General features: G+C 45.2%; 1 protein-coding gene across 1 annotated transcript; it reads left to right on the top strand.

The window, feature by feature from the left end:
- The first annotated feature begins 108,163 nt into the window (after positions 1-108,163).
- Positions 108,164-280,619, top strand: LOC135901524 (cardioacceleratory peptide receptor-like). Its single transcript, XM_065431366.2, has 7 exons — positions 108,164-108,617; positions 236,318-236,447; positions 258,350-258,453; positions 262,474-262,567; positions 270,438-270,689; positions 273,098-273,199; positions 276,333-280,619. The coding sequence occupies exons 1-7, from the start codon at positions 108,549-108,551 to the stop codon at positions 276,560-276,562; spliced, it is 981 nt and encodes a 326-aa protein (XP_065287438.2). The 5' UTR covers positions 108,164-108,548; the 3' UTR covers positions 276,563-280,619.
- The last annotated feature ends 7,739 nt before the right edge of the window (positions 280,620-288,358 follow it).

Below are 288,358 nucleotides of genomic sequence, written 5' to 3'. Positions count from 1 at the left end.
CACAGATCACGCCGTTCAAGTTGGTTTACGGCAGGAACCCGACGACGACGCTCGACGCCATGCTGCCGCACGTAACGGACGAAGAGAATCTTGACGTCGCTACCTATCTCCACCGCGCCGAAGAAGCCCGACAGCTCGCCCGCCTGCGAATCAAGAACCAGCAGAGGACCGACAGCCGACACTACAACCTCCGACGACGCTTCGTCGAGTACCAGCCCGGCGACCGTGTTTGGGTATGGACCCCGATACGCCGACGAGGACTGAGTGAGAAACTATTGCGACGCTATTTCGCACCCTACAAGGTCATCCGATGTATTGGCGCACTGGACTATGAGGTCGTGCCAGACGGCATTTCGCATTCACATCGACGTCGCGCACGACCTGAAGTGGTCCACGTGGTGCGTCTTAAACCATTTTACGGACGCTAACGAACTTTTCTTATTTAGCTTTTTTTTCTTTGCTATGAGTGCTTACTTATTAGTTTCGTTTGTTTGCAGCATCGGGTCGATGCTTTTTAAGTGGGGGGGTATTGACACGTGTACTTGTCTTTATCGGGCGCCAAGTTTTGCCGCCGAACAAATGTTATCGCACAGCGCGGGACGCGCCTGCATGTATCCGAAGTTTCTGGAAAGTTATCGATGCTTCTATCCGCTGTCTGTTGTCGCCGAACGTTGTGTTATCTGATTTCGTCGCTTGACACGAATGGTGTAGAACATTTTAGAAGGCATGCGGGTCCGAACGTTTAATCTGGAACATTCGATGATTGCTGTATAAAAGCCGACGCGCTCAACCCGCTGATCAGATTTTCGACGATCGCCGAGCGTGTTCGCCGCTATCGTTGTGCTATAAGTGTAGCCTGTTTTGTGGGCACAAGTTCGCCCCATAAAAGTTAGTTTTGTCGTTCACAGTACTGCTGCTGTGTTCTATAACGTCACTACCACGTGACAAGATATATATATATATATATATATATATATATATATATATATATATATATATATATATATATATATATATATATATATATATATATATATATATATAGTAGTGGATATAATCGGTGCTGGTACGGAGAAGTGTGCAAGAGGAAGCCGATGAACAAGTAGTGCGCGTTTGATCCGCGTCTATCTGAAAATGGTTGTTTTACCAGCTTTCTGTCCGGCGTCCTGCGTACTTAGAACAACATTCTCTTGTAGGATTTGGTAGAGGGTCTTCAGTGCCCTGGAGCTGCGAAGCCGTGCGTAACCATCTTCCTGCACAACGAGCGACGCCGCCTGCTGTCGCGTGTTCTGGTGCCGTACGTCAGCGCGACCGAGTGATCTTCAGAGGGCGGGCACGATCACGATATGGAGGACAGGCTTGCAAAGTATGAAAGCATTTGCGCGTATAACAAGTAGGATGACAGCACCAAGCCAACCAACGCCCTCCTTAATCTAACCGATGTGGCCAATCCGTGGTTCAGAAACCATGAAGCCGATTTTACAACCTGGTCAACTTTTACAAAGACACTCACTTAGTTCTTCGGACGTCCTGCTATGCGCAGACACCGCACAGAACGCCGTTTGCATAGTCTAGCTGAAAAAAAAAACTGAGAAAACTTCAAGAGCTACTTTGAGGACGTCATCGACCTCTGTAAGCGCGTGAATGCTTCCCTGAACAAAGCCGATAAGATAAGGCACATTATGAAAAGCACAGAGGGCGATGCCGGGCTTACGGTCATGGCCAAGAGCCTGACAGTTGCTCAAGTAACTAAACTTTTTCAGAGAAGCGGTTCTTGGGGGAAAGGAGGAAAGGCTGGCACTATCTTCTGCAACCCGTGCGGGAGCATGGCTAAACGCCAGCAGGGTTGGGGAGATGGAATTAAAAGAAAGAGAGGGTAGGAGGGAGAAAGGTAGAGGGTCGTCCTATTAGCATCAGAGCAGCCCGGCCGGGAGGGCTCAGTGGGTTCGAATGGCGTAGTAGGCCGGAGGTAGACCACATAGGAGGTGGCCCAGTAGAAGTGAAATAGTGGCGGATCAGGAAACCCGAGGTGGTGGGATGGAAGGTGGGATGGCCGTTAGGCCATCCTTTTTTGTAGAAATTTCCTACAGTCTCGCCGAGAGCCCCGTCGAGTAGAGGTACTCGAAGACACTTAGGAAGGCCGGTAGCTGATTACGACAGGGGAAGAGGATGTCTTACTGCCGTGAACATGGGAGCCCCAGGCGGTGGAACTCTTGCAGAAGTCGGCCGCGGTGCTGCAGTTGGGCAGGGCAGGCCAGCAGGAGGTGCTGCAGAATCTGGGGTTTAACACAAGAGGCACAGGCTGGCGAAGTGGCTTTCCCAAGGCGGTGCCGGTGGGCTGCCTTCCAGTACCAGCCAATTCGCAGTCCGAGCAGCAACGAGGCATCCCTTGCTCAGCCTCTACGAGCTGAGCAAACATATCCTTCCAACCCCTCGTACAAGTTTGCAATCCACACACCTATCTGCATTGGAGACTACAGGCCTCGATGATTGTTCGAGCTTGCTGCCGCATATTGAGCAACACATTCGGATAACGGATTGCCAGATAACACTTGTGGTATGCGTTACTGAGCCTGTTTCTCACTACGTCTGCCGATCCATGATGTTAACAAGGTGAAAGCTGATGAGGCGCTCCCACATCCTTCTCAACCGCCGCCTGTGACTGCACCTCCCACTTACATTGTCACTCTCAACGGACTTCCTGAGCGACCGATGCCTACAACCTCCATAACAGCCGCCAGTCTCTACTCGTCACCACCTCCGGCACGCCTAATCCACTGTTACTTTCCGAACCTTCCATTCAACCCTGGCGTACTCCGGATAACCGCTTCATCTGTTTCGCATGCGGTGTTCTGGGACATGTTGCGTGTTTCTGTCGCCACCGTGGACTTTATTTTCCTCACGGTACGCCGAACGTCAGCTGTCTATCACAATAACATTCGCAGTGTTCTATCCATCGGACTCATACTCACGTGGCCCCAACTTCACCTCACGTCGGTTTCCTCCTCCTAGCCGTGGTTCCCTTTCACCCATGCTTCGCCGTTGTAGCTCCCGTTGCGCGGAAAACTGGCAGCCACAGTTCTCGAGGCGAGAACTGTGCCATTATAGAGATATTCAAGGCCTAATCTTTATCGTCCTAAAGAAATCGCAGCATTTCTTCAGGAAGAGAAAGCTTCGTGACAACCACTTTTGTCGCTACAGGGCCTTCCGTTAATGTTTTAACTGAATACTTCTCCCGCAAAATCACGAAAGTGACAATTCCTGATTTTCTTCACTACACACCCCCCCAGGCTCACAGAAAGTCAAGCCTTCAACCTCATGAACCGCTCGTGGTATGATACATGACGTACTATATTTTCTTGAATTCATCGTTCTATGCAGTGCTTTGCCTGACAACATTCTGACTTGAAAATTTCTTGCCGCGCATAGTGCTCCAGATGACTGCGTTTGCGCGCAGCTGGCTTAATAATCATTCGGTGACACTGCTGTCGATTTCCTCAGCCGTTATGCTGAAGTAGTCGTCACTATCGACGTCACTACCACCTTGTTGTTCATCTCTTGTGACTCTGTCTCCACCACGACTGCCCTTTTCCAATCACCGAAGGATTGTGCGTGTCGAAAGGACCTGCTAATTCCGTTTGCCGTCGTCATAGTCGCCGATGGTTCCCCTAAAATTTATGAACAAATGCCATACAAAGACACATTCAGCAGATGATTATACACAACTATGATGGTACAGAAGATGAGCTCTTTCGAGAGCTCCAGAATATGTACGTTGGAGATTAGGATAGAGAATACCGTCCGGATTACCTAGGAAACAAAATTCCTGATCTCGATACCTTCATTACGGAGGCAAAAGTAAGATATGAACTCTCCAGGTTGAACCCGAAATCTGCACCACACCTGATGGGATAAGCGACTAACCACTCAGAAACCTCCACGATGCATCCATCCGAGCTCTCACGGACTACATGAGTAACTGCTGGGAGCAAGGTGGCAATGCAAGTCAATTGAAGTCAGCCCAAACCATTCTTATAGCAACGCCTGTAAAGAAGCCACACCTGACGAACCTAAGTCCCTTATCACTAAGATCCTGCATCGGTAAATTCAAGGAACATCTGGTGCTCGCATGCCACACGAGGTACAAAGATAATGGAGGAATTTAGCCGCATAGCATGGTTGGATTTTGACCCAAGTTATTGTCGCAGGTTTTTATGCTGAAACTGAAACATATGGTCATAGATGCGGGTTAGAAAACTTTAGATATCAAGGCAATACTAGGTATCGATCTATGTAAGGCCTTTGACGCTTCCACGGATTAGGCAATGGCACAAATCTCCAAGAGCTCGATTTTGTACGCAAAACATACGTGTACATCCAAGATTTCTTGGTGGATCATACGGCAAATATTTCAATTGGAGAAATGAAACAGGAGGCGCTCAAACTATGTAATAGAGGGAGCCCGCAGGGTTCAGTCCTATCTCGCTTTATATTCAACGTGGTAGTGATCTTCTTGCTGCTAGACTCGAAAATATGGAAGCACTCGGATACAGCTTATACGCGGGTGATATCACCAAAGGGATGGCGGTTGGAAGCGATGGGCACGTGAAATACATCCTCCAAACAGCACTAAACACGGTCGAAGAATACATCAGAGACAAGTAACTCAGATGTTCCTCACAAAAATCACTTCTGTTCAACAGACCCACATGCAGGGGTCGAAAAATCACTAAGCAATGGCTGGGCCTGGTGTGACAGTAGAGGGCACCATGATACCGACAGTGAAGAGCCTGAAAATATTGGGACTTTGCATATCCCAAAACTGCCATAATGGTCAAACTATTAGACTACTGGACAATAGTGTTTAACAAACAACCATACTAACAAAGCGGATATCCATCAGGAACTATTGCATGAAAGAGCACCATCTTATCCGAATAACAGAAACATTCGTAATCAATCGCATTGTATATGTGGCCCCTTACCTGAAGCTTCGCGCTGGGGAAGAAGCCAAGATAGAATGCATTATCACAAGGGAGTACGGTGGAAAGTTAGACTAAACCCGGGGAACTACGCCAATCAAAGTAAGATTTAAAAGAAAAGAATAAGTTTTGGCTCCGACACGGGAGCCTTATTCACTGGAAAAATAAACAAAGGTGTTCGTGCAGCTCGTTTAAATAGTCTTAAAGGTGTGACGCAGGCAGCGCGCCTACACTGACGGCAGATTGCCGTCGCTCCAGTTCAGTTAGTGTGGCGCAATCTGAATTATGCGCGACGCTAGATAAAGGCGCCGAGACATCCCTTTTTATCTGGCAAAGACACGTGCCTTGGGAGACGTGCCAAAGCACTGTGGAGAGCCTCGGAATTCCAAACCAGAAATCGCGACAATCGCTCGTCAATGTTAAGGACAAATTACCAAAAGAGAAATTCCCAGGTGCTGTGTACGTTGTGCCATGCGTGGATTGTGACTCTGCAAATAATGGCGAAACTGGTGACTTTGAAAGGCCTCTAAAACAGCACAATTATGACGTGCGGATAGAAAATGCGAAATGCATTGCTTTAGCTGAGCATGCCGCTTCAAGTGGCAACGCCATCGACTGGAGGTAGGCACGTGTCCTTGCCTGGGAAAAAGGGCTATCTCGACGCCGTTGTCTTGAGCAGCTAATAATTCAGGGTGTGGCACACTAACGAACAGGAACGATGGCAATCTGCCGTCAGTGTATGCGCACTGCCTGCGTCACGTCTTTAAGACTATTTAAACGAGCTGCTCGGGTGCCTTTCTTTAATTCCCCTGCGAAAAAGGCTCGCGTATAGGAGACGAAGCACCCTTTTGTTCTGTGAAATCTTGCTTTCGTCCGCATAGTGCCCCTGGTTTGGTATACCTGTTCACCACGTTTCATCCCGACCAGACGGGCTTCCCTCAAACACTGAACTATGCCCTATTCTGTAGATTCCGTGGTTTCAGATAGCGGCGGAGCATATATATGCTGACTGACGGAATAAACACACTTTGGTTGTTAGTCAGCGCTGTTGTCTGTGCCCCTTCACTTGTCCCGCCCTTTCGCGCTGTTTTTATTGCTTGTATTCAGTGGTTGAACGTGTGGCCGAGAGAAACAAGTGTCCAAGGGCAACGCGGGTTCTCGGCCGTATAGGAGATAGAATGGTGAATAGGCGGCGGTGTCGTGACGCGATGAATTATACGCGAACGTCACATATGGTAAGTGAAGATCCTGGTCGTGGTGGTTGGTCGCAACGTACTTTGAAAGCATGGCGGTGATGGTCCGGTTCAGGCACTCCGAGAGGCCGCTGGTCTGTGGGTGGTAGGACGTGCTGAACTTGTGCTTTGTCGAGCAGGAGTGGAGGATGTCCTCAACGACTGACGACAGAAAGCTACGGCCACGGTCAGTGAGTAATTGGCGCGGAGCAACATCCACTTTAATGATGTCATGGAGCAGAAAGTCAGCAACGTCAGTAGCCCAACTTGTCGGAAGGGCTCTGGTGATTGCGTACCGCGTAGCATAATCAGTAGCGACGGCGACCCATTTAATTCCCGAGCCCGAGAGAGGAAACGGTTCAAGAAGGTCTAGACCAATACGGAAAAAGGGTTCCGGAGGGATGTCGATCGGCTGAAGAAATCCAGCTGGAGGTGTGGAGGGCTTCTTCTGGTGCTGACAGGGCTCACAAGCGGCAACGTAGCGCCGCATGGAGCGGGCGTGACCCGGCCAAAAGAATCGATGGCATACACGGTCGTATGTGCGGGAGACGCCCAAGTGTCCAGCCAAGGGAGCGTTCTGAAGTTGTTGGAACACAGTCGAACGCAGGTGTGATGGAATTACAAGCAGAAGGTCAATGCCGTGTGGATCGAGATTGCGGTGGTATAATGTCCCCTCCTTAAGGAGAAACATCCGGAGAGAGGCGTCTCCAGGCGTTGACTCCAGATGGTCGATGAGGGCTCGTAATGGAGGATCGGGGCGTTGCTCGTTGCCGATTTAAAGCAACTGGGACACAGAGAAAACCCAAGCGATGGCGTCCGCATCAGCCGGTTCGTAGATGGGGTAGCGGGCCAAGCAATCGGCATCCTGGTGCAAGCATCCCGTCTTATATACCATGGAGAAGGTACATTCTTGCAGGCGTAACGCCCAGCGAGCGAGTCGTCCCGTGGTGCCCTTGAGCGACGATAGCCAGCAGAGCGCGTGGTCATCAGTGATGACACAGAAGGGGCGTCCGTACAAGTATGGGCGAAACTTCGCAACAGCCCATACAAGAGCGAGGCACTCGCACTCTGTGATTGAATAACTGCGCTCAGCGGGTGATAGAAGTCGGCTGGCATAGGCTATAACGCGATCATGTCCACGCTGGCGTTGTGCTAACACTGCTCCTATCCCGTGACCACTGGCATCAGTTCGAACTTCCGTTGAGGCAGACGGGTCCAAGTGCGCCAGGATTGGAGGCGTGGTAAGGAGAGTAGTGAGCTGCGAAAAAGATGTGGCATGGTCGGGTGCCCAAGAAAAGAGGGCGTATTTCTTCATGAGGTCGGTAAGAGGACGTGCGATGGTCGCAAGATCCTTCACATAGCGTCGGAAATAAAAGCACATCCCTACAAAACTACGAACGTCCTTGGTAGACTTCGGAACAAGAAAGTTCGTAAGGGCGCGAATTTTATCCTGATCAGCTTGCAAGCCTCTGGCGTCCACGAGGTGTCCAAGGACGGTGATTTGGCGGCGAGCGACGTGACATTTTGACGAATTCAAATGGAGACCGGCGTGGCCGAACACGTCAAGTGTCGCTGAAAGACGGTCTAGATGCGTGTCAAATGTGGGCGAATATACGATGACGTCCTCCAGATAGCACAAACAGGTGGACCACTTGAACCCCTGAAGCAAAGAGTCCATCATTCGTTCGAAGGTGGCGGGCGCGTTGCAAAGACCGAAAGGCATCACCTTGCACTGATAAAGGCCGTCAGGGGTAATAAATGCAGTCTTCTCTCGGTCCATGTCGTCGACGGATATCTGCCAGTAGCCGGACCGTAAGTCGATAGAAGAAAAATAAATGGCACCGTACAAGCAGTCTAGAACGTCATCAATACGTGACCAAGGGTACACGTCCTTTTTTGTGACTTTGTTCAGGTGGCAATAATCTACACAAAAACGCCACGTTCCATCCTTCATTTTGACAAGTACGACGGGAGAAGCCCAGGGACTACAGGAAGGCTCGATAATGTCCTTTGCAAGCATCTTTTTCACTTCCTGTTGGATAACAGCTCGCTCGGACGCAGAAACACGATATGGACGTCGCTGAATAGGGTTCGCATCGTCAGTGTTTATGGGATGGGTCACGACGGACGTTTGACCTAAGGGTCGACTGTCAAAGTCGAAAATGTCGCGTTAGTTATATTAATTGTGGGGTTTTACGTGCCAAAACCACTTTCTCATTATGAGGCACGCCGTAGTGGGGGACTCCGGAAATTTTGACCACCTGGGGTTCTTTAACGTGCACCTAAATCTAGGTACACGGGTGTTTTCGCATTGCGCACCCATCGAAATGCGGCCGCCGTGGCCGGGATTCGATCCCGTGACCTCGTGCTCAGCAGCCCAACACCATAACCACTGAGCAACCACGGCGGGTGCTTAAGCCCTTAAGGACCAGAATTTTTACTCGGTGAGCTACACGATCTCAGAACATCATTTCTAGAGCAGTCTAGAAATGATGTCTAGAAATGAAAAGTCTAGAGCAGCGGGCATAGAAGGGGCGAAGGAAAAGGACGCGCTAGAGGAGCGAGGGTAGTAATCAGGAGAATAGCGTATCGGAGAAGTCCAACGGCTGCGGCAGCGGCGAGCGACATGTCCAATGTGTCGGCAGTTAAAACAGAGCGGCTTGTCGTCCACGGTTCGCCATTCGGAGGGGTTGCGCTGTCCGTAAGTGGAGTAAGAAGAACGTGGTGGGGACGAGCGGGGAAAAAGAGGCTCCGAGCGTATGGAACGAATGGATTGCAGGCCGACGTTGGACAACTCTTGACGGACGATGTCCTGGATCAAGGAGATTGTCACCGTAGAATGATCAGGTGACGTGAATGAAGGGGGCGCCGGTTGTGCCGCTTCGACCTCACGAAGAAATTATGCGGGTCAAGTTGTCACATCGTGACGGTTGGTGGAAGAGGTCGTCACAGGATGACGTAGCAGCTGTTTTGGGAAGTCGCGGGATGTGCTGGGATATCCCGAGCCTTTTAGCATGCTCGAGACGGCGACACTCCTTGAGGATCGCATCGATGCTGGTGGCGTTGGCAAACACCAGTAAATTGAAGGCGCTGTCAGCAATGCCTTTCAGGACGTGATTAACCTTATCGTCCTCAGACATCGTCGGGTCAGCCTTGGCACAAACGGCCAAGATGTCGAGAATGAACGACACGTAGTACTCGGTCGACGTCTGTACACGTGTGGCAAGGGCTTTCTTGGCGGAGCTTCTTTTTGAGGAGATCCCAGCTCGAGACCTCCTCTTCGTCAGTCTGGAACCATGCAAGTGGAGCTCCGTCGAGGTAGATAAGAACGTTTGCAAGCAGAATAGTCGGATCCCACCTGTGACTGGTGCTGACACGTTCGTGTAAGCGGAGCCAGTCGTCAACATCAGGACTGCCGACTCCATTCGACCGGATGCCGAGAAGGGGGGGAGACGGTAACGTATGTCGGCGCTGCAGGCGGAGACGGTTGCGTAGATGAAGTGCCGCCGGTCGGAGCCGACGTTGCACTGTCGCCGTTGCGGCCGCTGCGAAGCTCCATGACGAGTACGGGGAACGCCCACCTCCCCCAAATTAATGTAATGTGTAGCTGGAGCCCAATACTATGTACAATTCATTTACAGGGAAGCTAATGGAAGGCCAAAATGGCGACCCTATATCAAGCGATGATATTGCCTTGCTTAGTAACTCAGGGGACCAATTGCAATGCATGCTCACTGACCTGGAGAGGCAAAGCAGAAGAGTTGGGCTAAAATAATTCTGCAGAAAACTAAAGTAATGCTTAACAGTCTCGGAAGAGAACAGCAATTTACAATAGGCAGCGAGGCACTGGAAGTCGTCAACGAATACATCTACTTAGGGCAAGTAGTGACGGTGGATCCGGATCATGAGGCGGAAATAATCAGAAGAATAAGAATGGGCTGGGGAGCATTTAGCAGGCATTCTCAGATCATGAACAGCAGGTTGCCATTATCCCTCAAGAGAAAAGTATACAAAAGCTGTGTCTTACCAGTACTCACCTACGGGGCAGAAACCTGGAGGCTTACGAAAAGGGTTCTACTCAAATTAAGGACGACGCAACGAGCTATGGAAAGAAGAATGATAGGTGTAACGTTAAGGGATAAGAAAAGAGCAGATGGGGTGAGGGAACAAACGCGAGGTAATGACATCTTAGTTGAAATCGAGAAAAAGAAATGGGCATGGGCAGGACATGTAATGGGGAGGGAAGATAACCGATGGTCATTAAGGGTTACGGAATGGATTCCAAGGGAAGGGAAGCGTAGCAGAAGGCGGCAGAAAGTTAGGTGGGCGGATGAGATTAAGAAGTTTGCAGGCACGGCATGGCCCCAATTAATACATGACCGGGGCTGTTGGAGAAGTATGGGAGAGGCCTTTTCCCTGCAGTGGGCGTAACCAGGCTGCTGCTGATGCTGCTGCTGATGATGATATCAAGCTGGCCCACGTCATCTTCTTCCTCCCCAGTGCAGCCTCACTGTGGCGGCTGTTCCATAGCAATATTGCTACGGTCTCGCCCGCTCCGTGCGGCGCTACGTTGCCACTTGTGAGCCCTGTCAGTGCCGGAAGAAGCCCTCCACACCTCCAGCTGGATGTCTTCAGCCGATCAGCATCCCACCGGAACCCCTTTTCCGTGTTGGTCTAGACCTTCTTGGACCGTTTCCTCTCTCGGGCTCCGGAAATAAATGGGTCGCCGTTGCTACTGATTATGCTACGCGGTACGCAATCACCAGAGCCCTTCCTACAAGTTGGGCTACTGACGTTGCTGACTTTCTGCTCTATGACATCATTTTAGTGCAAGGCGCACCGCGCCAATTACTCACTGACCGTGGCCGCAGCTTTCTGTCGGCAGTCGTCGAGGACATCATCCGCTCCTGCTCGACAATGCACAAGTTCAGCACGTCTTTCCACCCACAGACCAACGGCCTCACGGAGCGCCTGAACCGGACCATCACCGATATTCTTTCAAAGTACATTGCGACCGACCACCACGACTGGGATCTTCACTTACCTTATGTGATGTCCACGTATAATTCATCGCGTCACGACGCCGCCGCCTATTCACCATTCTATCTCCTACACGGCCGAGAAACTGCGTTGCCCTTTGACACTTCGTTGCCCTCGGCCACACGCTCAACCACTGAATACACCCGCGACGCGATCGCACACGCCGACCACGCGCCCCATCTCGCCCGCACCCGTCTCGAGGCCTCACAGGAGCATCAGAGACGCCTCTATGATTGCCACCATTGCGAAGTGCACTGTACTCCGGTTTCCCTCGTGCTTCTCTGGTCATCCATTCGACGTGTGGGCCTTTCCGAAAAGCTGCTGTCACGCTACACTGGCCAATACCGTGTTGTGCGACAAATGACCGATTGCACGTATGGAGTCATCCCCACCGACCTGTCAGCGTCATCGTCGGCTGCAAGTGACATCGTTTACGTGGCGAGACTAAACCCATGCCAGACATCTTTCACTGCGGATCTGTAGATTAGGCACAGGGACGGTGCTTATACTGTCGGGGGTGATGCTACGGAACAGCCGCCACAGCGAGGCTGCACTGAGAAGGAAGAAGACGACGTGGTCCCCTCTTTATATAACGTCGCCATTTTGGCCTTCCGTCAGCTTCCCTGTAAATGAATTGTATATGGTATCGGGCTCCAGCTACACGTAACAATATTCACACACCATTTTTACTGGAGAGCAGTTTATCTTGTATTTAGATTTTTCAGGATTTTTCTTTTTCTGGAGACCCTCCTACACACCGTTTTCTCGAGATTCAGTTTCATTTCCCATCGCTCACACCACTCGTGTATGGCATATAAATTGTTTTGAATTACGATGCAGCCACTTTCAGATGTAACTTTACGGTATATTATACAGTCTTCTAATACGGTACGGTAATATACAGTCATACAGTAACTCAGGGGACCAATTGCAATGCATGCTCACTGACCTGGAGAGGCAAAGCAGAAGAGTGGGTCTAAAAATTAATCTCCAGAAAAAATGTAATGCTTACCAGTCTCAGAAGAGAACAGCAATTTACAATAGACAGCGAGGCACTGGAAGTGGTAAGGGAATGCATCTACTTAGGGCAGAAGTGACGGCGGATCCGGATCATGAGACGGAAATAATCAGAAGAATAAGAATGGGCTAGGGTGCGTTTGGCAGGCATTCTCAGATCATGAACAGCAGGTTGCCAATATCTCTCAAGAGAAAATTATATAACAGCTGTGTCTTACCAGTACTCACGTTCGGGGCAAAAAACTGGAGGCTTACGAAAAGGGTTCTACTTAAATTGAGGACGACGCAACGAGCTATGGAAAGAAGAATGATAGGTGTAACGTTAAGGGATAAGAAAAGAGCAGATCGGGTGAGGGAACAAGCGCGAGTTAATGACATCTTAGTTAAAATCGAGAAAAAGAAATGGGCATGGGCAGGACATGTAATGAGGAGGGAAGATAACCGACGGTCATTAAGGGTTACGGAATGGATTCCAAGGGAAGGGAAGCGTAGCAGAAGGCGGCAGAAAGTTAGGTGGGCGGATGAGATTAAGAAGTTTGCAGGCACGGCATGGCCACAATTAGTACATGACCGGGGTTGTTGGGGAAGTATGGGAGAGGCCTTTGCCCTGCAGTGGGCGTAACCAGGCTGATGATTATGATGATGATGATGATACAGTCATCTGCAAATAACCTAATATGGGAATGTACATTTTCGTTAATTTCATTTTTATAAAGTAGGAAGAGAAGGGACCCCAGAACTGATCCCTGAGGTACCCCTGACGTAACATTAATTATTGCAGATTGTTCGCCGTTTACCACTACATTTTGTCGCCTCTCACGTAAATATTCAGTGACCCACGCAATAACTTGGGGAATAATATTAAAACTGGTTAGTTTTTGCAGTAACAGTTAATGTGAAACGGTGTCAAACGCTTTTTGAAAGTCAAGAAAATACAGTCTACCGATGATTTGTCATCCAGGGCAGCCCCTAAGACGTGTGTGTTCTACTAGTTGTGGGACGCATAATAATCCTCGTTTAAATCCATGCTCATTTGAGTTAAATAAAGAATTACTATCCATATGTTTGAGTACTGCAGTATATAACATGCTCTAGAACTCTACTGCACACAGAAGTTAGTGAAATGGGACGGTAGTTATTAATAACGTTAATAACTACCGTTAATAATAACTAATTAATAGTTATTATTAACGGTAGTTATAATAACTATTAATTACCGTTAATAATAACTAATTAATAACCGATGCCTGCTTCGAATCAGCCGGAAATGAACTGTGTTCCAAGGGCTTCTCAGAAGTAATTTTCAAGTACATTGACACTGTATGAGAGCAAAACTTCAACATAAAATTGGGTAAACAGTCAGGGCCTACAGCTTTTGCACAATTTAAATCACGAAGCAGTAATTCAATGCCGCAAGCTTGGATCACTGCCTTAGGCATGGATGTGCATTCGTGTTTCAACAATTTCAGATCTTTCCTAGAATCTGTTGGGGCAGAGAACACTGATGTAAAATAAAGTTTGAACAACTTGGAAGATGCTATGCACGTTATTATACTCTGATACACAGTGTGCATACTCTGGAGTATTTAAAGCTTACCAGCGTATTCTACAGCGAATCTACTTGTGCGGAATGTGCAGCTACGTACCCAAGTTCGTTCACTTGTGCCCCGATTGTCAGCGCCGGAAATATTCCCTGCGCCTCTCACCAGCAGTCTGCTACCGTTAACTTGCCCTACCCGGCCGTTCGGGTGTGTAGTCATCGAGGGGTATGGACGACTACTCGTGACATCTCCCTTCAACCGCGGGACCATGATGGCCGTTGACCGCCTCACCCGATACGCCAAAACTGCTGCTATCGCAGAGGCTGCAGCGCGATGTTTCCGCCTTCCTATTGCGCCGAATCATATTGCGTCATTGTCCACCACAGTAGTTGCTCAGCGATGGCGGACGTGTCTTCCTGTCGGAAGTCGTCGAAGCCGTCCTAAAACAGTTGCCATGGTGTGCACCGCAAATATACTGCTGACCATCCGTAGACCAATGACCTCACAATATGCTTTAACCCTACGCTTGGGCACATGCTCGCAATGCATGTAGCTTCCTAACACAAAAATTGAGATGCTATTCTGCTCTTCGCAAACTGCGCCTACAATACTGCCACTCACAGCACCACTGGTGTTTTACCCGTTTTCTTATTGTACTGCCGGCACCCACCGCACACAATCGACACCCTGTGGTACAAGCCGCATGCGTGGTTGTGGTCGTGGTGGTCAATTGTAGCAACAGGCTCGTTTAGCGTGGCGTTCAAGGCCGGCCATTTCTCCGTCCGAGCGTCTCTTACAATACCGCTGAAGGGTTTCACCATATGTTCATCAAACCAGTCTCTCTTAAGAATTAGATAAGGAGACGTGGTATTTCTTGGCGGGCTATAACTGACCCCTTGGGAAATGTAAGGTCGTGCAGGCACGTATGCGGGAGGTCCTTTTTTTGCCGATTCTTCAGAATAGCGTCCTTTCATCTTGGAATTCCTGGCAGGACCACAAAAAGTGCTCAATCTCTTCTGTCTCGTTGCGTGCCGTACAGTTCGAAGAACTTATCCGCGCCGTCCTAAATAACCAGGCCGGTGTACTAGGAGATCCTGTCCTTATTCCATATAGAGGCGGGGCTTCCTCTCGTTGAAATCTCTTGGTTTCGCAGGGCATATGTGGTGACACCCAAAGCGACCCAAAAAACCAAAGTGGGGAGGTGTTCCTTCAGGGTGTTCTAGGTGTTCAAGGTGTTCCTTCGGGGGAGGTGTTCCTTCATATGACCAAGAGCGCCAGAAGAGCGTTCTACAGTGACACCACTTGTGCGCCCTCGTTCCACCGCGGAGTGCTTGTTTGGCGCTCGGTCCCTTCCAGCGCACCTGGGTTCTCGATTAAGCCAATTACCACATATGAAGGCCCGTACCACGCCATCGACCGCACATCTTCCGTAAAATACGTGATCGAGCCTGTTGAACCGTCTTTGGACATGCGCCGTCATGGACGAGACATTGTCAACGTTGACGGCCTCAAGACCTACTATGAGCCATTCATAGTGACAAGCTGTTAGGTCTTAAAGTAGCTCCCTTTTCATTGCAGAAGGTAATTTTAGAGAAGGATTCGGTGAACGATATAGTAGGTCGTCCTATTCAGCGCTGTTGCTCATGAATGCCGCTCGTGTTGAGAGTCGGGTTCCTGCGCCAATGGTTGATCCCAAACGCCAGTGCCTAATAAACGGCCTTGCAATATATATATATATATATATATATATATATATATATATATATATATATATATATATATATATATAGGTTGTCCCAGCTACACTGAACCAAGATTTTGAAAATACCCGCGAGCTCTAGAGAAATCGTACCGACTGCATAGTAGCCGTAGTCACATGTACTTACGACCAGCCTTTTTTTCATTACAAAGCACTACCTCATTAATTACTTTTAATTATGAACTTCTTCAATATTGTTGAATCGCACATATATATCAATTACAAACTTATAGGGCACTTTAAATAACCTGCGTGTCAAGCATTCATTTGGTGTTGAAGTTGTACTGGTTGTTTTTTCTACGAAATAAATAAAAACCTCCGAAATACGCGACGTACGAAATAGCTGCGCACTCACACGCCACCACACAAGCGCCTTTAAGACACCATTGAAAGATGTACGGCTGCATTCTCTTATCAGCGCATCGCGCAAGGATCGGCAACGCTTATCAATGTGTCAGCGCCGTGTTCTATTCACGCCGCGACCATCACATAGCGTGAAGCCCTGTACATTGTTGTCGCCGCTAGTATAGCTGTGTATCCGTGGCTATGTGCGTGGGAGCACTTATCTCTTTCGTAGTTTGGAAGTTTTGCGCGCTTTTCTTTTTTCTCATAACAACCAACGAGGCAAAGCTTGGCACTAAACAAGCTCTTGATTCGGAGGTTATTTGAGGTGCCCAACAACATTGTAATTGATGTGTTTGCGATTGAAGCATTAATTAAGAAGTTCACTTGTTAAAATTAAGTAATACTGCGTGACTGAAAACATACCGGCTGTAAGCACATACGACTGCGGCTACTATGCAGTCGGTACGATTTCGCTAGAGCTCTTGGGTATATTTAAATCCATGGTACAAGTTAGCTTCGACACCACACAGACACACCCATTATATATATATATATACATATATATATATATATACGTGTGTGTGTGTGTGTGTTGACCCACCTTGATGCAGGTACTTGGCCACAACCTGCTACATGAATGACGCAGCAGAGGGCGCTAGCAATCTTTGGATCAGGACAGGCCGTCTTGGAATCTGAACCCGGCAACGTTTAACGCTCGATCTTTATCTTGTGAGGCGAGTCTAGCAGCGCTATTAGACGAATTACCGGCCATTAAACGGGCCCAGTAAGATTGGGAGGACAAATGAAGCATATACAGTGCTAAAAAGTGGGCACGCGTCCTGTGCTACCGGGGTTAGGAGAGAGACGAGAACTAGGAGTCGGATTTATGAATAATAAGGATATAGCTGGTAAGACAAAGGGATTCTATTGCATTAACGAAAGGGTGGCAGGTTTTGTTGGGAAACTTAATAAGAGGTACAAATTGAAGGCCGTACAGGTCTACGCGCCTGCATCCAGTCTTGATGCAAAGAAAGTCGAAAGTTTCTATGAAGACGTGGAATCAGCCATGGGTTAAGTCAAAAGAAAATACACCATACTAATTGGGAACTTCTATGCCAGGGTTGGCAAGAAGCAGGCTAGGGACACGTCAGTAGGGGAATATGGCATGTATCATAGGAATAGCAGGGGAGCGTTATTATTACAGTTTGCAGAACGGATGTATTTGGGCAAGCGCAATAACGGGAAGTGGACATGGAAGAGCCGGAATGGCGTGACTATAAATGAAATAGACCTTATACACTTCGCTAACGCTGACATCATACAAGATATGGACGTGCCACGCAAGGTACACTGCAGTGACCACAGAATGGCAAGAACTCGAATTAGCCTAGATTTGAGGCGGGAACGGAAGAAATTGGTACTTAAGACGCCGGTGAAAGAGTTAGCGGTAAGAGGGAAAATAGAGGAGTTGCAGATCAAGCTACAAAACAGGTATCCGGCTTTAACTCAGGAAGCGGACCTTAGTGTTGAAGCAATGAACGACAATCTTATGGGCATCATTAAAGAGTGTGCAATAGAATTTGGTGGTAACTTCGTTAGACAGGACACCGTTAAGCTATCGCAGGAGACGAATGATCTGATTAATCAACGCCAGTGTATGAAAGCCTTGTAACCCTACAGCTAGAATAGAACTGGCAGAACTTTCGAAGTTATTCCACAAGCGTGAGTTAGCTGACATATAGAAGCATAAGATAGATAGAACTGAGGATGCTCTCAGGAACCGATGAAGCCTAAAAGCAGTGAGGAATAAACTAGGAATAGACAAGAATCAGATTTATGCGCATAGACAAAACCGGCAATATCATAACTAACATGGATAAGATAGTCCAAGTGACTGAGGAGTTTTATAGAGATCTATACAGTAGCAGTGGCATCCACGACGATAATGGACGAGGGAATAGTGTAGAGGAATTTGACATACCACAAGTAACGCCGGAAGAAGTAAAGAAAGCCTTGGTAGCTATGCGAAGGGATAAGACCGCTGGGCAGGATAAGGTAACAGCAGATTTGTTGAAGGATGGTGAGCAGATTATTCTTGGAAAAATGGCTACCCTGTATACGCAATGCATAATTACCTCGAGCGTACGGCAAACTTGGTAGAACGCCAACATAATCTTAATTCATATGAAAGGGGACGCCAAAGAGTGAAAAATTATAGACCAATCAGCGTACTGTCCGTTGCCTACAAGGTGTTCTACGATTATCAAACCGTAGAACATTTTGAAACCGAGGTTACAAAATATTTTCTACATGAATCCTCATGATCTAACATTTCTCGTGTAAGTTGTAGAATGTAGTATTGTTATGTATAATGTTGTGATGTATATGACGTAATATGTATCAAGTAAGTTCCAGTATGTAGTATATTGATGCATTTTTCGGTTATACATCGCTGCTTTATGTTTCATATAACGGTTGTCAAGTCAGAATATGTGTTATATTTATGTATATTGTATTAGCTATCGGTGCTGCTTTATGTAAGCAATGATTGGTTTTGAGCCACATTTGTACCCACCCCTGTTACGGCCCAATCGGCCAACAGTACCTGCAAATAAAGTATTAACTAAGGTAATCGCCAATTGAAATAGGGACACCCTAAACTTCTGTCAACTAATGGACCAGGCAGGATTTCGAAAAGGCTACTCAAGCACAGACTGTATTCACACTATCAATCAGGTAATAGAGAAATGTGCGGAATATAACCAACCCTTATGTATAGCCTTCAATAATTACGAGAAAGTATTTCATTCAGTCAAAACCTCAGCAGTCATGCAGGCATTACTGAATCATTTATTTATTTATTTATTTATTTATTTATTTATTTATTTATTTATTTATTTATTTATTTATTTATTTATTTATTTTTATTTACTTACTTACTTATTTATTTATTTATTTATTCATTTACCTCACAGGCTCCCGAAGGAGTATTGCGTGAGGGGAGGATACACGGTATTAACAAAAAAGAAAGGAGTAAAAAGAAATTATGCATTGTTAGCAAGTAAACGTGAAAGAAGAAATACGTAAAAATATAAATAACGCGATAAATGAAACAAACGACTGTGTGAAGTAACAAAAAGGAGTACCAAGAAATTATACAAATAGTAGCAGGTGAAGGTGAAAGAACAAGTCTGTAATAGTGTTCAAGCAATTCAAAACAAATAACCAAACAAAACAAAAACAGAAATCAATACAACTTCGCTACAAGTATTTACTTAGGTGCGCAGTATGGTTTAGTTGTGACGAATTATGGAATAATATGCATAAGCGTGCTTTGAAGGATGCTGGGTCAAGAACGTCAACTATGTCGTTTGGTAGGTTATACCAATGTTGAATGGCACGTGGTAACGCGGAAGAATTGAAAGCATTTGTTCGGCCAAAGATACGCTGGAAACTGAGATGATTATGCAAACGCCGAGATGTACGAGATGGACGAGTGAGCGGCAGAGTGAACGGCTGCGTGCTATGGATTATCTTGTGAAATAGAAAAAGCAATCCTATGGTTCTTCGTGATTCGAAAGATGAGAGAGATAAAGATGACCTAATGCTAGTCACGCTAGAGTTGCGGTGATAATCTCTGACAGTGAAGCGGGCGGCGCGGTTTTGGACCGATTCGAGAGACGCGATTAGGTAAGCTTGGCGAGGTGACCAGATAGGGGCTGCGAATTCCAGTTGTGGCCTTACAAAAGGCTGATAAGCGATTTGTCTGCTGAGGACAGGAGCATCACGAAGGTTGCGTTTACGATAGCCGAGAGCACGTGAAGCTTTAGCAGTTATTTTTTCTATGTGCGCAGACCATGACAGGTTAGGTGTAAGGAGAATGCCGAGGTACTTGTATCAGTTGGTGCGTGTTATGGGGTTCTTGTCAAGTGAGTAATTGAAAGCGGAAAATTTCTTTTTGCGGGTGAACGTTCTTAGTTTGCATTTATCAGTGTTTAGAGTCATTTGCCAAGAAGAGCACCAGTTAGTAATACGGTCAAGATTTCGTTGGAGAGCGATGTGATCGGAAGGTGAGCAGATTTCGCGATAGATCACACAATCATCTGCGAACGATCGAATGGATGACGTTATTTCGGATAGCAGGTCGTTAATATGAATCAGAAAAAGTAATGGTCCGAGTACGCTTCCTGGTGGTACAAGAAATGTTACATCGCTGACACTGGAAATAAAGTTATCGACGACGGTGAATTGCTTAGGAAATGACAACAAATTTTTTATCCAAGATACTGTTAGGGAATCGATGTTTAACCATGAGGGTTTAGCTATGAAACGGCAATGAGCAACGTGATCGAAAGCCTTAGCGAAATCTATGAACATGAAATCTGTTTGTATGCCCTTATGCATGTTTAAGAAAATATCCCCAGTAAATTCGAATAGTTGCGTTTGACCTGATAGCCCTTTTCTAAAACCATGCTGATGTTTAAAGAAGAACTTGTTAGTTTCCATGTGATTTGCTACGTTTGAAAAGATTATGTGTTCTAGTAACTTACCGGGAACACTTGTTGCTGATATTGGAGTAATTATTAACAGCGCTTTTATCGCCAGACTTGAAGAAAGGTGTAACTTTACCGACCTTCCAGTCATACGGAACTTCCCCTGTTGAGAAGGACTGTTGAAACAAGCAGGAAAGGACTGTGCTAGAGGAAACTACAGTAAATTTTAAGATTTTTGTGTTTATACCGTCCATGCCGGAAGAAGTTGACACGTTGAGGTTGTTGATCCGCTCAGCAACACCAGTGGTTGTTATATTGATAGGGGCCATGTATGTACAATCGAGTTCGATGGGTGTTGGTATACTTGAAGGGTCTTCCTTTGTAAATACGGACGTGAAGTAATTGGTAAAGACAGATGCTGAAAGCTCTCGTGCAATCGGCAAGCCATAGCTATCAAGTAGTTAGGAAATGTCGGAAGTTTTAACGGCACAGATCGTTTTCCAAAATTTTTTGGCGTTGTTTTGAAGCAGTGATTGCAGATCGCAAGAGAAATACTTTTGCTAGGCTTGACGCAGGGCATTACAGCAGGCTGCATCACAAGACTTACGTTTGCTTCAAGATGCAGGTGTGTCAACACGTTTGTCCGTCCTGTACGCTTCTTTTTATTCTTTTGAGTAAGAAGAGCTTTATGAACCGTGGTTTCGATGAGTTAACGCGAAATGAAACCTTTGGTATATGCCCATGTGTTAATTCCATTACCTTTTCTTTGTGCAGGCACCAATTCTCGTTCACTGTTCGCTTAGAAAAGTTGCTAACAATGAGGACGTGAAGCTTTCCATACCATTGTTAAAAGCGCTGACGTTTGCTCTTTTGCAATCAAATACTTGTTTAGTTTTCAGGTGACGTGAGAATGAAGGTGTATGATCTGTGAATTGTAACAACCGGTGGGCAATGAACCCATCCGTAAAAGTGGTAGCGTTAACCCTCTCGGGCGCGGATGATAGAACAAGATCTAAAATGTTATTGATACGAGTAGGCTGGTTTGTCATTGCACAAGTGAAAAATCAAGTGTTAGTTGAACGAACTCACAAGATGCACGTGATTGGCCTCGCAAGTTTTGCCAGTCAATGTCAGGAAAGTTAAAGTCACCAAGAAGAAAAATATCAGCTTAGTTATATTTGGATCGAATGTACGTAATGTTCTCGTGTAATTCGGAAAGGAAATTGTAGGAGTTATCAGGTGGTCTGTAGTATACACCATAAATTGAATTCGATTGGGGAAATGTTCCGCTGACCCACAGAGTTTCGAGACTGGATGACATCGGCACAAGAAATGACGGGATATGTTTTTATGGCGAACAATACCCCACCACCTCTTCTGTCGTTCCTATCTCTGCGATAGATTAGTGTAAACATTAGAATCGGGTAGAACTTCGCCATCCGTAATTTCAGAGCTGAGCAAAGTTTCCGTAAGTGCCAATACATCACATTCGCAGTAGCCTAAGTATGACGAAACTTCACTGCGTTTAGGAAGAGTGCTACGAATGTTACTTAATGATATAGAAAGGTGCGAGGGCATGATAGCCTCTGTAGTGAATTGTGTTTTTTTTTCTTAAAGGCACGTGTTTCTAGCCTAAGTCTTTGCTATCGGGGTAGGGGGATTACAGCGGCGAACGCCGCATCGCATGTGTACACATTGTTATCGATTCTTAGTTTGTCGAGGGTTAGCTTAAATTGCGCGTTTATGGCTTTGCGAAGTCAACCAGTTTGCGCCGAGCGATACGGGTTTGCAAAGAAAAATCCTCACGAACAGCATAGTTAGTGTTCTTGAACTTGTGGCATTTTTCTATTACGCACTGCTTATCCTTAAAAAAGGCGAACTTGACTATGACCGGTCTAGTCTTATCGTTGTATTGACGGAGGCGATGCGCGCGGTCTATTTGAGCTGGATCGATAGTGATACCAAGGTATTGGTTACGTATGTCATTGATTTTTGATTCTGACGATGACTATGATTCGCTTTTGTCATCTGCGATTCCAAAGAATAGGAAGTTGCAGCGGCGAAGTCTATTTTCTGTGTCTTCACAGCGCGATTGTATTGGTTTTAGCTGCGGGCAACCGCTACGCTATTGCCGTGGTCGATGAGAGTGGTAAATTAATAAGCGTGGCGTCACTAAGAACGAGCTCCATTCATGCCACCGAAGAAGCAAGCATAGCACTTGCAAATACAATGAGGAGAAGCTCCACGATTATCTCCGATTCCCGTACAGATATTAGGAATTACTCAGCCGGCTTCGTCTCAGTGGAAGCACACAAGTTACTTATACACACTATCAATACTCATAATTATGACCAACTGTATAGCTCACACCTAGTCTGGTTTCCGGCTCATCAGGGCCACTCGGTCCGCCCCAGTGGCTGCAATCCTAACGAGCAAGCTAACTCGGCTGTGCGAGATCTCACATGCCGCGCATCAGACCAGGAACTGCTCCAGAATGACTGCGGCTCCTACAAAGACCCCCTTACTACTTTTCACGAGATCACCTCACACTATAGGGACGGCAGGCGGTTTTTTCCTCCCCCCCATCAGAAGCTCAACCGAGCTTAGGCAGTCACATTAAGAATGATTCAAACTAAATCTTATCCCACACCTTTTGTGCTTAACAAAATTGACTGGGATTTTCCCGCGGAATGTAAAAGTTGTGGACACACTCCGTGTCTATTTGATCATATGTTCTGGCTGTGCCCCAACCAAAGGGCTTCGGATCTCAACAGTGAGGAGGTCTGGAGTCGGCGCATATCCAGCGAAGTCCTCCAAGATCAACTCCTGGCCGTCCGGAGAGCTCACGACATCGGGAAAGCCTTTGGCCTACCGGTGCCTACGTGGGCAGAGCCACCGACTTAGCCTAGGGGCTTGTGCCCTCGGATCCTAATTTCTCTGGACTAAAATAAAGTTCTTGCCATGCCATGCCAGGTGGGAATGCCTTTAGCTACATTGAGTGATTCGGGCGATGTATCGTTGACCGAACTTTTCATTGAAACAATATCGACTTCTACAGCCCACACCTAAGCCGACAACTGCTTTAGCTCGACATCAACTGACGCCTGCAAATTTTTTATTGCTCGCAGGTCATTACGAATCTCGTCCTGGCCGGATCAATACGTTGCAAGGTTGCGAGAACGTTATCCAGCACATCCGGCCCGGAGTTTGATTCTATATTACCGGATAGAAGTGAGCGCAACTGACATATGCATAATGAAAAGTTTTCGCTTCCCTCCATTAACGACATTAGCTTACTGGGGCACGACAGCGCAAGAAGACACCGGTTGCTACTTTTCAGACAAGAACAGCGGTTCAAGTAACCAACCTGAAACGTGAGCACGGGTGAGCACTCCATGTTCGAAACGGTGTTGTGCCCCAGCGCGGCGGATACGGATTGTCGTTTAAATACGGTGCAGCCTATGCTGTCTGCCGAAGCAGTTCGCTTTGAATATCCCGGTAGCCAGCAGATGAAATGAGTACCATCCAAGACTGGCAGTTGCGTGCGATTCATGAAGCGGTCCGGTGGCTGTTTCCAGATAAATGGGCCAGTTGGGCACAGGGCAGCAGGCAACGCCAGAAGAAGGGACACCTGAAACGTGAGGACGGGTGAGCACGGGTGAGCACTCCATGTCCGAAACGGTGTTGTGCGAGGGCATAGATGAGCCGTATGTAAAAATACTGAAAGATTTCTATAGTGGTTGCGCAGCCACCGTAGTCCTCCATAAAGAAAGCAACAAAATCCCAATAAATAAAGGCGTCAGGCAGGGAGATACGATCTCTCCATTGCTATTCACATGCGTTTGCAGGAGGTATTCAGAGACCTGAATTGGGAAGAATTGGAGATGTGCGCTAATGGAGAATACCTTGATCACTTGCGATTCTCTGATGGTATTGCCCTGCTTAGTAACTCAGGGACCAATTGCAATGCATGCTCACGGACCTTGAGAATCAAAGCAGAAGAGTGGGTGTAAAAATTAGCCTGCAGAAAACTAAAGCAAGCTTTAACAGTGTCGGAAGGGAACAGTAGTTTACGATAGGTAGCGAGGCACTGGAAGTGGTAAAGGAATACATCTACTTAGAGCAGCTAGTGACCGTGGATCTGGATCATGAGACTGAAAGAACCAGAAGAATAAAAATGGGCTGGGGTGCCTTTGGCAGGTGGTATCAGATCATGAACAGCAGTTATCAATATCCCTCAAGAGTATTGAGTAAAACAGCTGTGTTTTATCAGTTATCAGGTATGGGGCAGAAACTTGGAGGCTTACGAAAAGGGTTCTGCTTAAATTGAGGACGACGCAACGAGCTATGGAAAGAAGAAGGATTAGCGTAACGTTAAGAGATAAGAAAAGAGCAGGTTGTGTGAGGAAACAAACGCGAGTTAATGTCATCTTAGCTGAAATCAAGAAAAATTAGTGGGCTTGGGCAGGGCATGTAATGAGGATGGAAGATAACCGATGGTCATTAAGGGTTACGGACTGGATCCTAAGAAAAGGGAAACGTAGCAGGGGCGACAGAAAGTCAGGTGGGTGGATGAGATTAAGACGTTTGCAGGGACAGCATGGCCACGATTAGCGCATGACGGGGGTAGTTGGAGAAGTATGCGAGAGAATTTGCCCTCCAGTGGGCGTAGCCAGGCTGATGGTGATGATGATGATTATGATGATGATATATAATAATCATGGCATAAGAAGCCAACAAACTAAGACACCGAGGAAAACACAGGGTAAATTACTTGTACCTACTAATTGAATAAAAAATGCTAAATAATGGAAATTGCAGTGTATGAAAAAACAGCTTGCCGCAGGTGGGGAATGATCCCACTTCTTCGCATTACGCATGCGATGCTCTACCGATTGAGCAACCGCGGTGATGTTCTCCCATCCATATTGTGGGGTATTTTATATGTTTTTACCTATGTAAATTTGTAAGAATTTGTGTATTTTCTCATTGACAATTTTCATTTAGTTATATTATATGAGAATATATTATAGCTAAATAACCTCCCACGTAGGAGATCGCGACATCCTTCGGCATGTCTGGCTGTGGCAGAAATGCGCGTACACTCAGAGGCATTCGGCTTCTACGGAAGGATTTTGTCGATTGTGTGCGACGGGTGCTGGCCGTACAATAAAAAAGAACTGGTGAAAAGCCAGTGGTGCTGTGAGCGGCGGTATTGCAGGCGTAGTTGGTGAAGGGCAGAATATCATCCCAATTTGTGTGTTAGTCGACTACGTACATTGCGAGCATTTGACTAAGCATGCGGTTAAAGCACATTATGAGGCCCTTGGGTCTACGGATGGTGAGCAATATTGTTGCGGTGCACAACATGGCACTCTTTGAGGATGGATTCGACGACTTCCGACTGGAAGACACGTCCGCGATCGCCCAGCAACTATTGTGGTGGACCATGACGCAGTATGAATTGGCGAAGTAGGAAGGCGGCGCCGTCGCGCGCTCTAGCGGCTGCGAGAGCGGCAGTTTCAGCGCATCTCGTGAGTTGATCAACAGCCATGATGGTCCCGCTGTTAAAAGCAGATGTCAAGGGAAGTTGCCCATAGAAATCAATGACGACGCCCTCGAACTGCCGCGTAGAGCAAGTCAATGGTTGCAAATTGCTGGCGAGAGGTGCGGTGAAGATTTTCAGCACTAACAATCTGGGAATGAGCGAACGAACTTCTTAACGTAGCTGCGCATTCCGCACGAGTAGTACCGCTGTCAAATGCGCTGGTAAATTTTGAATAATCCCGAGTGTACACACGGTGTGTCAAAGGGAACGATACTCATATTTCAGAATGCAGAATGAGATGAACTACTTGTAATCACTGGCGGCGATCGGTGGTGTAATTGCCTTGGTGGAATAAGTCGTCGCGTATGGCAAAATGGTGGGCTTGACGAGGTAACGCGCGAGCGGCTAATTGTGCGAATGAATAAGAGAAGAGGTCTATCAGCGAGGCGGCGTAGTGGTCCTTGCGCTATTCGGAAATGTTGGTGCGAAGTTCGATTAAAAACAGTTCAAGCTGGGATACGGAGCAGCGGGCACTGTCATCGGGCAAGGGAAAGCCGCAGAGGGCGGCGACGACGGAGTGTTGGTGACCGCTGCTGTAGAGCCCGCGAATATCGTAGCCTTGCTGGCGAAGTGCCCAACTGGCAAGGCGGCCTTAAGGGTCCTTCGGTGAGGAGAACCAGCAATGTGCATGATGGTCCGTGGCTACGTCAAATGGGTTGCCATACAAATATCGTCGGACCTTATTAAAAGCACAGATGATCGGCAAATAATCTTCTTTCGTCACAGTTTAGTATCTAGCATGACTTGCATGAGCTGAAACGTGCTCGGAAAACCCGTATTCGCGATGCGCAGGGACTACGCCGAGGCCAAACACCGTTGGACTCAGGGTGCCCCCCTTTAGAGGCCGTCGGGTCGTAATCGCAGTGCATGGTGCCCACTGCATAAGTGCTTCGTCCCATATTGACATTGAGAGCAGTGGTGTCCGCCTATATATTTCAGAGGTAACAATGGCAATTCATTCGAGCGGACCAAAAAGATGTGTGGAGAAAAAAAGCTAAATGTTTTCCTCTACATATGGAAGTGTTCGCTATGACAACCTGCTGCTCTTGAAACCATTGATTTCAGAGGGGGTGTAAACACTTCTGTGTTTTCAGGAAGCTTTATATCTATAAATTTTAACGATAATTGGTAAAGAGAAACGAAAGAAAGCAATATATTCTTAACGATGATTTATGGGCACACACGCTGTGAGGTATCTGCGTACAAGTCTAGGGGCGCCTTTATTGTCTTCATTTTATACCATCAATGTGGATATGCCGAATGAAGAGTCCCATGTCACAATTCTTCGCAGGCAGGAGCACCAAATCAGGGCTGTCCATGGACGAAAGAAGCAATAGCCAAGATGAGCACGGCTACGTGTCGAGCGCGTGGTACGGTTTCAAGAACTAAAAGTGCACAATTTTGCCATGCTGGCGCCCAGTACACGACGTCATGGGGCAGGACTTCGTAGGTGATGTCAATGACATGGCGAACGATACGGTAACGGCCAGTTAGGCTGATGAGATGCAGGTGTTAGAGTGAGTTCTGATGCGTTCGTCATGTAGCCAATTGATCACAGGCAACTTAACGGGCCAGAGAGACTTGGGCAGTGCGTCGTGGACATAGTCACATAGTCATATTATTTTGCAACTAGAGACCACACGCCCCAGCTGGACACGCTTTCACTGGGATACACATCACTCAACATTACTTGTTGCACTCCATCCTCCATATGGAACGAATGACAGCGATAGAACACCCACAGGTTATGATGCTGACTATATGAGGACGATCCAATGATGACGACGACGACACAACAATGCCGTGACGACACTGATACTGATGCAACACAACGGCAAAAATGAAAAGAATCCTACAGCATAAGAACAATGAATTGACCACAATGACATCATGAGGACAGATGGACGCCAGCGACCTGAAGACGATGCAATACGGGCGATGGGGTGACGACGCTGGAGTCATGACTGCATGACGACGACGGCATGATCATGTCGGTGTGATGACAACATGATATTGATGCACATTGACGCTATAGTTGTGACGATTTTATGGCTACGAAGGTATGACGACGATGGCATGAAGATACTGACATCACGGTGATAACATTATTTCAAGGTGTTACGACAATGATATGGCAACGCTCGATTGACCACGACTGTATGAAGATGGCGGTGTCATCACGAAGACATGACGGTATATTTTTATTGACGACTGTGCAATCATCACCATAATAATATTACGCGAAGAAAGAAGCGTACGGCTATTCAGAGATAGCTTTAAGAGGAAGCTTTAGCTCGAGTGCTCCTATCTAAATACATGTAAAAGGAGAATTCGTTTTTTTCGGCAACCACTGCACCAAATTTGACGAGGTTTGTTGCATTTAAAAGGAAAACTTAAAATCTAGTGACTGTTGGTATCGAATTTTTGAGTTAGGTCGTCAATTTTTTATTAAAAACTGGCGAATATCGAAAATTTTCAAAAAACGAAACTATCAAGTTTACAACTCTGTAACTCAACCACTAAAAACAATAATACAATTCTGTGAACTGCATCTAGTAGTACATCCAAGGCGGAAAAAATTGATATCTTACACATGAATATAAAAAAAATTAATCATAGGGAAATACAACTTTTGCAAAACCGTTGTAACCAACGTAACAAATTCACGTAAGATGTAAAATAACATATTGAATTTGTCCTCTTTGAATGATCTAATGGATTCTGTTTACAGAACCACGATATCAATTCTTTATGTAGATCTATGAATTTGTAAACTTCGTGCCTCTATTTTTTTTCAAACGGTCAAATATTTGAAAATCGTTTTAAGAAAATTCAAGCCCTAAATCAAAATTCCGCTTCCAACAGTCACTAGAACTCAACTTTCTCTTTCAAATGCAACAAATTTCATCAAAATCGGTCCAGGGGTTATGTCACAGAAACGTTTTTGCGTTTTACATGTATTTGAATAGGCCGCGTCGGAGTTGGGCCCGAGCTAAAGCTTCCTTTTAAACGGCGGAGCCAACCATCCTAGCGCAGCGAAAAAAACTCAGCTCCTCTTCGTCGTCTCCAAGGCCACTGTCAGCGTCCTCTTTTTCACACATTACTGACTATGACATAACCCCCGTCGGGAAAAGCACCTTATTGGTGCGGCTCATTGGTCCGAGAAATGTACGGTTTGAGACGGCTGACGTGAATGATGTCAGAGAGAGGTGAAGGCACGGCGGCATCCAGTGGAGACATTTCATATGCGACAGGGGTCCCCTCGCGAAGCATGCTGTTAGGTCCGCTGTATCGCGAGAGGAGTTTCTCCGAACAACCAAGATGCCGAGTTGAAGACAAAACTAGCGCAAGAGCATCTGGTTCGTACTCTACGTCGTGATTGCGCTGGTCGTAACAGCATTTCTGGCGTGTCTCCGAAGCATAAAGACGGATATGGGCAATAAGGAGTGCTTTGGTCACTGTGGCCTCGACATCCCGAGTGTGCTCTGTCGGCGAGTGGAGTGTGGTCGAAAGTGGAGTCTCGAAAGGCGAAGTTGGCTCATGGCCTAAGAGGAGATAGAAGGGCGAGTAGCCAGCTGTGTCGTGGCGCGAGTAATTGTAAGCGAACGTGACAAATGGTAGACCAGTGCACCAGTCGTGATGAATGGAAGAAACAGACATTCCTAGCATTTCAGGTAATGTGCGATTCAGGCGTTCGGTTAGACCCTTAGCACGAGGCGGTAGCAAGCTTCTGCTTATTTGCGCATGATTGAAGTAAATCGTCTATCAGTTCGGCATGAAAGTATCTTCCACGATTGATGTGAAGTTGACGAGGTGCGCCGTGGTGTAAGATAACGTCGTGAAGCAAGACGTCGGTGACCTCTGTAGCGCTCTAGTAATGACATAGAGAGTTGTAGAGTCCATAACGACGGCAATAAAATTATTTCCGTCATTTGATATAGGATGTAGTCCAAGAAGATCAACGCCAACACGAAAAAAGGGTCTGTCTGTGTATGGAAAGACTGCAGTTGACGAGCAGCATGCACAGCTGGCCTTTTCCGGCGTTAACACGACTCACATGCGGCAAAATAGCGCCGGATGGAGTGGTTTTGACAGGGCCAGAAAAACCGTCACCGAATGTGGTCATAAGTCCGAGTGACCCAGGTGTCCAGCGGTGGGATCATCGCGTAGTTGCTGTACTACAATCAACCGAAGATGACACGGAATATCAGTTAGGAGCTTGGGCCCACAGGGGTGCATGTTGCGGCGATATAGGATTTGATTTTGTAGCACGAAGATGCGAAGCGATGGGTTAGACGGATCAAAAAGCGGGCTTTCCATAAAGTGCGGTAACGATTCATCGTGTCATTGTTCAGCACCAATCTCTTTCAAAGCGGAGCGCGAAAAAACACAGATCGGTGCGACATCCACTACACAGTCCGGTGCATCGACGGAATGACGAGACAGGCAGTCGGCGTCCTGATGTAGACACAGTGTATGGGTATTCCTGCAGCCGTAGGGGCCAGCGACCGAGGCTTCCGTTAGGATTATTGCGGGAAGAAAGCGAACAAAGAACGTGGTGATGGGTTATAACTTTTAATGGTCGACCATATATGTAGGGTCGGAACTTCCCCACCGCCCAAATGAGGGCGACACACTCGCGTTCGGTAATCGAGTAATTGCGCTTGGCTGGAGAGAGGAAGCGGCTAGCGTAGGCGACAACGCGGTTATGCCCACATTGGCGTTGAGTGAAAATTGCGCCAAAGCCGTAGCCATTCGCTTCAGTGCGGATTTCTGTCGGAGCAGAATCGTCAAAACTGGCGAGAACAAAAGGTGTGGGGAGTAGCGTGATGAGGTTCGAGAAAGCAGATGCTTGTTCAGAGCTCCAGCTGAAGGGAACGTGTTTCTTGAGGAGGTAGGTCAGGGGACGGGCAACAGGGGCGAAATTTTCCGCACACCTGCAGAAGTAAAAGCAAAGGCCAAGAAAGCTTCGAACATCATTGACACAAGTTGGTACGGGGAGATTCTGCACAGCCTGAACTTTAACGGGATCGGGGAGAATGCCTAACAAATCGACGAGTTGGTGAGCATGGTTATTTGGTGGTGACCGAAGTGGCACCTGGACGAGTTGAGCTGAAAGTCAGCGGTGCGAAAAACAGGAAGAACATATGAATGTCTTTCAGGATGGGTCGCAAAAGTTGAAGAGAATATGATGACGTCATCCAAGTAGCGCAAACAGATGGACCATTTCAAGTCACGCAACAGCATGTCCAACATCCGTTCAATGGTCACAAGCCAAAAGACATTACCCTGAAGTGATATAGGCCATCTGGACTGATGAATTCGGTGTTCTCACGGTTAAGTTCGCCCACGGCTGTTTGCCAATATCCAGAGCGCAGGTCTACCGATGCAAAATAAGTGGCACCGTTGAGACAATCCAGAGCATCGTCAAAAAGGGGAAGTGGATACTTATTTTTTCGGTAATCGTGTTTAGATGACGATAGCGAATGCAGGATCACCAGCTGGTATCCTTCTTTTTGACGAGAACAAAAGAAAAATCCCACGGGCTGGAAGAGTGTTCATTAAGGCCTTCGGCAAGCACTTTGTCAACCTCGCTTTGGATAACTTGCCGCTTTGAGGGTAACACCTGGTATGGTCGTAGGTGAACAGGTGCTGCATCGCCGGTATTTAGGCGATGGTTCAAGATCGCAGTTCTGACCCTAAGGGTGATCGCACAGGTCGAAAATGTCTGATTACGATTCTAGGAGGTCACTGAACTCTGCGGCTTGTTTGGTTGAAAGGTCCGGGGCAATCATCTTTGTAAAGTCGCCGGGCGGGGCAGGTGCAGAAGGCGTTGAATGAGCACTGGTCGAAGACGGCGCAACAGATAGAGCGGAAATGTGGCACTCGTGTGACAGTGACAACATGGCAAGAGACAGGCCTCGAGGAAGTACTTCAGGGCAGTGTTCGAAATTTAGGATGGGCAGACATATGTGATTGTCCACTAAAGAAACGATGGCGCGTGGGAAGGAGACATTGTGAGAAAGCAGGACTGAAGTCGTGGCAGTAAGTACGTAGTTTTTGTCAGGTACAGGTGGGCCGGCTAAAAGAGTGATGCAGTTTGCTGCTAGCGACGGGAGGCGAATAGAATCCGCTGAGTTGGAGCTTGACCAAAAAGACCAATGGGAAGGAGTAGGCCAAGTTGTACAACACCGGCTGAACAGCCAGTCAGAGCAGAATTGGAGGTCAAAACATCGAGTGCGTGAATCACATCCTGCAGCGTTCGAGCACAATAAACAACGCGCACGTGTGGCGGCCAGCGCCACTCACGCGTACAGTACACCTTCCAAGCACACCAATTCTCCCACCGTCGGCGACCTGGAGCAGTCGAGTCGGAGCAGGAGTAAGTACTTTCTTCAAGGGTGTTCGAAGCTCCGCACTCACGATTGAAATTTGCGCTCCAATGTCGATGAGTGCTGTTACGAGCAAACTATCCACGTCCACGTCTACAATTTTTTGGTCAGTTAGAAGGTAAGCCGAGGAATTTCAGGCCAGGGTGCTAGAGCAGAGTCACCTCCAGCAGGTGCCCCAGTTAGTTTCCCGCTGGCGAGCGGGGAGGGTAAGCTGGGGATGGAGAGCTGCGCAGCAAGGGCGAATGGGAGTGGCGACTGTGTGGTGATGGAATGCGGCTAGTCGCAGTTGCTCGAGTCGCACTTGCTCGGTGGAGAGTGCAGGTGGGAAAGCTTGCTCGAGAGGTGCCTGGCCAGGAACTTTGGCAGTGACAATTTATGTGGCCCACACGTCCACAACAAAATTAGATGGGTCTATCATTATGTGTGCGCCATTCGGCCTGGTTGCGATATCTCGGATATGGACCGTATTGGCTCCGGTGTACAGGGGCAAAGGCCGCGACCAAGCAAAGTCAGAAAGGCTGGCGGAGCAGATAGACGGAAGACCCACATTGGCAAGTTCTTGGCGAATGGCCGACTGAATGAGAGACACAAGTGGCCGAGAATCGTGAAAGCACTGCGTCACTGGCGTTGCATGAGACGCGGCTTCGATTTCTCACCGTACGCGGCGTACTCGGAGGAGGTGGGCTTACGCGGTAAACAAATGTCTTTGCACGTCGATGAAGCTGCGGTATTGGGTAGACGCGTAAACTGTTGACTTATGCGGCGGCTGTTCACGCCTTCAAAGAGGCGACATTTGTTAATGATCTCACTGACTGCAGTTTTATTATTGTAAACAAGCAGGTTAAACGCGTCGTCCGCGATGCCTTTTAAAATGTGGCTGACCTTGTCAGCCTCTGCCACATTATTATCCAACTTGCGGCAAAGAGTGAGGAAGTCCTAGATGTACGCCGCGTAAGACTAAGTGAACCTCTGTGCACGGGTCCCATGGTCCTTCTCTGCAGCACGTTCGCAGCCATGTTACGTCCGCTGCGCAGCTCCATTTTGCACAAGTGATCACCCAGCATCTCTACCATTGATGTTATGCGAAGGAGGAACCGTACGGCTATTCAGGGATAGTTTTTCATGACGGTGCCAACCGAAAAGAAAGTCAACTCTTCTTCGTCATCTCCAAGGCCTTCATCAACGTCATCTTCTTCCCACATTACAGACTGTGACAATATCGTTGCGCAGAAACGACGACGATCATATGATGGCAAGTCTTTGACAACGACGCAATAGGGACAAGACCATGAAGACAAAGTACTGACTACGAAAGAATGACGATGATGGCGCAAGGACGACGGTGGTGTGAGAACACTAATTTACAATGCAGGTGAGACCAACGGAGCGTTGACAGTGGATGGGTGACAATATGCGAACGAAGGAATGATCATGGTGGCAGGAAGACAATGAAATGATTCCCTGTTGGCGGTCGAATTCCCGTGTGCGCTCTCGTGTATCACCTCCTGACAAGGACAAGGACAGCCCTAAACATTGAGCACGTGTGGCTAGAATGATGAGAAAATGAAGATCCAATGCAAACCCCTCTTCGACAAAACAATTCCACTCAGGCACAGGGATCAACTCGTGCATGAGCGCATGCAAGCCTTCCATATGCGTATCAGCGGAGATAAGTGCGCAAGTCAGACTTTCGTCTGCGTCTGTGATAGTTAGTTTCGGTTTTTGGCCAACACAATCGCGTACACGGGATAACACATGGTGTTGAAGATGATAGTCATGTTCCGTTCTCTTTCGGTCTTTCCTGTTTTATTGCTGCAAGTGTATCGAATATACTTCAATTATGAGTATTGAGCACTGGTGCCTATTTTTCTCGGCTTGCCCTCGTGTCCCCGCGCAAGTTTTCAGTATGCATATAAACTTTTTGGACCATGGGCGGTCACGCTAATGCGGATAACAGCGCCGGACTTTCATCTCATTGGCCATATGCTGCTTTCGCAATAAATGTGGGCGACACAGGTCACACAGCTAGTTAGGAGGGTGCGGGAGATAGCCTACCGCGTGACTCAATCTGTTGCAACGGTGACCCACTCGTTCCGACAGTGAGACACAAGAAATTGGTCAATCAACTCCGGACCGACTCGAAAGAAAGGCAATTTGGGATGCCCAGGGGTTGAAGGAGACTGCAAAGGAGAAGGGGGAGCCTTTCGACATTCACAGTGATCTCGCGAACGCCCGTACTGGCTCACAGAGCTGTTAATAACGGGCACACAAATGGGGCGACTTGTGCAGTCATAAATGCGAGAAACACCAAAGTGGGCAACGGACAATCATGTTGGGCAGTGGTGGTCGGTCGCCAGTGCAGCGGAATAATAAGGAGGAGTTCTAGGCCTTCAGAGAACTTACTGTGCTGGCAGAAGATTCTATTTCGACGTAAAAAATTTGCTCTGCAACACCCGGCGAAGAGCTCAACCGTGCAATAAGCTCAGGAAAGGCGACATCACGCCATTATTCATCCGCGAGATGAGTGAGGTGCAAGATCTGCATATTGCAGTGTGTAGGGTCGCTGGAGTCAGACTCATGCAGTTGGATCTACTAGGGAATTTATTAATCACTCAGATATCAGGCCGCGCTGTTCAGCGATAACTGGTAACGTTCCAACGTGAAGGTTCTGAAGCAATTGTTTGTGGCCCGGACAAGAGCGAAATAGTTAATTTTAAAAATGAGGTAACTCTCTGCGGATTTTCAAAAAAAAAACACGGCAGGCGTACGCTATCACCCCGTCGTGTCTTAGTTGATGTTTTACCAAAGAGCACCTGTGGGATGACCACAAGAGTCATTCAGAACCTCCGTGAGCAAAGAATCATAAAAGTTAGCCAGGCTAGCTTCGGACACAAGCAGCGTGATCAGCTTTCGTGGTAGACACGAAAAAAAGGCCACGTCCTTGTCTTGCACTCTTCATGTTTTCGTTAGAGAATAGCTGTTGACAAACCAGGGGAATGATCACAACAAAAACAGTGATGGTATTCGGCAGCTAACAAACTTCAAACTTCAAAGAATCTTCAAACTGTCAGAAATCTTCAGTAATGTCAGAATCTGTATCGAATTTTTGAAATACCAGTGAATAAAAACAGTCCTTACCAATCAGTATGTGGCACCATTGTCTGATTCTTGCATCTTGTGATCTACCTTGCTACTAAGGAACAATATACGCTGGATGTACATCATATGAAATTTCATAGACGTTTGCGCTTGTGATGCCGGTTCTTCGGGGTGCGCTGAGGACTGTCTTGCATGTCCAGAGGGTATCGAAGGTTTTGCTTGCAAAAGTCCCAGGTGCTCCGTGGCATCCGTTTTCTATTAGGCATTACGTGCCGCTTGAAAATATAATATTACACTACAACTGCTTCAAGAACTAAAGCGTTCATGCCAGTTCGACCAGTGCTCATTGTCGACCTCGTCGGTCCCCGAGCACATACCAGTGTCATGAGGCTGCGCTAATATGAAGCATAGAGTGTGGTACTCGGTGGAGGATCAGCCGTCGCATAACTGAGCAGATTTGCTTGAATGACCTCGCGTTGTGCGAAGAGTCTACTTGAAAATTCCGTCTGGCCGAGGGGCTACTCCTCACCTCGAAACATATAACGAAGGCGAACGGAGGGGTAAACCATTTTCAACCATTTACAGGAAGGCGCAATATAGCCAATCCACCTAAGATACTATACGCGCCTTCATTGTCATTTTGGGCACGGCTGACTATTTGTCTTGTGAGAGCATCATCGCACGTTTCTTTTTTTATCGACTTATACCAATCAAGTGAAAAGAAGTAGCTGTCGCCAACAACCGACGATATCCTCTCAATTTATTTTCGTTTAATCAGAAAAGCATCGCATTCCTCGTTTCTACGTTCAGAGCTATTGATCTCAGAAGACCAATCCAGCCAGGCAGCAATGATGACCTTTTGTGCTAAAAAGACGGGACATGAAAATGCTCATACCTCAACAGTGAAGAGTTTGTTCGATAGCATGCTTCATTAAAATTTGAAATTGCGCACTATTGTAACAATGAATGAAGGTGTTGAAATATTTGTTTAAAGGCGAACTGCAATAACTTTTCAGTTGGGCATTATGTACCATAAATACATAGGATACGCTATAAAAGTAATTCTGGGAAAGTCTCAGTGAGCCCCTAGCGGTGAGAGGTATTGACGCGTATGGCTAAATTCATTTGGCTAAACCCAAGACGTTTCGCGCATCTCTATAGCGGACACGTCGAAGTAGACAAATGAACAACTTTCTGACTGTTCCATAAACACTGCGAGGAGCAACCGCATGCCATATTTGTCACAAAGGAGACCCCGATGAGACAGCAAGGTGCAGATGTAGCGACAAATGATGCCGGAATCCGACGCCCTCAGAGACAAAAACATGCGACTTTCTTCTCGCACTTTGCGTCGAGCCTCAGCTACTCATCATCTTTTACTTCTGATTGAGGTAGTTTCTTGCTCGGTCTCTCGATCTGAAATACCTAAGGTCCTTTAGTTTCTTCGTGTTCCTTGTCTGTGAGTGGAAGTGGAAAGCATCGAGGCTCAGCTCTCTGAACGTAGACTGCCATACACAAAAAACTGCTTACAAGCGGAGAAGCATGCTTCGCATTAAAAGAACAATGCGGGCGCAACGAGATGGGTACAACCCACGAAGCAGGCAGCAGTATACTAAGTCAATGGCTAGCAAAAGCGCACGAGCTGTTTGCTTATACAAGAGAAAGGTTCAAGCAAGGAAAGCAGACAACATGGGCACTGGTTCTCTAAGGTGAAAATCGTACGCCCTTTGCGGTGAGTCTTCATAGCACCATTTTGTTCAGTTTGATTGTGAAAGATATCAATTTTTGCGATCAGTTTTGTGACGCATACACTTGTGTTCCAACCATACAATATTCCACTGGGCTACTGCACGTCTAAATATTCGAAAGTGGGCCTTTACGTAGTCAAATACTTCACTCCAGTTGGCGTTTAAATGAAGTTACGTTCAACAAAATATTGGATAGTGTCATCTATTGTCTTGTGCCAGTCACCAAAGGGAAGTCTTGGTAATGGCGTTAGAACATGTTTCTGCCCAGACTCTTTGAACCATTCACTTTTGTTCTTTCAGGTGCGACAATATGCTTGTACTTCAAGGCAGAAAGCAAAATCAAGGATCATCACAATCTGTGCCAAAGTGCATTTGAAGCTAAGTGCAGCTCTGCTACTGGGACTATATATAATTGGACTGAACATTGCAATGAGCAGAATATACCAAAGCAAGGAAAGTAGCGTTACTTTTCTTCGGATGTGTGCTTGAATATATTGAACATCTGAAACTTTGTCCGCGTTAAAAAGCACAAATAAAAGATCTTAGTTTTTTTTGCATAGTTGGCTGTAGTGCTTATGTTAGGTATAATAAATATTGAAGAATACATACCAGCTGTTATATATTACTTCAATTCTTCATTTCAATAATAAGACATCCACATATTACGCTGCCAACTGCCAAAGTCCGTCAACTTTCGATTTCCCTACTTTAGATATTGTTTACAAACACAGCTGTTATACAACCGTGATGAGTACCTCATGCTTACTGTTCCGGTGCGCAGTGACGACCACCAGCATGGATGCAACAAGAACAAGAAGTGTGTTTTATTCAGGGATGCTTACAGGTATATATAGCTTTGGGTGACTGTCCGATAACAGACACGTGCTTCGTTGATGAGTCTGATCGGAAGGGGCCATTCCAGGAGCGCATGCGCGACCTGACGATACATCTTCCCCCGGGATAATGTTATAAGTTGAGAGTAAGATACGAGACTTGTTTAAAATCCCGGCCGTAATGCAGACGATTGGGTTGCTGTCTTTGCCGGGTGGATCGCCTTGGCACCGCTTGCGTGGGCAGCATTGTTGACTGTGAAGCAGCTGTCGTTGCTTGAAATGGCGTAGTTGCGGTTGATTCTGATGGCGACGCCCGCCTAGGCATCGTCGCCTGGGAAACCTCCTCGCTCTCGGATTCATCTTCTCCCAAGTCCGCGTGGAAAAGCTCACGTGTGGCTAGAAGGTGTTGCCGGTTGCGTAGGAGTATTTGGTTGTCCTCTGTAGCGACGCGATAGGACCTCGGCGCCACCAGGTCCATGACTCGAGCCTTGCGGTCCCACGTGTCTCCCCGTACTCTTACTACTGCATCTTTCTGGAGTTCGGGTAGGGGTTTCCTGCTTGCCAATTTCCGAGGTTGGCGCCTAAGTGCTTGTTTCCTGGGGCACGCCCAGACGTCTGGCAGCCGCGTACGTAACCTTCTGCCCTGAAGCAATTCTCCTGGGGAGCGGCCGGCTTCAAGAGGGGCCGAACGATAGGACAGTAGACCCAGCCAGAAGTCCTCCCTCGTTTCACCTGTTTTCTTCATGATCCTTTTGACGATTTGGACACCCTACTCGGCGAGACCATTGGACTGCGGGAACCGTGGACTTGACGTCACGTATTTGAAGTCGTATCTGGATGCGAACAGGGCAAATTCATGGGATGAGAACTGCGGACCGTTATCGGTGCAGACTTCCATGGGAATTCCGTATCGTGCAAAAACTGCACTAAGTTTACTTATGACAGTTCTTGTTGTTGTGTCAGCTAGTTTCTCGACTTCCGGAAAATTTGAGAATGCATCAAACACACATAAGTAGGAGGCTGCGCCGTACATGAAGAGATCAACCCCAACACGGTACCAGGCATGTTCTGGGATCTGTCGAGGTAATATCGGTTCGCTGGGCTGCTTATATGCGTATTTCTGACAAACGGCGCACGACTTTACTAAATTTTCGATGTCCCCGCTCAGTCCTGGCCAGAACACCAAGCGTCGGGCAATTGCTTTGCACTTATTAATGCCTAAGTGTCCTTCGTGAATACGAGTGAGCATCTCAGCTCTCATGAGCTTTGGGATAACAACCTTGGATCCCTTCATCACCATGCCTTGTACTTCTGATAACTCAGGGGAAACCGGTTTCATCGCGCCACTAATTTCTTCGCCGTTCCTAAGGCAGCGCAACACAATTTGCAAGTCTGGGTCAGCGGCTGTTGCTTCTGCTAGTCTGTCTAACATTTTCTTGCTCACCAATTCTGAAGCCACGCCCACTGCATGTATGTCGACGTCATCTGTGAAGCTATCCACGCTGCGGGGAGAGACAGGTCACGATCTGGATAGCATGTCAGCCAGGAGCAGTTGTTTCCCTGGGACAAAGTGAAGGGCATAATCGTATCTTAATAAGCGCAAGAAAAAACGCTGTAATCTTGGAGGCATGTCTGCAATGGCTTTAGCCGCGATAGCTAGCAATGGTCTGTGGTCGGTTTCAACGATAAATTTGCGGCCATACACGAAGTGAAAAAATTTTTCGCACCCAAATGTTATAGCCAGTGTCTCTTTTTCTATTTGGGCGTATCTTTGTTCCGCCTCGGACATTGTCCGGGAAGCGTAGGCTACTGGCCGCCAACTGTCACCATACCGCTGAAGTAGGGCCGAGCCGATCCCATTCTGTGATGCGTCAGAAGAGATTTTGGTTTCTCGGGTCGGATCAAATATGGCTAGCAGTGGCGCAGTGCTTAGAATACGGCAGATAGCTTGCCACTCGTTGCAATGGTTTTGAGACCACTCAAAGACCGTGTCCTTCTTAATTAGGCTTCGCAGTAGCGTTGTTCTTTCTGCCAAGTGAGGTATGTATTTACCGAAGTAGTTTACGACCCCCAACATTCTTTGGACGCCTGCTTTGTCGCTTGGCTGAGGCATTTCGCTTAATGCTGACGTCATTGTTGGGTTCGGACTTATTCCGTGTTGGCTGATCACATCGCCCAAGAAGTCAATTTTAGTCACCCCGAATCTACATTTTGTTGCATTAAACGTTAGGCCGGCCTTCCTTGCTAAATTCAGAACCGTACGGAGGCGGCTATCATGCTCTTCCCTCGTGCTCCCCCATACGAGTATGTCGTCGATATATATACGCAAACCTGGGGCCTGGTCAAATATTTCATTCATGGCTTTTTGGAAGACTTCCGGTGCGGAAGCGATTCCGAAGGGCAGTCTCAAGAAGCGATAACGACCAAACGGCGTTCCAATTGTGCATATCCTTGAAGTGGCATCATCAAGAGGGATTTGATGAAAACCCGAGTACGCGTCGAGGCGCGTAAAAAATGTTGCTCCAGCCAGCTCTGCCTCAATATCTTCTCTTTTGGGCAATTGATAGTGCTCTCGCTTTATGCCTGCGTTAATGCGCCTGGGATCAATGCATATACGAAGTTTGCCATCTTTTTTCCTTGCCGCGACAAAAGGGCTTACCCAATCCGTCGGCTCGCTGACTTTGACGATAATGCCTGCACGTTCCATGCGGTCCAACTCTTCTCGGAGAGGCTCGCGCAATGCCAGGGGCACCCGTCGCACCGGCTGGACCACCGGCGTTGCTTCCTCCCGCAGGACCATGTGGTACGGGCGTGCCAGGCAGCCGATACCCTGAAACAACTCTGGGAATTCCTTCGTCATTCGGTCAGTACTGTTCATGTGAACAGAATCCACAGTACGCGACACCAGTCCCAAAGTTTCGCTCGCCGACAGACCAAGGATGGCTTGGTTGCTCTTCCCGACGATAAAAAAGTCAAAGTACTGGCTCCGGTTGTTCACCGTTACTGGTAGCGTAGCCACGCCGATATGCTTGATGACGTTGCCACTGTATGAGCGCAGAACAGAGGGGCTTGTCTTCAAACATTGATTCACATTGAGCCTTTGAAAAATGGTGTAAGGCAGCAAGTTGGCTTGCGAGCCCGTGTCTACCTTCAGAGACACCAGTTGGGACGCGACTTGGGCGTCGATAACCCAATCAGCTTTGTTGCCCACGCCAACATCCAGGATTTCAAAATCGGCATGCTCATCCCTCACAGCGCTTATTTGAGGACCTTTCCTACAGCAAGCCGAAAAGTGGTTAGCGCCACGGCACGAGAAACATGTTTTTCCAAAGGCTGGGCACCTTCCACGTTCGTGGATGCGGTTGCACTTGGAACATTTGAATTGCCTCTTTGTTTTGATCTGCGCTACTTCCGTTTCAGGTTGAGCGTAACTTTGCTCGGAGCCTGAGGCAAGTTCCTCGCGTGCCAGACATTTGCACTGCGCACGCTGAACATTCGAACTGCGCATTTCGATTGGTGCCACTTGTTTTTCTGCTTGAACCCATGCATTGTTTTGCTCGGCACATACTTCTTCCGCCTTGCAGATTTCTTCGGCTTTGCGCAATGTAAGGTCCTTAACCTTCAGCAACTTCTTTCGCAATTCCGGGTTAACGGTGCCGAAAACAATCTGGTCTCTGACCATAGAATCACTTAGGTCCCCAAAATTGCAACTTTGGGCTAGCTTCCTCAGGTCTCGAGCGAAATGCTCAAAAGGCTCCCCCTCCGCTTGAGTACTTGTACGGAAGACATACCGTTCATGCACCTCGTTTTGTTCTTGCCGACAATATTCTTCAAACTTTCCCGTCACTGTTCCATAATCCTCTTTACTTTCGTCGTCCGAAAACGAAAAATTGTTGAATACCTCTAGGGCGTCCTCTCCGGCAATGGTGAGCAGGAGCGCAGTCTTGGCTGGCTCGGACCTCGGTGCTTTCGCCGTTTCTGTTGCTTGCAAGAACAGCTCGAATCTCTGCTTGAACAGGCACCAATTCCTTGCGGTATTGCCAGACAGCACCAGCGGTTGCGGCGGCTTCACTAAATCCATCTTGTCGGTTCACTGAGACGCCCGTCTTTCGATGCGTTCCTGCTTGAGCAATTCTATCCCACTTCTGACACCATGTTCCGGTGCGCAGTGACGACCACCAGCATGTATGCAACAAGAACAAGAAGTGTGTTTTATTCAGGGATGCTTACAGGTATATATAGCTTTGGGTGACTGTCCGATAACAGACACGTGCTTCGTTGATCAGTCTGATCGGAAGGGGCCATTCCAGGAGCGCATGCGCGACCTGACGATACACTTACCTGGCTATCTCTGTAACAAGAAACTATGAGGCCATGGCTTCGTAAATGAAAAAAAAAATAGACGGTACGACACATTTGTGCTAAAGAGTGCTAAATCACCTCACTTAATTTACTGAACTGTCTTTACTTCACATCAAACTCGTCAATGCTATGTAGCGCAACGCTTCTGACTAAGCGCACCCTCGGGTCATATTTTGTTTACTTATCCACTTTCCACACGATCCTCTTGTTTATTGGCTTTATTATTCACTTTACTATATCTCAGTAATTCTCCTACAAAGCACACTTTGCTTCGATTCTGGTGGTGGTTGTTGTGGTGGTGTTGCAGCAGGCGAGGCTAGCCTGGCATACTTAGCCGGCAATTGTTCCGCCTGAGCCTCCTTTGAAAGTCACAGTGTGTGTCACCAGGTGTCGAAGAACCCTGTGTCTCGAATGAAGGCAATCAGCACTCGTTACGCCCTCTTCCTGATGGCCACAGGCCCTCCGGGGAAAACTATGCCTACGAAGGTCCTGTGCGGAATACCATTCTTTTGCAGGCTGTCCACAATCGCTTTCCTTGCTTTGTCGAACTGCGGGCATATCCTAATGAAACGTTCGTTGTCGGCGATTTTACTACAGAAGGCCCAGAACGGAGAAGCGCCTGGTCCAGTCTTGAATACCCAGGCCAGGGTGTACGCGGAGTTGATTCGCACGGTACAACAGCGTTGCTTCTTTCTGAATCATCATCATTATCATCATCAAAATCATCATCATCCTGGTTACGCCCACTGCACGGCAAAGGCCTCTCCCACACTCCTCAAACAAACCCGGTCATCTAGTCCGTAGCCCTTAATGACCATCGATTATCTTCCCTCTTCATTACATGTACTGCCCATGCGCATTTCTTTTTCTTTATTTCAACTAAGATTGCATTAACTCGCGTTCGTTCCCTCACCCGATGAGCTCTTTTCTTATCCCTTAAGATTACAGCCATCATTCTTCTTTCCATAGCTCGTTGCGTCGTCCTCAATTTAAGTAGAACCCTTTTCGTAAGCCTCCAGGTTCCTGCCCCGTAGGTGAGAACTGGTAAGACACAGCTATTATACATTTTGCTCTTGAGGCATAATGGCAACCTGCTGTTCATGACCTGAGGATGCCTGCCAAATGCACCCCAACCCATTCTTATTCTACTGATTATTTCCGTCTCATGATCCGGATCCGCCGTCACTACCTGCTATAAGTAGATGTAATCCCTTACCGCTTCCAGTGCCTCGCTACCTATTGTAAATTGCTGTTCTCTTCCGAGACTGTTAAACATTACTTTAGTTTCCTGCAGATTAATTTTTAGACCCACTCTGACCCAATGCATGCTCAAAGGGCAGTGAGCATGCATTGCAATCGGTCCCCTGAGTTACTAAGCAAGGCAATATCATCAGCGAATCGCGAGTTATTAAGGTATTCTCCATTAACTTTTATCCCCAATTCTTCCCAATCCAGGTCTCTGAATACCTCCTGTAAACACGCTGTCAATAGCATTGGAGAGATCGTATCTCCCTGCCTGACGCCTTTTTTTATTGGGAATTTGTTGCTTTCTTTATTGGGGACTATGGTGGCTGTGGAGCCGCTATAGATATCTTTGAGCATTTTTACATATGGCTCGTCTACACCCTGATTGCGTAATGCCTCAATGACTGCTGAGGTTTCTACAAGATCAAATGCTTTCTCGTAATCAATGAAAGCCATATGTAATGGTTCGTTATATTCCGCACATTTCTCTATCACCTGATTGATAGTGTGAATATGGTCTATTGTTGAGCAACCATTACGAAATCCTGCCTGGTCATTTGATTGACAGAAGTGTAAGGTGTTCCTGATTTTATTTGCGAGTACCTTAGTAAACAGTTTGTAGCAACTGACAGTAAGCTGATCGGTCTATAATTTTTTAAGTTTCTGGCATCCCCTTTCTTATGGATTATGATTATGTTAGCGTTCTTCCAAGATTCCGGTACGCTCGAAGTCATGAGGCCTTGACTATACAGGGTGGCCAGTTTCTCTAGAACAATCTGCCCACCATCCTTCAACAAATCTGCTGGTACCTGATCTTCCCCAGATGCCCTCCCCCTTTGCGTAGCTCCCAAGGCTTTCTTTACTTCTTCCGGCGTTACTTGTGGGATTTCTAATTGCTCTAGACTATTCTCTCTTCCATTATCATCGTGGGTGCCACTGGTACTGTATAAACCTCTATAGAACTCCTCAGCCACTTGAGCTTTCTCATCCGTATTACTAATATATTGCCGGCTTTGTCTCTTAACGCATACACCTGATTCTTGCCAATTCCTAGTTTCTTCTTCACTGCTTTTAGGCTTCCTCCGTTCCTGAGAGCATGTTCAATTCTATCCATATTATACTTCCTTGTGTCAGCTGTCGTACGCTTGTCGATTTACTTCGAAAGTTCTGCCAGTTCTATTCTAGCTGTAGGGTTAGAGGCTTTCATTAGCGTTTCTTGATCAGATATTTCCTCTCCTGCGATAGCTTACTGGTATCCTGTCTAGCGGAGTTACCACCGACTTCTATTGCACACTCTTTAATGACGCCAACAAGATTGTCGTTTATTCCTTCCTCTCTAAGGTCCTCTTCATGAGTTAAAGCCAAGTACCTGTTCTGTAGCTTGATCTGGAATTCCTCTATTTTCCCTCTTACCGCTAACTCATTGATCGGCTTCTTATGTACCAGTTTCTTCCGTTCCCTCCTCAGGTCTAGGCTAATTCGAGTTCTTAGCATCCTATGGTCAATGCAGCGCACCTCGCTGAGCACGTCCACATCTTGTATGATGCCAGGGCTAGCACAGAGTATGAAGTCTATTTCATTTTAAGTCTCGCCGTTCGGGCTCCTCCAAGTCCACTTTCGGCGATCCCGCTTCCGGAAGAAGGTGTTCATTATCCGCATACTATTCTCTTCCGCAAACTCAACTAATAACTCTCCCCTGTTATTCCTAGTGCCTATGCCATATTCCCCCACTTCTTTCTCCCCAGCCTGCTTCTTGCCTACCTTGGCATTTAAGTGACTCATCAGTATATTGTATATTGTTTTCACTCTACCCATCGCCGATTCCACGTCTTCATTGAACTTTCGACTTCCTTGTCATCATGACTGTATTTAGGGGCGTAAAACTGTGTAACCTTCATTTTGTACCTCTTATTAAGTTTCACAACAAGACCTGTAACCCTCTCGTTAATGCTATAGTATTCCTGTATGTTAGCAGCTATATTCTTATTAATCAGGAATCCGACTTCTAGTTCTCGTCGCTCTCCTAATCCCCGGTAGCACAGTGCGTGCCCGCTTTTTAGCACTGCATATGCTTATTTTGGCCTGCTATCTTCACTGAGCCCTATTATGTCCCATCTGCTGCCCTCTAATTCCTCCAATAGCACTGCTTGACTCGCCTCACTAGATAACGTTCTAGCGTGAAACGTTACCAGGTTCATATTCCAAAGGCGGCCTGTGCGGATGCAGGGATTCTTAGCACCCTCTGCTGCGTCGCAGGTCTGACCGCCGCCGTGGTCAGTTGCTTCGCAGCTGATGGGGACTGAGGGGCGGGGTTTGATTGTTGTGTTCATGGAGTAAGTACACGGATAACACAGGCTAGGTGTGGAGACTGATAAGTCACCCTAAAATTATTGCGGAATACATTATTAGAGTTCTTAAAAATCCTTTTCGTTCTTAGTTGTTGGACACATGTCAGTGCCCGGCGTGAAAGAGCGTTAGCATTTTCATTTTCTTTAATTCCTACGTGGGATGGGGTCCATTGAAAGTTAACGGCAAATCCCTTGCTCAATAAAACTTTGATCAGTGCCACACATTGCCTTCTAAACTTGTCTCGAGGGAGGTCACGGTTGAATCGCTATAACTATAATATTGTGTGCGTCGGCACCATGACGTCAGGTGTGGAATGCTCCATTTACATTCCCCCCTTTTATATCTATCAGCAAACTTCGTTACTTTTGTTGACGATCTCTGCACTTCTCATTCGTACCATCTCTAACCTTGGATATTCGTGTTCGCTGACTGACGAGCCTACCAATTGCAGCCACACGCGCCCTAACCTAGTGTAGCACGCGCGCCACGTTGGATTGTGTATGGTGCGCCCACCACGGGCGTGTAGGGCGCAGCACGCGCGCCGCGTGTGAATTGTGGGCGCGTACCTTGTTTTTGGCCTCGACGGGTTCGTGCCGTATCCTATATGCAAGAGGTAAACCCGCTCTTGTTGATCTGTGCCGGAACTTGCTGAGCGAGTATTTCGTGACCCGCGAGTGGTGTGTACTACGACAGCCGAACGCTTTTGTGAGCGCGGCGTGTGTGTTTCCGTCACTGTGGACACCACGACACCAACCCCCCTCATTAGTGCACTTCCTCTTACCTCCTGACTTTCTTGTAGACACCAGTTGCACACATGGCTTTTCCCATGGATGCGTTTGCAGCACCAGCTCGTCCGAGCGACATGAAGTCTCACTGGGTTTCGGCCAGTGCCTCACTTGCCCTCCCACTGCCCTTCAACATTTCGACGTTGCGGCAGCGCGAGGTCACGCAGGCGAAGGCGGCCAGCATAATCGACAAGTGGCTGGCGAAGCAGGCAGCCGACTTCACCGGTCCCACTGCACACCCCGCCCTGTATAATCTCCTGCCATGCTATCCAGCCAGTCCAAGCCTTTCGCACTCACTGCGGCTGCGCTTCCGAGCTCGCCGCACCTCACTCAAGTCAGCGCCGCTCGTGCTGACGGAACAGACTGCGCACATATTTCTGAGAGTGCAACTGGTCCCAGTGTAGATGAGACATACTCTATTCTCCTCCCCGAGGACTATGATGATTCCTGTAACGAAAGCATGGACACCACAAGCTCCCGCAAACGTTCGAGCGACAACGAAGGTTGCGACGAAGCACCGCGCAAGATGCCGCTACCGTGTGTCACACCACAGAAACAAGGTGCAAATGACGAGACTACGGACACCGAGTCTCCCGTGGCGGCCGACGCTGCTGCGGAAGAAGGTCTGTCTCGTTCCTCTAGAAGGGAGATTCACAGCGCCCCTAACCACAACTAGAAGCTCCCTCCACCTGGAGCCTCCGAAGTTGTTGCAACCTCGCCCGTGCCTGCCGGAGCGATGGCCCCTAAACAACACGCCCCTGAAGGTAATGCTCCTGCGCTTTCGCCCTCAAGACCTCTCGTACCAGCTTCTGAGGATGGCTTCGCGGTCGTGCAAAGGCGCAAGCGTCCCCGCGGGAAGCGCCCGGTGTTTCAAAAGACTGGACCACCTCCTCCACAGAAGCCCCTATTGCAGCCAGTTGATGGCACGTTGCTGTTCGGGCCAGCGGAGCAGTCGGTGTCATTTCATCACTCGTCACGCCTCGCAATTGCATAGGCCCTGTCTGCCCCACCTGGCGTCCTTGCCATAAGTGTCAACACCAATTTGAACGTTGTTGCGGCAGACAGGGACACTCTGGAACGACAACAGGAGCGGCTGTCTACGGGGTCCATCTGCGGAGTGGCAGTTTGAGCGCGCCGCCCAGCGGACCGAAGCCAGTCCAGGGGTTACGTCCACGGCATCGACGAAGCATACATGGACGAGCAGCTGCACGCCGCCATCACCGCACCTGTCCGGGTGCTCTCAGCGGCAAGGAATGCCAACACACAAACGGTTGCCTTCGCAGCAAGCAGACCTCCGTCCCACCTGGAGATCTTCAAGCTGCCGCTCGCAGTCTTCCCTGCACGGCCGCGCCCTGCGCTTTGTATAAACTGCGGAAGTCTGGCTCACGTCACCACTGCCTGCCAGTGGCCAACCCGCTGCCTGCATTACGGAAACATGAAGGTCCCTCTACTGCTTCGAGGGCCCGCTGCCCCAGCTGTGGTGCCAACCATGCTGTGGACGATCCTCGATGCCGTCGTTGGCAGGAGGAGCGAGAGGTTTCCTCCATAAGGGCTAAACTGCAGGACCCATATCGCGTCAACAGACCTTCGCCACTGCAAAGGGGACCACTCCCACAAGGCCGATCCCTGTATCACGTCGCAGGACAGCTCACAAAATGAGCTACGCAGAGGTGGCAACAAGAAACCACCCTCCCCCAGCGTCGCAGCCCCACCATCACGAAAACACTGCAGCATACCGAAGTACGGCGGTCCCCATCTCCCAGTCATCTTCTGCTCCTACCACAGCTGTGCTGATACAACAGTTGGATCAGATGACGGTTCTACTCCGGTTGGTTGCAGTGTTACTGCCGCAGGACAATCCACTGCGGGCTATCTGCCTCCTGACAGGTGGACTGCCAAACACAAGTAACCACCATTGCTAACATAATCAGCAACAGCCGTCGCCACCACACTGTCCTCCAGTGGAATGTTTTTACGCTGCGGCAGCGGCAAGGAGACGTCTTAATGCACCTCCTTATGAGTGGTTACGATGTGCTTGCTCTAAAGGAGGTCTACGTGGCTGCTAGAGACTTGCGCCTCCCTGGATACATTGGGTACTCCAGCACCACATCCTGTACCCTGCCTACTTGCACGGCTGCCCCCTGCTTAGAGAACGGCCATCCCCAGGGCTCTACACGCTGCGCCATCTACGTACGTCCCGACCTGCTACAAGCCGAGGTGAACATGGCTGACCAGACAAGAGGGCCCATGGATTTCTGCGCTGTGACCATCAGACACCGAGGGGTGGACACAACAGTGGCTTCCATCTACGTGCGTCCCTGCCAACGATGGGACCCGTCAGCCCTCCTGCAACTAGCCACACGACCCGGCCGCGACTTCCTCTTTGCGGGGACGTGAACGCACACCACACGCCCTAGGGAAGCCGCAGATGCTGGAAACGCGAAAATGACCTAGTGGAAGTGTTCCGCAGTTTGGGACTACAGGTGCTGAACATTGGATCTTTCACTATATTCGAATGGGAGGGCGCGCGACCTCTAGGGCCGTCGACGTGAGCCTGTCGACTGAAGGAACGAACTATAGCTGGGCTACTCAGCCAGACTCCTGGAGCTCGGACCACCTGCCGATCTCTATCACCCCGGCGGGAGGGACGTGAGCCCGGACCAGGGAATGCAGCACTGGGGCACCTTCAGGAACCAACTCACTCGCATACCAGAGATGAGGGACTTCTTCCTATGCGTGGCAGAGGTGGCGCAAGCAGCAACAATCAACTCGCTCATGCCCGAAGACCATCCTGCTCCTGACCTTCGACATCTCAACCTCCGTGCCGCCAGAAGCCGAGCAGAAAGGCGAGCGATAAGAACAAGGCTGCCTGAACGACATTCTGAGTACAACCGCATCGATGCTGCCTGCCCGTGGCATGCCCACCGCCGCCCACGAGAGAGCTGGCAGAAAATCTGATACTCTGTCAAGCAGCCCAATTGTGGTCCTCAAGCATGGAGGCTCCTGCCGTCTCTGTTCTCTGGCGCAGTGGTACGCCAACCAGTATTCTCAGCAGCCAAGAGCCTAGGCATCAGCGAGATCATCCCTGGCAAAGTTCCTGGCGGACCGATTCACAGCCCATCCAGTCATTCAACCAGAGGCTACATTGCATTCCCCGTCCCCAAGAAGGCCTGGTGCCTTCCATTCAGCATGGACATCCAGCCAAACTGATGCATTCCAGGAGCATGAGTTGACATCAGCTCTGGCAAAATCCAAGAGCCGCAGCACCCCAGAAGCTGACGGCGTCACATTCCAGATGATACGAAACTTGGTCAAGTGGGTCAGATGTAAGCTCCTGGGGGCCTTGAACAACATCTGGGAGACCGGCTCGCTACCAGAGACTTGGCTGACCGCAGTGGTGGTACCCCTTCGAAAGCATGGCCCAGCCACTCAGCCACAGCTATCAACTCCTACAGACCAGTATCACTGACTTCAGTAGCCTGCATGCTGATGGAGACCATAGCACTCGGACGGCTAAACTGCAGGAGTGGTATGGTTCCTGCAGGAGCAGAAAACAGGCTTCCGTCGCCAACGATGCGCTGCTGACTTGATTGCAGACGTGATCTCCACCCTGGAGGAGGCAAGAAGCAAGGGGGAAGTGGCCCTCCTCATCCTGCTGTATGTCCATAGTGAATTCGATGGAATGCTGCACGAAGTAATCGAGAACGCACTGGATGAACTTGACTTCATGGGCTGCCTCCCGCAGTTCATCAACTATTTCCTCACGGGGCGGATACTTCGGGTGAGAGTCAGCCGGACATTGAGTACCTCCCGCAGGGTGGCTACGGGCGTCCCCCAGAGCTCCTTCCTGAGCCCATTCCTATTTAACGCGGTACTGGCTGGACTTCGGACAGTCATTTCCTACGCAGCGCTCGGTGTAAGCAGATGACGTGGCCCTATGGACGCACGGACCCAGACGGAAGCTGCAAGCCATCCGCTCATCATCTGGATGCAGTATCACGATACTTCCTGAGCATCGGACTTCTGGTCTCCCCCACAAAGACTAAGGCTCTGCTCATTCAACCGTTAGCTGTCGCTCGCGTCACCGCTGGAAGGCTGGTGCTGGGCGGCACAACCATCCCATGCGCAAAGGAGGTCACTTAACTGGGGTTCCAGGTGGACAACCGTCTCGCATGCATACCCGCTGCTATGGCTACCACCATCATGGCTCGCAGGGTGAGAACAGTTGTCAGCCGCCTACTCCAGCCAGGAAAACGATGCTCATCCCGATGGGCCTTCGGTCTCGGTTATCTGCCGGGCACCTTCATGTACCTGTAATAATAATAATAATGATAATAATAATAATAATAATAATAATAATAATAATATTCAGCCTGGTTACGCCCACTGCCGGGCAAAGGCCTCTCCCATACTTCTCCAACTTCCCCGGTCATTTACTAATTGTGGCCATGTTGTCCGTGCAAACTTCTTAATCTCATCCGGCCACATAACTTTCTGCCGCCCCCTGCTAGGCTTCCCTACCCTTGGAATCCAGCCCGTAACCCTTAATGAACCTCGGTTATATTCCCTCATGTCCTGCCCATGCCCATTTGTTTTTCTTGATTTCAACTAAGATATCATTAACTCTCGTTTTCTCCCTCACCCAATCTGCTCTTTTCTTATCCCTTAACGTTACACCTATCATTCTTCTTTCCATAGGTCGTTGCGTCGTCCTCAATTTAAGTAGAACCCTTTTCGTAAGCCTCCAGTTTTTTGCCCCGAACGTGAGTACTGGTAAGACACAGCTGTTATATAATTTTCTCTTGAGGGATAATGGCAACCTGCTGTTCATGATCTGAGAATGCCCAGCAAACGCACTCCAGCGATGTACCGGTATGCACTGCCTATGGCCAACCTAACACAACCCGCAAGAAGCAACTTGCTCTGGAACATAGGATAGCCATACGAGCACACTTACGACTTCGACGCCATTTACCGGTGGCTGCTACACTGGTGGACGCCCAGGCTTGGCCTCTCTCGCTGCTAATGTTGCGGCAGCGGCTGCTCCACATAGACCGCCTGCACCACACTCCTGACGCCGATGCCCTGGTACGCAGACTGTGGAGCCGTCCCTCCTCCCCGTCTCTCTCCGAGCACCTCTCTGTATATATAGCCCAATTTATGCTTTTCACCACCACCATCCCTCCTCCCGGATGGGCAGCATCTGCGCCCTCTACGACGAGCTAGTAGGCCAGTCCCCCACAGCAGTGATTCCACCCCAACCCCACCAACAGGCATTGTAAGTCCATCTCCAGTCGCAGAGGAAGCAGAAGAAGAGGTCGCCACTATGCGAGCTGGCGCATGAAGCGTTGTCCCAGCTGCACGTACACGGCGGGCATCTCCACATCTTCACGGATGGTTCTGTCCTCCCGTCCAAAGGCTCGGCGGCCGCGGCCTGCATAGTACCGGCAGCAGGAACGACCCTGCGATGCCGCCTCCCATTTCCTGCGAACTACACAGCAGCAGAGCTGGCTGGCATCCACCTGGCAGCTGACTTCCTTGCGGAGCACCCACCCCATCTTCTCAGACTTTCGCCCGACAACTAAAGGACTACTAGAACCCGATCGAGCTGGAAGTGAAGAGGCGGATGCCTCTTCACTATTTATTTCACTAAGCTATTTGCTATTCAGAGGAGTGGCATCCCCCTCTCGCTCCACTGGCTGGCATCACCCGTGGGATAGCTGGAAGTGAAGAGGCGGATGCTGCAGCCAAAGCAGCCCACAATGCTCCCGTTGCTGTAACTACTGCGGTCACCGCATCAGACAATACACAGCTTCGGTTGATGGAACTGCTGACCACAGCCCACCCGCATGCGCGGGTGTATACAGGTAAGTCACCGCAGCCTCTCCCCGAGATGGGACTAACGAGAGGAGAACAGATACTGCTCCTGCGCCTCAGAACAAGCAGCGTTTGGCCTGCTGCCCGGAAATTCAGCGTAGGGAGAATTGCATCACCTTGCCTGTAATAGGTGCTGCTCCTCTGATACCCTGGAGCACATCCTATGCCACTGTCCAGGACTAGCCTCTCAACGAGAGGAGGCAACAGCCGCATACCGCCGCCTCGGCTTTCCATCCAGCACCGCAGAAGACCTTCTCTTCCCCCGCCTATCCCCATTCGCAGCACTGAGGCCCGTCTTCGCGTTTGCTGCTGCGGTCGGACGTGCCGCCTTGTAGCAGATCTCCTGGCCACGTACTCCTTGTGATGTCCTGCCGTGAGACGTTGCGATAGCTGACCATTCACACAACCTACTTTCTTGCTCTCCGTACTTCTCTTTTTGTCTCTCTCTCCCCCTCCCGCCTTATGCTGAGCCATGCTCCCTCACGGGTAGCAGAAAATAGCCTCATTTTCCCCTTCCTCGGAATCACTTTATATATCTGCACTTCTGTGTAGGCAACTTCTCCAATGTTCTCTTTATGGTATCTTTCCGCTTGTCTCTTGTTCTGCTTGACTGTTATATTACCTAAGCAGTTAAACATAATCATTACACAGGTTTGGCGAGTATATTCACATAGGCTGGGCCACATTCCCCACTCCACACAACCAGTGGTGGTAGTAGTCGATTTCTGCACCTTTTCTATGTTTTCCTTGGGTTGCCACGTGGCGTAATGTCGCTATAAAATTAGTTATAAGGATAAAAGACTGTCTCGGACAAATACTGAAAAAGTGGCATATATCATGTATTGATCATGAGGCAACTTTATTACTCTGTGGGACCTATATATCCGCCTAAGTTGTTGTTTATTTGTTTCTCAGAGAGGGCCTTAAAGGAGACCGTAGCTAAAGGCGCACATACCCTTCACGCCCTCGTCCCGCTTTACAATGGTGACAACAGTACAATTCATGCATAGAGTAGTTTGGATAAATATAAATGAAAGCAGCCCAGATACATACAGTACAAATACAGCCGAAGTATACCGTTTTACGCAAACTGAAGGGTAACTTAAGCGTGATGTGCTCCTGTTATACTCCGAAATAAAATTGCAAATATATAAAATGACACCTAACAACCTAGCAAGCAGATAGTTCTATAGCATAGGAGACCATCTTGCGCCAACCTTGTTTTCCGCCAAAGCAACGTTGCCTGAGATAAAACACGATGCTGAATACGAGATAGAAAACAAAATAAAATCCTGCGTGATCGTGGATTGCATGCACAGTTTAAAATATTTTGGTATCTTTTTCTCTGTTATGAGGTCTCCTAGAAATAAGAAAAAATGCAAAAAGAGCCCTACAAGGCTTTTCTTCTCGGCAGAACAGGAAAATAATAAATTGTGGGTCTTTGCGTGCCGAAACCACGATCTGATTACGAGACAGGAAGCAGCGGGGACTACGGCAAGTTTCACCACCTGGGATTCTTTAACGTATTCCTAAACCTAAGTACAAGAGTGTTTCCGGATTTCGCCCCCATCAAAATGCGGCCGCCAACGCCGGGATTTGATGCCATGACCTCGTGCCAAATAGCCCAAACCATAGCCACCAAGTAACCACGGCGGATGGCGAAACAACAGTCAATTCACCGAAAGGTCAGGAATAATCCGAATCCAACGCATAGCGGGAATTCGTTTAAGCGAAGTTTTCGCTAATGTTGACGAAAAAGTCTGTTCTTGTAAAGAGGTAATTTCCTAGTGAAGCATATGACGCATATATATATATATATATATATATATATATATATATATATATATATATATATATATATATATATGGGTAATGTCACATGCTGTCATGAACCACGCCTGCCGCACAGACAACCAGATTAAAGAAAGAGGAGAACGACATTGGGTACTTATGTTTACTTGATGTAGCCCTGGAAGTGTTATACATATATATATATATATATATATATATATATATATATATATATATATATATATATATATATATATATATATATATATATATATATATTCTTTTTCATGATGCCGCTATCTTCAAAGTTTCGCTAGTGACTAAATATTGCTGTGCCTGACGGTCGTTCAAAAGAAGAATGCTTCACCGCCTAGCCGGCACCTTCGAAATGCTCTTGTGACCTCGCCCTGCAGACCATTACGCTCTGTCGCTGTAACTCTACCCCCACCCTTCAGCGACCGAAGACAACGCTGGGAAGGAAACAATAACGCACCGCGCACCGGCGGTCTCCACACTCCGTCGCCGATCAGGGTCGGGGGACGTGATTTCAAGGAACCGCCCGATTCCTAGAAGGGTTTTCAATGATGACGCTGGTTGTCAGCACTCAACCTTGATATTTTTCCGCTGACAACTCGACCATGACCTTTTAAAGGGGAAAAGGTTACCCTCTCAGTACAAGTGCGTGTTCGTGAATTAGATTGACCCTACCAAGGTTCGCGGTTTGGTGCGCTCCTGGCCACCGCGTGGAGACGGAGAAAAATGGGAGTGACCAATTGGCCTCGTTAGGGCGGCCCAACGAGGAGCGCCGAAGTCTGTTTACTCAAGTCCTTCGAAAATGTAAATACGTGTATAATAATACGCGTACGTGTAGTTAATCTAGTCAGCGATGGCGGGCTCCAACAGATGAAACAAGTCGCCGGTCATCTCTTTCAACAGCCAATCGTCAACGCTATTTTTTCACGCAGTACGTGAACCTGAGGACTTGTCCCCTGGAGAGGTGGCCGTTCGGACAGCCGAAGAGATCCCTGTTGGCGATCTAACTTCCTTAGCCCCTCGGCCCGTTTGGAGCAGCGGTACCTTGTAGCTGCGACAACTGCTTTCGGTACCTATTGCGCCGTAATGTAACGCGGTCTCCATTCAGAGTCTTCCTTGATAATGTTACCCCGCCGTCTTCCGAAGTTGGTTGGTCCGGGTTGAACTCTAGGTCCTTGAAGGTGGCCTACTACTACGATGACGCCGCGGTACGTGGCTTCGTGCTTGGGCGCAGTGGACTCACAGCGCTTGAAGCAGGTGTGAATCGAAGCGGTCGCGTGAAGGTCTTCCTCCGCAGCCCAGTCACACCACTCTGGGCTCGGAAAGCGTAATTTTCGTACCACGCTATCTCCGCAGGCGAGGGTCTTCGCCAGAAACGTAAAACCGCCAGCACACTGACGTTTTTGAAAAGCGAAGATGACGCTGAAACTCTACGTCGGTCGTGTAGGGGAACGGTTCCAGACAGTTATATTGTCACGTGGTGGAGACGTTAAAGAACACAGTAGAAATAATGTCAAAGACAAAACTAGCTTTTATTGGGCGAACCTGTGTCCACAATAACAGGCTAACTTAAAGCACAATGATAGCGGCGAACAGTGAGCGATCGTCGAAAATCTGATCAGCGGGTCAAGCGCGTCGGCTTTTATACAGCGGTCGTCGAATGTTGCAGACTAATCGTTGGAACCCGCGTGCCTTCGACAAAGTACTACACCTTTCGCGTCCGGCGATGAAATCAGATAACACAAGGTACCGCGGTAACAGACAGCGGATATAAGCATCGATCAGTTTCCAGAAACTTAGGATACATGCAGGCGCGTCCCGCGCTGTACGATAACATTTGTTAGGCGGCGAAACGTGGTCGCCCGATAAAGATAAGTACGCGTGTCATTGCCCCCCTCTTAAAAAGCACCGACTCGATGCTGCGAACAAACGAAAGTAATAAGGAAAAGCACTCGTAGTAAAAAAAAAAATTAGGAAGTTCGTCAGCATGCATAAGAGGGTTTAAGGCGCACCACGTGGACCACTTCAGAACGTGCGCGGCTCCGATGTGAATGCGAAATGCCGTCTGGCACGACCTCATAATCCAGCGCTCCAATACGTCGGATGACTTTATAGGGTCCGAAATAGCGCCGCAATAGTTTCTCACTCAGTCCTCGTCGGCGTATCGGGGTCCATACCCACACACGGTCGTCGGGCTGGTACTCGACGAAGCGTCGTCGCAGGTTGTAGTGTCGGCTGTCGGTACGCTGCTGGTTCTTGATTTGAAGGCGGGCGAGCTGTCGCGCTTCTTCGGTGCGCTGCAGATACGTAGCGACGACAATATTTTCCTCGTCAGTGAAGTGCGGCAGCATGGCGTCAAGTGTCGTCGTCGGGTTTCTGCCGTAAACCAGCTGAAATGGCGTCATCTGCGTTGTTTCTTGCACCGCCCCGTTGTAAGCGAATGTTACGTACGGCAGGACCACATACCACGTCTTGTGCTCGACGTCGACGTACGTTGCTAGCATGTCGGCGAGGGTCTTGCTCAGGTGCTCCGTGGGACGATTCGTCTTCGGATGGTAGGCAGTTGTCCACCTGTGACTTGTCTGGCTGTATTGCATTATGGCTTGCATGAGCTCTGCTGTAAAAGCCGTCCCTCTGTCAGTGATGAGGACTTCTGGAGCACCATGTCGCAACAGGATGTTGTCGACGAAAAATTTCGACACTTCGGCTGCGTTGCCTTTCGGTAGAGCTTTAGTTTCAGCGAAGCGGGTGAGATAGTCCCTCGCCACGACGATCCACTTATTTGCGGAAGTTGATATCGGAAACGGTCCCAACAAGTCCATCTCGGTCTGCTGAAAAGGTCGGTAAGGAGGCTTGATCGGCTGTAGTAATCCCGCTGGCCTTGTCGGTGGTGTCTTGCGTCGCTGACAGTCTCGGCATGTCTTGACGTAACGGGTGACATCGGTGGTTAGGTGCGGCCAGTAATCTCTTTTTGTATCATCGATAGCGTCCGGGAGAAACCAAGGTCCCCAGTGGTCGGATCGTCATGTAGGGCGTGCAGTACTTCTGGAGGCAGCGCCGACGGGACAACAAGAATCTAGCTGGCGCAGACTGGTGAGAAGTTCTTCTTCAGGAGTGGGTTGTTTTGAAGCGCGAACGAAGACAATCCATGCTTAATTGACCGAGGGACAACGTCGGTGTGCCCTTTCAAATACTCGACTAGGGTTTTTAGCTCCAGGTCTCCTCGTCGCTGTTCGGTGAAGTATTCCGCGCCCATTATTCCAAGGAAGGCGTCGTCATCCTCGTCATCTTGCGGCGGCGGGTCAATGGGGCCGCGTGATAGGCAATCGGCATCTGAGTGTTTTCGTCCGGACTTGTATGTTAAAGTGATGTCGTATTCTTGGCGCTTGGTACCACTGGATGCAATGACACAGGCTGCTACTGCCACTGCCATGTTCCCTAGTTCAAGTCACATGGGTTGCGTGGTTGAACGAGTGTGGTACGAGTTCGGCTGGCAATCAAAACCGCAGATAAACCCCCGCTCGAGGCGTGTAACTCTTGTTCGCACGCTCACCATGGTAAGCCGTGCCCAACTTATTTTTAGGCAACAGGCGCACAGTGCTGAGCCCAGAGACATAACTAGTCAGCCGAAATTAAACAAGCACGACGTACTGTCATCGGCGATATACTGAGCAAGACTATCGAGGACAAAGCGTGGACTGTCGCTGGCTTATGCATATGTCATCTAGGGCTGTGATCGCCTTAAAACAAGATTCCATTGCCTGCATTATGGTGACATAGCACACAGCAAATGACTGTCGGCTCGTCACTGTAGCTGCTTGCAAGGCGTCGATGTGCCGTGGTGGGCGACGATTCTGAGGAGTGCGTAGTGCTCTCTAACGACAACATATCGCAGCGGTGGTTTGAGACGGCTGCTCTGGTATCGGTGATGCATCGGAGCCGCAGAGACGCAAACACGTTCAGTGAGGAGAATCGCTCCCTGTTCTAGACCCAGTGCGAAGGCATTCCTTCGTCACAAGCACTGCGAACTATACAGTCGCAACGCCTTCCTCCGTTCAAAGTCTCAGTTCATACCTGCACACAAGAGCCCTGACCTGCCAAAATACGATTAATGCGGTGTCATTAGGTATCCATGTGCGATCGCTGTTAGCTCTAGCAAAGGCAACCGCCGATCCTCTTGGAACACACAACCCACTCAAATACTGCGTACATGGGCAGAGAGGCACGTTTGCTGGGCAAGCGATGGCAAGCAATGAATTGCGTCGCTCGGCAGATCGCTCTTCTCCTTAGTACATCGCTGAGGCTTCGCGCACACACATAAACTTGTATATTGTTGCTATGCTGCGTCACAACGGACACTAGAACGCGTACCATACAGCCTTTTTGCAGTGACTGCCATTGCTCCCGTCACTATGGATAAAGTGTCGGTTTTAGTCCGTAAAGTGGCAGACTTAGTAGCCTCAGTGAAGCGCGTGCCATAAACAGCCATACCGCGGCACTTCGTGGTCATTCCCTTAATAAACGGACAATGGTCAGATTATTCTCAGGACTGACTTTATGGAGAATAGCACTGCAGCTACATAAACTACACCCCCCCCCCCCCCCCGCATGAACTCTCTCTTTCGCGCAACCCGCTAGAATATATACGCTTGTACACATTCACCTCACGAGCACAGTGAGAAGAAGAAGGCGGCGAGTCAAGACGCGTTCTTCGGTTCCCGCATTTTCCCAGCTTTTCTTGTAGTTAATCGTCGCGAGCCAATGTTGATCTCTGCACATCTTTTCCGTGAAGTTGTAAGGACCACGTGGATACCATTTTTGCCACAGTGAGCGACTTTTCACCATTTTACGGACATTCCTGAGCATCCGTTGGCGGCGTCTAACGAGCACTTCGGAGACCACGCTTTGGGCTCCGGGGCGGCTCAGTGCCACTCGTCCGCTACTATTATGGAATATCAAGCAGAGGGAGAAAATATTCTCCCGGAGGAAGTCAGTCAAGAGTAGGGATGGCAAACCGCACGTGCTAGAAGAGCTGGCGCCAAATCGCGGGAAGCTAACCCGAATGCCATGGTAACGCCTTTGGCTCCCCATAGCGACAAGTCTAGCGGCGCAGTGCTGAAGACCAAGATTATTAGGGCAAGCCGAATGCCGGTCCTTCCCAAAGAAGACACGAAGATCGTTATTAGAACAAGAGGTTGCCTGAATATTTCCAAAATTGGAGTGGCCACGGTGGCTGACGCTATACTTGCAGCCTCCGGCATCACCCAGCACGAGCTCACACAAGACACTCTGTGCCTGAACTTACAGTGGTGGCGAGCACTCCCAGACGGCAGAATAGCGGTCGATATGCCCGCATCAAGCAAATCTGAATCTCAGGCAAGATCCACGAACTCTGACCGTACGAGACAGCCCCGCACTCCACGTGCAAGGGGGTCATACGTGGCATACGGTTAGAAGATGACCCAGTGATGGTGGATGGCGAGATTGTTCACCAAAACAATCCTCTTGCACTAGCAGCCAAGAGAATCGCTCAGACTGTGACCATCATCATCGCCTTTGAAAGGCACCGGGTACCGAATTTTGTCATGTACGAAACGCTCCTGATAAAATGTTCCCTATACCGAAAGCAAGTGGACGTATGCCACACGTTCGGAAGACTCGCGCATCGCGCCGATGTCTGTCCAACACCGAGCGACGTCGTCTGTCGGGGATGCAGCCTGTCAAATCCTGATGAGCAGCATCAATGCACCCCAAGATGCAAGATCTGCGGCGATCCAGACCTTACAGCCGGTAAGAAGTGTGCGCATAGATTGAAGACACCGTACATTGTTCGCCGACGACGCTTCGAGCGTACCAGGCAGCAAGAGCAGCTCCCCACGCCATCGATCGTTCGATCCTCCGATCCACAAGCCTCATCAAGCACCAGCCTTAGGGGCAGAAGAGGCTTGCGCTCGAGAAGTCGCTCTACAATCCGACGGGGCTCCAGAAGTCGCTCTACCTCGAGATCGCGACTCACATCGCCTTCTCCAGCGCGCTCCAGCTTCAGAAGCTGCTCGAAGTGCCGTACTGGGAGCGACTCATCCAACAGCTGACGTTCGAAGACCCCCAACGGCGGTAAAGGCAAGCCCTCTCTAAAAGAGGCTGATAGGGCCCGTGGCAACCAAACGCAGGCGTCCAATACTCAAGACTCGCACGACCTGCGTCTCACAAATGAGCTCGAAGAGCTTAGGGGTGCTAATGATAGTCTTAGGAAGGAAAACGCTCTGTTCAAGCAGGAAGTCAGTCGCCTAGCCGCCGAGATCGCGGAAATACGAAGATTGGCGCGCACACAGCCAGCTTCTCAGCCTGTCGCACGCTCTTCGGCCATGGACACAGTGGAGGCCCCTCCCAAGACGGTTGCAGTGAAGCGTCGTGCCCTGGATGACTCAAGGGGAGACGAGATGGTAGAACTCCTGTCTGATCTCAAGAACGCCGTCTCCAACATGCAGACAGGTCTCTCTCACGTACAAGAAACGATCGCGCACCCTCAGCTGGGCCTGGTCGCCCTCAGCGCTAGAATACTTAGGCTGGAGGGGACCAGCCACGGATAATTGCCAAGCACATCTACAGCACAAGTCCCAAAGTTGCACAGCGTCATCGCCTCACCGATGGACGGTGCCATTATGAATGCGGCAGTTTCACAATCCATTCCCAAGCCCAAACATGGATAACGGAACTAACGTCATAACAATGTGGCAGTGGAATTGCGCAGGGTTCGTCAGCAAACGGTTGACCCTGCGACAGCACCTAAAAAGCATAAAAGAAAAAAACCCCAAGTAATCGCCTTGCAAGAAACGATCACATCATCACCTATCAAGCTCCGTAGTTTCCTTACGGTGGCTTCCACTGAAGGAGGAAGGAGGTCGCTACCCTGGTCAGTGAAATGTTCCCGTGCCTTCAGCGAGACCTTGGTCCCGCGGACAATGGGATCGAGTACGTCATCGCCGAACTGCTTTCGACCCCCCTGAGCAGCGCTTAAGAAGAAACAGTATCTTCGTACTGTATGTTTACTGCAGACCAAGGGTTCACAGAGCCAGGCCTGGTGGTATTTTCAAGAAGGCCGTGCATTTGGCCGGCTGTCAGCCTGTAGTCGTCATGGGGAATTTTAATGCCCAGCATCAGGCATGGGGCTATTGTACCAGTACGAAGAAGGGTACAGACATATGGCACGCGGCAACGGAGGAAGATCTTACGCTGATAACCGATAAAGGCTTTCCAAACAGGAGAGGGAACTCGGTGTGCCAAGATACGGCTCGAGATCTTACCTTTGTCAAGAACCTGGAAAACGTCAAGTGGATCGACACAGCCATGGACCTCGGTAGCGACCATTGCATCATCGAAGCGGTGATCAAAGCTGTCCGTAAGAAAATGAGGGCCTTCAGGCTCACTGACTCGGACTTGTTCCGAGCCAACTGCTCCGAGCGCGTCCTTAACGACGACATGGACCTAGACTCTTGGTGCGACGAGACAAAGAAGGATGCGGCTAGAGCCACCAAGGAGGTGACAACCGATCTGGAGGTGGACAGGATGGACAGTAGGCTGGCGCATCTATTGGAAGCCAAGCAGGCACTGCTCGCGAGATGGAAGACTCAGCACCATAACAGAAGACTACGCAAGAAAATTTCCGATATAAGCAATATGAAAGAGGCTCATTGCAAGGTGCTATGCAAGTAGCAATGGGACGAGCTGTGCGACTCGGTGGAGGGCCAGCTCAAGAACGGTAAAAGCTGTGGTCTCCTTAGGCACCTACTGCACGATGGCAACACCAAGTCCAATCAGAAGAGAGCTTTGGCGAAAGCTGTCCATTTGGCCACCGAGTCGACTCCAGATGAGTCAGTCACGGAGCACCTCATAGACAAGTACCTGGCGGCCACGGATGATCCGGTGCCCCCCCAGTGTCCCGAGTACGAAGGGCGTGACGTACCATTTATGCAAGGATTTTACCGATCAAGCGGGTTCTCGCATCCCTCAACGGCAGAGCTGCCCCTGGGCCCGACGGGATCACCAACAAAATACTCAAGCATCTCGATGACGACTCAATCGAGTTTCTTACGCACAAGATGAATTATATCTGGTGCAGTGGCCTCATTTCCAAGAGCTGGAAAGCAGCCTACAGAGTACTCATACCGAAGCCAGGTAAGGCGCCGAGCTTCGACAATCTAAGGCCTATCTGCCTGACATCGTGTGTTGGGAAGATGGCCGAGCACGTCATGCTTAACCGACTCACTGAACATCTCGAGTCTCACGAATGCTACGCACACAACATGATTGGCTTTCGGTCAGGGCTTTCGACTCAGGATGCCATGAGGCTGATCAAGCACCAGATCATTTACTCTACCTTCGCCGACACTAAGGCAATTCTCGGCTTGGACCTGGAACAGGATTTTGACAACATATCGCACGCCTTTATTCTCAAGAGCCTGACAGAGTGTAACGTCGGCAAACGGGCGTACAATTTCGTGCGCTCCTTCCGTTCCTCAAGGTCCACTAGACTCAACATTGACAAGTTTTTGACCCACGAAATCCAGCTTGGGCCAAAGGGAACACCTCGGGGGGCGGTGATCTCCCCGACGCTGTTCAACATCTGCCTGATCAACCTGTCGAGGGCCTTGAACAAAATCCCGAACATTAACCACACGATCTATGCGGATGACATCACCATCTGGTGCTCCAGTGGATGTGAAGGTCAGGTCGAGGGTGCTTTGCAAGAGGCCATCGATGTGACGGAGCGGTATCTTATTCCCGCCGGGCTAAGGTGCTCGCCCGCTAAATCCGAGCTCTTGCTCTACAAGAAGAGACCCAGAGGCGCTTCACACCGGTCCTGGAAGGCAGCAACAGAGAGCCACTTTACATTATTCACCGGTAAGGGCTCCCCAGTACCCCGGGTAGACACTATCAGGTTCTTAGGAATGTTTATCGAGTCGAACGGGTCCAATGTAGCTGCCCTCAAACGCATTTGTTCGAAGACGGAAAGCGCCCTCGGCCTGATCCGAAGAATCGCCAACAGGTACCGCGGAATCAGGAAAGACAATCTGATCCGGATAATCCACGCCTTCGTGCTATGCCACCTCGCTTATTCAGGGCCTATGCACAACTGGCTCGTATCGGAGCGCAGGAACATCAATGCCCTAATCAGATATTCTTCAAGCTTGCCCTCGGCCTTCCCATACGAGCGCACATAATAGACCTCATCAATTTGGGAATTCCCAACACGTTCGAAGAAATCGTTCAAGCCCAAGAATTTTCCCAGTTTGTCAGACTCTCCGGTACCCCAGCGGGCCGAGCCATACTTGGCAAGCTAGGACGTAACTCCATGGTCGTCAGTCTCGACGCTCTGAAGCTGCCCAGCGATGTAAGGTCCAAGATTTACATACACCGGATGCCACAAAATATGCATCCCACCTACAACGAAGGACGAAGACGAGCCAGGGGTAAAGCTCTGCTCACCAGTGCCCACTTGAACAAGGACCGAAGATGCTTCGTAAACGCTGCTTCGTGCGTTCAAGAAGAGGCCTTCTGCTCAGTGGTCGTCGACTGTGATTCTAAAATCCTTAGCTGCGCTGCCATCCACACTTCTAATCCCAGTTTTGCAGAGCAGGTAGCTATTGCTCTTGCATTGACGGACAGTGTACATGACACGATTTATGCGGATTCCAAGGCCGCTGTCAGGGCCTTTCAGATGGGAATGGTGGCACCCCATGCCCTACGTATCACCCAAAGAGCCAAAGATATGAAACATCCCTCTTCGGCCTGGTTGCTTGCGCGCCTTGGAACCGTTGAGTGTGCCTCGATCAACCCCAACGAGGAGGCGCACTCGGCTGCACGAGGTTTGACTGATCGTGCGCTGGGCAACGCGTCCTCTCCTGGGTGACCCGAACCTCTATGCTCGTACAACGAAATCTGCAAATATAATTATCTGTCAAGAAGACTTCTTCCTTTGCCGCACTCCTAGCTGTGCAGGGCCTAGGCAGTCACTCTCAGACTTCTGCAAATAAGCACTTACCCGAGCCCCATGGCGCTGCTCACAATGTACCCCGAACGGTTCCCAAGCCTGGACTGCCCTCTCTGTGGTGATTATGTGGACTTCGAACATGTCCTGTGCGCTGCGCCTCTGCCGCTCCCGCTTTCACTCAAGAGGAAATGATGAAGCAAATTCGGGCCAGGATAAGACCTCTCAAATCCTGGCAGTGCAGAGGGCTCGCGAGAGGGCCCTCAGGTTTCACCTGCTGGTTCCCGAGTGGGCCTAGCCAAGTGACGTGGAGTTTGCTTACGTCTATAGTGGACCAAATAAAGTTGCTTCACTCGCTCACTCACGAGCACAGGGGCCACTCGCTGATAAAAGTGCAAAATTTATTAATTCGCTCTATCTCTATTTGTCATTAAAAATGTATAAAATTCAAAGGAAAAACATATCCTAAGAAATAAAATACTTGTTATTTTAATTGTTTGTGTTACCACATTTGATAGAGGGAAAGTATACGTGCAAAAATGCACCTTATGTGCCTACTTCGCATTCGGCAGAGAATAGAAAGATAATGCCCGAAAGAGGAAGCACACCATTGGCACACCCAAGAAGAGCGTGCCAAGCAGTTCACGGAAAGCGTGCAGATAGCCAGCCGCACATGCACGGTATTCCTAAGTTGTGATGATACGTTGATAACTATACGCGGCGCTGGCGCGTTTCGTTGCGCTGCATTCTGTGCTTTAAACATGGAAGCAGTGTGTCACGCATAGTCACCTCCTCGACATTTTCTTTTAGTCAGCTGTCTTGTCCGTTCCATGCTATCTTCATTCGCTGACTCGCCGAACAAGCTCAGCAAGATTCGTGCGAACGGGAAACTCGGCGCATCTTGAATATAAATCCCAATCTAAAAAAAAAACTTGTCAAGCAGAAAATATTTTGAACAGTTTTCTTCGCAGCTTTAAATTTTCCAGCTCCACTGCTGTTCCTTCATTGCCTACTGGCACTACAGGGCTCAAATTAGAAAGAGTAAGCTTTGCTGATACGAAATGCAGAGAGATTGGCCTGAGGTAGGTTCTTCTAGTCAGCTACTCTGCGCAAAGAGAAGGGGAAGCGGGCGAGAAAGGGGGAAGGAAGAGGCCCCTGATGGGTGACGATGATGAGAGAAAGAGGATGCGAAATATGTATCATGCAATTTGGTGTATTCAAAGACTAAAGGCGAGGCACCTATTTAGAAACGGCTACAATGACGTTTCACTTTTTGAACACAGGTGAAGCACAAGAGTATGGCGACTATAGTTCACTCGACGCTATCGGCACTCGGTTCGCCTTCACGCCTACACTGTTCGCATCGCAGATCGTATTCAAGACAATACTCGCAGGGTAGAACGCCCCGTTGTAAGCATTAGTTTATTGTCTAAATTACTTAGCATGGTGTTGCCACGCAAAGGCAAACATGAATACTTCACACTCAATGACCACAGACACTTGCTCTCAAAACACTGGCGCAAGGAACCGCGGCAGCAGCAGCAAGGGAAGTGTCCGTGCTGTCTTTCGCTTCAATACAAACTGAGTGGTGGGAACACAGCGCACGCAAAGATACGAGCCGTCGAAACATGTAGACTGTTCTTCCGAAGCAGAATGGCTCCCCTTCCCTCCCCCGGTTCCCTGGTTCCATGCGCGCGGCAGTATACAGCACTATGCCACCCCCTGCGAAGGGGGGGGGGGACCTTAAGCCATCATCGCCGGCTCAGCATCGCACGCTTTCGCTCGCGCACTCAACTTTCCGCGCGCGAGGGCAATGTTACCATGGTACGAATCCAGTACGTATGCATCGCAAAGAAAACCTGTAGCAACTGTCAGAGGGGCTCAACGAGCACGCATACGCCTACCTTTCTTCTCCGCGACGCTTCAGCTCCGGGCAAAAAGAGGTCGTCTCTCTATTGAGTCGGTAGAGACTGTCCGTCCCCTTCCCAGGAACGAAGATATTTTTCTGCTCCAGAGCTGTCGCAGTACGAGTCACAGTAGACTTGATGCGCATGATCCACAGGCACTTCATCTCTTTGCTGTTTGGCGTTTGTAGACCTCGAAGCCTTTCTCTTGCGAAGTGCCGTCACTGAGGGGAAAGTATAGCTTGGCGTCATCGCTGTCAGCCTAACTCGGAGGGCAGTTGCTCTTCTTTGGAATAGCTCCCAATGAAGCTGGCAGATTCGTGCGGCACTCGACCGATTCTATTTCCACGACAAAAACGGAAGCGCATCTCCCAGTACGAACCGCTGAAAACTAATATTTCAGAGGTAAAAAAACAGTAGACGTAAATCCTTGTGATATAGTGTCCCTTCATCGTCTCCTCGGCATCATTGATTCATCCGCATATTTGGCTATAGTATCATTGCCCACCTGACCTCTGGATGAAATGCCTTTCCTTTTAACATTTTCAAGTACACTCTTAGTTTGGCATTCACTGTAAGCGCACATATATGAAGACTAAGGAACTTCCCTATTGCACGCATTGCTTTACAATATTTGCGACATGTTCAATAACAGAGCTCCCTACATTTATTTAAAAAGTCTAACACACAAAACAGGTACTTTGAATATAGACAGAAGAAACAATATGTGCGTATACGTCGGCTCCTTGTTCGAAACAAAACCCGTGCCGTACTCTCTTGGGTGCTCGTCCGCTGTCCCATCTTTTTTAGCGGTCAATATGGTATACAGCTTAACACGCCAGCGTTTTGAATACTGTGAAATCACTCAGAGTGTGTATCAAATGCCCGCTTCACGAAAACAAATAAATTTTGTTATGTGGTCTTGCAGGAAGCGATGGCCTCACCGAAGATCCGTTTTTTTTTTTCTAAGCGCCGATACCACTTTATCTTTCATGAACACTCCTACATTGCGGTCTACACAGACAGGGAAATGATTCCTCTGCACGACTTGCATCGATGTATTCCTTAATGGGCTAGAAATAAACTATTTATATACAAAACGCACATGATGGCGGCCTAGAATAACTGTCATGGTTGGAACCATTGGTAATGCAAACAGAAAATAGTTTGTTAGTCGAGCACTGACTGGCAGCACTTCACTGTTGCTTCAGTAAACAACGCATGCAAAGAACCACTGGATATTGGAATGACTGTTAAAAACAGAGCACAACAGCTGCAAAAGGATAGAAATGTGGGCGAGTTCGATCAGTAACATAATCAAGGATTGTAGCGTGAAGTGACACGGCAGACTGGAAGCGGACAGGACGAGCGCTAACTCTCAATTAAATAATGTATGTTTCAATAAAAATTTAGTTGAGAGTTAGCGATCACCTTGTCTGCTTCTACTCTGTGTCCGTGTCACTTCGCGCTACTATTCAAGAACACAACTTTGTTTAAGACATTCTTTAAACACAACATTCTTTAAGAATTTACAAAAGTACAAATAGGTTAGCGTTCTCTGGATGTTACTGAACATATTCAACATACTCGGTAGTATTATTTTCTGCTTTAATACAGGAACGCTTATAGATGAACACTGCGATCAAGTTTTCTATAAAAAAAAGTACTGAACAGTTATGGACGCACATTTGAATAACCGGAGAGAAAAGAGGCATTTATTGGAGCGAAAAGAAAGAAAGCGGTCGCAGCTGTCTGTATTTAGCATGCCATTTCCATAGCTAGAAATGACGGGCTTTTTGCACAAAATCCGTGTATGATACTGATAAATATAAGTACGTAATGAACGTGCCTGATGTGCATGCAATAACCGCGACACTTTGAGCGAACACGTATAAACCTGCCCTTTAAATGCCAAAAACTCATTCGCCTTGGCAAAAGAACTTTTGTGGACATTTTGCTTCCACATTTACTGTCAGCAGGCTTAAGGCGGGGCTACAGCTTTCACCAAGATCATTATTGTCCTAAGGAGCCTAGAGTAAGCTGTAACATCACCTATCGATCGCTCTCAACGGTTTTATAAGCGGCCGCCATATAACCAGCATTTATACAGAGGCTTGGTACGAGGCGAAAACGAATCCGGTTAATTCAATCTCCCTAGCTCTTGCTGTCTATCTATTTAGCCTGTTACGCCAAACCAGTGGACCAAGCTGTGTACCTGCTTTGACCAGACGTTATGCACTTGTGCCATGATACCATAGTGGTCGTTTCATCATCAACATTCCAGCTACGTGATTTGGCTCTCGCCATGCTGTTCTTGTGTCGCCTCCTGTAGCAACCCAGTGACCCAACGCATTATAGCTTGCGCCACTAATTTATACTCACGGTTATGATGCCGTTGCAGTCGTTGCATCTTCGTCATTCCGACTTTGTGATGTGGCACTCTGCATGCGATCGTCGTCAGGCGTTTTGTCGTCATACAGCCATCATGGCTTTGTTATCCCACCACCGTCGTGTTGCCATCCTGGTAGTTCCCATCATTCCAGCTTTATAATCTCACTCTCGTCATGCCGTCGTTGTGAAGCCTTCCGCCAAAAGAGTGGTCCAATTCTTCTAATAGCTCGGCCCATAAGTATGTGCTTGTGGTTTTCATGGCGCTGTGATCATGCATATTCAGTTGTCAGACCTTGGCAGCTGAGTCTTTTCATGCCGTCATCTCCATAGGATCATGCTGCACTCGTTGTCACACCGCCTTCATGATGTCATCATGGCCGTATTAATATCAGCATTCTAACTTCGTCATCCGACTCTCGTCATGCGGTCGTCGTCACAGAAACGTTATATAGATTTCGTCATACCAATATTGTCATGCCATCGACATCGCGCTGTCATTTTACCATAATCATTGCAGTAATTCCCTGCCATTGTCGTCATGCCATCGACACCATATTGCCTGCATTGGTATATCAATGCCAATATTTCTTCGTAATATGGTACTCATGCTTTTGTAATTCATTCGTGATTAGCCCGTTGTTGTCTGGCGACAATGTGCAGAGTCGCTATCCTTCATCCCTGCCTGACCGTCGTCGTCATTGCATCACGGTTGTGAAATTACCGTTACCAACTTTGTCATCCAGCTATCGTCTTGCTGTCGTCGTCCCGTTTTCGTCATTGTACAGGCTTCCTGATACAGCCGTCGTCGTGGCATTTTTATTATGCACTCGTCGTTATCGTGATTATACCATCTTCGTCTTCCGGCTGTCGTCATACTGTCATCGTCGCACATTTGTTGTCATATATTAAATCTCATATCATCGTCGCGGTACCATCGCGGTCGTTCCATCGTCGTTATTTCATCTTGGACATGCAACTCTCGTCATACCATCGTCGTCAAACCATTGTCTTATTAACGTCGTTTTACCTTTTATTAACTTCATCACAACTTTGACATAACGTCGTCGTCTTGACAACTTAATCAGTCCATCATCCTCATTCCTTGCTTGTCATTTTATAATCATGATGCAGCTCTTCAATCATGATTATGCCAGCATTGTCATGTCATCGTCATCATTGCGGCGTCATGAGACGGCCGCTATCACGCATCCCTCGTCATGCTGTCGTTGCGCTGCAATCATCGTTGTGCCATCATCATTCTAGTTTCATCATCTGGTTGTCATCATGCTATCGTAGTCACTTCTTAGTATGCTCGACAACATCCCTTGTCCTGATGTTGTCTTCGGCACGCTGTCTTCGTTATGCCATCGTAATTATTTATTAATTCACATATCAGTGTTGTCATGCCGTTGTCGTGGTGGAGTATTTGTCGTTCCACCAACACGTCAATCCTTCTGCGTCTTCGTGATACAGTCCTCGCCATGCCGCTATGCACGTGGAAAACCTTGGCACCCCAGTGGCATTAGCTAAGTTGGACGTTACCAGTCTAAGGCGCGTATAGCTAAGCAGGTGAAACGTACAAAAGTGTACCGTGAAAGAGTAAGACTAATAATTTGCAACGTCTATGAATTTACCGTACAAATTGCGCTCCTTCTCCGGCTTGGGAGCTTAAGCGTTGAAGGTACAGCTATGTGGTGGTTGTGTTTATTTACTTTAAGATACACGCCGTGCTGACATCTTAAACGATGTAACCGCTGTGCATCAATAATACCCAGTAGAGACGGTGCCTGTTACGAAACGAATTGTAGTGCCAGTAAGTAACAAATGATACGTGCAATAAGCAGTATGGGCACATCTGGTCATCTTCACAAACTATTTGGCGCTGTTACCTGCAAGTTTTGATACTGCTTCACACAGATCATGATTTTTTAGCATCTAGAAGTGCCTATTTTTCTGCTAATGTGCTTGTAGTGCGCCTTTAAGGGTGGTATTTCTGGTATCTAAAATCATAAATGTACTCACGTGCCTATTTGATCGTAATTTCATATAGTAATTGTTCATTCCCTTGCGCATGCAGATATGTGTATGTGCGTATGTGTTTTTATGCTTTTATTATTTAAGAAGAATTTTTATGTCAGAGACAGGTTGCTCTCTACAGCTGAATACATTTCATGAAAGTCTTTCATCCTTTGCTTTGCCTTATTGCACTGATGTAATATAGAGTTCAGTTGGTGGTATTGTGGTCGTGTAGCTTCTACATGCATATATGCTAAATATGTCACTCTAATTGGTTAGATATATTTGGTAATACGAGAAGGAAATTCTTTATTGTCTTCCTCGTCCTTCCTAGTAGGTGATTGCGGTGCGAGTTCGCATTGCAATTATCTCTCTACAGCCCGTATGAATTTCAATTCATAATTTCTGATGCTTAGAATTGCGTGTTCAAGCAGTGGCGCAGCCAGAAATTTCGGTGAGGGGGGGTGGGCGGTGCGAGTGAGGACTCACGTTGCAGCTCGGCCTCCTCTTATAGAATTTCTCGATGGATAGTATACACTAATATTAACTGCACTGTCACTGCGAGAGATGCTGTAAACAAATTCTGGAACGCTACAGATTGTCAAGAGAAGAAAATATGTATTTTTTCATAAAAGTATATGCACGTATGGTCTAAAAAATTGTGCCCGAAATGATTTGTATCAATGCTTCTATGTTTTCTGTCTATGTAATAAGTAAAGAAATCTTCACCCGAAATTTATAAGTACATCATTTTGAAACAAGCAAAGCAGTGCACGCCGTTGATACAGAAAATGTAAACGCCATGAAAAGAACAAGTTGAGGACAAATATTTTAATGAAAGTTTGTCATTCAAGAACCTTCTTTACATTTTTGTACATATGCAAGGACCGAGGAATAATGTCAATGCGCTCTCCTTTGTTAGAATGTATTGGGGAGGATCAGCTCTCACCGGTGGCGTATTGCGAGTAAAGCAGGAGTTCTCCAAGATATACGAGGGTGAGTCAAACGTAAGTGAGCCAATGCGAATAAATGACAAACGGGGTATTTTATTTAAAGGTAGTCTCCATGAGCATTTAGACATTTGTTCCACTAATGAACGAGTCGCGTGATTCCCGTGTCATGAGTTTCCTTCAGTGGCTGTTTAAAAAAGACTAACTTACTGCTTGACCTCATCGTCCGACACGAATCTGGTTGCCTTGAGCTGTTTCTTGAAAAGCTGCAAAATGTTGAAGTCGCAAAGCGACAGGTCGGGGCTGTATGGCGGATGTTGCAGCCTTTTCAACCTAAACTTGGCCATATCAGTGATTTGGGCACTGGCATTGTCGTGGAATAAGGTGACCCCATTTGTCAATTTTCCAAGTCCTTTCGTCTTGATGGCAACACGCTGCCGATCCGGCGTTTCAAAACATCGGAAACGATTGATAGCCTCTCTAGGTTTAGAAAATTGTATCATTATTGGCTCCTGGCGATCAGAAAGAAAAGCCAACAACACTTTTCGGTGGTCGTGAATTCGAATGGTTCCACTGTAAGCATTGCGATCGCGTTTCAGTATGGTAATAGTGGCACCATAATTCATCGCCGGTGATAAGTGCTGGCATGAACTGGTCAAGACAGTGCCAAACATCTACGTCTTCTGGCAGTGGTTCAAAATCTTGAGCATCTGTTGCGTACACAACAGCCGATAATCGAGATATATATGTAATATGGTGTGACCCGAACCGTGGCTGATTTTCGCACGCTCTGCCAGTTCATCGATGCTTATCCTCCATTCTTGTCTAATCAGCTCATCGGCCTTTGCAACTGTGCCGGGGGTGACTGCACGGAGGCCTGGGCCGGGCTTGGATCGTATTTGCAGGTTTCATGTCCTTCTATGAACCGCTTGTTCCAACACTTCACAGTGGCCAATGAAATTCGATGTTCAACGTACACTGCCTCCATATGAAGAAGACCTTTGGGAAACACCTTTTGGCAAACACACTCAACTGCCAGAAACCTCATGACCCCACGCTGTTCAACTTCGGGAGTGTTCATTATATTACGCGACCATGTCCAACCTAGCGTACGAGAGTGTAAAAGAACATTTATCCTCACATCGGCGTATCACTTCTGTAAATGAGAGTTGCCCTGGGTGCTGCACAGATCCTTCGCCAATAATGAACAGAACCATTATTGCCGAGGTTGGTTGGCTCACTTTCATGGGACTCGCCCTCGTACATTAGAAATGCGAAGGTAAAGCTTAAAAAGAGCTAAAAAATGTCTCAGGATGCAAAGTTCACTGCATGTATACACAACACCTCAAACGATATTTAAATATAAGTATGGGTTTCCAATAAATGCACGTATCTAAGAGAAAGTCACAGTATATAATGCTTCAAACAGGGTCAATAAACATCACAGACCTCCCTCTATACACACCCCCTGATGAATCCTGCACGACAGGAGGTGGCGCGTTTCCTCCCCGCTGTTCTCCCTTGAAAACACAAGACTGAGCCACCATCGTCGGATCACCCAAGCCACCCCCTCACCCTTACGCTTTCACTTGCAAACACAGCACGCGGCACCAGGTCATGATGTTATTGCCGTTGGACTTCATACGAGACATGAGGGCGGCGACGAAAGCAGAAATGCGCCTAGAGTGTACATATAATGGCTCTCTGACTAGTATAGTAAGAATAATTGGCAACTGATGCGTCCCATGACCCATTGCTTTCCGCAAAGAAAGAAATAACAAAAACGAATTTTCACTATGGGACAATTTGCTGCCCCGCAACAATGTCTTCATTTTCGTTTCTGGAGCATGGGAACGGAAATGAAAAAAAAAACGCGAAGGAAAGCATGTTTGCCGCAATCCAATGCCTACTTTGGGCACCTAATGTGACTACCGAAGGAATATCGAAGAAAAAGTGAGACCCTTGGTCCACAGAGAACCATACGCATACTGTTGGGTATCCTACACCCACGAGACAAAATTTTCCGCAGAGGTTGCACACAAGTAAACGCGTAGCAATCCTTACAGTCCCCGCAGTGATGGCGGCGAGCGACCATTGTTTCTTTTTGACGTCTACTATCCAGAAAACGTCCAAAACTCTGCAAGGCGAACATCCACTCACCCAGAAAAAAAACGACGTCGCATCGAAGTGCGCGCCCGTGGTGGTCGGGGCAACACGAGAAAAACGCATGCGCTCTGGCTGACTCTGGCAGCCCGCAGGTAGCGAGACCAACAAAAAAGAAAAACAGAAGTCGCTAAATGTGTCCTCGCGAACAAGAGCCAAAGAAGAAAAATAAATCAGAACGTAGTTACCTTTGCTGGCTTATGTATCTTGACATGGATGCTTTGGCGCAGGTAAAAAAAATGCTGTTAATATTTTCTTTGATATGATGGCAAAAAGGAACCACCACAACGTTTCGTCTCATCAGACCTTGATGCGTGCTTTTTCAACTTGTCGGGTAGTGTGTTCATATTGCTTGTCTCGTTGTATGGCCGATGAACGAATGTTTATAACAACATTAAAACAACAAGGTACCGCAATTGAAAATCTAAAGTACGACATTGTAAATGGCAGTGCACCTTTCGCATCAAAAGTTCACGAGAACTTTATAACCATAAAGTTTCCGAATTGAAATCCATGCCCTCCGCAGTTTCCGCGGCCTCCGCGAGAGGCCGCCACAAGCCCGCTCGCCATCAAAATGCCCTTTAAATCTTGTGCTCGGCTGGGGCTCCGTGCGTTATGTGAATCCCGCTGCATGGGCGTTGCGGTGAAATCCAGCTCGATTTCGCTATGTTGGCGCTGGAATGACTTTTTGGGCGTGACAAGGGCATTGTAAACGAAATCCAGAATGACTTCCGGCGCCAGGGGTTGTTTTGGTTGGCGGTGCATGACAGCACGAAAAACTTTGGGGGCGGCTGAAGCCCCATAAGCCCCCCCCCCCCCTCTACCCTGGCTACACCCCTGCGTTGAAGTTGAGCATGTAGTTGTTCATGCTACTGGTACAAGTCTTGTCTGCTTTCAAAACATTCTCGCTAAACATATCATGCATAATCATATGTGGACTCCTCATGTATTATGGGTGTGGGCCTTTCTAAAATTTGTGGTGACATTCACGATATCCGCATTAGATGGTGTTGATCATGAATATGGTGTTTTATGGTGCAAGTGCAAGTATGACTAAACTGTACTAGAGCGGAGTTTGGATTTCATATCTCTTGCATATGGTTATTAGAATAAGCCATGTAAATTACTTTTAGGTTCTATGCTCATCCGTATTATCCTTATCACAGTCATATGGGCTCGAAACTATGTATAGCAAATGTGTGGATCCCCTATCTTTGTGTTGTTGCTGCCTATGTATTTTTTTTTTATTAGCGAGATGCAGCAAAAAGCTTCTTACACCAATTTCGTAACAAAGATGTGCACATGCCACCTATTCTAGACGCAGTATGATTGCCACAGTCCACGCTACTATCATTAGGCACGGCAGTCCTTACTAATCTAAAGGCCCTGCCGAGCTGCCTCATTCACATTTCCTCTGATTACGCAACGGAGACCGGTCGCTACAGCTCTTTGTTATTGGCGCAATGTCTTAGCCCGGAAGATCCATAAAGGCAATAGGAAACATTCGCCAAAGGTCACTTATATGATGGTTTAGAATTGCCTTCCCAACACCTTGCTGTTGACTCGGCATTTCGACTTTATGCAGAGGCATGGGATTGTCGCGCACTACAGAACCACGCGAACCTCTGCTCAGTTCCAGGCATGAACTCTCACGTCCTTTGAAGGAGCGCTTCCTTCAAATTGCCATGACACGACGATACGCATGTCAATGAAGCACACCCATGAGACGCTTGCATGATTTTTCCAGGGATCATGCACTTCCACCTAGATATATTTGCCACCTAGTTGTAATATTGTTGTTGGAATTTGTCACCTTGTGCCACTCACCAAATTAGAAACAACAAAGATGAAAAGAGGCATAATACCGTCATCCTCTATGTTATCTCACCGAATCGCTAAGGCTACTTGTAAGAATCAATCTCGAAAGAAAAGGTATTGCTATAGGTCGGTGCAGCGTTCTCAATATTTCTCAAGGTGTGAGTGCCTACGATCGAAGAAGGGCCAAAAGGGTGATAACTGCTCATGCTTTCTATGTGAGCGCCTCTCAACCTGTAGGGCAAATCCTGCTTTGTGTGTATATGTGGGTATTTCAAGCGTTTGAGACGGCAAGCTGCCACTTGCGTAGCATAGGATATCGCACACCGTGTTGAAGTAGCCAGAAATCACGCATGTCCCAACTACTATCTGCGAGCCATCTGTACGTTACCTAAATGAACGGGCCACGTCGAGGCGTAAATCTTATTTCTCGATACCAGCAACAAATTTCAAGCTAACGGTGGTAATACCCAAGTTATCTTGCTTGCGTCAGATGAACAAAATTGGACACCTACAGTACCACTCACTATCAATGAAATGGCATCTGTCGCGAAATTATTTATTTTAATTAAATTCTGGAGTTTCACGAGCTAAAACCGCGGTTTAATTATGAGGCACACCATATACGCAGACTCGGGATTATAATTGACAACGCGGTATTCTTAGGGTTCTCCCAATGCACTTAAAGTTCCGCCGCCATCGAAATGCGGCCGCCGCGAACGGGATTTAATAGCGCAACCGCGGGGCGAAATTACTAAGCGCTTGTCCTGAAGTGGATTCAAATTACACGATGTTGTCTTTACGATCTGATAAACAGTTCTGAATTTATATACGGGAGACCTAGCCATCAATGGGACCTTCTGTGGTACAATTTTTCCCTATGACCTAGCTCTCCATCTAGGCGACGACAGCACACGAGCTTCCCAGCAAACTTGGTGTGAATGCAACGTACAATAGCTAAAAAGATCGCAATAGACGAGATGGTAACTTAAGGCTCGGTAGCCCAAGAAACACCCATCTCAACACAATAGCAATCAAGCTGGTTGCCTTTGTACATGCGACTGCTCTACAATAGCTATCACTTCAAGGGAAGCTTTGTATTTGCTGACCAGTTTCTGCGGCTATATATAGCTGCCACAGGAGAATAAACAGACATACTCAAGAGAGAGAAAGATATCATCTACCACGGATATTGTAAGTGCCTTACTCATGTGGAGCCTCTTTTTTTATTATTAGAGGGGAACACTTTGTGTCGGACGTCCACCGCGGGCTCCCTCCTGAGGAGTTCTTTATGAAAAGGTGGTGGCGCCACCGTCGCCTTCACCTGAATGAGAGGTCGCACATGCCGGTCGGAGGTTTGTCGCGTCGGAGAACCTACTGCAGGTGCATGGGATATTGACAGGCGTTTCACTCTGCTGCATCTAGTTTTGTTACTTTTGTTACTACTGTTTTGTTACACGGTAGGATAGATATGCTTTTCTTAGATTTTTGCAAAGCCTTCGATAAAGTTTCCCATATTAAACTCATTTTCAAACTTGAAACAATAGGCACTCCACAAATACTTGGTGAGTGGATTTCAGCCTGTTTGAGTAATCGCAAACAATACGTTGATGTAGCGGGTCAAAACTCGGGCTGTCTTCCGGTCACGTCCAGTGTACCTCAGGGCAGCGTGTTAGGCCCTTTGCTCTTTATATTTAACACTAAAGATATTGTTGATGTTCGCCCTGGTGTAGAAATAAAATTATTTGCTGATGATTGTGTTTTGTTTAAAGAAATTAGTTCCGCTAACGATTACAACGATCTCAACACTAGTCTAGGCAATATACGTCAATGGTGTGTAAATCGGGGAATGACCCTTAACACGAGCAAATGTGTCTCCGTTCCAGTAACTCGCCTAAAAATCAGCTGTCATACACCTACATATAGGGTCTTCACCATTACAAGAACAAAGTTGCAATAAATATCTGCGTGGAACTCTCACTTCAAACCTGTCTTGGAAACCTCATAGTGATAATGTTTGTTCATCCTCCTTCCGAAAGCTTTGTGTCCTTAAACATAAACTTAAAACTGCTCCCACTAATGTTAAGCAGCTCTGCTTTACTGCTCTTGTGCGGCCAAGACGGGAATATGCGAGTATTACATGGGATCCTCATACTAAGCGCGACATTGATTCTCTTGAACGTATTCAGAGAAAGGCCGTAAAGGTTATTTTTAATAATTTTTCACCATTAGACTCACCTTCTTATTTAATGCAAGAAAACGACAATCCCCTATTACAGGTAAGTAGGTAAACAATTTAGATTAGAGTTTCTTCCCCAACTCTTGGAAAACAATCTAGCGCTAGATACATCAACATATTTGTCGCCCTTAACTAGCAGGCCCACCCGACACCACAATGAAAACGTCCTTACCCCATATTTTGCTCGCACCGGCCTATTTGAGTTTTATTATTTCCCGAGAGCCTTTAGTGAATGTAACTACCTTATCAAAGCAAGTCATCAAACAGTGAAATATCCTTTCTGAGCCCGTATTATTGTTGCTTTTTTTCGTTGCTCTTTCTTTTGTATTGCTGTTGTATTTGTATCGACTACCCTGCTTGGACCATGAGTCCGCAGTATTTGTATAAATAAAAAAAACAATACTGAAGCAAGGGCATTTGTCGATGTTTGCCTGAACTTAATAAACCTTAGTCAACTGGTAAGTGAACCAACACGCGTCACTTATGATTCTTCGAACATTTTAGGCCTAATACTTAGAAATAACCATGAAAGCTTAAAATCTGTCGCATACCTAAGTGAAATCAGTGATCATAAAGTGATCATGCTACACTGGCTTTTGTCCCCAAATCACGCCACATCTTCAGCAAAACAATTCATTTGTACGATGAAGCCGATTACGACGCAATTAATAACAAACTACGACATTTCCTGCCTGCGTTTGAATCCAGTCTTGATTCCCGAAGTTTTAATCACAACTGGCAAATTTTTTAGGACAAAATATTTCAGCGAACTAATAAATTCATCCCCTAGGTAGTTTTTTGCCAATAAAAACAAAATATGGTGTTCACAAAGCTTTAGAACCCAAGAGAACAAAAAGAAAGGTTTCTGTCGTATTGCGAAACATGTAACGCTCAACACTCAACACAGGGTTCCTTCTGCAAGTTAATATAAGCGCCTTGCCTGGCATCGTCTACCGATGAAGCAGAGAAAATCAACTAAATACCTTTTGTAGCGCATAAACGTTTTGAAAAATCAGGTATTTATGAAATATTTTCAAAGCGCATAAGTGTACTACATTTTTCAAATTTTCGATATATGCCACCCAAGAAGTGTCCTCCATTTGCTCAAAATATGAAATCTCTACTTTCTTCTTCTGCTTCTGTTAGGCAACGTTAGCTTGTGTAACATTTGTGTTAATACATTCTCAAAATAAAATGTACAGACAACATGAGAATCACACATGCCAAATAAATAAATTAAGGCAATGTTGTAATGGTATTGTAACCCCTCTGAACATTCGACAATGTCGTTTACCTTGTAAATTTTTCACGCATAAAACAAAAAGACGACACAAGAAAGCTGAAGGACCACACATGAGAGCCAATGACCAAGTGATCGATCAGACACTAGTCCAACTGTCAACATCCCTGAATTCCGTTTTCACCAACATACCTACGATAAGTGGTGACTACAGAACAAAGTTCGGCAGCACCTCATCATATATACAGCGCGTCCAAAGTGTTATGCGCCAAGATATGAAAATATGTAAGTGCTACATAGCTGGAATAAACCAAGGTAATGTTACCATCGCTTGATGATAGTCATTCTTTTTGAACTCCACCTAAGTACGTAATTAGTCTGAATTATTTATTGAACTTCTCAACTATTATAACTAGATAAAAAGTATCAATGAGAAAATGTCGAGCAGCATCAAAACTCCCGATACAGCTTTCTGTTGCTCGATATGTGCGATATAAAAGTGTTTTTCCGAGCGTGAAAGAATCCCGTCAATACGCGTGAAGTGCCTCGAGCGGCCAGTCGCGCGGTAATTTCGCATGAATTCGCAGGCTTCTTTCACGCTCGGAAAAACACTTTTATGTAGCACGTATGGAGCAACAGAACGCTGTATCGGGGACGAGCAATTGCCAAGAGTGATAACACAGCAGTTTGTTGCTTGCAGCGGCAGAATCCGCAAAGGATAACGCTGGAGAGCTCAAAAAGCAGAAACAAGTAACTCGAACATTCCACCTTCTGAACAAAAAAAAAAGGTTAACACTCATAGTAGAAAAACATTTCGTTCAGCAACCTCTCAGCGGCGTAGTGGGGACTGTTCTCTGGAAAAAGTGGCTATCACGTGTATTTCAAGATGGAATTATTCTTGCTAATTTTTGTGTAATCATCAACTACCCGATCTTTCATTAATTACTTCTAATATAATGATTGTATTTTCACGCTGTTCTTACCCTCGTTGCTTACCCTATATTACATATTTTGTACATGTTGTAACAGGAGGTCCCCCTGACAGTTTTTACTTTGGGACCTCCTTCTGTACTACATTTTCTTTGTAATTGTATTGTCTAATAATAATAAATAATGTCACAAGGTTGCACTTACCTCCGCATGACCTCAAGCAAACGTAGGTCGATGGCCATTTGCTGTGATTGTATTTCATCTTTCACTTCAAATAATAACCCAAGGTCGACAGAAAACGTTGACAAGAATTGGCTCAATCAGACTCCTTTGCTTGCTCATGCCTGCCAACGTAGTTTTGTTAGAGTTAAAGGAGCCTTCTAGCATTCCCTGCCACAATGCTTCACAACAGGTACATTACAACCATTGGCATGACCCAGTGTCAGCGTTGAATAGCTTAATTTGCTTGCACCAGCTTTCAAGGTACCAAATTTTATCCGGAATGGCAGCGACGTCGCCCAAACTGTTCAGCCAAAGGCCTTTCGATTGTTACCTTGAATGCTTCAAGGGACTGTAAGGAAGGCAACGCGGTGCCAGTCAAAATGATGGCAAACAAAATAAGCAGTTATAGTTTGTCTGCAGCCTTTCCCACGCTGTATTGATGTGCGTCGAGCGTAGATGCGTAAAAAATGGCCCAAGCTTATACCTATATATTTCGAAAAAAAATTTTTTGGCATACAAAACCACTGACCATGGAACCTTTGCGATCATTTCCTTCGCGCACGCTGTGTAAAAATTTTCCGAACGATGTATTCGCAGTTTCTGTTTTTTTTTTTTTGCATAATCATGTGCAATAATGGTAGTGTGTTAGCAATGGCACATATTCAATTCCTTCCATCAGAAGCATTGTACTTTTTGGACTATTCTGCGCAATCTCACAGATTGGATTGTCCTTTTTGCAGACGCACTAAGTCGTAGAAGCGTTCAGTTATTTTTCTCTACGCTGGCTCAAGAACGAAAGCGCTTCATTTAGATTTTTTTATCATTCCGCCTGAACTACCGCATACGCACCCCTATGAAACTTATTTTTCAATTTCTTGCACCTTTCTGCATGCCCTAAACATTTGAATATCGCCCACTGCATGGATGGGGTATTTGCAGGACTTGCTATCGCTTCTCTGTAGTGCTTGCTATCTGCTAAAACCCACACTTTCGCTGTATTTGTGCATATTTAGATGACACACGTTTATATTTAGCTATTAAGTACTCGCGTTTATGCAAAATTGCTTTTCTTTGTTTAAGTAGTCAGTGCCGATAGTCCTTCGACGACTACTCCGACAAGGTAAGGCGGGTAGTGCTCTGGCTTGCCTATATTCCTGAACACCGTCTCAAAGCGCACTGGCTTTAGCCTAAAACAACTGCCCTAAAATGTAAAAAACTGCATGGAGCTTGTATATGGTGCTTCTACATTTTACTTTACAACTCCTCTTCTTTATCCTGTAAGCCGCCTCCCTCTTTTTCCGCTTCGCTATTGCTCGTTGTCTTCTTGGAACTCGGGCTTTATGAATTCTCGTTGTACGACCGAATGCAGCCTAACATCTGGTATCACAGGTAGGCAGTATTTCTGAAATAAATATGTTTTTCAGTAATTTTTTGTTAAGGGTGCCCTCCCGGTCGTCAGCTGCGTTTTATTTTCCTCGCCAGTCAGTGGATGTTTCATTGCAATGAATACTTTTGCGAACATGGTTGATATTTGTGGTAAACCAATCAGGCTTCATTGCTCTTTACTTCGTGTTAAGCTGAACACAAAATGGAAGGACGACGAGCTGGACTTGAACAACTTACTTGTTGCGTAGCGTCAGATTTGATAAATGACAGCGTTTTTCCACGTATCCGAAAAAAATTATTTTGCTAAGTAGAATATTTTATTTGGCGAGTTGGTTCATAACTGAAAAAGAAAACAGAGCCACATAACGATACAGAGGTGTGCACTCGTCAGACTGATTTTTTTGCGTTTTCACTACTTACAACTTACAACAACTTACGTTACACACCTGTTCAAAGCAGTCAGTACGGTACCGAGTACCTTAAAGTTTTGTTGTTGCCATGAATGTCTTTTGAAGAGGCCTTTTAAGACAGAGGCCCGACACCTTAACCATTTGTTCAAGAAACGCTTTATCTGTTCTTTTTTTTCTTTACTACAGCATTCAACTTATAAGCAAGAGCATGGCACACACAGCATCAGCCTTAGCACTGAAGCTCCCATTAAAAGGTTCCCCAAGTCTTCCTTGCGTTTAAGACGGCTGCAGATCATGCAGTTCGTCCATTATCTGGAGAAGTTTATAGTTGTACCACAACCTTTTAAACATTGCGCACAAATTGCACATTTGTACAAAAGAAAGTATGTTTGCCCAAGCGGGCGGAATAGAACAACTATAAGTATTTCGCGCGACGAAGTGACATTTAGCAGCCGCTAGGGCTCTGTTCTTTTCAAGTCCCAAGAGTTAACTTGTGCTCTCCGTCGTGCCAATATATCGCATCCGTGTATAGCGTGAAGTACGCTTGGAAAAAAAAAGAAGGAGTCGATGTTCTTGTAGCCTATGCAACTCCTGGCTCAAATCCTCTAGGGGGATCGACAAAAATAGGTCAAGGGTCGAGTCGTTGTTGTTGTTCTTGTCCATAGAACTAGTGGTTGGACTATTCGAAATTATAATAATAAACTTGCAGACCTGCTATAGGGTAAGTGCTCTTGAGAAGCGAAATTACGTGGTAAATGAAATCATTAGCAGTGGCGAAAATTTATGATGAATACTTGAATATGATAGAAAGAATTGAATACCAACTTAACGCAGCATTTGAGTTGGACTTGGTAAGCAATTCGGGTACTTCCGAGCAAACATCCCGGTGGCTGAATCCACAGTATAGTTACTAAACGAAAGTCGAAGTGTAACGGTCAACTTTGCTATCATTGTAAATGCTTCGCTATTCGGAAGAAACTGCCGCATTTTTCCAGTTATGGGATTCTATTGAATTACGGACGCTTGATGTCATATCTTGCATAGTTGCGTACGTATCATGCTCAGGCATTACACTTAAACGGAAGGATTTACCCAATAATGCACAATTTCCAATTTACTTCCTGGAAAGAAATATTTTGCAGTTATATAAAATGAAAACGTCTGCCCAATGAATGCTCATAGCGGCTTTCAGCGTATCTTTCCTTCTCATAATTTGCCAAACTTGAACATCTAGAATGAACAGGTTAAGCGTGCTTAGTTTCTGCAATTGATCATTACGACGGTGCAATAACGGTGGATGCGACGGAAGTGAAGCGTAAAGGCTGTTAACCGAGCCGAATGTGTTAATCGAAGCACAACAAGAACACGGCAATAATGTTAGCGTGGCGCAAATAAAGATAAGACGTCACTAACATACAAAAATGAAAGGCTAATCAACAGGTGGTCTTTTCTATCTACCAAAAGCTATCTCACTTTTCAGTGCTCAACTAAGATGCGTCGTAAAGCAGACAACGTTATAATTAATCACGGAAGACCGATTCTTTTCTTCCTATTGGCTGCGAGTAATGCTGTTGCGTTCTCTTTAATTGATCCCAGAGGAAGAGAGCTGTCACTGACACCCTTGCAATGCATCAGCGGTGTAGACAAACAAAGGAAAAAATCGTGGGGCCATCACATTCATATGGGGACGGAATACGCGCGAAGCTGTTTAGGCAGCATACATTAGCCGTGTACATTGTGAAACCATAGGTATTCTTTAATACGGCTTCACACTACGCCGACACAAGCGCCGCCACGGCCACTGCAGTTCCCATGCATATGCTACAGCCGCTGCTGCAACCAGCCGGCACCTCATGCACGCATGACGTTATAACCACAGAAATGCAGACCACGTGCAGAGGCGCTGTCGTTACACTCTTTCCCCACTCTACTTTATCGTCACAGGGGATTTAAAGCAAATAACGCGCATGAAGGCCAACTGGCCAACTTGAGACACTATATATATATATATATACATATATATATATATATATATATATATATATATATATATATATATATATATATATATATATATTTGTGTTTCTACTTGGACCCAAGATAATAAACGTTCTGAAGTTGCGGGGTGCTTGAAGCACGGACAGCAGGTAAACACTTTAAGGCCAGCACCAAGTCCCAGTAAAGAAGAGCGCTTTCTCCGCTTAGGAATATTGTTAATCCGCTCAGTCCGAGTGAAGCATAGCACTTCAGGAAGAAGAGGGAGGGTAAGATAAATAAGAGTTAATGGACGTGTTACATGTGTACAGAATGTATTATGTATCTGGCTATCTGGCTCTCAGCGAGCTGTGATGCACCATCCGAAGTTGTAGAGCCTTAGTGGGGTGAAGATAGTATTACCTTGAGCTTTGCGAAGGACATGTGCTTGTTCCGTGTTGAGTGAAGGGTGGGGCTGGATTAAATGAGTGCGGTTTTGTCGGAGGCTCTTGCAGTGTTCGGTTATTTGCTCTTTGCACGTGGCAGCGTCTTCCACTGTCCTTGGATTCGGCAAGGAGATTGAGGGCACCTGGAGGTTAATTTCGCGGGCACGTTGATGAACCAACTCAGTTCTCTCGATCCCAGCATAACCAGGTCCCAGCATTACCAGCGACTGTAATGTTCGGGTTGCGGTTACAGGAGTCTACTCGAATGTAATGTAGGTGGGTTTCTAGCAGTTGGCGTTCTATGTTGCGAATGACTTTGCTTGAGTAGTTACAAATATTGCTGTTATTGTACTTAGTGAGCAGAGATGCTTCTTGTATTGGATCTATTATAATGTACGTTTCTATGGAGTGGCTATGTTGGGAGAGTCGGAAAATGGCCCAGATGTTTGGGTGATCACTGCTGCCTGTCAGTGTGTACATACTGCATACACGTGTGACCGCATCGTGGAGCGTGCAGCGTTCATGTATATCGTGATGGATTTCCTTTCTTTGAGGTGATGTTTTGCTTGCGCTTGAGATAGACTGTCATAAAGGTGAAGCGCGATTATTTTGGGAATGTTTCGAAATGCAATGTTGCGTTGTAGCTGAGGGCTTTGACGAACCGGTGTCAGCTGGATGGGGGCCAGCTTGCTTGTTTCAAAATGTCGCCTTCTTGCTCCGTACAAGGCAAACGCGCTGCCTGTCTGTCTCGATGTTGTATAAGTTCGGCGACAGCGTGAAAGAGGCCCGTGTGTGGACGACACTGATTCGGGGTGTGCATCGGTAGGCCTAGGGTGGCGTTGTGAACGGTGTTGAGTGAAGATTCAAGTCAGGCCCGTGATATGGATGTAAGCCCGCCAGGGTACATCCATAGGAACGCATGCCCGGTATTGCATTGTCTCCAGGATCGGCGCACACATTTAGGTCACCTCCGTGGACGTAAGGCGTCCAATGTACTCGCTTGGCATCGCATGCGCCGGATACACATATAGGCTAGACGTAAAGAGCTTCGCTGTAAAATTTTTCTTGGTTTTCCCAACTTTACACAAATGTTTCATAAGAGTCGTTGTTTTGTTTGGAGACTTGTTCATATGTTCAAATGTTCTTTGTGTACAGTTCGTTACAGCGTCACCTCTGTCATTCATCATTGGCGTTTTTCTGTGCTGGTTTTATCTCGGTTGTACGCCGGTGGTTAATTTCTTTATACGCACAATGTTTCATACTCATATTTGCTTCGTAACAACACTGAATTATTTTTTGCTTGCCGATAGAGGGCACCTGTATGCGGGTGCAGAGACCCTTCACGTAACCTTAACTTTTAGTCCCCACCTCCACTTCCAACTTTAACAGAAATTAAGAAATATTATTACTGAACTGTCTCAAGGATTAACCACAATTACACAGAGATAATTGTCGTTCAAAGAGAAGATGTCAAACGGTACGGGGTATCATACGCACTGAAGAGAAATATAGCTTCCCATAGTACCATCACACTTTGTAGGTCTTGGTGGGCACAACATACCTCCAGCTCTCACCTGGAATTTTCTGTCATTCAAGAAGCTGCGGTAGAACTTAAGTGCTGCACGACAAATTTTCATGCTCATCGTTCCTCCTATTAGAATAGTATGAGGTAATGTAGTAAAGACCCTTGCCTTTCTTCATTCTTTCATAAGAAAAATTACACAATGCCCTATGATATAGTTTGTGCTGCTTATTCCCTGCTCATATCTGCCAGAAAAGACATTTCCTGAACCAGGTTTTCTTTGTGCGCTGTGCATGGCGTATTATGAGCATTCATGTCTTCTGACATTTATACTTCTGTAGAACCACTTAGTACGCTTCCCTATGTTTGTCTGCGCAGTTCTCTTGAACAAAATATATTCATCCAATGAATGTTTACATATTCGAAGCATCAAAAAAGATACTTGTTTTATATTTGTGCCTTTTATTTTCGAGTGGTGTTTGTATTTCTTGTTAGGTTTTACATGTTCAAGCGCCCATTAGGCAATAGTATTTGGAAGTTTAACGGTTAAACAAACGGCAATGAACTAAATCTTAAGAAAGATCCTTTTTTACCTATGGCTGCCATCGAAATGCGTCTGCAATGGATGGAAATTCAAACACTTAGCTTGCGTTAACAGCAGAATGCTAACGCCACAATGACAGGTGAATAAATTGAGCAACAGTTTCGTTGTGAACAGATTTGTTTTTTTTTTTTGCCTGTTTGTGGCAAAACTTCTACTAAGTGTGTCACTGCAAAAAAGCAGTTTGTGTTGCTTTTTTGAATAAACAACAAACAGCATAATGTGTATAAATTAAATGCAGAACATTTTTTATCCTAGACTGATATGTTCTTGCAAACAGCATGGTACTTCATGATTTACAAATGTTGTATTCACAGAGGATGTTGTTATATGGGTTTACACACAAATGTGATCACAAACTTAGGCATGGATGTTTCTCTACCCTTGAATAGTTGTCGACTTGCAAGAACTCTTTATACCTTAAATAATCGCATATTCACAGAAAGAGATGCAAGTGGCCAACTACACTGCACAGTTTTGATCTACTTTTTTTAACGTGTCCTCTTCTACTGTTTCATCTACATAAGACCAGGCTGTGTGCCAGCTTTTCGCACTGCCGCAAGAGCTTCACATGACGGTGCAGTAGGGTGTATTGTCACTTTGCAACTATAGCACGCGAATTATTTACTAACTTTATAGTTAATTACTGTTCAAAGCAAGTGGTAATACATGTAGAGTAAGTATACGAAGCCCGGAACATATTCAAGGTTTATTGACTTCTGTGCCCTGGAAAAGGATTCTCTATCAGAGAAGAGATGCTACATATAACGTGCATGAAATCTTCGAAACAAAGTGACGACGCTGTTGATTCAGCCACGTAGTTAATGCTATCGCACAAGAGTCTTTCCAGTAGCTTGCATGTTTGGCTTGTGAAATTTAATAAGTGAGATAACATAACCTTTAAAGACGCATAGGTAATTTCACGCTTGAAAACCGACAAGAAAAGAATGGAACTGTCGTCAGTTCAGCATAAGAATGAACCCTCGGTATACTGCTGGGGCGCTACAACGTAACCCTATTCCAAACTTTTCTGTTTCAATTCTGCAATCAGCCCTCCGCAATTCGTCAAATACTTTTTTGGACCACAACCCTTCACCTATCTGTCCTGTGGCGCCACAAAAACCACGATAGCTCCCCATCTATGACGTGTACACACTGATTATGCATGATTTGACCGAACAAAAGAAAAAGTTATTTTTCATTCGACGCTTTTTCGCCATTAGGCCTCGGCTATTGGTCAAGAGCTTTCGGGCTGCATCGACATCTTCTGCCTGTCACGCGACGTCACAAAACCGCAAAAAAATCGCCGCGCCAAAGTGTCGTGTGCGCGTAAAGCTATGTTCACACTACGGTCGTAACGCGCGTAACAGCTCTTTCGGCGTATTGAACGTAACGGCTGTAAAAAAAGTTGCGGCACTTAAGCCGGCACCTTTGTTCACATTTACTGCAGCGCAAATTACGACTTTTACGACAGGCCAATCAAATTTGGAGCTGCACAATCGACGTCACCAGCGGTCTAATATGGCTCCTGTCAACATACGAGCGCTGGCCGAGATCGAATAAATTCACGCTCAAAACAAACTTATAGTCATGTATTCAATCGCACAAAGACGACGAAGGCGACGCGGAAGGGTTTGGGAGCGGCAAGTATTTCTCGACAGGGCCATGGACGGCGATTTTCACAACCGTTTCGCCAAGCTCCGAGTTGGTGACGCTGTGATGTTTCATAACTTCATGCGCATGTCGCCCCAGCAGTTTCGCTTACTTGAAAACCTAGTGAGACCACTCATCCAAGTTCGGAGCAAGCATCTGCGGCGATCGATTTCCTCGGCGGATAAGCCAGATGAACTGAAAACAGTCTCACAAGGCGCACTGCACAAATTTTCACGAACACAGCCAACCTAATCGTGCGCACGGAATGGCGGATTGGCACTTCCCGCGCCCGGAACTGTCTGCAGACGGGAGCATGGAAGCGTCGTCATTGGTTGTTGAAAACTGAAAGCTTATCGGTCATTGGCTGTGTCGCAACGGTCGTAATATCACAGTCGTAAATGTTGCCGTCCCTTTAATACTCTCACCCACGATTTTCGCGCGAATTACGCACGTTGGTACCTTTACGTTCGCAGTCTGAACTAGACGCATACGCTTAATGCGATTCCGCTTACGCATGTTACGAGAAATCGGCGCCTTACGAACGTAGTCTGAACATAGCATTAGACGTGAATTTATATGCCGAACAAAACTGAATTTTTTTATGAATAGCCGCAGGCTGCCCCATTCTGAAAGGAATAAAAGACGGCTGCCGGCGATCGCTCAGGCACTGGCTACTCGCAGTTGCCGGACAGCATGGGTTTATTGGCGTAAAATAAAACTTTTTGCGTGGCCATGTAACGTTCTCGAGAACTTTCGGCACGTTTACGACCTCGTTATGTCAACTCTTCTTTGTTGAGGATACCGGTGGTCGCATTTCGATGGGGCGAAATGCGAAAACACCCGTGTACTTAGATTTAGGTGCACGTTAAAGAACCCCAGGTGGTCGAAATTTCCGGAGTCCTCCCCTATGGCGCGCCTCATAATAAGTGGTTTTGGCACGTAAAACCCCATAATTTATTATATTTTTTTTGCAGAGAATCCGTTGTAGCGTCATTCTGAAGCTTCCGTTGCATGCCGCCGCGAATGTCGACGAGCCACCGCAAGCTAAGAAGAGAAAACGGACCAATCGCAGATGCTGGCACCACCCTTTTAATCCGGTTATGGAGTTTCAGTGCAGTGGCTTGGGCCCATCGGATCCCTCTCGACTTGAGCGTGGTCCTCGCCTCTTGTGAGCCATTTAGATAATACAAGCCGCTCAGTGTGGGAAATGTTATTCGTTTTTCAAGCAAAAAAAATGCCCTCCTATAAACGAGGAGAGCGTTTCATTGGTCTGTTGATGCAACCCTGTGGGTGACCGCCTGATGCTTGCGTCGGCGGTTACGGAAATTTGGCGTCAGGAGATTGGAATAAAAATATATTGCAAAAGCTTTACGTTATAGGGCCCCAGTCTTGTTATTTGCCCTTGCCGAGATTGAAATTATTTCACCAGCTTCGCACACACAATTTTTATATGCTACTCAACAAAAAAAATTGTGACGACTCCAAAAGGTCATATCGTCTCATGGTGATCGAACATCTCGTAGTATTGACAGCTCGAAAAAGTGTAAAATTCACTTAATTTCCTATGTAGTGTGTCAACGAACGCATAGAAATGGCAGAATGGAATCTGCAGTACAAGGTTTGATTCTCCCTTCGCGCACGTACCAAATTCGGCAATCCACGTCTCCGCGCATTGCACTTGTGGAATGGGCATCAGTTCCCAAAAGAAACCGCGAAATAGCTCTCGGCGCTATTTCTACGGAATATCGCAGCGATCACTACGACGATGCGACGCTGCTACTAACCGGTTGGTCACCACCGTAAAAAAAAAAAAGGGGGGGGGGGGCTTCAGCACTGCGACGGCGATTTTCGTCGGATGCGACGAAAATTGTACTTCCGACGCGACGAAAATAGCACCTTGTGAAAGCCGCTTCAGGCGAGATGTCGAAGTTGGACTTACTTTTCGCAATTTCCGTTAACATCTGTGCAACTGAACATCGCTGACATCACCGAGTGCGTTCACGATGCGGCCAGATTAGTTTGCAACACGAACACAGTCACATAACGCCGTCGGTACAAAGAAGTGGCGATAATTGCCACCGAAAACAATCGCCTCTTCCGCCGACTCACAAAAGCTTTTTGGTCCTTCCAGCCCGGCGCCGCTTTTCCTCCTCCTCGGCCATCAAAGCAACGTTCAGAGGAAATGACTCCTTTTTTGGTCCATTCGTTCTCTCCTTTTGCCTTTCGTTTTTCTTTCTCGTTTGAGACCGCGCTCCCCAATGCAGGCATGGTTGCCAGATTGCTCCAACCACAGGTAGCCAAATTGGTTTGCGCAGAAGCCCAAATGTAGCGAAAAGCGAAACTTTTGAGTAGCCCAAAAGCAGGCAGAAAGCTTCATTTCCTAAGTCATTTCTTAAGCATACTGACATAATTTTCGGCAAGAATACCTGCATATTGGATTTTCCACGCTTGACCACCATGACCTCCGCGCGCATCGTCGCGGAGGCCATGCGGCACAGAAAACAGCATGAAAACAGATGCTGAACAAGCGCAAGCAGTGCAGAGACACTGGCATGCAGGAAAATTCACAATAAGGCAAATGCGGTCTTCATTGCAAATGCACTGTTTTTGCCCACAGCACCCAAATCTCACGAAAACAACGACACACAAATAGCACCGCGAACTAAACACGTTAAGCAATGGCATGCATACAGCCGTTCAGTATTATTACTTACAGCTCATGATAATTTCACTTAAAACCACACAATACAATAAACGAAAAACTACAAAAAATTGCAAGACATAGCCTAACAGAATAGATGGCGGTTGGTAGAAAATATAGTACGCTATAGAGATATAAAAAGTATGCTATCATTAAGAATCACGAGCTTATTGCGAAATAGAACTGCTTGGTCCATACAAAATGTCAGAGCCTAAACGGGACAAAAATTCTTGGCCAGGTTTAAAATCCTTGCAGCAGCCTCCGTTCCTGGCCAGGGCAAACTTCACGTGGAGGAGCGCTACCAATGTCTCGTTCGGCATTTTATTTCGACGGTCGGTTTCAATGAGCGAGACCTGCCTGTACACTCGTTCGACGGCGGCATTTGATACGGGTAGTGATAGCAAAGACAGGAGAAGAGTTTGGCGTTGTGTAGGGAACGGATGGCTGTGGGGCAACGGAAGAGGATAAGCTCTACGTTGGCGTTGGAGCAGGGGCAATTTTGGCAGGAAAGGTCCCAGGGAATTGCCGCGTGGGCACCTTATGTGGCAGGCAGAAAATTTGGCAAATGCCGGTTTGGGTCAGCTCGGCGTTGTCCCTCCGTTCTCGCGCCGAGGCCACCCGCGGCGCACCGTCAACGGGAGCTAAAAGAATCTCATGCTTAAGACGAGCTTAGGGCACCGAAAGCTCACATGTGGAGACAGCTAGCAACAACCTATGTTAGGTGGCGCGCGCGCGCGGGTAGCGCAAGTTCGCAGATGGAGACGTGTTTTCTGAGGCCAGGTTTCTTAATTAATATTATGAAAAGGACGCGATCCTTGACTTTTTGACCTGCGTATGCGTTCTCTCACATACAACTTGCAAATTTTGATTTTGTAACAGACGCGCTTAATTTCTTTAAACTGCTGTCGTGTGCATTTTGATTCCAACGTGCTTTTCATTTTTGCTTAACTATTTTTACTTTCTTTTACACAGGAAAAGTATGTAGCCCAAAAATAGCCACATAGCCAAAAGGAAAATTCTGACGCCAATTCGGACAAAAAGTAGCCCAATTTGGCTATGAGTAGCCCAATCTGGCAACCCTGAATTATGCAGGCAGCATCTCCCTCACCACTCCTTGCAGCTTTTGCATTGTAACACTATCTCAGCGCGCTGGTGCGAATTTTGGGGGCCATATTTAAAGGGATGCATTTAAATGTTGAATTTCCTCACTGGCCGCATGATTAGTCACACACTCTCTCGCTTGAAAGTGCGCTTGTATGGAGTCGTCTGGGCTGAACTGAAAGCGTACGGCTTGTGCAGAGCACGTTATGCAGGACTTGACTGAGAGTTTACCTCACATTCTTTTGTCTACTGCGGGTGCTATAGTATGAAGCTATTTCGAACTTTTACATTCCGTTTCTCCACTCAGCCCTCCACGAATGCTGAAAAATTTTCACACCGGCCCCACTTCGCTGGTCTGTTACGCGACGTCATGAAAACATCAAAAAACGCCCCGTGGTATATGAAATGTGCACAGTGATTATGCATGATTATAAGTAATGAAATATACATAGTTATTTCTCATTCGATGCTTTTTTCACGTTTGGCCATCTCCTATTGGTTAGGCATTTTGGTGCTGCGCTCAATTCGCGTGTCTGTCCCGCGACGTCATAATATCGCGAAAACTCACCACTTCAAAGTGATGTGTACAATCTGTAAAAGCGGCATCGTTAACCTCCCATTGCACGCCTCCGCAAGCCAAGTAATGACAAACGGAACAATCCCAGACGGCGACACCCACCCTTCTCATCCGGTTATCTCCTTGTACTAGGCTGGCTGGACCCCATTTCGAATCGCAAATTGAGCGTGCGTCTCACGGCGTGTCTTTAAATTATATAAGAAAAACTGCTCAATGTGGGCAATTCTATTCGCTTTGAAAACAAAGGTACTCCCTATAAACGAGGGCCGCATCTTATTTGGCTTTTTAAACACTGCTGCGGGTTACCACTTGATGCTTGCGTCGCTGGCTACGTAAATTTCATTTGAGGAGATTGGAATAAAAACACATTGGAATAGTGTCCCGCAATAGGGCCCCACATTTGTCTTCTCTGTATAATATGTTATGTCTACTACTTTTTAAGTGAACCAGGGGCACTATAACGTAAAACTATTCCAAACTTTTCTATTCCAATTCTGCAATCAGCCCACCGCGATTGGACAAAAACTTTTTTGGACCACCCCCACTTCGCCTGTCTTTCATGCGACGTCACGAAAACAGCGATAGCTCCCCATCTGATGTGACGTGTAAGCACTGATTATGCATAATCTGACCGAACAAAACAGAAATAGTTATTTCTCATTCGACGCCCTTTTGCCATTAGACCTCGGCTATTGGTCAAAAGTTTTCGGGCTGCGCCCACTTCATCTGCCTCTCACGCGACCTCACAAAACCGAAAAAACTTACTGCGCCAAAGTGACGCGTACGCGATAAAGATGCATTATTATGCCGAACAAAACTGCATTTTCTTCTGAATAGCCGCAGGCTGCCCCGTTCCAAAAGAAGTAAAAGATGGCTGCGACCGATCGCTCCGGCACTGGCTAGTCGCGCCTGCCGGCGAGCATGGGTTTATTTGCGTATAATAAAACTTTTTTCGTGGCCGTGTAAAGTTTTCGAGCACTTTCTGCACGTTTACGACCCCTTTCTGCCAATTCTTTTTTGCTGAGGATTCGTTTTAGCGCAATTCTTAAGCTTCCGTTGCATGCCGCCGTGATTTTCGACCAGCCACCACAAGCTAATGGCATCTTCGACTGGTCGCCTGTATGCCCCGAAGCAGAGTCGGGTAGATCGGGCGTTTCCCGAGCTCAAGTGTAGAGGAAAAGCGCGCAAGCCGAACGTGCGACTCACTCTCGGAGGATGAAATCGCCGATGCGAAACCACGTGACTACTGCCAACGTCCGATGATTCGCCTATCCAAAGCTCCCGGCGCTGCCGGAAAAACCGGCGGACGTGCCGGCGGGACGAGCGTTCGTCGAGACGCCAGCATGCAGTGGCCTAGGTTGCCAAGGCTACGGTGGGCCGTCGCCAACAGCAGCGACGCGGCGCTGCGATGACGTTTCAATCTCAATGACTGCTCCGACGACAGGGCTCGGAGCGCCTCAGAGCGCTCCAAGATAGAGGAGAGCAATCGACACGAACCAGCCGAACGCAGGGCGCGCACCCTCTTTCAACCAGTCGAAGACAACGCAGCGCGCGAGAGCGCTCCAGAGCGCTCAGAAACGACCAGCCGAAGATAGCATAAGTAAGACAAAGAGGAGCAATCGCAGACGACGGCACCACCCTCTCCATGCTGTTATCGATATTCAGAGCAGTGGCTCGACCCCATCGAATCCCTTTCCACTTCAGCATGCTCCTCGTCTCTTGTGAGCCAATTAGATAAGACAAGCCGCTCAGTACAGGCCCTGTTATTCGTTCTTCAAGCAAACAAACGTGACCTCCTATGAACGAAGGGAGCATTTGATTGGTTTGTTCAGACAACCCTGTGGGTGACCGCCCGATGCTTGCGTTGGCGGTTACGTAAATTTGACGTCAAAATATTGGAATAAAAACATATTGGAATAGTTTTACGTTATACGGCCCCAGTACGAAGTTGCCATTGTTTTTGGGCACAATAGGAAACATATATTGCGTTTCGTTACGTACCAAAGTAAGATACAAATGGGCCAGTTCCGAGCAGGAAAAGGACAACTTGTTTTACTGAGCAGTTGTACTTAATAATGTTAGGATAAATAGGACAAAGCCAAAGAGTGGCGCTCACAGAGTATGCGCCGCCATAAGTTGTGGCATTGCGTGTGTCAGCAAGCTGAAGATTAACATACTTATGCATATTCCTTCCTTTAAAGAACAGTTAAATTAAAAACACCCTCAGCCCACAGTATCACAGCTCTAATGAGAGGACCCGCGTCATGGGCCCTGAACTAAGTTATCCCTGTAGACTAGCTGGTCTGCAGGTCTTCTTCCACGGGTAGACCTTTTGAGCGCCTTTGCTGACGTCGCCATGCTGCCTCATGGTGGTTCGCATTCGAGTGGTCCCTCGTAGGCAGATCCTTAATCGGACGAGTCTCCTTCAGAACAGTTGAACCATTCTTCGATTATAAGCAGATGCTGGCAGTTGTACAATGCTACCCTTTTCTTTAGTAACTTCGGAAGACCTGGGCTGTATCCTGCTTACTAAATTCGTCTTCGTTGCCCTTGTGGCCCCTTGGATACCGACGACTTTTTCTTCTTGCACAGGTGGAAGATATATTCCACGTTGCCAGATTCTGTTGATGTTTTATCACAACCTTGCGTGTTGTTTCTTTGAAGTCCGGTATTGACGTGCGCAGTCGTCGACCTTCAAGCAGTTATCCCGGTGACCGGCCGGCTTCCATGGGTCTCCACCTGAAATTCAGTATTAAAAGCCATAAATAGCTTTTACCTTCGTTTCTTGCCAATTCTTTTAACGGCTTTTTACCCTTTGTCTGCCAGCTCGCCAGAAGAAATTGAGGGCTTGAAACAGTGTGTTCGAAGTCATTATTGCTTGAAAAGTGTGGAAATTCTGGACTGGTGAATTGGGGTTTCCCGTTAGTGCACACCTCGTCGGGAACGCCATGACTTGCGAACATCGCGCCTAATTTGGCAACAGGTGTGGCAGCAAAAGGAGAGAGTGATGTTCACAGAGTGTGTGTGGTGATGCATTCCGGTTTCGCGTGAGTCCTGACAGGCGTGCATTAGCAGATCGATACAGTTTGATTGATTAATTGGATAATTGATCGATTGATTTATTCCGCTTATACGTTATTAGCTTGACGATTCATTTTTCTACTTTCTGAAACTGGTTCTAGTAATGATTGGTTGTGGTTAAAATAACTCTATTGATCCATCCACCAGGATATGCGCTCGCTTCCGCTTTCTTAAAGCGTGAATAACTTCAAATATTAGATGAATCTGAGAATAGCTCTTCTGGCTGTTACTACGGGGTGTCTAATAATGGTGATAAGGCGGGCATTATACCTCGTGAATGGAGCCGCGCTTTTCTGCAAGATTTGCCCCTGTTCTATTCTTAATAACACTGGCGATACTCGCTACCCACTTGCAGTAGCTTGAAAGCGAAACAAGTGCTGTAAGCGCAAATCATATCGCCTAATAACTCTGCGTACCGGATATGACTGGGTACGTGAAATTGGCTCATACATACTCGAATGCGTGTTGGGAGTATGCCGAAGTAATGTGTTTTACTCGTTCTTTTTCTTTTTTCACTAAAAAGTGCGAAGCATTACCAATTTCTTTTTAATTATGTTCATGAGGTTATCCAATGGTAACGTGCGTATTGGCTAATGAACTCGTAGCGAAAGCAATGCGTTTGCACGGAATTGGTGACAAAGTATAGTATGCATTAGCGGCCTTTAGCCGAAAGCGCTATTCTATATTGAAGATACAGTGTTGTACTGAAGAACCAGGTGTTCTAGTACCCTGTATGCATGCACCTTTCTGCACGTAATTCAGTCCTTGTCGAGGTCTTTTCCTTGGACTCACTATTTCATCAGTAAAAGCGATGCGCATAAATTGTAGGGATTACGAATGCGATATGGGGTACGCTGTGTCTAGAAAATAGGCTGATTGTATGTACATAGGGCAAAGAAGCTTGGTGGTCTTGTTTTATTGTAGGTTCTCTGATTTAGGAAAACTCACGAATACCAGTACTGATGCGCTCATATTTTCAAGGTTTCTTTTCCTACCGTTCATAGTCCCTCTTGTGGTGAAACTTTCTTGGCGGAAGATTTGTGCTTCTCGCTAACCGAAATTGTATCGTTTTGTAAACATGAAATACGTTGTTATTCTTTTCATTACGCTGCGCTAGTTTCAATTTCACACGCTGTCTCTTCTGCTTTAAGATAAATAGTGTTAGGAAGAGGTATGCGTTTATTTCTTTATTACTACAAAAAGCAGCAGTTGGTGTCCAATTTGTCAGCATGCCGCTTGCTTCCCAATATCTTTGGCATGAAAATTGAGCAGTATTATACAAAGCACACTGAGAAATCATTCGTTGCTTCCCACGCCAATTTAGACTGTAGGATTTTCTTTACGAACGTTTGCTTTCTCTCATTATATTTTTCTCCTAATCTAAATATTTCGCCTTCACAGTCGACACTACTTTCTGCATAAAGCAAGCTATGTTCCTCCTGTCTTTCTTATTGCTTTGTTCTCCCCGTTTGTCGTTAAAGTTAGCGAGAAAATTTGTGTTGCTATTCACCTCGGCGGCATACTATTACTCGTCCTAAACACCCATTTCCCTATATATGAACATGTTTGGTAGAGGACAATCTCTTATGTTTGCACTTTACATTCAAGAACAATTTAGGAGAGCGATGAAAACAGACATGCGGTCTAAGGAGTCCTTCTACCGAAAACTCTGTTTGTACCATATTACCTTCTCGCTACTGCTGCAAGAAATGAGCTGAATCCTTCACAGCAGCTTCTAGGATTTTACCAATTCGCTCGGAACCCACTTTGTTTACATGTTCAAATTGGAAGAGTACGTCGCAAAGAAGGAAAACCAATCGAACAACCTGGTTTACATCATCTCAGTGAGTAAACAGACCAACTTCTTTTCGAGGCACATCGGGCTTTGAGACACGTGCCCCGGTACTGCCAACCAGGCTTAGTGGAGAAAGAAGCGCTGCTGAAAGAAAAATTGTTTCAGACGGATTGCATTGTCGCAAGACAAACAGCATGCATTGCTTCCGTTTGTACGTGACGCTGACTGTGTCTAGCTTTGGAAAAGCTAAAACAGTCGTTGTTTACATTGGATCACTGAGGGTTTCTACACTGGTCATCTTGTACCAGGTTAAGAGTACGAATCCATCAGTGGGTACATTAGTACTGAAAGTTACTTAAGTTGTTATGAAATCTGGCAGGAGAACGGCAATGAGCAATGGTTCAACTCGGTTTCAATTAGACTGAACTTTATCGGAGATAAACAGCGACGAGAGTATCTATACGTTTACACCCACACACACACACACACACACACACACACACACATATATATATACACACATATATATATATATATATATACATATATATATATATATATATATATATATATATATATATATATATATATATATATATATATATATATAGCACCACTCGCGTACGAGGCAGAAACCTGGAGGCTTACGGAAAGGTTTCTAGTGTTATTGAGGACGACGCAACGAGCTACGGAAAGAAGAATGATGGGTGTAACTTTAAGGGATAAGAAAAGAGCAGATTGAATGAGGGGACAAACGCGAGCTAATGACATCTTAGTTGAAATCAAGAAAAATAAATGGCCATGGGCAGGACGTGTAATGAGGAGGGAAGTTAACCGATGGTCATTATGGGTTACGGACTGGATTCCAAGCGAAGGGAAGCCTAGCAGGGAGCGGCAGAAAGTTAGGTGGGCGGATGAGATGAGTACGCAGGGACAACATGGCCACAATTAGTACAGGACCAGCTTAGTTGGAGAAGTATGGGAGAGGCCTTTGCCTTGCAGTGGGCGTAACCAGGCTGATGAATATATATATATATATATATATATATATATATATATATATATATATATATATATATATATATATATATATGATTGTTGTATTCCTATGTATATATATATTCTCGTGTGGGTCATTCTAGTACTTCAATTTCGTTTGAACGCCAGCATTTGCGTCGTAGGCCCATATTCACAAAACGTTCTTACGCTATTAGGCTAAAAGCGTTCGTGTCATCGTGTCATCCAACTGTGATGTAAGACATGTTATTCGCGAAGGCGATCAACCAATCGAAAACATTGCTAATGAACGAAAATCTTTGTGAATTTGGTTCCTACTCTTTTGTCTGGTTTTCGACCACTGCAGTGTGATTTTTACGCACAGGAATTGGGCGATCTTTGATAAATACATGTATATCCAAAGCAGCACACTTGCCAATGCCGAAATATGCGTCCAAGCTGTTACACATCTCATCAGTCATACAAAATAAAAAAGAAAACAAGAACTCGCTTGCTTGGCTAAGCTATGCTAAATCGTGTAAAGGACGTCCGTGTAAGTTTTTTTTTTCAGTATTCTTCGTATCAAATTTTGCATCTCAGGATATGTTAACAACTGTTCACCTTAAGATTCCTTGAGCTTCCATGTATTCATTACAAGGATCCTCTTTGTAGTTTGGTGCAGCGGATAAAGATGAGAACGCTTAGCTTTATTTCTAAATTATGTAATTTTGATGCTATGGAGAGACCGTATATATGTTTTGTAACGCTTTAACATCAAATCTATGCTGATATCTCTTCACCAACAGAATATGTAACTATATTATCTGAAAGGAAGCTGATATAGATACCAAAAGCCTAATTACATTCGAAGAACAAACGAGAAACAATTTTGCAGAGGGACCCGCCCAAAACACCGCCGTCTTACAGTCTGGCTATCAAGGCGTTTTCTCTAATAAACTGTTATAATGTGCTTGTCGAATAGAATAATATGGCTTCAGAACGTCTGAAGATTAAAACGAAAATGCACAGTATATGCGTTCTTCATAACGGATAGACATGGAGATAATTACAAGGAAAAAGGCAATTAAATGATATACTCTTCTTTTATGTGGTAAAACATGGGAAAATACGAGTGCGGAGATCGAGGGCGAGGGGTTCGAGCACTTCCAATAGATGCAAGATGGGTTATGAACTAAGGCAATAGTTGCTAATAGTTACTATTATACCAAGTTGACCTGGTTCGACCGTATGACGAAATTGGCTACCAACACCAATAAATTACTTGGTCACGTCAGACGCACCTTCGAGCTCTGCCCCTCATGCACAAGAAAACTAGTTTATGAAAGTTTAATTCGATGTAAACTTGAACACGCCTCAGCTATTTGGAGCCCACACCAAGCTTAGTTAATTAATATATTAGAATCAATACAAAGATGTGCTGTTACATTCTTCCAGCTACTGCCAAGAAGAAAGTGTCAGTGCGATTAAATCATTTCTAGCACTCGAACCATTGGTGATACGTCAGAACATCGCAAAACTGCCTTTTCCAGCGACTTTATCGTAGCTTCCCTGAACAGCATGGAGGGCTTCTAATCCCACGAACCCGTACATGTCGTCGCCTTTTTAACTCTTGCAGCATCCACTGCATCCATTGCAGAGTGGAACAATTTGCCAGGTAGAGTTGTCAATGAGCGTAACCCCATTATCTTCAAGCAGCTGCTTACCGATCACCTCCAAACCTAACCTTATAATGACTGTACTGTGCCTTCATACTTTTGCGATTGCCGTCTCACATTGTGACTGTTCTGCTGATTTGCTTTTGCATTCTATTCAGTGTGCCTCCTGGCTTTTTTGTTTTTGTTTTCTTTTTTGTTCACATACAAATCCACAGGCCCAGTTTTGTTAGAAATTGTAACGATATCTTTGTTTCTGTTCTTATCATCTGTAAACCCCCCTCCCCCCTTATGTAATACCCCGACAGGGGTCCTTAAGGGAAAATAAGTTATGCTGCTGCTGCTGCTGCTGCTGCTGATGATGATGATGATGATGATGACGATGATGAGAACAGCGTCAGCAAGCAACACGACCTCTACCAGAATCACCGCGTGGGCCATCGTATTCGTCTTCTACCATTCCTAACCGCCTTACCGAGCTTAACTCTCATATTAGCCCGAAATTTAATGTTATCAAAAGCCAAAGTCACGCTGAAATGTGGGCCGTGGTTGACCATCACATTTTTTTACTTCACCAGGGGACCACATAAGAAGTCCACACATTTCGCTATATCTGTTACATGTAAAATGGACCACAGTGCCCTGTATTGTCTAGAGTTTGCTACGACTATGCATGTTTGCAATCAAATAAGAGGAGTGTGGTAATATGTAGACATGCGATGTTACATATCAAACAAAGAACGAGAACACCACTGGCGCCAATACGCCACGAGTGTAATAACACACCGGACTTGAGGTAAATGTCTGTATTGTTTCTTGCTTCCCTATGAGCCCTTTTCAATGTGCGAACATCAATTGAGTGGTAATAAGACGTACAGTACTGTTTCTATAATGCCCTCACGTACGTATTCCCCCCGTTACGACCTATAAATACCGATTTTCAACTTCGGAACCCTTTAAACAACATTAATATTTCAGTTTCGCTTAGAGTGGAGTTTCAGATTCGTGCTGTTGTTGCTTATCAATAGTGACAAGTCTGAACTCCGTGGGGTTCAAGTTCAACCACATCACCACTTTGGGCTTCTCGGCCATACCTGAAAGGAAGACACCGAAGCCTGCGTTTATTCGGCGGTGGACACTAAACTCAAAGGGATATATTGCAAATGGAGAGACCGTGTTCTGCAAATAGTGCGCTAAAAAGCCCGCATTCTTAACGTGGCGTGCGCGTTTTATATCTGTCACCCGCAACACCAAATTGTCCATTAAGCGTCATTGGCTGGCGTCTGGTGGCGCGGTCGCTGAGCCGCTGCAATCGAATTCGCTCTGGTTGCTTTTCGTCTATATTGTTCCATGGAGTCAGAAAAACAAGCAAGCAACTGTATTGCTTTGAAATGTGCCGATAACGCTGCTAGGATTCCTTTCGTTGCACTAAAGTTGCTTGTTTTGTATGCTGGGGTTGTGTACAGAGTTATCAATCAACTTTCAATACCCTTTCGTTTATTCGAAAGTAGTATTTTAGGGCCGCTGTAGTAGTCAATCACAATTCTATGTACCGTTCCTGCTGCCTAAAGTGAAATTAAAGTCATTATTTGATCCAATGAGGACTTGGTCAGTTGATACTGAAAAGTGATGTTTTTAAAACATAGCAGTGACGTACGGAGCGTGTCTATGCTGTGTAGTAAATATTAGTTTAAACTAGGTTCACCTCAAAACTACACGGTTCAATACACTGCGATGCCCGAAAGATTGACCGAGCTACAGCATGCCTGTTACAGCTCTGTTACATGCTGCCGCGTTGCTTTAAACCTTGCAATTTTGGAATTTCCCGAATTGTCCTCGCAAGCAGTGTGGGTGCTGCGTAGGTTTAATATGTCCATGGGAGCTGACCTACCCCTGGCGCTTTCAGTATGATGTGGTAGCATGACGCATGTGGTGGCACTGTGCTCAAGTAGTTCCACCAAATATGAAGTGGCAGGAAGGTTCAAGCACTCATCTGTGGGCGTTAAGATCCACCTTGGCATGCTTATTGGTGCTCTCACTTTATTTATATCCACTTCGTATTTCAGAAATCCTAATGTATTTGTGCAGAGTAGTTGAAACAAGAAGTAGCATCTGACACAGCATGAGAAGGCAGTAGGTCACCGGGCAAATGTGAAGAGCGAGAAATCCTCAACATCCAAAAAATCGTTTTTGACAACAGCCTTCGAAGAAGGCAGCAAGAACACTCTGCAAGCCGCTTTGTGCGGGGCTCTAGTCACTGCCAATAATTTCGTGGGTAAAAATTTGAACATCGCGACCTCAAACAATTCCTACAGAAATATTACAACAACAGGGTGCGATTGGAGTCTACATATCGGAAAGTACTGCCCCCGCCTATGTATAGAATAGCATTACTTGGTGGCTCCTGCATTTTGGTTTCCTTAGCCCATACTACACTGGTCAAAAGGCGCCGTTTCGCTCACTTTCTAGCTGGGAACCATGCAGCAAACGGCAAGACAACCCATTGCCTAGTGGGCTCAAAGCTTTAGGGAGAACAAGGGGGGGGGGGGGGGGGGGTCTGTCGCGTACACTGTAAACCAAGCCCTGGATGTTATGGGCCCTATTGGAGTCAGAGACGCCAAGGCTCTGTTACTCTTCACAGACGCTACAGCATACGTGCACATTGCTGCTACTCTGTTGAAGACCTTCTACCCGCAGATGATACAAGTCACATGCGTAGCACATGCAGTTCACCTCGTTAGTGAAGAACTGAGGAAGCACTTTGAGGAGGATGACGAGCTGATTGCTTTGGCCAAGACCATGTTGCTGAATGCGTCCTCTCGCATGCACTACAGGTTTTCCCGCTGAGTTTAGTAATCCAGGTGCCAGCCAATCTAATCTGAGCGCCAGCATTTTTAATCCCAGTGCCAATAATTTAATCCAGGCGCCACCACATTTAATCCCAGCGCCATCCGAATTAATCCGCGTGCCAACTCATTTAATCCTTGCGCCAGCCCTTTTAATCCAAGTGCCACACAATTTAATCCCAATGCCAGTCATCGCTTCTCGGCGTTTTGGGTAAGATCAATGATAATGCCTGTCAATTTAATCCTGTTGGAAATTGATTGAGAAACGAATAATTCTTGCAGAAGAGCTCGTAACAGGCGTCATGAATGCCGTATATTCATTGATGTGATCACTATATTGGCGTCAGCACTATAGGAGCACAGTTTCCACGCTACCGGTGTCGTTATGGTTTCTTCAGTAACACTTCCGTGTGTTATACCGCTCGCTCATTTCCACCTTTTCAAGTCGCATTTCCGAGTGACAAGAGACTCGCATAAGTGAGGCAGAATCGTGACGGATATTACGCGACTTGTGTTGCGATCATGACATGCGATTTCCTTCCCAATCGCCTTGCATATCGATCGACATTGTTCGCAAGGGTAAAAACTTGCTCACCATTACTCAGACACTTGGCATAATCACTAAGCACCACTCTTCTCACGCATGCACTATCCTAAACTGCCGGCATGCTTATCAAACGAAGTGCATAGTTGGGTGAAAACCATGATGACATCATGTGAGTCACTAGAGATCACCTCATTGGCTGCGTGATAGTGAGCCAGTTATTACCCTTTATAGCCACTTCGTTTGATATGCATGCCGGCAGTTTAGGATAGCGCATGCGTGAAAAGAGTGGTGACGTCACGAGAGTCACTAGTGATCACGTCACTTCAGTCAATGATAGGGAGCAGGTTTTTAAGCTTTGAAAGCGATTTCCTTTGATATGTTAGTTGCCTGATCAGGGTATGTGTGACGGCGGTGACGTCGAGTAGGTTACTAGGGACCTAATCACGTCACTCAATGAATAAGCTGTTTCATTCTCAGAACCAATTGGTTTGATATGCATGTTGGAAGCATAAGAGAGTATGCAAGACACAAGCTTAGTGAGCTATATTGAATCGCTTAGTGATTTTGTCAAGTGCCTGAGTAATGGTGAGCAAGTTTTCACCCTTGCGAACGATGTCGATCGATATGCAAGACGATAGGGAAGGGAATTGCACGTCATGATCGCAACTCAAGCCGCATAATATCCGTCACGATTCTGCCTCACCTATGTGAGTCACTCTTGTCACTCGGAAATGCGACTCGAAAAGGAGGAAATGAGTGAGCGATATAACACACGGAAGTGTTTCTGAAGCAGCCATGACGACACCAGTAGCGTGGAAACTTTGCTCCTAAAGTGCTGACGCCAATATGGTGATTACATCAACGAATATACGGCATTCATGACGCCTGTTACGACCTCTTCTGCAAGAATTATTTGTTTCTCAATCAATTTCCAACAGGAATAAATTGACTGGCACTGGGATTAAAATGTGTGGCATTTGGATTAAAATGGCTGGCGCAAGGATTAAATGAGTTGGCACGCGGATTAATTCGGATGGCACTGGGATTAAATGTGGTGGCGCCTGGATTAAATTATTGGCACTGGGATTAAAAATGCTGGCGCTCAGATTAAATTGGCTGGCACCTGGATTATTTTCAATGGCGTTTGGATTAAACTGAGCGAGAAAACCTGTAGTTCAAGAAGTTACTGGACCCGCCAAAGCGCATTGTCAGGCGTAGCAAAAGATGGCTAGAAACTGTTGAGTACTACAAGTACTGCTTTACTGACATGCCAAGGGGGCTCCATTCAGAAACACTAAAGTTGCCCACTCTGAGGATAGCCTCCAGAGAGGGCTGGCATGCAAATGCGGCAACTTCACGTTCCTCGCAAACACTATGAATTAACTTGAAATTTTCGTCGAAACTCTAATTAAGAACATTGCACTAATTCTGGATCCGCAACAACGAATCAGCACTGTTCCTTATGAACCAGTAGCAGTAAGGTTACAATCGGTCTTGGAGAGAAACGAGCGATTTTCTGTTGTCAAAGAAATACTGGCAGTTTTTGCCGCAGAGCGTTCCGGGAACCCGTTGTAGGTCAATCCACTAAATCTGAAGAGCGTGCGAGTCAGTTTCAAATGTGTTATTGTATATTAAGCAGGGTTGGAACAGTCCTGCCTGTGCGATTCGGATAACGCAATTTTTTAATGCGGCAGCATTACTTGCTTGACCCCGCCGTCATCAGAAAGCCCGGGCAGAAAGGCCGCGGCAGAAAAACGGCACACGAATTACGTCATCTCCATCTAACTAAATGAATGCGCTACGGTGAGGATTCCATCCTCTACCTCACCGCCACTGCTACCGCTCCGAAGCCGAGCGCGCTAACCACTGCACCACCGTTGCGTTGCAACACCGTCGCAACAGGGAGACAGTGATGAATCTCTTTGAGTCTGTGCACATGGTTAGGCTCTGCGCGGCGGACTATTCATTAGATAGCGCGTGGCGCAGTGCAAACGCATGACGGATCGGGAAGTTTGCCTCGTCACATGCACCAACGCATGTTCTCTATAGAAACACATGGACGACGTGGCGCACGATGTGAACGTCGAAAGCGGTGGCATACTTTGCCTCTCGGAGACGTGGATGAGGCCGGATGATAACAGACAGATCGCAGGATACTCGATCGTGTGCGTCGCTACGCCGACAACGTCGCTGCCGGCGTCGCCATATATGCCAAACCAGGACTTCAACTATGACCCGTCCAGCTCGGAGCCTGCTCTTGCGCAAGCGGAGATGTGTGCTGCACAGTTCTTCGAAACGGACTCGTGGTTGTGTGCGCATACGAGGCGCCAAACCTGTCTGACGTGGACGCGGCAGCCTTTGTGTATAGCAATCTGTCTACAGATCTACGGTGCGTCACGCCCATGCTCGTCGTAGGTTACTTCAGTCAGGACGCACGCTCGACGCAGCCGCACCCAACTCACCGACATAACTCAGCGACAAACTCAGCTACAAGCAATGCTCTCGCATTTACATATCATAAGAATTGCCCCGGTGCCCCCATAAGTTTATTTTCCATTTGAGAAAATTGACAGAGTTGGACCTGTGTCACACGTCAATTTCTTAATAAACCATCGTGTCTCTTGCGCTTCTTGCTTGTGTCTGCCTTTGTTGTTCTGTAATTTATGTGCATCAGACAGACACAAAATACCTTTTCCTTCAATCAGTGCTTATAAATACTTGACGTCCTATTTTTCTTGTCTGTTTCACTAATGCGATGTCTCGGGCAAGAGACAGTGGCCATTGAATATGAATGTGAGAAGTACGCTTGTTGAATTAAGCCTATTGGCCGTCACTAGTCCAGTAATATTATTAGACAGTTAAGTAGCTATGTTCAACTGCAGGCACCTTTAATTGTAAAAAATCCTCACATTTTTTTCGAGGCCGTAGGTACAGGTTGCCTATGTCTTAGTTTGAAATTATTCGCGTCTTTCTCGAAATTTGGGGTACCTACATTTACCAAGTTCGACGGCTGAAGCGCTGTATTGCTTACCTACTTTGGCGCCTAAAGCTCACTTTCCTAATTCCTAACAATGCTGTCTTTGGTCATAAAAGAGTGCTACAGTGCCTCGCTTGAACAGTGCTGGCACGTCGCATAGTCAAATCGAAGGTTATGACGTATGAAAAAAATACGAATTGAAATGGCTGGCATTCAAAACGAAGTCCCAGCTGTCTATGGCTGTGAATGCTTTGCTTTTAGATTGAAAGTGCTGATAGTATTCATTCGTGTGCGCCTGTATAATATGATTGAAATAAACAACATTATTATCTGCTTAAATTTTGTAGGCGTTGCAGCAGTGCATTGTTATAACCTGCAACGAAGATATTTCGTTGAATCAGCAATTCAAGCGATAGCCACGTGGCTTTTGTGAGGGGTTACATATATTTCCTGAGAGACGTGAACATCGCTGTTCGAACGTCAAGTGACGTACATCACCGTAACGAGAGACACCCCGGAGCCAGAGAGCCGATAGACATCCAGAGCCAAAGTAGCCTTAGGCTTCAGAGATATCTCTTGTTTGACAGTCTTTGTGGGTTCATCTCGATGTTACTTTGAACACCTGTCTAGCTCAGACTGACAGACGCAAAAATTTACTCTTAGCAGATTCTACAATTTTAAAATGTACTTTATATCGAAGCACCTTTGGCACCATCGATTCTGTTTGGATGTTATTTTCCTTGTCTTGTGATTCAGTACAGCCTTCTCTGACTAAATATTGGCACAAAAGCTAGAAATTAGTTTGGCGCCAATGTAGGGATGATGCTTGAGGAAAATGTAGAGCACTTAATTCCATAATTAATTGTAAGTTACTGCATTTCGGTTTGGCATGGGCACTATGACCCGCTACAGCAGCAATAGAAAGCTATAGTGGCTCACAGAGAGCTCGAAAATAAGAAATCTACGCTTCGATATTAGCCCTCCAAGAGTAGATAGCATCAGGGGCGCGCGGAATATGCATTTGAAAGCACTCATCAATGCAAAGTTGTCCCGAAGGCTTGCCATTTGGACACAATTTTGAGCAAGCAATGTTTTATTTTTTCTTCTTTAATTCCCGCTGAACGTGAGCCTTAAAAGTTAAAGTACGGCGCAATTCCCATTTGACATCATTGGGCACAAAAATAAGTTCTCCACATGAAAATGCACGCTGATTGCAGGTGCGTACAAGAAGCGTAGATACGAACCGCCCGAAATACTCTGCGCGATGAGCAAGAAATACCGCTGGGGCGACTCCGAATAGGCGCGCGCCGAGATCATCGAGATTGTCAATCCCCACGCCGTTTCACTGTGCCGCAGCGCCATCGTCGGCACCGCCGCAAGATGGCAGCACTGCCCGGCGAGTGCTGAAGACAGCGAATTGGAAGAAGCAGGAAATGAGGGGGAATAAGGAGCGAGGGTGAAAAGTGAGGGCGGGACCAGATCGGTGGTCGGCTGGAACCCTGGAATTTCAGAGCGTCTCTGTTACTTCATCTCGGACGGGCCGGTGCGCGTCAGTCGCCTTGGATCGAGGGCTTCGAGCTCGGGTTCGCCGCACGCGGGCTGCGTGCGAAGCGCTTCAAAGGTGTGAGGTCGCGGGGGGCAGTGCTGTCGCTGTGGATAGGTCTGTCGATCAAGTGCACAACCTGAAGAAGCAGCTGTTTCTTTTTTTCTCTCTCTAGCTCCGTTAATCGTTGCGCTTGGCTGACAAAGTTCCTTCCTAATTGCTTTGAACCCAGCTAGATATTTCCGCGGTGATCATTGAATATATGAAGAAAGACGTATGCATCATTTATTTATGAAACGTTAATAGCCAAAACTGCGGCCTGTCTACATTATGGATTTCAAGGACGTCAATGACAGTCTGGCCAACGTCACGGAGTTGGAACCGTTCGACTTTTACCAGGTAAGAAAGGCAACTCTCTATTCGCTAAAATCATATATTGCCGTGTAAATAATTTCCGGGAGTTTCTGCACCGTTCCTGTATTTAATCATTTTCTCTGGCGTCATCCATGAAAAAAAAAAATGAGATAAATGAGATATTCAGCAAACACACTACCTCGCAATACTTCTTTACGCGATAGCGAAGTGTATGCTGAAGTTTTCTATCCCTAAGTATGAAACAGATTTCGTACAACGATTTCACATATCAAGTTACGTTGCTGCAAATTTTAAGGCGCCAAGCAGAAGCCCGGATCATACCTATCGCAACCAGTTTGTCGGAGCTCATGATGCGCTCTGAAAAATATGTGCAAAAGTCAAAAAGCCTTTTACTGCAAGCTTCCCTCCAAATTGCTAAAATGCATTATTTTAGTGCATGCTCAACAAGTACGCTCGCGGTTTTGTAGATGCAATTATTCATGTACTCGGAAAGACATTCGTGCACTACAACGTGTCGAAGAAGGCTTTCCAACATAAAATGTATAATAGTGCCAAAAATACCGGAAAGCAACACAGACACAATAGAAAATTAAGGTGTAGGTACGGAAACACAAAAGCCACCTCCATAACCAGCGAGAGGCACATACACAACTCCAGTCGACAGCTGATTGTTTAGTGACTGCTTTTGTATCACCTATCTCCCGTACAAAAGGCACATAATGGACGAAAAAAAATTCAGTTAGCCCTATGTCAGCATATCTTTGCACAAATCAAGGATGTTTTAAGACTCCTGCTGACATCTTTGAAATGAAGACCACCTAATATCGCGGAAGAAACACCTGTTGCCGCCCTTAATCCGCTCAATGGTCATGACATATCCATCGCGTCTGCTTCACACCTTGCCAGATATTATGAAAAGGCTTTTTAAGGTGCCTTTGTGTCCGACAGAAGTTTTACATCTATTGTTTCCTTAGCATCCGCTAAAGTTCAAAAAGAAAGAGTGCGAATTCCTTGTATCAAGAATTACTCTTGATATTTTGCTGTTCAATAACTAACTTCCGCTAGCCTTCGTTACTCTTAAGAATATTATAGGACCGATGATCATCGTTAGTAACTGAGTGCACATAATCTAGAAGAGTCAAAGTATCAATTTTCTTGCACCTTCAAGCTTGATATTCTCTAATCAATGTCCCAGTAAATTGCCACGTAGCTCACCCACGAAAATATTTTAATAATATAGTCCAGACATTGAATCACGATATCTTTGCATAAAGGACTCTAAACCAATGGCACGCTCCAGCAACTTCTCTGTCTGACACTCATTTGTACTAGAACTCAGTCCCCACTCGTGCTCTAAATAAGCTTCATACAATAGCTTCAGCTTCAAATGATAACTACGCATGCATATCAGGTCGATGCATCAAAATGGTTTGTTTGAGCAATTTATTGGACATTTTGCGTTAACGCGTTATGACCGCTCCACATCACTTCACTTAGAATTCTCAGGGTGCCATTCAAACTCTTAGAAAAGTCGCACTTGTAGCTGAAAAGATATTTTGCTCCACCTACTTTCTCAGGCGTACTGAATAGTATGACTATTATGGCGCGGAAGGAAACTGAGCTAAGTAAAACACATCCTGGTACCCGTCCAGTCAATGCATGTTTCCGCGTCTTTATTTTTTTTGCGTTATAATACTTGTACGGGAAATTAATACAGTCCCATTCTGGTAGGCAATGAGAATTCCTTGCAATTTGCATACCACCGCGTCTACGTTCCGGCACTTCAATAAAGTCCCCATCTCTAACAATCTAAGACATCTTTGTTTCTTTTGTTATGCCAAACTTGGGAGCAAATTTCCGAAGTCACGTTCTCGTTTCAAACTTAGCAGATCACAATACTGGGGCGGCAGATTGCAGCTTACCCGACTCAAGTAGAGCGTGATTGTTCTTGCAGCGTTCAATTGAAAGGAAGACGAGGCCGAAAGGCGAGCGGTGCGGTAAGGACTTTGTCAGTGCCACGCTCTTCTTTCATGAGCTGAACGATAAAAACAGTCATGGACTACTAAGTATATGAGCTGACAACTTGCAACCGACCTAGCCTGCTTTATTTTAGGAACTCCTAACTTAGTACTTGGGAGTTTATAAATAATTTTGTTGTCTACCGGTGCACCATTTTTGAATGTTTCTGTTTAAGAGAAAAAAAGTTTGAATGCACAGATTGTAGGGAGCGCAGCATATATTATCGGTTGTGTTTTAGAAGAGTTATTGACATACCAAAATTGATCAAGGCACTAAATTAAAATAACAAAACTGTATCTCAGCAATAAGAAATGACATCACAATTTTGCAAGCTGCACCTGCTGAGGCAGTTAAATCTGCTGAAATTGCAACATTTCACAATGCTCTGAAACTTATCATCCATTTCCGGGGTGTAAGCTTGTGAAACCAATGTAAGCATTGTACCAATGTCGCCTGAGCTGTGCAGTTATATGTCACATTTGGCCGCTTTGGGTGCTCAAAGAGACACAGTTTGATCACGAAGATGTCTGTTTGGTGTAAAATTAGGGATTTCTAATATTTGTGCTTCAGTGTATTTTTAATGTACTGCTTTGCCAATTTTTCTCAAAAAAGAAACATAGAGGCCGCAAATCTAAATTTCGCTTCCTACAGTGTTGAGAATTCAGGTTTTCTTGTAAATACCTCAAGTTTTAGTGAAATCACTTCCGCGCTTTTCCCATCAGAGCAGTTCGGCTTTTTACATGTATTTGAATATCGAAGTCGTTGGTGCTCCCCAAATAAAGCTTCCTGTCATTAACTAAGGTCAATGTCTCGGTGCAAGTGATGTTTTTTGAAGAAAAAAAATTAATCTAAGATGAGGATATTAGTGGGTCGTAAGTTTCAGAAAAGAACATGAGCGTCTACAGTGGAAAGGCCAACGTGCGGTATACGGCTTTTCTTTTTCATTTGATAATACATTCTAATGTTAAAAAAACCAAAGCTAGAAAAGCTCTTTTCATGCACACAACGAATAGGATACGAAGAAATTGGTGCTTTTGCATGTGATACATAAAGCCAGAAATACAAAATTTGGCTTAACTGAATAAAATATATCTGAATAGATTACTTTCCAATAAATGTCCCAAGATCTTCTTTGATTCAAGCTTGTCTTACCCACAAATGGTTATGCAGTAATACGTCACAAAGCAAACCCGAAATAAAAGCCCCATAATATACGGCAGTTGACAAAAATTTACAAGTGGACTAAGCATTGCTACTTACGAGTAAACCAAATTATTTTTGCCAAGTGAGTAATTAATCTTCGAGATAATGAAGTAAAACGCCTCAGTAGCACGACGTGAAAATGTCCTCATTGTACCCTGCCTTTTTTTTTGGATGCCGAGCTTTTTCACAGTGTGCCCTCCAATTGTGGTAGCAGTACCAAAGCCTCAGTGCTGAAGCAGAAAGCACGCCATTCCCCAACGAACAAATTTCAACCCACCTAAGCCCAGCGAGCCCCAGATTCGACGCCAATCATCATCTGCCTGGTTCGACGCCAATCATTCCACTTTTTACTTGATATTTACATTATTGACGTGCTGTTCTTTTTCACTTTGAATAAATTGTTCATTTACGTGCTCGTATACTGTTGGGTCGCAAGAATGATATCTATGCTTTCTTGTCAAGACTGAAGAGTGAACTAGCAAACTTTGGCACTTAGTTTTGCAGCATTCTTTTTTTGTAAGTAATGTGCGCGGACTCTGTGTGCTATTTATGGAAGATTTTAATGTTGTGCTCCCTCACTCTTCTCACCTTGTGTGCTTTAGGTCGACCCACTTTTGTCATCTTCCTGTAACGTGCACAAAAGACTAACTCTGACACTTGCGAAAAAGTGTTGAATACGCCCAGAAGAAAAGAGGATAACGAGGATGAACGATGTATTGTTTTACATTTGTTAATAAGGCAATGCTGTTAAACACACCAAGTCGACACAATATTACCATGTGGTGCGAGGTAAAAGGGAAAACGTCAGTCATAGTGCTTTTCACTGGAATCATATGTAAATTGGAGAAACACATCTGACAAGACATATTTTAAGCTAGCAGCTCTGTCATTTCAAATAATATAGTTGCACATAAGTGACGCAGTTCATTTTTCGATGCAATCAGAAGCAATAAGGAACGTACAAGTAAACGCTGCTAAAAAGATAGCTGTGCCATTTTTACAAGTCCTAGTGAACAGTAAAGCTAAAAGCCCTGTAGTCACTATGAAATAACGGTACCATTTCACGACATAATGTAAAATATTTCGTACTGGCATCTGCAGAGCCACAGCATGTGGCTAGAAAGAATAGGTTTGCTTAACAAAGCTAGATTTGGCGGCACATTGGCACTGAATCTGCAATCCGTTGCTCAATCTTGATGGCCGTACTGCGCCAACGCACACTACCATTTTCATTACTGTGCAGCACACTTGATCTTCGGTGAAATTGTTTTTTTTTTCCCGAACCCTGTGCTTCAACGAGTTATGCAGGCAGGGGCACGACAAATCCTGGAAGCTTTGTTTTATTGCTATCGAAATTCGTAAAGTGTTATTTTTGTTACTTAGAACACCTAAAAAAATCTACGAAATGAGATTGAATGACGTCACTACAGATCAATTATCCTAGGGACGTCATTTGCGAGGAAAAAATTCAGCAAGTCAAGGATTACCCTAACGGATTGCTACATTTAACTTTAACGTTACAAACTCCACGCAAATGTTCAACTTGGAATGTTGTAAGCAGCCGTCACAACAGCCTATTTACGTGTGTCTACAGATGGAAATGGGCATGTCGACCAATATAAGTGGCATCAAATTATTCCTTCAATTTACCTGATTACTCACGTGGCACCGCAAAGTAGGTGCCCTGGTGCCACCCCCCTGTGATGTAGTAGGGCTGCATAAAGATGCGCCATGCTGCGCCATAGAGGAGACTTTCTCGCCCCTACTGGTAAAGCAACTACTCTTCCATTTGCGAGATGTGCCAATGACCAATCAGAATGAGCTCGTGCAAAGAGGGAAGTTGCAACAGCTTCATTGTACGCAAGACTGCTGCGTGAAAAGAAGATTGAACGGAGAGCTGCGTTTTGCGTTTGCCGCGTGGCCATCAAAGAAATTGAACAATACTTTGATACCATGTTTAATGGGCCACACGGTCACCCTGAAATATAGAAATCTCTCGCTACACTTCTAAGGCGATTTTTCTCAAGATTGAATTAGGAACATGTGGCTAAGTTTTGTCGCTAAGTTGATGTTGGGATTAGATTAATCAGGGAATGAATTGCTTTTATTTTGCTTGCAGATAATGATAATCAGATAATTAATTTCTTGTGACGTATCTTGATCAAAATATGTAGGTTTGTTTAAAAACTTTTATTAAGGTAAAAAACACCCTTTATGTCAGTGATTTGTGGAACGCTGCCATAAAAGCATGTAAAATATTATTTTTCTTAGGTACTCTTTTGAGTAAATGTCTAAGGTGCTCTGAGAAATAATTTAACACATTCACTTTGGAATGATCAGCTTGGCTGACGATTTCTCTTTTTAAATAACAGCATATGTCGGAAATTATTGCTATAAGAGGTCAGCCGAAGCTACGTGCGCCAGACTGGTTATTGATGATCGCCGTCCTTGTTTTTAAATAAATTCATTAGTTATTTAAAGCCGAACAAAATTCTAACGCGGCATTATTGTCCCTCGTAAACACATAGTGTTTTCTCGTAACAACTTCCGTTAGAAATTTTAGTATGACGGTAAGTAGTTGTTGCGTAAACACTTCTGAAAGATATTCCTGCGCCCAATCATTTAGTACGTGCCCCCTCACTCCATCTGCTACAAAAGCTCGAGTGCTTTAATGTTATTTTAGTTTGTTCCACCATTGTGTATCATAAAATACATTAGTCTACAAAAAATATAAAAATATCAAGAATAACGCCGATCTTTTTTGTCTTTACTGAAATCCAACTCAGTATAGGTGATTCAGGTCATTACACCTTAAAGCATACCTTAAGCTTCGTTATGCCATTACACTGCTTGTAATATCACAATGATATACCTGCAATATTATGCAGTGCAGCTATCAAGGCGCTTCTCATCATTACAGCGACAGCTTAATTCTTCACAAGTCGCCTGATTGCCAGAAGCAAATAAATTGACTTCTCTATATTGCAGCCCAGCATTACTTTTTTAGCAGGAAATATGAATTTCCATAATGAGAGCCCGAATATTCTGCAGCTATAAAGCCCTGCAATTTCTTCTTACCTTGAAGGTCTTCGATATTTTCTTGATCAAGCCACTCAATATTCTCGGTAACATTTAGAACAGGTAGTTATAAAAAAAAGTATTGTGGAGGCAATACACGAAGGTCTATCTATTCAACGACGATCGGGATTTCATTACGTCCTAAGCAAAGTAATGCAAAAGAAGAAGGCTCATCACACCATGCAAGTTATTTTTTTTGTAAATTGCCGACTACGAAATGTCGAGCACTGTTTGCAGTGCGCACCAGAAATATTAGTAAACTCCCTCGTCGGTTGTCATGGACCGGTTGCTCATTCGGAGATCATAAGTGTTGCCCCACTCGGCTAGCAACGAAGATTTTCGAAACCCAACTTTGTAAACCCAATCTGACTACTGCAGTCAGATACAGAGTAGAGGCTCCACATCTCAACAGAATTTCAATTCCACAAGACGCGCTTGTGCTCAATGCCAAACGTTATGTTGCGTAATATATGGTCCAATGCATGCACGCGGCCAAACTTTCTTCCTTACCACCTGTGCACTTTCGACAGCGCCACTCCAGAACTGGTAGTAACTGGTAGTAAGACAACCTTGTGGACGAAAATGTGTACAGGTATGGTGTGTCCACGAGCCACAACGTCCTCAATACCATTTACCGGACTTCTTTCCCCTCTCCTGCAGCTCGTTCCAGTTACCCAACCGCTTGCTGGACTCCCATCAAATGCGCGTAGCCTACATATATATATATATATATATATATATATATATATATATATATATATATATGCGCAGATAGCTCAACAGTATGTTCTGCAATAATGTCACACAGACTTGCGCACACGGGGTGCAACACAGACACGTTTTACACAACGGAACAAGCAAATGCTTTGCTGCATCTCGAAAGAGCTGGCTCCCGATGCAATGTTTTTCTGCTTGGATCAGAAGCTAGCTTCTGGCACACCAACAGCCAAGTATGCATAGCGACTGCTTATTTCCGCAAATGCACCCTGTTATAAAAGTACCAAAACCAGGCACAAGAGGATACCTTACTGGGCATGCTGATGGCGTCAATTGTCATTTTATGCATTGAATAATGTAATGTAATACGTTTCTGCACTCTGGAAGTTGCGCTTGGCTTGGTGATTGCGCATTTTTCGTTGTTTTCGTATTGTCTTTTGTACTCTGGGAGTGTGTACAGTTTCCGCACTGCCGTAAACTCATGCATTTCGCATGCGAATGACATGGCGTGTGTAATAAGCTGCAGTTTTAATAATAATATTTGGGGTTTTACGTGCCAAAACCACTTTCTGATTATGAGGCACGCCGTAGTGGAGGACTCCGGAAATTTTGACCACCTGGGGTTCTTTAACGTGCACCTAAATCTAAGCACACGGGTATTTTCGCATTTCGCCCCCATCGAAATGCGGCCGCCGTGGCCGGGATTCGATCCCGCGACCTCGTGCTCAGCAGCCGAACACCATAGCCACTGAGCAACCACGGCGGGTAAGGTGCAGTTTTCGTTGTGTGCGTGTACAGCCTTTCAGTAATGCACAACGTGGTTTCTGTCGCGCATGCGTATCAGCATGCAGTTCTAATGAAATCCTGCGATTGCACTTAGCAAAAAGATTTTCACCTAGCAAAAAAAAAAAGAAAGCGGGGGGGGGGGAGGACGCGTGAATTAATTCGTCCGTTCCTGACAAGTTTCCGTTTCAGTTTATTGATGCGCTTGAAATGTTTTACTGAAAAAGTAACTCCAATTTTAGAAAAACACGAAAAGTATAACCAATATTATCATCAGGAATAACGTCGCGTACTTGCCAGCGCGATGTTGGCACTTTTGTATAATGCGATTAAGTCTTTCATAAATCATGTTATTTACAAAGTGAGTCTGCAAAGCGTGTTATGAAAGACACCATAGTGGATGGAGCAGTCCAGGTTAATTCTGAGCACCTGTACTTTTGCGCAACGAAAGCACGGTAAATTTCATGCTCACGTGAGTAACCCCGCCATGTTTGGAAATCGTACCCGCGGCCACCTGCTCAACAGCGCAACGTGTGACTAGGATCGTGACCTGTCACATATCTTCAAGCAAAAAATGTGCTACTTGCTCTTTTTGTCACGTGTATGCGTTTCTCCCCACCTGCTTTTCCTCAAATTGTTACTTTATAATAATGTATTTCTGTAAAAAACCATACGCTATGCCCTTCGAGCATTCTACGTACCAAGGTTCATTTATTTACATCAAATCTGCTAAATCCGATGGACAAGTTAGAACAGTAGAATTCGTGTCAAATTTATGGGTTGGGTAAAGTTTTAGGCGTCACTTAATTCAAACGTGCGTTACGTTAGAATGCAATATAATTATTCATACTGATTTCAGTTGCTGTGTTGAGCTTGAAGAACGTAATAAAGATTATTATTGCGACAATAAATACATGGAAATTCCAGCCGCGTTTCTGCCGTCATTGTCGGCGTCGCCGTCATGTTCCGTATAAATTCCAAGGGCGATAACAGTGTCGCCATGCGCTGTTTGCTGTAAGTACGAGTGGAAGTGTGCAAAGGTGAGCCGACGATCGCGGATCAATCTAGCGCACGAGGGTGGAAAGGGGTTGGAAGCGCACCGTCTTCCCTCGCGCACAAGGTACCAGGGGGGGACATATGCGTATGGCGGGACAGTACGCAGCCGCGCGGGCTTTACCACGCCAGCGATCTGCGATAGGATCGAGTGCTAATAGCTTCGTGTGCGCTTTGTTTTCGCCGCATAGTTCGGGTTGAAACGACAGGCAGCACGAAGGTCAATTCGCTCGCTACTGTTGCCGCACTTCCTCACCCTAGCGTATTCAGAGTGAATTTTCGCGCTCATCGAGAGAGATATGTTGATGTTTGCTTGTGCGCGCGTGACACCATGCTTGTTAATTTAGTTTGTAAGCGCATGTTTACATATGTATACGGTCGATAGATCTACTACCCTTAGTTGGTATAGCTGTCTAATAATTTGCTATCGCGATCGATTCATCGCCATTCGGGCGAAACTGCTAATTTTTGTAAAATCGTATTTGGTGTCAATGTGGCACTACCGCCCAAAAACAAGAATTTCTTTAAACACTTTCTCGGAAACCGTGAAAATTTACTAGTGGCTATAGCGGAAGCGTGATCCCCCTCCCCGTGAAAAAAAAAGATGTTTCGTGGTCCCACGCTTCTGCTCTGTCTTTCCCCTTTCCCACTCCTGCTGTACAATCATTTCGATATTTGAGCAGTGAACTGCACAAAACAAAATGGAGTAATCTGTCCTCATCAGTCGGGTGTGGAATATAAACCTTACGGCTGTGGTAAGGGCTTTCTGGCACTATACTCCACAGTCTCATTCCATCGTCCGCAATAAAACATTGTCTCCTGAACTAACAATTTCGTTTTAACGGGTCTTGTCTCTGGCGGTTGCATGAGAAAACATGAAATGCACACTTCCTAAAGTATGCAGGTGGGGGGAGGGGAGGGGTCAAAACGACTGGGGAAACTAGCCCCTCCTCTTCTTCACCCATCCATTTATCCCACGGTCGCTATCCCAAGATCACCCTTCATCGGCCCGCACCCAAACATTGTTGCGTCATTGGCTGTCCTAGTTGACGAAATAGTTGAAGAATAAATTTCATTTTTATTGATGCTGCCTGACTAGCGATTGAGGTAGCATCGTTATAAAAATTATTCCTTCATTGGTGGACTTCAACCTCAAGTTTATTGTAGAATTCTTACTGCCCCCCCCCCAAAAAAAGAAGAGAAAAGATATGCAGATCCCACGCACTGTAGGAATCGATGGAACTGAAGTTTTCTTTGGTGTTTGCTTTAATTGACGATAATAAACGTTGACGTTGGCACTGAATGTCTAATTTCTTTAACGTTTAGTCCAACACGACGGTGGTAAGTTGGCATTAATCGTTACAGTGTTTGCAGCACTGTTGTTTCCGTAGTACAGAGAACATACAGAGAAAGATGTTTCCTTCAGGCGTTGTTGTGTGTCATATTTCATTACATCTGAGAGGGTTGAGAAATGTCACGGACCCACATGGCACATGACATCGCGGCAGAAGTCTTGGCAGAATTGTGGGCCTTTAAGAGCCAAAAGTGCAATCCCATTATGAGGGGCGCTGTAGTGGCAGATTCCGCGTTGTCTTCCCTTCAATTGACCGCGACCTGTACAGTTCCTTTGACGATAGCTTCTACCTTAAGGCTTTTGGATATGTCGATGATTTCTAATTCTTTTAAAAAGTAACCATAATTTTACCGTTGACCAGTGCTTTAGCCAGATATTAGATGTTTTTAGACTACATGGTAATGGCATGCTATTTACACATGAAATCCCTTCCCATGGCACTCTGAACATTCAAAATGTGTCTTTAGTTTTTGAAAAACGCCACGTATGTTGGCAGTATAGCCTACGTGCCCAGAAGGAATTGCTACCCAATGATTCGGCACACTCATAGCTAGTTAAAAGAGGAATAGCCACTCTTTGCCTTGAATCTGCTCTCAGGAAGTCGTGCCCCCATGCGATGCAAACTAGCTTCGATAAGCAATTGGTGAGGCTACACACAGCCGGCTACCCGAGCTCGGTCGTTGGGGCGGTGTCTAAAACGTTGCTCCAGAAAATGAAGGGAAAAGGCATACGCCTAGGCCCGACTAAAAACGAGGCAAACCCGCAGTGGTGGCATACGTCCACAAGCTTTCTCACAACTTGAAGAAAGTCACTACAAGGTTTGGTGTGCTAGTTGTTTTGTCGGCACCACGCAAGTTGGCTGGTCTGTGTCCGCGCATAAGCCGCGTTGACAAAAAGTCAGGATGCCAGAAAAAGCCCACTGGACAGTACGTGTAATGTGTGACGGGCGTTATATACGAAATACCGCTGAAATGCGGGAAATCCTACGTTGGACAGATGGGGCGATGTGTTAATGACCGGGCCCGGGAGCATGAATTGTCTGTAACCAATAAAGGTAATGCGCATTTACCTGCGCATTGCACGGTTTGCCTGGAAGGACCATGTCAGCCACTACTGCGTGAGATATTTGGCAGGAGTGGTGATACGTTAGCAAGAGAACTTCTGGAGGCATATCACATAAAAGAAAGAGTCACGAGTTGTATTAGTGACACGTCTGTTTTTCTGCTTGAAAACGAGTTGCAAATGTGGAAAACGTCATTGTAATCGCTATAGGCAACACTGATGTAGGTATGCGCATTTGTTCATTCTCCCTACGCTGCTGTAAGAATAAAATCAGTTGAAGTTCGGCGCTCAATCTGTCGTTTCGTACTCTTCCTTCCTAAGCCTTTATTTTCTTTTTTTGGCGCAACAATGTATTCATTATCGTATAGATCGCGCATTGTTTGCTGCTTATAACAAGTACATCTCACTCGAGCACAACTGACGTCCAAATTTGTTTTTGTTATTGCAAAGAAAACAAAAAAGCAACAAGGACGTTGTGCTCGATCCTAAGCGTAAAATATGAAACACTGATCGAAATGCGAGGTCGGCTACCATTATACAATCGGTTCAAAATTTACGAAACTGAGCGAACTAAAAAAATTTTAATCTAGTGTGAGCCGACAGTCCGGCTTTTAGATTTCCAAACTGTGTGAGCATATTCGAACGGCATGCTGTGGCAGGGTTTTGTAGGATTTGGTCCCAAACCACATGGAACTTGAAGGCTTTCTTAGATCGAGTTAAAATTAAATTATGGGGTTTTACGTCCCAAAACCACTTTTTGATTATGAGGCACGCCGTAGTGGAGGAGTCCGGAAATTTTGACCACCTGGGGTTCTTTAACGTGCACCTAAATCTAAGTACCACGGGTGTTTTCGCATTTCGCCCCTATCGATATACGGCCGCCTTGGTCGGGATTCGATCCCGCGACCTCGTAGACAGCAGCCCAACACCATAGCCACTGAGCTTAGATCCAGTTAACTATCCATATTTTTAGTGAATGTAGCGAAATTTGATAAACAACGCACACATATCCTCATTGGTAAATTATTGGAGCACTTTCAGCGGATACAATATTAGGTTTTCCTTGATGAAGCGCCGTCACAGACTGACATGACTGTCTCGTTGTTGATATTGCACATCGCAGTCCGGTTGAAATCCGAACTGTATCCGGTCTGTCAAAGGCAGCTTGCCGCAGATACATTTCGAGCGGAAGTGGTTCCGACGCCATGGTCTCGCGTATACCTAGGAATCGGTTATCCGTTGCTTCTACCCGTACATGTCTGCGCATGGACGAACACTCCTTATCATTTACAAGACGGCACTGCGCTGCCATGCTGCGAATTCGGTTACATTGTGAGGGACTATAACACTGCTTGGTTTGTTCACACGCAATATTTTTTTGTGTGCTTATGCGTTGTTTGCGGGCTGATGCACCTTTCCTACTGCTTGTAGGAAAGCATCCCGTAATGCATGTATTTTTTTATTCTTCCGGCCGGGTCACCAGCGTTTTTGTTGTGGCAAATTGTACGTGGCATAAAAATGCGGTTGTCCTCAGTATGCTTAATATTCAGTGGTGGCTTCATCACTATGAACGTCACGAGCTGTTGTTATTCAGTCGGAAACACAGCCCTATAGATTCTGCTTTCCGCTGTGAACAATTATGTGTGAAGATACCGCCTCTCCATCGCACTTTTTGCGATTGTTAGGATCCGCTGCCTGTTTTACTGAAAAGTGAAATAGCGCTTGTAAAGGTGCTATTATTTCTAGCTTACGTCGATCTGTGCGTCAGTCAGATACAATGAATACAACCCCTGAAAAAAGTTAGTTTCAAGTATACCCGTGATATTGCAGGTGATGAGCGTTAGCTAGTCCACATTGCTTTTTTTTAGTTTTAAGGCGAAAGCCTTTAGATCCCTATGCTTCAAGGTGACGTTGTGAACAGAAAATATCACGTGACGTAAGGAAGGCCAGAGGCGACCCAAAGCATGTCCGCTCCTATATATGAGAATGTTTGGTCAAGTGAACTAATAATTCATTAGTGATGGAATTAAGGTGGATTAGAGTGTATTAAGGAGTATTAAGGTGCATGAACAAGGATTAAGGCGTATTAAAGAAGATTAAGGCGGATTATGGTGGATTAAGGTGAATTAGGGCTGGTGCAATATTAAGACCGATTAGGGTACATGAGCACGGATTAGTGAGGATTAAGGTGGGTGCAGCATTAAAGTCTATTAGGGTAGATTAAGTTAAAGCTGGGTTGATAAAGAAGGAATAAGAAAGATTATAATGGATTAGGGTTGATGGAGGTGGATTGGGGTGCATTAAGGAGGATTAAGGTGCATGAACAAGGATTAAGATGAAGGAGGGTGGATTAAGGTTGATGAAGGCACATTAAGGTTGTAAATACTACTGTAATAAACCCTAATACAGCTAATCCTTCATCCACCTTAATTGGCATTAATCCTCCGTAATGTACCCTAATACATCTTAATTCACCATAATTCACCTGCATACTCTTTCATCGATGTTGATCCACCTTAATGCACCTTAATCCTACTCAATCCATCCTAACGCTCCTTCATTCACCTAAATCCACGATAATTCTGAATGCGCCCTAATCCACCTTCATCGATTTATTCCACCCTTATCCTTCTTAATGCGCTTTAATCGTCTTTAGTCTACCCTAATCCTCCTTCATTCACCATTATCCATGATAATATCGCGTCGCGGGACAGACAGGCTTAGCGGAGCTGGTCCAAAAAGGATTTTGACCAATAGTGGAGGGCTGATTGCAATGGAATGGAAACGTTTGGAATAGCTTTACATTATAGGCGCCCCTAATGTGGCTATCGAACGAATATCGAAGAAAACATGAGACGCTTGGTCCACAGAACCATACGCATACTGCTCGGTATCCTACACCGGCGAGGCAAACTTTTCCGGAGAGGTTGCGCTCAAGCGAACGCGTTGCAATCCCTCAAGTCCCCACAGTGATGGTCGCAAGCGACCATGAAATGCTTCTTTTTGTCGTCTGCTAGTCATAAAGCGTCCAAAAACCTGCCTCGCGAAAATCCACTCAGCCAGAGAAAAACAAACGCGCATCGAAGTGCGCCACATGGGGGTCGGAGGCAACACGAGAAAAACGCATGCGCTCTGGCTGGCTCCGGCAGCCCGCGGGTAGTTAAAGAAGAAAAAGAATTTTAAGAGGCTGAATGTGTATTCGCGAATAAAAGTCAAAGTAGAAAAATGAATAAGAACGCAGTTACCTTTGCTGGCTTTAGTGCCTCGACATAGGTGCTTTGGTGCAAGTGAAAAAGAAATGCTGATAGCATTTTCTGTGACGTGACGGCAAAAACGGACCACGAAAACAGTTCGTCTCATCGGACCTCGCTGCGTGCTTTGTCAACTTGTCAGGTGGTCTGTTGATTTGGCTTGTGTCGTTGTATGGCTCGACGTACGAATTTAGAACGGTCAATGCATATTTGGCGTCAAATGTTTACGACAACAATAAACCCATAATGTTACGGAATTGAAGATCTCAAGCATGACTTTGAAAATGTCAATGCAACTTTCGCATTGACATTTCCATTGACACTTCACATTGACATTTCGCATTGACTTTATGGGTACAAAGTTTCAGGACTTTATACCCATAAAGTTTCAGAATTGAAATCCATGCGCTATGAAGATTCCGCGGCCTCCGCGAGGTGCCGTCACGAGCCCCCTCGCTGTCAAAAGGCCCTTCAAACTTTGTACACGGATGGGGCCCCTGGCGTAACGTGTCCCCCGCGTTCGCGAAATGCAGCCCGATTTCGCAATGTTCGCGCTTAATTTCTTTTCAAGCGTCAAGATCCATCATTCTGGTCAAGATCCATCATGATTTCCAGCGCCGGGGTTGTTTTATGAGGCGGTGCATGAAAACACGAAAAATTTCAGGGAGGAGGGGGGGGGGGGGGTGGGGAGCTGAAGCCCCATAAGCCACTCGCTCCCCTGGCTACGCCCGTGATACGCACACGGCAGCACGAGCACGAGATCCCCAAAGAACCTTCCGCACCAGCGCACCCCGAAAACATACATCCTCCACAGGCACAATAGGGTATAAACAACGTGGTTGATTATGCCTATTGTAGCGACAATTTTTTCTTAAATTTCGAAGTGATAAAAATACCGGGCACATAAAGTACTTGTGCTGCATGAAACCTTAGCTCTCCCATAGGAATAAAACGGTGGCTCCACTTGCTATACGCCTGTGAAACAGTCTTAGCACACCATCTGATCTGTACATGTCCTGGCTCATCCGCACTGTACAAAAACTTCATCGCTTTGCTATAGAACTCAGTTGTTACATTAAACGAATGGATCTTTCGGGAAAGGCATATGCCAGAGTTCAATGCTATACCTGTTCTATATTACCAGCTCGCTGGTAATAATGTTCTTTCTCTGTCTAATATATTTTGAAACAAAAGAAAAAGGAAGAGCTGGTAGAATTATCACAGATGAAGCTCCATCATGGCCTTTAAGAATGAAAGCAATGGTGTGCGCTGACCTCTTTTTGAGCTCAGTCGCAGCTAAGGTGGTCACAGGCCGCGGTCTTGTGGACCTAAGTGAAATAAACACGAAAATATAGTCACCTCGACTGCAACGTAGTTGTAATGCAGAGAACGTTGCACACATGAAAGGAAATGCTTCGCCACCGAATTATGCATGAATATATGCCGACAATTCTGCGTGGCGTGACAGAAGAAATGCGCGCTGAAGGAAAGTGCCCAGCAACGTGAGGAGACTGCAGAAAGAATTTTGTTCTATCACTCGTTTTGCGCAATGATCATAACAACAAAATGAACGAAGTCGTCAATAAAGAATGTTTTTCTCACCCAATATGTCGCAACGTATATTTCACTTCGAAGCATTTTACGCGAGCCAAGGACAGCAATACTAATTCAGACCATAAGAAAGCTGGTTAGATTAAAACGCAAAGGGAGAAGCAAACGTCAGCGCATGAATCAAGATAACCCCGCTGATGAAAGATTTACTTTCGTATTGGCTAAAACGAGCCCTGTTTTTGTCATTAAACGTAGGATCATATCTTAAAATTTTCCCTAAACGTCGCCACAAATTAGGCTTGGCACTCCAAGCGGCAAAAAATTTGAAGACGCAGAAGTTACCTGCCGCGTGACCTTTTACTAGTTTACGTGGTTGCTGCTCTTGCTATCAGGATTGAAATGCAGTACACTTTTTTTCTAAGCTTATAAGTTTAGAAAAGTTTTTATAAGCGTTTCGTCAATAAGCGTATGCTGATAAGCATTCGTCTGTAGTGAGGAGAAATTGACACTGCCTTCCCTTGCCGGTTTCGATGAGTTCGCTTGACTCGTCTATTAATAGAATAACGACGCTGGGGCCCAGCTAACCATGACGCATGCGTGTACTATGGTACATATGCCATACTAATACAACGTCTGTACTACAACGCAAAGTTATTGTACCAACTTCTTTTTTGTGTGTGTGGCTGAACAGTTCAAAATATGGGCGATCAACTACTGTCGCCATTTCTCCGGTGAAAACATACCAAAAGGCGGCTTTCACTAGATGCAACGCGTGCTGCCTTCATGTTCTTCATAAGCGGCTGAGATTGAAAAAATGATGGTTACAAAATATCCACTCGCTTTTGGAAGTAATCGCTGCATATGTAAACAGTCTAGGAGGTGAGCTTGTCGTTTTGCCATAAAAAAAAAAAAAACTTGGTGCACAAAAGTCGGTTGTCAGTCCTTTTAAAGCACACAAAAATTATTATTATACTCTTGATCCCATTGCTATATTTCAACGCATGCACAATATGTTTCATCTTAGGTTAAATGTGTACAGGTGTCCCAACTTCTCAAGACTCGCTACGCTAAAATTTTTAACACACATTTGGAACGATATTAAAGCAACCAAGCAGTCGGCAGAGTGACGACAGTTAATTTACCCACTGCTAAAATACTTGTGTATGTCCTAATATAAAAGAGCTTAATGGCACCAAGAACTTGGTGGATATGATTACAGCCTACATTCCTGACTCTCCACTATTTACTCCATTTGCACATGACATTTCTCGCGAGAAAAATAAAAGACTCCGTTTACGACCATTTTAGTACATCTACGAATGTTGGGACAGCATTCACGTTTTTTTCTAATAAATACACTCCCGCTGATGAAATAAACTTTGGCGCCGAGTAGTTGAAGTAAGTTCTACTTCCAACTTGGTAACTATGCCGCCCGTAAGCTGTGTGTACATACAGCCGTAGAAATTCATTTTCACTTCATTTTGCGGGACATGTTTTCCACACTAATAAACTCAGTTCTGTAAATGGAGTGGTATAAAGTCATTCCGTTTTCTTACTCGGTCATTTGGCTAAGGATGTAAAACCATAGTTTTATGTTTTTTTTTATTTCATCGTGGTAAACACGTTGAGTTGTGCAGTTTTATGAGGTATTGAACCATAAAGACTCCCATTCAGGCTTAATTACGTTTAAAGTGCGTGACCACTTTCTCCTCACACTTGGCGCTCTATATCGGTTGAATTTCGCAACAAGAGTTGTTCTGCTCGTAGGCTGTCAGCACTGACCCTCTTATTCCAAATGGTTGTGGATTTTCAAAACTGGCCAACGAAGTTAGAGCCTTGACGAGATGCCTCACTTTTCTGGAATCCCCGGCCTCTTCCTGTTCTTGTATTCACTGCACGTCCGAATTCAGGAGGTACTTAAGGGACAGTGCGTGGAACGAGAGGCTTTTCACGAAGCGGTGAAAATGAGAAGCAAATCCGACGACACTATCCAACTCACTTACGCTGGTAGGCGCCGGAATATTCGCGAGCGCCTCAATTTCAGCAGGCTCGAAGCGAGTACCAGCTCTCGTGCTAACCTGTTTAAGGTACAAAGATTAGTTCCAGCCTAGGAAGCATTTCACCGACTTCATCAGCAGCTAGATATACATGACTTAGTTCGCCTACACCACCGGAGTCAAGTAACGTAATTGCGCACACGAGTTGCCGTAATCGCAATGTACCAGACACTGAAAAGGGGTCGATGCATCACAAAACCCAGACGGCAGTTATTTAAAATCGAACAAGTGTGACCCGGGTGAGAAAGGGGCTCTCTTGCCAGCAAGCGGACAACAAATCTATAATCGTGAATTATTTTGCGCCGTGCCACTGATCGAGACTGCCTTCCGAACATGGTAGTGACTAGACATCAAGCTTTTTCTCGACATTTCGCCAGTTCTTCCCATCACCGTCAGCCTATTTATGTTCGCAGCAGAACGAGGGCCTCTTTAGGCGACCTCGAACTGCCCCTGTATTGTGTCAACACAACCAATTCTGCAAATTTCCTCATCTCATCACAGCGCTTAATCGTCTGCCGCCCTGGACGGCACTTCCCTTTCTTGGCACCCATGGTGTAATTCTATTAGACCACCGGCTATCTACCGCATGCACTAACTCCTCGGCCAAGCTCCATTTGCACCTTTTAATGGCAATTAGAAAGCAAGTCACCGCCTTTTGCCTGTATATATATATATACATATATATATATATATATATATATATATATATATATATATATATATATATATATATATATATATATATAGATATATATATATATATATATATACACACGGCTATCTTTTTCCCTCCAAAAGTTACGCGTGACGTTTTCCCCTCAATCGGTCGTTACGTGGCCCTTAACATTTCTTTTAAACATTTTTGTTCTTAATCGCTATGCTTCTGCCCCATATAATAGTACTGGTAGAACGCAATGCTTATGCAGTCTTATTCATTAATCTTTTGCAAGACCGTACGCTAATGCCGGTAATAGCCCACCTAGGTCCTTTCGGAACCATCCGTCTTCCCAACAAGAACAACGGGAAATGGCCAGTGATTGCAGAATGTCTTATGATCTTTCTTATACGTGTCTACGATTCTTTTTGCCGTGGCGCTTGACGAAGCAGTCGCACCCAGGTTGATCACGAATGCGGACTATTCTCACGCATTTTAGTATGGTGGAGTTCAATCTTAGTGCACCCCAATTAACCTGCGCTGAATGCCAGGCGTGCCTCGATAGTTAGTCTGGAGTTACTGAAACGCACTTGGCCTTTAGTCAAATCTGTTCTCAAATTGACAAAATTGCGTGTGATATATTAGTCATTAGATAGCACATTCTTTCGGGCGAAAAGCAGTGCGCAGTGGCATTAGTCAGTGGGTCCTGCTGTACTGCGTTCACTTGGTGGTTCCTAAGCTTTCATTGACATGGATCGGCTGCCTTCCGTGTCCTATGTCCGCGAGGGGGGAGAAATACCTAGGCAAGATAACTATGACACACGGAACAAGGCTGCACAACATATCAGGCATGGACATGCGTGCAAAATTAAATTTTTCTGCAACTGAGTAATAAAACGCCTTGCATTGTATAATGAAGGTATTGCATGACAGCATGCCATCTTCGGTAGGATTATGGATTATAGTGATTGAGATACCGATGGACGCCACATCGATATGCTCTATTTACTTCAATTACAATTTGCACCATATGTTAATTAGCGAGAAACGTAACATGTGAAATTTTGTTGATTAGTCGAATACGTATTTCAATTTTTAGTACAAGTAATGTCCGCCTCTTCGAGTAGACCGTCTCATGAATTAAAATGATGCTATTCTACCACAGGCGATCTTACATCTTTTTGAAGGGGTTCGCTTAAACACCCTATATATATATATATATATATATATATATATATATATACACATATAGACGAGAAGAAAGGGGGTTAACCGAGGGACCCGACATTTATTAGTCATATAATGAGAAGCCAACAAACACTGACACCAAGTGCAACATAGGGGAAATTGCATGTGCTTAATAAATGAAATAAAGTAATGATTAATTAATGGAAATTAAAGTGGATGAAAAAACAACTTGCCGCAGGTGGGAACCGAACCCAGAACTTTCGCATGTCGCGTGCGATGCTCTACGAATTGAGCTACCGCGGCGGCCTTTCCCCATCCACTTTCTTGGGTATATACGTGTACTAGTAGAACCCTGGGAGTGTTAGCCAGCGCCCCCACTCACAGACCTTGGCGGCGGACGTGGAACGTCTTTTTTGCCGCAGGCGTCACGAGAACGTTATCTTTTTCGGGTGAAGGCAACTGGTCAATAAACCTACACATGCTGCCTGAAGGCAAATGTTGCCGGATTCGAGACCCTCGTTATGTAATAGACGAGAAGAAAGGGGGTTAACCGAGGGACCCGATATTTATTAGTCATATAATGAGAAGCCAACAAACACTGACACCAAGTACAACATAGGGGAAATTGCATGTGCTTAATAAATGAAATAAAGTGATGATTAATTAATGGAAATTAAAGTGGATGAAAAAACAACTTGCCGCAGGTGGGAACCGAACCCACAACCTTCGCATGTCGCGTACGATGCTCTACCATATATATATATATATATATATATATATATATATATATATATATATATATATATATATATATACATCCGTTGGTGTGTGTGTGTTTTTGAACGAGATGAACGGGAGAATAGGGTCCTCATTTTTCGTAGTCACAATCATGGGAAGCTTCAAGAAATTGACACGAAGATATGGTAAACCATTTGTTTTATTAGAAACATCAATTTATTACAGAAACCAATATGCATATGCGATTCAAAGGAGTCATCTCCAGTGAATAGTCAAATCAATGTGAAGCGTGGCTCCCCTGCACGTGGTGCACAGGTGATTAAAAGAAATAAGAAAAAGCGCCTTTCCAGGGAGCGCTCGCTCGATTACCGCCACGTGCGCTTGCTGCGACACCTTCATGACATACGATAGGAATCGGAGGTCCTGTCACAGAAGCTGTACCATATTCGCCTTCAACGCAGTGCTTTTGAAAGCGCTCGTCTGCGCCCCGCAAGTGCAAGTCCTCCAATCAGCGTCGCTCAGTCTCGGCGGCTTGTTCAGCGGCCGCTAACCTGGCAGAGCATTTACACTCGCTCGCTTGTGCAGCTGGTCAACTGCAGCGCCGCCCCGCGGCACCAACGGGAACTATATATCTAAGTAACTCTTCGCTCTAGGGGAGCCTAGGTCCCTAGGTGTCGTACAAAAAACGGGTCTAGCTTCTGAACGCCCTAGTCCCCATGCGCAACCTGGCATACCGCTGTTCTTTGGACCTCTTGTCGCTTCCTTACTTTCTCGGTATCCACGGCTACGCCTATCTCGTCGACGCGTCATTAAGGCTCCTGCCTCGCCGCTTTGGTACGCATCGCCTATCTCTGTAGTCTTTGGGGAGCGTTTGCGCTCCTACGCTTTTCTTCTCCTTGATACGTTCTAGGCCTTGTTGTACCCGCAAGCGGGGGCCTACGCTCAACAAAATGCACCTATAGCGCAACCAATCCACGTCTACTTGTGGCGTGCACTCTAGCACCGGCGAGTGGAGGCAAGAAGGCTCCCAGTTAGTAGTAACGTGTGAGCGTGTGCGTGGGGGTGTTGGCGCATGCGCGTAGATGCAGCGATCGGGCGCCTGGGAGCACGCGCGCATAAACGACAACTCTTTGAGACTCGCGTTTGACCCTGGCTCTAACTGCGCAAAAAACTCTTCGCATTTAAAAAAAAATTGGCGGCAGGTGGGATACGATCCTGCGGCAAATGGTCCTACCGATTACCATGACGTGGGCTTGTATACCACCCGCGCCTAGTTGCTTTTTCATCCACTTTCAGTTTATTTATTTATTTATTTATTTATTTATTTATTTATTTATTTATTTATTTCAAGTACCTGCAGCGCCCGAAGGCATTATTGCAGGGGGAGAATATACAGTGTACATAAGCTCGACAAAATACAGAACTGGTCAAACAAAAATAACACAACAATAGAAAAAATTCACGCCACTATATGCTCAGCAGAAATGCTCTGAATGATGCTTCAGTCTGACAATCAGCAATTTCCTGCGGTAGCTGATTCCACTGTGATATTGTGTGTGGAAAAAAAGAATGCTTGAACACGTTTGTTCTGCAAATAAGTTCTCTTATGTTTAAATAGTGGTCACTTCTGTGAGACAAGAAATGAGGAGGTAAAAGGTAAGTTTCTCTATCTATTTTAACCAGGCCGAAATAAATTTTAAAAAGCATTTCCAACCTCATGTTTTGTCTGCGTGTGCTTAATAATTCCCACCCCAAGTTATCCTTAAGTGCTGAAATACTAGAAGTAAAGTCATAGTTATTACAGACAAAACGGGCTGCGCGGTTTTGTACATGCTCGAGCATATTAGACAGAGTTTTGGTTTGCGGGTCCCAGGCCATACAGGCATACTCTAATATGGGTCTTACGTTCGAAAAATAAAGTAGTTCTTTAATTTTGGGAGGAGCTAGCCGGAAGTTGCGTTTAACAAAATTTAGCATTTTACAGGCTTTCGCTGTAACATATTCAGCGTGCTTAGTCCAAGTTAAATTCGATGAAAAATAAACACCAAGATACTTATACTGAGTTACTCGCAATAGCTGGACATTGTCTAATGTATAATGAAATAGATGTGGATTTTGTTTACGTGTAAAGGACACGTACTGACACTTACTGGGGTTTAAAGACATTTGCCACCTAACGCACCAGCGTGTTATACAGTCCAAATTGCGTTGCAGATACTCGTGGTCAGTGGCAGACCTAATGGAGTGATAAATCACACAATCATCCACATACAGACGCACTTTGCATGACACAACCTGAGCAATGTCATTAATGTAGACCAAAAACAGCAATGGCCCTAAAACAGATCCCTGGGGAACTCCCGATGTAACATCAACATAATCAGATTGTGAGCCATTAACTACAACACGTTGCTTGCGTTCTTGTAGATAACATTTAATCCAATCAAGCAATGAAGGAGAGATACCGAGGGATGATAGCTTATACAACAGTAAAACATGGGGAACAGAATCAAATGCCTTTCTAAAATCTAGAAATATACAGTCAGTCTGTACACTGAGATCGAATGAATGAAAAAGATCGTGGCTGAATTCTAGGAGCTGGGTCGAACAAGAACGACCAGACCTAAAACCATGCTGATATTTGCTAAAAAAATTATTGTTTTCTAGATGTTTTATTAGGGAACTGTATACAATGTGCTCCAGTGTTTTACTACACACACTAGTTAGACAAATTGGCCTGTAGTTGGAGACAATATTTTTTGGACCACTTTTATGGATTGGTACCACGTTTGCAACTTTCCACTCCTTTGGTAAACAAGAAGTACTTACTGATTTCTCAAAAATAATAACCAGATAGTGGGCAATTGTGTGAGAACAAGCCTTTAACACATGAGAAGGTATACCATCAGGACCACTTGCAGAAGAAACATTTATATTGTCAAGCAACTTAAGTATACCACCATGTGTCACGACCAGTTCTGGCATAGGTTCAAACACATTGTCGGGAATAGGCGGTAATTCATTCTGGCAGGGAGTTGAGAAAGATGTTTGGAAATAAAGATTGAAGCAGGAAGCTTTATCGACATCATTAGTAAGAAGTACACTACCGTTTTTTAAGTTCGGGATGCCAATTGATTCTTTGCTAATCGTTTTTAAATACTTCCACATTTCTTTCGGGTTATTTTGTAACTTTGGGCCCAATGCTAAGAAGTATTTTTCCTTAGCAACCTTGTTTCCTCAGTTCCCTTTATCTATAACGAATACACTTAAATAAAACAAGTAGTGTACTCTATTCTTTCCTTGCTGTCATTGTCTGCTAGTTTTATATCAATGTGACTATATTGGACTCATATATATATATATATATATACGCGCTGTGCTCGGCGTCCGTGTCCGGTTTGGGCATGCTTCCGCTCGAGATTTCATGAGTCTATATGTATAATATATATATATATATATATATATATATATATATATATATATATATGTGTGTGTGTGTGTGTGTATGTGTGTGTGTGTGTGTGTATGTGTGAACTAACTATGCCTGGAAGTATGCAAGCGCTTCGACTGGGACATCTTGAGACTAAATAAAGCAGAACTGTGCCGACACCGGCTCTAATTTAGTCATTTCAATTCGTAAAGTGTCATTGTTACGTACTAGCATACAGTGGTGTGATAACCCTGCAAATAACGAACGACGCTGGATGCACACCAGCGCCACTGTGACTGAACTTGGACATGCCTTCATTTCTGGTCTAATGGGACTGCTCCGTCTGTCGCATATGTAGCTCCAAGGACAGCAGTCTTTCCTCGGGCTATGTCACTAGTTTTTCCCTTACATAAGCGTAACTGCATAGACACAGAAATGCTCGTTGAGGAAGCAAGAACGAATGCACAGCCATTGAAGTCAACGCAACGTTTCCGGAAGTCGCTCCCTCGTGACAGCCTTGGGCAAAACAAAAATAAAAGGCATGGAAATCAACGCAACGAATGCACAGTGGTACGGCGCCCAAGCCGGCTAAGTGAGCAGTGCCCGCTTTCTAAACACCGAGATGGATTGAGCGTATCGGATGCACGCTGAATATGCGATAGGCAGCATCTCTGGCAGAAAGAAGAGACGTCGCAACTGGGAACGAGCCTCTTTTGTCCGTGTGCCTTTCCTGTTTACCGCAACTTGGGTAGCACTGGGCCCATTTCCTACGACTACGAAGCACAACGGCCATACGACTCAGATAATAAAGCTATTGAACTTCTCATTGCTGCCGGTGTATCATAGACGTCTAGCTGTCGTGTTTTCGTGGCTGTGTTATCGCGACGGTTGCTATTGGTGACTCTAGCATATGGATAATGGTTCAAAATAATGGAAGGCTTTGAAACGTCACTCTTCTTAGGTAAAATTAATACACCCTAGCCGTACCAAAACGTAAGTGATGACTTGCTATCAGTGATAAGCAGATAAACACAAGAAAATGAAATGGATATTGGTTTAGATGTACATTTTAAAAAAATTGGCTGCGGCTTAGCCAGCTATCATTGGATGTGTAAAGTGAAAGCTTGGTTTAGCCTGGTTAAGCCTTGGTTTCACCTGGCTAACCTTTGATTTAGCTGTAATTAGTACACCAAAGTATACAATCATCGTTAAGCCAGGTATGACGGCTTTGCGTAGGTTGAGAGCTAGGCATGACTATGATTAGGCTTGGGTAGACACGTATCGCGGGACGCCTGCTGTGCCACAGGGAAAGCGCAAATGCTAGACATGCAAAGAAACGCCGCTAACATGCGCAGCCTCGAAGCAAAAAGGGAGAGGGTGCGAACGCAGTCGCTACATTGATCTGGACGGTGCGACACCTGTTGCACTCTGGACACTCTCCAGTGAAGCAGTTCGCCGTGCGATATCCAGGGGGAGGGGTCAGGCGCCGCTTGGCAACGACGGCTCAAAGCCTCCCGCTCCCGCGCAACGCTCAGACAGGAGCTAGGCCTCGTTCTCAACCATGGCCAAGCTCGCACTGACTAAGCGAGCGCGGCGCTCCTCTTAGCCAGGCGCGAGGAGATACACGTGGTCAGGCGGCGACCCAGCTTCGGAGAGTGCATGCGCCAAGCCGGCGGCGGCGGGGTAGCTCGGCGCAGCGAGTCACGTGATGCGTTGCCAAGGCTACGGTGCAGCTGTGGCCAAATGAAGGTCAAATTGTTGGCGACGGCGAAACTCGCTTCGACGCGGTTAGAGAAGCTGCTGCTAAAAAAAAAAAAACGGTATTGGGACAATATAGAGCAGGAGAAACAATGCTGTGGTTTTGTGGTGCATATCTTCGTGGTGATTTGATTACACTAATTGTGCACAGCGATAAACTTTAAAGCTCTTGTTCAAAATCGTTTATTGACGTTTCATTTTACGATGCTGTGACAAAACTAATGGACCACGTTCATTGCTTAGTCTGGTTCATTGCTTTGAATATCTTCTCTGTCTCACAAGAACAGCAATGGAGATATTTTTTGTTTGATTCATTGTACTCATCCGAAACGTACTTTGAATCTTGGACATCGCAAGTACGTGTAAGCCTCACAATTTTTTGCATTACAGACTGCTACTCTGTTCATTATTTCCAGGAAACTAATGAAAGTAGGTTGTAGAAGTGACAAAAAGAACGGTAAATTTTGAGATAGGTATTTTGATACACAGTGATACCACCACCTCAATAGTTGTATACCCACGTCTCCAGCAAAGCTATATTTCTCCACAGTTGCGGTTGGTCATAAATCATTGCTTTGCGCATTAACTAACATAACCGAAAATACTGGTAGAAAATCGACATCCCAAACGTCATGCTGGAATAGCGATACTTGTGGTCCAGAACACGGTGGTATGTCAGAATTTAAATGAACGGAAAGGTCCTTAACACCGTCACCTCACAGGTGCAAAAGTGTTTCTTTTTGCAAGCTACGAAAGTGATAAGCAATATGAGCTACGTTACCTACTCTACATTTAAATCTGCATGTTCTGCGTACATCAGCTAAATCGCTACACAATATCAGACAACTGGCACAAGAGCCTCCCAGCTGCAGTGAAGGAGGTGCACTGATTACCGCAAAAGCGGGAAGCTTACGGCTGAAATACAGCCGCGGTGGTAATGCGCAATCCCGCCAGCAGTAGCTGTGAGAACATCTAGTGGGTTATTTTAGGACTGGAACTACTCTTCACAGGATATTTCTTATTTTCGTCCTACCGATTTCTTTCGGCTTCTTAGCATTTTATGCCGGCACTCTTAGTACTTTCTGGCGCTCTTTCAATTCGCGAACCATGAGGGTGGCCTTGATAAAAGCCGACTCGTGACGTAAAAAACCGAGCTGCTGCTGCGAGTGGCGGTTGCTGGTGAGGACTCGTCGCGGAACTAATTGCAGCAAACTCATTACTAGTGCCTAACTCCTTGTTCCCACGAGCAAGTCTAGAGGCTCGCAGCGCAATACAGATCAACAAAAAGCAGAGACCTTATACGCGACACCCCGGCACTGCACCGGAGGCAACCAAATGACGATGACCTGGATAAATTTTAAGAGGTGGATAAAAAAGAGCGCATTATATAGGCAGTGAATGCAATGGTGAGTTTCTCAAGGGAAAATTGGATCAGTGAGGCTCCAGTTAGTCGCTATCGCGAGAGACGCTCAGTGCTTTCATTGCATGTTGCATGCCTGCATTACTCCTGTGCTTTCTCATCACAAATAGTCATAAAAAGGGGATTCAGAAGCGACCATTCCAATTTTTTTGTGCCAACGTACATGCTAGTGGTGATTTTTTTCTCTTTTTTGGGGCGTTTAAGGAAAGCCCACGGTATAATAAATCAAACCCAGTGGCTACGCTCGTGGGCTATGTTATTGCAGCGCTCTCAATCGCTCTTCGTGCCAAATAACCGTGCGCGCGGACCGTGGTGATGTGCGCGACCGCGGCTCTAGGCATCGGCTTCACTGTGCGTCAGCACCTTTTGCGGTGGTGCACGGAAAGGAAGCGCCGTCGTCCCTGATAAGCGATAGGCTAGACGCACGGTTGAGAGCGCTGCAGTACGATAGCGATTTCATATTTCATAAGCTTTCTTTAAACGCCGAAAAAATCGCCACGCAGCATGTACGTTGCGACAAAAAATTAGATCGACCGTTTCTGAATTCCCTCTAAACAAGAAAAAAATGCACTTGGCCCTACAGTGAATGTAACCAATTTCGCAGAATTCATTTTAGTTAATTAACTTATTTAGCGGTACATAAAAATACTATAAAGAGTGCCACATGACGGCAAACCATATGTCGTTGGTTTCATTCAGCTGCGGTTAGCAGTAAACCGAGGTTCTCCGGCAGGTGCGAGTAGCCTGTGCCTGAGCTATAAGCGGCAGCCATCTTTAATTTCTTTCGGAACGGGGCAGCCTATGGCTATTAAGAAAAAAATTCAGTTTTTTTTTTCGGCATATTAATGCATCTTTACCGCATACATATCACTTTGACACGGTGAGTTTTTCGCGGTCTTGTGACGTCGCGTAACAGCTTGGTGAAGTGGGTGCAGCCCGACAACTTTTGACCATTAGCCGAGGGTTAAAAGGTAAAAGGCATCCAATTAGAAATAACATTTCTTTTGTTCTGTCCAATGGTGCATAATCAGTGTGTACGCGTCATATACAATGCGGAGCTATCGCGGTTTTCGTGACTTCGCGTGACAGGCAGGCGAAGGGGGGGGAGGGGGGTTCAAAAAGGTTTTTGACCAATCGCGGAGGGCTGTTCGCAGAATTGGAGTAGAAAACTTTGCAAGAACTTTACGTTTTAGCGCCACAAGGCAAAAAAAAATGTCGAGAAACGTTCGGCGTGCGTGCTCCTGCACGCCGAACGTTTCTCGACATTTTTTTGCACGCAAGGGCAGAGAACACCTCCACCTGGCGTGTCGCTGGCCTTCTCGTACCCTACGTCATACGGGCAATGTCCTATTTGCCTGCTCCCTGTTAGAGGGCCTTGTCAGCACACTGGTCAGCCCACACAGATGAATTCGTAGTCGCACCAATCAATGGTGTAGAGGTGGGGACGTAGGTCAGGTCGGGTCAACACAGTGGTCAACCTACACAGGAATTCAGCGAGAAACCACTCCTTAGCGCAGAGTAGGTGAACGTTGGACAAAGGAGAATAGGATTTGCCCTACTGCATAATATCGTCGCACGCACCTGATTGACAAGTCTTTTCATGCCGACGAGCGTGACGATTAAGCACATCGAGTCTCTGGCGCTTGGCATCCGTTCCATTCGTTGCCGCAAACAATCAACCTTAACACTTGCTACCAAGGTAACTGCTGAACTGAACCAGACAGACAGATGAGTTCTAGGGGACATCGTCATACTAACACAACGACCTGAGTGAAACTGTAAGATTGTTGTTTCTTCGTATATTTCAACATTCCAAATTGCAGGATAGAAATTGTACAGTCCTACAAGGAGGGTAGCTCTGCGGCGCAGATGTTACAAAAATATGAAAAGGCAAGTACGCATTTCCTTGCCTGATTACCGGCCTATTGAATGTTGTTCTGGAAACGCAACGCATTAAATACGTATGCGAATCGAAATTCGTGCAACTGTCAGATAGGCAAAAAATACAACAAAAAAATTCTTGCCTTAAAGTTGGGTTTTCTGTGCCGAAACTTGCCAAGGACCCTGTCCTTTCCGAGTAATCGCTTTTGAGTGGACCACATTTTAAAAACTGTTTCATGCGTATCGGCGGAAGTTCCTTAGCGTACTCTTTGTGCAGAATCACTTCCGAATGAAAAGCTCAGTGTCTAATTTTCCCATTAATTTAAATTCGAACGTCCTACGGGTATAAGTACTCATCGATGGACATTAGGAACGCAGTACTGCTTGAGTAGGTTGAAAATTGCATCAAAGTATCTAACTCTTAAATATTTCGCAATGCGTGCAGAACAATCGTAAGCAAACTTATTGATCTACCCTTCATACTCATAGTTCCGTGCTCAATTTCCGTAGAAGGCACTACATATAAAAAGAAGGTGGCTGGATCAGATTGTGCGTTGCGCCTGTGGTAAACGAGTGTGGCAGCAACACTACCATGAGCTCGTGGAAAAGCCAGGGGACGCGCATGGGATTACTCTAGCTTAGGAATGATGTGGGTGCGACCATTGGCTTCGTCTTCATTATCTCTTCCGAGCATGCTTTGGGAACCCCTGAACAAACAGAGATGGTCCAAATGCCCTCGCCGTCTCCACATGATCCATCGCTTGCACGATTTGACAGAAGGTTTGAGCGCGTCCACAGCATTCAAACTTTACCAGCAGCCGGAGGAATTATTTGTGTTTCACAAGATATCGAGCAGCATACAGCGCAAAGAAATGGAAGACACCATAGCCATTTTTATCAGTGGTCTCCCCGGCGTGACCGTAATGAAAACTTTATTAACTGAGTTCATATACAGAGTAACCAGTTTATCACTTCATTGCGAAGAGAACCACATACACTGCCATCACGCCCAGCGATCAATCAAGACCGGGTCTTGCTTTTATTCTTCTCGGCCGATCCCAACGTAGTGAATCGTATCGTTTCGTCTTCTCCATCACAAAAATGCTTTGGTTGTTCCAGCATAAATTAAAGCTCATAGTTCTTCGCAAGTTCAACACTTGGTCGCCTTCGGATTTCCTCGCCTGTGTAGCGGTTCGTTTGTTGAAAAAATCTAACTTTTTCGGTAGACGGAGACAGCAGTTTTGCAGTGGGTGCTCGCGCGCATTGCTTTGATCCTTTACGTTTACATTGGAATACAATACCTCAAATATTCTGCAGGAAGCGTTGGTGTGAAGTTGCTCTCTGCTGCGGCAGATATATGTCTCAAAATGTGACCTTGGCTATCGCTCTTATTTTTCCAGTAACGTCCTGCCAAGAACAGGTTAGTTGTATGAGTACAACGATTGAAAGGCTTGAAGCAAGGCTTGAGCATCTTGAAAATTATAGTAGGAGGTCAAATCTGATCATATATGGCATCCCAGAAACTGAAGAGGAAACAAATGAATCGCTTGAAGAAACCGTAAACAAAGATATTTTTCATGATATTTTAGGACTCGACCCTATCCCTATTGAGCGGATACATAGGTTAGGTAAACCGGCAATTCACAAAACACGTCCTGTAATCCTAAAGCTTTTAGACAGTAGGCATAAAACTGTGATACTCAAGAACGGAAAGAAACTAAAGGGAAAAGATTATTCAATTGGCGAAGACTTTTCAAAGAACGTTCGTGAACTAAGAAAGAAACTATGGGATAGCGCGAAGCCGAACCGAGATAAAAAAGAAAGGGTTTCCTTGGTGTTTGATAAGTTATATATCAATAATATTCCTTACGTTTGGGACTGCGAAAAAAATGATAAAGTGAGGGTTCAAAAAAACGACGGGATCGGCGCAACTCGGCCCGTGACGCGAAGTTGTACGCAGTTGCGAAACCGCTCACCGATAAAGTGAGTGGTTCATTTACCTCAGCTTCTTTCTTCACTAAGACAGATAGCTTGTCTTGCCATAGTAACACGGGCCAATCTAGTATAAAAAGCTTGAGAATAGTTAACATTAACGCACGCAGCGTTGCAAACAAGAAAGACTCGCTTGAACTTAAACTGCTGGAGTTCGACCCACACATATCAGTCCTGACGGAAACTTGGTTACATGAGGACTTAGCAGATGACCTGGTATTTCCTCCTCATTATAAAGTTGTTCGCAAGGACAGGACCTCAAGGGGTGGTGGCGTAGCCATTCTCTTAAAAGACTCTGTAGAATGCGACCTTGTATATGATGTTCCTGACCTTGAATGCCTTTGCATAAAAATTTCTTGCTGGGGTCATTCTTTCATCCTGTATGGTTGCTACAGGCCACCAGATGCCGCACCCGACTATCTTATTAAGCTACAACATCACCTGTCTCATTTCCAAAATAAGAAAATACTGTTAATAGGTGACTTCAATCTGCCAGATGTGTGCTGGTACCGCTTACAAGGCGGTGCTAAGTCTGGGAGCAATGCAGACGTTCTGTTTGATGTCATGCTTACTCATGATTTAGCTCAAATTGTAAATCAACCTACTCGTGTACAAGGTTCATCTTCCTCTATACTAGACTTAGTTTTTGCTAGCCGTCAATATTCTATGCATACTGTATCGGTCGAAACAGGCATTTCAGACCATCACCTCGTAAGCGTATCGATAGATTTAGTTAAGTCCCCTTACCACAACAAAAAAGCCAGTCACGTACGTTGTTTCAAGGATTATTCTAGGGCTGATGATGCCGCAGTGATTGATCATATGGAAACTTGTTTATCGAGCTTCGATGATAATGACGATGTCTACAAGCTGTGGGAGCAATTCGTCGAAATGTGTCAATATTGTCTAAATGCCTTTGTTCCGAATAAACGCAAAAAAGTTCACAAACGCACACCTTGGATGACGCGGAAGATTATTCAACTGAAGCGAAAACTAAAAAGATCTAAGAAAAAAAACCACCAGTTAAGTCAGATTGAAACGCTTAAAAATAATCTTGAACGTGCGGTTCGTGAGTCAAAAGACTTCTACTTCAACACAACATTACCCAGTTTTGTTAAAAATGACCCAAGTAAATTTTGGAACTTCCTGAGTGACAGCAAGAAACATATCTCAAAAATAACAGCGGAGGGAGATACTTTGACTGATCCGATTGACATTGCACGCCATTTTAATTATTTTTTTCACAGCGTATTCTCTGAAGAAGGTGTACAAACTGTACAAAGCGCATCAAATTTTCCTGTATCGGAGGTTGAGTTTGTTAGCCTCCCTGGTGTATTTGCTTTGCTTTTAGAACTGAAACCTAAAACTTCTTCTGGTCCTGATAATTTACCCAATGTATTTTTGCGACGCTATGCCGAAATAATTGCGAAGTTTCTTTTTGTGTTGTTTAAAAAATCTCTGCTGTCATCAAAACTTCCGGTTGAATGGAAGACTGCTCGAGTTGTTCCCATCTTTAAAAAAGGTGACTGCACATTACTACAAAATTACCGTCCTATTTCTTTAACTTCCGCATGCTGTAAAATGCTCGAACATATTATTGCTAAACATATCAACAAATTTCTTGAAGAACACTCCATATTAAGCGACTCTCAGCATGGGTTTAGAAAGGGCTATTCTACAATAACACAATTAGTTACAATAGTACACACCTTTGCTAAAACACTGGATATGAATGGTCAAATAGACACCATGTTTATGGATTTCAGCAAAGCATTTGATAAAGTTCACCACGAAAAACTGATTCAAAAACTAAAAAACATTAATCTTCCAGACATTTTAATATCGTGGATTCAAGATTACCTCACGAATAGAGTGCAATTTGTTTCAGTCGATGGGTGCAGCTCCAGTTGTCTCCCAGTCACCTCTGGGGTGCCCCAAGGAAGCGTCTTGGGGCCTTTGCTTTTTCAGATTTACATAAATGATATTGTTAATGTGGTTACTCCAGGAACTCATATTCGCTTGTTTGCTGATGATTGTGTCGTTTTCCGTCAAATTACGTGTACTAACGATCAAAACGAACTTGACCAGTGTCTTCGAAATGTTCTTGATTGGTGCAGCGAGTTTTCCATGGTTCTTAACACTGAAAAAACAGTTTCGATGCAAATAACACATAAAAAGAACCCAATTAACCACGTGTATACACTCGGATCATCAACACTAAAGCAGGTTAATAGCTACAAATATCTAGGTGTAACAATCACAAGCCGTCTTTCCTGGAACTCACATATAGATAACATATGCTCCTCTGCATTTAAAAAGCTGTGTTTTCTGAGGCATAAACTAAGAAATTCACCTTCTCACATAAAACTTCTAACGTATAACACTTACATCAGGCCAAAGCTCGAGTATGCTTCGGTTGTTTGGGACCCATTCACTAAACTTAACATAGATAAATTAGAAAGGGTTCAAAGAAAAGCTGTTAGGTTTATCTATTCCAAATTTAAAATCACCGACTCCCCCACTGACCTCATGGCGGCTAACAATATTGAAACACTTGAAACGCGAAGAGGAAAATATCGCCTTGAATTTCTTTATTCTTTACTTAACCATAAGTTTGCTTTGGATCCTTCACAGTACATATCCCCTCTAACCACACGTTATACCCGACATCATCACATTCACTCATTGACACCGTACTTTGCGAAAACTGACTGTTTTAAATATTCCTTTTTTCCGCGGACAATATCCGATTGGAACCATGTTATGACATCTTAATAGTTTGCAATATTTGTCTCCTTATTTTTATGTATATTTCTTTTCATTGTGTTCTGTATCTTTTGAGTTTTAAGAATATATGCCTGTCCTGCTTGGACCCTGAAAAGGGTCTGCAGTATGTACTAAATAAATAAATAAATAAATGTATATATACATGAAATGTACACATTTTCTCCCTCTGAGTAGGCCACCGTCTGAAACTCAGCTCTCCTGTGGTCCACTTCTTATCAATGCTGCATCCATCGATATTTTTCAAAATGTTGCATATTACACTATTGCCGGTGTTAGGCATCATACAAATTGCATTGTAAACACGAGTGTAACAATCGCACTGTACGATTTCTTACCGACACCTGGCTTGATGCGAATCAGAGAAATAATAAACGCACCATACTGAAAGGACTGATTCGGGCATCTAATATTGCATGAAGACAGAAAAATCTTTAAAAGACCGTTAACAAAATTGCCTGCATTGGCACTGGAATGACCTAAGAAAAACAATATCCTTGTCGCGTGTACCGCTATCGCGTCCCCTGATGCTGAGTGAATTCAAGAAATTAAACTCTGTACAGTGCGCACCGGAGTAGATAATTGAACATTATAGATGACATTTGCTGCAAACGCTGACAAGGAGGGGTGAAGTCATGAGAAAGAGTACTGATCTGCATAAGTATGTCCTTCACACATCTAGTCATCGCACGGAACTTTCGAATAACAGCTATATAAAAGTAGAAAAGTTCGTCCCTTTTAACGATCAGCGCGACGACATTCCTCGCAGAAAGGACGCCCTCAAGCACTGACTTGAAGCTGCGCTGTGCGCACGCAAACCACACCCTCTCTTTGGCATTTGGTTTCAATAGTGTCAATATCAAAATGTCGTTTGCAACAGCGTAAACGTATCTGAAACCCAAAGTAAGTCGCAACTCGTGGCATGAATTCGACTCATCTCCACTTCATGCGTTTTCCAGTCAAATCTGTGCTGTATGCCCTTTTTTTTCTAACTCACATCATGCCGTCGATATTGTATGTTCTCTTTTCTGTACAATTTTTTCTCACGTCAGAGATTAAGTTCTGCAACTTAAGTGTTCTAACGTGCAGTCGCCATTTTCATCATGGGCAGTGTATACGGCGCCTCGCCTTCATGTGCCGCTGTGAAAACGTACGAGCGCTTTGCGCTGACGGATTTTTATACAATGCCTGCATTACTATCGAGACAACATGACAAAAGGTAAGGATAGAAATTTGCCCACATATAAAGACCACTCTCCGTGGAGCAAGCACAACGCTGTGGCGATGCTCTGCGTGTACCCTCAGCATTCGGCTGAGCGAAGGTCCCTCAAGGGGACACTATACCATCTGTACTCCAGCCGTATTGCGGAAAAAAAAAGATGCTGGGCGCATGGAAATACGTCACCCATAGCCAACGTGTCAATGGATCACAGTGTGGCTTTTTAATGTGGCTTTTAATATTTAATGAGCTAGATGATTGCCTTTGGAACAATTGCAATGTTAATGATTACGCACAGACTGTGTTTGCGAAGGCCATTCTGTGTGGACACATAGCGTCTGGGTGCAGTGAGCGTGCAGTTCTCATGCCGCACATTGAAACATCTGCATATAGTTCACAGTACTTTAGCATCATCACCTCCGATGTACCTCTTTCTTGTCCTTTGTCTACCTCTTCGCCTTACTACGGTGCGGAGTAGCAGGAGGACACACGCAGTTTCGAACAACCTCACCTCCCCTTCTTCGTGAAGACATGTATTCCTGTTTATCTACGGTACCGCAAAGTTTACGCTTTGCGAAAAACGTGGATCAAAAAGTAAACACAATGAACAAGTTGGTGAGCTGGTGACAATAAATATTAGCTGTAATAATCACTGCTCTAACCACAACTAAAGCTCGCACGTCGCTACTGCGCCATAGAATATCTGAGTTGAAAGGTAAGAAACTCGGGTACACGCTACACTAATTCAGTAATGGCTGCAGGTGAACATTAAAAGACGGATCGGATTTCCAACCATGGATGCCGTGTCCCACTGTGCCAAAATATAACTTTTCCAGTATCTTACCAGCAGTACATTGCAAGAACTCCAGGCAGGAGAAGCTTTGTTTGTTACCACTGTGGGGACGTCTCTCCCTGCGTTTGTCTAGCGTTCGAACGCGAAACGCAATCAGTCACTCATTTAGTCAAGGTTGAAGATGGTACTAAGAAAGCTGTGTTCACATCTCTTTGAAGCACTACACTGAGGCCACACAACGTAATAGACAACACCCTGAAGCACAGGTCCATGTATTATTGAAGGACATCATGTAATTAAATACTATCACACACGACGAAAACGGAGTGGGCAGAGGGATTCTGGCTGGCTGTACATTCTGAATAGTAGCCGTAATCACCGCAATTGTTAAGTTTTACAAATCATAATATGTTAGAGAGTTATCGCGTTAAACCAAGTTGCGTTGCAAGTTACATCGCCATCGGCAACGATTATGTGGCACGAGGAAACAATATCAATTCAGAACATCTGAGAAATCAGATTTCTGGCCATCAATTGAGCCGAACATTGGCAACTCCTGTCGGAATACAGCCAGCTCTGTTTGTTCCAAAGAAGAGATGGTACAACGCGCGTAAAGGTATCACATCAGATCTAGATATTCATCCTCGTCCGTTTTTGTCGAACTTTATTGCGCCACTAGACACACCATGTTGAATCACGAACGTGACGATGCGATAGTGCACAATCTTCACTTCGCCTTTTGCCTCGTATCTAGAATTCAGGAGAGAGCTATTCAACATAATTAGAAGAGAGATAAAAGTGAATTTTGTGCAACATATTTTCCTCACTTTCCACATACAAAAGACGCTAGTGAATTGACGAGAGATGACAGTAGTATAGCGGAATTAAAAATAAAAGAACGGAAGCGATTGAATAAATATCTGAATTCACAACGCGAAACCCTTTTCGAGTCCCGATGATAGTGTGACAATAGCGAGAAAAGTGGCAAGAGCAATCTTTTGTACAGACAGCTCCATCAATTATACTGTGTATGAAAGCCCACGCAAAAGAAGAAATATCAGTAAGTGCACCTTTCCACCAATTTATTGCGGAAGCCCAGACGTTCCCTGCATATTTTTATTCCTGAGGCGGCAGTGGTACAAAATGTCTCTTGAAATAAAAGCTTATCCTGCACTGACATGAATGCATAAACTTGAAAGTATCCCCTTCAGACATCAGTTCTGATGCGCTGGAAATAAATGTGTCATAGTTTCAGATTTTATTCCATATTGGTGTATACTCCATGTAAAGAAAATCATTTTTTTTAAGTGCTGCCTCTTGCGTTTTCCAGCGAGTCCTCGTTTTTACTGAGCTAATAAATGTGGATTTGCTGCACAGTCAATTACCTCGTATTTGTTTTCAAAAACACATTTCAAGCGTTGGCTCAAACCATATAAACAAGTTAATACATTGCTACCGGCAATGGGCGGAAAATTAAACTATTCCTTCAGTACTGCGGACGGAACATGGTACGTGGAACAACGCATTGACTTTGGTAGTGGGTTTTGTAAAGTGTTCTCCGCTGTCTGAAGTGAACTGAAACCAGTAACGTTTAGCTCCCCACAGCAGAGTTAGATGATTGTATTTTTTATGCTGCGGCAAATTTTCCCGAAATAAAAAGATAGTTTGTAAAATCAGAGGATTCAATGAACCCACGCTCACGCTCCATTTTTTTTTTCGTGTCAGTACTGAAATGAGCTGGCAAAAGAAATCACGTGCACAATTATTTTACACTGTGAACAGAGGATCATTACGTCGGCTTATTACAGTGCAACTCAGAGTCCCTCGTGCACGCCCGGATCGATACTTCTTAGTGCAGTTCTTGTCCGATAAACACCTGCGGGGTTTCGGGCTCTTAAAACGCTCTTCATATTCATGGCAAAACCGCAATGCTTACAATGAATGGACGCAGGCAGTTTTACCAAGAAATATTATCAACTCGTTCAGCTTGCAGTTTTTTTTTATCATCTTTCTTAGTCGCTGTGAAAGCGTAGGTCAGGAAGTGCACAAATATTGGGTGCGCAGTGGCAAATTTAATTGTGGCATGGCGCGACCTACAGAGAGAGTGTTGAGCTACAGAGAGATGGGCGTCTGCTTTATCTGCTTTTCATATGTAGAAAAGCAGATAAAGCTTATGCTCTTTTTTTAAAATCAGGGAGGTCGGCTGGAGGTAATAGCCGTCTAGCCTGCCACTCTGTTCGTAGAGGAGAGAAGGATCTCGGCTGATTTAAGGTTCACTATAGCTGATCTGAAAAAAAAAAAAAACCTTCGGGCCAATGCGAACGTAGAGTAATTGCCATTCAGGCTAGTGACTGTCGCCAAGTGTCCATTGAAACTTGTTTGTTTCTTTGTATTGTCAAAGCGTTTCTCTTCACCCTCAATCTGTAAACGTGCTTTCTTAAAATCAGCTTAAGGCTTCCGAGAATTCAACTCTAAATGTATAGCTCGCGATCGCACTAAAGTTCGTTAATAGTGGTACTGTGGTATTGCCCGATTAGCCCGCACGAAGGCTAGGAAGTGAAAATCAAATGCGTGAATTCATTTACCAACATTCAACGCCCTTTGCATCAGTGGTTGAAAGTGATCCGTGAGGGAAAAGCATAAGTTATCTTAGTGACATATAGTGACATACGTTTCCTAGTCGAAAGGAAATAGCACAGTATGTTTATAGAGCCATTGCTATGCCGCAGTACTCCCGTTGTATAACGTATGCTGTGTTTACGTTTCCTATTGCCGCCTTTGCTATCCATCCATCTCGACACAAACTAAATGCGAATAGAAAACAACGACATATATACTCCACGCGAAGTCGTGTCAGCAACAGAACACCCCATCTGTGTCACAGATACAGGCTGTCTACGCAAAAGGCGGATTGGTATGCGAGAGCTATACCACTTGTATATGTAATCACAGAAGTACTTGCATTGAAACACGTCTGAATATATTGATGTTTTCAATCAGACAGCCTAGATTTGAAGGGCGCGTGGTGCAGAATGCAGCCATTTGCACAAAAAATGCGCAGTTATGTTTGGAAGCGCGAGAAGGTTTCACCGAATTTCAGCATCGGGATTCCTTTGGCGATTCGATGACGAGGCTCAAACTGCAAAGAACATCAAATCCTGTATGCGAGAAGTCAGAAGTGCATTGAAAGGACATGTACACTGCATACGAAAACGCCACCAGACGCCACATGCTTAGATAAACACATGTACATTGCCGATCAGAATACAGATATCGCAAAGTTGAAGACGTGGCTTCGCTTTGTGGAGCATGAAAAACAAGAACTGAAGAACAGCCGGATGAAATCGGGGCCTGAAAGTATTCTCGAGCGTTTTGTGATTCTCATCTGTTTATGTGTAGACACACATTGCTAAGCCGCCAACAAAAATTTGAAATGGGAGATGCATTCAAGAATTTAATGTATGGCTTGTGAAAGTGGCGCACCTCTCTTGCAAATCTAACTGAAGAAGCCTTGAATATTTTTCTGCACATCTGAGGGGCGAAAAGGTGGTTTTCTTTTTTTTTACAGTGAAGCTGTGTATGAGTTTTGTGCTGTGGTATCAACACAAGGTGGCATGGCCGATATAGAACGTCGAGTAGGGAACACAGACTCAACGTAACCTCCATTTGAGCCCCGAACCTGCCGTATGACTACGCCTTCATACGGCGTAGACAAGAAGGCGGTGCTTAACGTCGACTTCCTTGATGGACTCGCAGAATAGCCTATACAAGCAGCCGGCAGTGCTGTTTAGGAGGCCTCCAAACGCACCTATAAGCCTTTATTTAGCTTGATGTCTGCCTTTGTAAGGGAACCTTCCGCTAAATGAAATCGGCGTGATCAAAGCGCACTGTGATGGTGTGCCATAGAGCATAACAAAAGACATTCATTAGGAGCGCTCACTCAGCGAAAACTCGCAACAGGAAATACGTCATGCTAGTATTAGGATCAGCTGTTAGCTGACACGAGAAATGAAAAAAAAAGTGAAATGAAATCAACTGACAATGTTTTATTTTGTTTGAATCCTTACCGCTATCACTAAAACGTTTTCGGTATAACAAACTTATAATTTCCTATATAATTTTCTTGCGTTACCGAGTGACAAGAGCTAAACCCGCGATGTGATTATGAGGCCATGTCGTAGTTCAGGACTCCAGATTAAGTTTAACTGCCTGGGGCTCTTTAACATGCACCCAATGCACAGTACTCGGGCGTTTTTGCATTTCACCCCTCATCGAAGTACGGCCGCCATGGCCAAAATTCGATCACGCGCCCTCGGGCTTAGCAACGCAACAACAAAGCCGCGATGTCGCCATGGCGGGTAGACTCGAAGGAAAATGTAGGCACATGGCTGTGTTCTGCTAGTCTCTGCAGAGGGCAAAATAGACGATGCACAACACAGCGGTCATCCTATATCTTCTTCCCATCTCTCGAAACCGTCAAAATAGTCAGTCTCGCGCAGACAGCATCGAAGTTGAAGGTTACTTTCCCGTGCGAAAAAAGAGGGCGGCTGAACAGAAGACTTGAAAACTGAACAGGATGGTCTTCTGCTCGCAGGAAAACCTTGTTACATTCTGCTACTGAACATACTGTCTTTTTTTAAAGTTCGCAGGTTCGAATTGTTAATATATGGAGAGATAATAGGACGTTTTCATAGCTTTCTCTCGTCGCTGCTAGTTGTGACATTGCAGAGACGTCTCCCAGACGGTTCCTGGCGTATTCCATTACTTGCGCTTCAAGCTGCTTTCGTAGCTGTCGGCGGGGACTGAAACCGATGCTAGCCGGAATCGGAACGTGTTTAAAGTGGTCATAAGTGGGAAAACAAGGGAAGCCTTCACGTGGAGCGAGCGTTTTGCCCAATCGTGTTTCATCAGGGCTACCTGTATCGCCCTGACGAATACAAGTTCTCTCGTTGAAACGTTGGCTCATAGTGGAACCTTTGCTTTTTCTTTCCATGTTGATTCGTTTCTTTTGGCGCATTGTCTATATAGGTTATAAGGAAGCCAGGCAGCTCAGTTTTGTTTGAAGCGCGTGCTCTCTGCGGGAGGAGGAAGAAGAGCAAGGAAGAATCGTCATTAAAGGAGAAATAGCGTCTGAAGTATAAGCATTACAAGAAACTTTCTGCTTCTGACCAGCATGGAAGCTCACTCTTGTTGGTTCGACATTAGGAGTGATTTGACGAAAGGACACATAAAACAGACACAGGCGCTAACAACTGCACTTCCGTTCCGTAGACGTGCATATAGTTACAACGCCGCAAAGGCAAAGAAAAATGCCGAAGAAAGGCATTACAACATATTCAGAATATCAAGTGATGATGTTCAATCTGAATGGAATAATGCTTTATCTACTTATATCTAGGAAGAGGCATTCCTTATCGGAAGGAGTAGTGTATATATAAGCTTGCGTTAGCAAATAAAGTAGATGAGTATGCCAACACCTTTTTGAGTATCACATTTCTCTCTTGTCTATGTCTGTCGCGATGTTTATCACGGCTGTTTTTGTATACTATAGTGTGCTACCGGTACAACGAATGTCTTATTTACTAAATACTAATCAGGAAGCCCTTTAGAAAAAAATGAAATATAGCTAAACAATGTTGCTGTGCGACGTGTTGGAGTGGAAAATAATCCTCGCAGTATGTGAAAAAGAAAAGGCCTTCAAACAATAGCTTTCCTTTATCCTAAAATTCAGCACCTGTATGCCTAATATGTCAACCAGAGACTAGAGGGATGTGTTCCGTAATATTTAACGGAACTACTACAGAAAAACGATAAGGCTTGCTCTTTGTGTAGCCTGAGCTAGTTTAACAAGTGTAGAGGACAAATAATATGAAAAGCTCGTCGAATTTCATACTATCATGAAAATCTAGCTAATGAGTTGGTGCGTCCCAAATCTGCGCAGTTGGTTATGTGGGATGGCCTAATGAACGACTTCTCATTAATGTAGAGCACGTGGCAATCCTTTTACCGCACTCAAAAATTTATTAGATTGCTTTTTTTTGCATTTCAATCACATCAAAATGCAGTCACCTCCGTAGGGAACCGAAATCGTAATCACTTGCTCAGCAGCAGAACCCCAGCACACAAAGGAAGGCAAGGAATGGATAAACAGCCTTGCAATCTACGGGTCGTTCACCTTAGCGCCTCATACATTTAGAAAATAACTCGTAAATAACAGAAATTTCCATCTGCCTCCTCTTTCTCGAAGCTACGGACGGAACCTGGTTTTTGGTAAGACTCGAAAAACACAAACCTAAGCCTTTCAGGTTGGAAGACGTGTATTGCCCCAGCGAACCAATCGTCGTTGGCAGACATGCACAGCAGCCTATATATGCTTGGCATTTGCGCAAGAATTGGCAAACGTCGGGCGGATTTTTTTTTCAAGTTCCTGGATTCTTATGAGCAAATCGTACTTTTGTTTCTTATGATGGTATGAATTTTCGAGCGCTCGTATGGTCTTTGCTTTTATACGTCAGTTCTCTTCTGCGCTGGCAATTCTGTATAAACACGCTCTAAAAATTTATGCGCCGACATGGAACTGGATATGGAAGCAAAGAAACCGTAATTTAAAATAAAATGTGTCCTTTTTTTAATGCATCTGTATTCTCGGAGAGAATGTTCTACGCCCCGGAATGGTGTCGCGGCAACTAATCTGTTTGTTGTTCAATCTCTCGAACCGAGAGTCCTAAGCGACGTGCTCCTACACGTGTTGTGCACTCGGATTGTGTCAAGGCAAGATCACGTCATTTCTCTTAGTTTGTGTTTGTGATTCAATATTTAACTTCGTGTCATTTATTTTCGTCCTTGTTTGTGATTGAATATCTAATTTGGCTAAAGATTCCTGCTTCATACGAAGTGCCGAATACACTCGGAATTATTTTTGCAACAATTGCATGGCAATAATTCTAAGAATAATTGAATAGGCTCTAAAATATACCCAGCCAGATTGTACATTTCTAAGTAAATCACTGTATGCACAGGAATAGTGCTGCATTCTATTTGGACACTGTTACCGTAAAACTATTTGTCGCACCTGCGAGGACAGACATAGCGAAAAATAAATGACAGTGATTTACTAGCCGCACAGAAATTTTGGCGGCACGAGAATTTCGTAACGTGAAGCTTTATCTTGGGCAACTGAGATTGGATAGGTAGTTGAGAATAAAGATCATACAAGTGAACACGCGTGAAACGAAAAATAAAAAAGAGCATTGCGTTTCGGTCAGCTGACAGATATGAAAAGACAAATAATTGATGACGAAAATTATTAATACACGCGAATGTTTACGTTTCAGGTAGCAGGGCTTTAACATACGCAGAGATTCATATCCTAGACGTTCATTCGTGACGCAAATAGTATGCTTACCTTTCCTTGTACATTTAACATAATTCCATACTTTTAAAGCATTACGTATTCCACCAAGACTAAATCAAATCAAATCAAGTTTATTCATTACAAACAAAGAAACGGTTACATTTTTGTTTTACAGACTATGGTCTTAAGTGAAGCGTTTGGCATAGAATATCACCCGCCGTGGTTGCTTGGCAGATGTCCTGGTAAGCACAAAGTGCGGGATCCAATCCCGGCCACGGCGGTTTCATTTCGATGGAGACGAAATGCGTACACGCCCTTCTACGATGCATTGGGTGCAGGTTAAGGAACTCCAGGTGGCTAAAATTAATGCGCAGTGCTGCACTGTGGCGTTCCTCGCTATCATATTGTTCTTGTGGCATCTCAAACCCAGAAATAATCTTTAATATTAATTTGGCACGAAACTAAAATGCTTAGCTTTTTTTCACCCGTGGTGCATTTTATGAGTATATTTGTTTATGATAGTTGTTTGTCGCTATTTAAGAGGTGAGTGTATTAAGAGAGCTAGAGACAACCTTTAATGATATTCTGGAGACGTTAGTCTGGCTGTTGACCTGACAAGCTACTACAGGTTATGGGTGATGATAATGAAACGTAGAGGAAGTACACTAAACAATACCTAAAAATCCTTCTCTGAAAAACAAGCTTCACAGTTTTGGCATTTCGTGTAATCCGCGTGACATGCACAACCTCCATGGCGTGAGTTTTGATATGCAGGGTTTTTCAGCTAACTTTAGCCACAGATTGAAAATTTACCAATGCACTCTGTATAAGACAACACGACCAAATTCATGTTGCTCACTTTTACATGTATTGTGTCAGGCAATTTTTTTATTATGTCTAAATACATAATTGGTCAAGATTATTTAACCAACTTCTGAAGCAACGAAGCTAGTAAACAAAAAATTCCAGTTAGAATGTTGCAGAGCGCTTTGCAAAACGTCTGAGTAAACATTTTCTGTCGTTCTATCTATTAAGTATTAGTATTTTTCAGCTTACTGTGGATACTCCCGAAAAATAAAAAAAACACCACGGGACATGCCCGCTTGCGCGTCGTGATTGCACTGCTCCCAAGCGTTTCGCACACAAAGGAACATAGCATTTAGCCGGGTGTGCTGCCACTGCTTCTTCTAATCGCTATCATAAACTGCCGCGATGGAAGTTCATCGCTGGCGTAAGTCACTGAGCCAACGCCTTCGTCACTGCCCTGTCGCCTTTTAAGCGGCACACGCCCTGCTAGATGTTAAGTTCATTTGTACGCGGAGAGTTTGGGAGTACTGCAATCACGGTGCGCATGTGGGCATGTCCAGTGGTGTTTTTTTTTAATATTTCGCAAGCATCCGCAGTAAGCTGAAAAACACTAATGCTCAATAGATCAAAAGACATAAACTGTTTACTGGAACGTTTTGCAAATCGCTCGGCAACTGCCGAACTAGAATCTTTTTGCCTAATTTATTTGTCTCACAAGTTCGTTAAATAGCCTGGGCGAATTATCTAATTAAGCTAAATACAAAAAATAGCTTGACATGCTATATACAAACGTGAGCAACATGCATTTAGTCTGAGTGCATCGGTATATTTTTAAACTCTGGCTAAAGTAAGGTGAAACACCCCGCATAAGAACGCTGACTTCATCCAACATACCATCAGTGGCCGTATGCGATTGCTTGAGCCCGCTTTAACCTGATATCATTTTTTACACAAGCATATAAACATTTATGTACGGTACTTGCTTCTTTAATGGTAGCAATATAAAACCTAAATGTAAAATGTTTGTGGCATTTTCATTTTTATATTTGCGCATGGCAAATTGCACGCGCAAGTTGCTTGCCCGTCTTGCAGACTACATCGCTGTAGCACAGCTTTGAGGCGTGGAACAGCAAACATAGCCAACCAGAAAATCTTGAGTATGCAGGAACACGGCTCTCTTGCCCCTATAGCGGGTGCTTGTTGCGATTTTCACAACTAATGTGTTGCGCTACATTGCGTACTTGAAATTGATAGGAACTACACAAAAGGAAGACTGATGACGTAACATGCTAACACTTTTGTTTGTCTATTGTCTCCATAGCTCCATTTTTCTGGCGTACATTTCTTGATGTCCGTGTTTCACAGTTTGAATGCGATTCTCAATTACTAGTGGCGACAATGTTACCCCACTGAAAAATTTAAACACCGCATCCGCCATTATCATTGTTTCAGACACCCTTGTACTGGTTCGATGTTCGCGTCCACACAGAACGTTAGCTGTTACGCCTGGGTTCTCAGCAATTTTCCCAGTGGCAAGAACGTATTTAAATACTCTATGTCAAATACACTTCGAAAATTTGTAAAAGCCTGGTCTCGTGTGTAATTTGCATTATCTTCCAGATTTTCAAGCCCATACAATAAAGGCAGAACATAATCAAACTAAATGTTTGTGTTGAAATATGACAGAATGCTTAATGTCCATCACCATATAGGAAACGGCTGGGCTACTTTCTCAATTTATGAAACTATTCTAGGCTTATATCTGCTAAATAAGCGCTATCGTTTGCTAGTTATGAATGAAAAGCATACCACACAAAAAAAGAAACAAAATCGAAACCAAGGAGCTTATGAATTAGAGTGCCCAAGCAGTGAATGTCTTCTCGCGTAATAAGTAGCTGCTTGAGCTTCGACGGTTTGCTTGCGCAGATACTACCTCTGATGCACTATAGTTTGTCGTCAAAATAGCTGCTTTTCTCTTTTGGTTTTAGTTTATCAAGGCCAGTATTGCTATTAAGTAACTGTATTTCTCGATTGGTTGCATTAAGCGTTTTCGCTTTGTGATAGAGATGGGCAAAACAACAAAACAACCACATAGCGATAGCCATTCGTCAGCAGAAACTACTTAGGGTAACGTTATTAACAGGGGCGCAAACTTGTTTACTGTCTTTTCCGCATCACATTCTCAATGCACAGAGCGTAAAAGTTTGTCCTTCAAGAAGGCCGAACTTTCTCTTCGTAAATTAAGCTATGGTTACATGCACAAACATCAGAGCAAAAAGCAGGTCCGAAAGATGCCACTGCATCGTGTCATGGAAAATAGCAGAGAGAGCAAATTTCAAAGATGGACCGGCACAGAAAGAAAAGAGATGATATGATCAACATACATTAGTGCAGACAGCGTCAATGGTGTGTCTATAGTAGCGACGTGCATTAAGTAAGCAGAGATGGATCGAACGGGGAGTCTGCGTCCTGGATGCTGCAACTCACTCAAGTGAGGCGCAGCAAGCGACCCTCTTTTCATCAACATTGGGGCGCAATCCCCTAATGCTTTTTACGGATCCGGGGAAATTTCGGGATAGCGAATAAGAAATGCTCTGAAGTCGGGCGCTGAGGGTACCTCCCTACTGTAAGGCATTCAAGTAAGGAACGGCCATAGTTCCGGAAAAGGAAAAAAAATAGAAACTCTAATGGGCCGGTAACATGCGTTCCGATAGTCTTGATTTTCTGTTTTGCATTTACCATGAACTCCTTCATCTTCTCTGCGAGCCTGTTCAGCCAGTTTGGGGTCTTTTGCGTATAGGCGGGCGAATCGGAAAGCACCTGCCTCAACTATTTTAGCGAAATTGCGGCTGTAAATACGAAGTCAACATATGAATTCCGAGCGGTGGGCCTTTCTTGGACCGGCACGGCTTTATCTGCCGGTATCGTGGCACCGCTGTCGGTTGTTCAAGATGATGGCTGTGCTTGACGCGTCCACGGCATACGAGCAACGAAGTGCGATTCATTTTCTGTGGAACATGGGACGAACGCCCTTCGAAATTCTCAGAGAAATGCAGCTCGCGTATGCGTAAGGCTGTCTCCCCCTGATAAGTGTGATGTACTGGCGCTGTTTGTTCGCAAAAGGCCATGAAATGAAGACAGCAGTCGGGCGAGGGTTACTCTGTCAGCCAACCGAATTTTACCACAGAGGCATCTGAAATTTATTTGTTGCGATGGGACAAATATATGAACCGGTGTGGGGACTATGTGGAAAAATAGTATATGGTACGTAGAATAGTACGTATATTTGTAATTACCTGTGTGTACATTATTATTGCTAATAAAATCTAGAGGATAAATCTTTATGCTTCGACTCGTAAGTAAGCTACATTATTTCACTGCGAGGGAAGGTATATGCATCATCGATATCTCAACGAGAACGGATGTGGTCAGTGCTCGGATAATCGCAAGCTGAGCACTTGCGATCATACCTCGCCCGTCGGATGATTTATTAATCATTTGGTAACAAGAATAGATCATGATCGTGTCATTGTCATGCCGAGCTCTAGGCTTCGTGAAAAAAAAAATTTATGAGGGTAAAAAAAAAAGCGCTAATGACATAAGGCTGCATTAGCGAAGGTTAGGTTGGTTCCTTTTTGTGCATTATTGCGTAATGTGAGAATACGTATTGAATGTTTGACTTTTCGCAGTGTGGCCATTTCACTGGGTACCTATGCTGCCCACTTAGACTGTCTTTTACTTTCTCAATCAATTAGGCGCCTTTTCTTGTACCTATGTTACAAAACATGTTCAACTTACAATCTTAAAACACCTAGCCTCTGATTTTCATTCTCACCTTATGTTATCACTCAGAAGCGATTGGCCGTAAATTAGCAAAATGAATAAGGAGCATCTCTGGAATAATGTGAATAACACATTTTTGACGGTTTGAGTAAGCGTCTTTGGCTGAATGCACACTGTCTGAGCAATCATAAATACCATAGCGTTTCATACAATAATTACTACAGTGAACTCTGGCATTTGTGTCTACGGGACCTGCAATAGGAAATACGGAAAGTACATGGATTTGCCTAAACTTCGTCCTTGTGGCTTAAAACGGTTTCGTGTCATTGTAAACTCGTCATTTTCAATACTATACTGCGTCATAAATGATTAAATAAACAATATTAAAGTTGTATGGCGGCACCATTCGAACACAGGTCCGGCATTCGAGCACAGAAGCCAGATATTGAAACCATAACGCCGCGGACGCATGCTTCGACAAGCAATATGAAACGCGCTTATGAATCGGTTGTGGGCACGCCAATGCCTGGCCAGAATGACGGGTTTCGATTTGGCCACCTGGACAAGCTAAATCGCTGCAATTAGCAGCGATTGTGTGTGCTCGATCGTGTTTTGAACTTCGAAGTGTATAGATTACTCTTAAATTTACAATAATGAAGGCACATAAAGCGTAATAAACAAAGCAACAATAACGTCTAAATCCACAAGCACGAAGATCAAGCCAAATCCGTGTATTTCCATTATTCTCATGGGTATAAATGACTGTAGCGCCAGAGTTCCCTCTAGTAATTATTGCAGGAAACTCTAATAAATACGCTCGCGGTGGGTATATGGCGCTCACTGGAGGCAAAAGTTGTATTTTCATGCTCATATCTGTGCACTTGATGGCAAGCTATTTTTGACTTCCGCATAAAAACCGTCCGACATTATTATGCAGTGCATATTTTATGAAATACATAAGTACCAGCTGCAGTTGGGTTTGGCAAGGATCAGCGTCTGCGTTTAAATTTTCCTTTTTATTTTCCAGGATACTGTACGACACTACAGTATTCGCCCTAATCCAATGTCGATCCCGGAGTTGCTAAGTGCAACGCTGCCTCCCACACTATGGTTCCCACTTTCATACATCCTATTCCTTTAGGCTTTGAGCAACTGGGGTTTGTTGCCGGATGTAAAGTGCCCCGGGGGGATTGTATGCCATACAAGCATGTTTAATACTTGTGTTCTCATCTAGCCCAATTTTTCTTCGCTGAATATATCTGTCCCTCCTGATTTCTCCGGTTCCTCACTCACTATTCTATTTCAAGCTACTTCTGTCTTGTAGAGATAGCAGGCGTTATGCCATTCCTGGTGGCAGTTGCCAGCTGGGACCCTTAAAACCGAAGGTTTCCTTGGCGAGCCTCCCCAGGTTTCACGACCATCACTGCGGCATGGCTGCTCTCTTGCCGAATAGGGCAACCATTCATAGCGGAGTAGGCGCGCCACTGTATTCCTTGCAGCCCCAATAGATGGCGCGCGCTTTCGCGTGTCAAAAAAAAAGAACCAGCAAGCTCTCCTTCGCGTATCGGTGGCTGCGTGGTATTGAAGAAGTAAATGCTTTTTGAGGAGAGAATGAATTCGAATTGTGCCACGTATGTATGTATGCGCATGTTCCCCATGAAACCATGATAGGTTCCAGGCGTCTGTCGTACTCGCTAGTAGTCAGCAGCTCTGCTTAACAAAAGGCTCGTTATAATTTGTGCGTGTTTGCTTGTTTGTGTGTGTGTGCGTGTACTTGTGTTCCAGCTCCTTATGCACTCACTCAAAGCTTCGCTGTTTATAGGTTCGAACTGGTTGGATCTGGTGTAATTTATTTCTCTTCTGTCATTGTTTTACGACGAAGCTGTTAGGCTCTCTGTGATAGGCATCTTTAGTGCCCGTCCCTGAGCATAAAAAAAAACATCAGCAGCAATGGATCATACCCCCCTAAGCAAGCAACAACGCAATGGATCATCCCACTAGTAATGTAGAGGCTACAAGCACTCAGCAAAGTGAAGCCAAAAGTGCATACATTCGTTAGAATCACGCATACAATGTACTGAAAAGCGCAGGCTTCAAGGAAAACAAGCTCAAAACAAGCATATATCATCAGCAGCCATGATTCGTAGCCCCGTAAGCAAGCAAAAAGTGTAATGGTTCGTAACCCCGTAAGGCAGAGGCAACAAGCGCTCAGCAAAGTACAGCGAACAGTGCATACATTCATTGAAATCGCGCATGCAGCATACATAACAGCATACGTTCCAATAAAGAACAAACTCAAAGCAAGCAACCGAACCATCACAGAAGGACTGCACAGTACATCACCCCACCACCTCAGCAGTTGTAGCGGTGGTTTTGCAACAGCTTCGCTGGACTTCCGCTATAGCAGGGCCGGGCTGGCAAGTGAACATTTTATGATCGAAACTATAATAATAATAATAATAATAATAATAATAATAATAATAATAATGGGCGTAATTCGAGGTTATGGCTTCTTTTTAATCAGCCGATTTGGTCAGATATCTTTGTACGGTGGGCATTTCCGTTGCGATGGATCACTGTGTCTTCCAGTCGGCGTTGACTGGAAGGACTCAACTGCATTCTCACGATTATCTATTCTTTCGCTTCAATGAAGTGCAAGGGAGCCGTGTTTTCTTTTTAAATTTTGATCGTTGAGCGCTGGGACATTGCTCTTAGCTAAGAACATTTTGTAATAGCACTTTCTCATGGCCAGTCGTCGAGTGATCACCATCTATAATACCGATGGCCTTGATGATAAGAGAATACGTGACGTGAGATAAGTGACGGGGTTGGCGAGTCTTGGGAGCAGTCCAAGGACCAGATTATTTCATTCTGCCGTGACAAACTGGACGTATCAGTCGATACTAATAACATTGAACAGGCCCATAGACTAGGTCGATTCCAAGGAAAGAAGAACCGCCCTATTATGGAGAAGTTTGTGCGGTTTAAAGACAAACCCCAAATTATCTCCCGCGGGAAGTTAAAAGGCACATCGTTTGCTATGCACGTAGATTATTCCGCACGTGTGCGCCTGGCTAGGAAAAAACTTTATCTTTACGTGCAGGAGCCCCGCAGGGGCGTCTGCGTCAGCAGGCGTTTGGTGTGTTGCGACACCACGTACCCGAGCACATGGGGGTTGGACCCTCCCGCATGTAGCCGTGTGCGGCTTAGCCGTGTCCGGGGAAAAGGGGATCCTGGGGGTTGAGCCGATGCCGGGTGTTAGGACCTCTACGGCCCCTCGGCGGAAGCAACACACCTCTTTGGCCTCGGCTTCGCGTAGACGGCATCCCCGGACTGACCCAACCGGGGGAAATCGGCAGTCGCCTTTTCCTGCCTCACTCTTCGCACACCTTCGTCTTTCCCTCTCACTTTTAGTCTTTCCTGTCTTCTTTTTCTTCTGATAACTTCCAACATTCCTGGCGGCGAGGGTTAACCTGGTGTGCTATGACCTACCTTGGTTATAACATATATGGTTATAGCGACGATGTACAGTTGGCATGGTAAGGTTTGCTTCACCGCATACCCTGCCGTGTCCCCTTGTTGGGCTCGGTGGTGGATGACTGGCATCGTCGCTGAATACTCAACATATTTCATGGGAACTTCCAACCCTTTTTCGACCGATCGTCCCTCTAAAAGAGGGCGCACCGATGCTGCATTTCAGTTTTCTCTAAAACGCACTCAGACTTTCCCGAAATTTCACGTTGTACACAGTGACAAACCTGACAAAAAGGCAAGAACGATTTCACCATTCATTGTGGCGAAGTATCTCACAGAGACCATTGGAGGCGGCTATAAAATCACCAAGCTGGCCAGTGGGGACCTACTACTTGAACTGAAAGACAAAGCAAAACACGACAAGCTAACAAACCTTGTACAACTTGGAGACATCCCTGTCAGTGTGACAGCACACCGAACCATGAATACGGCCAAAGGCGTAATTTCTGACATTGACTTGATGGATTTAACCGAAGAAGAACTCCTGGAAGGATGGAAGGATGAAAATGTAATAAATGTACAAAGAATAGAGATCAGACGGGACAATAAGGAGCTGCCAACTAAACACCTAAACACTTTGTCGCCTTTGGCTCTAGCACGTTACCGGAGACAATAGAAACTGAATATATCAAAATCAGAGTACGACCGTACATCCCCAACCCGCGACGCTGTTTTAAATGCCAGAGGTTTGGCCACGCTTCCCAGAGCTGCCGAGGGCGACTAACATGTGCAAAATGCGGCAACAATGATCACTCTGCAGATGACTGTAAGGGGGAGCCCCGTTGTAGCAATTGTAACGGTGGCCACCCTGCATCTCACAAACATTTGCACAGACCGCATCTTTCGCCGAAGTGGTACGTCGGGGGGCAGTACCACAACGGCACTTGGCGGACGCCAGCGCCACGCATAGCGAGCGTATGGCAACGCCACCCGCCCCCACGGTGGGAGCAGCGAAGGCTGCCCTACCTCTCCCGAATTTGTCCAGAGTGGAGGCCTCTGCTGGTGCTGGCACCAGTCAACCCAGCTCCGAGGCCAAGACTAGCCCACCAACCAACAGCACGGTGGGCTTCAAGGCCTTGTCTTCCCAGACAAGGCCTTCGCGGAAAACACACCGCTCGCAAGAGCGCGTGTCCAGCGCCTCTCAAGAGGCCATGGACACAACACCCTGTCAGAAGGCGCAGTTGACGCCTAAGGAGCGGTGCGACTTTGTCGACCGCTCCAGGAAAGACAAAACTCCAATTACAGGGCCTCAAAAGGGCGCTGTAAGCTGAACGATGTACATTCTCTTCGACACATAGCACAAAATTTATTTCAATATGGATACACTAATTATTCAGTGGAATATCAGAGGCCTGCTTTGCAACCTCGATGATGTCCAAGAAATCCTTAATGAAGTAACTCCAAAAGTGCTGTGTGTCCAAGAGACTCACTTGAAATCTAAACATAAACACTTCCTTCGTCACTGTGTTATTTTTCGGAAGGACAGCGATGATGCTCTCGCATCATCAGGTGGTGTAGCCATCATAGCTGACAAATCTATAGTCTGTCAACACCTACAGCTACAAACGCCCCTTGAGGCAGTGGCCATTCGAGCTGTACTTTGATATAAACTGATAACCATCTCCTCTTTATATATAACGCCGCATTTTCAGCTTCACAAACAAGAATTCCAAACATTAATAGATCACTTACCCGAACCATATCTTGTGCTTGGAGATCTAAATGCACACAGCAACCTATGGGGCGACTCGCGCTGCGACGCGAGAGGTCGCCTGATTGAACAGTTCCTTTTTTCCTGAGGTGCATGTCTTTTGAATGGGAAGGAGCCCACGTATTACAATCTGGCAAACAAAACATACTCCTCAATAGATCTTAGCATTGCATCTCCTACTCTTCTCTCTTCTACCTTACTTTAAATGGAAAGTTATTAAAAACCCTTACGGGAGCGACCATTTCCCTGTAGTTCTAAGCACACCAATGTCTAATGAATGCCTTCCACAATTACCTCGCTGGAGAACTGACTCAGCTGACTGGGAAAAGTTCGAAAGTCTTGCTTCTTTATCCTGGGACGACATGCGTGCTTTAAGCATAGACGCTGCGGTTGAATATTTTACGGTCTTTCTCCTTGACACCTCCTCCAAATGTATCCCTATAACAAGTGGATTGTCCACAAAACACCGTGTTCGTGTCGAAAAGCGCGAAAGAACAAAACAAGGCATGGGGTTTACTTCGGGATTCTCCGACAGCAGAAAATCTAGTTAATTTCAAGCAGGTCAAATCCCAGGGTCGGAGAACGCGGCGACAAGCTAGAAGAGAGAGTTGGAGAAAGTATATATCGGGGATTAACTCATACACTGATGAAACAAAGGTTTGGAATAGAGTGAATAAAATAAAGGGTCGGCAGCCTTACTCGCTCCCTTTGGTGAATACTCAAGGCGACAGCATGGAAGATCAGGCGACCTTTCTTGGCGCACATTTCGAACAGATATCTAGCTCGTCACACTATTCTGAAGCATTCCAAAGGTACAAAAAACAAATAGAAGGAAAACCACTAGACCGGTAAAGCACAAAATTCGAGGCATACAACAGACCTTTTTGCATGGCAGAGCTTCAGGCAGCCCTAAACAGCTGCAACAAATCTGCCCCCGGTTCTTACCGCATCCTATATGAAATGCTAAAACACCTGCCGCCTGAAACACAAAACACGCCTCTCTGTCTTTACAATTCTATATGGTCGTCCGGCCTCATTCCCACTGCTTGGAAAGAGGCCATCATAATTCGTGTATTGAAATCGGGTAAGGACCCTTCTTTGGCAAATAGTTATAGGCCTATAGCATTGACGAGCTGCTTATGCAAACTTTTTGAGAAGATTGCAAACACTCGCCTGGTACATTATCTAGGAATTAACAAGAAATTAGATTCATATGAATGTGGCTTTAGAGAAGGCAGATCGACGATAGATCAGCTTGTACGCATAGAAATGTACATTATGGAAGCGTTTGTCCACAAACAGCTTGTGTTATCAGTGTTTCTTGACATGGAGAAGGCGTACGATACTACGTGGCGCTTCGGGATCCTTCGGGATCTTTCTGCAATAGGCGTTCGCGGCAACCTGCTCAGAATAATTGAAAGCTATCTCTCTGACAGGACATTTCGTGTTAGAGTTGGAAACGTACAGTCTAGACCATTTTTACAGGAGACAGGTGTACCGCAGGTTGGAGTACTGAGCTGTACGTTATGAATAAAGGGAAAATGAGACATCCACCTGTTCGTAGCAATTGCTACAAAGGAAACCCATACGGATTCCTCGAAAGAAAGGCCTAATAGTTGAAGAAAAATTCGTCCTGGTCCGGGACTCGAACCCGGGACCACCGCCTTTCCGGGGCAGCCGCTCTACCATCTGAGCTAACCAGGCGGCTAGCAGATGGCAGGGCGAAGTCGAATTTGTCGACAACACGAAGCAAAGGCAAGAGTTTGACGTAGTAGTTCTGCGGAAACCCGCAAGGTGGAGAGAAGTAATGAATAAAGGGATTCCAGCATTCTTTTTCCCTTTATTCACAACTTCTCTCCACCTTGCGGGTTTCCGCAGAACTACTACGTCGAGCTGTACGTTATTTATTGTTAAAATGAACTCCCTCCACACCGTATTGCCTCGCACACTCTTCTACTCCGTCTATGTGGACGATGTACAGATAGGGTTCCGGTCATGTAATGCTAGCATTTGCGAGAGGCAGCTACAACTTGGCTTGAATAGACTCTCAAGGTGGGCGGACGAGAATGGTTTTAAGTTGAACCCCCAAAAAAGCACATGTGTCTTATTTTCAAACAGGAGAGGTGTACTACCACAGCCAGACGTTAACCTTAATGGAGAAAGACTAACTGTTAGGCCTGAACACAAATTCTTAGGTGTTATCCTGGACACAAAACTTAACTTAATTCCCCACTTAAAATATCTTAAAGAAAAATGCCTGAAGACCAAGAACCTCCTCAAAGCTGCTCTCTCGAACAACTTGGAGCAGTGACAGGAAGTGTCTGCTTAGCCTGTATAAGAGTCTCGTACAATCACGCCTCGACTACGGAGCCGTAGTGTACCACTCCGCAACAGAGACTGCGCTAAAGATTCTTGACCCAGTCCACAACCTGGGTATACGACTGGCAACAGGCGCCTTTAGAACGAGCCCTGTTGAAAGTCTCTATGTTGAGTCCAACGAATGGTCCTTACATCTACGCAGAACATTCCTAAGTTTATCATACTACACTAAGGTAAAATCAGACAACGAACATCCATGCCATTCCATCGTTAGCGACCTCTCCGCTGCCAGACTTTACCGTAACCACCCACTAATTAGAACTTCTTTGAGCCTGCGCTTGGAAGCAATGGCAGAAAAAACTGACATACACTTCCCAGAAAATATTCTGCCTCCCACTCGCCTTCCACCGCCTTGGGAATGGCAGACAATGGATTGCGATATCTCTTTTGTTGCAATAACGAAACATGCACCTGAGGCACACATAATATCACACTTCCTCGAACTTCAAGCGAAGTACTGCTGTGCCGAGTTTTATACAGGTGCTTCCAAGTCATCAGCTGGTGTCGCGTATGCAGCTCTTGGGCCAGTTTTTTCCACCTCCGGTACTCTAAATCCTAACACAAGTATTTTTACGGCTGAAGCGTACGCGATACTCTCAGGTGTAAAGCATATCACACAAACAAATCTGAATAAGGCCAGAATTTTCACAGATTTATTAAGCGTAATAAGGGCCTTAATGAGTTTTCGAAAACATAAGAACCCCGTTTTTAATGAACTATACACACAGCTATGCCTAGCATTAATGTACAACCAAAACATCGTCCTATGTTGGGTACCTGGCGATAGGGGCATAGAAGGCAATGTAGCTGCCGACGAAAGTGCAACGTCAGTCGTCTTTAATAAAACGGATGTGGATAAACCCATAACAGCAACAGAACTTAAGCCATTCTTACGCCACAAACTAAGGAAGCACTGGCAAGATCAATGGGATAATGCAGTAGAGAATAAGCTACACCTTATCAAACCAAAATTAGGGAGCTGGATATCTGAAAGAACAGCAAGACATAAGGAAGTGCTTCTGTGTAGATTAAGAATAGGACATACGCCACTCACTGCTACCTTTTCACGGGAAGGGAGCCACTAACGTCCACCAAATGTGGCAAGAGGCTTACAGTTATTCATATACGTATTCAATGCACTGAAATAGAGGCAGAAAGAAAAAAGTACTTTCCCTCCGCTTATATCCAACACATACCGTTAAATCCAGCATTTTTTCTTAGCAATGAACCCCTTTTTACTTTTCAATCACTATTCAACTTTTTATCTGAAACTGACACCCTGAATGTGATTTGGCCAGGCTACTTGTAGCGCGGCCTCCACCTGGAGATCGTAGCTGCAATGAAAACATTTTTCTAGAGCACCTGCCTCCCAGCCCTTGCTTTCAAGGCCTTGCTGACGCACTAGTGCTACATATTTAACATATTTTACTGATCAGCCCCATCTTGTGAAACATCTACTGTCATCGCAGAAACGATCAATCACTGTCAATTTTATATTATATATATACTTGTATTTTACGCACTTTAGAGCAAATAAATTTTAGGCCCTTTTACAGCCACATTGCACCACATGCGGATTTTGCACTTTTTAGTGAATATTTTAGGCCACTATACAGCCGTGTTTCATTAATTCCCGCAATTAACACCCATATATCATTGAGAAGCACAGATCATCGACTTGGGCGCTCTTTGGCCACATCTGGCCCTTGCGCCAATGAACTCTACTAATCAATCAATTTACGTGCAGAAGAGAAGCCTTCTTTTAAAAATTAGGTTCGATAAAATTATCATAGGCAATAAGCGTTTTGTTTACAATGCTCATACTGGCTGTGTTATCGAATTCGAATCCCAGCCATCAACACTTGCTTGCACTCACCCGTTTTCATCCTTCGCCCTTGACTCTCCCACTCCTGTCCTTGAAGTAACTTATCAACTTAGGCAGGGTGTGGTTTCAAACGTCCGTAGTTACTTACCAAAAAAGGATACCGTGGAAGCTCTTCTTCAGGATAGTGAAACTGACTTTGCAGTCTTTACCGAATCATGGCTAACTCCTGAGATCGAAAGCAATGAACTATTGCAGGGTGCCACCTCATTCATTACTTATATATACGATAGGACTTCACGCAGGGGCGGTGGTGTATTGGTCTTTGTTCGATACGGTATAGCTTCATGTTCCGTTGCGATTAACTGCAGCCTATAGATTGTGTGCGTCAAGCTGACCCTGAAAACATATACAAACATACTTATAGCATGTTATCGCCCTCTGGACTGTGACCACACCTTCACTAATGACTTGCACTCGGTTCTAGTTTATTTGACTTCCCGGTTCCCCAAGGCCAATTACATCCTTTGTGGTAATTTCAACTTCCCTGACATTGACTGGAAGAACCCAACCGCATCCTCACGATTATCCAAATACTTCCTTCAGTTTACCCTATTGTTCAACCTTACTCAGACTGTCCACTCGCCCACTCGGGGCTCTAACATACTCGATCTTGTTTTGGTCTCAAACCTGACCTAATTTCATCAGTGTCCCTTCCCATGGAACTAATTGATCAAAGAGCCGTAACATTCCTTTACCTTTTCCCATTAAAAAAACAGCCAATAAAAATACATCAGGATTTACAATAAGGCCAACTTTTCTGCGATTAACTCCGAACTAGAATCAAATCAAATCAAATCAAATCAAATCTTTATTCAGCATTCTTCCACATATGAAAAAAAGAATGCTAGGACAAGAGCAAAAAAGCTGCTACAAGCAGCTTGACGAGGCCCTTGCCCCTGTTTGACTGGCAGCGAGAAGGTTTTACATTCATTGTAAATACATATTGTTTACATATATGCGTTGCATCTCACAGAAAAAAAAACAAGACAAATGTATTCGCGTACAATAGAGTCCCACGTACAGACCAACATGTCTGAAAACATATGCAAGAAAAGGAATGCATGACAAATGTATTCACGTACAATAGCATCCCACGTACAGGCCAACATGTCTGAAAACATAAAGGAAATGGAAGGAAAAAAAAACGCATTTCTGGTCCAATTTAGACCATTTTCACTCATGTTGTACAGACAATAAAGGATCATACAAAGGTAATACGAAAAACAAGTGATTGCAATATAACAGAAAACGTTTACATTACATTTTTCCCTTAGCCTTTTTCCCCTTTCTTTCTTTTTTTTTTAAAGTTGAAGACCGTCGTTCGCCATTAAAAATTCTTTCCATTGTTTTCTAGTGATGGTCCTCGGGTCTATATGCCTCCTTTCAAGGCTATTTAGCAGGAATGGTACACGATATTGTAACCTGTTAAAACCATTATTGGTTCGGGAAAATGGCAAATCCCATATTTCTCTTTGCCTTACGCTGTACGGCAGCTGCAATGATTTTTTGAGGCAGCTCATTTGAAGAAAATGCTCATTTGTGCGTCTTAAGCTGCTCTGGTATTTTAAGAACAGGTTAAATATGTATGCATGCTTGACAGGAAGGACATTAAGTGACTGAAACAAATCCCGCGTATGGGAATCGTATGGGGCATTTGCGATATGGCGAATAACTTTTTTCTGTATGACAAGTAATTTGTGAATGTTTGTTTGAGATGTTGTCCCCCAAACAAGGTTACAGTAGTTTATATGCGGGAGGAATAAGGCATTATATAGAAGAAGCTTGAGTTTCGGTGGAATCACCTGTCGCAATCTGCAAATCATTCCACATGCCCTCGCCAAATTTTTAGCTACAAGGTCAACATGAGCGTCCCAAGTTAAATTTTCGTGAAAAATGACTCCTAGTGTTTTAACCTGTTTTGCAAGCTCTATTTTAGAATTGTCAAAATAGATATCCAAGCAACGATTTATTTGCTTTTGCACCGGCGCAAATAAAATACATTTGGTTTTCGCTGCGTTTATTTTTAAGGAATTCACTGTGCTCCATTGAAACAATCTATCAAGGGTAGTATTTGCTAAACTTGTGAGTTCCTTAATATCCTTGGACTGAAAGAAAATGCTGGTATCATCGTTCTATGAATGTTCTTGTCAACCTGCTCCTTCACGGTCAGTTAACAATAACTGGTTGCTGTTTCAAAACTCAAGCAAATCGAAAACTTAATTGACAAACACGTCCCTCTGATTCGCATTCGAGGCGATGCAGGCCAGCCCTCGTATTCTAACTCGCTAAAAAGTATACCGCGCAAGGAAAAAAATCGTATCGTGTCGCTCCGAAATCGTACTCAGCATCTAAATGGAAGAAATACTCGGATTGCCTGCGCTAATATGCCAGTCTTTTGAGGCCCTCGAAACGCAAATTTCATCATGAGAATCGAAAAATATCGTTAGTGTTAGCCCTAAAAAATTTTGGAGCATCTTAGTACCAAAGAATCAATCCCATAACATTTCACTTCCTTATCCAGACGGCTCTGATGTTCCACTTGATCAGCGGGCTAATGTCATGAACTCGTATTTCTCGTCTATTTTCACTTCCGAACCCGTTCATGATGTACCGGCGCTACCTAGACCAAATTTTAGTCCAATGCCGCCGGTCGTCATCACAGTTGAAGGTATTTTGGGCCTCATTAACAAATTAAATATTTCTGGTGCTCCGGGACCTGACAATATTTCTGCAAAGTTTCTTAAAAGAGCTATGGGCGTGTCGAGTCGCATCTTGCATATAGGTTTTGCGCAGTCCCTTTTAGAAGGTGAAATTCCGCATGACTGGAAGACTGCGAAAGTAACCCAGGTTTTCAAAAAGGGCAACCGCTCTGACCCGTCAAATTATCGGCTGATATCGCTGACATGCGTTGCATGAAAACTAATGGAACACATCCTATACTCCCACGTCGCCAGTAATCTCGATAATAATGCTTTCTTTTTTCGCAAGCAACACGGCTTTCGCCACAGGTTAGCATGTGAAACACGATTATTCGAATTCACTATAGACCTTAACTTGAACTTGGATTCGTCTCTTCAGACCGACGTAATTTGCATCGATTTTTCGATTTTTCAAAGGCATTTGATTGTGTAGCTCATAGTCGTCTCATGGCCACTCAGTTGTCTTAATCTTGACCCGCTTACCTTCTCATGGATCAAGAGCTTTCTAACAGTATGATCTCAGTTCACAGTCATTGGCAGTAAGCTTTAAACAGCAGCACAAGTAGTATCCGGCGTCCCTCAGGGATCAGTTCTTGGCCTGCTTCTCTTTCTTATCTTCATAAATGACTTGCCATCTGGAATAACGTCATCTATTCGCCTCTTTGCTGATGATTGCGTTGTATATCGTCGAATCTCAAACAGTAGTGATCAATCATTACTACAACGCGACCTAAACCTAATTCAAACTTGGTGCTCGCGCTGGTTGTTGTCGCCTAATACCTCAAAGTGCAAGTGCAGGGGTGTTTCACGCACAAAAACTATTCTAATTTTTCAGTAGTCCCTTAATTCGAAAGCTTTATCACATGCTCGACCTTACCGATGTCTAGGCGTCCTCATTAATAGTAAACTGACATTGTCAGAGCATATCTCGAACGTTGTAACTGATACCTCAAGGTCGCTAGGTTACTTAAAAAGAACGCTACGTTTGTCCCTCCCCCCCCCCCCCCCCGCCCCCCGGATGTCAGGAAAAGAGCCTACGAAACCTTCGTTAGGAGCAAACTCGAATATGCCTCTCCCATTCGGAGCCCTTACCAAGATTATTTAATTACCTCTCTCGAGTAGGTCCAAAATCACGATGCCCGATTTATTTCATCAAACTATAATACACACGTCAGCGTAAACCACATTAAATCAACGCTTGAACTACCCCCTATAGGAATAAGAGGCAGAATCTCACGTCTCAGCCTGTTCCATAAGCTATATCACAACTTTTCTAACCTGCATGGTACACTGTTACTGCCACCCGCTCGAACTTCTCGTCGCCTGTTTAACTCCAACAGCGTCCAACACCATCGATCGACTCTAGCATTCAAAAAATCGTTTCTTCCCGCAGCCATTGAAGACTGCAACTAAATTCTCGAAGCTGCTGCTCTTGAGAGAAATCCAGAAAAAATCAGGCAGTCCTTAACTGAGCTGTTTGTTACATAACTTGAGCAACGCATTTTTATTTTCTCACACCATTTTTGCGTTACAGGCGTGGTCCAATAGAATGTATTGATTTAAATTATGCTTTCTATACTTTGTCTTGCATTTCAATGTCTGGTTGGGTGTCAATCTTTATTACAAACTATAGGTTCGTTTGTTAGCTTATTCCTAATTACTTGCTTCATCCCATCCTTCTATGGAAGGATGTGTATTCTGCCCTTTTTTTTACTTGTGTTTTCCACAGCTCTTTACTGTATCCCTTTTGTGTGTGCGTGTGTATGTGTGTGCGCGCTCTTTATTTGTAACGTAGTTGATTCATTGTTGATTAGCATTCACTCCTTTATATGTTATTTCAATACTGTTCCCGTCCCCTTATGTAATGCCCTGTTAAGGGTCCTTAAGGGTAAATAAATGATGATGATGATGATGATGATGATGATGATATCTGCCGCTAGAAATTAAAGAAATATGGATCCGGACAATTATTAGACTTTATTGTCACTGACAACCGTTTTCTTTTTCGGAATCCTGAAATTCGGCTAACGTGAAATTGCTGCCTGCATGCGAAGTAATTCAAGAGAATGTCGCTATGTTGATTTTGTGAAGTTAACTCCCCCTCTTATCACTTTGACATTTGCCTTACCACAACAAAAAGTTGGGAGAAGGACGCGACTTGGATTCCACCGTCCTTGTCCCCACTATAGAATATTATATTAATTTTTCATCGTCTTCTACATAAACGGTAGAAAGGTGAGACCTGTGTTGTGTTGAAACATATCAGAAACTACTTGCTGCTTTCATTGAGTCTGCCAAGGGCTACGAATAGCGGCACATTTCACAGCAGCGGTGATGCTATCGGTCATGAGGTGCCCCATGAAGCATCCATCATGTAGGGCCTGCCAAAATGTGCGATGCCTCGTAAGTTTAGAATATCACTCGTAATCTAATCTCCGAGGAATAAGCAAGGTGAATGGACGAAGACACAAAGGAAGCCTAAGTTAAAAGTGATTAATCCTGCGCTTGAAGCGAACTCATGTAGATACACTATTCCAAAGTAAGTAAAATCCTACAACCAAAAAAAGAAAACTGGTATTATTGTTCGCCTGACAAGCTTAACGTCTAACTTCTGTGACGGCTCACTTTATTCCCTTTACTCAGAGAGATTTAATTTAGCCCTCGCAAGCTACCCTCCAAGAATAAAACAAAAATTTAAAAAAAGAATGAGGAGCACATACATAGAATACAAAAGCGTAAGCCACGCGAAAATTGGGCCCGTTCTTGCTTCAGCGCTAATCTTTACGCTATAGCGTTTTCTTTCAGCAGGTATTAACCTTCACGCTCAGTGGCCCGGGCACAAAAGACAGGGCCGTATGCTCTTTTCACTAAACCGAGTCACCTGTAGTTTCTTCTTAGTCTCAGCACGTTCCTTTCTCAAAGACATTTGCATATTTAAGGCGAGGATTAAACTCATCTCTTTCGTTTTTTCTTTTTAGATATACTGCAACGGCTTTATCGCGTTTAAACGCTGGGCACGTGATACTTTTTCGGGTTGCGTAGAAACGCTGCGTTAGGTGTAATACAATCGAGGTTCGCAACACTACGAGGAAGACGGACACACGACGCTGCAAACCACTAACGATTTATTCTACATGGTCAGTACGTATATACCGTCATAGAAATGAAGTAAAAACATAAATGTCGCAGTTTGGCCCGAAAGGCGAACCATCGATTGTGATACCAAATTATTAAGTCGCTATACTAAGTAAGGATGGTAGTTTTAGCGGCCATATAAACCTCTAAACATTCGTTTACTAAATAAACTAAGAAGCATTGCGCTACGAGCGCACAGGAAAACAAAAAAACACGCCTCACTCGATGACGGTGGACACTTGCGGGGAGAACGCTCGAGTGAGTAACAGCGGCAGCATCAACAAGCCCATATAACTTCGTGTTGCCTCTCGATTCAGCGTGAACCAAGCGTCGAGAACACAGTGCACACGAAGACATCAGCCGTCGGCGTGCCTAGACTCCGTACCCAGCCACCGCAGATCCCTTTCTGCGTGCGGCGGCGGCCGCGCCGAACGCAGCCGCCGCCGCCGTACTACGCCCGCTGCTGCCTTGCGAGCGATGATATACGGCGCGCTTCCTCCCCGCCTTCCTCCGTTGCGCGCGCGAGAACGAGCCACCGCCTTTCTCGGCTCACCCTCGCACACATTCACTCGCGCTAAAGGGACGCGCAGCACGCAGCCGCGAGGTTATCGCACTCGCCATTCGTAGGAAACGTCGCAGCGACGGCAACGCTGCCTACGACGGAAATTCACCCGAACTGTCCATATAATTGTTATCTCAGTGAAGAAAGATCCAAAACCTCCTAGAGGGAACTATTGTAGATGGGCGAAACTTAAAGGGACACTACAGCGAAACAATAAATCAGTTTAGACTAATGAAGCATTGTTTGAGAACCCTGCAGGCAGTCATTCCAAAAAAATATTTTGATTATTAGATGAGAAAATGAAAGTCCAAGTATCAGTATTTGAATTTCGCGCCGAAACTCCAGCGTCGGTACGTCAGCGTTACGTCAGGGATTCCAAAGTATGTTTTCGCAATTGGGCCGTGTTGGCTGCATAAAGATTCCCGAAACTTGCCATGTTTAATATTTGGTTCCTTTAGAGCACAATGTAGTCGATCTGTACCGCTATATATAGTTAGTAGGCCCTAGAAAATGACTATAAAATGAAAGATGTCGCAGCCCCCAGGTGCAGGAACTTATGTAGGCGTGGCCACCCGTATTTCGCTCTTGCGCTTTTTCTGGCTTACCAAACGTCTTATCGTTGTAAGAGGGGTGTTTTTGGTGTTGTAGAACGGTAATTTATTGATGCAGAACAAATAATGTTTCACTTTAGTGTCCCTTTGAGCTCGTCGGTAAGACTAGCGCACTGCACTTTGTTGCGCGCCGCTTTACCGAGTGGATTGGGCGCTACGCTCATTCTCCCTGGCCGTGCCCATTTTCTCTCTGCACAAGGTACCAGTACACGTGATGCTGCTACACGTGACACCGTAGATACACGCGTAGCGTCGCCAACTGCTGCCACCGAGACACTCGCGCCCGCGCGACGTTGACGATGGAAAGGCACAGGCACCTATACGGGCGACCCTGCGAGCCCGAATCACCAGTAAATGTATTTTGGCACACTAGCAACACGCGTAGCATGTATTTCCTGCTCTCATATTGGTTCCATAGGTCACTTATTCGTCTCCTCAAACCCGTTTTGCGCGGCGATAAGAGTTTTATTCGTTGTAGAAAATTAACGGGGGCACAATTGAACGTGAAAGTTGCGTATTACATCCCTCATGACGTGTACGTAGACTTTATATAATACTCATCTTTCAGGGACTCTCGGAATTCTAAAGTGATAATTTCCAGGCGGGTAAAATCACTTCGGGACCGTGCTGTGAATAGCCATAAAATAAAAACAAACAAACACACAAGATCACTCAACAACGCGATCTCGTTCCATACTTCAAAGAAAGGTATTACGCCAGCTTCATAGAAATGTATCCGGCAACATGCTTGCGCCAATTGGAACGTTGCGTTTTCAAGGGACAATTCACCCTGTGCGTTCCAGCGCATCCATGTTACTAGAAAGGCGTGGCTTTGTGCCAGATTCGTAAATATGATTTATCCTTATTCTATCGTAAATCACCAATATACGCGCATAGGCTCGTTAGATGCTTGATGTGCATGGAAGCACACGCGGTCTTTACTCATTTTTCTCTCTGCTGTACACAAAATTACATCAGCAAGCTCCCATCCCGCTTGGAATACATGCATTCGCCTGTGTTACACCTCTGTAACTATTAACCACGTCGTCAACGCGTGTAGACCCTCTACTTTTACGGTGGAAGCGAACGGCAACCAAACTCCAGAGGCCGTCCTTTTACGTAACTCACAACGGGGCGGTCATAGATCGCACATGAATGCCCGTTTCCTGCCGCAATTTGCTTTTGCCCCCGCGGTTTTCTTGAGGTCGGTGTAGTGGCACCCTAATATGTGGGTGCGCAAATCTCGTCACTTCGCTGGGCTTCGACAGCCCACAGGAATCCCGGGGGAAATCGATAACTCATGCAACGACCTTCCAACAAAAACAACATTCCAACAAAAAAAAAGAAATAATCGATTACCTTGTTCGCCGAACTTCGAGCAAAAAAGACCGACATCTGCAAGAGTAATCGATGATGTCTTGCGCTAAGTGGGCGTGAGTGCAAGCAGAACGTTCCGCACGCATGCAGCAAAGGGCTGCGACTGCTCTTCTGAAACTAGTCTGGCGTATAGGCGTGAGAGTTACACTAAGTTTATGAAGGACGTGTTAAGATAAAATGTGCTGCTACGAAAAAGAAAAAAAGGGAGATGAATCCCAGGGAAGTATTGGATAATTTCATATATGCATCCGACAATCCGACGTCTCTCCTTTGAGGTGTCGTTCTTTTTTGATAGATAGATAGATAGATAGATAGATAGATAGATAGATAGATAGATAGATAGATAGATAGATAGATAGATAGATAGATAGATAGATAGATAGATAGATAGATAGATAGATAGATAGATAGATAGATAGATAGATAGATAGATAGATAGATAGATAGATAGATAGATAGATAGATAGATAGATAGATAGATAGATAGATAGATGGGCCATTCGCAACTCCCTGCCATACGTCTTGAAAATACAAAGCACTGCTGTCTCACTGTTTGGTGCTATGTTAAAAACTTTTAGCGAAAGCTACAAGAAGCACCTAAACTACATCTTTTTATGGAAAGCAATTCCTATACGTGCACACATACTTCCTAAGAATATCGTCGTAAAAAAAAGGGTGATGTAAAATCTACCAGGAAGGTACGAAAGCTGATTTGCGCTGTGCATACAGATCACTCTAAGAGCAGCTCTAATAAATACTCATCATCATCAGCCTGGTTACGCCCACTGCAGGGCAAAGGCCTCTCCCATATTTCTCCAACAACCCCGGTCATGTACTAATTGTGGCCACGCCGTCCTTGCAAACTTCTTAATCTCATCCGCCCACCTAACTTTCTGCCGCCCCCTGCTACGCTTCCCTTCCCTTGGGATCCAGTCCGTAACCCTTAATGACCATCGGTTATCTTCCCTCATCATTACATGTCCTGCCCATGCCCATTTCTTTTTCTTGATTTCAACTAAGATGTCATTAACTCGCGTTTGTTCCATGACCCAATCTGCTCTTTTCTTATCCCTTAACGTTACACCTATCATTCTTCTTTCCATAGCTCGTTGAGTCGTCCTCAATTTGAGTAGAACTCTTTTCGTAAGCCTCCAGGTTTCTGCCCCGTAGGTGAGTACTGGTAAGACACAGCTATTATATACTTTTCTCTTGAGGGATAATGGCAACCTGCTGTTCATGATCTGGGAATGCCTGCCAAACGCACCCCAGCCCATTCTTATTCTCCTAATTATTTCCGTCTCATGATCCGGATTCGCAGTCACTACCTGCCCTAAGTAGATGTATTCGCCTTACTACTTCCAGAGCCTCGCTGCCTATTGTAAATTGCTGTTCTCTTCCGAGACTGTTAAACATTACTTTACTTTTCTGCAGATTAATTTTTAGACCGACTCTTCTGCTTTGCCTCTCCAGGTCAGTGAGCATGCATTGCAATTGGTCCCCTGAGTTACTAAGCAAGGCAATATCATTAGCAAATCGCAAGTTACTAAGGTACTCTCCATTAACTTTTATCCCCAATTCTTCCCAATCCAGGTCTCTGAATACCTCCTGTAAACATGCTGTGAATAGCATTGGAGAGATCGTATCTCCCTGCCTGACGCCTTTCTTTATTGGGATTTTGTTGCTTGCTTTATGGAGGACTACGGTGGCTGTGGAGCCGCTATAGATATCTTTCAGTATTTTTACATACGGCTCGTCTACACCCTGATTCCGTAATGCTTCCATGACTGCTGAGGTTTCGAGAGAATCAAACGCTTTCTCGTAATCAATGAAAGCTATATATAAGGGTTGGTTATATTGCGCACATTTCTCTATCACCTGATTGATAGTGTGAATATGATCTATTGTTGGGTAGCCTTTACGGAATCCTGCCTGGTCCTTTGCTTGACAGAAGTCTAAGGTGGTCCTGATTCTATGTGCGATTACTTTAGTAAATAGTTTGTAGGCAACGGACAGTAAGCTGATCGGTCTATAATTTTTCAAGTCATTGGCGTCTCCTTTCTTATGAATTAGGATTATGTTAGCGTTTCTCCAAGATTCCGGTACGCTCGAGGTCATGAGGCATTGTGTATACAGGGTGGCCAGTTTCTCTAAAACAATCTGTCCACCATCCTTCAACAAATCTGCTGTTACCTGATCCTCCCCAGCTGCCTTCCCCCTTTGCATATCCCAAGGCTTTCTTTACTTGTTCCGGCGTTACCTTTGGGATTTCGAATTCCTCTAGACTATTTTCCCTTCCATTATCGTCGTGGGTGCCACTGGTACTGTATAAATCTCTATAGAACTCCTCAGCCACTTGAACTATATCTCATCCATATTAGTAATGATATTGCCGGCTTTGTCTCTTAACGCATACATCTGATTCTTGCCGATTCCTAGTTTCTTCTTCTCTGTTTTTAGGCTTCCTCCGTTCCTGAGAGCATGTTCAATTCTATCCATATTATACTTCCTTATGTCAGCTGTCTTACGCTTGTTGATTAACTTCGAAAGTTCTGCCAGGTCTATTCTAGCTGTAGGGTTAGAGGCTTTCATACATTGGCGTTTCTTGATCAGATCTCTCGTCTCCTGCGATAGTTTGCTGGTATCCTGCCTAATGGGGTTACCCCCGACTTCCATTGCACACTCCTTAATGACACAAGATTGTCGTTCATTGTTTCAACACTAAGGTCCTCCTCCCGAGTTAAAGCTGAATACCTGTTCTGTAGCTTGATCTGGAATTCTTCTATTTTCCCTCTTACCGCCAACACATTAATAGGCTTCTTATGTACTAGTTTCTTCCGTTCCCTCCTCAGGTCTAGGCTAATTCGAATTCTTACCATCCTGTGGTCACTGCAGCGCACTTTGCCGAGCACGTCCACATCTTGTATGATGCCAGGGTTAGCGCAGAGTATGAGGTCTATTTCATTTCTAGTCTCGCCGTTCGGGCTCCTCCACGTCCACTTTCGGCTATCCCGCTTGCGGAAGAAGGTATTCCTTATCCTCATATTATTCTGTTCCGCAAATTCTACTAATAGCTCTCCCCTGCTATTCCTTACTCCTATGCCATATTCCCCCACTTCCTTGTCTCCAGCCTGCTTCTTGCCTACCTTGGCATTAAAGTCGTCCATTAGTATAGTGTGTTTTGCTTTCACTCTACCCATCGCCGATTCCACGTCTTCATAGAAGCTTTCGACTTCCTGGTCATCATGACTGCATGTAGGGGCGTATGCTTGTACAATCTTCATTTTGTACCTCTTATTAAGTTTCACAACAAGACTTGCCACCCTCTCGTTAATGCTATAGAATTCCTGTATGTTACCAGCTATATTCTTATTAATCAAAATCCGACTCCTAGTTCTCTTCTCTCCGCTAAGCCCCTGTAGCACAGGACGTGCCCGGTTTTTAGCACTGTATATGCTTCTTTTGGCCTCCTAACTTCATTGAGCCCTATTATATCCCATTTAGTGCCCTCTAATTCCTCCAATAGCACTGCTAGACTCGCCTCACTAGATAACGTGCTAGCGTGAAACGTTGCCAGGTTCATATTCCGTTGGCGGCCTGTCCGGAGCCAGTGATTCTTAGCACCCTCTGCTGCGTTGCAGGTCTGACCACCGCCGTGGTCAGTTGCTTCGCAGCTGCTGGGGACTGAGGGCCGGGTTTTGATTGTTCTGTTCCTATAGGAGGTTGTGGCCAAGTACTGCACCAGGGTGACCAATCCTGCTCTGGTAAGGGAGTGCGTTACCGGTTCTGGTCACCGGGATCAGGCCACACTCCAGGCCTGTTTGTGCAATTTAGGAACACGCGGATTTCTTTTTTTTAATTTTTTTGAAATCCGGTGGAAAATTGCCGGCACCGGGATTCGAACCACGGACCTCTTGCACGCGAGGCGGGTGTTCTACCTCTACGCCACCGCTGCAACTTTTAATAAATAAATATCTCTAGTAAATAAATAGTATCTACTGATGAATGCACTTAAATTTGTAATGACACTAAAGCGATAACTGACACAAGGCTTCCCAGTTAACGTTATCCAGGCTGGATGAAAACACAGGACTGGCGCATGATATCATTTTAAGACTTACGGTGTTCCCTCGCCAATCATTTTCTGCGTAAGGATACTTTCTGTGTACTATATACTTGGCAGTATATCGTACATTTGTTATACATCTTTCTTAGTTCTTGATGTACGGCGTGACATCCTGCGGCAAAGATGTTATTGTGTTCTAAAACATCTCATTCCGTCGTTTTCAGCACTCTATGGCTAGCCAAATTATTTTTTCCGCGCTCAACTCGCAGAGCCTGAAATACGCAAAGGGCCGCATGAATGCACGCCTGGGCAAAGCAACAGCTGAAGCTCTTCAAAGAGATTTGAAGGTTTGAAGATCTTTTTGACACTGGTCGTCTCTCGCCTGTCAGAGTGACAAAACCAAACTTATTTTTAACATAGCCTTGATCGACACGAAAATAATGTCAATTTTTTTCACACACGTGGCTCCTCTTCTTTCTATAAGCTGGTTCTCGGAGTTTTTGATGAATTTCACTTGTACGACAGACATCAAGCGAGACGAGAGTCATTGAGCATTATCAGGTCTTGTGAAGGAAGAGCCCTCATTGGGCAGAAAATTTTAAATGTACTTTCTTAGTCAAGGACAAAGATGTTTACCTGTTTATAGCACAAGTTGGAAGATAGCTACGTGCCTCAGTTTTCCCAAAGCAATATGTCGGGGATCACATAAAAGGACCAACAAGTGCGGCAAGGTGGCCGTGCCGGTAAAGTTGCATGAGAAACGGTGCAAGAAAGGTGGTGAGTAGGAAGAGAAAAGGACGTCATAGGCAGTGATTTAATTCACCAACCTTCCAGGCGCCCATTGGACAATGAGGTGCTTAGTTACACTACATAACGAAACGTTTTCGAGAGTCTCATTATTTTTATCGAGCCACTTTTCATGCTTCTTCCTGGTAGTCGATTGTTAGAGACTGTTCCTGTTGCCCCTGCGCTGTACGATACGGTGAGGTTCAGTCTTATGTTTTATCGCAGATTTTTTTTCTTATTTTTTGAATTATTCGATTAGCCTATTGGTGTGAAAGTGCTGGGAAAAAACGTTTATATACTCAACGTATGCTTTCAAATAAATTTCGGTTTGAATTCCGCGCCTGCCACGTCCATTTCTATACTTAGCTTCCATCTTTCTTTTGCTGTTTATAAATCAGGCAACATGAAAGAAAAAAATACGAAACGGAAGTCACAGCGGTATGTGTTTCTGAGCTGATTCGGTATATTTGCAATGAAGTGTCACTTTGAAACATTGCACGTTTCATTTATTTCTTGACTCTGGAACAGCGAAGCTGTCTTCGACGCGTTCTGCAGAGGACGCCTTCAAGAACTTCATGTGACGCTTAGCCCCATGAGAAAGTCGAAATTTCTTTTGTTTGCCGTAAAACGAGAACGCCTTTTCATGTTGAAACCGGTTTTATAATCCAAAATAACAAATGTGGCAGAAACCGGTGCGAATATACGCCATATCTTGCGAAAGATTTGCGAAGCGTGTGCTAAGCTATGAAGACATCATATATATTTTTCCTTGGTGCATTTCTGCTGCTTGCTTGCAGGACCGACTACACCTCCGCTGGCGCATGATGAAAAGGCAACCATGTGACGCCAACTGGTCAAAGCTGCTATGGGAATACAAACTACAACATGCAGCTGCCCCACTCGCTCACAACAGACCATAAACAAAGCATGCATCCATGACTGAATGTAACGATGTTGCAAAGGCTATTTGCGCAACGTGCTGCTTCCATTGCGCAATGTTTTACACACACGAAAATAGGCTTTTTGGGGATGCCTGTTCACGTTTCGTGAACTTCTTTTTTTGCATTATGAAGAAAGGGAGGAGATAGCAGAGCCCCTTTAAAAACGTAGTGTGACACATCATTGTTATTCTGCCACGTAACGCTCTTGCAAAAAAAAAGAAAAGGTGAATAAGCATAAGTGCTGAAGGTCAAACAAGTGCTGCCGAAGTCATAAAAAAAACAACACCTGCTAGAAATATGTGTCGAAGGCTACATCCTATTGTTTTATTATTTTTAATGCTAGATGAAGGAATGCTTATGAAAAATTATTTGTTATTGAAGTTGTGATGCACACGGTGCTGTGAATGTAAGCATCGTAAAATAGTTTACGCTTTCTAGAACTTCGAGACAGTAACTGCCACAGCTAACACAAATGCGAAATACCGCATACGACAGTTCGTCTTTTCCTTTCCTCTGTTTGACTTCAATCCTTCAGATGTGCTGTTAAAATGGTGCTCTAGACACATCCGATAAAAAGGTTTTTAAAGAAAGTAACCATTACTGTGACGGCAGAATAAATCTCATCATGACTCGGACAGGCTCACTGGACTGGAGCGTCTATGGGCTCGCAACAGTTCCTTGACAAAAATGCAACGCAAAACAGAGGGTAGCGTAACGTGGCGGTCGGGGTAGGTGGTTTGTGCCTGGCCTGGCTGGCGTCAGCTGGCTTGAGAGAGAAAACAGTTTTTTTTTGTCCTTCGAGAGGTAGGTGCTTGGCAGGCAATGACGCTGCGTTGTCTTTTTGGAGGTTCCACTGTCATGTTTGAGGATGTATGTGGGACATGTTCCTCCCTCAAATGCGCCTGTGCATCTTTCAATCTGATATGCCCTTCGTCTCACCGACGCAATTGTGCTTCGCTTACACCAATTCTCAGACCGTAGGTGAGATTAGCATGGGGCGCTATGACATAAAACTATTCCAAACTTTTCTATTCCAATTCTGCTATCAGTCCTCCGTGATTGGTCGAAAACTTTCCCCACTTCACCTATCTGTCACACGACGTCACGAAAAATGCAATACCTCCCCATCTGATATGATGTGTACACACTGATTATGCATAATTTGACAGAAAAAAGAACAGTTATTTCTGATTCGACCCCTTTTCGCCATTAGCCCTCGGCTCTTGGTAAAAAGTTTTCGGGCTGCACCCACTTCACCTGCGTTTCACGCGACGTCACAAAACCACACAAACTCGCCGCGTTAAAGTGACGTGCACGCGATAAAGATGCATTAATATGTCGAACAAAACTGAATTTTTTCGGAATAGCCGCAGGCTGCCCTGTTCCGAAAGCAATAAAAGATATCTGCCGTCGATCGCTGAGACGGTGGCTACTCTCACCTGCCGGAGAGCATGGGTGTATTTGCATATAATAAAACTTCGTGTGTGACCGTGTAACGCTTCCAGGCACTTTCGGCACCTTTACTACCTCATTCTGCCAACTCTTCTTTGCTGGGGGTCAGTTTTAGCGTCATTCTTAAGTTTCCGTTGCATGCCGCTGCGATTTTCGACCAGCCACCACAAGCTAAGTAAGGGAAAGCCGACCAATCGCAGGCGCCGGCACCACCCTCTTCATCTGGTTATCGATTTTCTGTGCACTGGCTCTGCCTCAGTGAATCCCTCTCCACTTGAGCGTTCACCTCGCCTCTTGTTAGCCAATTAGATACGACAAGCCGCTCAGTGTAGGCAATGTTATTCGTTGTTCAAGCAAACAAAAGTGACCTCCTATGAACGAGGAGAGCGTTTGATTAGTCTGTTCAGACAACCTTGCGGGTGACCGCCCAGTGCTTGCGTTGGTGGTTACGCATATTTGACGTCAGGAAACTGGAATAGAAACATATTGGAATAGTTTTACGTTATAGGGCCCATGCTAACGTATCAGTGCTTTGTTTAGGGCTATTATTTAGGTATGCTTTTCATAGCATTTTCATAGCATGTTCATAGCATTTATGCAGAATTAACCCTCTATAGAAGATAACTGAAAGAAAGAGATGCGCAGCTTGCACTAGTGGTGCAAGGCTGGCATCAACAGTGGAGCTTGTTATCACCCACCTTTTACGTGGCTTGCCTAAGTTGTTTGTAGGTTTTGCGATGTTATGCTAGGTTTTGCTAAGTTGTTGGTATGCTTGGCTAGGTCGTTTCTAGGTTTTGCGAGGTTATGGTAGACTTGGCGAAGTTGTTGCTAAGTTTTGCAAGGTTATGCTGGGTTATGCTGTCTCGGCGGGCTTGACGCTGAATGTTTTGGAGCAGTCAGAGGCCGGGACCGCTTTCTCGGCGACGTCGAGCGCTCAGGCGTCCACACTCGCGTTTCTTGGACGGATACTCGGGATCCTCGATTCGGCGTCGGCTCATCTCAGGCGCAACTTCGGCGTGGTGTTCCGGATTAGCTCGGCGGTGACGCATCGCTTCTCGATGGCAGTACGACGCTCTTCCTGGTAAGCCGTTTCTTCTTCGGGCGTCCGGACTTTCTCGATCTTCCCATGGCAGTAGTACGTACGCACGGAGTAGAGGAGGCGAGATGTGTGTCGCCGCGCCGGCTGTTGAGAGCTTTTACTCGCCTGTGACGTCACGACGAAGAATGATAGGTGTAACGTTAAGCAATAAGAAAAGAGCAGATTGGTTGAGGGAACTAACGCGAGATTCTGATATCTTAGTTGAAATCAAGAAAAAGAAATGGGCATGGGCTGGACATGTAATGAGGAGGGAAGATAACCGATGGTCATTAAGGGTTACGGACTGGATTCCAAGGGAAGGGAAGCGTAGCAGAGGGCGACAGAAAGTTAGGTGGACGGATGAGATTAAGAAGTATGCAGGGACAACATGGCCGGAATTAGTACATGACCGGGGTAGTTGGAGAAGTATGGGAGAGGCCTTTGCCCTGCGATGGGCATAATCAGGCTGATGATGATGATGATGATGACGTCACGACCCTGTCCTACACGCGTGGGGCGCGAGGAATTCACGTGGCTCCACGCACTCGCAGGTGGCTGCTAGGCAACGCGACGTGGCGCACAGCTGGGCTGAGTTTTCTGGTAAGGCGCCACAGCGGAATTAAATCTTAAACAGCTCTGCTGGTAAAAAAATATTTCTGCCTCACTGCGATTAGTAAACCAGTTGTAAACCCTTCCCCAAGAATGATTTTTTTTATTTCAAAAATAAAGGAGGAAGTGGTACTTTATCGCTTGGTAACACCGCGCCATAATTTATGCAAATGGCATATACGCTCGTAACTATCTTCAGGTATGCGAAAGCGTACGTAGAGGGGTTTACGAGGCCTTGCCGGCATTCAGCTCTAAAAATTTATAAAGAACCGATTCAGCTCTCGAGGCGCTTGTTTGTGTCACTATGCTGCCCTGTGTGTTATGCGCGGTGGTATTGGTTTTGCGGATGGAGTATGATGGGCGGATTATTTATTCATCTAGTGTGCAGAAGCTGTACGGGGTTCCAAATCGGTCCTTGAGAAAGTGGGGCTACTGGTCTCGCGCATACGGGCTTGGTTGGGGCCTGGGTTTACTGCGCTATATCTCCGGGGTCTGCCTAATGATGTATTCGGTTGGCTGCTCTGGCCCGAATTCAGCGCATTCGCGCGCAGCACGCAATCTGAGCCGAAGAGGGCAGTGCACGAAACGAATACGCGAGCGATCTCGGAGCAGCGCGCCAGGGGCGCCACTTTGCACGAAGCGCGAGGAGCCGCCGTGTAAACATTTGTGCACAACATTGACAAATGGCGTCGTCCAGTTCGGACGTGCCTGAACGCAGCGACATTGGGTGTTGCAACTTCGCATTTTGGCCATACTTTATCTTACGTGTTTATCTAAATAACTCACGACTACCTTCAGAGCACAGCATTGGACTTTCAGCACTTTAAGATTATCGGCGGACAACTCGGCGAACTTGTTTGCGTATCCCTGCGGCGGTCGTCATCGTAGTCGGAGCTGCTTGATTGGGTCCTCCTGTGCGAGGTGCTCTAAAAGCATTACTCATTTTTTATGCGGCTTTAGTAGCCGCCCTCGTTTCGACATGGTGCAAATATGCCTTGCTGGATGTAAATTCACTGCAGCGTTACACGAAAACGCCACGAACACAACCCAACAAGCTGGGGCGATCCTCCAAAACTCTCGCCGGCGAACATGTGCGCTGGGGCTGTCACCTGTCGGCAGTCGCGGCACACAACGACGGTTAGTGTTACGTGAAACTCCGCTCGGCTACCTCCGAGTCAGAGCGGTTGGGTGCGTCCTGAGTCGGTGGCTCACGCTACGAAAGAACAATCTCATAGTAGTCCGAGCGCCTGAAATTACGATCCGCCACTCTTCAAAGCCCTCTAGAGCCCTCGAAAATTACCGTCGGAATGTATCTTTGGAAAACAGGCATTCACGCGAAAGCGGTGCAAGCTCCGAGAGAATGCTAAGCGCAATAAAAAAACTGGGCGGCCTCGATTCAGAAAAGAGCGAGCCAAATTGGAACACTTGAGAAAATGTCGTAACGTTAGAACCACTACACAACGCGCCATTTTACCAAGTGGTCACAGTCGCAAATGCGAGTGCCCACTTTTCGTGTACGAAACTATGCTGATAAAAAGCCCGACCATTACGATACTCCATGTTGCGAAATCGGAGCGCAGCTGTATATGTGTTGCCATCGCGCGATATATCCAGGCAGGAAATTTGAGACCGAAATCACCGCACCTACTAGCAGTCGGCCAGTGCTGTAAGCACTTTCGTAGAGGGAGGGGCAGTATGGGAACGTTGGTATGAAGAGCGACATAGGAGCCAGGTGTTGACGATGACGAACCCGCGAGAAGTAGCGCAACCTCGTTCGTGAGGTTATGATGAGGGACCCCGAAGCTCAACCAAGTAACGGGTGCCTGAGAGCGGCGGCATAACATGTTGGTGCCGGTATTTCCGATTACTGCCATTTCATAAAACATTACAAAATAACTCTAGCTAAGCTCGAGCCAGAAACGCAAAAAAGTAGGGAACTTAAGACCTCTGACAAAAGAAGCCTGAATGCTATGCACCTTCGCGACATGTTACCTTATGGCAATAAACACCATCAACACCCGCGCTACAACCTTGGTGGTTGGTTGGATAGATGGATGGATGGATGGATGGATGGATGGATGGATGGTTGGATGGAGGCTACGAGCGTCACCGTTGAAACGGAACGGTGGGTTGCGCCACCAAGCTCTTGCCTAATATATTGTTATATATATATATATATATATATATATATATATATATATATATATATATATATATATATATATATATATATATATATATATATATATATATAAATATATATATGCCTTGTTATATTGCCTAATGTCCTATCTATATCTTAAAACAAAGCCTACAGAATTTCCAGCATCAAATTGCTTGTACCACTATTGGGAAATTTCTTTTTGAACGCCTGCATTGTTTGTGATGTGCCTACTTTTCTGCCACCAAACTTCCAATCGCCTGATACCAATCTCCATTGTGGACTTGTTTACTTTCTACCTGCTATCGCTGAAACAAAGGGCTTGCACTTCGCTTTAAAGTGTGCGTTCTAAGGCATCCTGATCTCTTATTGAAAAGTAAAAAGCTTCCCTTTGAGTTTTCATAAAACGTTTCTTCCCTGATTTCGTTTTTTTCTTCTTGGGTAGTTACTCATAGCAGGTTTCTTTGCGATTTCCGCCACCCATGAGATTGTCTCTGGATCTCTGACTTTGTGGTTGGCGTTCTTTATTGTCATGTGATACAGTATGCCGGCAGCATATTTTCTGATAAGCTTCCTAGTTCTTTGCCTCCACTATGAATCAGCATTGTTTCTCTACATATATCTGAACACTCTCGTTACGCATATAATTTCTCCCATATACCGCAGTCATTCTCCGAAATCCATTTTACTCTGAGCTTCGCTCATTTCAAAACTTGTCCAGCCCATATTACCCTGCACAACTTCATTTGTAATATTTCCCTTAGCCCCCAACACCACTGACGTTTCATTTCCATCTAGTTTTGACTGCACGTGATCGTTGCTTAAAGCAGATAACCGCATTTGCAAATGTAAGTCCTGGAATAATACAGATTTCCACATACCCCGGAGCACCTTATACCAATTTTACCCCCCTAGCCCTCTGTGTTTCAATATGGCCGCATTTCTCTTCACCATTGCTGCTATTTTTTTCCTTTGTTTCCACGTACCTATTGTCTTTGTTTATGAATATATCAATGTATTTGTATTCTTTTACCCGAGTTGTTTTCCAGCCCTGTATTCACACTGTATTCACACTGTCTGTTCACGGTTTTCGTGGATTAGCATGAAAGTTACTTTTCAACGCTAAATTTTAATGCTAAATTCACACCTTCCTTTCCACAGATGCCAGACGTTGCATATCGCTTTTCTTGTTAGCTATCAACACAATGTCGTCTGCAAAAAACAAACCTGAAAGCTGCTGCTCTAAGATTGTGCCCGCTTGTTTGTATAAGAGATTTAAACCCAATATTGAATCATTCTAGCCCCGTTTCCATCCCCACCACGTACATAATAAAAATCAATGGGGATGAAGGGCACCCCTGCCTCAGTCTCTTGTTGATATCAACTTTCTTCTCATTCTGCCTACCTTCCCCTTCTATGCAAAGTGTATTTTTTAGGTAAATCTTCCTCAAAAGCTGTATACAGTCGCTGCCTAAGCCTTCACCTTCCAGATTATGCCACAATATGTTGGGTTCTACGTTGTTCTACCACCGGTAATATTTCAGAAACCCAGATATAGCGGTATCCTTTCTTCTCCGTATATTGCTATACACTGGGTAAGAACAAGTATGTTATCGTCCACACGGCTACCAATTATGAAGCCATTGTGTTCTGTTAATATGCCAATGTTCGCTGCCCATGCTTGCAGTTTTAATTAATTCCTCTGCATTGCTAAACTGTATATTATCGATGTATTTGTCACCGCACTATATAAGTGAATTTGATTTTTTCACGGGCTTATATTTATAAGTGAAGTTCATTATCCTTCGTGGCCTTATTCGTTCTACTTATTCACGACTTACCTGTGAGTTCAATTGCGGGTTGAAAAATTTTAATGTGAGACTCCACTCTTGTGATCACAAAACTAAGCTGTATATACTCTTCGGACCCGAATAGAGCTATGGGATGCTATCACTCTTCAAACGGGTCGTTATTGGCCACTGGTATGTTACGAAAGTGAAAGTTTTTTTTTTTCATTTAAGTACCATGGTTAGACACGAAAAGCTTCGTCCCCTTGTGCGAGGAAGACGTAATCATTTCATAATGTTTCCAATTTCCAAAGCAACTTCATTGCCTAAGCGCAGACATGAATATGAAACTATGAGTAGTACATTGCCACGTTGCTGCATCCAGGATTTTCGAACTATCCGGAAGAATCTGGAACTATCACGCAACGCGACACTCCTTGTCAGGCAGTGTAGTTTGTTTTGCGTCGTGTATCGCGATGTGTACTGTAGATTTAGTGGGGCAAATTACTTTCCAGAATTGTTTCGTATTATTACTAATAAGTGAGGGCAAGTCCTGAGAATATTTCTCTTTGGATGCGCTCTATACCTAAAGATAAGCTTGTAGGCATTCCTTGAATTTATCCCAATAAGACACCGCATTATTACGTGTCGCGGTATTTTACAACCGTTTCTTTTTCTTTAGTAGTGATCGAAATTATTTAGTAAACCGAGGGTCAGTTTTATCATGTTCTATATAGATTACAGGCGCATACTCGCCAGCAAATTCCAGTATTTTGCTTTAAAATTTATCCAGCTCTCATTCGAAAACCCTGAAGCAAACGATGGTTGAAAATTTCATTGAAAAAACGTCAACTTGTTGTTTGCTCTATTGTTTTCGCTAGGTTATAATCTCCGGATGGTTTTAGTTGTTATTCCACAAAATGTTAACGGAAGGGTAATTGTAAAATTGAGACGTTTGTGGCCACTAAAGCCTTCTATACAAGAAACCGGTCCAGCAGTGTCCTGTACAGCCGTTAAAACGAAGTCCAATACGTTAGTACCACGAGCGCTTTGATCAACAACATGTGATAAGTTATAGTCAAGTTTTAACTTGAGAAAATCTGATGAGGCGTGGCATGTAGTAAACATAGCAGACCAATCGATGAAAGGGTAAAAAAAGTCACCAAAACGATATATTACGTTGGTTGGACAGAGTTGTGTAGCGCGTGATATGCTATCATGTAGATATCCATTCAAACAAGAATCGGTATCTGTTCGACGATAACATGATGCTAGCAGTAGTTTAGCAGAAGATGGTATGCATGCTGTCCAAATTATTTCTTTCCTAGGGCTAGTATCAATTGCAAAGGATGAGACTGTCTTCTTGACCGCTATTAACACGCCACTTCCTCTTTTTCTACCTGGTCAGACCTATATATCTTATACATACTTCTATTTGGAATAGTTCACTGTTGGTTACGCCGGAATAGAGATAGGTCTGCGTGAGTAATAATATGCTAGGGTCACTCTCATCTAAGTAAAAAAATAAGTAAGAGGGATGACAGCGTAACATTAAAATAAGTTTTTTTAGCATTGCTGGTAGCATAAATATATTCGGCTTCTACACGATGATAACCATCCCAGCTATCGGCAAGATTTGTTTGTTTGGCAGGACGAAAAATGCGTTTCTCTTTGTTCCATAGTCCCTTAAGGGAATCACTAAACGTGGACGAGCATGAGATATAAGGTATCGGCCTTCGTGGCATATGCAGTCAATTAAACACAGCAACTTATTTTTGTAAAGCTATCAGTTTTTCTAGCAGAGCGTTCATCAAATTTAGTAATGCAGTCGCTAGTATACGTTTGCAGTTTACCAGTAACTGAGTGTATGCCAGCGTAGTTGTCGTCAGCGATGACGTTAGATCTTGGAAGGTGCGTGCATTATTAATGTGAAATTTATAATCAACTGACCACTTAAGCCCTGGAGGTAAATCAGTTTCGAAACAAGCTCAGGCACAGCGGAGAAAATAAGCTCTAGGGTGTTAGATGTCGTGGATGTTCTACGGTGCAGCTCATCTACTAACAATGACAATTGAAAGCCCCAACAGAGGTTCAGAAATTGTGCATCTTCGGATGAGCTTTTAGCCACGATAGGAAAAACAAAATCGCTTCTCTACAAAATAACAGGGAAATTAAAGTCGCCCAAAAGAACAAACGCGACGTAGGATGCCAATCAGTTAGATTGTTTAGAACATCACATCATGTAAATAATCCCAGATCGATTCTGGCGTGGTTTGAGGTCTAAACATGCGCAAAAACTGAAGTCTCGTGTATTAATAGCAACACGTACGCGCACAAACGGACGCTACTCATGGCCAATTCCCTAAGAGTGCCCTAATTACATGCAGTCAATTCAATGTTTGTACATCCCACATGTGTTGCCAATAGCTCCTCAGATTTCTCGCGCGGAATGGCTTCAAATATGTGGCAGGAACGGGTATACATCGACGGATTGCTAGGCTACGTTGCTATGGAAGTTGCCATTTGATCTGCAAGCTCGTTACTCACTATATAGCTGTGTCCAGGCATCCAACATAATAGAACGTGCGGGCCAGATGTATACGCATTGCAGCGCAGTGAATAGAGCTCGCTCACTAAAGCATTTCTGTGTTTTTGTAGGGATAGTGATGCTTTGACGAAGCATAATGGACCTACTTGCCTGCGTAATCGGCGCACCTACAAATCGCTTCGCGCGACTGGTGAGACAAAGAAGCTCTCATTATGAGATCTTCTTATTCGTAAAATTGTACTCGTGAGCTTGCCGCACTTTGTAAACGTCCGGAAAAGGCGTCGGATTGTTGCCAGAATGGCTTTCGATTGTGCTTTTTTCTGCATTGACGAAAACATTAGTGCATATTCTGGTTGATTCCTTTGGGACCTATTCGGAGTGATTTATTTAAAAAATCATTTAAATTAAAATGGGTATATTCGACATCAGAATTTATATGACGTCAATGTTTTTCATCATGTACAATGGTTGAGGTTCATTATGCCCTTATCACAAGGTTTGGTTTCGCTTGCGCTTTCGTTTGCTTGCACATGCGTTTTGCTTTTGCAAGGCGATTTCGCATATGTAAAGTCGCAAGAAAAATCGCACCATGCGAAACTGCGCCTTTGACGCCAGCAGCCGAAACAAGTATCATCTATGAATTAGCGCTCACCAGCATAAAATAAGTTTCCTCGGCCTAAAATAGTGCTCATCACACACGCCAGTCTTATCATGATCGTAGTAAATGCTAAGGCGTCACTAAACGGTTGTCAAATCAGCACATTCGTGACAAATATATTTTAAATGTTGAGTAGCTGACCCAGCCATGACCGCTGGTATCGCACAAGCTGCGAAACGCGAACTTGTGGCGCGATTTACAAAAGAAACCTTTCTCACAAATATGATGGCAGAAACTGACTTACTTAACTACCCTCGCAGCTGCTCACCATTTCTTTCGCCATTCTAGTTTGTAAGTCCTACCGAGAAACGTTTAAATTTTCCCGGGCTGGCCTTCGCGTCTGTGAGTCGTATACGCAGCAGTATCGCCGGTTCCACCTCGCCGGTTCCAGTATCGCCGGTGCACCTCGGCAATTTCGAAGCTTGTCCATGAAGCGCATGCCATTGCAGTGTCGCAACACGTATCCGAAAAAAAGGGGGAGGGCTAAGTAACAAAGCAAAATGGCTCAACCGTAGCCGACACGAAGTGCAGTGCGCTTGAAGTAATATGCATCTAGAGTGCCGAGCCGTAGAGCCACCTTCTCAGTTCTGTCGCATCACTGCGGCAGATGGCGCCAGAGTACCCGCAAACTCTGCTGTATATGAAACCTATATAAACCTGCGTTCCTCGGGAAGAAAGCTTCTCGTTACAAGGACCTTCCTAGAACTTTGAAAGGAGTTGTACTTTTACTTGCTATGAAAAAGAAAAAAAAACTACCATAAATTCGGTGACGCATGGCTGTAGCTGAATGACCATGGCATTGCACTGCCCATGAAATGTCCATGCTTCGATCCCGCGCAATGCGGTCGTATTTGGGTGGGGTTTGAAATGCGACAATGCTCGTGCAGATAAATCTAAGGGCAGGTTAGAAAAACCAAAAGAGTCAAAATGATTGATAGAGTCTCCCACTACGGCGTGCTTCACGATCAGATCGTGATTTCAATACGTATAACAGCACAGTTTGAATATAGTTGCCTTGTTTGACACATATGGGTGGAGGATGCCCTTTTTTGACAAGCGCGAGAGAGACGTACTTGTAATTTCCGAGTGGCATTCACGTTTTCTGTAAAACGTTTGCTTGCGCATAGAATGGCGCAGCAGCCACAAGTCGTTCGCAAAGTGTGACGCAGTTATTAGGAGAAATTGCCCATTGACTGTCATCCCCTCCGTCATGTGTTTCGGGATTTTGTGCATCGTACTAAGAATGTTGCTCGCACAGATGGGAATGTACCTTTTCTGTGTCACTAATAGCACTAGAATGCTTATATTGCCAGGATGTAGTCATTTCTTAGCACCCGCACTGTGGTGGTCGCGGTGAAAAACCTTCATTCAATAAAGAGAGAGTTGGCAGGCCGAAAATGGCCCTTTGCACAGGTGAAGGTCCTTAGCCTGGGACCACACTGCACGAGGCCGCTACCCGCCCGTTGGACTAGAGGCCTTTGAGACTCCAGCGCCGAGCAATTGAGTAGGGCTGTCTCCCATGCCTCTCTAGTGGGAGAAGGGTTAATGAGAAGGGAAGGATTGAAGTGACATGCCTACACCACGTAGAAGTTATCGGAGACTATCCACAGTGAGGGCATCACCCATTAATTTTCTCGTCAAAATATTTCACTATTGCAGGATACAACAGGGTGTTGGTGTGCCGGGTGCCTTAAAGTTCGTACATCGGCCTTACTATGACGTTCGAGACGTTGGTGACGTTCGCTATGGTCCGCCAGAATTTCTCTGAACCGCAGAAGGGATTGCCTCTGAGCCAGACGAGCCTGCTTGAGGTGCTCCGAGGGTAAGCGCTCAGGCGGCCGCGTCCGCATCCTCGTCACCTCTACAGACCTGGTGGGCCGGAGTCCAAACGATGCGTTTGGTTGAGGGTGTGATTTCCTAACGCCTCGCTTTAAAACGCGGTAGGCTAAATGTGAGACCTCGCCCGCCAGGTAGTGCTCACCGACTCTGCGCGAATCTCTGATGATTACCTTCGAATTGGGGTCCGAGGCCGCAAGCGCTATAGCTACCTCCGAGGCCAGCGCGGATTTGAAAGCTCGATAGGAGAGCCCGTTAACTCGTTGGTCCTGGCGAATGACGGCGGCTGTGTAGAATCCAGTGGGCGACGGCCCTGCCACATCAACGTAGTATACATCTTGCTTGGATCCGTATTGGTGCTCCGTATTCGTCTGCCTTCATTTGTCTGCGTGCCCATGTTGCGCGGGTGGGGAGGAACCCAGAGCTTGCGACGCCATAGCTCCGGGAGACAGCACGTCTCCTCTGTAATGCATTCGTGTCATGCGTGGGTCTCACTGCCTCGTAACGCGTGGGCCGAGAAACCTAACCTGTGTTCCCGCTACCCTGTCACTTGAGCGTAACTTACTCAGGTGAATTTTTAAATGGAAAATGCTTAGAATAAACCTCTTGGAAGTGAAAACTTCCGCAGCATGTTGCTGACAGAGGTAAAGGCAGCGCTGGTCCATACTTAACATTTAAAGGAGAGCCGCTCCGGCTGGAGTGCGACGACAGAGTGCATTCGCTCTTCTAGTGCAAATGTTAGGCTAATCGGAAATCCACGTTGGTTGCTTCTGGCTGAGATATTACTTTCAGCTTAGCACTGTTATAAGATTTAGACAGACTTCCAGCTTTCTTCCTAAAGCCAGCGACACAAAAGTAAACGTCGAGCGGGATCTCTGCCGCAAGTCTTGGCGTCTTCAACTCACAGCCCGCGTTTTTTATAGGCTCTTTATTTGTGTGACTGGTAACACTCCGGTGGTCCAGCTTCCCTAACGGGACATCCTCACCCCAGATTGGCTAGTAAGTGAATGCTGGAGCTTTCGAACCTCCTTACGCACCATCACTATTTCGCTTTAAAGGAGTATTGACACAAAAAAAATCCGTGTGGTTTTTTTTCTGCTTTAATAAGTAGTTAATGACCCAGTAATCACGGCACGAGACCTCATTTACTTCAGAGCGCGACAGGTAATTATCTGCAGTCTTTTTTGTGGAGACACGTCCAAGTTTCGGTTTCAGAAAGCAACAAAACGGTCCACCGGGAGTGTAAACAAAGTGGTCACGTGTTCGCAAAAAGCCATGACGTATGCTCTGCCGCGCAGCCAGCGTGCGGCGCGCCGGCACGCGAGCTTCGTGTTGCTAGTCGCCTGCTAGGCCTGCACGTGGTTTGCCATGTCCTCGCCATTATCGTCGTCGTCGTCCTCGTTTTCGTCGTCCAGCGGCGACGATTTCCTGCATGTGGGAGTCGCCGCCGTATTAGACGTGGCCAACCACTTTCTATTTGACCCACTGGAGAGCAGCGACTCGGATGTTGCGGCCGGCGACGGCGAGCACAAGCAGGAGACACACGGTACGATTCGGCGTCCGATCCGACGTGCGGCGCCGCATGCTCCGGCATGCGGCATACAATGATTCGGGACACACGGTGCGTGCATCCGAAAGATTGAGCGGCGCGTAAGCTCCGCCCAGATCCAGCCCTCCAGCTTGACTTCAGAGCCACGTCGAGAAACGCAATATAAACAACTCTCCACAACACTGCGTCGCTTTACGCGAACACTGCCAATAACGTTATGCCCCTGCGAGTGACAGAACACTTCACGACGGCGCGTCGTCCACTGACGACTCCGCTAACAGCCAGCGATAGGGCCCGTAGGCCTAGCTAGGCAGACGCCGCGGCCGACGGCGCTTACGATCCAACCCGAGCTCGTCGAAGAGCGCTTATGTTTGCCAAAACAATTAACACTGTACGCTTAGGTCGCCCGTAATTAAATACAATTGGTTTACTCGACGCAGTCGTTGCGAAGGGCAAACGTGCAAGCAAAGCGAGCAGCCTCGCTCAGACGGTCGGTGTGTGCTGTCTGCCTGCAAAATGCCCTCGCGTCGCGTCTCCTGATCTCGCCAGTAGCTTAGTCCTAGTGTACTAGGCGTTGCTTTGAATAACAGGCACACGTCGAGATAATTTTACTGAACTGGTAACTATTTCGTGTCGGAAACAAACGGCAGCAGGCAAGGAAAAAAAAAACACTGCGAGAAACCGGCCAGCCAGCGCCGCCTCCGTGGAGCCGGGAACGTCACATGCCAGCCGCGCTGTCATTGGCTGCGGCCAGACGACGGTGCCGTTGTCGGACGCGTCGGACGATGAAAATCTGCCCGGTTTATCGCACGCCGGACGTCTGATCCGGCGCTTCGGCACGGCAAAACACCTCGATTACGGCTGCCGTTCCGGCGCGTCGGACGCCGGATCGGACACCAAATCGGACCGTGTGTCTCCCGCTGTAAGGGCCGATTTACGCTCGAGCCGCCCATCGCCGCAAGCCGCACCGCACGCTTGCGGTCGCGCAAAAAATTGCACGTATCAAACACTTGTGCACAAATTTCGGTTTACGAAGTGTAAGGTACACACTGTGCACGCAGTGTAAATGGTAATTTGTGCACAAGTGCTGGATACGTGCAATGTTTCGCGCGACCGCACGCGCGCGGTGCGGCTTGCGGCGATGGGCGGCTCGAGCGTAAATCGGCCCTAAAGCCGCATGGCAGCCAACGAAAATTCGTGACGTAGCCACATGAGGTAGCGTTTTCTTGGCTATTTACAGACCCGGGAGATGTCAATGTCGCGAGGTGCTCTGTTTTACGGTTGGCTGGGCGCACGTACTTTAAAATTGATTTTAAATATGTTCTAAGCGATATTCGCCGCTGATATTGACACGTGTACTTGCCTTTATCGGGCGACAAGTTTTGCCGCCGCACAAATGCTATCGCACAGCGCGGGACGCGCCTGCATGCATGTATCCGAAGTTTCTGGAAAGTTATCGATGCTTCTATCCGCTGTCTGTTGTCGCCGAACGTTGTGTTATCTGATTTCATCGCTTGACACGAATGGTGTAGAACATTTTAGAAGGCATGCGGGTCCGAACGTTTAATTTGGAACATTCGATGATTGCTGTATAAAAGCCGACGCGCTTGACCCGCTGATCAGATTTTTCGACGATCGCCCAGCGTGTTCGCCGCTATCGCTGTGCTATAAGTGTAGCCTGTTTTGTGGGCACAGGTTTGCCCAATAAAAGTTAGTTTTGTCATTTACAGTATTGCTACTGTGTTATTCAACGTCACCACCACGTGGCAATATTTTACACACGATGTGTGTGTGACCCACTAAATCGATCTCACAAGTTATCTCGACTTCAAATTTTTGTGTCAGTACTCCTTTAAGGGGAGTATACTGACAGGGTTATTTGCGCTCATAAAGCCAGCCAGCTGAGTCTCCTTGATGAATCTAAATAATTGCAGCGACCATTAAATATAGCCACCAGAAACCTGCATGCTATACAATTTAAAGTAACGTCGACTATGAGGCACCCTTTTATCTTACACCACATTTACAAAACACCCCTCAGCAAAGAAATTCACCAACTCAAACCTGGAAATATTACGCAGGAAATGTTTCTGGATGTCTACATTTGATCACAGTCACAATGATCGTAGATAATTTTTGAATGGTTTATTAGACCGTCGGGTCCTTTGATTTAGAACGGACGCTTGACCGCCAGCTTAGAGAAGGGAAATTCAATTGCTCGATTAGTGCGCGTCGTCGTTCACATTACTCAGTTATGTAGCAGAATCGTACACACCTTTTTTTGTCTTGCTAATCTAATTTATTCAAGCTTTTCAACGCACAAAAACTATCCACGATAAGTCTGCTCCGCCGCCCGTTACTGCCCCATTGTTCAAAAGGGCATAGGGCAGTTATATTCCGCTCATTCGCTCCTGGGAAGCTGCACTCTGTGCACAGCATAAGCTACTGTAGCGTGCAAAGGGAACGTGGCTTCAACGTTTCTCCGTTCACTCGCGCGTGGCATTCGTTATCGTTCCGCACATGCATTGCGGTGGACACGATTCCCTCGAAAGGGTCGCTGTCAGACTGCTTTGGAAGTGTTGCGCAAGCCTGTCTGGAATTACGGCCGGCATGGCCGTTAGCAGATAGCGGCCGCGTCTCCGTGGTCCCTAAATAGACGAGCGGTGGCCTTTTCGTCCCCGCGTGTTGGAAACCATTCTTGTATGCTCATTCTCCTTTGGTCGCTGCAGCTCGGAGGGGACTCGTCGACGTTCCGTACGAGAAATCTACGCGCTTAAAACAACATACTTATAACAAATACAGAGTCATTTTAAGATTTCGAACTAGAGCGTGGCAGAGTATAGACCACCGGGAAACAAATTGAACACACGAACGGAATATTTTCAAATGCATTTTTTTATATATCTGAAATCGAATTTATGAGTTCACCTACAAAGAAAGACAAACGACGTATACAAATTACTGCACGTGAGAGAAACGACAACAAAGAAGGCTAATATATCTAACCAGAAATACGTCAGCTGGCAAACTAATATCAGCTCACACTCAAACATCGTCCGTTCTTTTGCTCAACTCGTAGAAAAGGCAATTATTTTCTCGAGAAACTTCTAGACAAGAAATAATGCAGTGCCAACTCACCTAATCATGCAGCTTCCTCAGTTCTCTTCCCAGATTAATCTCGGCATGAATTGTGTGTAATACGTCACTTGTACAAGAGTTAAATATTTTAACTTAAAAGGCAGATATTCATATTATTTGATTATGCGAGTAGTTGATAAATTGACAATAGCAATATCACTCACCCTGTCGCACCCACCACACCCATCGTGTAATGCTGAACTACCTGATAAGTCTAAGCTAGAAAAAGCTTGTTGCCCTCTTTTAAGAACACCCGCTGTATGAGAAATATGAAGAAATTTAATGCAACAATGCACAGAACATTGTATAGAAAAAAGGCTAAGCTACAGTTTTCGTGGTTATCACCGAACCACTGACCTGTATATAATTGTATTATTACTTCTAAGTATAAACAAATGTCTACTTAATGCCTGAAAAAAAAAACATCGTGAGGCACTGAAGCTCTTTATACGATACCCTTAACGTAGTGAGTGTGAAACTCCTTGATTTAACTCTCATTTGGAAACATGTTTGTATACTTTTGCGTGATGTATATATCCCCGAGCCTGCTGTTAAACGAAGAAAGAATTGCCCGGGCTACCTGAATGACTCTTACAAACTGCTCCGCAGCGCGCGCTAGAAGGCTTCCACACCGTCTAAAGTACGAAACTCTCATGCAGCTGGAGACCTGCCGTAAAGACCCTCATTAAGTACAGCTTAATCATCTGAGTACCCTATCTCCCCATTGCTCTGAAAGCAGCAGATTCCAGCTTTTCTCTCTTTCCCGTTAGTCAAACGATCTCCCCCTCTTTCCCCCATCCTATTGGACGAGAGCCGTCACGTGACGCCGTGAGTCTTTTGACTGTCTTGCGTTTTGCGAGGAGCAAAAACTGCGCTCTTTCTGGACGATCTCCAGTGTCATTTCTGCTGCGTGTGTGCGGCAAGGAATCTGTCTCTGTACTTCACACAGTAGGCGTCTCCACTAGCAGTGCATCAGTCGAAGCAGCTCGACTCTTACATGCACTTCAGGAGAAAGACACAAATGCCAAAAGGAACTAACGAGTGACGAATAAGCATCCAGAGCGCAAGATTGCCCATTTTTTTTGCTGAAGAATCTTTTTTTTTTGCACTACTGTGTTGATCGCATATTGATTGATCATATGATTGATCACCGCCACAAAAAGGACCATGGTGTCTTGTGTAGGGTTTTTTCTTGAAAAATGATAACGAAGATTTCTAAGACGATCTCAATGGAAGGTATTTCAAACATTCATTTGTTTTGACCCCGCCTTACCGCAAATGTACGTAACTGTCGCATAGTGTCGTGTCGCTCTAAATAAAATTACCCAGCAATGTCTTCCGTCTTGCTTTCTGGGTAGGTAGCTGGAGATATATTTGTATCATGAAAATCTCATGTTTTTTGTCAACCCAAGTGTACCCCAAAGCTAGTAACGCGTAAACAAAAAGAAATTTATTTTTTATAGAAATTTCTCCGCCTTGCAAATCTCTGCTGAACTGATCTTCTAGATACATTATCATTAGATTGCTTGCTGGTTTTTTTGACGACATCACCGAAAATACGTGACCTTATTACACGTAAAACGGTAGAAGTCACTAGATACACTAACACAAATGTCCTTCTCGCATACTTACCATGTTACTACGGGTGAGAATGCCAATGTATCTGTGTTGTCATGTGATGTTCTTCGGGTGAGCTTTAGAGAAGACGAGAAAGAGCATATTGTTAACATGAAAGCTACTGTATTGAGATGGTGTGCAAAAATATGTTGAAATTTATTTTGGCTGGCGTAATATAGCAGAATGTTCAGGGAAGAAATGCCTGCTCGTTTATAATGCACAAGGATTTCAGCTATCATGAAGGCACGTGCAAGCTTTATTGCAGCAAAGTGAAAATTACCATGTTTCATAAGATACATCGGAGGACGTGCTGCTTTCCATTTATTCAGAATATTTCATTATGATTCATTCGAGCATTGTACAACTGTACGGACAATTTATTAGGCTTAAGAATAGGGAAATAACAGAAAATCTTCATATTTTGAATTTATTTCACATTGAGTAATACTTGTAGGGGGGCTAGTTGGTGCATGTTTCCAGAAGAGGGTTATAGCGCCGAAAAAAACACAACGCACAGCAAGCAAGACTCGAAAAAAACACAACACACAGCAAGCACACCCTCGCCACTATAACCCTCTTCTGGAAACATGCACCGACTAGCCCCCCAACAAGTATTTGCGCCTGTCCCGTCTTGCTTGCTGTGTGTTGTATTATCTCACATTAGCTGCGGGAAGGGGGGTCGACGAAATTCTCACAAAGCATTAGCATCTTTTTCAAATGACACACAAAAAATGTCAAAAAACATTAATGGTGCGCAATAAACTACTATTGAGAAGGGTAAGGACGCACACACCGTCCCATGAAAGGACGCGCCTTTTAATGAAATCCATAAATTTGTACAAAATATTTTGAAAAGTGGTCGGGTCGAGAGCTATGCACCACCCTCGTATATATGTTTGATTAAACGATTTTTTTCTATAAAAGTTATAAATCTTGATTATGTAAAAAACAAACTAAGCTCATTTTTGGAGACCAATTGCGTTTCGAAGGCAGCGCCTCAAGGTATTGCTGCCAGTCATGGCAAATGGGCGATGTAGCAGTTTGTTACTCTGTCGTTACAATGAAGTTTTAGAGCAAACTACGGAAAAACAGCAATATAATGCGACATCACATATTGCGAACGTTCCTGGTCGAAATCGCCGAGATTCTTCCATCCCTTTAATGAACCATGTATAACAAAAAATATTTGCAATGTATTGATGGTTTTTGTGAATATAGCTCTACTAGATGCCGCCGAATATGGCTCTACTATATGCCGCCTTGAAGGAAATATTATTGATAAAACATGCAAAAAGGAATACCTATTACTTTCATTAGTTTAAGCAGTAAGCGTTTCTTTATTTTCTCCTATGCTATTCGATGCAAGCGGCACAGGGTTCTCGGCATTCCTGACGAACTGCAGATGCACCTTGTGTCATTAGTGTCAGCGTCGGCCACCCTAACTAAAAGTAACTACTTTCCCAATTTTTTGCAATCACTATCCCTTTCTCACGCGTAAACTTATGTAGTTTTGTTTTTCTCCCGCAGAGGTAACTAGGAAATACATTACTTAGTTCTTGCCGCAGCCCGCATTATTTATTTTAGCTTGCGTCACCAGCGACTACTTGCACCTCCCTTAATTAGCTTCTGCGGTTCCTACATTACGAAGCGGAGTTTGGAATGGACCAAGAGCCCATAAATATTGTTAGGCATGACCGCAGTCAATGAGATGGGTTCTCGTATATTGAGAGTGATCACCTACTGGTCGAGGCATCGAGGCTGCTGCGCAGCCTTGTAAGAAGACAAACGCGGCCCATTCTTCTTACGTTTCCAATGAAGCTTCGTTCCTTGTCCTGGCAGTAGAGGCACGAGACCGTTGACAGGTAAATGAGAACTCATGTGCTCAGCGAAGCTCAGAAAAAAGAAGTTGCTCACCATCCTGCGTCATTAATAGGCACTGAACATAATGAATGACGTCGTTGGTAAGCATCACCTTCACGAGCATCTTTTAGTGCGGTAATAAGATTGCTGTTACATCGATGTAGGAACGCGCAGACGTATTGCAGCTGCATGACCTCGACAACAGACTACGTGGCAAAAAAAAAAAAAACAATTCCCGCACATTCATTTGGCAAATAAAGCGAGATGCAAATTCACCAGAACCTGTGGACACACTAGTAGAAGTTTAATTCTTTTGCTGCGCTAGCAGTTAGATGGACACTCTAGGCGCATTTTGCAACGTCGTCGTCGGCGTCACAGTCGCCATGATTGGACCGTGTAAAGTGCAAATGCGATCACTATCGCGGCCGAACGCTGTGTGTGTGTGTGTGTGTGTGTGTGCGTGTGTGTGTGTGTGCTTGTGTGTGTGCGTGTGTGTGCGTGTGTGTGTGTGTGTGCGTGTGTTTGTGTGTGTGTGTGAGGGAGTGAGAGCACGCAAGTCGTGAGTCGGGATGAATGGCGGATTATTGTAGCGCGCGCAATGAAGGTAGGCTGGGAGCAAGCGCGCCGTCTTTCCTCGCGCTCAAGGCTACAGGGGGTGTGCGTTGTACTTTGTGGACGGCGGCGAATTGTGCGGTTGAGCGTTGCCACGTGGGCCATATCTGCAGCGGCTGCAGAGTTAGCACGCGCCATTGGCTGATGGCTTCGTGTGCATTGTGTTCTCATTGCTTAGTTCACCTTGAATCTATAGGCAGCACGAAACGCAATTTTCTCGCTGCAGCTTACGCTCGTCATCATGCAAGTGCTTCAACAACGAGTGTGTGCGTTCATCTAGTACAATGTTGTCATGTTTGCCTACGTATGTTGGACACTATGCGGTTTAATTTATTTATTAAGCAAACTTTAAACAATTAAGCAAATTTAAACGGTCGATAAAACCACTACCCTAGCTTCATATAGCGGTCTAATAATTTCCTAATTTTCTATTGCAGAGGTTGCTTTGTCTTTCAGGTAGAACTGGGACATATATAAAAATGTATTCTGAGCAATGCTTCCACTTTTATGGGCCTCATGCCAGAATGCAGATTTACAGCTTGCTGTCATGGGCAGATACGCAAAAGAAGCTGCCATGGGAATAAGAGGGAAATCCAGTGCATGCTGATAATCAAATCAAATCATAACGTGTTTTCTAACATAAAGTTCGGCAACAGTTGAATCTGTTTGGGAAATAAGTCATATGCATTTCTATTATACTCGAAGTTGTCAAAATGGCACAGCATTCATCCACTCTGCTGAAGTGTTGTGTGCGCTAGTGCAGCTTTGAAACGCCCTCACTTCTCAAGAATAGGCATGCATTTTAAATATCTCATTTATTTTATTGCTTTGTACCTCGGATGAGGTACCTTCTGAGGTTCCAGAAGCGTCATTCGGGGACACAGTGTGAAACCAGTCATTTAGCTTCTTTTTTTTTATTTAGAGGCACATGCCACTACCAGGAAGGGAAGCTGCCGTCAAGGACAACTTTTAAAGGCAGATATGAGGGCCCGTGAAAGGCAAGAGCTTTAATGATGCCATTTTACTATCTGTAAACAGTTCTATGCCCGCTGCGGCTCAGTGCTCCACGGTTATCGAGAATAGCTTCACCTATGCTGGCGGTATGGTGTGTCTCAGCTTGTGTACTAATAATAAAACATGCATATGAGACGGCATTTATGCTCCGTATCCCTAATAATTAGACCAGCTTGCGTTTTAAATAAAGCTCAAGGTGTTTGAAATTTAACTGCATCGTGGGGAATCTGCTGATTCCTGACAATACTGTTTTTTCCACAAGAGCACCATTTACTTGCATGCCTTATGCAGGCACTGCAGACAAGACCAGCCACTGGCTCGCGCAGCGACTTATACATTCACTCGTGCTTAAATGAATGTTATGCGCATTGACCCGTGATGGCGACGAAATTGCAAACAGGCTGCCAAGAGAATTTCACTACGATAACGGCGCTGAGTTCACGCAACAGCAAAACACAGGTGCCATTCAAGCACTAACAAAAGATATTCAAGGCCATGAAGTCGGTAAACAATGTCACGCACCACTCGTTTAGTGTCTGGTGTAGTCTTTTTCTTTTCGATCGCGATAGTAATAAGGAGCCCGAAACTGTATTTCCTGTGCCTGCCCACCCGTTTCTCATTTACGCCGGGGTCGTCCTCGGATGTCTTCCTCAATCTTAGATTTACCCATAAACATCCTGCAATTTTACGAGGCAGACCCGCGATCTGATTAGGAGGCACGCCGTAGTGGGGAACTGCGGATTACCTTGGACCGCCTGAGGCTCTTAACGTGTTCCTAAATGAAAGTAAAAATTCGTTTATTTTATTTGAGTAAAGATATCTATGCCTACCCAACCAAGAAACCCGCCATCCATCCGTGTAGTCACGCAAAACGAATCACTATAAAGAAATTAATCTATAAAACCCGATGAATAAAATAAAAGATTTCGCTGGCAAGTTTCATCCCCATGCTCAGAAGGTCAGTGTCTTATCCACTGGGCTAAACACTTTCGTTTTTTTTTCTTTATGGCCAAGTTCCACATTTATTGTCACGGCAATGAAGGCATAAAACTTGTCGCCCACACTTTGGCTAACGCGCAATTAAATTCTTTCACGACTCTTTTGTAGTCATGAAGTGGAGAAATCCACTCTGGTGGCTCAGAGAACGCAATTCACCCCTCTCTCAGCCATACTACACTTCCAGTGAAGTGTTCGAAAACATGACGAACAATTCTGTCTGTATGCACAAACTCCATTCTCGTTTTCCTCAAAGCGTGGAGTCTGGCATAATAATTAGATTGTGTGGTATATCGTTTCACAGATGATCCCACGCAGAAAATTTTGAGTTATGCTGCTAGAACGTACCAGACACTACTGATATCCTGTATTTCCTTTCCGTATATATATATATATATATATATATATATATATATATATATATATATATATATATATATATATATATATATATATATATATATATATATATATTCTTTTTGAATCGCCAGAATATTTATATTTTGTTGTTTTCTTCTTGACCTATCAGCATAATCTCTAATATTGTCTTGTATCTTAGAGAAACATTGTACAAACTCATTGATAGATCTTTGTATTTACAGAATTCTACTGTATTGTTGTGTTTCTTGTTTACTCTTTTTGGTTTTTGGTTGCATTTACAATTTTTGGTATCTCCCTTGTATTAGCCTGCTGTCAGTATTGTTATTAGTTTTATGTACTAACTGGATGTCCCCTTACAGCTTCGTGCGCTGAGAACTCCTTCTGTATCTTCGTTTGTATAAAACATTTTCTTACTAAATCAAAATACTCTGATTCTGATCGTCTGATGCATTTACCGGCAAGAATCGTATGACCTATGGGTCAAGAAATAACTGTTTCTTTAATATGCAGTGATGCACATCCCAGGGAGAAATCAGGTCTCAATGGTTGTCCAGGGCATGAAGAGGCCTTTATCGCTAAGCCAGGTCTTAAGGGCAAGTGTGTTGGTGTGTAATTTAAAGAAGATAATTTAAAATGAAGGTGATATTACCATTTTCTTTACTTTTTTAGTACATCCTGTGCTGGTATTCCACGTTTTGGTAAAATGTACAAATGCACTGGAGGTAGGTTTTCAACAAGGTCCTTACATAATTTCTTCTTCACGCTCCACTGATAAATGTAAAATCGAAATGAACAAAAATAACTTCGTTGGTTCTGCTTTTTTTAGGTTTTGCTAAACCTTATGATACAATCAGTCATGAGATTTTTTTCTATAAATTGGCTTCATATGGCATTGAAGGAACCCCTCTAAACCTCTTTCAAGTTTACCCATCTTATCGTGAACAAATAATGTCCATTTCTGGCGTTTATTCTAACAAAATAATAATTAACGTAGTTGTTCCACAAGGTTCTCTCCTTAGTAATCCTTTATTTTTGTTATATGTTAACGATCTACCTAAATGTGCTACTTCACCAAGTGAATGCATGCTGTATGCCGATGACACCACTATTTTATCTTTTTCGGGAAACTCTAAAAACAATCTTATAACGCCCCTAATGCCGACCATTGAATATCTTTGCTTGGGGTGCTGAAAGCAAACTTCTATTGAACCCTTCCAAAACTGAGTTCGTAATCTTCAGTTCACGAGCAAATAATATTTCGCAAGTACCAACAATTTTTATTGTTTGCTGGCTATTTATCCCTCCAGCCATTGTTCGTTCCTTGGTGCTGAACTTGACTCACGCTTAAAATTTAATTGCATATCGACGAACTTAAAAAAACTTCATGCGGGATTAGAATTCTACGCATAGCTAGGCGTTATCTTTATTTACATACTCTGGTTACTCTATACTACGCATTCATTCATAGCCATCTAAATTATTGCGCATCTTCCTGGGCAAGCCTATCACTCTCACCTTTCGCCCTTATAAGATGTTCAAAATCAAGCTATCTGTACTATTACTAACAGTAATCGCCGATAAAATGTTACACAAGCGTACCACGATCTTACCATACTCTGCATTAATAACCTTTTGATACTGTATGTTAACATATTTGCGCAGGGAGTGTTTAAAAACCATCGCTTTCTAAAATTGGTTTTCATGCCAGGAATGGCCAATACAAATTACACATGTTTTTCTCTAAACAGAAATTTTCTTCTTGCAAAAGTCTGCCTTAATTACGGTACTGAAATAATTGGTTTTGTTTTAAATAAACAGTGGAATGCATTCCCTTATAATATCAACGCTGCTGTTTCTGTGTCATCGTTTGCATGTTTGCTTCGTGATTTTATTTGTAACCAATAACACAATTTGACATATGAAATAACCCGTGCTTTATCGTTTCTTGCCTATGTAATTCTAGTCATTGACCATGTACTGAATGAATAGAATTGTTTTTTCACTGAAATGATTGCACTTGCTTATTATTTTATTAATAATCGTGTAACTGCTTGTATATTATTCTAGCAGCATTTGATTAGTCTATTTTGGTGTTTAGTAGTTTCCAATTTCATGTAACATATCATAGGAGGTGCCCCTACAGTGTCTTCACTAAGGCGCCTCCTCCTGTACAATATCGTACCCACCTTTGTATATGCTATTTTTTATCAGAATAAACTAAACACACGACCTTGTGAAAACCACACGCTTAACAAATCTGTACAAGAGCACCACTTCGCGTGGGTTGCCAGTTACTGCTGCGCACATGTTTTCACGTGACATCACGATGAATTCTGGAAGAAGTCACCCTAGACTCACTCGCCTAACGGTGCGGAGAAACTGCTAATTTTCGTCGCTTAAATAAATGAACCGCCATTTATTCTGTCGCACACGCAAACAAACGAGTCCTAGCCGACCATCACTGGCAGGAACACCTCACTTTCTTCACTGGCCGGAACAAATTCGTTCGACTGGTCAGCTCCCAAGTCGAGGCCCATTTAAAAAAAGCAAAAGCACGGAGAACATTTTTTATGCTCACTCGCAATGCACATGCAAAATTCATCACATACCAGGTTTTCGAAATAAGGAACAAGTTGTTGACAGTGGCTCGTGGAAAAATAGACAATTGCGTGCCTTGCCTAGTTATCCTTTTTTCTTGCACTGCGCACTTGATCAGTTGTGCGCTTCAACGTCTCGGCTGCACTGACTGCGAGGTCATACTTGATGCTTTTGCGCAGTCCCAAGCAGAATAGGGGTAGTCTTTTCACGCAGTGCTGTCTGTCGAGCTTGGCGGTCAATGACGCCTTCAGTTGTCGGTGGAGGCGCTCGATCATGTCGTTGCTATGGGAGTGGTAAGCTGTGGTGTTATGAAGGCGCGTGCCGAACAGTTTAGCCAGGGTAGAAAAAAGCGAGCTTTTGAATGTTTGGCCTTGATCAGTATTTATTTGCAAATGACAACCGTGCGTGAGGACCACGTAGAAACAAATGCTTCCGTCACTATTTCGACCGTGACGTAGAGGCAGGCGTCGCATCGGGCCACCTTGAGTACCGGTCTACCTACGTAAAGAGGTACCTGAAACATTTTCAGGGTGGAAAAGGCCCCACCAAGTCAGAATGCACGTAATCTGCGGGTCACTCACGGCTTGACAGGCTTGGCAGCTTCTCGCCCAGCTTTGAACACCTTTGTTGATCCCTGGCATGATGAAGTAGTCTGTAATAATCTTATGTGTCGCTCTGATGCCGGAAGGGCTTCAGGGCTACAAGGGGTTAAGGGAAGGGCTACACGGCGGAAGGGCCGTGTAGGGCAACCAATATTTGCAGCCAAAACTGGCGGGGCGTGAACGGGTGAGGAGCTGCCTGCGATGTGTCGCACGTGACAAAGCTTGTTGTGTAAGGAAGCGGCACCTCCGTAATATGGAGTGACAAAGCTTTTTCCCGCCATTGACGCAGCTTGGAGTAATTTTGCTGGTTGGAGCTTAGAGCATGGGAATCCACAGGGCCAGACGGCATAGCACTGACACGCAACATAGCATGATCTGTTTGACTTTCAGTCCCAGAAATATAGCGGATATCGGTAAAAAATTTGGAGATAAAGGAAGGTTTCCGAAGCTTGCGTCCTCAGTACGAGGAACCGTTGTTCTTGAAAATGAAAATTAACGTCTTATTCTCGGTCGGAATGTAAAAGCTACAGCCTTCAAGAAAAAACAGCGGAAATGCTTGACAGCGCAATAGATGGCCAGCATCTCCCTCCTGAAGGTGCTGCAGCGAGCTTCTGTAGGTTTGAGGTGCTCCGAGAAGGAGCCCGTGCCATCGGGCTGCTGCGGTATTGAACCCACAGCCGTGGTCGACGTGTCTGCCATAAATGGAATTGCCGCGTCGGGCAATGGGTGATTCAGTAACACTGCAGTCGCCAAAGGCGTTTTGGCTTCCTGGATTGAGTGTTCGTGCTCCGAGGACCAGTAAAAGAGAGACGTTTTCTTTTTTGAAGCTGCGACACAGCAGGTCGGTAAGTGGCTGAACAACTCGTGTACAGGAAGGCATGAAGTGCCTGTGAAAATTTATAAGCCCCAGAAACTCGCGCAATTGTTTTATGAAGGTTGGAAAGAGGAAGTCCTTGATCGCCCGCATCCATGATTTCAGTGGCATGATGCCTCGGAGTCAAGTGCAATGGCCGCGAAAAATGCAGGGCTTTAACTCCGAAAATGCGTTTCTGGTGGTTTAGTACCAAGCTGTGTGCATCTAGTCGTTCAATTAAAAGCGGAGGGTGCTCTTTGTGGTCTGGGTCTGTCCGACTTGCAACAATAATGTCGTCAAGATAGAAGAAAATGAACGGGAGTACGCGTGTAACTCGTCCATGAACCTTTGAAAAGTTTTTTCCGCATTCTTCAAACCTTAAGCATACGCCAAACTCAACTAGGCAAAATCAAGCAGCGATTGCTGTCTTTCGGGTGTCGCTGGGTTGGACAGGAATTCGGTGGTAGGCGCTTATGAAATCGATCTTGCTGTATATTTTGTTTTCTGCCAGACGAGCACTGAAATCATGTATGAGAGGAGAGGATTATTGATCCGGAGTAGTGAGAGCATTCATAGCTCGGTAATCATCACAAGACCGCCAGTCGCCGCTGTCTTGCTTTGTAACCAGATGGAGAGGTGAAGACTAATTGCAGGAGGATGCTTGAATAATGCCGAGCGGGAGCATGTGTTCGAACTCACGGCGGGCGTTTTCCAACCACCGTCCAGCGAGCTTCCGTGGCGAGGAGGCGACCGGCGGGCTTGTTGGGGTGATATATGCGTTACCATGTGTTTCACGGGCAGCGGATCGTTTCGAGGCTTCGTGGCTGGCGGGTATTGGGTTAGTTTATTGTCGTACGTTGATACCGGCTGAAACGTACCGATGCCAAATGAGGTGAGGTTGGTTTGCAGGCCAAGTACTTCAAAGGACGTGACGTTATCCTGTAGGCGCCGATCGCGGACACTCAGATCTAGCTTCAAATGGCTGAGGAAGTCTGCTCCCTAAAGGCAAAGCTGACGTCAGTGATCACAAACACCCATCTGTGCAAGCGCCAAAGTCCAAGATCTAGCGTTATTGACCGGAGGCCATACGACGCGACGGCGGGGTTCGCGGCGTGGAGCGTGGGTGTGGACTTGTCGCGTTGGCAATCTGCAGTGGTCGCGGGAACGATAGATAGCTCGGTTCCGCTGTCGATGAGGAGGCGGGTGCCAGTGATGTGGTTGACTACGAAGAATAGTCCTCTTGTACGACAGCCGATGTCGTATGCCACCGTTAGCGACTGTCCGGTACATTTCCCGTCCACGAACATGGCTGTGTGCAGTGACTTGCTTGTTCGCGAAAGGGACGCTGGTACCAGCACAACTGCCGCGGCTAGTCTCTAGGTGCGCCGCGAGACTGTGAAGGTGAATGAAAGCGCCGAAGTTGGTTGTCAGTGTTGCCCCCCATCTTCAGCTTCTCCAGTGCACTGGTACAGTAATTGACTGTTTCCTCCAGGTGCCAGAGTCGGTCTCCTGGCTCTGAGACTCTCGCAGCGGCTCTAAGACTCTCGCAGTTGCATGTGCGGTGAGTGAGTGCAGCTGCGTGCGCGCTGTGGGAGACATTGCAAGAACAGCTCGCGCAAAATTGGAAGCTTGTTCTCGTTGGCGGTGTGCTCACCCAGTAATGAGGGCACCGGTGCATGTGCTGAGACGGTTGTTGGTCCTCAAGTTCCTCGGAGAGGAGCTGTTGAGGACTACTTGGTTGCGATGCCTCCAGACAATTCAGGACTATACATTTCATGGTGTCGTATGATGTGTACTAACGCGTACCCGCTAGGAATCTTCTTTGGCATCGATGATGTCAAAGGGCAGCGTGGCGGTGACGTGCAGGTACTTTGCTGTTTGTGAAGTAATGCGCTGGTTTGAAATCTGGCCTCTACTTCTAGAAACCTAATTCGGGATTTCTTGGACTGAAAACTCTCAAGCTGAAGCTTTGCGGCAATGACAGGAGACGTAATCGTGGTGTTGCCTCTGTCAGCCGGCGTAGGATCCACGTCGCCTATGGCTAGTGTTCGGGAAAAAAACGTAACTACGGTAGGTCACCAGTGGTTGGGAGCTGGGTTTAGCGGAGGCAAGGAATACATGTTTTGGCGTGTTGATAACGGAAATTTGACTGGCTTTATTCAAAAGTAAAAGCAGGCGTTGTGGAGCGGCTGTGGTGGCGCTTTAGTCGGGCACTGCTTTGGTTCCAAGAATGAGTAGGGGCAATGACCCCCACGGTGGGGATAACGAAGTAACGGAAGGTCACTACAGGGTTTTACATGTCTAAGCATGGTTGATAAGGGTGGGTTCGACGCGAATACATAAGGTGCTTAAGAGCGGTAAGGACTTTTAATGGACGGGTAAATTCTGATAAGGTCATTAAGCACCGATGAAGGTTGACAAGGATCGTATCAAATTGATAAGGTCAATAATGGTCTATAGCAGTTTTTAGGGGTCGCATCATGTCTGATAACGTTGGAAAGGGCAAGTAAGTGTGAGTAACAAGCGCATCGATGGCGATAACGTTGATTCCTAACTATGTGGGTTGGTAAGGCTTGGATCAGTTCTGACAAGGTTAATAACAAGCTGTAAGCGTCGGATGTAGTGTGGTAAGGTTGGTAACGACCGATGAGGCTTGATAAGAGCTTATACTTTACGGATAAGGTTTAATCACATTGGTGATGACACCGAGATGCGTGAAGATACAGCGAGCGGTACAATGCTTACGCATACTTAGACAACTCCCGAAGGAGTTCCTGCGTGCCGTTTTTTTTTAATTTTGTCTCTAGGTAATTTACATTCAATAACACCGCTTTTATTTCGGCTCCATATTCGCTCCCATCGAAATGTGGCCTTCGCGGCCGGGATCAAGCCGAGCGCCTCAGCTTCCCCCATTCTATATACTAAATACAGTGCTTCGAACCATCTAGTGCGCTGACAATACTCACAGTATAGATACAACTTAAAGAAAACTATGCACACCCGAACTGTAACTAGAATTTGAACTCTTGGTACTTGGTAATGACATGCAGAAAATCTCACAATCAGTAGCTATCGCACAGAGTCGGCCCATGCCAATTTTTTCGGCGCCTTGGTGCCCGCCGAGTTGCGGAGACGGGTGGCGCCTTTGCACCTACGTATTTGACGGCCCGTAACGGGCATTGCATGTACTCTAGCGAATGAGCTGATGTGCATTGCAAACAAGGGTAGTCGTTCTTGGGAAGATGGCGAGAGCAGCTATTTATTGCCATAAAACATTCCTTACAGCAAGAAACAAGAAGAGCAGGACATTTGCCACAACTTCTCGCAATAGTTAAAAAGGGAGAAACCAAACAGAGGAAAGTCAGGGATGTCCTCCAGACGAGCGTCCGCTCTGCTACCCTATATTTACGCAAAATAGAGGTGAATAGAAAGAGGAAACGAGGGAGAGGGCTAGCACCGTGAGCATGAGGGAGGGTACACAGAAGAACTATAAATGGTAATTGAGGCCCGTGACCTTAAAAAACTGCACTAGTGCGCGAAAATATTCCTGCGCCTTAGCGCCAACAACGAATGGGGCCCCAGTCCGAGTTTCCTAGACTCAAGAAGCAGCCTCCAATCCAGCCGGCTTAACGTTGTCCGGTGGAATAGGCACTGCTTGTCCCACTGAGGACACACAACAAATCCTGAATGGTTTCCTCTCATCTACAAGAGTAACATGTGACGCGTTTGGCCACCTCAATAAGGCAAGGACAACCATTCGTAAATTCAGCTACCAGACATAAGCGGTACAGCAATGTTGCTTGTGGGGCGCACCAGGCTTGTGTCCCTGGTGAGTTAATTAATCTAGGGTTAACGATGACCCTCGAATCCAGGACCTGTGGTGTTAAGTAAGGTAAAGGTAATTAAGGCGCAGTTAATTATAATAGAGGTAATTAAGGCACTCGAACCCACAACGTTTGTGCCAACCAAGGCAAACTTCATTAGGCACCGTTAATAATGACACAGGTAATTAAATACCTCGAAGTCACGACCATTGGTGGGAAGCGAACCCCTCGAACTTTCGTGTTAATTAAGGTGAACTTATTAAGGGTCAGATAATTTAAGCTAGATTTGATTAAGGTATTCGAATTCACGAAATTTGCTGGAAGGAAAACAATAGGTGAAGCGCATTCGTATGAAAATTTTAATGAACCTTTTTATTGTCTCGTGAGCGCACAGGCTTTCACTTTCATCCTCTTTAGCACATGTTAAATAATGGGGTTTTACCTGCCAAGACCACTTTCTGATAATGAGGCACGCCGTAGTGGAGGACTCCGGAAATTTCGACCACCTCGGGTTCTTTAACGTGCACCTTATTCTAAGTACACGGGTGTTTTCGCATTTCTCCCCCATCGAAATGCGGCCGCCGTGGCCGGGATTCGATCCCGTGACCTCGTGCTCAGCAGCCCAACACCATAGCCACTGAGCAACCACGGCGGGTTCTTTAGCAAATATTAAACGGGCTTTCAACTTTTTAGTTTATTTTTCACCACCTACGGTATCAGTGTTTTTTATTCAGATAATTCTCCTTTTGAGTAAAAAAAGGTTTTCCTTGTGAGCGCGTGCAGATCGACACTCTGAGGAATTTGACTAAATCAGTCAGAAACGCCACGATTTTTTCTGACTGAATTTTCCCTACACACGTGAGTTGCACAGAATGCGCTTGGTACATTTTGTTGAAGTTCGTTTTCTTTGCTGTAAACGTCCTGGAGCCACGTTTTGAAAATATTCTCTTGGGCAAGTATATTTATTTCATTTGCTAATGAAATTCCAACAGAAACAACTTTCTCCCCAAGACAGTTCACAGTCCACATGTCTGCCTCAAATACGCCACAAATTATTAGATGGAAAGAACAATCTGAGCATGACTAAAGTTTGTTACTGTGCTAGGATTCAGCTGACTAGCTTCTTTGTATGATAACGTGTGACCTGTGCTTCGAGATATTAGGGCATTCAAAATACCAAATATGGCTGAAAAATCGGAATGGAAAATAAAACAATGGGTGTCGAATCATAATGAATTCATTGTATGAAAGACATCGTAGTGAGGTTCACCACATCATTTGCAACCGCATGTAGCTCCTGAAAGTGCACCATGATCACTGTGAACGAGCCTATTTTGCATGACCTGACAGATGGAGCCTGGTGCCACTGTTCACAGTAACAATTATGACGATCAGTCGCTCAGCTGATGCGCATCCTGAGGTACGGCAGCTGCCACAACGGTTGACAGATATTGAAAGGACATCATGAAGCGTACACCTTTGAAGCGCCCTGAAATGGACATCAAGACAGTTGCCCTTGACGGCAGTGTCCATTCCTTGTAGTGGCATTTGCGCCTAAAGACAAAAATGAAACAGATGGTTTCACATCGTGTACCTTGACGACGCTTCTGAATCCTCATAAGGCACCTAATTCAAGGCTCAAAACATTAAAATCTAAATATTAAAGTCCATATGTTCCAAATAAACATCATAAAATACAGTTTACTTATTTTTGAGAAATCACGCCGGTTCAGAGCTGCACTAGCCGACAGATAGAGCAGCAGAATGAACGAATGGAGTGCGTTTTCTCAACTTCAAGAAGAATACAAACGCACACCACTTAACACTCAAACGCATTCAAGAACTAGTGAATTTCTGTTTGAAGACACCTTTTGATTTGCTTACATTATCAGCGCGCACTTGAGGCCCCTCAAGTCTTTTGATTCACTCTGGCGGCTGCTTTCGCTTGCGAACCGGGATTATCGACAATCCAATGTTTCTCAGCCACAAACAAATATCCAATGAAAAAACAGTGACGCCTGCGTCGTTATTTATTTTGAGATCAAACAGGGCCACTTGTTTTGAAATGGAATTCTACATATGTGTGGCAGCATTCCCACTAATTTGTAAAATGTTGCCGTAGCAAAGGATTCTTGCCTACGTCATCCGGCTTTAGTCAGTGTATCCGCGTATAGGGTGATGAATTGCGCGTTTGGGCGTTGTACTTGTGCGGTGTGCCGTCGAATGACGTCCCATGTTCGAAGTGCAATGGCCTCAGCTCCCTGATAAAAACACATAAACCCTTAGCGTGAGAAAGAAATGTGAGGAGACGTTCAGTGCCGGCTTACTAAAGCTAGACAGTACGCTTATAAAGCATATAAAATATTTCGTGAATTGGTGGCTGTGCAAAGAGTGAGCCATAAAATACCTCACCGACCAAACTTCTCCTCATTGTCAAAAAAGTTTCAGCACTTTACACTAGAAAGTAATAGGGATACGTTTGCCGTGGCCTAGAGCTCAGTCAACACGTCACTCATGCCCTCGCTGCCCCTACATAAATCAGAAATACATCATTGAAACTCAGCCCTTCGGTGAAAGAGCCCAGATTAAGAAGTATTTTGAGAAGATGATATTTCTCCACACATCATTGGCAAAGCAATCTTCACCTATTCAGGGAGACAGCTTTCCGGCTGTTATTTCCTATCGACTATTTTTCTTTCCTCTTAACGGCTTACACTGGTGGAGCTTTCCCTACTGGCTCAAATTACGTTGGCTGGATAAACATGATTACAGCAAAGAAGTGGGGCAGGCTGCGTGAAGAGGTAGCGGCGCTGGCCACAGTTTATTTAGGGCGGCCTTGCATGGCGCCGCGGAATCTAGGGATCGGCCGAAACCGCGGCCGCTCAGGTTGAGCGAGCAGGTTCTAGTCTCGCGCTACCTGGGCGCCAGCCCATCTTCTTTACTGGATCTCGGTGTGATAGTCCCGCCGCTACAGAAGGATTCACCTCATCTCAGAAGCTGCAGCGGGAAGCGCCACACGGCCGTCATTGCATTTCTACCTATTTGTTCGCAGCGCACACTAAATGCAGGCCTCCTGTTGAAACTGGGTCCCGAGACCACGAGCACCTGCTCTGCCTTCAGAGCAACGCTTCTTAATTAGCTTTCCTGCCTCGAGATATAGCGGGAAAGGCTCAAGTTGGAACGCGTGAGCGTCGTTCCCCGGCCAGAAGGTCTCGGGGCTGCGGAACATCGTCGTTCAAGAAGCGCACACGCGAGGTAATTTGACCTGCACACCGCGGGCAGTGTCAGCGCCGGAAAGACTCGATCCACTTCCCCTATCCTTCCCGCCTCCAGTCTGCGGCCAAGCGCTTGACTAAAGTTGTTGCGCTGTCATCGCAAGAGCGCGTGCTCAAGCGCGGATTAGAATATGACGGGTTCTCGCTGGAATTTTGTCATCGCTGTGATGAATTCAGCCGCCGCTCGCGCTTTCATATCTTGCTCGTTTAACGAACGTCTCACGCTTAGGTTGAGTCGTGGATAACGCCTACAAAGAAGTTTTCGGATCACAGACAATGATGTGAGATACACAGGGAAAAATAATGCATGACACATCTCTTCAAAAGTATGAAACATTATGATTGTACTGTGATTTCAAGATAGCTTCATTCTTCGATAAGGCTGCTTTTGTACAGTCGCTGACAACATAAATTCAGTGGCCGCTACCAATTACAATGTTAAAATAAGTGGAAAACCACATTTCTCGTACAAACGGTGTACCTAGACGGCTGCAGTGATGTACAATATTGGACCACTGTTAAGCGCGTGATATCTCCATCGTCTTGTGCATCCATCTCTCTTGTTCGGATTCGGAAGCCGCAATACAGTTTCACTGATTCAAATAAAGGCAAGAGTTGCAATCACGCACATCGGGCCGCTCATTCTTGAAAGCATACCAACTTACCGGACTTCCTAGTGAGGACCAGATAGCCAGATAGCCATGCCAGAAGTGTGTGGATATATACTGTCTCTTCGTTATTGGCATGATTTCAAAGTAAACGTCGGCACCTTCACGTGCCACCAGCCTCCAATAGTCACATGGTAAACGAAATGCAATCAGAAAATGTGGTGAGGAGCATTGGATATAGAGAGCGCGACCACGTAGAAAATTCTGTACACCAGTTTAGGAAGCCAGCAATGATAACTCATTAACATGCAAGTGCATGTATAAGCATGTATATGGTTGCATGCTTAAATAACTTACATGCAATTATGGGAGAACATGCGCAGTTCATCGTTTTCCAGACGAGTGTACGAACGCAAATTTGCCTACTTGCATAACATGCCACACAATTACTTAAAATCTAACTTGCTTATACTAATACATGTAATCTGCAGTTCTGTGATTTTTATACTAAGATGACTTCAAGTTTAACATAAATCTGAGATATTTCGTATAAATCTAATATGTTCCAATTTTTATGAAAAACTTTTAGAGCGAAAAACGTTTTTCTCTGTAACTCCGCTGTTCGCCATCGGCAAAGTATCTTTTCTTTTTTTTAAGGGTAAATGGTCGACAAGGTATTTGGATTAACTCAGCCCTCTGTATTCGTCTGGCAGTGTAGTGTTTTGGCCATTCTAGAAGTAGATGCCTCGCATATTCGTGTCCTTACCCATGATTCGCTGCGGACTAAAGGCGTGTTTAATCCTGCATAGAAAAGATGGTGCAGAACATTTTCAGATCATATCTTACAAGTTCGCTCCAAATCAGGTGAGTACGACTACGATAACGGAATCGCGAACAACTGAGCTAGAAGCCCGGTTACGTCGGACTCATCTATGCAAAAAAAAATTATTTTTTTAAATGATAGCGTTAAAAACTTTGCTCCATGTGCACGTGAGTGCTGTTTGGAACAATCGCTAAAAAAAGTGCCTTTCCTCGAATTTTGCTTCGAGAAAGAAATAGGCAGTGCATGACCCAAGAACCAGTGAACCAGAAATGTCCTGTGAACCTATCAGCCCTCCAAAAGAAACAGAACTTCGATCGTCCTTACAGATTTACCGCTGGAATTCTTGAAAACACAGCTTCCGTGTGATCGGTAAATGTGCATGGCGCAAGAATGACCACATGAGGATGAAATTTTACTAATTTAGTCAAAGGGAGATCTCGGGTCTGAAAGTAAAGTCACTCGATAGTTGCGTTTCCTTTGCGGCGTTTCAGGTCTCTATCTGCCTGCTGGCATTTTTTCACCATTGTTCGCATTTGCTACTCGTGTTCAGATTGATACCGGATGCGTGCTTTTAAGTTTCCGGAACACCAATGTATTGCGCATTCTATTTTTTTCTCCTGCTTTTAGTATATGGTGTGTCTGATAATTCTAGACTAGAAACAAAAGATACTGAATAGGCTGTTCGATGTGTGAACTGCAGATATTGTAAAAAAGCTTCACTATGACATGATCGAAAGACAAGGAAGATGCCGCTGCAGTGTTTTGTGACTCCTTTATGATTATTTTGTTATTTCCTTGCGCAATTCATACTTCGACGAAAAGTTGAAGGATGTGTTAAAGAACGCATAGTTCTTGTAAAAGGCATCCTAAATGCCTTCTTTATAAAAAAAAATGTGAACGGTGGATGCTTTGGAGCTGCCTAAATGAAACGTACTTGAAACAGAACAGCGAGGTTTTCACGAGGACAAGCAGGGAGAAACGACACGGACGAGCACTGCTGTGTCGTTTCTCCCTGCTTGTCCCCGTGAATACCGCGGTTTCCTGTTTCAAGTGTGTCTTACCAACTCACCCAAACGTCTGTTTTAACTAAATCAAGCGTTTTCGTTGTTTTTGTTATTTCTGAGAATTCTACGCACATTAGACTGTCGAAATAGCTCCGGGAGTTATGATGCTAAGGCATAATAAAATTTTAAGAATTTTGTATGACACGTTGTTTATTACGCTCCTTCTTGCTATAATTGGAAGATTGAAATCTTCTCTGTAAGCTGTTGAAGGAGGAGTCAGCAGGGGTCACTGCTAGTGTGATGCAAACAAATCATGCAGTTTTACGTGCCAACACCACGATGTTGTTATGAGGTGGGCCGTAGTTAGGGACAAGATATTAGGAGCACCTGGGGTATTTTAACGTGCACACTAAATCTAAGTACACCGTTGTTGTTGCATTTCGTTCCCATCGAAAGGCGGCCGCCATGGCGGGGATTCGATCCCACGACCTCGTGTTTAGCAGCGCAGCACCCAAGCTACTAAGCAACCATGGTGGGTAAAGTGATGCAATGCATCCGCTAAAAATTTCCGAGCAAGTGTGGGCACCAGCTGGATTTACCGACGCACACATTTTTTTTCATTCGTGCAGAAGTGGCGCAGAGCGTTTCTTGTCGAAAATCATCATTGTGGCGTTTTAGAATTGGGTAATCTGACTAGTTTGGGTACGTTAGTTCTTTAGCAATGCAAAGGCATCTTCCCTTCTTATACCTTGAAGCGCCCTATAGAATCTATCACCTGCAAAGCTTATCACGCAATGCATCTAACAGGTTTGCATTTTTAATTTGAACACCTTTTCCGAGGGTGAACTCCATCAAAATTTTAGGACTTCTAATCAACGTCAAAGGCTGTAATGCAGAAGCTCTAAACAAGCTGGGTGCGCAGGCGAAAAACATATTAAGACTCATAACTAGAGTCGCAAACAAAAGGGGGGGACTCAAGGAGGACAACCTACTCAGGGTCTTCCAAGCTTTCTTCATCAGTCACATTACTTACACGGCACCGTACCTCAAATGGAGCAAAATTGAAAGGAACAAACTCGACACGCTCATCAGGTCCGGCATCAAAAGAATACTCGGTATCCCACAATCCGCTAGCACAGTAAAACTACTTCAACTCGGAATTCACAATACCACAGACGAATTAATTGAAGCGCAGTTTATTGCACAGATCTCCAGGCTTTCGTCAACTAAGCCGGGAATCAAAATTCTCGATGAAGCTGGTCAGCTCCCTATACAGGCACCGCTCGACAGACACCCCCTGTCTAAATTAGCCCGTGAAGGTATAAAGGTTGAGCCCGTGCCGAGGAACATCCACCCAATATATAACGAAGGTCGCAGAAGAGCGCGGGCTAGAACCATCCTTCGACGAATCGATCCTTACGGGGCAGACGCATTCTTCGTCGACGCCGCCAAATATGGCAGCGGAGACAGGTTTGCAATCACGGTCGTTGACGCGCGCGGCACACTTATCAGCGCCGCATCAATTTACGCTAAACACGCGAATGAGGCGGAGGAAACCGCGATAGCCTTGGCTCTTCAAGCCGCAAAAGGCCCAGCGACGATTTTCTCCGACTCGCGCACGGCGGTTAGGGCTTTCTCATCCGCTCTAGTCTGTAAATACGCAGCCGTCATCGTCAACAGATCCTTTCGTATTACTACGCGAGAACACATTGGAGGTCATACATTAGCGTGGTTCCCGGCGCACATAAACGATGTAACTAACCAAGCGGGTTGCAACCCTAACGAGCGGGCCAACTGCCTGGCGCGTGAATTCACGAACCGCGCCCGAGATAACGGTCCGGCTCTCCCGCAGGATTGCTCCTTCAAAGATAGTCTTACGACCTTTCATGAAATTACATCACATTACAGACGAAGCAGAAGAAAATTCCCTCCCCCCAGCCCGAAACTCAACAGGGCTCAGGCTGTTACTTTCAGACTTTTACAGACGAGATCCTACCTCACCCCTAGAGCGCTGAGTTGGATAGACCCGAACTTCCGGCAATCGTGCTCCAAATGCGGTCACGCGTGCTGCTCCTTCGACCACATGCTCTGGCTGTGCCCGTACAACGCGGGCTCCGACTTTCATAACAAGTCCAAGTGGGACGCCTTGCTGAAGAGCTCGGATTTCACAAACCAACTACAGGCCGTCCAGAGGGCCCGCGACGTCGCGGAGAGTCACCACCTCCCTGTCCCGTCGTGGGCGGAGCCACCAACTTGATCGGGGAGCCTTCGGTCTCCCCAATCGAGTTCCTCAGGACACTCTAAATAAAAGTTCTTGTCACTGTCACCTTTTTCATATTGCCAAAGAAAGCTTCTCTAATCACGTAACTATACAAAATGATTATGTGCCCAGCCGGCCATCGTTTGCAAGAAAAACGGTATTATTAAGCTGTCTGATAATATAATTACAATAATAAGGATCCCGTTTTCCGGCATTACGGCATAGGGTCATATTAAAACGGTGAAGGAAATCGTCATAAAAGTGTACTTCTTTTTTATACTTATCAAAAGGACCATGCAAGCCAATATGATTGGATTCAGATTATTTGTGAAATTTTCCCTATTACGCATATAGTATTGACAAGCACGTCTCATGCTACAACTCCCCTGTGAGGTGCGGCAGGTTGGCGTAAAATGAAGCTCTGCTATACGGTGCGATAAAGCGGTCCCTTTCGCGCCACCTGTGAAGTAACTATATGCATCCAACCGGAAGTTTCGCACAGCGCCGAAGGGAATAAAATAGTGGGAAGATGGCTGCTTCATTTTACCCCACCGTGGTACGCCACATGGAGTTTGCCCCGAGGGCTGTGCTCCTCATTTCTGCGTGCCTAGTCAGGTAACAAAAAATTGGAGCCCAATTATGGCTGTTCACGTGGCCGTTCTCAAATGTGGAAACTCGCAACTACCCGAGTATGAGGACTTCCCGCAAGTTTTCAATATGTGCCCCATATGAATGTAACGAACAAGTAACCAGCACTTTTTCATAGAAATCATGTAGCTTGGGCACTTGAATTATCTGTAGCGACGTTATGCGAGCAGCTTTTGGCGCCTGTATCTGAAAGAAACTGTTCGAAGTAAAAAAAAAAGCAATGCATGACAGTTCTTGTTGATCAACACGTGACAGCTCTCAGCGGCGCTGGAAGTGCGTAGCACTCAAGCGCGCTTTGCTCGTACTTCAGTACATATATATATATGTTGCTGTTTTATCTCATCTTGCAGAGTGTTCTTGCATCTTGCAGACTGCAGAACACTCTTGCAGTCTCATCTGCAAGAGTGTTCTATACTTGCATACAACAAACCGTCTATTTTCGTTGCCGTTGCCCCTGCCTATACCCGAATCTGTCCAGGGGCAACGTCGCGACGGCGAAGTGTTGCTTTTTGTACGCGCCTTCGTCTTTCGCGAACGTCATTACTTACCGAAAGCAATCAGCAACGCCGTCGTCTGGAATAGCGAGATACCGGCCCAAGAAAACACAAACAATGGGTCGAGCTCGTATAGAAGTCAATACGAGCCCCTGCCTTGGCTGGGAAGCACGGAAAGCCGGAAATAGACGTCCGAGACTGTCACGGCGATTCAGGGCGACCTCGGATCATTCAGGATCCTCGGGAAATAAGACGTCTACCGTTACGCCGCCGTGCCAGACCCGCGCAATTCCAGGAGAGAACTGCGCGTGCCACCTACTTCAAGGTCGGCATCTCGACGACGCAGCGTGTAGAAGGCCGGAGGCTTCAGAGCCTATGAAGATTTGGGGTCATCGCAAGACGTGACGAAACGCCCACTGCCATCGTCAGGAGAGCGTCGAGTCCTCTATTTTGACCAATGACGGATAGCCGTCGAGAGGGAATTTTTTTTGTCACAGTTATTTTTTGCTGAATGTGTTTTTTAAAGACAAGGTCAAGACTCCCTTCGTTGTTTTTTTTATTTCCTATTCTTTGGCCGTTCTTTTCTCATGGCCACCCAAATGAAATACTACTGCGACATTTGCAGGTATCTTATAATAGGTCACCAGAAACAACGCACAGAAAAAGGACCAACATAAATTATGCGGCTTAACGTTGCTAAGTTCCAGAGTTGGTTTTATGGGCGCGTAGTTATGGGGCGCTATAACGTAAAACTATTCCAAACTTTTCTATTCCAATTCTGCTATCAGCCCTCCGCGATTGGTCAAAAACTTTTTCGACCACCCCCACTTCACCTGTCTGTCACGCGACGTCGCGAAAACCACAATACCTCCCCATCTGATATGATGCGTAGACAATGATTATGCATGATTTGACAGAAAAAAGAAAAACAGTTATTTCTGATTCGACCCATTTTCGCCATTAGCCCTCGGCTATTGGTAAAAAGTTTTCGGGCTGCACGCACTTCACCTGCCTGTCACACGACGTCACAAAACCACACAAACTCACCGCGTCAAAGTGACGTGTACGCGATAAAGATGCATTAATATGCCGAACAAAACTGAATTTTTTTCGAAATAGCCGCAGGCTGCCCCGTTCCGAAAGGAATAAAAGATGGCTGCCGCCGATCGCTGAGACGCTGTCTACTCGCACCTGCCGGAGAGCATGGGTGTATTATCGTATAATAAAACATCTTGCGTGACCGTGAAACGTTTTCAAGCACTTTCGGCACGTTTACTACGTCATTCTGCCAACTCTTCTGTGCTGGGGGTCAGTTTTAGCGTCATTCTTAAGCTTCCGTTGCATGCCATCGCGATTTTCGTCCAGCCACCAGAAGCTATAGTAAGGGGAAGCCGACCAATCGCAGACGTCGGCACCAGCCTCTTCATGCGGTTATCAATTTTCAGTGCACTGGCTCTGCCCCAGTGAATCCCTCTCCACTTGAGCGTTCTCCTCGCCTCTTGTCAGCCAATTAGATACGACAAGCCGCTCGGTGTAGGCAATGTTATTTGTTTTTCAAGCAAACAAAAGTGACCTCCTATGAACGAGGAGAGCGTTTGATTGGTCTGTTCAGACAACCCTGCGTTTGACCGCCCGGTGCTTGCGTCGGTGGTTACGCAAATTTGACGTCAGGAAATTGGAATAGAAACATATTGTAATAGTTTTACGTTATAGGGCCCATGATCTCCAGAATCAGTTTTACTACCCGAGATTCTTTAACGTTCTCCTAAGTCTAAGTACACGAATGTTTTGGCAACTCTATCCTCCCCCCCCCTCTCTAATAAATGCATCCGCAGATACCTCGGAGTGTACCCGTGACCTCTTGAGAACCGGCAGTGCTCTATAACAACTGAGCGCACAGAGAGAGACATGTCGCGATGACCAGTGTGCTATTATTTGCGTTTGCTTCATTTTCGAGACGATGGCGTCGAGCGGCATAAACCGATTTTCCCTAGAACATATATTCTAAAAAGATAAATGAGAATTGACATGCAGGAGAGTTAACCAGAAGAGAAACATCCGGCTTGCTACCCTGCTCTGTTGAAGGGGTCAGGCGAAAAACGACGATTAAGACGTGAAAGCACACGCAGACAGTAAGAAACACGTACACATGGACACGCATAAGCGAATAGCGGAACTATGGCCACAGGCAAAAGCAAATAGATGCACCTGATGATGTCAATCATTTAGTGCAAACTTAAACGTGACTTCGGTGCTTTCTGGAACCTGTGTAAGGAGTACCACGAATTACGTTGAGGTTTTTCAGGCGTCAATTTGTTCAGTTAACGACGTCCACTGAAACCCCGTTTCGTTTTACAGCGAAGTTGGGAAAGGCCAAATGAACGTAAACTTTACTGTGCTTAAATTGGTTTCAAATTAGTCGTACATACAACTGATACAATATGAGCAAAGCGACAGGCCTGGCAATTACTTAACTTCGTTATTAGTAACCATTAAACTGCACCGAAGCAGACGGCGCGTCTCCCTGGGTGTTAGCGGATATGACGAAAGTCCCCAGCGCTCCGCCTACGAGATTTCTCATCGTGCCCTGGGCATCCACTCGTCTTACCTAATCTGGGAGGTCGTGTCGAAGGGTCAAGCGTTCTGAAAGATACGTCACTTCTGGTGAGCGTTAATAGCAGTGTCCTTTTTGTCACTTTATGTATCAGAAACGCCTACGTTTTCCATTTGTTCTTGCCGAATCAACTTCAATTTCAAATGTGTATGCTGGTTGGGAGGCTTCTCTATATACCTGCACCATTTGAAACTGTTGTATATAACGCTGCGCCCATTTTTGTTGCAGTTGAGATTTAAGAGAATTTCTAGGACCATATTCGTGCAATAGCAGCATGCTTGCGCGCTCGGTGTCAACCAAAGAAGACATTGCGACTCAGTTTGCATCATACTCCCGATTGCCCCAGAAACCTTTATTCAAAAACGCTAGGCATAAAAGGTTACCTTGCGTACAACTCACACAAGTAGACAAGTTCATTGTGCGTTTATCTTAGTCATTAATTCAATATTGCTTTATTTCTCACGGCACTTTCTACGAGGCCCTTTGGAGGTCAGCTTGGTGGGCCCAAAATCGGCAAGCATTTCTGAGGCTATCGACATCGGGCTATTGGTTAAGATCAATATTAATTTGAGCAACATCCTTGGTACTGTACGTGTTTCTACGCCATGAGCATCCCGTTATCGTCTCATCGGCTTTGGCTCCGGCCGCCATTAGCCTGCCGGGCATTCCATCTAATGCTAATTCATGCTCGCTGACAACTTTCTGTGACAATGAAGGCAAAGATACGGGCGTGTGACTGTCGCACATGTGTTACGGCACGAAGTAGTCCGCCAGCGTTCGACAGTGCTTTTGGTTGCTCGGAACAGACACTGAGTCGACGCCGCTTCCACGCGCCACGGTTTCGCATTTGCCCAGACGCAGGAGGGAAAAGCCGCATACGAGTAAACGTTTACGGTCCTTGGCGTGCTTTATCCTATTTAACTGTTGCTAATAAGGTGTTTATGTTTTCTCTTGCCCAGCTTAAATTAACGTGGATGAATACATGGGCCTATTTACAGAAGCACTCTCACTTGTGCGCCATTTCCCTCCGTAGCTTTCCCTTCATTCCCACAGAAAGTTGTCCGCGAGCATAGGGAGCACCAGCTGACTACCGCGCGTCTCCCTAGTGGTCAGCGAAGATGGCGGGCCGACCTTTGCTCGCCATGACTTACCGCCCTCACCTGCCCCCTTCACCCCCAATGAGCGCTGCTTTACATTGAAAGGGTGTGAAAATCCCCATACACAGCTCTCCTGTTGTGGATGTATGAGTTCGTTGGTCAGGCACGCATCTGAGAAAGTTCTGTTGTCATTTTTCGCAGACTGTAAGCTATACTTGAAGTGCGCTCGTACACGTGCATAGGAAAATAATTATGTAAATTGCGTTGATGTGCCTGTTTCTTTGTTCCAAACACTACTACGAAGACAATGCTTGAAGTTTCCAGCGACAAACATACATACCTAGTAATTATTACAGTCTCCTCAATGACAAACAATTACGCTACCGTCTACTTCACTAGGTGCTATACAAAGAATGCTTGCCAGATTTGTTAGTGTTCTACGTTGCCATCTATAAAGGCCCCTTCGAATGCTAAATACAAATATTCATCCATATCCAGATGATTCACTTTTCTCCTTGAAGTTAACGATTCACATTTCAGCCATGCGCAATAAAGGTCTGCAATAAAGCATACTACCCGCCGCGTAAATAAAACTCAATGTCGTCAGAAAAAAACGTAAAACGTATTTGTGAAACGAAATTTTATTATTCCGTATGCAGAGATATACGAAGGAGCTTTTAGTGGTGCTTATAGAAATAGTAAATATATGCTGTCGGGGATAGCACAATTTTATTTGCTTGCCCCCAGCAGCACCCTCGTTTCTTTACTTCTCAATTAGAGAGACGTATATATATATATATATATATATATATATATATATATATATATATATATATATATATATATATATATATATATATGTGTGTGTGCGTGTGTAGGGGGAAATTTGTCAAAGTTCAGCACGCAGGACCCGACGTAACATTCGGAGGAAAGGGATATATATATATATATATATATATATATATATATATATATATATATATATATGTATATATAGATATGTATATATATATACATATATATATATATATGTAGGGGGCGATTTGTCAAAGTTCAGCACGCAGGACGCGACGTAACATTCGGAGGAAAGGGGCGAAGGACTTTTAGGAAGACTTATTTATGAAGGTTTTCGGCTGGTGGACCAGTCCGCTGTACTCTGATGAACTGACCAGGGCCCTTATAACGTAAAACTATTCCGATATGTTTCTATTCCAATCTCCTGACGTCAAATTTGCGTAACAGACCAATCAAACGCTCTCCTCGTTCATAGGAGGTCACTTCTGTTTGCTTGAAAAACGAATAACATTGCCTACACTGAGCGGCTTGTCGTATCTAATTGGGTGACAAGAGGCAAGGAGAACGCTCAAGTGGAGAGGGATTCGATGGGGCCGAGCCACTGCACTGAAAGTCGATAACCGGATGAAGAGGGTGGTGCCGGCGTCTACGATTGGTCGGCTTTCCCTTACTTAGCTTGCGGTGGCTGGTCGAAAATCATGGCGGCATGCAACGGAAGCTCAAGAATGACGCTAAAACAGACCCTCAGCAAAGAAGAGTTGGCGAATGAGGGGGTAAATGTGCCGAGAGTGCTCGAAAACCTTACACGGCCACGCAAGGAGTTTTATTATACGCAAATACACCCATGCTCTCCGGCTGGTGCGAGTAGCCAGCGTCTGAGCGATCGGCGGCAGCCATCTTCTATTCCTTTCGGAACGGGGCAGCCTGCGGCTATTCCGAAGAAAATTCCGTTTTGTTCGGCATATTAATGCATCTTTATCACGTACACGTCACTTTGACGCAGTGAGCTTGTGCGGTTTTATGACGTCGCGTGACAGGCAGGTGAAGTGGGTGCAGCTCGAAAACTTTTTACCAATAGCCGAGGGCTAACTGCGAAAAGCGGTCGAATCAGAAATAACTGTTTTTCTTTTTTCTGCCAAATCATGCATAATCAGTGTGTACACATCATATCAGATGGGGATGTATCGCGGTTTTCGTGACGTCGCGTGACAGACAGGTGAAGTGGGGGTGGTCGAAAAAGTTTTTGACCAATTGTGGAGGGCTGATAGCAGAATTGGAATAAAAAAGTTTGGAATAGTTTTAAGTTATAGCGCCCCAGACCGTACTCTGACGAAGGCTTTTTCATCAGCCGAAAACGTTCAGTAAACAAGTCTTCCTGAAATTCCTCGTCTCTTTCCTGCATATATATATATATATATATATATATATATATATATATATATATATATATATATATATATATATATATATATATATATTTATTTATTTATTTATTTATTTATACACAAGATAACGACATGATGGTAGGGCTGCGGACCATCGCCAGGCCCTGCACTGGCTTTCAGTTACACGGCAGCGGCAAATTGAACTGTGACAGTCCCAGTGTAGTACCAATGCTTGAATTCGATACCTGTAACATCCAATACATTCGCCAAACAGAAACTTACCTTATAACACGATTTAATAACCCGAAGTCTCATGCCCAGACACTTCCGAAATTGCCCCTGTCAAACCATGTCACGATTTCTGGCCGTTCCTTTGATAAAATTAAGGGAGCCGTAATGGAATCCGGTTTTCGCTCACACCATGAGCGGGTAATCCACGAATCTTTCCTAATCTATGTTTGACACTGTATAGTTGGGCATAAACGAATAGATAGGGGCACTCGTTAGTTTGCCCTCCATTACTTAACGTGATTTTATTGCATCTCATCCTCTGATTTCTTTTTTAATTTCTTACAGTGCATTCTACCGATTTTTGTATATTTCCGATTTTGTACTGTTGCGTGTTCTATAGCTTTGCTCACTTGTCTTTTTCTTTCGAAATCCGCATAATGTCGTTACAATGCGTAATTCATATCGTGCCTAATTCGTGTCGCAATTCTGCGCCCCACAGGTTGACGCTGTTGCGGTCATTAAAGGTGGACGTCGTGCGCATCTTTACTTCGCGCATTGTGCATTCTTCGATTTTACGTATCTTCAATTACAATTATCGACTACCGTACAAATTTACTGCCGAATAATTTTGCGCATATATAGCAAAAAGTTTGGAAATGTTCAAGAAAGCTGCCGATGTCTTGTTACATGTCGCTGACGAAGCCTGACCCTCTATCGAATATATGTATATATATTGGTTAAAATATTGCTTTAACGGGTGGACATTAGTTAACGAGAAATCAGTTGGCATAATTATTGAAGAAATAATTTGCCATAGATACAAGAAACATTGCTTTAATACGCACATATCGATTTGTAGATTCAACCAGTTTAGCTAAGACACTTGCGCCTAAAATCACTGTAGACATCCTAGCACTTCTTTTCGCACACTCTTCACTACTGGCGCCGGAATGCACAGCTTTTCCGCTTCATGTTTTTTAACGAGGAGCCTGAGGTGAAATTCAGCAGGTATGTCGACGGATTTCATTGCTGGTGGGTCACAACCCCGTAGAAGTGCATATCTCTTGCGAACTCACTCCTTCGAAAGCTCGCACTTCGGAAAACGCGAATTTTAGTTTCCCGAGTGAGTAATGCGCAGTGTTTGCAGTAATTCGTTAAAGAAATAGCGCTGTCGCTAGCATTCTCAAAGGTTAGTTCGAAGTGTAATAAACGCTAGCATTGTTTTAATGAAAACATCTTGAGTGTTTGTCCCGCCCCATGGGTCATCATAGGAGGTTTCAATGCACACCATCCAGCATGGGGAAGTACAAGGACAAATGCAAGAGGACGAAGATTAGCAAGCATCGCCCACAATTATGGCCTTACTCTCCTGAACGATGGTAGCCCCACCTTTCTTCGAGGCGTGACATACGGCAGCTGCCTCGACCTTGCTTTCGTCTCCAACTCTCTCGCCAGATGTGTGAAGTGGTTTCCAGACATTGAGACACATGGGAGTGACCACATTCCCACCTATCTGAACATCAAAGGCTTGTCGTCTAGATCAGGCTTACGGAAGACCATTCGGACGATTCAATGGGCCAACTTCAAATCTGAGATGGAAGATGCCTGCCGCGAGGGCCTACCATCAGGGTTAGAGCAAACGATTAAAATGACGATGCAAAATGCCACTCGCATGATGACGACCTCTTCCACGCGGAATGACTTCGACATAGAATTAGAGCGCCTTGGAGCGCTTCGTCGCCGGGCGGAACGTCGATATCGGCGTACAAATTCAATTCATGACCTTAGGTCAGCCAGGAGGATGCAAAAGAAGATTCAGCGTCGTATGGATAGATTAGCGTCGGAACGTTGGGCAACGTTTTGCCAGAAAGTCGACCCCCGCAAGCCACTGTCTCACATTTGGAAAACGGTGCAAGGTCTGCGTTGCCTTCCGGAACGGCGTTTCCCATTCAAGGCGCTAGCGCTTTTCCAAGGGCGGCAAGACATCGATGTCGCAGAAGACTTTTGTGCGCGGATCGCAGACCAAGCGACTCGTCAAGATCCTCCAGCCCGAGCTGACGTCCCCAATTCCCGTGATGGCCGCATGGACCTTCCTTTTACAATGGAGGAGCTCGAAGCGGCTCTAGCTCTCTGCAGGCGCTCATCATCTCCGGGTCCGGATGGTATATCATACCTGGCCTTGTGCTATCTCGGAGAGTCCGCACGGATATAGTTGTTGAGCCTTTACAACTCTTTATGGCAGGAGGGAAATGTTCTTGACGAATGGAAAGTAAGCCGCCTGGTGCCACTCTTAAAGCAGGGCAAATCCCCATTAGAACTCACCTCTTACCGCCCAATAGCGCTGGCCAGCTGTGTAGGAAAGATAATGGAACGGATGATCCTTGGCCGCCTGGAATGGTACCTTGAATACTACAAGATTTATCCGATTGCCATGGCTGGTTTCCGACGTGACCGCTCTTTTATCGACAATGTAGTTGATCTCGTTTCATATGTCCAGCACGAGAAGTCCTGTAAGCGTTTATCTGCAGCTTTATTCCTAGATGTGAAAGGGGCATACGATAACGTATTACATGAGGCCATTCTCGACGCCTTTGGGACGGTTGGCCTAGGTGGTAGAGTTTTTTTGTGGATTGCAAGCTACCTATCTGCAAGATCTTTTTTTGTGTTAACTGACGATGGCCCAACTACGCGACGCTATAGCAGCAGGGGCGTTCCTCAAGGCGGTGCTCTCAGCCCGACGCTATTCAACCTCGCTCTTGTTGGACTTGCTGAGTACTTGCCAACTACCATCAAAATTTCAATATACGCTGACGACATCTGTGTCTGGACTTCGGCAGTCACACGTCCTCAGATACGTGCGCGACTTCAAAGAGCGGCCACTTTGACAGCGAACTACTTGTGTAAACAGGGTCTCAGCATATCACCAGAAAAATGCGCACTAGTAGCATTTACTCGCAAACCGATGACGCCTTCTATCATCTCAATCAATGGGCGGACCATTTCCTATATCTGAACCCACAGATTCCTTGGCGTAATTATTGACCGAGACCTCTGTTGGAGCCCGCACGTGGCCTACATGAAAGGGCGCCTGACAGCAACTTCCCAGTTGTTTCAATACTTGGCAGGAAAGACGTGGGGGATGTCAGCAGACGCAATGCTTAAACTCTACAGAGCTCTCTTTCTCGGTTTTCTAAGATATAGTCTACCTGTACTGACCAACACCTGCAAGACAAATATTCGTGTTCTGCAGGCAGCACAAGCTCAAGCACTCAGAGTCTGCCTTGGTTTGCCCAGATGCACCTCAACAGAGACAACTCTTGCGATTGCTCGGGACCATCCAATGCGAACTCACATTACGGTGGAAACCCTGAGAACGCACATCAGACATTTTGCACGTGCCACCTATCACCACCTTGCAGCACTACCTTCAGACAGGCACCAATCATCATTCGCTAAAACTATCATCAAATACAACGACAAACTTCCATCGGGCTTCACCGCTGCATCTAAACCATCGATACCCCCTTGGTGTCTTATCAGCCCTACAGTCCATCTCAGTGTACCAGGAATCGGAAAAAAGTCTGAACTGTCGTCGCCTGTGCTGAAACAACTGTCTCTGCTTCTTCTGCACGAGAGGTACAAACATCCAGTGTTCGTCCGGTGCTGTGGTTGTCCCAGCAAAAGCTATTACCATCAGCTTTAGGACTGACCGCCCAACAACATCGACATCTGCTGAACTAGCTGCTCTTCGCGCTGCGCTTCGTGTCGTCACTCGGGAGCCACCTCGACAATGGTCAATCTTCAGCGATTCAAAGGCAGCCCTACAATCTGTACTATCAGCTCTGCATCGCGGGCCATTCGAACAGCTCGTATTCGATATTAGATGCCTACTCCATACATCACAGGAGAAAGGACACCACGTGACGTTTCAGTGGCTGCCAAGTCACTGCAGCGTCAGTGGAAATGAAGACGCCGATAATGCCGCTCGGGCAGCTCTTGAAGACGCGCAAGAAGAGGCCATACCGCTTTCACGATCCGACGCAGCTAGCAGACTTCGAGTGCTTGCACATGAGATCACGCTATCTCTATTGTGCACACCAAGCAGCCAGACCACCCAGAGCAACCGTCAATACCACCTGCCCTCTTTGATGCATCTCTATATGCCAACTGGACTGCGTCGAAGAGAGGCGACTCTGCTTTATCGCCTATGGCTGGGGGTGGCTTTCACTAAATCTTACTCCTTCCGCATTGGAATGGCCGACAACGATCTCTGTAATGCCTGTCTTTGCGAGGAGACGCTGGAACATGTTCTGTGCAACTGTCCTGAATATAATGATCAGTGACAGTCCCTGGCATCTGTTCTAGCGCGCCTTGACAGTAGACCATTGTCCTTCGACACGATTTTCACATGCCGCCGACAGAAGATATCGCAGGTGAAGGCGACAAAGGGACTACTTCGGTTTTTGAAAGAGACGGGATTGGACAAGCGGCTGTGAGAGTGACGTCGCGTACCATGCCAGATTGATGGACTCCAACGGACGATGTGTGTGTGCTGTGCTATGTGCTCTCTCTCCCTCTCCCCCTTACCCATCTTTAATCTCCCCCATCCCTCTCCCATGTGTAGGGTAGCAAACCGGTTAAGTCAAACTGGTTAACCTCCCTACCTTTCCTTCTCCACTTTTCCTTCCTTCCTTGTAATGTTATCCGTTTGCCACTTCTCTGTCGGCACAGGTCTGTTCTGCTCGTGGACCGAAATGCAGAACTGAGCGCTCTAATAGAGGAATTTCAATCTGTTCGATAATGTCACTGTATAACGTGTCTATACTTGGTAAAATATGTTGCCTTAATAGAGCACGCGACTATCTGCTTGTACAAGTCGGAGAATATTTCTTTATTTATGTTTCGTTTTACTTATAAAGAATTTCTTATTCTCCTGATAGAGCCCTCTAAATTGAAATACGTCTACCAATTGAAATTCACATAGAATATTGCGAAAGTTTTTAGCGAAACGTGAAGAAAGAGCACCGCGAATTATTTTGTGCAGTACAACATGAGACACTCTTTTTCTGGCGCTTCTTCATTGTACATGTCACTGTCGCGTTTATTAGAAACTAATTAGTCCCTCAGGGTAGTAACTTATGAACAGCTGCAGACCGAAAGAATACGAATGAATTTTCTGCTGTTCAGGCACAAGGCAAGGTAAATTGCCAGACTATAGGCGCCGCTCCTACTCGTCCACAATGAGGCCCACTTCTCGAGACCTCATTAGCGAACGATCACGCTTTGAATTTCGAAAAGGGAACGCTTGAATGTCTGACTAAAAACCAATAAATTTTTAACTGTGAGTCGGACAACCGCTGCTTATTACTCTGTATTTTTGTGTGTGCTGCTCCACTGACCCCGCAGATATTGTCACGTGGTGGTGACGTTGAAGAACACAGTAGCAATACTGTGAAAGACATAACTAACATTTATTGGGGGAACCTGTGCCCACAAAAACAGGCTACACTTATAGCACAACGATAGCGGCGAACACGGTCGGTGATCGTCGAAAATCTGATCAGCGGGTTAAGCGCGTCGGCTTTTATACAGCAGTCGTCGAGCGTTCCAGACTAATCGTTCGGGCCCGCGTGCTTTCCACAAAGTTCTACACCATTCCAGTCACACGATGAAATCAGATAACACAAGGTTCGGTGACAACAGACGGTGGATAGAAGCATCGATAACTTTCTACAAACTTCGGATAAATGCAGGCGCGTCCCGCGCTGTGCGATAACATTTGCTAGGCGGCGAAATGTGGTCGCCCGATAAAGATAAGTACACGTGTCAATATTGTCACCGCACGCATGAATGCGGTGTCTGCGAGCAGCTTCGCCATTCGAGGTAACAGCCTCTCAGCTCGCATCTATGGTGACGTGAAACTTCTTTAAACTCCTCTTAGAGTTTCGCTTTCTAATACCGCATGTAACAAAAACATTATATACTGTTAACACTTATATCTTCGCAACTGTACCACCTACGCACTTCACTTTAGCGTCCTTGTCAAGAGGTTCTTCAAACTTCCATTAAAAGGAACCAGTTCTTTCCTTCATCTGCTTTGTGGCATCAATAATAATAAATGCAGGTGGTACCAAACTAAAGAACACTGCTAACCTTTTGAGAGCAAGCGGTTAAGGTAAATCATAATAATAATATTTTTGGTAATGTGTAAATATTCTGTATGCCTCGTTTTCACTTAACACTCAAGCAATAAGTGGAATATATAAAAAGTTATTGTATTCAGCACCTACCGACATTATGTGAACGAGAAGTTGTTTTATTAGTAGCCGCGTTTGACTGAATATGCGAACGGCGCATTGCATCACAGTTTCCTTTACATGAAATACATAGAGACGGCGATGAAGCGTTAGAAAGCGAAATAGCACAGCGCTACCATTATTGTGCAGTGTAAACGTAGCTGTGACGCTGAGATTATATTGACCAAATTAAATTACGTTAAATCTGGCATAATTCCATCATTTTGTTGTAAGAGTGCCTACTGGGGACCAGTAAAGCACGACACGAGGCAAGGACGGAAAGTACCTTTTGTGTTTGGCTGTATTCATTTTTATTGGTTAATTTGATTTATTTTTATACTTTGTATAGATTGTTCTCACTGGAAAAACAATTGCAACATATAACATCACAAATACGTAGTGACTAAACAGAAAAATAACACAACGGAAAACATGGCGTTATCAAACAGTGAGATGCACAATAACACAACAAATAAAATGCAAAAAACAAGAATGAGCAAAAACTAAAGTATAAAAAAATAAAAATGAGAATATAAAAATAAATTTAGGAGCAGTTTATGAGTGCATTTATAAATAAATGGACCATTTCACATTCTATAACATCAGCTGATTAACGATCCCACTCACAGATCGTTATTGAAAAAAAAAGTGAATTCTTGAAGAAATCAGTTTCATTTGTGAAATGTCTTTTAAAATTTTCTCAGATTGACTAAGGCACACTGCCTATTCAGATGCTCGTTTTATATACAATTTCTTATTAATTGCAATTGTGCCATGGAAAACAAAATAAAAGAATTTTAGCTTTCCTGTACTTCTTTGTAGCTTTTCGAGTTTCGCTTTTTGTAAGAGGAGGGAAGGTGACGTCTGCCAACTATAACAACTAAAGCCAAATCCGGTAGCTTTTCTTGGAACCCTTACCAGTTTTTTTATGTAGAACACAGTAAAGGAATCCCACACTACCGTTCCGTATTCTTATGAAGGTCTAATAAATGTCTTGTATGCGAGAAGTTTAATGTTCGGCGTGGTATTTCCAAGCCTCCTTCTAAGGTACCCGTGTTTTTGGAAGACCTTTTTTTTCGATGTACCCGATATGGTCATTGAAATTTAGGTCAGACGTGAGTATTATTCCTAATTAGATTTAGTCTAGAGGCCTCTAACAAAGCATGACCATTAATGCGCTAAACAGACATAAACTTTCTTTTTTTCGCGTCATTTTCATTGTAACTGCTTCTTTTGTACTTAATAGTCATCTGCCAATTTTTACAACATGTGTCCAGTGTGGCTAAAGTAGCATTTAATGACTCTTGATCAATCAGACCGCGCATTTCATGATATTGTATGCAGGTATCCACAAGAAGATTTATTTTTACCCATAAATTTTGTATGATGACATTGATAAATAAGCGGAAAACAATGGCCCTAAAATGGAACCTTGTGGAACACCTGATTTCTCGCAGGCTGAGTTTGAGTTCACACTATCGGCTGTTGTACGTTGGATCTTATGGACCCACCACGGTTACATAGTGGCTATGGTGTTGAGCTGCCAAGCACGAGGTCGCGGTATCGAATCCCGGCCACGGTAGCCACGTTTCGATGTGGGCGAGTGAGCGAGTCAGTGAAACATCTTCATTCAGTTCACAGAACACGCGAGTAAACTCAACGCCACCTGGCTAGGACCACTCGGGGACCATCAGGTGAAACCTGACGGCCCTCTCGCGGGCCCTCTGGACTGCCACGATTTGAGAGGTCCGGCCCTTGGCCCTATTGAGCTTCATCAAAGTGCGGGAACACCCGTGTACTTAGAAGTACCGGATGATATATATATATATATATATATATATATATATATATATATATATATATATATATATATATATATATATATATATATATATATATCATCAGCCTAATTTATGTGCACTGCAGGATGAAGACCCCTCCCTGCGATCTCCAAATAACCCTGTCCTGCGCCAACGTGTTGTAACTTGCGCATGCAAATGTTGTAATTTCATCACTCCACATAGTGGGGACTGATGGCCATGCTGGGGACTGAGGGCCTTGGATTAATTATAAGAGTCATTTGGGAGGGAAGTGGCCGAACAGCGCACAAGAGAGGCAAATGCCTGTCATGGCGAAGGAGTGTCTTTTGTTTAAACTCACTGGGCCTTCCTAATTTCATTGCAGCTGGACTACTAGAGCCCCACAGGCTCTCGTCATTTTATGGTGGTGCCAGGTGTCACCCCAAGCCTGGAGATGTGGCGTACTGGAGGAGGATTCAAACTTACGAGCTTCAGTTTAGAAGGACGAGGTTACAAAGAAAGAAAGAGACAAAGAAAAATAGCAAGGATTTCATTTTTCGACTATAGCAACCGAGCATACGAGATAGTTCAGTCAACTGACCCTACGTGTGTCGAGGCTATTGTAATACGCACAAGTGCAGACCAGAGTAATGTGCATGCTCAAAAACGAAGTCCAATTGTCTGCGATAGAGCGGTTTTGAAATAAAGCAAAAAGAAATGCTAAATAGATTTCACATGGCTCTGACAGCGTGCTTTTGAACCGCATGCGACCAGGCTATCCTAAAGACAGAGAAAGAAGACATATTGAACAACCTTTTTATTTGAAGCAGAAAACCACCCTGAACAGCGCTAAAACGCGAACAGAAAAAAATTTCATAATTATCGGTCTTATTGGTGGCTCGACAAAGATTATTCTTTAGCGCTCGGTACTGTCGTAGCAAGAAAACTTATTAACCAGTTTAGAAATAAAGAGAAAACAAAACTATAGAAAGAAGAAAGGGTTTTTCACGAGCTCTGTAAATGTGAAAATCCTAAATATGCAGTTTTTTTCTTGACAGTATATACAACCCAACAATGTAAAAAGAAGATCAATACAACAGTTGTAACAAAAGAGCGTTTACACTCACTCTAAAAAGTACAGGATGCCAAAAAAATTAAAAAAAGAACTTTTATGGAGCATACTATTTCTACAGAAATGGCCGTATGGAGTGTAGAGATCCAGCATTCTTTTTCGCTTTTCTTTTTTCGCGCTCTGCAGTGAAGCATAAGCCATCTATTTAGAGCTAAGGTAAATCTCTCCTCTGTCTTGCGCTAGTCAGCTGGCGCAAGATGGGAGTTCTTGGGGTTTGTTGGGAAAGGCCTTCGTTCTGCAGCGCAATTAACTTTAGGCTGATGATGATGATGGCAGTAAAATGCCTCCACAGCAATGCCATTATTAGCGCTGAAATTCGAGTCGAGCACAAAGCCCCATTCATCAACTTCACGCGCCTGATGGAGCGTCCACTTGCCGTGAAACCTGATAATAAGCTTTTGTGCCTTCGCTCCCTTTCCACTGTTGTGCAAGGGCGCTCCTACTCACAATGACCGTTCTTTTTGTCATCCTGCGCAGGTGGAGACGCTGACCTTCCTCTGGATCCTGTTCGCCTGCATTGTTCTTGGCAACAGCGCCGTGCTGGCTGCGCTTCCAAAGGGCAGGAAGTCTCGCATGAACTTCTTCATTATGCACCTCGCCATTGCAGGTGATCGAGTTTGCAGCATTGCACGAGGCAAATCCGAGAATCGGGAACGTCGAATGTGATATCCTTACCCAGTGCTTAACCCGCTTTCATCTATATTAGACGAAACGCTGTTCCTTCTCGTTCGTGGTTGATGGTTTATCATGTTCCACTGTAATAAAAGCAAGGCTCAGGTTCCAATTCATAGAAGAAAGGTCGCCTGCTAACCGGAAACTATCCTTCAAGTTTTTTATACATGTCTCTCTTTCAAGGCCCATTCTTCTGATTGCAACAACATGTCAATTCTTTCAGTATAAAGAATCGCAAAACTGATCGTCATTCTGTGTGAGGAAGTATCCGCATGTCCTTGCTCTCGTGGAAGTAACCTTCACCACATTTGTTTTGATTATGGTTTCCGACATTTTTTTTTTTATTTCAGGGTTCCTGCGCGTGTGTTCACGACCCATCGCATGTTATAAAGCCACGCACTGTACCTTGGTTAATTTTACGAGATACCTTAAACTTACTTTACAAACATTTGATTGGCCAGCCGCACAATACCGAATCCCTATGGCAGAAATAAGGTGCAATGCGTATGACCTTTGTTACCGGGGAATCACTGGTTCCGGACAGGCCGCCATTCGAATATGAACTTGGCAACGTTTAGCGCTAGAACATTATCTAGTGAGTCGAGTCTAGCAGTGCTATTGGAGGAATTAGAGGGCAGTAAATGGGATATAATAGGGCTCAGTGAAGTTAGGTGGCCAAAAGAAGCATCTACAGTGCTAAAAGCGGGCACGTCCTGTGCTAGCGGGGTTTAGCGGAGAGAAGAGAACTAGGAGTCGGATTCCTGATTAATAAGAATATAGCTGGTAACATACAGGAATTCTAGAGCATTAACGAGAGGGTGGCAGGTCTTGTGAAACTTAATAAGAGGTACAAAATGAACATTGTACAGGTCTACGCCCCTACATCCAGTCATGATGACCAGGAAGTCGAAAGCTTCTATGAAGAGGTGGAATCGGCGATGGGTAGAGTCAAAACTAAATAGACTCTACTAATGGGCGACTTTAATGCTAAGGTAGGCAAGAAGCAGGCTGGAGACAAGGCAGTGGGGGAATATGGCATAGGTACTAGGAATAGCAGGGGAGAGTTATTAGTAGACTTTACGGAACATAATAATATGAGGATAATGAATACCTTCTTCCGCAAGCGGGATAGCCGAAAGTGAACGTGGAGGAGCCCGAACGGCGAGACTAGAAATTAAATAGATTTCATGCTCTGCGCTAACCCTGGCATTATACAAGATGTGGACGTGCTCGGCAAGGTGCGCTGCAGTGATCACAGGATGGTAATAACTCGAATTAGCCTAGACCTGAGGAGGGAACGAAAGAAACTGGTAGATAAGAAGCCGATTAATGAGTTATCGGTAAGAGGGAAAATAGAGGAATTCCAGATCAAGCTACCGAACAGGTATTCGGCTTTAACTCAGGAAGAGGACCTTAGTGTTGAAGCAATGAACGACAATCTTGTGGGCATCATTAAGGAGTGTGCAATGGAAGTCGGTGGTAACTCCGTTAGGCAGGATACCAGCAAACCATCGCAGGAGACGAAAGATCTGATCAAGAAACGCCAATGTATGAAAGCATCTAACCCTACAGCTAGAATAGAACTGGCAAAACTTTCGAAGTTAATCAACAAGCGTAAGAGAGCTGACACAAGGAAGTATAATATGTATAGAATTGAACATGCTCTCAGGAACGGAGGAAGCCTAAAAACAGTGAAGAAGAAACTAGGAATCGGCAAGAATCAGATGTATGCGTTAAGAGACAAAGCCGGCAATATCATTATTAATGTTGATGAGATAGTTCAAGTGGCTGAGGAGCTCTATAGAGATTTATACAGTACCAGTGGCACCCATGACGATAATGGAAGAGAAAATAATCTAGGCGAATTCAAAATCCCAAACGTAATGCCGGAAGAAGTAAAGAAAGCCTTGGGAGATATGCAAAGGGGGAAGGCAGCTGGGGAGGATCAGGTAACAGCAGATTTGTTGAAGGATGGTGGACAGATTGTTCTAGAGAAACTGGCCACCCTTTATACGCAATGCCTCATGACCTCGAGCGTACCGGAATCTTGGAAGAACGCTAACATAATCATAATCCATAAGAAAGGGGACGCCAAAGACTTGAAAAATTATAGACCGATCAGCTTACTGTCCGTTGCGTACAAACTATTTTTTAAGGTAATCGCAAATAGAATCAGGAGCACCTTAGACTTCTGTCAAGCAAAGGACCAGGCAGGATTCCGTAAAGGCTACTCAACAATAGATCATATTCACACTATCAATCAGGTGATAGAGAAATGTGTGGAATATAACGAACCCTTAAATATAGCTTTCATTGATTACGAGAAAGCGTTTGATTCTGTAAACGCCAGGAAATTTATTCTAAACGCCGGTGGATTTGCTGCAATTTTCGCGTAATTCAAGGGCATCTGAATTTCGTGGTAACCAAAATTTTACAAATATTAGCGGTCATAAATTTTATTCAAGATTAATCAGCAAGATGTGGGGCGAATCGTGCGCCTGCCACGGGACCATCTACTTCCTTTAGACGCTTTTCCTGTGTTTTGAGAGCGACTCAGAAGACAAATTCTCGCATAGATGTTCGAGGAAATGTGAGCACTGTATAATTAACATAGTGACGCAGGTGGGATGTCGTCTTTGGCATCAACTGAAACACTAAAGAGACAATCAATAATCATTACTATGCGCTGGTAGGCCTTGGTTGCCAGTGAATACGAATCAATTTTTCTGCTGCCGCTATCAGTAGCTTTCAATCGGATGTGTCGTCATCGAGACCAATCAAATGCTCATGAAATCAGCAATTCAGCACGTGTTAAATCTGGGAAGTTCAGGCAACTAGTGCGCACAAGTTGCTATGCTCAGTTCAGGGTTATCACAGTTTTGAATACAATAGCGTCATGAAAGTGAAATTAAACGTCATAAAACGGGTGATTCAGCCAAGTCTATTAGGAAATGATGTGCTTGAATCACTAGTGATTATAAATCACTTGTTTTATTTTAAAGTTGCAGCTTTCATTAGTGCTTGTCTCCAATTGAATCAATGGAAGTGTCATAAAATGAGCATTTTTGCTGCCATTGCTCAATGATAAGGTCGAGTTATAAGTCGCTACTACTGATGCAATTGAGTCAGGTCTCTCACACTCATGCAGCATAACACCATAGATTTCAAATGAAAGTTAGGCAAACTACAATTTAATTGTGATAATTCAAAGACGCTCGGATTGAGTAACTACTGATCATGAAGAACTATCTTTAAAATTGCAGTGGTAGCCTTATTTCTTGCATCTCATTATTGTTGTTAATCATATCGTCCTCAAATGAGCGTTTTTCGTATCACTAGAAAAGGATAACACTAAATCCTTAGAGATCACCAGTGATATGTTCAGTCAGGTGTTTTTGTACTTTTATGCAGAATAGTATCGTGGATATAAGCTAAGAGCCCTAATAAATATCGATTCACCGATGATAACTAACAAAACGCTAGGGCGCATTAACTAGCCATCTCAGATCACTTTGTTATGCATAAAAGTGGTATCCATCCATCATGCACGTCGTCATTATTATCTTCCAAAATGTCACTCCATGAACACTTTGTTCCGCTATCATTGCTAACTCACAATGCAGAGGGATTGGTTATTCTTAGTTACTCATTCCTAGCGCCTCCTATTAAAGTTGAATTGCCGTTTGAATAATTTTCTTTATTCCTATGACTCTAGGCTGTGAGAAAGTAGAATAGCGTCGAAGCGACCTCGTTGCTATAGGGATAAAGTACATATATTAAAGTCAAATGACTATGCAATATTAGTTATGCGTTAGTGCTGGAAATATAGCTCATTTATTGATATTTTGATGGATACCACTGACGACGTGCACGAATGATGGCTACCACCGTAACATAGTACTCACGCACTGGGCAGAAACCTGGAGGCTCACGAAAAGAGTTCTACTTAAATTGCGGACGACGCAACGAGCTATGGAAAGAAGAATTATATGTGTAACGTTAAGGGATAAGAAAAGAGCAGATTGGGTGAGGGAACAAACGCGAGTTAATGACATCTTAGTTGAAATCAAGAAAAAGAAATGGGCATGGGCAGGACATGTAATGAGGAGGGAAGGTAACCGATGGCCATTCTGGGTCACGAATTGGATAATCCTAAGGGGACGCCAAAGACTTGAAAAATTGTAGACCGATCAGCTTACTGTCAGTTGCCTACAAAGTATCTACTAAGGTAATCGCAAATAGAATCAGGAACACCTTAGACTTCCGTCAACCAGATGACCAGGCAGGATTCCGTAAAGGCTATTCAACAATAGACCATATGCACACTATCAATCAGGTGATAGAGAAATCTGCGTAATATAACCAACCCTTATGTATAGCTTTTATTGATTACGAGAAAGCGTTTTATTCTGTCGAAACCTCAGCAGTCATGGGGGCACTACATAATCAGGGTGCAGATGAGCCCGTATGTAAAAATACTGAAATATATCTATAGCGGCTCCACAGCCACCGTAGTCCTCCATAAAGAAAGAGACAAAATTCCAATACAGAAAGGCGTCAGGCAGGGAGATACCATCTCTCCATTGCTATTCACAGCGTGTTTACAGGAGGTATTCAGACACCTGGATTGGGAAGAATTGGGAATAAAAGTTAATCGAGAATATCTTAGTAACTTGCGATTCGCTGATGATATTGCCTTGCTTAGTAACCCAGGGGACCAATTGCAAGACATGCTCACTGACCTGGAGAGGCAAAGCAGAAGGGTGGATCTAAAAATTAATCTGCAGAAAATTAAATGATGTTTAACAGTCTCGGAAGAGAACAGCAGTTTACGATAGGTAGCGAGGCACTGGAAGTGGTAAGGGAATACATCTACTTAGGGCAGGTAGTGACCGCGGATCCGGATCATGAGACGTACATAATCAGAAGAATAAGAATGGGCTGGGGTGCGTTTGGCACGCATTCTCAGATCATGAACAGCAGGTTGCCATTATCAATCAAGATAAAAGTGCCGGCCCAAGCCTACAGCCGAATCGCGCCAATGTGACGACATAATCCTCTATACGCAAGACGGCTCCTGCATTCCCCGAGTCCCGAAGATACGCATCCTAGGCATGCATATAACAGCCAACGGGTCAAACATAGAAGCTATTCGCAAAATCGAAGGCAAGGTTACAGCGGCTACCCGCCTGATCAAACGCATTACAAACAAGCATACGGGCATGAAGGAGGACAGTGTCATGCGCCTCATACACTCTTTCGCAATCAGTCACATCACCTATGTGGCTGCCTTCCACAACTGGAATGTCACTGAAAGGGAGAAAATCAACACCCTTATACGCAAGACTTACAAGATCGCCCTTGGCCTACCGGAGTCCACAAGCACTGCTCGTCTGCTACAGCTGGGGGTATACAACACGCTTGAGGAAATTGTGGATGCGCAAAGAACCTCTCAACTCGAACGCATGTCTCTGACAGCCACGGGCCGCTACATCCTGCAGAAACTCGGCTTCAACTACCACGTCCAACACGGTCAGAAACAGGTCATTCCACCTGACCTCAGCGACACGCTGATTGTCGCCCCTATACCTCGAAACATGCACCCCGAATTTAATCGGGGCCGACGCCAGGCCCGTGCCAAGGCACTGCTGCGCTCCTTGGGTGGAAAGAGGACTACGCGCTTTGTAGACGCCGCAGAATACACACGAGAACACCGGTTCACGGCGGTAGCCGTAGACGTTAGCTCCCGGCTTACGCACGCGTGTAGTGTCGCAACAGAATACCCCGAAACAGCAGAAGAGGTAGCAATTGCGCTTGCGCTTACCGACCCCCTCTGCGAGGTAGTTTTTAGCGACTCACAATCCGCAGTTCGCAACTACGCGCGGGGGCGCATTTCCTCCGAAGCTCTCCAGATTCTAAGGAAAGCTGGTCGACAGCACTTAGATAACACCGCCATCATATGGTTTCCAGCGCACGTCGCCACCCCCACCGATGAGGGCCTCATTAACTTGAACGAGGTAGCACACCGCTCTGCGCGAGAACTGACCCGCCGCGCAGAATCGGAGACCGCCTCTTCGAGTTCAGAACTGCTGGCTCAAAACACGCGAGAACGCCTGGTCAGGTACAATGACATCACCAAGCACTACCAGCTAGGCAGGCGGTTGCTGCCCCCACCTCACCCCATGCTGAAACGTCGCCAGGCAGTCATCTGGCGACAATTGCAAACACAAACCTTCCCCAGTCCGGTGCGATTGCAGCACATTTTCCCCGCGCAATACCCGACTGCTCTTTGCAAATTATGTCAGGCAACTAGAGCGACGCTGTCACACATGTTGTGGGAGTGTCGGGTTACATCAGCTACAATGGCAGTAGCTCCGGAGGCTCTTGCGTCGAAGTGGGCCGCCGCTCTGCGCAGCTCCAACCTCAAGACACAAGAGTGGGCTGTCCAGCAAGCCCGAGAGGCGGCGACGAGGCAAGGCCTCGAAGTCCCCTCATGGGAGACCTGAGCCCGGGTCGTCAAATTTGCCGGATTCAGAATAAAGTTGTTTCCATCCATCCATCCATACAATACCTGTGTCTTACCAGTACTCACCTACGGGGCAGAAACCTGGATGCTTAGGAAAAGGATTCTACTTAAATTGAGGACGACGCAACGAGCTATGGAAAGAAGAATGGTGGGTGGAACGTTAAGGGATAAGAGAAGAGCACATTGGTGAGAGAACAAACACCGAGTTGATGACATCTTAGTTGAAATCAAGAAGAAATAGGCATGGGCAGGACATGTAATGAGGAGGGAAGATAACCTGTGGTCATTAAGGGTTACGGACTGGATTCCAAGGGAAGGGAAGCGTAGCAGGGGGCGGCGGAAAGTTAGGTGGGCGGATGAGATCAAGAAGTTTGCAGGGACGACATGGCCACAATTAGTACATGATCGAGGTTGTTGGAGAAATATGGGAGAGGCCTTTGCCCTGCAGTGGGCGTAACCAGGCTGATGATGATGATAATGAGCGTAATGATGCTAATGATGATGATGATGATGATGATGATGATCCGTGATCGCTAGTGACCACACCCTACCGCGTTCTAGTCGTCATCATTGAACCTCAGTTTAAACGAGCTTTTATATGGCATCCATGATGCTATGCTGCAGAAATGTAAGGAATACTGGAGTGAGCTCATCAATAATGATCCCTGTTGAGTCGGCGGGATCATTTAACAATGATATCACGAATGGTAATCTTATGACAGTTTGATTGTTACCATTGATGACATCCACGAATAAAAGTCAGCAATCTCGTTGTAGAGATAACGATTCATGATCACTAATGACAATACAAGACTTTATGAATTAACCTAATTGAATCGTCGTTTAGACGAGATTTCATTTCATATCCACGACACCATGCGACGTGGAAGTAAGACAACACCAAAACGAGCTCATCACTAGTTACCCCTAATGAATCGGTCTGATCATTTGGGAATGTTAATAAAAAAAGCAATTGGACAAAAGGACAGTTTGATACCAATGACTACATACAGGAATGAAAGCTGCAACTCTGAGAAATTAAGTGACTCATAGTCACTAGTAACTTAAGCGCGCCATATCTATAGGCGGGATTCAATCGCTCCTTTAGTGGCATTTAATTTGATATGCATGAAGTTTAGCGTTTTGGACGCCCTTGTACTCTCTAGTGTCTTGACCCTGTATAGTGCATCATGCACTTAATTGGTAATTTCGTGGTGCCCATGATGACGTGCTTGCTGAGAGCCTCCAATATCGGCAGCAGAAAAAGTGATTGGTGCTCACTACAGGTTTTCCCGCTCGATTTAATGCAGGCGCAGCTTAAGTTTTCTCGAGCATTTGCGTCTGCTAGTCTTTGGCTTTCAGATCCATATATTTGCCTTTGCGTGAACTATACCAATGATTAGTACATGTCAGTTCATATCCCTTCCCTGAGATGTGTAATTTTGCGTAAATAATTTGGACTAATAAGGAGATGAGGTGAGAAGTTTAGAAGCCGTGGTTCCAGTGTACAGCTATTTATTTTTCTGCTAAGGCACTCTGCGTAATTAAAATGCTTTGAAACTTAGTAAACATAAAGGCACTGAAAAAGAAGGAATAAAATGAATGCGATACACTCAGCGCCAGAGGCGAAATTTTACTTCAGCGCGAGGTAGGAAAAAAAAAGTTCGGGTGAAGTGAATAATGAAGAACATCAGTTAGAACAAAGAAAAAATATACAGTCCCGAAAACAATGAATTCTTGAGCATCGCACACGTAACGCGGAAAATACGTGTTCAGCTCGCGCCTGCTCCAAGTTGTTTTACGTCCACATCGGTTTCATATTTCCTAGTTAGTGTTACTTCTCGATTGCAGGATAACGATAATTTTTTCCGCGCTTCCTTCGGGTTCAATTTAAATGTTCTCTCTGCTGTTGAAGACAACAATAAAAAAAAGGCGAACTCTTCAGAGCTCCTTGTTCATCTCGCTCAGCGCACGGTGTTAGCATTTTGAAGCTACGCAGCTCATAACAAGAACACCAACCATAAAATAAAGATTGACGCTGCCTTCCATGTGACCTACCTTCCCCGCAATTTCTAAAGAAGGTTTCATCCCGCAGATCGTCCTCAAATATTACTAAAATGATTTTGGATGGATGGATGCAACACGTTATTATAAAATGATAGTAAGTTGGTGTATAATAATGAAAACCTTCCAACAATACCGGAAAACCACTATTGTAGTTAGAGGAGACGTCGTTAGCCGGCAATGGACAAACAAAAAGAAGGAACAGATCAAAACGACGCCGCCTTGAAGTTCCCGCATCAGCTTCCCGTGACGCCCTACATTTTGAAGACGTTTGTTCAGATCTAGTCAACGTGGAATTCAAAAATATGAACCCCCTCGCTTCGGAAAAGATCTAGATGAGCTTAGCAAGTTTAACAACATTTACTGAGCCATGGTAGCAGAAATATATATATATATATATATATATAACTTTGTTTCGGCTTTGTTTTTTGTTGTTTTGTTACTTTGTTTAACGAGTCACATTTTGTGTTTCACTCTCCTGTTATGTCTGTAGCATCGGGACGATGCCTTATGAGAGGGATGAATTGACAGATGACCGCGTTTATCTTTTACGGGTGAACGCTTTTAATGTCTAAGAAATGTTATCGTTCAGCGCAGGACGCGTCTACATTATCGGAAGTTTCTAGAATGCTATCGAAGTTTCTGTCCGCTGTCGTCGCCGAACCTTGTGCAATCTGATTGCATGTATGCGTGACGCGAATGGCGTAGAACTATGTGGAACACACGCGGGTTCCAGCGGTTACTCTGGAACATTCGATGACTGAGCTATAAAAGCTGACGCGTTTGACCCGCTGATCAGATTTTCACGATCGCCGACGGTGTTCGCCGTTGTCACCGTTCTTTATGTGTAGCCTGTTTTTGTGGGCACAGGTTCGCCCAATAAAAGTAAGTTTCGTCTTTCACAGTATTGTTACTGTGTTTTTCATACGTCACTCCACGTGACAATATCGAATAGAGGTACTGACGGCGGAGTTTCGGCGCGTAAATAAAGAAAAAGTGTAACGTTGACCTCCATTTTCTTTTTAGCAATCAACCCCATAGGCGTAACCTCCCCCCCCCAAGAAAAAAAAGTTTTGAAATCCTGCATTATCGATCTGAACAGATTAATTGGTTTTCTTGATCATCCGTTAGCGACGCGTCCTAATTCCGCTACAGTTCAAAGCTATACGAACTTACTGTATCTTAGCAAATACGTTAACAATACTTCATTCGAGATCCGGTTGCCTGGTTCGCCACAAGCAGGATCTCATCAGCGTATGCAGTTTTGCCTAGGAAGTGGTTCCTTAAAGAAAGACGTTGCCGCTGTCGATAAACAAAATTAGGCAGCACTCAGCTCACTGTGTCTTCAACTGTAATGCGTTTAGCACTGAGTCGCTACACACTTCTTGCATACGCGATGTGGCAGCAGTGCGTTCATGACACAAGAGAGCTTCCGGTCTGAAGTAAGAAGTATTTCCTCGCATAGTACACTGTAGGCACCTGTTGATGTTTTCAGATATAGAGGACGCGCGTTGAGCTCACGTATGGGCTTTTTTTTGTTGCACTTGAGAATACAATTCACTTGCAAACATTCCAAGTAGGTAACAAAACTGGTGCCAGCTGGAGAGTCCTAATAGGCTATTATAACTTGAGTTGTTGCGGAGGCATTAAGCTGAAGTCTTCTGGGAACTCTGTAAGCGTGAGAACGGTCTATAGCTACACAAAGTGTTCCCACTGTGAAAACGAGTTATCAATGAGGCGTGTAGTGCAGCGAGTCCTCTTTTGCGGCTCCGTAAGAACATTTGGCGCCCTCTAACGCCGCCACCTGCTCATGGTGTCCAAAATGCAAGGCTTGCCGGTGCATGGAAACTCGTAGAAACGCATCTTTCGGCAATCGGGTGTCTCCCTCGCTCTCTTTTCTGGACACACTCCGTCATCTCCGAAACGGACAGTCCACTAGGTGGACTCGCTCTAGGGACGCGCTCTAGGGAAAAAAAGAACGACAACACATAGTTCAAACAACAAAAGGGCATTTATGGCACATTTCATAAACTGATGCTTGCTATCCGAATTTTCACTGATAGAACATTGCGATTGGCGCGCGACAAAATGCGGAAGTCCGACTCACCGCGACTTAATAGTGAGGGAATATGTTCGCCCCCATGCTGGACACAGACGCCTAGTAGTTCACATGTACGCTCACGCGAACGGTGGTGCGGTAGAACGATCGTGCTCGTCTGTTCTGGTGTCTCGCTCATAAGTTTTTTCTGGCATGTTCCCACAAAGGGGGTCGGCGAACGCTCGAAAGGCCCCTGCTGCTAGCCGATCCCAAGCCAAAGAGGTAGAGCCTACTCCCGATCGATCCCGAGTAACCCCTCCGTTAGCTGGCGTTAGCATCGGAACACTCTCACCATCTCTCGCATTGTGCTGCAACCACACCGACCGCCACCGGGGCTGAACTACGGGGTGAAGCCGGATTACAGGAAACAACTTCAAGGGACGCGTGAGAGTCGAGCATCCCCACACCTTTTCGGGCTGTTCATCTTCGCAGGCCGTTTTGACATATATGCTGCATTCAGTCGTTGCGAAATCTGTTCGAAGTTAACAATGAATAAAATCGATAAATTCCACGTACATGCGGGGATCGGTTAAAAGCACGCTAATTTGTTTTGACGATTACTGAAAATTATTCCATTCTCCTTCTTAACCTAGGTGTTGGTCAACGCTTCTGGCTTTATGCACGCATTGACAAAATTTGGTTCACTTCACTTCTTATCCCACACACGGCTCACTTTTACGCCCACTTCATCACTTCCCTGCAGCGGATTTCTTGCGTTTGTTGTTACCGGCTTCGTTTCCGACATTTTTTTTTCTTTGTACATTCAGGCACCTTTATATATATATCACTGCGACAGCTCGGCCTCCCATTGAACTGTCATGCGCTGTTTCTTTCCTGGGCTTCTCTGCAGAGGTGACCCACACGGCGATATATTTATCTGCGATGAGAAATTCATTTATTTCACCACTAGTTTTGATCGTTAATCTTATCTGTCTCGTCTTTTGCTCATCGATTTTTTATATTGGTGTTGTTGTGTTGGAACGGATTTTCAAGAAACGATTCTGACTTTCTGATCACTTACGCTTATTTATCGCAACTACAGATTTCTAAATTCACACCCCTAACACATTCCTCAAATCTGCCCGATTCTTGGCGAACACCCCTTACTTGGTAGGTACCACTGTCTCTAGAGTCATCATCATCACTATCCACTAGATGCGGCGTATATCCATTCCGGGGGATTGGGAACAACATTCACGTTCCGAGTGCCACATTTTGAGAACAGAATCGGATAAAGCGCGTCATCGCCTCGCGCGTGGGTCGGGAGAAACGGGATCTCCGTAATATTGCTACATAAACTCCCTTGTGGGACTTTCCAGATAGTACGTAGGCGTTATTTATAGTCGATCATGTTGCACAAATGCAACGAATGATTGGCTGAGCGTCGGAGTTGCGCAGATTGCGGCTCAGTGTGTCGAGGATAACCCAATGTGCGTCAAGTATTGCAATGATCTGTGGCAATCACTTGATTGTTGAACCTAATTAGTCGGAATGAATCTGGTTGGGAGAAATTATTGTGAAAGAAATTAGTCAGAAGTATGGTTAAATAATGTAATAAAAATTCATCTTCATTACCCTTAGTATTCTGGATGAGGCTTGCCTAATTTCATCGTAAAAGTTCGTAATTAGACGTAAGGCACCTAAATTACCTTAATTATTCTTGTTCAGACTGAATCAATTTATCAATAATCAATCAAAGTTTGGCCTAAATAATCTCGGTTACCCTAATACAGTTTTATTAGGCTCAAGTATTGTAGCATAATTACTGTTGATTCGAGTAATTAATTTAAGAAATGTTAATGTTAATTAGCCTCGTTGTTCTTATTCACAATCATTGAATTATAATCGCGCTCAAATGAGTCCGTCATAATTAACCTTATTATTATTTTATTGACCCAACTTGCTCCTAGTATGTATTCAGTACTCACTGTTTAACGCAGCCATAAGGCATTAAGATTTGTACCCCATAGGACCTGATGTTTATCTATCAAACGCATTATGTCACGCCTTACAGACAGACGGTCTTGCAGATTTCCAAGGGAAGGGACCCTAGAATGCTTGCGCATTAAAACGCAGTCGCACCAAGCTAGCGTAACCGATGTACGCGTAGTTACTTCTTAATTTAATGTGGTGCCGAAACTCGCGCAGGAGACTGCCATCTGCAGAACGGATCATGAACCGCCTATGTCGTCAGTGCACCTTCATACGAAGCATCGCTATCGTAATCATCGCCACCACAGCCGAAGCCTTGCAAGAAACCGAACCAACGCCTACCAACTTGCAAGCCCTATTAACCGAACTCGATTACAAAGACAGTTGCCTCGCCGAAGGGAACGACGATATCGAAGAGCTCGTGGCCGACAACAAATGCAAAGCGCAATTCACAGAAGCGCTTGCGCACCACGAGAATATCCCAAACGCCATCAGACTGGTTCGTTACCGTCTTACTTCCCGCTCCGTCTTCTGATTACCTACTGCTGTCAGTTTTTCGCGAGGACAGCAGGCAATAAATGCAGCCCGTACACATGATAAGCACACGAGCATGAGTGCAAACGCCGGAACATTGACGCAGCTTAAGGAACAACTATCGAAGCTTCCGAAAAAAGAAATGATAGGGCTTTGCGTGCTAAAGCCACTTTCTGATTGTGAAGCACGCCGTAGTGAAGGACTCTTGAAGTTTCAACCACTTGGTGTTCTTTAACGTGCACCTAAATCAAAACACACGGGTGATGTTTATTTTTCACCCCCATCAATATGCAGCGGCCGCGGCCGGGATTCGATCCCGCGACCTCGTGCTCAGCGGTCTAGCACTATAGCCACTGAGAAACCACGGTGGGTTATCGAAGCTTCTGACTGAGCGGAGGGTGTAGTGCCACCTGATACTGAACAACGGTCAGTTTATCGCCGACACGGGGCTCCAGACCACGGCTAAAACTGAAAACAAGTTAGAGCTGCCACTTAATCAAGCGACATTACGCGACGCCAAACCAGTCGCCGAGAAATGTGCGCGGAACAGACGTCACTGAGTAGCCACGTCGCACAAACAGACTTGAAACAAATCTTTTGATGCCTACGCCCTCGGGGTACTAACTGCGCATAGTGCGGGACAATCAAAGCCTGTCCCGCTACCACCAGAACCGCATTATAGAAAGTCACCATCGCTCTTGCTTCTCTCACCACCGCCACTGCAGTGAACAGAAAGAACACCACCGCCAAGGCCTCGCTCGAAAACGCAGGCCTGAATCAGCATGTCGAGAGCGTCAAGGCCTTCTACAGCCTCCAGGGACAACAAAAACGGACACAGTATACCACAACTGCCACAAGAATGACAGCTTTGCCGTGTGAAAATACGCTACGTGCCGCCACCCACGTTCAGGCCATCCCAGCGAGAGCGCTATATCGAGAACGCCACAACCCGGGCCAGCTCGGATGCGACTTAACCGATATCTTCAGCCTAGTTCAGCTTCATCGACCAGCAGCGCTACACTCCAATGACAATAGCGGTGAGTCGCTCCCCACCAGAGACACCCGACGAGTTGAAGCCCGAGCAAAAGTGTGCAAGTGTTCCGGCACTCTTATGACCTACCCCGGACCGACGCGTCGAGGTAGCACGAGAACCCTTCGAGGCGTCCTCATTGAGAACGAGAACCGACATGCAAGACATGCCTATAATCCACAGGTGAAAGTATAAAAAGAAAAAAAAAACTCCTCTGGCTTCTCATCCAGTCACTCATGCGCGATCCATTAAATCATGGGCATCTGTTCTAGCCTGGTGGGACGCCAGTACCTACTGTCGTCGCCACCGCAGCCAGTGAATCAAGCTGTTGCAGACTAGGAAAGTCCCCAGAAGAGCCCCTTTCAGTTTCGCCAGTTCGACCACCGCAAAGTAGAAATCTTCGTTCAAGCTGATGAGAATAAGGAACAAAGTTTAGACGACAAGGTAACCCCACTATCATCACCGACCATCTTGTCCGTTTCCTCATGGGCGGAAATGTGCTGAGGACGGAAGAGTATGAATTCGCGCAATCACCTCGCGCATGGGCTTCGGACAACAGGGTTCCAATGAACCATTTGCCCCGAGCTTCCATAGCTGATGGATACGCAGTTACTTCATTAACTATATCACGTGCACAGTTGCACCATATGCAGTGGCCCAAGCATTCTACTTGGTCACATACCGACTGGCAAAGAACCCAGTGGCCAGAGCTGTTGTATAATCGAAAGACGGCAGCATCCAGCACTCGCAAAGTGTTGGGAAAGAGGAAACAAAAGCTTCGTTTAGAAAAAGGAAAAAACAAAACAAATCCAGTATATAGCACTCTATGGCGCTTTTTTGTATGCATGCTCTTGGCATTGCACAACGGAACTGTTAGACATCCCGCACGGCATTAGTGCCAAACACAAAGAACGCCTCTCCAGGGAGTGCTTCGGCCACGCTGAGGTAGCGTGGTGGTCCTTCTGCGTAATGTGCCGTCGTTTGAGTGGTTCCAAATATGGGCTGAGAAAATTAGATAGTTTTTGAGAAGAACACAAAAAAAAATTTCATGGCCTTTCGTACATAGGCCTGACTGGAAGTGATAATCCTATGTAGAGCACTCTTGAGAATGTTGAAAGTTGTTATTGAGTGAGGGCAACTATTTTGATGTGATGTAAGACGTCTGAGTTTGCGATAGGCTTAAGGGCAGAAGAAATATTGCAGTGGCTGGTGGGTACGATCACCTGATATGGCGAGAAATTTGTGCTACTTTCTTCTCCGCTAAACCGATTACATTATCGAAGTCCATTGAATCCTGATAGCGTGATATCTACTATAAATAATTTTCTTGATTCTGGTAGGCAACTTCGGTCAACCGTTAATTCCTGCCCCCTCCCTCCAAGGAACTGCGGGAACATGAGAGTGAATTTATCCAACTAAGCTCACTGACAGTACTATATACGAAAAACTATGAAAGCTACATCTGTAGAACGTCTACGCAAGTTAGACAGCGGACGACACAATACCATAAATTGCTTATTGAAAAAAAGATTGAAATTAATTCCTTATTTCAGCAGAAGGAATTAATTTAGACAGCAGAAGTAAAGAAAAGAACACAGTCAAAAGTCGCCATGGACTTAACGCACGACTGTACCCTATAGCTACATCAAGTGAGGCATAAGAATGTACGTATAGTTTTTAGTGCATGAATAGTAGCGTACATCATACATACCTAATTCATACAGAATACATATCATACCTAACACGTTAAACAGTTTCAAGTGTACGGGCATTTTTTTCCGAGTGAAATCTCTCTTTCTGCTTTTCAGAGGGATCGTATCCTTTATTCGTATTACTGCTCAAAGGAAACCTGAGTTTTGAGGAGTAATTGAGGCATCTTGTACGCTGTTTAGCGCATTCAATGCTACCTTTGATAAACGCGGCACTTCTTCTTTCATAGCAAACAACATGTGCACTACTTGGAAATAACGCCTACAACACTATATTAGACGTCTTTCGGTATTCTCGACTGATAATAGTGTTACACATTGAATAAAGCCATACATTCCTAGATTTATGTACCATGGACATGGACGGCAGCTTCCCCAGGAAAAGCGGTTTTCTGCACCCATAATGTCGACCTGAAATTATGACTGCAAATCATTAATTTCATGTGTAAAGAGCGTAGGTTAGGGCGTGTTGGTATTCCATAACTGAGGTTTTTTAGCGCACGAAAAGGGACGAAAGACAGTGGCAAGACAGATACCTTCACAGATAGCGCTGTGTCCGCGCTGATAGCACTGTGTCCAGATATCGCTGTGTCCGCGTCTTGCCACTGTCTTTCGTCTCTTTTCGTGCGCTAAAAAACCTCATTTCATGTTGTTTCGAGAAGGCTTTTGAAAACTACATTTTTCTTCTTTTATTCTTCAGCCCCTGCTATATATCAAGACGCGCGCAATGGTTGGTGCGTTTTGGGTCGTTCATTCTCACGAAAGGCGTAAACTTAGGTTCTGCTCTTTGACATATTTTCCGATATGCTCTCAGTATTTGAGGCAGAAATCACTGTGTCAATATTGCGCAGTGATTTCTGAGAAAACCAGAAAGAACATGTAAGCACACATCGGCTGAGTAGGCCAATGCACTTTTGTAAAGAAAGTGTGCATCCCTTTACACATTTGACCATGCAAGCAAGGGTCTAATGTGTTCCGTCTCCTTTAAAAATTGAAATTCATGCGTGTCCACATCAACTCAGCGAAGTCGCCACAAGGTATCTGTAATTCTCTGCAGCGGATCCGAAAGCACTGCGCATATGAGAGCCACACAATTTCATGCCTTCTGCGGTTCATATCCTTATCACTTTTTCAATATACGTTGTATTGTAATATTTACGCATGTAAGAAGTGTACGTATGGTAGGGTGCTTAGCAGTCACGTACACACTGTGCCTGATCTCACTCTCGCTATTCATGTCAGAACTAGGTTTCTAATCCCTTTAAATTATTCTTGGGTGCTTTAATGGGCTCAAAGTGAATTACCTTTGGCCCGTGTAGCAGCAAACTCACATGGGGACATTTTCTTTAAACACTTAATTTGCTAAGAGAGATTCCGACGTGATGGCCACTGAATGCGTTGCCCATGTTACAGCATTTCTTTAGAATCTGCCGCAAGGCGGGCAGGAAATATAACAAAATCAAGTGAAGGCTTTGTAAGACTCTGTATAAGCCAGGGCCTGTAGCAAAGTCTCTGCAAACCTATTTTCCGTCGCCCAAAAGATTTTTTGTTCTGCGTACGCCTCCATTGTGTTCAGCCTTTCCTGTTATGTTAAGCCTGATCGCCTGCTTTAAAGGGCACAGCCGAAGCAGGCGTCGAGTGGCTGTCATTGGCACAGGAGCCGAGCACTCGGACACGCTCGTTGTTACGCGAAGGGAGGCAACGCATGGTGAGTACGCGGCTGCTATGCGTCCTACCATAAAAACATTTTCATACATGCGAAAACTTTAACATAGAAGATAGATTGGAAAAGTCACAAGAATAAAAGCAGCAGAGGGCTTGTAATTGTGCAGCGATCATTTGAGGCCAACAAACACTTAGCCGAGGAAAGGGAGGAGGTGAGGCACTGACACTATGTATCGATGAACTTTACAATCATGTCAGAGTGCTTGTATTTGTGATCTCCCTAAATTTCTGAACAAAGGTAAATTTAAGGAGAGCGGAGAGAAGGCTGCAGCTATATTATTTTGGTGTCTGCGTCTCGACGCATATTCCAAATTGGTTGGAGTGGCACCTCCGAGTATGGCTGGCTGACACTCGCAATGCTGGACGTTTTATATGCCCGAGGCAATGGACGCCGGAATAACTGGTTTTTTTCAACGATAGCCGCCATTTTCATTATATTTTTGTTTCTTCATTGCCAGTTTTGTTAATTAACATAAACCAGAAGTTATACATATCATTCGCAGTACGTGAGCATACACTGGAATGTCTTGGGGTAAACGTCTATAGAGCGCATGCGTGGAGGTTGGCTACATTCATTAGGAATATGTGCTAGGGCACTACCGCTAGCTTACTCTGGGGGGATTTGCACATTACTAAAAACAAACGGCTGTCTTTTGCTTCTCTTCATTTTTATTTAACATGTATGGATAGGTAAACTGATAATTCTAGGTATATCCTGGAGGTTATACGCATTACATTGCCGCGAAACTAACAGTGCATTAGGCGCACATGACCGTTTTAGGTAGTATTGCCATCTCTCATACTAGAGTTCAGATAGTCTTTGCGAATATTTGCAATAATGTTTAATATTGTGAAACAATTTGCGAGGCTCACCTCCCATATTACTCTAGCTGTTTATGACACTGATCGATTGAAAGTTTTATTTTAAATTACTTCGTATCCATTTTAAAACCCACCAAGCACAACCGTCCTAATCCGTGACTGCTATGCGCCATACCGTAAAAATTGTTTATACATGCTTAAACTTTACAATAGAAGATATATTGGACAAATATATTAGCATCAATAAATATATAGCCGTAGTTCGGTAGCTAAGTGTCCAAAATTCGCTAATTTTAGGTTGGCACTAGCAAAAAAGAAAGGGGGGGGGGGGTGCTGCAACGAGTCTTGCCTGGAAACTCGTCTTTTTTTGTGAGAGAGCATGAAATGGCTCATTGAGTGAAAACGACAACGTCTGCAGCCGCGAAACGACAGCCAACTTCCCATTGTCTGCGACGTGACTCTGCCGGAATGCACTCTACCGGAATAAATGGCATTTCAGCCCTAAGACTACACTGTATAAAATGTACTAAAATATTCTTCGCTTGCTGAGACCAATAAAGCATATTCATCTTCATCAAGTGAAGCGCGCTTTCATTTTAGAAGTATCGAGCAGCCGACGTCCTACCTGAATTTATTTAACTGGTAATTCGCAACAGCGTGCCTTGACAAAATTGATGGTAGTTTTTTCGTGAATTGATCATTGCAGCAGCAGCTGTCGCTCTAGGCACGACATAGGAGCCGGAAAAATCTGTCTACACCCTATGTAAACTGTCGCGAATTTGCGTATGAATCGAGGCGAATAATTTTACGCTGCTGCGTATCAAGGTTGTAATTTTAGACATGAAGTGGTATTTCATGCTCAAGTGTTTTGTTACTCCTAGTTCTATTAGCTGCAGCGCGTTTCTGCGCCTAAGCTGTAAGTGTCATTTAACTTAATGCGATCACGCTCTAATTCTATCACCCGACCGGGCCAGAAGTGGCGTGTATGGTTACTGGCTGCAGCTGGTGCAATAAGATGTTGCAACTTTTGAAAACAAAATATAATGCGTATACTTGCGTTTGGGGTTTATTATTTTTATATATTAACCCGTCGTCAACAGTATCTCGTCTACAGTCAGTCCAGTTTCACTTCACGCCTGCGGCTGAAACATTCTTTTTATGTTTAGGCACAAATAAGAAGAACTTGTTTGTTCCGTGCACAGAACTGATTCCTTCCCTCCAGGATCTGTTTCTTCAGGAAGCCTATTAGGCCATGTTCCCGGTGGTTTCATTTGGGTGATCGCTCTTCGATGACCCACCACAAATTTTCCGTTGAACATGACGACCAAGCTCAAACGTGCCGTTGATATTTAAAGGGTTCATTTTCGCCGTTGCGAGCTCAATTATGCCGAAACATGCCGTTGAATTTTGTAGGTATAACTGACAAACATCAGCAGGAATTCAAATGTTATTAGCGGGCTGCGCATCCTCGTTTTCTTAGTAAAGCAGTAAAGGGCATTTTTTCAATCATCCCACAGCAGGGTGCGCTTGGGGAGAAGGTTGAGGAAGGCATGATTGTAATTTCTTTAATATGTAGGAGCGTGCCTGAGAAATATATTTATTTAGGCGAGGTGCTTCATTAGGATGTCCCAGGCTTACGCAGTCGCTTTCCTTTTAAGGGAGCAATACACACCCACCGGTGAGTCTATTCGAATTAACTCGTGGAGTTTATGTGCTCAAAACGCAGGTTTGTGAGTTGCGCTCTGTCAAAGTTGCGATTTCCTAACACAGCTAAAACTTTCAGTACAGAACACAAAACGATAGCTGCTGTGCATTTTACAAGTGTTTAATGTAAGTGTTAAAGCTCACGCTCGATCAAACGGAACATAAGCTACCATACTATGCGAAGGCAATACATTGGTAATATTACACCGTGAAAATGTTTCTTTCACGAAGAAATCTAGGTCACGGAGGTATATTGAATTTGAACTTTGGGCGTGCAATCAACTTGGCTATTGCTTGATATGCTGCTGCAGGGGTGAGTGCCCCATGTCTATTATAGCTTTAGACGACTTGATTTGTCAAGCTCAACGAAGTGATTTGCGTCATCGCAATAAGGCATGCGCAAAGGTGACAGTATCAGTTGAGCCCGACACTCAAGCAGGATCATGGGATGCCAAGTATGCGGGGTTTACGCCATTATGTTTGCCATCACTACATTAATTTAGCAAGTATGCAACTTTTTTTTAAGTTCCTATAGGTCTATGCGTCTCGTCATACATACCCTAAGCACTGGCGTCTCAATGTACTAATTATGACGGTTATTATTGTTTCATCTACTCTAAATTCAGCAACATGTTACACTCCTGTAACTGGATTAAGACGGCAAGCTGGGCGAGTTGTTGAGTGAACACGTTCCTATGGGTGGGCAGCGCAACCCGGACGAAGGGCGAGAGGAAGTACACAATACGAGCGTACACAATACGAGTGCAGTGTACTTCCTCTCGTCCTTCGTCCGCGTTGCGCTGCCCACCCATAGGAACTCCTGCAACACTTGAAGGCGAAAGATTGCTCCACACTGAGTAGGGCATTAAGTTATACCAACGGTGTGGTGAGACTTCTTGCGGGAGATACCGAGCCGCAGTGTGCAGTGAACGTGTGGCTCGCTAGGTCGACTTCCTAAACGACGCACGCGAGCACCTAATGCACCACCTAAGTGTTCTTTCTTTCTTTCGTTCCTTTTTCGTTATTTCATTTCCTGTTTCTTGCTTTCCTTTGTTGATTTTTTTCTTTCGTTTCTTCAGCCATATTCACCCGTTTCAGCTTTGCTTGCGTAAAGGAGTGTGAGCCATTCTGATGACAATATTTTTTGCATGAATGAACCAGACCTCGCTATTAGAGGAAGCTCTAGCTCGGGACCAACTCCGACGAGGCAATTTCAAATTCAAGAAAAACGCAAAAACGCTTTTCTATGATGACCCCTGGAATGACCTTAATAAAATTTCTTGCACTTGAAATACAAAAGTGGGTAAGTACTGGGGGCTATTAAGCGGAATTTTGATTTATTCCTGGATCTTGTTGAGAAATTTTTCAGAAGTTCGTAAGTTCGAAAAACAAAGAAGCACGAAGTTTACAAATTCATAATTCTCTGTCAAGAACAGATATTTCAGTTCTGTAAACGGCATCGATTGGATCATTCAAAGCGGGCTAATTAGAAATGTCAACTTATATATTACGTTAATCTGTTGCTTTGTTGCTCACAATGGCATCATCCGCGCAGAAGGTAATGAAAACTGAACACAACAAGGCGGCGTTCAAGAAACTAGAAACTCCAGAATTACTCGTTCATTAATACACACACGACAGAATTTTGAATGGGAATTTTTCATCAATGCATCCTACTTTTTACTCTCTTCAGATCTCGGCGTGGGGCTAGTGAGCGTCCTAACCGACATCATCTGGAAAACAACTGTCGACTGGCATGGAGGCCACTTCGGTTGCAAAATCGTCAAATTTGCACAGGTGAGGCCTTCATTACCACTTGATCTGAATAAGGGTTAGTCAGCTGTCGTAATGGCAAATCTGGCGATGTGCAGTACCTTCACTCTTTATCTGTCGTCTACAGAACGAAGACAGAGAAAGCAAGCATTTCTATATAGGAATAACTTCTTTTCCTCCGAAAAGTTAAAGCATCAAATGAGAAGACCGTTGTACCCGAATGCACTTCTGAAAAATGAGTTGCCAGATCAACACGATCATAGCAAAAAATTATGTGCTGCGCTTACGTTTCAAAGCGAGCAATGTCGCCTAGGCAACATATTTGAGTGGACAAACGAGGTGTAGACAGCCTAGTGTGTGTATATTTGTTTATATATTTTGGTCTCGCTAATTCGAACAGTTGCGTTTTCATCAAATTATGTTCGAAGTGCTACCGACGAAGCAGTCCAGCTTCGTTATAACCTCTTTCGTAATTATTATGCAACGTATTCAAAGCCACCGGATACCCCCCTTCTCTAAAAATCTTTTTTTTATCCTCTGTCGATGTTTGCTACATGTTTTTAATCTCCCTAATGGATTTTGTCTAAGGGCACCAAGTCCAGCTCCCCAAAGCGCAATATATCTACCACAGTAGTGGTATATTCGCTGTTTTCTACGTGATATGTACTTCGTGTGGTAAGTAAGGCTAAACTTGTGCTCATCTCTCCATTCGCTCCCTGGGTCTCTTACTACTATAAGGAATAATTTTTGTAGTCTTGCTTACATCACTTCTATTCGGTATGAAATAAGCAGCGGCTTTCTAAAAAAAACATGTTTCAGGAATGTAGATTTATTTAGAGCAGCCTTGTTAGACACTGTGTGGTGTTTTGTGCACATTTATAATTTTCTATGTACGTAAGTTCAAAAGGAACTCACTCATTTACTCTACCTTTTAACGGTATCCATTATCGAACACAGCCTCCTTGGACCACTTGGTCGCGTTCGCTGCACCAGTGCATTGTTAAAACTATATTCCAAGCAGCACTTTGTCCTGTTTCATAGTGTACTGTTTTTTTGTGTCATATTTGAGTTGCATGTTTACTCGCGCTCCAGTTTAAATGTACACTAAAGAGGGACAATGAACCAGGTCATTCACACCGGCGGCTCTCAGAGGTCGCACGACTAAGTCCTTTGCAAAGTGACCTGTTGCAAATGGTTGCCTTTAGTCGGGAGGCGACTCTTCCGAGAGAGACGCTCGCTGCTCCATTTTTCAGTCACGTTACTGAACCTACTGACCTAAATGGCGGCGCAGGAGCTGGACGCTTACATTAATTGCCGATGGCGCTGCGAGCAGATGTGAACGGCAACAATCGCCATACGTTTAGGACTTGAGACGGGCTAGTCACGCTTGCCGGTTTGAACATCGGTCCCCGTGAGCCATGTCTTTGTTGTCAGTTGCAGTCGGCATGGCGACATCTAATAATATATAATAATATATGGAGTTTTACGTGCCAAAACCACTTTCTGATTATGAGGCACGCCGTAGAGGGGGACTCCGGAAATTTTGACCACCTGGGGTTCTTTAACGTGCACCTAAATCTAAGTACACGGGTGTTTTCGCATTTCGCCCCCATCGAAATGCGGCCGCCGTGGCCGGGATTCGATCCCGCGACCTCGTGCTCAGCAGCCTAACACCATAGCCACTGAGCAACCACGGCGGGTTATGGCGACATCTGGCGATCACTTACGTAAATGCACCGTAAGAGCGGCAGAGTATTCTTTCACCATACCCATAGGCGAAAACTGATTATTTAGAAAAAATGATGTCTGTACATAGATATTCTCAGAATAATTTTTGCTATGATATTTCGCGTGACGTTACGAATTTCGAAGAATTTTCTGGTATTTGAGCCGTCTCAGTGAACCAACTTTTTCTATACCTGCTATGTTGTGATTTGATTTCCTTAAAATGCAATTTGTTGCTACAATATCTGTGTGCTGCTGTTGTTTGAAAACGTAAAACATCTGCAATCGCATTAATAAATGCATCTTTGCCTCACTGATGAGCATAGACCCGAGCAGATGCTGTCTAAATCCACAACATAGCGGGCAAAAGGTGTAGTGACCTCAGGACAGCGACACCACTCGTCTTTACTTTCTTTTTTTGGTTATCAAGCTATCCAGAACAGTAAGAGTGGTCGCTTTATTTCTGCGGAAGCCTAATGAACCGATACATCTATATTCAATATTTGTAATTTGGTTCCGTTTACTTGTATTTGGCATACTTTGCGCTCATAAATTTTGCGCATGGAAGTATTTACGTTGGTTTAATTATTACGTGTATATATTGTATTTTTACAGTGAACCACAAAAAGCACGTGCAGCTTACTTCAACAACATATAGCGCGATAAGTACGCGAGGCATATATAGGGTGCACTGCGATCGCACATTGTGGTACGCCTCGGTACCACACTCATAATACTCGGGGACAATGCAGCGAATTGAAGCTGCTTTTTTTTGAAACATTAGGAAAGCTAATCATTGTCACCTTAATTGTTAAACTAAAACACAGGAATAAAATTCAGACAGAACTCATGTCATGATGAATATTCACCTTCGTGAAGTTAGCAACAATAAAATTAGCAATAGTAACTCAGCGACACCCCGTATTGCCACCGCCAAAACGGCTCATCTATGGGGCCTATGGGCAGCCGGGCTCCACTGCCGTGCATGCCTCTGGACAGGCTGCGCCACCTGGCTGCGCCGCCACGAAGTCGGTGCGTGCCACGTGTCCTCTTAGATGTCCAGACAAAATTGTTCGAGTATTTATGACTCGATATTAGTTGGCGTCCAAGAGGTTCATTAAATTGCGGAGCACACCCATTGACACATAGACAATGACCCAATTGCTGGCTTCGATCAAGGTTCCCTCAGCACAACAGCTTGATGCTCCTCCAATCAACCTATGAACAAACCACTGACATTTGGCGTGAAAGAGGTTAGGTACAAACACAGAAACATCCCCAAAAGTGAGATAAACTTTCTCAGAGTAATAATATCTATAAAATGGTCCTATGATGTCATTCGGTAAGAAAAAAATTAAATTATGGGGTTTTACGTGCCAAAACCACTTTCTGATTATGAGGCACGCCGTAGTGGGGGACTCCGGAAATTTCGACCACCGGGGGTTCTTTAACGTGCACCTAAATCTAAGTACACGGGTGTTTTCGCATTTCGCCCCCATCGAAGTGCGGCCGCCGCAGCCGGGATTCGATCCCGCGACCTCGTGCTCAGCAGCCCAACACCATAGCCACTGAGCAACCACGGCGGGTTTGGTAAGAAGAGTCATGCTCCTTTAGCTTTTTGTAGATTTATCCGGCATAGTGAGATGTAGCAAGGGTAAGGCCATAACGTTACAGGTGCAATAAGTGCAAATGCCCCCGTGGGTGCAATAAGCTTTTGTTCCAGTTGATTTTATGAGCATAACACGCTAATTATAAACTAACTAGGCAAAGGTACCTTCACCCATGTCTAATGTGGTTCCGTAAGAACAACATTTTCACCTCAAGCTGCGGTCACGCTCATTACGCTTGGATAATGACCTAACGTGCGATGAAGCGCCACTCAGATATTGAGATCAACACTTCGTACCATGGAACAGTTGGGCGCTGTGTTTATAGATCTTTAGTGGCTATTCTCCGAAACATAGAAGTATGACTATTTGCTGTCAATTTGTAGGCACAACCGAAACCAATTATTCGCTAACGAACCGCTCATACAAGAAGTAAAATGAATCTCGTTTCCTTTCATATTTCGAGCGCTTGAGACATTTGAATATATAACATGCCTACTATGGTGAATATTAATTGCTACTTGCTGCGTGACATTGTGTGCGCAAGACGTCAGCACCTACCTGTTATAAAGTAAATTATTTTTTTGTGCATTGCAGCGCTCTTAGCCAGTTGTGTTATGCAAAAATATTTTGCCGCCACATACGTAGTTGGTGAAATATCAAGCGTATATTTATGTGCGTATAGTTCATAACATTTTTTTAACATATCCAGGTGCTGGTAACATACTCTTCGACATACGTGCTGGTGGCACTGAGCATCGACCGCTACGACGCCATCACTAGGCCTATGAATTTTTCTGGAAGCTGTAAGTGGTCTTTTCAACGTATTATCATTTGAATAAAATGGTAGATGTCAAAGATGTAAATTTCTAAAAATAAAATTCTGAAACAAAAGCTATATTTTGTAATCAGAACACCGTGATTTAATTCAATCACTAGTTTGTACCAACAATAGCGTGAAGCTAGGTATAGTTTATTAATTATCTTCATTTCATTCTCTTGTGCATTCTGCGCATATATTTTACCTTTCACGTTTGTACTTGTTGCCCCGCAAATGTACACTTAGGTTGATTGCACAGCTTGGCGCCGAATTCTTTTTCCGCTCGTTCTTCATTATGTCTTCGAAGTTTGGCCAATTAGGGCAGAGTTGACTGCATCACTTTTGCTGCCTGCTAGGCGTCATATGAAAGCCAGCGCGAAACTGACACGTATTCGAGAGGCAGACAGCATGAGCGCTATCTTATCAATGGTCTTTGTTTGCATAGAAATGGTTTACGTGAAAAAAGTGAAAAACAACACTAAATAGCTCACTCAACACAATAGCTCACTAAACCGTGAGCTATTGCGCAATGCCACTGCGCGTGTTACGGTTGAAGCTAACGTCAATAGGCCTTGATGATAGTCATATACCAGAAAAGCATTTTCACACACTACATTCCCACGAAGCATAGTCATGTCCCCTTTTGAAGCTGAATATATACTCCTCGTAGCGACGATATGCAAGATTAGTTTTATCAAAGAAATACTTCGTGCCAGCGTTTAAGTAATCGAATGCGGCACTCCATGGTACGTTTTCGCTGTTTGTATTTCATGTGGGGTTGAGATAGTGGGGTTGGGGAATGCTAAAACACACCTTGAAGGTTCCTGAATACTACGGTTGCTAGTTCTGTGGACTTAGTGTCCGAAAGTCTTCGCTGTGCTTGAGTGAAAGAATCAAACAAAGGCAGGGAGGTAAAGCAGATGGACGTCCGGTTGGCTAGCCTGCGCGGGGCAGATGGTATGAGAAATTGAAAGAAAAAATTCAGCACGATTTCAATCTGTGGAGGTTGATGACCAGCGAAGCTGTGTACGTGGGGCCCTTAATGGCGGACTGTCCATTACCATGCGTCAAACGCTGCATGCAGATAAATGGAAGGTTAGGCGCGATTAGTCGCTCCTTCACGATGTTGAGCCTTGGAAGATGAAGAAGCGCCGGGGGTACACGTACCCATGTATTGTTGCAAAAGACGAGACGACACCTTTTACTAACGAATTCCGGCACGTAGAACAGAAACACACCTCACCTCTCCCACAGGGCATACACGGGTTCGCCGTAGCGAAGGAAGTTGCGCGTTGGTCGCAGTCCCGCAGTGAAGTAGTGTTTGAGAGGTCGCTTAAAAATCACAAACGGTCACACACAACACAGGCCAACAATATTTGTACCCCACAAACTGACTCCAAAACCGGGCCGTAGCTCCGGTGAAACGTTCAAAGTTTGCGAGATCGGGGCAACGTGGACGCTTCACATCTCTTTCCGCCTCACTGTCCTGGCGGGCAGCATGCTTACGGTGCCGCCACCATGGGAGAGCGGAAAGGAAAGAAGATGCGCAAGTGCTTGGAACGTCGACAAAGACAGCGTGGTGCAAACACAGACATGAGCGACGCTGGTAAAAGTGTAGTATAAGCCTAATATCTGATACGGGTTGTATTTAGATCTGATATATTAAAATTGTTTTTGCAAATTCGCGGAGTACTCAAAGCCTGCTTCGCCTCCGCAACCGATCGGCCCACTTTTGCACTATCTTCTTCGGGATCGGCCCTCGTATGGGAAGAAATTCCCGATTTACAAGGCTGCTCAGACGCATGCAATTTTTTACAGGACCTAGCAATATGCCTCTTCGCCGGAAGAAGGAGAAAGCAAACATAGGGGTAAACGTTTACCACCCGCACAGTGGTAAACGTGTGGCAGAGTAAATCTGCCAATGTTAATTTCGTGAACACGCAAAAGAAACTTATGTGCGAAATTGCTGACACAATGTCTGGGCTCACCTTGTGAAATGACGGTTCACTGTAGCGGGCTTCTTCCAGCGACATGTGGTCGATATTGGAGAAGTGCTTCCGGGATTTCGAAATGTGATAAAGCGCTAGCAGGACGTGAATGAACACTATATTGTACTGGCCAGATACATTCCCGGTGTGGGGCACAACATAAGGAGGGTTGGCAGTAACGCTAACGTTGAAGTCGTCTTGCCTGCCAGTGACACGCTCTGCCAAATTGCGCTGTAAGATACATATATAGCCGCATCCTATGTGGTCTCCACGGGTGTGTGCCAGGTGATTCAAAGAAAGCTAAAATAGCGCGCGGGTAGAAAAACAGAGATGACAACGGCGTCGCGTTAACTGCTATGATAAAGTGCTTTATTACGTACTCTACACCGGCTTGCCCGTCTCCTACTAGGCCGTGACACTGGTGGAGGTGCTGGGGATGATTGCCGCATGCTTGGTACCTGTTCGCGGAGATATACATCGAACGCGGAATCACCTTCGTTTCGCGAAACTCCTGTTCACCGGTATAGTCACCGTCTGCTAGGTTTGATGACGAAATTCAACCTTTTGTGGGACCCTGCAGGAATCCGTCTACCTACTTCCGCCGTGGCTACTACAACTCCATCGCAGGTGTCGCTGCAGAATGCCAAAATTCCAGAAAGTTTCCATGGTGCCTCTTTCGAAGATGTCCAAGATTAGTTGGACCAATCCGAGCGTGTATCCAATTATTATGACTGGGGCTCCCAGCAAAAGCTGGCTAATGCCTATATTGCTCTTCAAGACAGTGCGCGGACGTGGTTTGTGAGCGGGGAAAGGAGTTTGACCACATGGGATGCCTTCCGCACCCAGCTGCTAGACACATTCGCTAGTAGCGACAGAAGAGACAACGTGCAGCGCCTTCTCGAATCCCGTATTCAATAACCAAAAGAGGGCGTTTATGTTTGTAGAAGATATGGCCCACCTTTTTTGCAGAACAAACCCTGAGATGGCTGAAGAAAGGAAGTTGGACTATCTCTCGCGCGGAGTGAAGGAGAAACTGTTTGCAAGACTCGTGAAGAATCCGCCGACGACAGTGGCTGAATCTACCAAGGAGGCTACCGCTATTGAACGGGCTCTACAGCAGCGGTACCGCCAATATAATAGCAAGAACTCGCCGGTGAATGCTTGAACACTGACTGAGAGCTGCGGCACCTCTGCGCTTGAAGTTATCTGAGAGATTCTGCGAGACGACATCCGGCAGCTCTTGATTTCTCCCATGGCACCAGCGGTGACTTCTGTCGCTGATCTCGTTTAGGACGAAGTTTGACAGTCTTTTTCGTCGCCGGACTGGCAGGCGACGTGACGATTAACCAACGCGGAAGTGGTTTGAGACCCTACCTCCCGCCACTTCGATGCTGCTGACAACTTCAACCAATACGACGCAGCCATCACCGCCACCCCTTACGCCCTATTTTCTACAGCCACTGCCGCTACCAGCTATGCCGTACCGCCGACAGCCGATCGCTGTGCCTCGGTCTTACGGCGAATCCCCTGCTGGCTACCCGCTTTGTGTGTTATGTTGTATTTGTGTTGCACCGCTGACGGCCGGCCGCTATGCTTTCAATGGGGTGAAGCAGGACACGTTTACCGCGCGTGCCACTACCGCGCAGCTGAGTATCCAAGATTTCCCAACTGCAATTACCTTCTGTTTCACGGCAATCCTACAAACTTCCGGCAGGAAGATTTAACAACGCCTTGATCGCGTTCTTCATTTCCGGCTCGTTACACCACACCGACCCATCGCGATTTTCTTGCGCCTCTAGGGACAGGTCCCTTAGCCCGCGCCGTGGAAACTAGAGGCAGTGGCTACCCGGGGGGACGTTGCAAATCGTCTAACTTTCCAAGAGCCCCCGTCACCGACGATCTACGGCTATAAAACTCCGGCGACTCCAAACACACCACCTGTAACCGACGCGGTCAGCGCCGATCTTGTTCGCATTGACGTCGACCAAGTGGCCGCTCTCGTCGATACTGGTTCGAATTTTTCGACAGTAGGTGTAAAGCTGGCCGACAGGCTGAGGAGAGTCAAAACGCTGTGGACTGGGCCCAACATCAGAACTGCCGGCGGCCTGTTGATGACGCCAGGAAAATTCAGAGCCAGAATAGTAATCGCCGGCACAGCCTTCGTCTCCACCCTCGTCATTCTCTTTGAGTGCTGCAAGAAACTTATATTGGGTATGGATTTCTTGAGAGAGTATGGTGCAGTGAATTATGTCTGCGACCTCGCCGTTACATTTTCTGTGAGCTCAGGCGACGTCGACTCTGTGGAACATCGGTGACCCCGCTTACGTATCGCCGGCGACGACGTCACGCTTCCGCCGCGAAGCTGTTACCTAGTGCCTGTAGTCTGCGACAACTTGCACACAGGGCGTGGCGTCACTGAACACATCGACGCACTGGAACTGAGTCAAGCCGTTTCCATCGCCAGGGCCGTAGTTAATGTATTCGAATGACATGATGAACTCCTACTGACGAATTTTAGCAGGGAACGTCGACACATCGTTAAAGGCACAGCTGTTGCGTACTTCGACGAATTTACCCCAATAAAAGACTGCCTTTCAGTGCAGCACGCGTCGTCCACCGTTGCTATGCCTGCTCCTGAGGCTGATGTCAGTCACACCTTATCTGTCGAACGCAGCGGCCTCCTTGAGCGCATCGATGTGTTGAACAGCTGCTTCTCATTTACGTAACGAGTTAGCCCGACGCCGCTCACTAAGCACCGTATTGTCACCCAAGCCGACGTCAGACCCATTCGGCAGAATCCGTATCGTGTAGCACCGAAAGAGCGCGAGGCAATACAAACACAAATGAAGCCGATGCTTGAGAACGGGATTATTCGGCCATCTAAGAGTCCTTGGGCATCGCCTGTCGTGTTGGTTTTAAAAGAAGGACGGTAGCCTGTGCTTCGGCGTCGACTATCGAAAGCTCAGCCAGATCACAACAACGACGTTTATCCATTACCGCGTATCGATTATTCACTGGAGAGGCTACGAAACGCGCGTCACTTTTCGTCGATGCACTTGAAAAGTGGCTACTGGCAAGCAGTAGTTGATGAGAGAGACTGTGAGAAGACCGCTTTTGTGACGCCGGATGGACTTTATGAATTTGAGGTGTTCCCCTTTCAGTTCGTGTTCTGCGCCAGCAACGCTTCAATGACTAATGGAGACGGTACTCTCAGGCCACAAATGGCAAACCTACCTGGTGTACCTCGACGACGTGATTGTTTTCTCCGCCACATTCCAGGAACACTTACTGAGCCTAAAGGCGGTCCTTGACGCAATGCGCTCAGTTGGTCTAGATTTGAAACCCGAAAAATACCATTTTGGCTTTGAAGAACTGCAATGCCTCGGCCACGTTGTTAGCCGTGAAGTCGTCCGACCTGACCCTGGTAAAATCTCTGCCGTCTCTAATTTACCCACGCCATCCAATAAAAAGACCGTCCGACGTTTTCTGGGCCTTTGCGCCTACTACCGGCGCTTCCTTGCGCAATCTTCCTGCATCGCATGGCCATTACTCATCTCACCAGAGAACATGCTCCCTTCGTGTGGGGCGAGGACATGCAACGGGCATTTCATGACAAACGGCAACGGCTGCAGACGCCTCGTGTGCTCGCACACATTCATGAAGACGCTTCAACGATTCTTCATACCGATGCGAGTAATGTCGGCCTCGGCGCAGTGCTTGTACAGCGGCAGGACGGCACCGAAAGAGTGATTGCATACGCCTGCAGAACGCTATCAATAACGGAGGCTAACTGCTCCACTATAGAAAAAGAATGTCTCCCACTGTTATGGGCCGTCCTAAAATTTCGCCCAAATTTGTATGGTCGGCGTTTCACCGTTGTCAGTGATCATCATGCACTTTACTGGGTGATTAATTTAAAAGATCGAACTTGTCGGCTAGCGCGCTGGAGTCTATGGCTTCAGGAGTTGGATTTCACTCTTGTATACAAATCGAGGAAATGACGTTCTGACGCCGACTGTTGGGACTGTTGGGATTGCAGTGCACCACGATGATGGGGCGGCTTTTCTAGGCATGCTAGACACTGTCGCGGTTTCATGCCAGCAATGCGAGGACGCAGAACTGGTTCCTCTTATCGATTACTTAGAAGAACAAGCAGCGTGCCGAGGTCATTCGCCAGAGGGCTGCCTTCATTTTGCTTGTGCAACGACGTTCTCTATAAAAATAAATTTTCCCCTGGTGGCAGCAGCTATCTACTCGTCATTCCCGCATCTCTTCGCCACGAAGTCCTACCTGCATGTCACAACGAGTCAGTCGCTGGTCACTTGGGCTACAGCCGCATGTTGGCAAGAATTAGGCTAAAGTACTACTCGCCGTGACTTGCAGTGGTCGTGAAACTTTACATTTATACATGCATGGATTGCCAGCGCCGCAAAGCCCTACCCGGCAAGCCTGCTGGGCTGCTGCATACTGTTCAGATACCGTAAGCACCGTTTGAACAAATTGGCATAAACCTTCTATGTCCGTTTCCATTGTGTACTGCCGGCAATAATGGATCATCCGCGGCACAGATTATCTTACTCGACACGCCAAAACAGGTGATGATGATGATGATGAAGTACTTCATTTATCCCTTTTAAAAGGGAAGGGGGCAATGGAATAGAGGGCGGGGGGGGGGGGGAATTACTTGAATTAGGTCTCCTTTATCCTCTCAGCGCACTCCAAGACTTTACAGACGAGACATGTGTAATAGAAAGTTAGGATGATATCGAAGATGACAAACATTTTATTACACATGTCTCCTTGCTTTCTCATTTGATTAGAAATCAGTACATATGCGCATGCGTACGGTGGTATCTGTTACCTATATATATGTGTACCGCTTCGTGGAATAAAACAATTGTTGGAAGTTAGCGCAGTGTCCGCGTCTTTCCACTGTCTTTCGTCCCTTTTCGTGCTCTAAAAGAACCTCAGTTATTCATTACTGTGTCATCTTAAGGCACATCTCACTGCTAAGATACAAATCTTCCGTTTGTATACATTTGTGTTCAATGTAATATGGTACCGGTCACTGTATTTAACAATTGCTTTGTGACATTTAATATGTTGTTATTTGTTTGTGTTAGCTACTGACATCAACAATGCGCTGATTCTTTTTATAGTCATGTATAGTTGCTGCATGTATTCATGTTTTTCACTTAGTACTAAAGGGAGTTCCCCTCTATAGAGTCTCTTGACTCAGGGACCACGCTCAGTATGTACATAAAATCCACATTTGTACCCTTATTTTTGCACAATAGTAAACCTAAACTGCAAAATAATTAAACAGTACGTTTCATGCTATTGTGTCGCAAAATATGGCGTTGGTTTTCGCAAGGAAGGCGTCACAGATTTGAACCTATTTAGCTCCAAACAAGTGGACTGGCACATTTCCGCGGCCACCGGCTGCAGCTCACTGTTTTAGTTCGCAACCCAAGCATCGTAAGTCTCCTACTGGAAACGTGATTTGACGTAACTTTATCTCCGCAAGTTGTAACAGACGAAAAGGCTAATCCACGGAATAAAAATAAGCGCGCTTCAAAGTCACCACGATTTGCGCTTTCAGCTGTGTTGCCGGCTTCGTGTGAAATGTGGTTAGCTTTTATGCTCCATATACTTATGAATGCGCACCCACTGACCAAATCGTAGCCTTAGGCTGGCCGGTGGCCTTATGTTGCGATCTGGCCAGTTTGTGGCCACGAACTGGCGTCTACTGTGTTGCTTTGAGGCTGTTAGAATAATAGCTTCATACTAGTCTTTGCTAAGGCAAAGTGTTGATCTGTGCAGCTTTGAGGGAGAGTTCGTCTTTCACTGCACAAACTGTGTTCGCAGGGAAGCGAGCACGCTGGCTGGTATCGCTGGCCTGGGCGGCATCCTTCGCCATGTCCTTGCCCTCCATTTTCCTCAACGGGGAGGCAATAGTGCACGGCCGTCTGCAGTGCTGGATTGAACTCGAGCTGTGGCAGTGGCAGGTGTACATGACGCTGGTGGCTGGCTCGCTGTTCTTCGTGCCGGCCCTGCTTATCGCTGCCTGCTACAGCGTCATCGTCTACACCATATGGAAGCGGAGCAAGATACTAAGAGGTGCAGTGTGTAGACACGCGGTGAGGGGGGTGCCAAGGTATTTTTCATGGAAAGTTGTCCTCAAGGGGTTGCACCGTTCAGAACGCAACAGAAAAAAAAGTAATAAATTAATTTATGGCTGTCGTCGTTCCAATAAGGGTCACTTTTCAAAAGAAGATCCGCGAATCCGGAAGAACAGGTCACATAACTTACATGGTTGACTGAATTTTCCTGGAAACCAATGCCTCACTTCTTGAGTGGAAGGTTACTGATGGTTAAGGTTAACTTCTGAATTCATATTCATTTAGCCAAGAGCGCGTATGAACATTTGCGTTTAAATCCCTCATTTATGAAGAATATTTTGAGATAACTTCAAAGGGTATGAATGCGAGCTGGTTGGTACGAATTCATGGGTGAAAAACAGCGCAAAACAAATACGAACAAGAAAGGAACACAACACGAGCACTGACTGCCAACTGCGCGGATTAACTGCAAGATAGAACCCCCCCCCCCCCACCATCCTTTTTATCATGAGTATATTTGTGTATGCGCACAATAAGTCCTACTAATTGGCGGTCAGCGCTCATCGTGTGTTCGTCCCTTGTCCATGTGGATTGAAGATAACTGTTTGCGGAAACGTCTATAAATGTTTCCCCTTCGTATTCCGCCAGTCGTGAGAGCGCGCCCTTATTTTTCATACTATTTATAGATTGGAACACGCTGCCTAGTTCTGCCGTTTCTTTTTTTTTTCTTGTCAGGATGTGCGGTGCCAGTTGTGGTCACCTTGCATTAGTCAGGCCTAAATTGGACACACGCTGAACTAACGGGAGCTGCACTTTTCTCGCTGTTCCCGAGGCCATGCCTCTTTTCGGCCGCAACGAAGAAAAAGATGAAATAAAAATCTCAGCGTCGCCTAGCCACGGCACACTATGTGTTCCTTAACGAGCAAAGAAGTCGAAGTAGTTAAGCGGCTCTGGCTTCTTCCAGCTCTTCATAGATGTTCCTTAGCTGCCGAAGTTGTACAGAAATCCTTAGTATGGTGCTTTTTGGGACCGCATCTTTACTTGGGGCCCGAAAAAACTTAGTGCATTGTCGTGTTTCTAGGACACCGACATTTCGGCATCATGTTCGTAACATTTAATTAGGAACAAGTAATCTTGATTCATGGTGTACTTTTTAGGACTTGGATGCCATTGGGTTTGTGAGACACATCGACAACCTTCACTGTGAAAATGGCATGGCCGTATCGGTAACATAAGGCTTTATCAAAGTCAGTTGTGTGTAAATACTATTAAACTCTTTCTGCATTTGGCTTGTCAACATCGCTATTAAAGCTGTGGTGATACGGTGACAAGGGATCGACATAGTATTCAGAAAGAACGTGTACTTACCTTTCTATGCGGTCCAATTGCTCGGTCAATTAGTCTCTAAAATTATTGATTTCTTTCGAATCTCGTAACACATTTATTGCAAAATTTCGTGACAATTTTAGGAAAATAATTGCAGTTATCATTCAAGAACGCAGCGAGCAGTTGTTTACTGTGTATTTTACTTTCTACGGTTTGCTATGCACTCAGACGTTCCTTCTCTGATTCTCTATTACGTGGCGTGCTTGTTGCTGCTGTGCTCAGCCGCTTAGACTTGTCGATAACATAGCTTTGCTGTGGCCGCACAGGCATTCGTTGCTAAAGCGACGAAGTCAAATGCTAATCCAGCGCCTCTATTTTTTTTCAATGCTGGTCAGATGTGGCCGATCTCACCGTTCGCCACCCTCTCCTATCGTCCTTTCCTACTCTCCCCCATCGGCTAGCGTTTGCGCCTGCGCTATGGTCGTGGGGCGGAGAGTACCATTTGGGTGGTGCCTCACGACGGAAGTCGGAGGAAAACTGACAGACGCGTGCCGACCTGACAGACGCAGGGGCAGAGCTTCTACCGATACTCCGCCGGAATGGCAGCGGCGTTCATTCAGACGCATGCGCTACGCAAGCAGTCCGACCATCTAGGCAGCGTCACATCGCGTTAACCCACTCAACTAGGGCGCACCAACTGCTCCCATTGGGGAGCAAGCGATTTCACTAGCATTGAAAAAGCAGAGGAGCCAATGGCCGGACGATGCGCACTCACAGTTATCAGCACTTTTCCCTCTCTCACGTCAGTTTAAGCCGCTCAGTGCGCGGTAGGAAACCACGCGCACCTGTGGCAACCCTCCGTGCATATCGCTTTTCCTGCTCTGCATAGTACGTGCTATGCTCAACCGCCCTCGATTGTCTCGGTTAATCGACTGACCACTGAAGTTTCACATTATGCGCCTTCAATCGGCTTTCCTATTTCGGTGTTCTGGCGCACAATGTATCTAGCTATTATCAACAATTTACAGCTCCTTTCACAGAACTACAAAGCCAAGCAATATAGCTTCTTTTATTTTGCAGGTGCTCACGGCAAAGAGATCGACACGAGACGAACGAGTTCTCGAGGAGTGATTCCGAAAGCGAAAGTCAAGACAGTCAAGATGACTCTGATCATAGTTTTAGGTGAGAAGTTATGTGCATTCAGGCTAGCTTTCTTTTTTACTTTAAAACCACAACCACAGTGGGGCATTCTTTTCTGTATGGAAATGTGCATTTCCAACTGTGTAAAATAAGTCATTTTGAGTTCAGACTAATTGATGACTCTAGTGTTTAAAACGAGCAGTATGTTCGGTAGCTGTGCATGCATATCATCATCATCATCAGCAGCAGCAGCAGCAGCAGCAGCAGCAGCAGCAGCAGCAGCCTGGTTTCGCCCACTGCAGGGCAAAGGCCTCTCCCATACTTCTCCAACAACCCCGGTCATGTACTAATTGCGGCCATGTCGTCCCTGGAAACTTCTTAATCTCATCCGGCCACCTAATTTTCTGCCGCCCTTTGGTACGCTTCCCTTCCCTTGGAATTCAGTCCGTAACCCTTAATGACCATCGGTTATCTTCTCTCCTCATTACATGTCCTGCCCATGCCCATATTTTTTCTTGATTTCAACTAAGAAGTCATTACCTCGCGTTTGTTCCCTCACCCAATCTGCTCTTTTCTTTTCTCTTAACGTTACACCTATCATTCTTCTTTCCATAGCTCGTTACGTCGTTGTCAATTTAAGTAGAACCCTTTACTTAAGCCTCCAGGTTTCTGCACCGTACGTTAGTACTGGTAAGACACATGCATTTTAGGTAGATTGCATATAGCAGTTTGAAATACTGTACAGAAAACGCACAGCGTCTTGCGAAATGACTATTCTGAGTTCCTGTTTGAAACATTATTTACCTTGTCTCTGAATTAGATAGGCATTTACAAATAGTACTAGAACAGCAATTTCACAACGTATCTTCTGTATCGGATTATTAGGTTTCAAACCAAATCAATACAAAAATAAATTATCCGGCAGCAATGTTTCATGATATGACAAGGTTACAGCTACCCTCCTATCCGCGCTGGTAGCTAATTGGATATAGCGTTGCGCTGCTGAACTTCACGCCCGGGAATTGATTCCGGCCGCGGTGGTTGCACTTGAATATGCGGTGAAGTGCGGAAGCGGCCGCGTACTTAAGTGTAATAATAATAATATTTGGGGTTTTACGTGCCAAAACCACTTTCTGATTATGAGGCACGCCGTAGTGGAGGACTCCGGAAATTTTGACCACCTGGGGTTCTTTAACGTGCACCTAAATCTAAGCACACGGGTGTTTTCGCATTTCGCCCCCATCGAAATGCGGCCGCCGTGGCCGGGATTCGATCCCGCGACCTCGTGCTCAGCAGCCCAACACCATAGCCACTGAGCAACCACGGCGGGTTACTTAAGTGTAGGTGCACGTTAAAGACCCCTAGGGGATGAAAACCAATATGTAGTCCCCCTCCACGGTGTGCCTCATATTCACACTGTGTTCCTGCACTTAACATCCCTGAATTTTTGTCGTGTCTGCAAACAGTCACCTTATTGATTATCTGAAAACATAGTTTCGATGCTCCTCTTCTTAGTTTGTGTCCGTGTAATAGTTGCCGCTTAACTACATTAATTATAATCGCTTGGTGAAGACATTGAAATACAGAAACTGACCAAAATAATGCTTATGTGGTTCTCATTAACACTATTGATTTGCTGTCGAGGTTACCTTTTCCGTTTGTCTGTTGGAGAACGTGCACACAGAAATAAAATTGAAATGCGCGAAATCGCACTTCACACACCAAAATTATACATTATCCATACTGTCGCACTGTTGCTCAAAGGTAGTTTGGGCACTGCCGCTTATACTCGCACACAGAGTACAGGCTCATATTTCGAAGCCTTCCGTCAGCTTGCAAGCAGAGCCAACAGGCTTATCGAATGAGCTACTTATAGCCGCATGTGCATCTTGCTACATGTACACCCATGAGCAAAGGTATACGGACCACAGGGTCCCCAAAAATAACTAAATTCCTTTGAAATTCACATGCGTATACCGAAATCCACGAGTACACGGAAAGTTCGCAATGCGAAGTTTGGACTGCAGTCCTCAATTTCAAGTTTCATTCAGAGCTAGAGCGAAAAATCTGGTTCCTCACGCAACCCTTGGTCCTAATACTTTTGCTCACCGGTGTGCATACGTCACTCCTCCATGTTGGTGCAGAAGCAAACCGACAAGCATGTCTTTTTTTTCTTTCGAGCAAACTGTTAAAATTGGATCCTCCACGCAATTTAGGCGCTTCTGCTTTTCTTCAGTTGAGTGAATTCTTCAACTGCGCAGTACTAAGAATAGTGGATACTTTTTATAGTGTTCCGCCTTGCGCAATATCATTACAATTTGTCAAGCAACTAGCCCAAGAACAAGTCATTTTGACTTCGCTGTTTATTCATTCATATTAACTTACTGATGCAAGTAGTAACTCCAATAATTAAGATACCCATAAGTTTTCGCTCGGTATAGTCAATGTTAAGCATGAAACGAGGGCATGAGAATTTATAGCAAACAAACCGCGGTCGAAGAGCCTAAGATGCACAATAAAATCGTTATTATAGTAACCTACATTCTATATTCTTCTTTTAAATTATGCATGGTTCTTTAGAAAGTTCTGTTTGTTTTTACTATATATTTGCTTAGTGTGTCATTGATCAACGGTGTATTCTCTTTAAATTGTTCGTATTGTTCAATATTGCTTAGTCATGTTGTTTTTTACCTGCGTAAGGTGTTAACAATTAATCCATAGTAATTGTCAGGTTGCTTGACCGCTCTCATTCGAATTGCTGGGAGGGTCGAGCTCATATCTCAAACTTTTCGAATGGCTTTCACCCATTGTACGCTTTGATTTTCGTATGTCAACACAATAACATGTTGCGATTTTGATTTTCTTAAGCTTACACTAAAGGGTCGCTGCCTCGTTTGTAAAACGTGAGTTCTTATGATCGACCCTCTTTCTTTTTTCATGTGTGGCTGTCGAAAACGTTTTATTTTCTTGTCTGTTCTAACGCAATTTGCGCTGATTCGGTTGCTCGAAACCAGCAGGATTAGTGTAGCTTGAATGTGATGTCACCTTAGCTTCAAACATGACAAGGCTAGCACACACCAGGCTTCGAATGCTAATTTGGATTCGATGGTTCACGCTTGCACTGTATTCTGAAAGCGTGCCTTTACAAACATTTCTCGCAATTTCTTGCGTGCAGCGTTCGTGTTCTGCTGGAGCCCTTATTTCGTCTACGACCTCCTTCAAGTGTACGGGGCGACGCCCAAGACTCAGGCAGCCATCGCCGTGGCGACGTTCATCCAGAGCCTAGCGCCACTGAACAGCGTCGCCAACCCGCTCATCTACTGCTTCTTCTCGAGCAACATGTGCCGCCACATTCGGCACGAGGCTCTCCTCACCTTGTCGCCCCACGAGCCGCCGTCTTTATGATCCGCGCGTATCGCCCGCGGATCGGGCAACCGGTCGTACCTGACGCACTCGACGGCGGTGTCCAACTCGGTGCTCTGAAGGCGGCCCACTCTGCTGCCGGTGCACCCGATGACTAATGAAACAAAGTTTTGGCGAACACGTCACTGAGCCTGGAGTGTCGGGAAATCTCTGAACACCGCGCTACTGCTTTTCGTCGAGGTTCGTGACTACACACCACTAGAGTGTTTCAGCTTTGCGTGATATGTGACGCCCCAGGTGCATCGCGCGTGCGGCTCTTCTACTGCTTACCAATACGGCGTCTACCACAGGGGTTTTGATTGCCCCCATGATGACGTGGCAGTGCCATGCCCATCAACCCACATCCATCTTAATTACCCCTTGGTATCACTCTTCGTCGCGACAGCCAGAATTGAATGAAATAAAAAACGGTGATTGTTAAGTACAATCTGAACTTCAGCATAGTAACAGCGGTGGTTGATAATGTCATACGTAGTATTGAAATCAACCGTTTATTGTGAGCCTTCTGGGCCCTAGAGCGATGATGCCGAGCTGGCATGGTGTTATTCTTTTTTTGCCCCATGGCAGATTCAGCCGCAGTATTAGCCTTAACGACGCTCTAATGCTCTCTTTTTTTTTTACTGTCGCAATAACCGTATGGTATAGCACTGCACGTGATGGCGATATGCGAGACCATTAATCGAGTCGCATCCTTACTGCGCTGCGCCATATGCTTAACCTGGATACCGCATTACGGCAACGTAGCGCGCGCTGCGATTAGCTAAACAGTCTATTATCGGTTGCAGGAACGTACCACCCTAATGTCACTACCCAATACGTACGTAGTATACTTAAAGAAAATGCTTCTTCTGCTGCTAAAATCCAGAAAAACACTTGCTATACTTTTCAACTCAGTTATAAACGCCTCTGGCGCGCACCTCCATTACTAACGCGTGCCACTGTGCTACAAAAGATCCGAAGCTCGCAATTCACGTGCGGCATGGAATTTCTAACATTCTTACTTATGAGAACAATTCCACAGCCGTCTAACATGTGTACTCAAGCCCTATCCCATTAAGCCAACTCTTGTCAAATACAGACGCATGAGTCACACTTGTTAGTTTATCGATGCTTCTTTGCCCACGTCCTTGGTGCGAGTTAGTTAATGTCCTACTGAATTTGTGCAGGCGACAAGCTCGGCCCTAACCGTAATTCACTAATAGAAAGCCAACTTGGAAAACGCTGTTATCGGTGATATCTTACAATTGCTAGATATGCTATTCACATCAATAGTAAAGAATGATGTTGAACAAATAAAGCAAGACGAAATTATAGATAATGTGCTCCACCAGCCACCAACCAGTACACAAAATTCGACGTTGATACTTAGTTCCCTGCAATTGTGGCACGATCATACATATATATATATATGAGTACGCGGGCACCAGTGATGGCATGCATAACTTGTAAATTTGCAGAGAAATGGCTACAAGCCGCGTACTAAAAAAGACACGTGTGTCATGAAAGCAATTTTCAAACTTTGCATATTAGCAGAAGAAATAACAGATGCAAGCAAATAGTGCAGACGCAAGACATTCGCTGACGCACTTGCTCCAGCCAATACAGCGCGATAAAAATATCTGCAGCCGGTTTCCTCTGGTATTGTGTGCGAAAATACCAGCACCGCTTAATATTGGGCAGGTGGCTAAGTCTTATTAGTATTTAATTTGGCGCTAGGGAACCAGGGAGATCGAATTCACAAGTGCCAGCGCTGGAAGGTAATTTCAAGAGATCCAATTATAAGCACATATGCTCAGATAATAAGCACCTCTTGGATAAACAAAATGGGTAACCGAATTTATCCGTGTATACTTCTTGTTACAAATGGACTACCAATACAAGATACGATTCCTCTTGGAAAGCCCGGTTTCGAGACGCGCCAATAAAAGGCGCAAGGCAACAAGTGCTAAACAAAGTGGTTGTCCAAACAACAATTGAGTATTCATTCAGCGCGCATTGCCAATGGTGAATATTTGGTGACCTTTAGGTGCTCATTGCATCATTTTCCTAGAGCTGGTCACCCGCTTTGAAGGACCCTGTAAATAAACAGCGTAAACATTTATGTCGTGCTTTTTTTTTCTGAAGCCCAATATTTAGTCTCTAGCTTGCCGTCTCATTTTGAAAGTGTATTTTCGAAAGTGTATCTCTGTAATTCATAATATACTACTCTCTTCACTTAAGTAATCCGCTCAGACTACGCGGACTACACTGCTCACATCTTCGCTGTTGTCTTGTATAATGACCACCGTGCCCCTCTGCATGATTTCAATATTCAAAATGTGTGATGGACATCTGTTTTTGCCTAAGGTATTTCCTGCTTAGGGACAGCGGTGCTGCCTTGGTGACAGTGAGAGTGGTTGCTTTTCCAGCATCAAATAAACCTAAACCTGCATTCCAAGCTGTGCTGGTTTTCTTTGAAATATTTTAATTTTGCATGGGTTGGCACTGATACCTTACAATATCGATCATGTCCAACATAACCCACATGCAAAAGCCTAAAAAAATGGAGTTGAGCTCTTGGGTAGTATTCTTCCCAAACACCTCGTTTTACCTATCCATAGAAACTACGGGTGCAAGAAGAATCTAAATATGGCAGCGATAACTCATGCCTACCCCGCTCGTACTTGCTACCCTTCTCATAGTCACCGACATATGAACTCGACTCCCACGTTCCTGAAGGGGAGAGGCATGTAGCCGTTCGTGAAAGAGTCATACGTGTATGGAAACTTGTATGCGCAAGTTTTGTTTTCATCGTGTTTTGATAGCAGCGTATCATGTAAATCTGTTACTGTTGCTTGCCAAGTTACTAAGTACGCTGAAGACGCCATTGTTCAGGTGACTGCCAAAGGGGCTTCCTGTTACGAATGATTATCGGGGATAGTTTATAGGTTTTCGAGCATCGGCAGGTGAACCCAACAAGCCACTTTGAACTCGACTTCGAACAGTCAATAAATGTGGCTAGTTTTGTGGATTTTGAATGTTTTGTACTACAGAGTAACGAGTGTCCTACGAGCTGTGCTAAAATCGGACACAAAATCACGATTACTATGTTTTAAAATGAGACCCATAATTCTTTTAGGCTTTTTATCTGGAAATGGAAAGCAAACATTCGATAACTCCTCTTTTTGTAAAAGGTAAGCTTATAACCCAGATCCTTCCCAAATGTTATATCAAGGAATTTTCTGACCTTGTGTGCATTGTTGGCATTATCTCAGTACTGCTTCCCATACCTTGTTGATGAATAAATATTTATTTTCATATTTTCATTCGCACATCTACATTGGTTAATTCTTATCCACAAAACCTCCATAAAATAGCGCAAGACTTAAATTTCTGGTATTCACGGAAATGCTATAATGTCGCTTGTTTCACTCGTTGCACGCGAAAGTTGATCAGAAATATTATAGATTATATGTGTAAGGCGGAACACTTAACTGAAGTGCGACTGAAAGCGGATGTCATGTGATAAAGTTACAACAACAGTGTGTTAATGTTGCCGGCAATCATGGTGACGGTACTATTTATTACGTACCTGTTAAGAACTCGAAATATAGTTTTTTAAGATGTTAAGGATTAGCAATTTGTATCCTCGCATTATCTGGCTTCTTATCCTTTTCTGAAGGCGAAATGTTCACTGCCCCCTTTTATGGTCACTATTCACTGCCGTCGGGTACAGTTTATACCTGCGCAGTACTTTGCATGATGGAAAAATATGACTATGTATTTATTTCTACCAATTTCACAATGTATATATGTCCGCGGCTGCATTATTTTTACTGTTACATTGTAATAGTAACAACAGTACCAAAGTGTTAGTTCAGTTATACTTTTACAATTTGAGGGATGCTTATTGAAATGTTGCTTCATTTATTCTCCTATTTATTAATTGTGAAGCTGTGTGTGTATTTTTTTGTCGTGAAGCAACACACTGTCCATATTCAAGTAGATTTCTGAGGCCCACTGAATATCAATGCTGGAAAGTGTGATGTGCCAATAAAATCCCTTTCACGAAAGCCGTTGTGAAATGGCTGATTTATACCCCGCTTAGGTAAGGTGCGCACGATAATATATGTGCATGATGCGTTTTTGCTATTTGTGTTCAGTGAACGAATGGAAAAACCATAGGCATTGAACTCTGAGAAAACTAGAAGTAGTGACGTACAGGATAGAGAATTCCCATGTACGACTAAGGATGTGGTTAGAGGAAAGGAATATATTTATTATAGTATAGCTACAATATGAGCGTTAAGTGATTACCTGACCTACTACACAGCCGAAGCGCAGTAAAAAAGAAAAACACAGAAAGCCGTGGGGGATGGGGACAAAATGCTGGTGAATGACCTTGGACAGCAAATACTAATCAACGTCTCAATTCTAGACCGTTATGCAGTAAGAATTTGATGGGGACCTTTAGAAAGTGATGTCGACTACAAGGGTTTGGCGTAGGTACGTATAGAACCTTTTATTACAGTGGTTGATTCATAAACGAAAAAATGTGCTAATAATTGTCTTTGTACAACATATCGTGGGCGGGTGCACAAGACGTGTCCAAATATCTCGGGAATATCGTATTCCTTGGAGTCCGGGCTGCCTGCTCGGCCCATAAGGTGTAGGTAGTGACCAGTGAACGCCACACCTAGTTTTAACCTGTGCGCGAGCTTGAGTAAAAAGCTTCACACAAAATGTGCAGCAGAAAAGTGGTAGGAGCATATGGAACAACTGTCAGTTTGCTCTAAGACAGAGAACATATTACACTTGCAAAACTTGCGAACATTTTTACGAAATGCTTCTGAACTTCACGTGCACCATGGCGTTGAAAGATTGCGAAGGTTTTACTAAAGTGTATGAAGGAACAAGTTAAAAAATGAAGAATTATAGGCCCAGAATCTTGGTTTAAGTATAGCATAAAATATTCAACAAGACAATTTTCAACAGAGCCAGGGCACCTCGTGATTTCAGCCACCCCACAGGACACCCTGGTTTAATTAAAGGCCACTCTACAATCGATCACAAATATGTAATCAATCATCGAAATGACAAATAGCTCGAGTACAACGATCTTCTTATATGGATTCCTTAGTTTGCAAAAATACATTTGATTCAGTAGGGACACCAGTAGTCATAGAGAATTGTGATGTAAAGAAGGCACAATTGAATGCCTTAGCGAATGTTCCTAAAGGCTTGACAGTTGCAATGTTTTTCGTAGAAAAACAGAAAAAGAACGATCAATAACGGAGCCAGGCAAGAAGAGACTATCGGTCCGATGCAATTCACTGCACGCCTGGAAAATCTTTTCAAGCTATTAACCGCGAATGAGTAAAAGTGTCGATGAACAGTGAATACCCCAGAAGCCCGCAGCTTACGGGCTACGTTGTCCTTTTCAGCAACGCTGGAGATTGCTTTTGGCAAATTCATGAGAGCCTTAGCCGATGAAGCGTAAGAAAAGGGTTGAACATTATTATGCAGGAGAGCAAGTTAATGCCTAATAACAAGGAAAAAAGAAAGAGAACTCGTCATTGGCAGTCACCCTATAGACACTGCACAAAATGACGTTTATCTAAGCCAATAACTCACAAAGGACTTGGATCCATGAGAAGGAAACTTGCATCAGAATAAAAATGGGATGGAGTACAGTCCCAGCGGAAAAGATATTGTCCCAAGTGAATGGTGGCCACAGCGGGAAAATTGCGACATGTGGTGCTGTCTTTCCCGAGCGCGCCGCCAGTGAGAATGCAAGCCAAATTCCATTTTCCAAAGCTGGGATGGCCGGCAGAAACCAAACCATCGTAATGTGCACGTTTTAAATGCTATTGTATGTCTTACGTTTCGGCCAAGCTATGCGCCAACGAGGGTGCGCCACGAGGCTGCAATTAAGAAATTACCATCGCTAATGACGCCCACGCATCAAAAATAAATAAATGGGCTCACGTGCGCAGCCTCGTTGGTGCATAGCTCGGCCAAATTTGAGGCATACGATAGCCTTTAAAATGCGGGCTCTCCGATGGTTCGGATTCTGCCGGCCATCCCAGCTTTCGAAAATGGAATGTGGCTTGCACTGTCGTTTTCGGCGCTCTCGGGAACAAGAGAGAGAAAGAAAATTTTATGCAATGTCCTTGCTGATGTCCAAAGACGAGGGAAGGGGGGGGGGGGAGGGGGGGGGGCTGGAGGCTAGCTCTACCAAAGCTCCCCTTCCTGAGGTGGTGGCCATACTTTACGTTCGTTAGGAGTTACTTTAGGAGTTAGTTCTCCGGGCACGCGCTGAGCAGCACAGCCTCCCACTGCTCAGGCCTGGTGATTTTAAATCTAGGGTTGGCGCTGTGTTTTTTATGGTGTGTGCCGATGCGGGAGATGCCCCGATGATTTTGTCTAGGTCGGCGCGAGCCGCGTATGACGATTTTGCCAATCCGGTCCACCAGTCACTAGTGCTAATCTTTTTCCCGATGGCACTGCACTACATACAACAGGCGTTACCAAATCGTGACGGACAGTTTACTGCTATCTTTAAAAAAAAATGAAGGCACCCCCCCCCCAATCTTTACACTCTATGAACACTAAAATATTTATTTTATTTATTTATTTATTTGCATATACCTTACAGGCCTTCGAGAAGGCATAGTGTAAGGGGGGAATACGGTAACATATTAGTATGGAATCGGGAAAGAAATAAACATCAGCATAATGAAAGGACTACGCACAGAACATGGAAATTATTACATTAGCAAATAAAATAAGTAACGCAATAACAATACATGGTAAATAATAACATAACAGCATAATACCATTGTAAACGTTTTTGCATGTTATACAGTAGTAAGTATTGTAAAAAAAAAATTTGGGAGCACTGAAATTCTTTAACATTGAAGAAAAAATGCAAGAAAATTAAGAAAGACATGACGTGTTTAGACGGTTGAAACGGCATATTGATTGGTTAGCAGATTGCGAAATGCAGTGTCTTTAGGTTGGCAAGCAATGGTATCTGGCAGTGCGTTCCATAAACGGACTGCCAGATACGGGACAGAAATGGGGCAGAATATGGGGCAGAAATGTCCCGGTAAAAAAAAATTCAGAAGTTAAGGACCGCCCAAGAAGTTGAAAGGAAAGATGTAAGGCGTAGCCTCAAAAGAGACAGGAAAACGGCTTTGCAAATTACAGATCAAACGTGGGTAGCCATTCTTTTGGCTGACATGGCAAGGAAAAAAATCGAGAGGGGCAGAACATCTATTCCGTGTGGCAGAGAATGTCTGTTCTATAAAGGTTGCAAATTGGTGCCAAGCGAACCCTAACGCATTCGAAGACAGCAGAGAATTAAGTGGTTTGACTAAATTAGGCAATTTGCAGGCATACGATGGAATCAGCTGGCATGAGACAGGGGCCATTGGAGCCTGCAGGAGAGGCCTTCGTCCTACAGCGCAAATAAGTACGCGGGTGATGAGGATCACGCTAAACCCCCTGAATGCTGAGGGTGGGACTATATCAATTCAGTATACGGATTATTGCTATAGAAGATCATTTGCGCTGGTTGTGTACCCAAGGTCTTTTGCATAACTTGAGCAAAACTAAATATATGCAACTTGCCACGTAGCTGAACCTAAATAAGGTAATTTTGTTTGCCGTCGCTTTGAGATACTGAGATTATTCCAGCATTCCAATTAAATGTTTGGTCTTACTTAATTATTCAACTTCTCAAATATTAAATTTTTTTGAAAAAGTGTCATTGGGAAAATTTTAGAACAACATGAAAAACTCCCCTACAGCTTTCTCTTGCTCAATACGTCTTACATAAAAGTGTTTTTCTGAGCGTGGAAGAAGCCCGCATGGAAATACACGCAAAATCTCAGCGCGACTAGCTGCTCGAGGCACTGCGCGTGTATTCGCGGGCCTCTATCACGCTCGGAAAAACTTTTATGTCGCACTCAGTCAGCAACAGACAGTTGTATCTGGAGTTTTAATGTTGCTCTACAATTTTCTCATTGACACTTTTCATTTTGTTATAATAATTGAGAAGTTGATTAAGTAAGACTAATTAGCTAATTAGGTGGAATGCGAAAGTTTATCTGAGTATGTCAAAAACGACGACAAACAACATTACCTTGGTTCTGTTGAGCTGCTTAGCATTTGCCTTTTCTAAAGGTCTGGCTCAGGTTAAGTGGGAAACCCTGTTGTAACGGAATACCATGTGTTGTTATGAAAGGCTGCTTGTTTTGTTTTCTCATTACACATTTTACTGTTGCTTTGAGTACGAGTCCCTTTCCTTCTTGCTGGAAGAATTGCATAGTTGTGCCAATTCATAAAAGTGGCAGCGTCAGCGACGGCAAAAAGTATGGCCCCATGTCCCTTTTTTCTCCTTTTCGAAGAAATGCTTGGAATATATATGTTTTCACATCTCTCCTTTATCTTTAGCCGTACGATCAGTGTATACCAACGCGATCTTGTTCAAAGTAGACCAGTGAAAATAAATCTTGTTTCTTTCCTTGATGCGGCGGGACCCGCTGCTGGTACCCCGAGGCAGTTAAACACAGTATACTTCGACCTGTCAAAAAAATTTCAAGCTCCATAACCACCCTGTGTGACAGAAAATCCGGCCTCGGGCGTCAGCGGCTGCGTCCGTGAGAGGAAAAATCATGCTCAGCCACGCAGGCCCTCCGCATGGCGCATACACGTTACTGAACTAATTGAATTTCTCAATGCGGGTGAGAACATTCGTAAACTACTACTTAAACGTAAAATACAGGCATAATAGCGTGGGAACTGCAATTTCAATATACGAGAAAACATAATTAGGTTACGCGAAAATTCAAACACCAACACCTTTTCCAGGTACCACTTGAGGTCTGTCTTAGTACGAGCAGCGTGCCTCGCTCGATTCCTTGCAACACCATCCAGATACCGCTCGCCTCCACGCATCCTGGACAACGGCGGCGCCCGTCATGGGAGAGAAACAAAAGAACGAAAAAGAAAGCTCATTGTCGTGCATAGCGTTCTCCACCAGCGTTTCCAGGAGAACAGTACGGTTACATAAGCTGCAGTTGCCGAGAAGCCGGAGAAGCATCTCTCAGTGCTATCGCGTTTGAATTTTCAAGGCGAAGCTTAAGCGTCCTTCAAATTTTTATGCAGTTTCTCATTACCTTCTTATCCATAAACTCTTGAGTTATGGCATTTTGTTCCGGCCTATGCACGCTGATTAAAGATTACCTGTACACTCGGGTAAATTACATTCGCCTTGGTGCTTACTACTCTTTTCCTTATGAATCAACATCTGGTGATCCGCAAGGGTCTATATTAGACCCATTATTTTTCAATATTTCTGTTCGTAATCTTGAAGAATTCGTCGTCATTTGTGCCTTCTTTTGCACGCTGATAATTTAAACATTAACGTGAAACAGGAGCAGGGTGAGTTTGTCAATTAATTAAAGAATATGTGAATTCTGTGGCGTGCATCCAACTTTTTGGGTATTAGTACAACTGAAACGTTTGTTTTCTACAGTCAGAAATTGTTCACTTTGCTATACAAATACTGAGTGGATCATATTCCTTTGAAAAAAAGGAGTTGTACGGGCGTCACAAAAGTCGCGTTATTTCTTCAATTCTCCACCGCCGCTTCCAAGGCATACACGCCTATAAAGCATCGCTTCATTAAGAATGCGCCGCAAACCCACGTGCTGCATCATTTCGCAAACGCTAGGGAACGTGATCGTGGGTACATCACGCGCACGGTCAGCTATTTGCCATCGTGAATGGTGTTTTGAGTGTGATTAAATTGTTCGCCGGAGAAGGTGACCGCTGGTAGGGCCAAAATCATGGTTTCCACGCACCCGGGCTACGTGAAGCTGGGTGCCTCCATGGCTGTTGTTTTGTGTGCTATTAAATTGCTTGCCATTGAAGGTGACCGCTAGCAGAGTCTGAACCACTGTGGAAGCACGCCCGGCCGACGTGAAGCCGTCTTCGTTCCCAGCTATTGTTTTGTGTGTGGTTAAACTGACTGCCGGGGAAGGTGACCGCCAGTGGAGTCTGAACTACGGCGACAACCAGTGTGCGCGTATAGGATTCATGTCTAGACGGCAAGAGACGAACGCCGCCGCCTCGAGAGGTTTACAAAAACGAGTCAATCCGACACTTCAACAGTCTGCTCCGGGTCCGATTAACGAACGCCGAACAACTCCCAGGCGTATCAGCTGCCGACATCACGCCCGCACACCGAACACCGCCAGCCGCCATAGAAGCCAGCCACCGACGTCGAAGCGCCGACTTCGAGCGTCACTTACGGGCCGCGTCGGTTGGGACGGACTGCCGGCGCGCCCAGTTTACTGTAGGCCACTCTTTGTTCTGTGGAGTGTGGACTCTCAATATTTGCTTTCCCGATTACTGTTTTGAAATGTAGTTTAAACTGATGGTCATTATTCACGCTGCGGTTGCACATAGTAATTGTTCAACATTGGGCCCTATAACGTAAAATTATTCCAATATGTTTTTAGTCTAATCTCCTGACGTCAAATTTGCGTAACCGCCGCCGCAAGCATCACTCGCAGGGTTGTCTGAACAGACCAATCAAATTATCTCCTAGTTCATTGGAGGTCACTTTTGCTTGCTTAAAGAAAGAATAACATTGCCTAGATTGAGCGGTTTGTCTTATCTAATTGGCTGACAAGAAGCGAGGAACACGCTGAAGGGGAGAGGGATTCGATGAGGCCGAGCCACTGTACTGAAAATTGATAACCGGATGAAAATGGTGGTGCCGGCGCCCGTGATTGCTCCGTTTTTTTTCCCTTACTTAGCTTCCGGTAGCTGGGCGAAACTCTCGGCGGCATGCAACGGAAGCTAAGGAATGACGCTAGAACAGATCCTCAGCAAAGAAGAGTTGGCAGAACGAGGTCGTAAACGTGCCGAAAGGGCTCTAAAACATTAGAGGGCCACACAAAATTTATTATTATACGCAAATAAACCCATGCTCTCCGGCAGGTACGAGTAGCCATTGCGTCGTAACGGGGCAGCCTGCTGCTATTCAGAAGATAATTCAGTTTTGTTCAGCATAATAATGCTTCTTTGACGCGTACACGTCACCTTGACGCGGTGAGTTTTTGAGGTTTTGGACGTCGTGTCACAGGCAGGTGAAGTGTTTGCAGCCCGAAAGCTTTTGACCAATAGCCGAGGGCTAATGCCGAAACGGCGTCGAATCAGAAATAACTATTTTTATTCTGCTCGATCAAATCATGCATAATCAGTCTCTACACGTCATATAAGATGGGGAGCTATCGTGGTTCCGTGACGTCACGTGACAGACAGGTGAAATGAAGGAGGTCCAAAAAGGTTGTTGACCAATCGGGGAGGGCTTAGTGCAGAATTAGAACAGAAAAGAAAGGAATGGATTTACATTATAGCGCCCATTTTTACCCCTGTTCTTTGGAATAGTTACTTTCATACTTTTTCTGTCTAACATATTCACATTCATTAATTATTATTGCCAGTTTGTTTTGTTGCTGAGAAATCGCAATGAATCAGTGCTCTTTGCTTCATTTCTTCACGCCTTTGTCTCTTTTACGGTGGCAATTGGCGAAAGCGAGGCACCAGACTCCATACCCTTTTGCCACTACTCAGGAGGAGCTAACGCATCGACTGCGAGTTGTGAAAACACGCGACATAGGAATATTGGTTGACTCCCGACTAACATTCGAGGAAGATGTTTCAAGCATCGTTATTACTTCCTACGGCAAGTTAGGTCTGACAAGAATAGAAAAAAATTGG

This window comes from Dermacentor albipictus, chromosome 8, assembly GCF_038994185.2.
Source record: "Dermacentor albipictus isolate Rhodes 1998 colony chromosome 8, USDA_Dalb.pri_finalv2, whole genome shotgun sequence".
NCBI classification, from domain to species: domain Eukaryota; kingdom Metazoa; phylum Arthropoda; class Arachnida; order Ixodida; family Ixodidae; genus Dermacentor; species Dermacentor albipictus.
This window is presented reverse-complemented; position numbering and strand designations above follow the sequence as displayed.

What these genes read in the sequence shown, in the direction of transcription:
- LOC135901524 (XM_065431366.2), top strand. Translation starts at nt 108,549, where the DNA reads ATGGATTTCAAGGACGTCAATGACAGTCTGGCCAACGTCACGGAGTTG. An exon ending in AACCGTTCGACTTTTACCAG is followed by an intron (nt 108,618 to 236,317) that starts GTAAGAAAGGCA and finishes CATCCTGCGCAG; the next exon opens with GTGGAGACGCTGACCTTCCT. An exon ending in TATGCACCTCGCCATTGCAG is followed by an intron (nt 236,448 to 258,349) that starts GTGATCGAGTTT and finishes TACTCTCTTCAG; the next exon opens with ATCTCGGCGTGGGGCTAGTG.